The following is a 231,093-nucleotide window of genomic DNA, read 5'->3' as shown; positions in this document are numbered from 1 at the left end:
TAGTTTGCCCCTGTGATAATTATACTGCCCCCTACTAACAGTAATCTGCTCCTGTGATAATTATACTGCCCCCTACTAACAGTAATATGCTCCTGTGATAATTATACTGCCCCCTACTAATAGTAGTTTGCCCCTGTGATAATTATACTGCCCCCTACTAACAGTAATCTGCTCCTGTGATAATTATACTGCCCCCTACTAACAGTAATCTGCTCCTGTGATAATTATACTGCCCCCTACTAATAGTAGTTTGCCCCTGTGATAGTTATACTGCCCCCTACTAATTGTAGTCTGTCCCTGTGATAATTATACTGCCCCCTACTAATAGTAGTTTGCCCCTGTGATAATTATACTGCCCCCTACTAATAGTAGTCTGCCCCTGTGATAATTATACTGCCCCCTACTAATAGTAGTTTGCCCCTGTGATAATTATACTGCCCCCTACTAATAGTAGTCTGCCCCTGTGATAATTATACTGCCCCCTACTTATAGTAGTCTGCCCCTGTGATAATTATACTGCCCCCTACTAATAGTACTTTGCCAGCCTGGACCCTTCTATAACTATATACTGCCCCCTCATAAATATAGGCTGCCAACCTGGACCCTTCTATAGCTTTACTGCCCCCTGAGTAGCAATCTGTCAGCCTAGACCAGAGATGGTGAACCTTTTAGAGACAGATTGCCCAAACTGCAACCAAAATACACTTTTTTTTACTGTTAAGTGCCAACATGGAAGTGACTTATTGCTACCTGTTCTTCCAAAACTTTCAATTGTATTGGCCCCCATGAGGCAACCACTACAGTTGAAAAAAGGAGGGCAAATTCAGATTATCATTGTAGCTTCTCTTTGTACAGAAAGAATGGTGGGTCCAGCAGGGGGACCTCCAAAGAAAATGCAGTTCTTTCAACACCTTCTCACTTTTCAAGCAGTTCCAAACAGTCAATGAAGTGTCGCTGTAAAATAGTGCTGAGAGCAGCATCTAAGTTCCCTAGAACTGCAGGAAGATTTGATGAATTTAGTCCTGTTTGGTAAACCATGTCCTGCGGCGATGGCCTTAGTGCCCACAGAAAGGGCTCCGAGCGCCACCTCTGGCACCCGTGCCATAGGTTCACCACCACTGACCCTTGTATATCTATACTTCCCCACTACTAATAGTAGCCTGAAAGCCTGGACCCTTCATTATATACATTGACCCTTACTAATAGTAGTCTGCCCCTTTGATAATTACACTGCCCCCTTCTAATAGTAGTTTGCCAGCCTGAACCCTTCTATAACCATACTACCCCCAACTAATATTAGTCTGTGCACCTGGACCTTTAAATAATAATGCCCCTACTAATACGGTAATACCCTGACTGCCTGAACTCATCTATATCTACTGTATACTGCCCCCTACTAATAGAAGTCTGACAATCTAGACCCATCTACAACTATACTGCCCTCTAATAATACTAGTCTGAAAGCCTGAAAGCCTGAACTTGGAAAGTCTTATTATCACATCAGATAGTTATAAGTCCTTTATTTATTATTAGTTCAGGAACAATTTTAGTTATAGCTCCAGTGTTAGTTATACTGTAGCTCCAGTGTTAGTTATACTGTAGGTCCAGTGTTAGTTATACTGTAGCTCCAGTGTAAGTTATACTGTAGGTCCAGTGTTAGTTATACTGTAGGTCCAGTGTTAGTTAAACTGTAGGTCCAGTGTTAGTTATACTGTAGCTCCAGTGTTAGTTATACTGTAGCTCCAGTGTTAGTTATACTGTAGGTCCAGTGTTAGTTATACTGTAGCTCCAGTGTAAGTTATACTGTAGGTCCAGTGTTAGTTATACTGTAGGTCCAGTGTTAGTTATACTGTAGCTCCAGTGTTAGTTATACTGTAGCTCCAGTGTAAGTTATACTGTAGGTCCAGTGTTATTTATACTGTAGCTCCAGTGTTAGTCATACTGTAGGTCCAGTATTAGTTATACTGTAGTTCTAGTCTTAGTTATACTGTAGGTCCAGTGTTAGTTATACTGTAGGTCTAGTGTTAGTTATACTGTAGGTCCAGTGTTATTTATAATGTAGTTCCAGTGTTAGTTATACTGTAGGTCCAGTGTTAGTCATACTGTAGGTCCAGTATTAGTTATACTGTAGTTCTAGTCTTAGTTATACTGTAGGTCCAGTGTTAGTTATACTGTAGGTCCAGTGTTAGTTATACTGTAGGTCTACTTTTAGTTATACTGTAGGTCCAGTGTTAGTTATACTGTAGGTCCAGTGTTAGTTATACTGTAGGTCCAGTGTTAGTTATACTGTAGTTCTAGTCTTAGTTATACTGTACGTCCAGTGTTAGTTATACTGGAGGTCTAGTGATAGTTATACTGTAGGTCCAGTGTTATTTATAATGTAGTTCCAGTGTTAGTTATACTGTAGGTCCAGTGTTAGTCATACTGTAGGTCCAGTATTAGTTATACTGTAGTTCTAGTCTTAGTTATACTGTAGGTCCAGTGTTAGTTATACTGTAGGTCCAGTGTTAGTTATACTGTAGGTCTACTTTTAGTTATACTGTAGGTCCAGTGTTAGTTATACTGTAGGTCTACTTTTAGTTATACTGTAGGTCCAGTGTTAGTTATACTGTAGGTCCAGTGTTAGTTATACTGTAGGTCTAGTGTTAGTTATACTGTTGGTCCAGTGCTAGTTATACTGTAGGTCCAGTGATAGTTATACTGTAGGTCTAGTGTTAGTTATACTGTGGGTCCAGTGCTAGTTATACTGTAGGTCCAGTGTTAGTTATACTGTAGCTCCAGTGTTAGTTATACTGTAGGTCTAGTGTTAGTTATACTGTGGGTCCAGTGCTAGTTATACTGTAGGCCCAGTGTTAGTTATACTGTAGGTCTAGTGTTAGTTATACTGTGGGTCCAGTGCTAGTTATACTGTAGGTCCAGTGATAGTTATACTGTAGGTCTAGTGTTAGTTATACTGTGGGTCCAGTGCTAGTTATACTGTAGGTCAAGTGTTAGTTATACTGTAGCTCCAGTGTTAGTTATACTGTAGCTCCACTGTTAGTTATACAGTAGGTCTAGTGTTAGTTATACTGTAGGTCCAGTGTTAGTTATACTGTAGCTCCACTGTTAGTTATACTGTAGCTCCAGTGTTAGTTATACTGTAGGTCCAGTGTTAGTTATACTGTAGGTCCAGTGTTAGTTATACTGTAGCTCCAGTGTTAGTTATACTGTAGGCCCAGTGTTAGTTATACTGTAGCTCCAGTGTTGGTTATACTGTAGCTCCAGTGTTAGTTATACTTTAGCTCCAGTGTTAGTTATACTGTAGTTCCACTGTTAGTTATACTGTAGGTCCAGTGTTAGTTATACTGTAGCTCCAGTGTTAGTTATACTGTAGCTCCACTGTTAGTTATACTGTAGGTCTAGTGTTAGTTATACTGTAGGTCCAGTATTAGTTATACTGTAGTTCTAGTCTTAGTTATACTGTAGGTCCAGTGTTAGTTATACTGTAGGTCTAGTGTTAGTTATACTGTAGGTCCAGTGTTAGTTATACTGTAGGTCTACTTTTAGTTATACTGTAGGTCCAGTGCTAGTTATACTGTAGGTCCAGTGTTAGTTATACTGTAGATCCAGTGTTAGTTATACTGTAGGTCTAGTGTTAGTTATACTGTGGGTCCAGTGCTAGTTATACTGTAGGTCCAGTGTTAGTTATACTGTAGGTCCAGTGTTAGTTATACTGTAGGTCCAGTGTTAGTTATACTGTAGCTCCAGCGTTAGTTATACTGTAGCTCCAGTGTAAGTTAAACTGTAGGTCCAGTGTTATTTATACTGTAGCTCCAGTGTTAGTCATACTGTAGGTCCAGTATTAGTTATACTGTAGTTCTAGTCTTAGTTATACTGTAGGTCCAGTGTTAGTTATACTGTAGGTCTAGTGTTAGTTATACTGTAGGTCCAGTGTTATTTATAATGTAGTTCCAGTGTTAGTTATACTGTAGGTCCAGTGTTAGTCATACTGTAGGTCCAGTATTAGTTATACTGTAGTTCTAGTCTTAGTTATACTGTAGGTCCAGTGTTAGTTATACTGTAGGTCCAGTGTTAGTTATACTGTAGGTCTACTTTTAGTTATACTGTAGGTCCAGTGTTAGTTATACTGTAGGTCCAGTGTTAGTTATACTGTAGGTCCAGTGTTAGTTATACTGTAGTTCTAGTCTTAGTTATACTGTAGGTCCAGTGTTAGTTATACTGTAGGTCTAGTGTTAGTTATACTGTAGGTCCAGTGTTATTTATAATGTAGTTCCAGTGTTAGTTATACTGTAGGTCCAGTGTTAGTCATACTGTAGGTCCAGTATTAGTTATACTGTAGTTCTAGTCTTAGTTATACTGTAGGTCCAGTGTTAGTTATACTGTAGGTCCAGTGTTAGTTATACTGTAGGTCCAGTGTTAGTTATACTGTAGGTCTACTTTTAGTTATACTGTAGGTCCAGTGTTAGTTATACTGTAGGTCTACTTTTAGTTATACTGTAGGTCCAGTGTTAGTTATACTGTAGGTCCAGTGTTAGTTATACTGTAGGTCTAGTGTTAGTTATACTGTGGGTCCAGTGCTAGTTATACTGTAGGTCCAGTGATAGTTATACTGTAGGTCTAGTGTTAGTTATACTGTGGGTCCAGTGCTAGTTATACTGTAGGTCCAGTGTTAGTTATACTGTAGCTCCAGTGTTAGTTATACTGTAGGTCTAGTGTTAGTTATACTGTGGGTCCAGTGCTAGTTATACTGTAGACCCAGTGTTAGTTATACTGTAGGTCTAGTGTTAGTTATACTGTAGGTCTAGTGTTAGTTATACTGTAGGTCTAGTGTTAGTTATACTGTGGGTCCAGTGCTAGTTATACTGTAGGTCCAGTGTTAGTTATACTGTAGCTCCAGTGTTAGTTATACTGTAGGTCTAGTGTTAGTTATACTGTGGGTCCAGTGCTAGTTATACTGTAGACCCAGTGTTAGTTATACTGTAGGTCTAGTGTTAGTTATACTGTGGGTCCAGTGCTAGTTATACTGTAAGTCCAGTGATAGTTATACTGTAGGTCTAGTGTTAGTTATACTGTGGGTCCAGTGCTAGTTATACTGTAGGTCAAGTGTTAGTTATACTGTAGCTCCAGTGTTAGTTATACTGTAGCTCCACTGTTAGTTATACTGTAGGTCTAGTGTTAGTTATACTGTAGGTCCAGTGTTAGTTATACTGTAGCTCCACTGTTAGTTATACTGTAGGTCCAGTGTTAGTTATACTGTAGGTCCAGTGTTAGTTATACTGTAGGTCCAGTGTTAGTTATACTGTAGCTCCAGTGTTAGTTATACTGTAGGCCCAGTGTTAGTTATACTGTAGCTCCAGTGTTAGTTATACTTTAGCTCCAGTGTTAGTTATACTGTAGTTCCACTGTTAGTTATACTGTAGGTCCAGTGTTAGTTATACTGTAGCTCCAGTGTTAGTTATACTGTAGCTCCACTGTTAGTTATACTGTAGGTCTAGTGTTAGTTATACTGTAGGTCCAGTGTTAGTTATACTGTAGCTCCACTGTTAGTTATACTGTAGCTCCAGTGTTAGTTATACTGTAGGTCCAGTGTTAGTTATACTGTAGGTCCAGTGTTAGTTATACTGTAGCTCCAGTGTTAGTTATACTGTAGGCCCAGTGTTAGTTATACTGTAGCTACAGTGTTGGTTATACTGTAGCTCCAGTGTTAGTTATACTTTAGCTCCAGTGTTAGTTATACTGTAGTTCCACTGTTAGTTATACTGTAGGTCTAGTGTTAGTTATACTGTAGGTCCAGTGTTAGTTATACTGTAGCTCCACTGTTAGTTATACTGTAGCTCCAGTGTTAGTTATACTGTAGGTCTAGTGTTATTTATACTGTAGGCCCAGTGTTAGTTATACTGTAGCTCCAGTGTTAGTTATACTGTAGTTCCACTGTTAGTTATACTGTAGGTCCAGTGTTAGTTATACTGTAGCTCCAGTGTTAGTTATACTGTAGCTCCACTGTTAGTTATACTGTAGGTCTAGTGTTAGTTATACTGTAGGTCCAGTGTTAGTTATACTGTAGCTCCACTGTTAGTTATACTGTAGCTCCAGTGTTAGTTATACTGTAGGTCCAGTGTTAGTTATACTGTAGGTCCAGTGTTAGTTATACTGTAGCTCCAGTGTTAGTTATACTGTAGGCCCAGTGTTAGTTATACTGTAGCTCCAGTGTTGGTTATACTGTAGCTCCAGTGTTAGTTATACTTTAGCTCCAGTGTTAGTTATACTGTAGTTCCACTGTTAGTTATACTGTAGGTCCAGTGTTAGTTATACTGTAGCTCCAGTGTTAGTTATACTGTAGGTCCAGTGTTAGTTATACTGTAGGCCCAGTGTTAGTTATACTGTAGCTCCAGTGTTGGTTATACTGTAGCTCCAGTGTTAGTTATACTTTAGCTCCAGTGTTAGTTATACTGTAGCTCCAGTGTTAGTTATACTGTAGGCCCAGTGTTAGTTATACTGTAGCTCCAGTGTTGGTTATACTGTAGCTCCAGTGTTAGTTATACTTTAGCTCCAGTGTTAGTTATACTGTAGTTCCACTGTTAGTTATACTGTAGGTCCAGTGTTAGTTATACTGTAGCTCCAGTGTTAGTTATACTGTAGGTCCAGTGTTAGTTATACTGTAGGCCCAGTGTTAGTTATACTGTAGCTCCAGTGTTAGTTATACTGTAGCTCTAGTGTTAGTTATACTGTAGGTCCAGTGTTAGTTATACTGTAGCTCCAGTGTTAGTTATACTGTAGCTCTAGTGTTAGTTATACTGTAGGTCCAGTGTTAGTTATTCTGTAGATCCAGTGTTAGTTATAATGAAGGTCCAGTGTTAGATATACTGTAGCTCCAGTGTCAGTTATACTGTAGCTCCAGTGTTAGTTATACTCAGGGGTGTACCAAACCTGTCTGCTGCCTGAGGCGAGCCATATAGAGACCCCCCCCCCATTTATGTAATATATAAGGGAATGATGCATACAGCGTACCACCATGTAGTACAAGATAGATACAGTGTACAGTGTAGGTCCAGTGTTAGTTATGCTGTAGCTTCTGTGTTAGTTATACTGTAGCTCTAGTGTTAATTATACTGTAGCTCCAGTGTTAGTTATACTGTACGTCCAGTGTGAGTTATACTGTAGCTCCATTGTTAGTTATACTGTAGGTCTAGTGTTAGTTATACTGTAGGTCCAGTGTTAGTTATTCTGTAGGTCTAGTGTTAGTTATACTGTAGGTCCAGTATTAGTTATACTGTAGCTCCAGTGTTAGTTATACTGTAGGTCTAGTGTTAGTTATACTGTAGCTCCAGTGTTAGTTATACTGTAGGTCTAGTGTTAGTTATACTGTTGCCCCAGTGTTAGTTATACTGTAGCTCCAGTGTTAGTTATAGTGTAGGTCTATTGTTAGTTATACTGTAGGTCTAGTGTTAGTTATATTGTAGGTCCAGTGTTATACTGTAGCTCCAGTGTTAGTTATACTGTAAGGCTAGTGTTAGTTATACTGTAGGATCAGTGTTAGTTATACTGTAGCTCCAGTATTAGTTATACTGTAGCTCCAGTGTTAGTTAAACTGTAGCTCCAGTGTTAGTTATACTGTAGCTCCAGTGTTAGTTATACTGTAGGTCTAGTGTTAGTTATACTGTAGGACAAGTGTTAGGTATACTGTAGCTCCAGTATTAGTTATACTGTAGCTCCAGTGTTAGTTATACTGTAGCTCCAGTGTTAGTTATACTGTAGGTCTAGTGTTAGTTATACTGTAGGACAAGTGTTAGGTATACTGTAGCTCCAGTATTAGTTATACTGTAGCTCCAGTGTTAGTTATACTGTAGGTCTAGTGTTAGTTATACTGTAGCTCCAGTGTTAGTTATACTGTGGGTCTAGTGTTAGTTATACTGTAGCTCCAGTGTTAGTTATACTGTAGGTCTAGTGTTAGTTATACTGTAGGACCAGTGCTAGTTATACTGTAGCTCCAGTATTAGTTATACTGTAGTTCCAGTGTTGGTTACTCTGTAGGTCTAGTGTTAGTTATACTGTAGGTCTAGTGTTAGTTATATTGTAGGTCCAGTGTTATACTGTAGCTCCAGTGTTAGTTTTACTGTAGCTCCAGTGTTAGTTATACTGTAGCTCCAGTGTTAGTTATACTGTAAGGCTAGTGTTAGTTATACTGTAGGACCAGTGTTAGTTATACTGTAGCTCCAGTATTAGTTATACTGTAGCTCCAGTGTTAGTTATACTGTAGGTCCAGTGTTAGTTATACTGTAGGTCCAGTGTTAGTTATACTGTAGCTCCAGTGTTACTTATACTGTAGCTCCAGTGTTAGTTATACTGTAGGTCTAGTGTTAGTTATATTGTAGGTCCAGTGTTACTTATACTGTAGCTCCAGTGTTAGTTATACTGTAGGTCTAGTGTTAGTTATACTGTAGGACAAGTGTTAGTTATACTGTAGCTCCAGTATTAGTTATACTGTAGCTCCAGTGTTAGTTATTCTGTAGGTCTAGTGTTAGTTATACTGTAGCTCCAGTGTTAGTTATACTGTAGCTCCAGTATTAGTTATACTTTAGTTCCAGTGTTGGTTACTCTGTAGGTCTAGTGTTAGTTATACTGTAGGTCCAGTGTTAGTTATACTGTAGGTCTAGTGTTAGTTATACTGTAGCTCCAGTGTTAGTTATACTGTAGCTCCTGTGTTAGTTATAATGTAGGTCCAGTGTTAGTTATAGTGTAGTTCCAGTGTTAGTTATAATGTAGCTCTAGTGTTAGTTATACTGTAGTTCCAGTGTTAGTTATAATGTAGCTCTAGTATTAATTATACTGTGGGTCCAGTGCTAGTTATACTGTAGGTCTAGTGTTAGCTATACTGTAGCTCCACTGTTAGTTATACCGTAGCTGCAGTGTTAGTTATACTTTAGCTCCAGTGTTAGTCATACGGTAGCTCTAGTGTTAGTTATACTCAGGGGTGTACCAAGCCTGTCTGCTGCCTGAGGCGAGCCATATAGAGACGCCCTCCCCCCATTTATGTAATGTATAAGGGAATGACAGGACCAGATCCATCATATTGGTTTGGTGTGAAAATAAATAGATGCAAAATACATACAGAGTACCGCCATGTAATATAAAATGCATACAGCGTACCACCATGTAGTAAAAAATAGATACAGTGTAGGTCCAGTGTTAGTTATGCTGTAGCTTCTGTGTTAGTTATACTGTAGCTCTAGTGTTAGTTATACTGTAGGTCCAGTGTGAGTTATACTGTAGCTCCAGTGTTAGTTATACTGTAGGTCTAGTGTTAGTTATACTGTAGGTCCAGTATTAGTTATACTGTAGCTCCAGTGTTAGTTATACTGTAGGTCTAGTGTTAGTTATACTGTAGGACAAGTGTTAGGTATACTGTAGCTCCAGTATTAGTTATACTGTAGCTCCAGTGTTAGTTATACTGTAGCTCCAGTGTTAGTTATACTGTAGGTCTAGTGTTAGTTATACTGTAGGACAAGTGTTAGGTATACTGTAGCTCCAGTATTAGTTAAACTGTAGCTCCAGTGTTAGTTATACTGTAGGTCTAGTGTTAGTTATACTGTAGCTCCAGTGTTAGTTATACTGTGGGTCTAGTGTTAGTTATACTGTAGCTCCAGTGTTAGTTATACTGTAGGTCCAGTGTTAGTTATACTGTAGCTCCAGTGTTAGTTATACTGTAGGTCTAGTGTTAGTTATACTGTAGGACAAGTGTTAGTTATACTGTAGCTCCAGTATTAGTTATACTGTAGCTCCAGTGTTAGTTATACTGTAGGTCTAGTGTTAGTTATACTGTAGGTCTAGTGTTAGTTATACTGTAGGACAAGTGTTAGGTATACTGTAGCTCCAGTATTAGTTATACTGTAGCTCCAGTGTTAGTTATACTGTAGCTCCAGTGTTAGTTATACTGTAGGTCTAGTGTTAGTTATACTGTAGGACAAGTGTTAGGTATACTGTAGCTCCAGTATTAGTTATACTGTAGCTCCAGTGTTAGTTATACTGTAGGTCTAGTGTTAGTTATACTGTAGCTCCAGTGTTAGTTATACTGTGGGTCTAGTGTTAGTTATACTTTAGCTCCAGTGTTAGTTATACTGTAGGTCTAGTGTTAGTTATACTGTAGGACCAGTGCTAGTTATACTGTAGCTCCAGTATTAGTTATACTGTAGTTCCAGTGTTGGTTACTCTGTAGGTCTAGTGTTAGTTATACTGTAGGTCTAGTGTTAGTTATATTGTAGGTCCAGTGTTATACTGTAGCTCCAGTGTTAGTTTTACTGTAGCTCCAGTGTTAGTTATACTGTAGCTCCAGTGTTAGTTATACTGTAAGGCTAGTGTTAGTTATACTGTAGGACCAGTGTTAGTTATACTGTAGCTCCAGTATTAGTTATACTGTAGCTCCAGTGTTAGTTATACTGTAGGTCCAGTGTTAGTTATACTGTAGGTCCAGTGTTAGTTATACTGTAGCTCCAGTGTTACTTATACTGTAGCTCCAGTGTTAGTTATACTGTAGGTCTAGTGTTAGTTATATTGTAGGTCCAGTGTTACTTATACTGTAGCTCCAGTGTTAGTTATACTGTAGGTCTAGTGTTAGTTATACTGTAGGACAAGTGTTAGTTATACTGTAGCTCCAGTATTAGTTATACTGTAGCTCCAGTGTTAGTTATTCTGTAGGTCTAGTGTTAGTTATACTGTAGCTCCAGTGTTAGTTATACTGTAGCTCCAGTATTAGTTATACTTTAGTTCCAGTGTTGGTTACTCTGTAGGTCTAGTGTTAGTTATACTGTAGGTCCAGTGTTAGTTATACTGTAGGTCTAGTGTTAGTTATACTGTAGCTCCAGTGTTAGTTATACTGTAGCTCCTGTGTTAGTTATAATGTAGGTCCAGTGTTAGTTATAGTGTAGTTCCAGTGTTAGTTATAATGTAGCTCTAGTGTTAGTTGTACTGTAGTTCCAGTGTTAGTTATAATGTAGCTCTAGTATTAATTATACTGTGGGTCCAGTGCTAGTTATACTGTAGGTCTAGTGTTAGCTATACTGTAGCTCCACTGTTAGTTATACCGTAGCTGCAGTGTTAGTTATACTTTAGCTCCAGTGTTAGTCATACGGTAGCTCTAGTGTTAGTTATACTCAGGGGTGTACCAAGCCTGTCTGCTGCCTGAGGCGAGCCATATAGAGACGCCCTCCCCCCATTTATGTAATGTATAAGGGAATGACAGGACCAGATCCATCATATTGGTTTGGTGTGAAAATAAATAGATGCAAAATACATACAGAGTACCGCCATGTAATATAAAATGCATACAGCGTACCACCATGTAGTAAAAAATAGATACAGTGTAGGTCCAGTGTTAGTTATGCTGTAGCTTCTGTGTTAGTTATACTGTAGCTCTAGTGTTAGTTATACTGTAGGTCCAGTGTGAGTTATACTGTAGCTCCAGTGTTAGTTATACTGTAGGTCTAGTGTTAGTTATACTGTAGGTCCAGTATTAGTTATACTGTAGCTCCAGTGTTAGTTATACTGTAGGTCTAGTGTTAGTTATACTGTAGGACAAGTGTTAGGTATACTGTAGCTCCAGTATTAGTTATACTGTAGCTCCAGTGTTAGTTATACTGTAGCTCCAGTGTTAGTTATACTGTAGGTCTAGTGTTAGTTATACTGTAGGACAAGTGTTAGGTATACTGTAGCTCCAGTATTAGTTATACTGTAGCTCCAGTGTTAGTTATACTGTAGGTCTAGTGTTAGTTATACTGTAGCTCCAGTGTTAGTTATACTGTGGGTCTAGTGTTAGTTATACTGTAGCTCCAGTGTTAGTTATACTGTAGGTCCAGTGTTAGTTATACTGTAGCTCCAGTGTTAGTTATACTGTAGGTCTAGTGTTAGTTATACTGTAGGACAAGTGTTAGTTATACTGTAGCTCCAGTATTAGTTATACTGTAGCTCCAGTGTTAGTTATACTGTAGGTCTAGTGTTAGTTATACTGTAGGTCTAGTGTTAGTTATACTGTAGGACAAGTGTTAGGTATACTGTAGCTCCAGTATTAGTTATACTGTAGCTCCAGTGTTAGTTATACTGTAGCTCCAGTGTTAGTTATACTGTAGGTCTAGTGTTAGTTATACTGTAGGACAAGTGTTAGGTATACTGTAGCTCCAGTATTAGTTATACTGTAGCTCCAGTGTTAGTTATACTGTAGGTCTAGTGTTAGTTATACTGTAGCTCCAGTGTTAGTTATACTGTGGGTCTAGTGTTAGTTATACTGTAGCTCCAGTGTTAGTTATACTGTAGGTCTAGTGTTAGTTATACTGTAGGACCAGTGCTAGTTATACTGTAGCTCCAGTATTAGTTATACTGTAGTTCCAGTGTTGGTTACTCTGTAGGTCTAGTGTTAGTTATACTGTAGGTCTAGTGTTAGTTATATTGTAGGTCCAGTGTTATACTGTAGCTCCAGTGTTAGTTTTACTGTAGCTCCAGTGTTAATTATACTGTAGCTCCAGTGTTAGTTATACTGTAAGGCTAGTGTTAGTTATACTGTAGGACCAGTGTTAGTTATACTGTAGCTCCAGTATTAGTTATACTGTAGCTCCAGTGTTAGTTATACTGTAGGTCCAGTGTTAGTTATACTGTAGGTCCAGTGTTAGTTATACTGTAGCTCCAGTGTTACTTATACTGTAGCTCCAGTGTTAGTTATACTGTAGGTCTAGTGTTAGTTATATTGTAGGTCCAGTGTTACTTATACTGTAGCTCCAGTGTTAGTTATACTGTAGGTCTAGTGTTAGTTATACTGTAGGACAAGTGTTAGTTATACTGTAGCTCCAGTATTAGTTATACTGTAGCTCCAGTGTTAGTTATACTGTAGGTCTAGTGTTAGTTATACTGTAGCTCCAGTGTTAGTTATACTGTATCTCCAGTGTTAGTTATACTGTATATCTAGTGTTAGTTATACTGTCGCTCCAACTCAGAAGTGAGATCTGAATGTAACATGTCCTCTGTTCTGCTCAGCCCGCAGGCTGTATAAGCGGGGGGGCTGCAGGACTGGCCGTGCTCTGGCTCCTTTAAGGGGCACGGTCCCTCCTGCTCTCCCCCTCCCCTTTCCTCCTCTGTTTTAATTTTCATTGGTGGCCAGTGAGTTCCGCTGGCCACTGGGGGGCAGCGGGCCAGGATATTTATTCTTGAGCGCGGAGCTAGCCAGCCTCTTTGACTGCTCCGCGCTCAAGAGATCCTGGACCCGCAAGTATAATGGCGGACCCCGCTTTGTTGGCCCTGCTTGAGGAGAAGCTGAGGAGAGAGGGCTCCGGCTGGTTAACTCCGTTGCTGTCCCAGCCGGCTCCCTCTCTTCCTGTGTCGGCTCCTCCGGTGCCCGATCCCCCCGCTGCCCGGCCTGCACGGCGCGGTCGTGCGCCGTGCAGGCTTAGTCCCTCCCCCATCAAAACTCGGAGCCGAGCGCGGGCTCCGTCTCGGAACCCTGCCTCGGCTCCGCGGCCGGCAGAGCGCATGTCGCGCTCTGCTAAGGCCAGTAGCCGTGTGTCGGCCGCAGCAGGCGGGCCGATGCCGGCAGTGACAATGTTCCCGCGTGGGGAGGAGATGCAGGGCACGCCTGCTCCTGCGTCTCCTCACCCAGTTAACCTGGCTGTGCCTTCAGGCGCAGCGCAGGTTACAGCTGCTCCCCCTGCTGGTTCTCTGCCCAAACAGCCTGGCCGTTTAGCTAGGTGGTTTGGGCTGGGTGCCAGCAGTGATACAGTTCAAACACCACATACTGACACAGCCCCCGCTTCCGACACACACATGTCACATAGTGCGGTGGCTCAGAGACAGCAGGCGGTCTGGTAGATCCAGCTGGGGCCGGACCTATTCCAGGCGCTCTTCATCCTCGTCCAGCGGTGGTTACACCCGCTCCAGAGAGAGACGGTCGCGGAGACGGCAACACTCTTCTCCACCTCATGGGGTAGATGAAGCTAGGGTACCGCCAACGGTCCCATCCTCAGCGTTGCCTAGCGCACCCATGGCGCCTCCTCCTCCAGTGGTTCTGCAGCAGGTCGTTCCTCCCGCGGGTGAGTTGTCCTGTGAGACCGCATGGAAAAAGTCTGCTATTGCTGGTGATGATGTTGTGGGCGCCCTTAAGGCGGTTGTGGCAAGAATGGAGGCTGGTGCCTCCGGGGCATCCCCAGGGGTGACATCGTTGCCGCCTGTGCAGGCCCCGGGGTCAGCAGGGATGCTTTTTAGAGATTCCTTGTTTTGTGGCGCAGCTCCTTTGGGCACGCGGGTGGCTGCTGACCCCGGGAGAAAATTGTTAATTTTGAGTATATTGATATTTGGACATTGTTATCTCCTGATCAGTTGACAGTAGATAAGGAGAAGCGTTTTGAGAAGGGTGATGACAAGAAGCCTAAGGTCGCAAGGACCTTTGGCAACTGGCTTCAAGCCTTTGCGGTTATGTCTAGTATCATTGTGCGACAGAAGCCTGCCTGTGCACAGGATATGTTTGTGTATTTGGATACTATATATACTGCGCATAAGTTGCATGGAGGCTCAGCTTGGTGGAGATATGACGAGGAGTTTCGGCGTCGCTTAGCGGCGAGTCCGGAGGTTGGATGGGCGACAAAAGCGACTGATGTTTGGATTCAGTTTATGATGACACAGAAGCCTCATGTTCCCTTTCCTTCGGGAGCCGTCTCGGGCTCGCAGTCCGGGGCGGCTTCCAAGCGTCCGGGATCCTGCTGGTTGTTTAACGAAGGCCACTGCCGCTTCTTTGCATCCTGTAAGTTCAAGCACGAATGCTCCATATGTGGCGGGGCCCATTCCGCTCTCCGGTGCTTTAAAAGGCAGAGAACCCCTGCGAAATCTTCCACAGCTGTCAGGGGGGAGGACTCCGGTTCAGGTGCAAAGGATGCGGCCGAGGTTAGACAATTACCACCTGAAGCAGGAGGCAAAAGTGCTGCTTGACGGTTTTACCTTTGGTTTTGTGATTCCGTTTGTACCGCGTGACGGTCTGATGTTGTCAAACAATCTTAAATCGGTTAGGGACAACGAGTTACTGGTTGAGGAAAAATTGTTAAAGGAGATTGAGTTGGGCAGGATGGCGGGCCCCTTTTCGTTGCCGCCTTTTGAAAATTTGCGGGTCTCTCCGCTGGGTTTGGTCCCAAAGAAAGAGTCGGGTAAGTTTCGCCTGATACACCATTTGTCGTATCCGGAGGGTGACTCAGTCAATGATGGTATTCCCCAGGAGGAGGTGGCTGTTTCTTACACTTCCTTTGACAAAGCGGTTCTCTTGTTGAATAAAGCCGGTCCGGGGGCCCTTATGGCTAAGTCGGACATTGAGTCGGCTTTCCGCCTCCTCCCGGTGCATCCGTCCTGTTTTCATCTACTGGGTTGCAGAATTAACGATTCTTTCTTTGTGGACATGTGCCTTCCGATGGGTTGCTCTATATCCTGTAGGTTTTTTGAAATGTTTAGCAGTTTTTTGGAGTGGGTTCTTCGTTTAGAGGCTGGTTCGAATTGGGTCATTCATTATTTGGATGATTTTTTGTTTGTGGGTCCGAAGGACTCTCACAATTGCTTGAGACTATTGAACGTGTTCCGTCACTTCGCAGATTTTTTCGGTGTTCCTTTGTCAGCAGAGAAGACGGAAGGTCCCACTCACCGTCTGACCTTTCTGGGTATTTTGATTGACTCAGAAGAGATGACTCTCAGCCTCCCTGCTGATAAATTGGAGCGTTTGCGGGGTGACATTGACTTGTGCCTTTTGTCCGATAAAGTGACCTTGCAGCGACTGCAGTCTGTGCTGGGCCAATTGGCCTTTGCGTGTAGAATTTTTCCCATGGGTAGAGTTTTTGCCAGGAGGTTGTCGCTGGCTACGGCCGGTGTTTCGAAGCCATATCATCATATACGTTTGACGGCGGTTCTGAAAGACGATTTGCGGGTCTGGAGGTCCTTTTTGACGGATTATACTGGTGTGTCAGCATTTCTTGAACATGAGATTGACAACGCTGACTTACAGTTATATACGGACGCAGCAGGATCGGTGGGGTACGGTGCTATTTTTGGTAAGCAGTGGTCAGCGGAACGGTGGCCGCCGCAGTGGTTGGAGAGGGATTTCACAAAGAATTTGACCTTGCTAGAACTCTTTCCGATTGTGGTGGCTGTGGAACTTTGGGGTCATGAGATGGCAAATAAAAGAATTCGTTTTTGGTCGGACAACGAAAGTACGGTCCGGGCCCTGAACGGTCTCACCTCCAGTTCTTTGCAGGTTCTTGCCCTGCTTAGGCATTTGGTTCTGCGATGTTTGCAGTTGAATATAGTCTTCAGGGCTAGGCATGTTCCTGGCGAGTTTAATGTGGTTGCTGATGTGTTATCTCGTTTTCAGCTACAGCGTTTCAGGGATTTCCACCCCCTGGCGGACCCGGAGGGGTACCCCTGCCCCCCCTTCCTGTGGGACCTGGTGGTGAACAGTTGACACCGTTGATCCAATCCTCATTGGCGGAGAGCACCTGGAACAGCCATGGTAAGGCGTGGGGCGAGTGGTACAGCTTGCTGTCGGAGGAACGAGGGGATCGGGTAACAGTAGCTAAGACTACTACACTGCGCTACCTGTCCTGCCTACGTTCACAGGGTTTGTCGTTCACAGCAGTTAAAAAACGATTGGCCGGGGTTTCTTTTGTTTTTAAACTGTGGGGTATTCAGGATGTTACTAAAGATGTTCAGGTTCTTTTGCTGCTGCGGGGTTGGGGCAAGGAGCCGGTGCGCAGGGATTCCCGTAGACCTATTTCTTTTGCGTTGCTGCAACGTCTGTGCGCAGTCGCGGTGGTTGTATGCTCTTCACCGTTTGAGATTTTATTGCTTCAGTGCAGTTTCGTGCTAGCTTTCTTTTGCGCCATGCGAGTTAGCGAGTTAGTGGCTGCTTCCGGCCGAGTTCAGGCTGGTCTTGGGGAGGGAGATGTTCTGCTAGTTGGGGAGTTTGTCAAAGTGTTTATTAAACGATCTAAGACAGACATATATGGCTCGGGGTGTTGGTTGTCGGTTGGAAAAGTAGGTGGCCCATTTTGTCCAGTTCAGTTACTGGGTAGTTTTATTGCGCAGTGCCCCTCAGCTCAAGCCTTTTTGTGCCATCAGGATGGGTCCCCTCTGATCAAGTTTCAACTCACTTCTTTGTTCAGGAGAGCATTGTCCCTGGCGGGTGTCCCGGCAGCGGAGTTTGGGACACATTCATTTCGGATAGGCGCTGCAACGGCAGCTGATGCTGCTGGGCTTTCAGATGGGGATATAATGCGTATTGGCAGATGGAAATCTGATTGTTTCAGGCGTTATGTTCGCCCAAACTTGTTGTTGGACTAATTGTTTTTTCTTTTTTAGGTTTTCCCCGGCCTAGGGTTTGGCTGGTCGACCACTCCTATATATGTTGGGTGGCTCGGCGAGCAGCAGTTCGGCCGGGAGGTTTAAACTTGGGGTTCACCAATGCGGACCTGTCTTGGAGGGGAATCAGGGGCCTGAAATGGCTGCAAGTGCTACCTGAAGTGGTGGCGATCAGCAAGTCTTCCCCGGGTCCGACGGTGCTTGTGGTGCATGCCGGAGGGAACGACATGTGTTCAACACGTCTGGCGGAATTGATTTCAGTTATGAAGTCGGATTTTGAGCGTTTCGCAGCCTTCTTCCAGGACTTGGTGGTGGTATGGTCGGAGATCGTGCCGCGAGGAATCTGGAATGGTGCCCGTAACCCCGACTCCATCGAAAGGGCGAGGCATATGCTGAATATGAGGGTGGCACGTTTTGTTAGGTCCAGGTGTGGGGTAGTGGTTAGGCATCGGCAGCTGGAAGGAGATAATGCAGGCCTCATGAGGGAGGACGGTGTTCACCTGAATGACATCGGCCTGGATATCTTCCTTTCTGGGTTGCAGGACGCCATTGAGAGGGCCTTATTCCTCTTGTGTGGGGGTCGGAGCACAATGTAGGGTTACACTGTTCTAGTGGCCTGTGGTGGAATCTTGACCCTCTCGGCGGTTAGTTATCACCTGACGGAACAACTAGGACATGCCCCCGCGGAGGCGGGGCCAGGCATGCAAGGTGAAGTTAGGGTAAGGGTCAGGGTTCTTCCCACAGGTCACTTATTTTGTTATGCAAATAATAAAGCTGCGGCCGACCCCCAGTTTTTTATCCCAAAAATTGTAGTTGTGTTGGTTTTTTGGGAAAGGGGGAGTGGGGTACATTTTTGTTGGGTAAAAGTTAATACGGTCAGTCTGGATGTGACATTTCCTCTGCTCTGGATGTGTCATGGCTTCTGCTCTGGAAGTGACATGCCCTCTGCTCTGGATGTGACATGTCCTCTGCTCTGGATTTGACATGGCTTCTGCTCTGGAAGTGACATGCCCTCTGCTCTGGATGTGACATGGCTTCTGCTCTGGATGTGACATGGCTTCTGCTCTGGATGTGACATGTCCTCTGCTCTGGATGTGACATGGCTTCTGCTCTGGATGTGACATGTCCTCTGCTCTGGATGTTACATGTCCTCTGCTCTGGATATGACATGTCCTCTGCTCTGGATGTGACATGTTCTCTGCTCTGGATGTGCCATGTCCAATGCTCTGGATGTGACATGTTCTCTGCTCTGGATGTGACATGTTCTCTGCTCTGGATGTGCCATGTCCTCTGCTCTGGATGTGACATGTCCTCTGCTCTGGATGTGACATGTCCAATGCTCTGGATGTGCCATGTCCTCTGCTCTGGATGTGACATGTCCAATGCTCTGGATGTGACATGTCCTCTGCTCTGGATGTGACATGTCCTCTGCTCTGAATGTGCCATGTCCTCTGCTCTGGATGGGACATGTCCTCTGCTCTGGATGTGACATGTCCAATGCTCTGGATGTGACATGTTCTCTGCTCTGGATGTGACATGTTCTCTACTCTGGATGTGACATGTTCTCTGCTCTTTATGTGACATGTTCTCTGCTCTGGATGTGACATGTCCTCTGCTCTGGATGTGACATGTCCTCTACTCTGGATGTGCCATGTCCTCTGCTCTTGATGTGCTCTGGATGTGACATGTTCTCTGCTCTTTATGTGAAATGTTCTCTGCTCTGGATGTGACATGTCCTCTGCTCTGGATGTGCCATGTCCTCTGCTCTGGATGTGACATGTCCAATGTTCTGGATGTGACATGTTCTCTGCTCTGGATGTGACATGTCCTCTGCTCTGGATGTGACATGTTCTCTGCTTTGGATGTGCCATGTCCTCTGCTCTGGATGTGACATGTTCTCTGCTCTGGATGTGACATGTTCTCTGCTCTGTATGTGACATGTCCTCTGCTCTGGATGTGACATGTCCAATGCTCTGGATGTGAGATTTCCAATGCTCTGGATGTGACATGTTCTCTGCTCTGGATGTGCCATGTCCTCTGCTCTGGATGTGACATGTCCTCTGCTCTGGATGTGACATTTCCAATGCTCTGGATGTGACATGTCCTCTGCTCTGGATGTGACATGTTCTCTGCTCTGGATGTGACATGTTCTCTGCTCTGGATGTGACATGTTCTCTGCTCTGGATGTGACATGTTCTCTGCTCTTTATGTGACATGTTCTCTGCTCTGGATGTGACATGTTCTCTGCTCTGGATGTGACATGTCCTCTGCTCTGGATGTGACATGTCCTCTGCTCTGGATGTGACATGTTCTCTGCTCTGTATGTGACATGTCCTCTGCTATGGATGTGCTCTGGATGTGACATGTTCTCTGCTCTGTATGTGACATGTCCTCTGCTTTGTTGATATTTGCCCAGGGCTAAGTATGTGCCAGAACGGATCATGCTCAGAGGCAGCTGTTGCCAGGGAGAACTATGTGATTCGGTTTCCCCACATGTTTCAAGACCAACGAGGTGTTTAGTAGTAGCCACAAGTTCTGGAAAGTCTGCTCTGAACAGATGCTGATGCTCCTCTTAACATCTATGTAGGACAATTTTACATAAAAATTCTAGTGGGACATAATAAGACCTTCTGTGATAGCGGGACAGCACCTGAAATCTGTCATCATCCTGTTGTATCCAAGGACATGGTAAGGGATGACGGTCCAGGGCTAATTATGATCTATAGTCTTCTTCTGTCTGTTGTTCGGGAGTAACATCACTAGAAGTTTCCTGTTACATCCCAGCCTGGGATGGGTAGATGAAGGTACCAGTCTATGGAACCACCACTGATCTCTGTCTAGGCCCATTATTACATCTCCTGTCTCCCCAGAGTCTCTGGGGCTAAAGTCTGTGGACTCCCTAGACCACCGCGGGGGATATCAATGCTAGCTGCAACCTGGGAGCGGAGTGTAAGTGGACTCCTGGTCTTCGCCAGAGCCCGCCGCAAAGCGGGATGGTCTTGCTGCGGCGTGGAGCCAGGAACCAGGTCGCTCCACGGGTGTGACTAGGCCCACGGTGGCAGTCAAGGTAGGACCACGGGAAGGCAGGACCACAGGAAGGCCGGCTGGCAGGACCTCAGGAAGACTGCTGGGATACCGGACCACCACAGGATTACAGGACCACCACAGGATTACAGGACTGCCACAGGATTACAGGACCGCCACAGGATTACAGGACCACCACAGAAATACGGGACCACCACAGGATTACGGGAACACCACAGGATTACGGGAACACCACAGGAACACGGGAACACCACAGGAAGACGGGAACACCACAGGAAGACGGAGGCATCTGGAAATGCTCAGGAAACTCGGAGGCATCTGGAAATGCTCAGGGAGGCTTTCTCTTTAGTAGAATGACCTGAAGATCCGGCAGGGGATGCTGGGAATCGCCGGGCTATATAGGAACCCGTAAATGCCAGCGCCAATAAGGAGGACGCTAGCCCTTTAAATTCCTGGAGAGTCGGGGGCGCGTCCTAGCAGCGGGAGCGCGTGGCCAGGAAGGAAGGAGGCGCGAGGCCCGAGTACACCTTTCAGTACCCAATAGAGTCAGAGTGTCTCCAAGTAGCTAATATAGGAGCAGTGCCCCCACAGTAGACAATACAATAATATGGTCACAGAGCCCCAGTGTAGCCAATTTTCTAACAGGGCCAAGACTTCCTCACTAAACATCATAGTAACAGAACCCCCTTAATAACAGTACCCCACAGTAACCCTATGAAGTAACTGTGCCCCCAGTAGGCAGTAGTAATAAGGACCCCACTGTAGTCAGAATTTTCTTCTGTACTCCCCTCTCCCTTGCTGGCGCCTCCATCGCTGCTTCCCTCTTGATGTTGCAAGGACGTCATTGTAAGCGCCTGCATCAGGTCATATGTCTATTACTGTGGACTGGGAAGCAGGGACTCAACGCAGGTGGATGCATTAATAGGATTGTGCGCAGGAAGAGGCCAGCTGGAAATTTTAGACATATGGCTCCAAGGGGTAATAAAATAATATGGAGCTCACGTTCATCCAGAACGCCATCTGTCTCTGCTGGCCTCTGTTTGTATACATAGACTAGCGTAAATGCAGTGTTGACAGCCACACGTCTGCTACAGAAGCAGTTACAGGCTGTAGCGACGGTAAGAACTGTTGATGTCACCATCACCAGTGGTAACAGGCAGCGCTGCAGCTGCACAAGAGCGCCAGAGGGGGAGTATGAATAACGACTCTGGTAACCTACTTATGTTTGTTTTCCATGGCCTTCTTCCTTCTAAAATCAACTTTTACAATTATATTAATGAGTCTGAAAGGCTACTGGGGCAGTTCTCAGACCCCCCCCCGCTGCAGATTCTCAGGTCTGTGCTGCGGTGTGTTACAACATCAGGCAGAGGGAGCGGCAGGGTGAGACAGGGTAACATCCTGTGAATCTGCAGCATGGAGGGACTCTAAGAACCGCCCCAGTCTTTTAGGGTCATTATCATAATTGTAAAAGTTGATTCTAGAAGGAAGAACAAATACAAGGCGATTACCTGGGGGGCAGTATGCAGGGGCTATATACTGGGGGGTAGTGTGCTGGGGCTACCTATATACTGGGGACCATTGTGTCGTGCACTCCTGTTTCCTACAACGGGTGGCACCTGGGGCTATCATCCACCTTGCCCAGTGGAAGAAACAGACCGGTGCACCAGTTCCTCTTGCAGCAAAACAACTTCACAATATGATGCTGCCTTCCCTGTGTATCACTGTTAGGATGGTGTTCTCTGGCTTGCAAGCTTTCCCCTTTTTCCTCCAAAATGTAAAAATGATCATTATGGGCAAGCAGTTCAATTGTGTTTTGTTTTGTCAGATCATAGTACAAGTATCTAAAATTGAAGGACTTTTTTACGTTTTTTTTCTAGTAATGGCTTTTTTCTGGGTTGACATGGAGATTTCAAAGCACATTCATCTCTGGGACACAGTCTCCATTTTGAGCAGTATGATGGCTGGACATCTTATACGTACTTGTGTTTGTATGGATGACGGGGCACCTTCAGGTTTCTGGATATTTCATCCAAGGATGAACCAGACTTGTGCAAGTCCACAATTCTCTTCCTGATATCTTGGCTGATTTCTTAAGACTGTTCCATGATGTAACACAAAGAGGCAGTGTGTTTCAGCTGTCCATTCATAGTATCATAGTTTATACTGGACACTTGTCCATCAAGTTCAACCAAGGAAGGGAAGGGATTGTATGAGGAATAGATTTATGGGAAACAATTCTATATAACGTAACAATCATTGTGATTTAGGTGTAAAAAGGCATCTAGACCCTTCTTGAAGCTCTCTGCTGTCCCTGCTGTGACCAGCGCCTGAGGCAGGCTATTCCACAGATTGACAGTTCTCATAGTAAAAAAGCCCTGTTGCCTTCGGTGATTAAACCTTGATTTCTCCAAACGGAGACAGTGCCCCCTCGTCTTTTGATTTTATTTCATCTGGAACAACTTTCCACCATATTTTTTGTATGGACCATTCATATATTTATATAAATTAATCATGTCCCCTCGTAGTCATATCTTTTCCAGACTAAATAAATCTAGTGGTTTGAAACTTTCCTCATAACTGAGACCCTCCATAACCCTAATCATTTTGTGGCTCTATGTTGAACCTGCTCCAGCTCCAGGGCATCCTATATATGGACCGGTGCCCAGAACTGGACGGCATATTCCAGGTGAGGCTGAACCAATGCCTTGTACAGTGGTAATATTACATCCCTATTCTGGGAGTCCATACCACGTCTGATACATGAAAAGATCTTCCAGGCTTTAGAGGCGGCTGATTGACATTGCAGGCTGTTATTTAATCTATGATCTACTAGTACCCCCAGGTCCTTCTCAACAAGGGACTCTCCCAGATTTACTCTCCCAAGGACATATGTTGCATGTGGATTATTAGCCCCCAGGTACATAACCTTACATTTATCCACATTGAACCTCAATTGTCAAGTGGCTGACCAAACATTCAGTTTGGAAAGGTTTATTCTCATTTCAAGTCAGATAGTGAGAAAAACATGTATATTTACACTCAACGGCCACTTTATTAGGTACACCTGTCCAACTGCTTGTTAACACTTAATTTCTAATCAGCCAATCACATGGTGGCAACTCAGTGCATTTAGGCATGTAGACATGGTCAAGACAATCTCCTGCAGTTCAAACCAAGCATCAGTATGGGGAAGAAAGGGGATTTGAGGCCTTTGAACGTGGCATGGTTGTAGGTGCCAGAAGGGCTGGTCTGAGTATTTCAGAAACTGCTGATCTACTGGGATTTTCACGCACAACCATCTCTAGGGTTTACAGAGAATGGTCCGAAAAAGAAAAAACATCCAGTGAGCGGCAGTTCTGTGGGCGGAAATGCCTTGTTGATGCCAGAGGTCAGAGGAGAATGGGCAGACTGGTTCGAGCTGATAGAAAGGCAACAGTGACTCAAATCGCCACCCGTTACAACCAAGGTAGGCAGAAGAGCATCTCTGAACGCACAGTACGTCAAACTTTGAGGCAGATGGGCTACAGCAGCAGAAGACCACACCGGGTGCCACTCCTTTCAGCTAAGAACAGGAAACTGAGGCTACAATTTGCACAAGCTCATCGAAATTGGACAGTAGAAGATTGGAAAAACGTTGCTGGTCTGATGAGTCTCAATTTCTGCTGCGACATTCGGATGGTAGGGTCAGAATTTGGCGTCAACAACATGAAAGTGCAACACCCTCGCCAATGCAAGGCAGAGAGGTGGTTGCGAATATGTAGCTTGCAGCCTGTGAAGGGTCTGATCAGCCCCACAGCATGTCACTACATAGTCACTACATAACACAAATGAGCACTGCAGTGGTATAGCCTGCCTGGTAAGGCAGGAGTTAATTGTTTTCTGTGATGTAATTCCAGCAGCCAATCACATGTTTTACACCTTGTATCTGTGAGCTGAGATGTAATTGAAAGAGTAGCCACCACCTGACCAGTGGGAGTAACAAAACCCCTGGTCAGGAAACTTTTAGAGCAGTCAGTCAGACCAGGGAATCTGAAGAGAAGCAGACTGGAGTTAATCCAGTACAGATCAGATTAGAGACTCAGAGGAGTCTGTGCAGCCAGCACACCAGACCAAAGCAGGTGAGCCCAGCTCCCTGCCTGAAGAGTGGAACTAAGAGCTAGTTAGTGAGAGGAGAGGGGTATCATCCTACCTTCAAGGGTGATACCTGAAGCAATCCAGGACAAGCTGAAGCATCCTACTAGGACACAGCTATCTTCCAGCCTGCCATTACATCCAGGCTGATGATCCATCCTGTGGCTCCCTCCAACTACATCTCCAGCATTCCACCATTCTGTTAAGGCACGTTGCTACTGTTCCTGTCGGTTTTAATAAAGAACTGTAAGTTATTTCTGTTCTACGTCTGCCTCCGTCTGGTCCCTGCTACTACGGCTGTCACCATCACGGGCACCCTATCCACTACACTGGGACTCATACTCCAGACCACAAAGCGTTGCCCCAGGGAGAACCACTATAGCAGCCTCGCCCTCATCATTTCTTGCCAACACCACCCTGCTGGAGACCTGCCAGGCTGTAGGACAGCCCTCCGGTTCCCCATACCAAGCACCGTGACACTAGCGTGCCTTGGCCGCAACTGCCAGCCACTCAGGTACTGCGGGCCCCGGGTGACTCCAGGCCCCAATACAAGGCTAGGCCCTGGTGGGGGATGTTGCAAAAGCATGGATCCATCCTGCCTTGTATCAACGGTTCAGGCTGCTGGTGGTGGTGTCATGGTGTGGGGAATATTTTCTTGACACTCTTTGGGCCCCTTGGTACCAACTGAGCATCGTTGCAACGCCACAGCCTACCTGAGTATTGTTGCTGACCATGTCCATCCCTTTATGACCACAATGTACCCAACATCTGATGGCTACTTTCAGCAGGATAATGCGCCATGTCATAAAGCTGGAATCATCTCAGACTGGTTTCTTGAACATGACAATGAGGTCACTGTACTCAAATGGCCTCCACAGTCACCAGATCTCAATCCAATAGAGCATCTTTGGGATGTGGTGGAACGGGAGATTCACATCATGGATGTGCAGCCGACAAATCTGCGGCAACTGTGTGATGCCATCATATCAATATGGACCAAAATCTCTGAGGAATGCTTCCAGCACCTTGTTGAATCTATGCCACAAAGAATTGAGGCAGTTCTGAAGGCAAAAGGGGATCCAACCCGTTACTAGCATGGTGTACCTAATAAAGTGGCCGGTGAGTGTATATAGTGTATGTAATCTAATCTGTAGACGGTGTTTGAAGAAGAAAAAAACTTAGTTTATCCTCGTTATTACAAATGTGGTAGGGAGAGGCTCATCCTCTAGGCCCCCACCACAAAGCTAACCAAACAACTACATACAAATCAACGCATGGTTTGGACAGATTCCACTAATTATCTCGTAGTAATTAGTCATGTTCTTGTGTAGAAACAATCTCTTAATGATAGATAATTTGCTCGGAACTTTGATCCAGAGTGATGGTTATTTTTGGCCCTGTATTGTCCATGACTGAATGGATACAGTGCACTGCCTCGTGCTCGTCTACCCTTGCTAAACACAGATTCATGTATTTATTTGTTTCTGGGATGGACGTCTGAAAGAAACGTCACCATATTTTACAAGAACAAAGCTGTGATATCACCGCAGACTGTTTCATTGAAACTGTATTGTAGTGAAAGTGGCGCTGCCAGCCTCTCTACTGGCTCCAGAACGTGCCCTCTCCATAACATTCTAGAGCGGAGCAGTCCTTCTAGTTATGACTGTTATTATATGTGTGTTTCTATGTTCTACTGTTTTACCAATGCTGCACAAGCAGAGCATCACATGGGCAGCTACAGTCTATACCATCTGCTGTGGGGGGGGGGGGGGTAGGTGTAATAACTCTGCTCACTTTATTATTCTACAACATAAAAGGGGCCAAAGGTCTAGAATCAGTAGGCAGCATTCATTTTCTTCTCCATCATTACTATTTATCATTACTATGATAGAACCTCTCATCAGCAGCAATAACTATGGTATGTCGGACAGGGTCGGCAGGTTTCAGTAGGCCCCTGGGCGACAGAGCCTGTTCCCTAAAATATTCCCTAGTTTATCATCCCAAACTTCCCAATCATGGTTATTTTATATACAGACCCCTCACCCCCTATGGATTCATTGGATGCAGCACCCCTAACCGTTATAGATTTCTTATTTACAGCCTTATGTGGGCCCCCCAGCAGCTCTGGGCCCTGGCACTTGCCCAGTCATGCCCAGTGCTGGCGCCAGCCCTGATTATGGATATAATAAAAGGGGAAAAATCATCACATTGGAATTTATTTATTATACCCTGGTGCTTGTGTGCAGCCAGATACATCAAGAGGGTATCCGGCAGGGGTCCTGCCAGGGCACAGATATAAACTTTGTGCAGGACCCCTGCCGGATACCCTCTTGATGTAATAAACGCAGCCAGTGACTTTTCATATGTGAAAATTCACTGCCTTGTCCAACTGACGTGAAGGTGGCAATAATCCCTAGAAATAAGTGACGTTGCGGAGAAGCCTCTTTTTGATCAAATGAAGTTTTATTGAAAACCACTTCGGTCTCTGTTTTTCGTTTGTAATACACAGAGACACGGCAAAAAGACAAACCAAAAACAAATCCCACATTGCCTCTAATTAATTATCTGTAATATATGTAACAGTTATATATGAATATCATCTTCTGGCTAAAATGTTTTATTTACTCTTGTTGGTGTATTGTAGAACAAGCAAAGGGACCTGGAGGCCAAGTGGTGAGTTCTGAAGGTGGTAGAGCAGTGGTACGTTTGTTGGTGGGTGGGGGGAGTAAGGGTGTTGCTAAAAGTGCCCTCTAGTCCCAGTTCTCATATCAGTTCTGTGAGAGACATAGGAGGGGAATTATCAAGCCGTGATCTAGTCAAAATTCCTGGCGCAGAGCCGAAATTCCTCCTGCTGTTTGGGCAAGGAGGGATCAGTGTCAGGCTATACCGTGCCTGTGCACTGCCTATAGCCTGAACCTCCTGAAAGATCTGGTGTGTGTCAGGGGGCACAATCATACATTGGTGCATGTGAGCGTGTGATAAATGTGCCACATAATTTCAGAATCTTTTTTTCACAAAATGTTACATACATCTGTTCAAATCCTCCTGCTCTATAACATGCTGCCTGCTGATAGGACACTATGTACAATCTGCTCAGCTCCTCCTGCTCTATAACATGCTGCCTGCAGATAGGACACTATGTACAATCTGCTCAGCTCCTCCTGCTCTATAACATGCTGCCTGCAGATAGGACACTATGTACAATCTGCTCAGCTCCTCCTGCTCTATAACATGCTGCCTGCAGATAGGACGCTATGTACAATGTCACCCAGCTTCAGATCCTGGACAGCCCTTTCACTTGAATAGGGCCACATACATGACCCCTGTGACCTGTGGTCTGTTAGGTGCTGTATGAGATATCTTTAGATAGTGCATACTTTACTGTGTGCAACTTCCCCCACTGGGGCCTGACCTTTTTGGGCTGGGGGCTGATAGAGTCCCTTTGGTACATGAGTGGTTGGCTAAATGCGGCCTAGAGCTCAACAGGGTCACAGTTGATGGGTACCAGAGGAACGGACCTCGTGCTGGCCGGGCAGGTATCTGGCGCGTAGATTACAAGATGGTAGATAGGAGACCCTGAATGGTAGCAGCTTTAAGCAGGGATCACATGGAGACAGTAGATAGTAGAGAAGAACGTAGCACACATCCTATGTTGAATTTTAAAATTTTCTTTTAATTCATATCATATAGTTCATAGTTACAGCTCCACCAAAAGGTTTATGAAAATCATGTATTTTGTAACAACAGATCATAGAATTTCTTTGGCGACGTTTCGGTCTAAATCGACCTTTGTCAAGCACGATCTGAAACTGATGTAGAAAGTAGAGCAAAAATTAGCATATTGTATGTTGCTATCTATAAAACAATATTTTAAATAATATTTTCGGACATTACAAGTAATCATGTCTAGGAGAAAGAGTGGCACTATAAGTGTAACAAGAGGTATGAGCTCAAAATCAATGTATACAGTAGGATAAATATGAAAGACTACCCTGCTCCTCCTATCTCCTGCCTTTCCTAATAACCCTCCGGACATTAGATAATATGTGACTACACCTCTTGGATATTCAGAACCACTCATTCATATTTATCCTACTGTATACATTGATTCTAGGCTCATACCTCTTGTTACACTTACAGTGCCACTCTTTCTCCTAGACATGATTACTTGTAATGTCCGAAAATATTGTATTTCATAAGGAGTGCGCTACCCCTGTTTCCTGGAATGGAGACAAGGGATGTCAAACATAAACTTACAATTCCTTCATTTCCAGAACACCAACTTCAACATAGTTAACAGGCCACAACAACTCCACTGGTCCAGGTCGCTTGTTGGATTGCATTCGTCAAAGGATTCTCACAGTCAGGGCCGGTTTTTGACAAAATAAGGCCCCAAAATCAAGCTATTTTATGGACAGTCAGAGTCTGTAAGAGGCTCCTTTAGCCCTGCACAATAATAACACTTTATTAACTATAAAGCAGTGTAAGCCATTGGGGCAGATTTACTTACCCGGTCTATTCGCGATCCAGCAGCGCGTTTTGTATGGAGGATTCGGGTCTTCCAGCGATTCACTAAGGTAGTTCCTCCGAAGTCCACCAGGTGTCGCTGAAGTTCATCGGAATGCACTGAACTTCACCAAGCCAGGCCGAGTGCATGTAAGCGCGTGTCCAGCGACACTTTTTTTTTAAAAAATGCGGCGGTTTTTCCGAATCCGTCGGGTTTCGCACGGCCATGCCCCCAGATTTCCGCCCGTGTGCACACCGGCGCCGATGCGCCACAATCCGGTCATGTGCGCCAAAAACCCGGGGCAATTCAGGGAAAATCGGCGCAAAACGGAAAAATTCAGGTAAATCGTCGTAAAAACGTGATTCGGGCCCTTAGTAAATGACCCCCAATGTGTAATATGGGGCTGTAGGAGGATTGTATAGGAGATAGGTGATAGAAGATAAGTATGAAAGATAATTTATAGATAGATGATAGATGAGATATAGATATGAGACAGATACAGTTGAAGAGAGATAGAAAATCGATTGATGTATAGATAATATATAGGAAGATAGAAGATATATACATAGATAGACAAAAAGCCAAATAGATAGATATATAGATAGAAAATAAGCAAATTATAGTGGATATATAACAGATAGATGATAGATATATAGGGAGGAGCAATACATCTTCTGCCCACAAAAGTGCATATTCAGGGGGCCCCTTTAGGACATGGGGCTCTGGGAAAATACCCAGTTTGCCACCCCCTAACATCAGCCCTGCTCACAGTCTGGTATTTAGGTAGCTTTAGGCTGGAGATAAGGAGCTACAATGGCAATGCTCCAAAGCAGGCTCTGATTTGAGTCCTGCTATGGCCTGGTGGCGAACCTATGGCACTGGTGCCAGAGGTGGCACTCAGAGCCCTTTCTGTGGGCACTCAAGCCATCACCAGAGATGACTCCAGGTATCTTCCTGCAGTCCCAGACAGCCCAGGACCTGCTGTGCACAGAGCTATTTAAAAGTGACAGCGCTGCCTGGGACTACTGGAGGAGTGGGAAGGTGTGGACAGATCTGGATTATCATTCTAGCTCCTGCCCTTATAATTCTGTTTATGGGACCCTGGAGGGAAGGTACAATGATCATCCAAATTTCTTCTATTTACTGCTTTATTGGTGTCCTCAGGGTGCCGGTATCAATGAAAACTGTGACAGAGAAGCGAGTATAAATCACAAATTAAATTTGTGTTGGCACTTTGCGATAAATAAGTGGGTCTTGGTTGTAGTTTGGGCACTCAGTCACTAAAAGGTTCGCCATCACTGTGCTATGGCCTGGTGACTGCAGGCCATGTGGTGAGGACTGCTGTGCCTCAGCAATTGCTGTATTCTCTCCCTCAGGAGAAAGATCCAGAACGTTCCAGCCACAAGGGGTTTTATAACCTCCCCTTGTGAGGTGGCAAGTTCTGTATCCAACCAGGACCGTTGTTACAGATGTAATTAAGAAGCAGTAAACATTATATTCTATTGGCCACAACAAATAACATTCCTTCTCAGGCAGAAGGTAAGCAGCTTCAATACCGAACATTGCCAGTAGGTGGAAATGTTGCTAAGGGATGACTATATCAAAGGGATTTTCTCATGAATAGCTTCTCTTGTCTGCATGATGCAGTGCTCTCTGGACCTCCACACTGCATTACAAGACAAGCTCACACACAGACACTTCCTGCCAGCAGCAGCATGCACAGACTTGCTCAACAAGCTATATGCAAGATAAGATCTTTATAGCATAGCTCCCAACTGTCCTGGATTCCGCGAGACAGTCCCGGGACAATTGAGAGATTGCCCTGGTTTTCCTTAATGTGTCCTGCACATCTCTGCTGTGTCCTGACTCCTGCTACCATCAAGTGCTCATCGGAACCAGGAGGCAAAACGCAGAGAGCTCCTCCCTCCCACACTGCTCCGAGTCCTGCTGCCAGCCCCTCCAGCAGTGCAGCTTAAGCTCCACCCATCCTCCCCGAGACACACTCGCTGCTGAGAGGAAAAGGCCAAGTAAGAAGGGCAGCTGCTGGAGGTATAACAAGAGAGGAGGTACTGGGGATAATATGAGGTGTGGATAACATGAGGTTGGGCAACGGCTGGGGGTACAATATATGGCAGCCTGAGGAAGCCACATTCTGAGGGAGAGATGGTGGGGGTGGGAAAAGGTGTGGCGTAACAAGAAGAATTTCACAACTACAAAAGTTAGAAGGTATGGAAGGATTTATAGCAGAGCTGACAGTGTGTTATAGGTGAGTTAGAGTGTCATTGTGTGTTATATCCATCTCCAAACAAGGAGAGGAGAGACAGCAATCGGAGTCCTACACGATAGCTCATAAGGTGTGGTGCTCACAGCCAAAGGTTCTCGTACACGAACCTGAAAGACAGGACATCGATGGAGGAGGCCATCTCATCATCTCTGATCTGTGCATATAAACCTTGTACCCTGATAATCTAAGCACATTGTCAGCTCACAGAACTGGAATCTTACACTGACCATCACTGTCTTTCATGGGCAAACCCCTTTAAAGGACATCTACCACCACTCTATGCAAATGATCCTGATGAGCTCCAGGCTCTATTAACACCTATGGAGCCTGGAGCACTTCAGGCAGATTTGCATAGAGTCCTTCATCTTGGTGGTAGATGCCCTTTAAGGCAAAATACATGTTCTTAAAGGTAACTTCCAATTAAACCACACAGATTGTGGTATTAGTTGGCCATACTTCTCCCACATCTTAAGGAGATGGGAAGTGGACAAATTTCATAACAAAACCAGCCCGGCGAGCCGTTACACATGGAAAAATTAAGGTGTTTAAGGGGGTTCACCAGTCACCGCAAGTTCTCCTTTATCTACAGGGGTTCTGGCATTGGGACACTATGTACGGATAGGTCCCTTCTTATGGCTGAAACTTAAGAACATAATTATGGCAAAATCGCACATAAGCAAAGTCAGATAATGATCAAATTTCCTTCTAAGACACCCTAGGAAGGGCAGCTCAATGTAGAGATGGGTGCAGGTGAGCGGATCTCACACCATTACTTATCTGTGTTATTATGGGAAGCTCCTTGTAATTATTCACTTGAATCATAAGATCAATACAAGCCTCTGACTATTATCATAATGGGGGCATCCAATATCCTGTAATATCTTGTATCACACTAATCATCGATCACCATTCATACAGTCTAGGACATGGGTATAGAAAATCTGCATCCAAAAACAATACGACGTCCTACACTAATAACACAAATTCTGTTATGATAAATTTGATCTTTACATTGACCTCATCTTTGTTTCAGTGTGGAACAATTAACCTGAAAAATTACCATTATTGATCAGTCATAGGCTGGTGACATGTATAATTACAGCTCGCTCCATCATCGGACACAGATTGAAGACTGTTCCGGCGTTGTAATGGTGTCCGGAGTATCTCCCAGGTCCTGTTTTTACGCATCATTGCTCCACAGAGTCCTGTATGAGAATGGAAACCATTCACTTAATGATATAAATGAGACTTCTCTTTGTTGGATATAATCCCAGCCATAAGAGGTTTATTACCTTTATACAGCGGTCTATACAGCATATACACATATCTCCCCCATATACACATTGGGATCATTATTGGAAATCTACCATCAAAACCCAGCATGATGAACTAGGGACACTTAGGGTGCGGTCACATGTACCGGTTGCACCAAGTATACAAATGCAGCGCTAGGACGGGCCTCAGCCCGATTGCTTATGTGTTTCTATGGAACCGCAAGTGATTGGTAACCAGAACCAGGTCTCTTGCATTACAGCAGCGGAAAGCATCAGGTTCTGGTTACCGTTCACTTGTGTTACCATAGAAGCACAAATGCGATCACGCCCCATCCTTGTACGCTAATGCTGCGGTCTGCACATAGTGCTGCGGTCACTAGCTCTGTCTATGCAGGGGGTTCTAATAAAAGCCACCATTGACTAGAGGAATAGTATAGCCTAGTATTTTAATGTATGCACACTCCCCGTAGCATTAGTGGCCCCACGAAGCCCATGAGTAGGTAACGGGTAGGGCTTCTAGTGCTACAGGGGTGTGCATACATTAAAAAACTAGGCTCCCAGAGGTGCTCGGGTGACATAGCCAGAGTGTCCCAGACTAATTTGTATACATTTTATGAGTCAGGAACTTCTTACTGGGATCTGCCATCACTAAACTGGAAAACCTTATATATATATATTCAAAACAGGCAGGAGATGGGAGGATGTGCTGTGGTCGTAGGGGCAACGGGCTATATTGTGACTAACCTGTCAGCTTTCCTCACATGGAGGATGTTATAAGTAGTAGTAACCAGCAGTGATACAGTTACATGAAGTGTGCTTTGTGAGTAATTTGTGTTATAATGAGGGTTAATAGCTTCTCTGCACTGCAGTGTAGAGAAGAAGGTATCAAAGAAGAATCAAAGACTTTGATGGAGGTACTGATAGGGAACAGGAGAGATCTTTTAACTCACTATGCTGTGCAAGAGACTTCTACATCCACTGCACTGAACACAATCAGCTCTGCTACACACAGTCACATGACCTCCACCCTCTTTTCACCTCTGTAAGCAGGCAGCACCTCCCCTCTACAACTCTACAGATCATAGGAGAAATCAGCACAGCCAGGAGACATACTATTGCAAGATTAGGCTAAACTGAGGAGAATAGCAAAGAAACTGTTGCACATAGGGAACAATAGGCAAAGTTTTTCTACATCCAAAAAGCTATCAGAGTTGCATTTTGAACACAGTAACACGTCTGTAAGACCTGGTAGTAGCATTTTCCAATGTTTTACTCAATTCTAGATCTCAAGAATCTCAACTTCCTGTGGCAGTGCCACAGCCTCACTGCTCTTACAGTAAAGAATCCCTGTCTATGACAATGGTGATGAATCCACCAATGTGTTGTGGTTCCCAGGCACACAGTTTTCGTGTATGTAATCCAGCATTTCCCCATACAAAGAGACAAAAAATGAGAGATCTTCAGTTTTCTTTTAATGAGCAGGCGAAAGACAAGAGTAATATAAAACCACAGTAGATGTGCGTCTGATAATAGTCAGGACACCTCCCCTGCATGCGGATACCGTCACATGTCACCACATTCAGAACACAGTGCGGTCATTTGTACAAAAAAATATATGCAATTCATGAATTGTGCAGCATAATAATCCAATTTTACCCTTAAAAAGAACAGCATTTTTTCCATGAGGGATCCATGTACATTTATATGGATGTAACCTTTAGGTTGTACCATGACCCTGGAGCCTGTATAGAGGTAAGTTATAGAGTCCATGAAGCACTGATCACTATGGAACATCTATGAATATGTACACCTACTAAATGTGCCTCAATTTCTTCCTGCTACCCCCAGAGGTCAGTGTGAAGCAGCAGCACTTGTATTATTATCCAGCTTCAATTATAGGGAACCTGTCTCCAGATTTTACCCTCTTAAACCACTAGCCCCCCCTTAGGCAGGGCATAAAAAGTAACTCATAGAATCCCCTCTTATGCAAAATCTTGTTACCCATAAAAAATTGCCTCCAAAGTCAAGTAAAAATGAGCAGAGAAGAGTCACATTTGCCCGAGATGCCTGCAGTGGGGCTGTCACTTCAGACGCCCCTAAATTTGGTTCGATAGTACCTAAAAATGTGCTTTTATATGTTCCATAACGCCCTCTATCTCCCGTTCTGTAGCTCCCAGAACTCCTCCAGCATATTCCTAGGCAATATAAAACTGGAGATAGAGGCGTCTCAAGTGACACTCCCCCTATAGCCTGTTAACTTGACTCATCTCAGGCACTATGCTCCACATGGGATTGGTTGTTTATATTTCCAATTTTTCTTTACATTGAAACTATGCCAACTTTTTTTGTTAATAGGTTTATAAGGCTCTGTTCACAGGTTCTGTCAAGGATCACACAATAAAAAACATTTGTGTGATGTTTTTGGGTTGTGTTGATGCCCTTGGTTGTAAACATTTGGCTCTATGCATTATTTTTATTTGATAGCCCCATATTTATCACTAAACTTCTTCAAGGTGCCCATATAAGGAGAGATTTTGAGAAGGTACCTACAGAAACAGACATAGGCTAGCCACCCCGAGACAGGGGGCTTAACAGATTCATGGGCACTTTGAATCATCTTTCTAGCCCACACGGTTCCTAAGATGTTAGTCCCAGGATCTGACCATCATAATCCTCTCCACTGTCTGAGAGGAGGTGCTGGAGCGGAGGAGGAAGTTGCGTGTATTATAATAATCTTCTCTGATGCGGAGAAGATCATAACACATGCCTCCTCCTCTGCTTCAGCACCTCTTCTCTGACATTGTAGAGGATTATAATGGTCAGATACTGGGACTGATATCTCAGGAAGAAAATTTAAAGTTCTCCTTAATCTATTAAGCAGCCCCTATGGTATGTTAATCACCACATATGTGATGTAGTGAAAGGTCCTCTTTAAGTAACACATAAGCAAAGAGCATATGAAACAAGCTCAGTCTAGATTTCAGATTTGTGCTGAGGTAGGGGAGAAAGAGGTGCTGACACAGTTTCTGTCTGCAAGACTCATGTTGTGATGGGGAGGAAGGAAAGGATACAACATCCCTATGCCTCTCCCTGTATATTAGGCCGATATGATATGTCCGCTTGTGTGTAACAGCTGGAGAATAGAGCTGCCCGGGCGGAGCCCTCTAGCTTCCTACCAGGAAGAGTACACGCCCTCTGCACAGTCACAGAGAGCAAATGAATGTTTACAGAGAAAAGAGTAACATTTATAGCTGCATGACAGGTAATATTCATCTACAGGTTTTTGATTCGTACCGACATGGGTCTATGGCGCTTATAGAAGAGGAGGAGGCGGCCATATTTATCACTCAACTTCTTCAAGAGGTTTTGAGAAGGTACCTACAGAACCGGACATGGGCTAGCCAACCCTAGACAGGGGGCATCCCACCTTTCCTCAGAACCACAAGTCCACCCAATGGCCAACACTAAAAAGCAGCAGAAAGTTGAGGATGTAACAATATGTGACCACCGTTAATACTGACATCTACACCGATCCTTGAACTGTGCAGCAATATTATTATAACACTTATTATTCTTTATTATCACGACGCTAGTACCATTGTATGTATCAGCACATCCTACACAGGACGACTAGGCCCGACTTACACATCCTACAATTTTACTTCCAGAATACTTTCTTCTTCCCATTCTGTGCCGATATCACATCCTGTAAAATGGGACTCAACTTTTCAGCTTAAAGGGAATTTCCACATACATGAGGTCATCTATCAATACTGGGGATCTTGTAGCAATAAAATTCACTTTACTGTTATACCAGCGCCTGGTAAATACCCATATTCAGTTTCTACAATGTCACTGGTTGTCACAGGAAACAGGAAGTGGTAGCATTGCTAGCCTCTTGTTCTGTGGAAAATCCCTTCAATCAATTTGAATGAATAATGGTCAAAAATAATTATGTTTTAAAAGGATTGTCTGGAGGTTGAAAAATACGACTACTTTTTGCCAAAAACAGCTCGTATCCTGACCATGGTGAGCAAGTGGTATTGCAACTAAGCTTCATTCCCCTCCATACAGATAAGCTGCAGTACCAGCACAAGCCATGGACAGATGGGGCGCTGTTTTTGAAAGAAAGGAGCCCAGTTTTTCATTCTCCAGACAACTCTTAAATGGGGGTTTCTACTTATCAAGTTTTATGGCGTATCAATTCAATATGTGTTATATACACATGGACAGCAATCCACTGTGTGAACCCTTAGGCCTCCAGTCTGGGCATAAAGCAAATTTATATAGAGATGATAGAGAAAAATTAAAATGAGTGAGTGCACTGGATCCCCCAGACATAGAATCCAACCCTCAAAGAGAATGGTTTCCTAAGGGTCCGTTAAAGGGAACGTGTCATTAGGTTTACATCTTTAAACCTAATGACATGTCCCCACAGAAGTCTTCATACTGTCCCATGCTATTCCATAGGTCAGTTCTGCTGGGAGAGTCACTGGGGGGGTAATTTCTCTTCAGCTGAGGGGGGCACTGAGGAAGTTGAAAAATACGCTAACTGTGCGACACTCGCTGCAGAGAAATCAGCTACCTCATTGCTCCCTCAGAACTTCTTTTCAGTGAGTCACATACAGCCAACGTCTCTCAGCTCCCTCATTCTCCCCTCCCTCAGGAATTATCTTCAGCAAGTCAGACACAGCCAATGTATGATTCAACTCCCTCATTACCCCCTCCCTCTTCGAGTCACACAAATCAACATCTTTCTCAACTCTCTCATTCCCCCCTCCCTCAGGAATTATCTTCAGCGAGTCACACACAGCCAATTTCTCTCTCAACTCTCTCATTCTAAAGTGACTAGGCTGTAGTGAAAACACCCCTGACTTATTCTATCTCCTGGCAAATGCCAGCAACTTTTCTAAAAGGGATATAACAGTACGAACATCGTCATCCTGTCATTATATTTTAATGTTGAAACTTGATGTTCCCTTTCAATGAGCAATCATAGGGAATGCTCATAGGGCTCTAAAAAGTCTTATGGCATAAAACATAATAAGCAAGAACCCCCTTTCTGTATAGATAAAATGAATTATGGATATAGGCGACAAAACATATGTAAAGCGTATAAAACTGCTGAAAAATATCATACAATACACCGGCTCAGAACAACTTGTTCAACAATATAAATCGCAAGATAACTTAAAATATACATGAAACTGCGGATTGTGACTCTCGCTCTTTGCTCTTCTATAGTGTACCGTCTGTAGGATATAACACAAGTACCGTCTGTAGGATATTACACAAGTACCGTCTGTAGGATATTACACAAGTATCGTCTGTAGGATATAACATAAGTACCGTCTGCAGGATATAACACAAGTACCGTCTGTAGGATATTACACAAGTACCGTCTGTAGGATATTACACAAGTACCGTCTGTAGGATATTACACAAGTACCGTCTGTAGGATATTACACAAGTACCGTCTGTAGGATATAACACAAGTACCGTCTGTAGGATATAACACAAGTACCGTCTGTAGGATATAACACAAGTACCGTCTGTAGGATATAACACAAGTACCGTCTGTAGGATATAACATAAGTACTGTCTGCAGGATTGTGGACTTCGGGGGTCATCCAGTTTTTGTCTTTTTTTTTTTTGGCAAATTTGCAACAATAAAAAAATAAAATAAATGACACATTAAAAAAATATAATAAAAATAAAAATATGCAAATGTCTTCATGCAGCAGGGAGACTTCATATGCAAACATGTGCTTTTCCTTTAAAAGTCAATCCACAACTAGGTAGGATACACGGTATGATCATCACCCATGGAAAGGATTGTGCTATATTAGCCAAAAAGAACCCCAAACACTTATTTTTTTTGCATTCTTCAAAGTCTAGTGTAATCTCCGTTTTGTTGCAGGTCACCAATACTTTCATAGTCGCTTTCAGCATGTTGGAGAACCCCCTGACAAGACGGAGAGAAGGGAATAGTCCTGTCTTCTTCATGGCTTAGCGCTGCAATAGCTTCATACTCCGGGTCAGGTCCGCCATTGACGAGGTCCATAGTAGGAGGTAAGCCAATAAGATTGGGGCTTTTATCTATGTCCCGGACTGTTGCATATGTTCCATTACAGGTCGTTGGAGAGACCTCAACATCTTGGATGTAGGAATAGTGGGAGAGGTCTTCCTGAAGTCTCAGAGATTGTCCGGTTCTAGACACTCTTGAATACATTGCAGAAATCTAGAAGAATGAAAGAAAGAATTGTATCTGTTAATTCTGATCCCCTGTAAGAATGTCTGGACCATTGTATAAACACTGTCACCTCCTCTGTCACCCGTTCATCTTCATTGACTGTAAGCTCTTGCGAGCAAGAACCCTCAATCCCATTGTTTCATATGACCATGTTATTACTCTGTAATCTCTTACTTTGCTCCATTTATACTGCTGTACTGAAGAAATCCAGCCCTCTCAGTCACAGCAGGATGAATTTGAGTTGCCAAATGCCTGGCAAGTGACGATAGAGGCTTTTTGGTTTCCTCATTACACCAGCATGTATCAGCCCCTAGTTCCAGGATCTAATGAGCTCTGACGCAGGGGAGAGGACACCGACGGATCATCATCTCAAGGTAGTGCATTTGTAGAGAAACCTAATAAGAACTGCAAATAGGGCAAATAGTCCACTTTTAGGGCAATAACGTGGGGTATTTATATTCTGCGTTGGAGCATCTTGACGTATCCAGCTGCGGCAGATGCTCGGTGGGGCTATCATATGCTGGCACATAAGAACCGGCGTATGATAAATAACAGCCATTGAATCGTTTTTGCTATAAAGGATTTACCTCCATATATCACAAAATGAAAAACCCAATGTGGGCAGAAGTATTGTGCATTGGGGAAGGTTTATCAAAAGTATTTGAGAGTAATATGAATGCTGTCTTCTGATTGGTTGCCAGCAACTAGAACACTTTTGCTCTCTGACTTCTTACAAATCTCCCCCGATGTCCAAATAAAGCTGCCCCCCTACACCACATTTCTATAATACATGTCTAATGTACTAAGCCACCCGAATGCCTCCACAGAGACAGTAGAGGTAGAACCACATCAAGTATACAGAATGGATTTCATCTTTATACATACATCATCCTCAGTCAGGCAGGGGTCTTCATCCCGAGATTTGTAGGATATGCAACTCTGTCTCTAAAACAAAAGAGAAAGAAAAGAAGAAAAATCAATACCCGGTGAAAAGCTAAAGCCAAGTTTATTCTTTCCCGTATTCTCCAGGGTTATTATCTATGGATTCAGGAACAAAGACCTTTCTTAAGAGAAGTTAATATGTAAACTGGAAAGTCAGTGCCTCCACTATGGAGCAGATCTCCGCAGCCACATACTATACCATTACACTACACAGATACCACAGCAAATAAAAACCATTCAGAAATTGTACAGTGTGTAAGGTCACTGTACAGATGTCATAGGGTCTCCAATAATGAACCTGAAGTTTGCAACACAAAAGCCTAAAATTTCCATAAGTATTGACCATTTTCTGTTCTACACACAATTCAGCATAAAATAGGTCAAAGTTACAACAAATAACAAATTTTACTCACTAAAAATGTTGGGGGACGTCATAAGTGTACTGCACTTTAAATTTAGATGGCAAATATTTGAAAATGCATAAATCAATTATTGTGTAATATATTTAAAGAAATCTGTTCCTGGGTCCTTCTTTTTCCTTGTTTAAAGGAAACCAGTCATCTTATTTTACCCCACAAATCTACTAGTCCGCTCAGGTAGGGGGTGACATGTCCTTTGTAGAATTCCCTCTTATGTGAAATCTCATCCATTTACTTTAAAATCTCCCCCAAAAGTCATGCAAATAGGACTCATCATGAGAGGAGTCAAGTTTAGTGGTTTCAGGGGAAGTGTCCCTTCAGAAGCCCCTATCTATGGTTCTATAGCATCTAGAAACATGCTTTTGAGTCATACTAAAGATAAGAATCTCATCTTTCAAATGCCATCAAGATTGTGGTTAAATGGGCTACAGAACCATAAATAGAGGCAGTTACACATAGGCTGGAACAGGATCTGGAGCTTACAATTCCAACTACATGTTAAGGTGTCTGTATCTCTAGTTTTGTAGCTCACAGAGCCAAAATGTGATGCAATCTAAAAGATGGAAGCTTTATCATTAATATGCCACCATTAGCATGTATCTATATACTATAGGACAGAATATGGCAGCTTTTGAAGTGACACTACTCTTGCAACCACTAAACTTGACTCATCTCATGTGAAAATGGGATGAGAAGAGTCATAGTTGCCTGACATTGAAGGAGATCTTTTATAGGTAAATGGATGAGATTTCACATAAAAGAAGGACAATTCATACCCTACTAAGAAGGCTAGTAGTTAAGTGGGGTAAAATCTGATAACGGGATCCCTTTAAATATTTTAAAAACAAACCTGATATAGTTGTCTAACGATGGACGGACGGTTCCCGGATAGTCTAAAGTCCTAAACAAGCTGAATCGTAATGGCAATTATGAATTTTTGTCCAATATCCCTATTTCTATGCCGTGTACGTCTCTTCTAACTCCAAACTAAAGTAACCCTTTAATACAATACACATGAATGGTGTAAAGGATCACAAATAGGAAAGTCACAGAAAAATTCATACTATAATCCAAGTCGTTCATTGAACTAAGATCTTTTGGTTTGCTTCCAGTATAGAACGGATCCATGAACTCTACATTGTTCTCTGTGTCATTGCCCTCTCCTGGCTACATTACAATTACTTTCCTGAAGGCAGCATGAACTAGAAGGTGAATAGTGGTATGTGCAATGGACATGGCCTTCTGCCAGGTAGGACCTCCAGCATCCACTCACGAGTCCTCACCTTGTTATCTGTGCTTGCTCCCTCAGGCTCCTGCTTTTCTTCCTCTGCTTCTTTACTCTGCACATTCTCATTTTCATCCAATAGTTTTTTAGGAAGAGGCGGAGGAACGTCGTCATCTTGATAGGTGGGAGTACTCCCCACGCTCTGAGTGTTAATACTTTGCCGGCTCTTTCTATTATGGTCCACCGAAGCGTATTCCACCACAACCTCCATTTTACTCTCTGCGTTTGCTAGATGCTGCATATTCATGGTGAGACTCTTTTCTTCTGCACTTGCTGAGGAGCTGATATCCTTCAGTTCTTTAACTGTTTCATAGAGAGAATCCTCAATGATATTGTCATGGGAAGAACTGTCCTTCAGTACCTCATACGGCCCTTCATTATACAGAGGAACATCGTCTTCCAGACTTTCAGTTTCCAAGTTGTTGTCTGGAGGGATCTGAGGCAGCTCCCTGGTCTGAGGGCATCTCATAGACTTCCCAGTGAAGTCATGAGGATCACAGAGGTCGGGGAGAGAGCTCTGTACATCTTCATATGTAGGAACGCAAGTCGCAGCACTGTCTTCTGAGACTGCAAATAACCAAAATCTGCATTAAATTTAATCTTAATAGTGAAGACACTTGAGAGAAAAAAAAATCTATTAAATTACCGGTAATATCAATAAACAGGATTACACTTTAAAGAGATTGTCTGCAATGGGCATTGTAATACTTTATTTCCCCTGTAGGGGAGCTGCAGGTATTTTGAACACTTCCTGTGAGGGTTCCTCTTACAGCTGAATTATTGAGGATACTTTGTTGTCAGAGTTTTTACACAGACAATAATAATCTTGAAAATACAAAGACTGTAAAATACTAATGTAAATTAAATAAACTATTGATGCTTGATCACTGCAAGATAAAATTCTTCCTTAATGCTTTAAGGAAATAATTATTAAAAATAGCTGCATTAAAAAAAGTAAAAAGAAAAGTGTTGAGTAGAAATGAAGGTGTACAAATCAACACCACCAGAAAAAAAATATTTTTAACGGTATAAGGTGCCACTCGCTGAAAAAAACCTGGGAAATATCACAGATTCAAGTCACGGGATGGAGTCTGGATAAACTATGAAGTCATCCTGCACCTTTTATCTGCATTTTGATTTTATATGGATCTCGTCTCCATGAACTACATGAATATCTGGTGGAGCTTACAGGCTCGGTGTTATAAAGACCATGATATGAATGTAAAGGTTTTCATAATTTTCTGTTGTTGAGGAGAAGCGAAAAGAATAGTGTTACACGTTCCTTATACAAACAATTCTAAAAGGGGTTGTAACAAGGTAGCAAGTTATGTTCCTATGGATAGGGGATAACAAGTTCAGGATCTGACTGCTGGTACCCCAACTAATCACATTAACGAACCCCCCCACCCCCTTCCCAGAGACCAGGGGTTCCTCTTCTCACTACCGGGTGGAATGGCACGAAGAGGAGGTGTCCTACCTCTCCATTTGGTAGTATTCTGTGGATAGGGGATAACAATCAGATTTATGGGGGTCTAACTGTTGGAACCTCCACAGATCATGGGAACAGGACCCCCAATGATCCAGAGAGTGATCCCGATCGCACTAAAAGGGTGGAGAAGCAGGATGAACATGTGTCCTACCGTTCCATTCAATAGTATCCTGTGGATAGGGGAAAACAAGCTGATTGGCGAGGTTCCAACTGGACCCCCATAGATCATAGAAACGAGACCCCTGGCAACCCAGAGAATGGAGATCATGTTACCATAAAGGGTGTGAGGGCAGGATGAGTAGATAACCCATCACTCCATTCAATAGTATCCTGTGGATAGGGGATAACACGCTGATTAGTGAGGGTCCATCTGTCAGGACCCCCCAACAATCCGGAGACAAAGGTTCTTTTTGCGCGGCTGGAGCGGCAGAAAAAAACATGTCGTTGCCGCTCCATTTAATAGTCCTGTGGATAGAGGATAATTTACTCACTTTGTAAACCCCTTTAAAAGGAGAGGCTGGACCCGGAATGGAGGGTAGGGGGGGCGCCATTTTAGGACAAGAAGTTAGCCCGCCCTCCTTAAGATGGGGTTTGATGGGTCTAAGACTGGGATTACAAAAGGGTGAAGGAGGATTGGTGCGATAAGTATTTGGTTAGCTGGAGTTGGAGTTAGTGGTTATACGGAAAAAGGGACAAACTGCGGGGCCTGTTCAACCCATATCGTTTTAAGAATCCTGATTGGTGGTCGGGATCTTTTGGGCTCCCACTGGGTGGTGTCCTAGGGATTGGAAAAAGTACATATGCTAAGCCATCTGCGGGACGAGACTATGCCTCCGAACCTGTGGTACCGGTTGGGTAAAGGTTAAAGGGGGAGATTGGCTGCAGAATTTGCAGTGATGGCTGTTGTACCTTCATGGACCTCCTACCGGGAGAAGGTTAATTATATGTTTATTTATGTTCTTTGTTATGTTTGTTAATAAAATGGCTGCTGTGGGCAAAAAAATTATCCAGCGAGAATTTTGGTGTCGGTGTGTTTTCTATCCGGTAAAGAAAAAAGGGTGTTGGAGGGCTACAGGAGCAGGTGGGAAGGACGGAGCAGCTCAACATTGCTGTTGTCATGGAAAACAAGAGGTTGGCAAAACAGAAAAGGATTTTTTAAAACTGTTTCCGTTACAATTAATAAATGACTAACAATGGGCCACAACTTCTAAGTTAGTTGTCTTTGTACTCACCATCACCGGTGCTGACTGCGCCATTCCGGTAACTGCTGGCCGGTGCCTCGGTGCCCAGGCTGGTTACGGAGTGGCTGTGTGTCTCCTTGTCAGAGGGCTAATAGCAGAAATACAGTATAAAATAAAAAATTAATAAAAAGGTGTTTGTGGCAACTACCACTATGTTATTAGATGTAATGCCTTAGGTCAGGGGGGAAGCAGCAAGTGACAATATCATAACACAGCTGCTGCTGACTACCTGGTGACATAACATCCCCAATAGTTCTTCCTACTGTACAACCACTACAAATACTGTATATTATTCTAAAGAGTCAACACTTTGTAACTTACCGCATTCATCAGGTTTTCATGGTCACCATTTTGATGTTTCTTCTTCTTGCCTCTATGTTAATACAAATTAATAAAATAATTAATAATAAACAATAAAATGATGGTGATGCAGAACAGTATAAGGCACAGGACCTCTATAGCCAGACACAAGGGGCACAAGTGACAATGCACACCCCATCTTCCAAGGTGCAAACAAATGTGTGGGACTCTTCCTAAGGTCACAGGTCATAGGACTCAAATATGGTTATAAGGACCAGAAAAGTCCTATCAAGGGTTTGATGTGAATGTAGTCTGTGTCTGGTATTGCAGCTCCGTCTACATGGGCTTGAGTTTCAGTACTAGATCCGACCCAGATTTGTTCTTACCTGTCACAGCTGGAGCAGAGGAAGATGAGGACGGTGATGACAAGCAATGTGGTCACAACAGCCACACCGCTGTATGATATGAGGAGCACTTGTTCACTGCTCAGCTCCCAGCTTCCAGCTATTCTCTGTAAGATCGGGGCCATCCTCAGCGACTGGGGCAGTATTCACACTGACGCCTCATTTGTATCAGCGGATTTGTTGCTACAAGATAAAAAAAAAAAAATTACATTCAGGAGACTGTAACCTCTATATATTGATTATTTCATATAAATGCAGAAAACTGGAATAATTATATTAGGCAACACATTGATCATATAATTATATATACTCACACATATATATACACATATAGAAATATTTATGCTGTAAACATATACTCTTGAAGGGACAATGGCAAATAATACAATAAATTATTTGTTGACCTTTTTATTCTATCTTTGCATGCTAAAAGGCATTGTTGTGTCTTCTACTTCACTAATATTGGCTCCTTACAGCCGAAAATACACAAAACCTACTTCTATATAATCTACATTTAGAAACCCATGATGCTACATGTGATAGTAGCCGTTATATGAAAAATTACATCAAAGTAGTCACAATATTTTTCTCATAAAAGTTTCTGACACGTGTTACACATGTGGCCACAAGGTGGCAGCTCTGCGCTGTTTCCTCCCCTATAACAGGCAACGCATGAGAGGCGGACACCTGTACAGTATACAACACTGGCTGTAGACATTACTATTAGTCATGCTGTAGTATTCCTGACAGTAAGGGTCCTACTGTCACAGTGTTGTGTATATAGGGCTCCGCTCTGGCCTTATACAATGTCCTAAGAATGCACCTGCTGTAATATTCAATTTTCTATTTATATCAATCATAAAAAGTTTACAGAAGTCGTTCCCTACTACAAATCAAAATTCCTATATATATATGAGGCATATATATATATAAGACATATGACTGTGATGCACTTATATACACAGTAAGTTAAAAGTCCCAGGGCCCCCTTTTATTTTAGAAATGAAAATGAAAAATGACAAATCTGAACACCCCAGAAAGTGATGGGTGAGGACCCATCATCATCATCCACAAAAATTTATTAGTGGATCAAGGTTTTTCCTATGGGAAGGTGGTCATGTAGCAGATCAAAACAGATCCGAATTGTATCAGAAATTGATTGACACAATCAGATTTGCAATAAGTCTTGTGTTTCAAAAGTTATCAACAAAGATAAAAAAATAACTAATGGTGGGGGGGGGCAGCATAGGTAATAATTAATGGTGGGGGGCAGCATAGGAAATAATTAATGGTGGGGGACCGTCTGGTAATAAATGGGGGGGGGGCAGTATAGGAAATAATTAATGGAGAGGGGTCCAAGTATATTTAATAATTGACCCAATTAATTAGTTAATTGGGCCAATATATTAAATAGTTCACAAGAGGGTGCAGTATATTAAATAATTAATTGAGTGGGGGCCCAGTGTATTACGGATGCGGTCACATGTACTGCTATTTATCCGGCCCTCCAACGGTCTGAGAGGGACAGTGAACGGCCCCCTATGTAAAAAGTTTGGGGAACCCCTGATCTACACTTTCATTTAGCTTTGCGTGGCTGCAATCTCAGGTCCTATCTAGTATGGGTCTCATGTATTTGCGGATGACATTTAAGTTTTTTAGTTTTTGCGAACAGTTTATCACATGCCCAAGTTTCAATAGGGGCAAGAAGCCAATGACATCATTTAAGTCGGCCACCTGGATTACACACAGGTGAAGAAGCTGAAGAATGATAAAACAGACAAAAAATATGGGTGCAAAATGTAAAGTAAAGATGGTCATGTGAATACCAGGTCCTCCAGTCATCTACAGCCGCTTCTACTGTGTACAGGAGAACAACTACGTGAGAGGCAGGAGTGACACATGGCTTCTGACTACACTAAGGGTTTGTAGTCTGTTTCTGTGGACACACGTAGGTATGCATAGGAGCTGTATACGTGAAACATTCATAAATAGGTAATCTAGGCTATCTGCGATGCAGAATATTATGAAAGAGATAATTGCTGAGAATCCAAAATAATTCAAATCTATTTAAAGCAATTACAATTTGCTACAGTGAGGGCACAGCCAGTTATGTGAGCGCACAATACTCTACTACTTTAGAAGCTCTGGGAAAATAAGAGTCTGTAAAATGTGAAAAAAGCCTGAGTGGTTGTCAGGGAGATGGGGACAATATTAGGTGTAGTGTTACCTCCGCAGCACATTGCGACTTCTCTCCCCGGACCAAATTACGCAGCATCAAGATTCAGAGGATATTCACGTAATTTATACCTTCGAGCAGCAGTAAAATCAATATTTCATTCCAGGAGCCCAGTGCTGAAGTGTAAAAGTGATGCTTGGGCTTATTATACAGCAGCCCATTCAGCAATAAGCCACATATTGTTTTATTGAAAAGCTGCTGCCTGTCCTAATCAGGAACGTCACTGCCACCAGATAAGAGGGGACGCGGCTCTCTACAAGGGGCTCGTCTAGAGGACAGGATGAGTGATAACATGGAGAGGATTATAGCGTCATACACCATATAGCAGACCATAACAGAGAACACTTATATAGTAACTGGACACTGACAGACAGAACTTACCATATGATACAAATCAATCAAATGAACAAAATATGAATACAATTAATTCATTTTATTTACTTTTTTGTTTAAAGAAGTGCATAGATTACAAGACATCACTCTTTGGGACCTTTCACTGTGATATTACAATGAGCACTTTATGAGTCTAGCTATCAATTATGAAAGAGCGCGAGTCCGGTGTATTTATGAGCTAGACTTATTCCACGCCCACAGAACCTGACAAGCTCCTTTCCGGGTACCTCTATGTATTGGTTTTCTGCTGGACAAAGACCCCTACTGATAGCCTATGGACAGTAATGCCCATGTCCATGGCCACCCAAAAAATTTGATACTGCCCTGAGAATTAGGAAAGTTAGGGACTTCCAGCCCTCACCCTCTATGAACTTTGTGTGGCCTTCAAATTAGCCATTTGGAGTATGATCTCTAAACACACACACACAAGAGTTCTTCCAGGACCTATGAAGGTCCTTAAACTGCATATCTTAAAACCTAAAGTAAGGACCTCATTTACCAAAAGAACTTGTTTTGGGTACTGTATGAAGACAACGAATGCCTAACCAGTAAAAAAATAAATTAAAAAAATAGACTTGTGTAGGGGCAAACAATAGTCATAATCCTCCCCCATTTATAGGCTGGAATTATAAAAGGAGACACACTTTATTTTACACTATTAACAAGCAAGAAATGCCTGTATTTCACATTTGCTTGGCTGCTACATATGTCCTTATCCTTCATTCACTGCATCAATGCTGCAACACACAATGGGGCTTATTTACTAAGGGTCACGGATCACACTTTTGTTTCAGTGCAAACAAACAGAGTGATATGTTAAAGGTACCGACTCAATATATAGTTTTTGGAAAAATATCAAATATCTTTATTTAAATTCATACTACAGACAAGTTAAAAACATTTAAAAGCACCAACAATGTCCAAATTCATGTCCTATGTAATCAGTTAAATATGTGCAAAATGCTGCAAGGATTACAATAGCAGCCATGTAAATATGTGCAAAAAATAAGCAGTGGTGGCTGTAAAACCCTCTCCCCTGTTATGCCCACACGATGCAATCAATTTCCTAGTATAATATAAAGCATAAATGAATACAATCAAAGCTCTATATGCTGTGAAATGGCTAAATAAATGAAAAGATATCACCGGGATGACAGGAGGGGGGCTGGCTTCCCACGCGTTGCGCCACCTAGCCCTGTGGCTTCTTCAGGGGTATATGTCTTCAGGGATCACACTTTTGTCGCACTGATCGGATTGTGTCATGGCTTTGCTGCTTCCATGTGACAGAAACTCCGTGGGACCAGGTAAGTAAATGTGCCCCAATGTGTCTTCTAACGGAAGCAGAAGGTGAACAGCCTAAGCAATATCTGGGACCCTCTGCACTACCAATACCATCTCCATAAACATGTAAAAGATCCACATTTACTCCTCGGACTAAGGCGTTAATGTGGCTGGCGGTGCAGTGAGATGCAATACAGGAGGAGTTGAATTTTTTCAATTTACTCAAACTTTTCAGTACAACATAAAAAACTAGATTCTCAGTTCCTTCAAAAGGAGGGTTTGTGTCTCATTTTGCTTATATTCTGGAAAATCCATTATTTCATTACAGTAGCTGCACATGTTTTTAACATTACTTTCAAAATCTTACATAATTTTCTCCTGTGCTGCACCTGGGCTCTGGAATAAACTTCATTTGCCATCCAGAGAAATATACCGTAATCTTTTTTCTTTCTATAAACACATCTTTAATTTAATAGTGATGCAAATAAATCTGTAATTTTCTTTTCAGGTATCAATGAACTGTGCAATATATTAGGGTTATAACAGGGCCGGCTCCAGATTTCAGTAGGCCCCTGGGCGACAGTGCCTCAGTGGGCCCCTTTTCAGTGAACTCGCGTGGCGGCAATAAAAATTCATAAACGAACTTAAATATTCCCTAGTTTATTCCCAAACAGCCCTGTCATGGTTACTTTAAATACAGCCCCCCACCCATAGTTTAACTATATACAGCACCATTGTGGTTCTATAGCATACAGCCCCCTTACCAGGCACGGTTGTGATTCAGCTTTGTGCCCCCCCCAGCAGCTCTGGGACCCGGCACGTGCCCAAAAATGCCTGGTGCTGGCCCTGGCCTATATAAATATATAAATAATTAGATTTTTTGTAATATTAGTCATTGGAAGCAAGGGGGGAGAGCAATGGCAGGAGGTCACCTGTATATGGGTCATTAGATTAGTGCAAATACATGACATTGACTGTTAAATTAGCATTTGCTTTTTTTTTTTTGTGGGTGGGTGGCAAGGTCTCCAGATCAGTAATTTCCAGATCAATCTGGCAAACCATGAATAATTGATCATGGATGGGGCCCATTAGAGCTGTCCATTATATGCAATGTAGTACTATTTTACTTACAAGTAATTTAGTAGTACCTAGTATGGGTCCTATGGCTTGCAGAACCCCAGAACAACTCCACAGGTTACACACATGCCCCTCCCAATAAGCATCATATACAATTATGCACATTGTAGAGCAATTAAATGGTTAAGGCGTGTACGTGACATCCGAGATTCTCCTATGGCACTGTCCTACATTCACGTGTTTAGCAACAAAACAAATCCCCTCTGCCTCAGTGGTCCAGGACAGTAAAACCTAATCCCCCGTCCCCTGGGAATCCCTTTCAAGCAGTTTCCTTCTTGTACAGCCGCGCAGCCAATGTAATTATACAATCTAATGAACTGCAACTAATACAATCTCAAAAAATCTTTACAGCAAATGAAAAACAGGTTTCTTCCTCCATTTTCTACAGTATACAGTGATACAACGTCACGTCCCCCTTATACAGATATAAAGATGGGAGACGATTATAAATGAGCGCTCCCTACTGTGACTAATGTGGAGCTCACAAAACGGTAATGACAAAGAATGGTTTGTGCGCAGTAATATACACAACATAAAATCTAATGCTGATAGGGAACATTAGCAGCAGGTGTCCTAATGGAAGTCACATATACAACCTTCATAGCCATTATTTCCTTGGTAGATAAATATGTACATATGATTATCCCGTTCGGATGCTATAAGGAAGCTTATTTGTAAATTGAAATTACACTATTACATGAAATAGACTTAAAGAGAACCTGCCAGCAGGTTTTTATCACTAAACCTAATGACAATTTCCCACTTACAGCATTTTTCGGACTATAAGGCGCACCAGAGAATAAGGCGCACCATCAATAAATGCCTGCTAAAACGTCTAGGTTCATATATAAGGCACACCGAATTATAAGGCGCTCCTGATAATAAGGATGAATGACCAGCAGGTGGCAGACCTGCGCACAGTTCAAGGCAGCTGTTGTCTAAGTACGGTTCATATATAAGGCGCACTGGACTATAAGGCGCACCTTTGATTTCTGAGAAAATCTAAGGATTTTTTGTGTGCCTTATAGTCAGAAAAATACAGTAAGTCTTCTCATTGTTTCCTCTTCATTTGTGATCATTAAAATCCATAGTTGAAATATCTTTATTAAATCAATTTTACAAAAGTAGCAGGCACCTTGCAAGGGGTCGATTTTAAATTCTCCCTCATCTCTGAGGGAGAGGGGAGTGAGGGAGAGGGGAGTGAGGGAGCATAGAGATAGACAATGGCTTTGTCACACAGTGATACGGCTGAAGAGAAATTCCTGACAAAAGAGGGCAGGGGGGTAAGGGAGTTCAGAGTGCAAACTGTACTACTGTATGGTCTCCATGAATCTGGCACTTGGAAAGTGTGCACCAACTTTTTTATTTTATTAACATAGAGCGTGCAACACAATTCTGTCGAGTCATGGTAATAAATGCGGCGCATGTCCGAATCGGCACCAGAATGCCTGCATAAGTGCAAAAACAGAGGAGTTCACCAAAGAACAGTTATTTTCAGCTTCCTTTACAAAAGTGAGATGGGAAACTGGATCTCCAAGTCAGTCTAAATTTGGCACCATGAGTTTACAATGTTAGGACAATTGACCAGTTTTTTATCACACTGTATAATGAATAAAGCAAAAATATTGATTAAAGGAAATCTACCATCTGTTGTCATGCATTGTGAACCAAACATACCTTGAGAAGGCTGTAGCTACACTGATGCAGAAACATATCTTGTTTAATCCCTGAACTGAGTGGTTTTGCTGAAATAATTATTAATAATTGTTATCAGTGTAGCCACAGCATTCCCAAGGTATGTTTAGTTCATAATTCATAAAAGCAAATGGTAGATTTCCTATAAGGTTTTTATATAGAGACCTTAATATTACCATGGTAATGGCTTTGAACTAATTCTGTAGCCTTACTGCCACACATCTGATAGGAGGAGGATCAGACTACTTAAGAGTTTGTTTGTAGTCTGTAACCATGGAGATGACAAGTCCAAGCTATAGATACAAATGCAGACTTTATTTTTTTTTATTTTAGATAAAATTACAAAAAAAAAAATGGAAATGTGGACATAGCATTGATAACGGATTTATTTTTACTTCTATACGGTTACTACTTGAACTGAAATGTCATTTGATAATATTTGTACATCACGATGACGATAATCTGACTCTTTGGCATCATTCATAATTTATAACCTACAATAGATGGATATCCGCAGACATTTATTCACAGATATTATTTCAGGTCTCAGAACAAAGGAAGCATGCCATTCCATGAACAATCGCTGCATGATCCTCCATAGCAATGAAGGAATATTAAGCGACGTGGGTCTCCCAGGCCGACAGACCTGTAGGCACATAATGTGCAGATAAATCATATCTAAAGAGAAAATCAGCCCTCTCCTCCTCAAATTAATGCAACAGAAAATGTAATTGTGTAGCTTTGGAAAGGGAAGGCAAGGCATTAATTAAATTACAGCCACTAATTAGCCCGTCTTGTCACTGCAATTCAGCGCGCTCTGCTCACCGGACCGGATAAATCAAGCGAGCCTGCCTGGCCCTGACAGTAATACATTTTATTCGGACCCCGAATGACATCCATGCAGAGTTGGAGGTTAATGCATGGCGGGGGATCATCAGTTTTGGTTAGCAAGGATTTGCTTTGCTGATTTGTTTGTATTGTTGCTTGTCTTTTAAATAGTAATTTCCCTTTATTACACACAGTTATTATAATATTCCAGTGATTATCAAATGACCATTATAAAATACCACAGACATAGAAAAGCCACAGGAAAACTTGTGTATTTCTCCCGTCTCCAGTGGGGACGCAGAGATCATAAAAGGTCTATGTAAAGGTCACCCTAGATGGAGTAGGGCCTATGTATTTTTCATCGTTGCTAATAGAATGAAACTATACCTAAGAAATCCATCATAACAGACTAACCTTTTAAGTGAAAAATAGGAAGAAACGTCAGGTAGTACAGGCAGTTGCGTGCAAGATAGGTTCCATAGGTTTGTTCTTAAGTTGAATTTGTATGCAAGTCGAAACTATATTTTATAATTGTAGGCTCCAGACAAAATTAACTAGACGTCTTTAACTAGGGTTCATCTGTAAGTCGGGTGTCCTTAAGTAGGGGACCGTCTGTAATCTAAAATAAACAAAAGTGCATATTTTCTGCCAAAAACTGATCATTGGGAGTTCGACAACAAAAACCCTGCCAGGCCCCTCCTCCCCGATAAACTGTTTGTACTAGAGTCAAAGTCGGCTGCCCTGTCTGTAATGTAGTGACCACCGAAGTGAAAGAGCGGCACCAGCAATGTGGCCATAGTACATAGTATGTTGCAAATTAATTTTGCAAAAAATGTTGCGGATTTTATGTGCACCATATTTTCAACATAAAAGCTTACTCCCCTGATTTTTTTTTTCCTGGATTTTGAAAAAAAGTTTCTAAAAACCTTTCCTATTTTGGTATTACTGTAAAATGCTATGGATGGGAAAGGGCCTCAAATCCTTGCTCCCAAACTTGGCCTTTGATAACATGTAGGCAATGACCCGAATTCAATTGGACAAATGAGTCTCACAGCAATTACTAGTTTAAAGAGATCATTGGAATGGAACCGGCTGCTTAAAGGGAATCTATCATCAGGATTTTACCCAAGCCACAAATAAAATTGATGTTTGCGGTTGTTGGTAAACATCATTTGCCATGACTATTTTGGGATATGTATATGGGGAGAATACAGATTTGGGACATCTCCAGCATTTTAGGTTGTGTGTGTGTGTGTGTGGTGATTGTTAAACTATTGGACCCCACAATTATTATGCGAATAATAGTAACATATAACCCATGTGCCCAAGTATATAATATATTTCAGTTTGACAAAGGTCATAGTAAAAAAAGGTAAGGAATAAACATCAGTCCATCAAGTCCAACCTATAAAATAATAGTGTTTATCCAGAAGAAGGCAAAAACCCTGCAGGGCTGAAGTAGCCCAAAGTTATTCTGACACCTAATACCCAACTCAAGTTGTAAAGGATGCCCCCTGCCTATGGTGATGGTAGAACCACCTCACCTCTAGGTGTAGAGGATGCCCCCTGCCTATGGCGATGGTAGAACCACCTCACCTCTAGGTGTAGAGGATGCCCCCTGCCTATGGCGATGGTAGAACCTCCTCTCCTCTAGGTGTAGAGGATGCCTCCTACCTATGGTGATGGTAGAACCTCCTCTCCTCTAGGTGTAGAGGATGCCCCCTGTCTGTGGTGATAGTAGAATTGCCTCTCCTCTAGGTGTAGAGGATGCCTCCTGACTATGGTGATGGTAGAACCTCCTCTCCTCTAGGTGTAAAGGATGCCTCCTGACTATGGTGATGGTAGAACTACATCTTCTCTAGGTGTAGAGGATGCTCCTGTCTATGGTGATGGTAGAACCTCCTCTCCTCTAGGTGTAGAGGATGCCCCCTGTCAATGGAGATGGTAGAACCTCCTCTCCTCTAGGTGTAGAGGATGTCCCCTGTCTATGGTGATGGTAGAACCTCCTCTCCTCTAGGTGTAGAGGATGTCCCCTGTCTATGGTGATGGTAGAACCTCCTCTCCTCTAGGTGTAGAGGATGCCCCCTGTCTATGGTGATGGTAGAACCTCCTCTCCTCTAGGTGTAGAGGATGCCCCCTGTCAATGGAGATGGTAGAACCTCCTCTCCTCTAGGTGTAGCGGATGTCCTCTGTCTATGGTGATAGTAGAATCACCTCTCCTCTAGGTGTAGAGGATGCCTCCTGTCTATGGTGATGGTAGAACCTCCTCTCCTCTAGGTGTAGAGGATGCCCCCTGTCTATGGTGATGGTAGAACCACCTCTCCTCTAGGAATAGAGTAGGCCACTTGTCTGTGGCAATAGCATAACCACCTCTCTTTTAGGTGTAAAGAATGTCCCCTTGTCTTGCCATGAGGCCTAGGTATAAAAAAGATACCACCGTGTCTGATAGCAGTATATGCTGGAAAAAGCTAATAAAAGGCCCAGACTGCGTTTATACATTGCAATCAATTGCGGATGATACACAATTCTAACGCAATGGGGAGGGGCTTGACTGATCGAAAATGCATTTTCAAATGCAAAACAGGTTGTGCTCATTCTGGACTGCACGTCACTCAGCGAAAGCACTTACATTGCGTTTCGAAATGCAATGTGTGAATGCCGCCCCAAATGCAGGGCACACACAGCCTTACCTACCTTTCCAACAGAATCCCTGAAGTGCAGCAGCTTGTTGAAAATGTTGGAAAATTGTTGAGTGGCCTACGGCTGTCAATACGGTCTTCTAATAACTATAGAATATCACCAGAGATGCCACTTTTTAACTGATCCTACTTGTTAGAGAAGAAGGTAATTAAGGGGCTATACACTTATGTAAAAACTATTGTTTTCCCTTCCATGCAATCTCCCATCTCAAAAAAGCTGTAAATCATCACATAAATCTAGCCGTGACATAAAGCAGTGCAGTATGTAAATTAGGCATTAACTTGCTAGACTCGCCCCGCGCCACAATGAGATGAAATTATCTTGGCCGAACACAATATTGTGACATTGAATAAAAACAACTGCTGTAAACGGGAGCGGAGGAATTCAGAGCATAAATCTGAATTGCGAGGTTTATTTATGTGTCGGCCCTGCGAGGAGAGAAGGAAGAGATTTCCAGTTGATTGCATTTATTAAATTCGGAGAAGAGATGTTCAGCCAGGCAATACTTCTAGGATTGTGATAACACCGGGGCTATGCTCTAATTCCCACAATAAGTGCCACTGATCAGCCCGAAACCCTTGTAAAGCCCCCTCCACACAAGCTGCATACATAATAGAGATGTATGACAGGGATGAGCTCTGCACTGCACCTAACATATATCTGTCACTTAAAGGGGTACCTATACTTCTAGGATTTGATAAAAATCTGGACCTTCACTGTCATTGATAAGCCCTAAACCCTTGTAAAGCCTCTTCCCATACACCTGTATTAGTATGCATGCAGTAGTGTGAAGAACAACTTAGCAGTAATAGTATATACACACATATCATTTTAAGGTGTTTTCCTACCAAGTATATTTATGGTAACTTTAGAAGAATCAATGACAACTGCAACAAAATTAAAGAAATTAAATTAAAGGAGAGTCCCTCGAAAATAGTCCCTGGTAATGCACAAATGCTGGTGTACTCGACTTACTTAGCAGTTGCTTTATATGGAAATTATGTCATCAGTTCCCACCTGTCACCCTATCACATCCCTGGGCCGACCTGGACTTTCCAATTCCTACAGTATCGGCTTTACAGAAGTCCTGCTCTCCGTGAATTCTCTGTAAATCCTATCGACATAAGGTAATGGAATTCTGAGTTTAAAATGACCTGTCCTTTCATTAAACAGACTTTAGAACGGCATGAATAGGTGTTATGCCTCATTTCCCCTGTGGTGGCGCTGTGGAGAAAATAAAGACCTCACAGGTCCGAAAAGGTTGATCAGTCTAGCGTCAAAGGGCCATCTTAGCAAGTAGGGATTGTTTAAAGTGAAGTATATAATCAACAGCTGGTATTATTTTTATTCTTTACCATCAGCTTCAATCTTGTTGATAACAATGGTCAACCTCACTGGATAATTGAAATCTTTCTCGCCTGGTGTTTATAAAATGTATGAAGAAGGTACCCTTAGGAGGGAGATTCTCCCAGAATTATAGTCATTCCATGAGTTACCTCAGATGTATTTTAGGCGGGAAAATTTCCCGCTTATAGCGGAATGTAATGTGTTACACTATCGGTTATTTTATGGTGACGTTCGAGACAGTTTATGTACAAGGTTCTATTTTTCTGTAAGGAAATAAAGGCCATTGCCAAATTTTCATCCAGCTAACCACCCCACCTGTGCTTATTTCTGTTAATGTTATGCGTGTATGTATGGGGTGGAATCCTATCATGCGCCAAATTACAGATCTACTCTGTCACCGGCAAATGATTCTTAGCAAGAATCAGTCATTTGCAATCATTTACATTCCAGACACGATTTAGCAGAACTTCAGGATAATTTCCTTAAATACAAATTGTTTTACAGAAAGGTCTGTTTCCACATAATGCACAGAGACTTCATCAAATATTGCAAATCCAGTCCGGACTTAAATCAATCCCTAATTAGTTCATTAACTGTAATCACAAGGAAGCAGTAGTCAGTTTTATCGGTCGGAGCACAACTTCCAAATGAACACATTTAGAATCCATTCATCAGATATTTTTCATAGTCTGATGCACAATTGAGGCTACAAAGAGAACTTACCAGGAAATGCCCAAACTCCAGAAACTTACCTCCTGCGCACACTCTAAAAAGAGACTATTTGACTTAACATCTTAATGCTCATCTCTGATGAGGGACCACAAAGTCCTTTCATTTTTGGAAAGTAACTTGTACTACTAATTTTGGACCCATAACAGTGGAGCAACACCCGGCCATACAAGTAGGATAGTGGTCATCTCAATGAGTTGAATGGCCGACAGCTATCTCCCTGGACTCTCCAATAGTGCTATGCTCCAGTCAGCCGGGCCATCTGTAAAGGTGTCCAGAAGAGGGTAATTGGTGAAAGCTTTTGCCAGAGTTACCTCTTTGGTATTACAATGATTTGGTAGTAAAAATCGACATCTGGAGGTTGAGAGGAACCTTGCTTGCTCAGGCTGTTGCTTTTTTGAGGTACAGAACCAGAGATAGACAGGCGGGAACTGGATTTTTATCTTCAGCTTGCATTTTTACCAAGTCCTTTATCTCCAGTTTTGTAGATAAAAGAACCACAAGTGTCATGCAAATGATTTGAAATATGAGAACCTCATCTTTAATGTGACACCAAAAGCCTGTTGCTATGTAGGTGCTAGGATTTTAGGTATTATGGAACCAAAGATAGGAGTGTCCTAATCCTCAACTTGACCTTATAGGAATTCTAGAAAAGTCATTTCATACCCTACCTGATGGCAATAGTAGATCAATGGGGTAAAATCTGTTGACCTGTTCCCTTTAAAGGGGGTTGACCAGCACACATTATTGATGTCTAGTCTTCAGACAAGCAGGGTACAGTCACACGTGGCGTTTGCCACGAGGAAGGGCTCGCATATGTGCTTCCAGTGAAAACATTGGGTGAACGCCAACGACTGGTCACGCCAACAGGTGACCTTTAAAAAAAAAACAGCTAAAACTGCACCTGCACCTCCTTCTGTCCACTTCTGTTCATATGTTTATAGGGCATAAAGCAGCTTAATGGTATTGGGACTGAGTGTTGGCACCCACCAATCAAGAACTGATGGCCTTACTAGAGGCCACGACAGCAATATCAAATCCATTCTAGCTCCTTTAAATAAAACACAGGACATAGAATATATGAATGACATTCTCTGTTATGTAAAGTAGGACGGATCTGAAGTTTACCGCTGTACAATACTGCTCATCTCTCTTCAAAGACACCACAGACACGTATTGTGTCATGGTATACAGTACATTCTACAAAAGAGACAGATGAAAGGTCACAGACGGTGTTATATGTTACGGATGCTCTCAACTGCGTTTGCCTACAACTTACCGTGTTTTTCGGCCTATAAGGCGCACCAAAAATCCTTTAATTTTCTCAGAAATCAAAGGTGCGCCTTATAGGCCAGTGCGCCTTATATATGAACTTATACAGAAATGTACTACAGACAAGATGTACTGTACATTTACCAGTGTTTAATAGCTCCATCCCCAGAAATTTCCCGGGAAGTGTAGCTGGCTTGAACTGTGCACAGGTCTGCCACCTGCTGGTCATTTTTAGGTACTGCATTTGATCCTGCGCCTTATTCTCCAGTGTGCCTTATATATGAACCTAAATGTCTTAGCAGGCATTTATTAGAGGTGCGCCTTATAGTCCGGTGCGCCTTAACGGTGATTATAAATTGTTGTCTCTGAGGTTTCTCAGTTCCTATTTTAATCCTGAGTTCATGCCGCGCCCTCACAAAGTTTCGGTAATGTGTCTGGTTGCCCTAATTGGACAGCAAAGTCATGATATTCAATTTCATGTAAATTTGATAACAGGTAATTAATGTATTAAATTATTTAGTGATTATATTTATTTATTAATTGGTTGAAATATCATTTGAAAGCGATATTATCAGATTTCCTTTTATTAATTAACACCAAAATAAACCTCATGGTAATTTTTTCACCGACTTTGATGCTGTTGTCTTTATTTTAGATCATTTAGATGTACGCTAACTTGCATGTTAGTCTTCACAAACAATCTCACCACAAACCTCAAACAGATAGTACGATTAGAGGAAGGAAGTGATGTCAACCCACGGAAACAAGAAAACTTAAAGTGTAACCAAAACTTTGAAATGATTAAAGTTTTATAAAATTAATAGATCACGTGGTAATAGTACATTGTGTAATATATTTCATAGTGTAAAACAGCTTCTATTTTTGCCGTTTCTTCTTTGTCCTGTATCGAGCAGTATATCTTAAATGTACAGTTAAAGAAGGGTAAAGGTTAACTCTTTCCATACCTAGAGAGTATTATTTTCCAAGATCATTCAGATCTCAGATGATTAGGCTATTTGGGGACTGTCTGTAAAGAGTTAAGTCATTGGATACCCCACTAAACTAACCTTGTTCACAGGAAGGGTATGAAATATTAATTCTAGCATTCTCTCTTTAGTAACATTTTATGAATTTACTTTAAAGAAAAGCCAAAAAGACAGTGAGTTACCGTAAGTAATTTTTAGAGGCTTCAGGGGTGGGGTAGAGATGTTATTTTCATGTGCCCCTGCAGAGTGTAACATCATGTGAAGTTACAGTATCCAGGCCTCTGGCAATGCCCCTATAGCAATTATGGTTCATTAGCATAAATGTAAAAGTTGCTTTTATAAGAAACACAATAGAACAATGGATAACAAAAAAGATTATCTGAGCCACAATGCCTGGTTTATCAAGCTCAACTTGCCCCTTATTTTGTTTCCGCTGTTTGCTCCCACCTTCAAAAAATCCTTTTTAAAATTTTTCCTGCATACAAAGTGGTGTATGTAGGGAAAGAGGGGCGATTTGAACTTTTAGGTTATTCTTTTTTTTTTTTTTTAATTAGACCACCTAGGGTACTTTAAGCCTAGATTGTCTGATCGATCCTACCATATACCGCCATACCATGGTAGTATATGGGTATTTTGTACATGATCTGTTAGAATATGCCACTAGCACATTGTAACACATTGAGATAAGAGATAAGAAATAAGGACATAGGAACATATTTCTTTGATAAAGTACACAACAAAGTTTACTATTATCATCTGCACTATTGATAAATGCAATTTTATTAAACGTTAAATCACATTGCAAAAGCAAGATTTAAAGTAATTTGGGTCAATAAGTATAAGATATACAGAATGTCTTGGAAGATAATTAAACATTAATGTACGATGAGAGGTTTTTCATCAAAGTAACTCCAGTAGTGAACATTCCCGTGTAATGACTTAATAGACCGCAATGTTACAAAGAGCTTCCTGGGAACTGAGCTAAATGTGATCTTCTCACAATCTGAGCAAAGTCGCAAGAGCCACTCAAGACATCACTTATCAGTGTCACATCCTCAAATCATCTTCTGCAGCCACTTAGATGAAAATACTGACATCCCTCACAGAAGCTGATAACTAAGAAAAGCTAAAGGACACAAAATACTCATAGGTACAAACTGTAAAGAGGATTTAGTAAGATGTATATACAGTAGTTGTATACATATGTAAAGATAATCTAATTTAACTCGCGCTCATTTCACATCATCGTTATTTCCTTCTGTTAACTTAAAGAATGGAGGTTTAACGTATCACTTAAAAATTCCATTGACATCAATGTAAATTTAATGTCATCCGTTATGTTCCGTTCAGACAGGGATCCATTATCCATGCAGTTTTTGGTTGGAAAAAATGACGGAGGCTGCAGAACTTTTTCGCCGTTTGAAAAAAAATGCATGGAAAACAGATCCATGATAAACTGACCATAACCGATGACATAAAATTTACATTGATGTCAATGCAATTTTTAAACCTTTATTCTTTACTTTTTTAATGGAGGGAATGAACAGTAATGTCAATTTAGCCTAACTGAGTTATCAGAATTTGGGATTGTGGTGGAATGTGTAGCAGATATTTATGAAAAGAAATGTTGAAATTGAACTGTACCCAAGGTTTTCAATGGAAAAGAAAGGAATTCTGTGTACAGTCATTTCCATCTTTCTAATTTATTTTCAAATTTAAAACAAAGTACAAATTGGGGCACATGTATCAAACCAGTGGCTTGCTTTTTTACTTTAATTTTTGAGACTTTTCCTGGCGCATATGCTTATTGCGCCTGTGGCAGATCAGATGTACCCTGAATCCAGATGTAAAAGAAAAAGTCCCAAAATCTGACACGAATCTACAGTTTCTCTATATGAGGCATAGAAATTAGTTTGAAAACAGATTACGACTTTTAGGCACTTTTTGCAACCACACGTATTAATAATAAAAATCGCTAAGATACCGTATATACTCGAGTATAAACAGAGTTTTTTTCAGCACAAAAATTGTGCTGAAAAAACCTAACTAGGCTTATACTTGAGTCAATACCTCAAGTCTGGTATGGAATATCCTTCCTAGAATTCCATATTTTAAGTTAAATCTCACCTATTTACACACACACATACATACATATATATAATTATCACCTACAAAATCCTATTCAAAAGGAGCAGAGAAGAGTCACTTTTGCCAGAGATGAGTCAGAGGCTTCAGGAGGAAAAGTGGTGTAACCCGAGGGGTTGCAGAGGGTGTACCTTTACTTTATGAGAAGACTAGTACTATAAACAATACATTTTAATTTGGGGCCTGGAACAAATTCTGTACTGGGGCCCAACTGTTTCATGTTACGCCACTAAAGAGAAGCATAGTTTCAGCTTCAGCTCTTAGGTTCATGGAGCCATTCTTTTGGTAATGTTTAAAGAATGTAATCTTTCAAATCTGTGTGATACAGAAGATGAGACACAGGCACTTAAAGACATAAGTGAAATGCAGATAAAGATCCATATCCTGTCTATGTTGGTAACTACATTTATCTCTGGTTCTGTAACTCACATAACCACAATACTGATGTATTGTGAACGATTCTCATATTTAAATCAGCATTGCTGTAGGTACAATAGATATCAAAATATGGGCGCCTGAAGCAACACTTCCAATCAAGCCTCTAAAAGTGACTGGTCCTATGACTCCTTGTAGACCCCCTTATGGAAGTCACCAAAAGGTGTGTGGGTACAGCTATGGCACATAGTTGCTTATACACATGTTAGAGGCCAGGTATAAACAGAATATAGTGTGAAAACAGCCCAAGAACCTAGTTAGGACCTAAAATCATGATCATAATGAACTATATAAGAACACCAGATCAAGCTTCAATGGTTGGATCAATGTGATCTGAACCTTCTCTCCATCACGTTGATCGTCACGTAATAAATTATCCGAATGTCATTATCACTCCAGGGAATATTCCTGGAAGGGGTAGAAAACTATTGTTTTATTCTAACAAGGTAAATTACTGCACTTCTCCATGATGGGAAGCCCCCGGGACTGGAGACATTTTTATGCCGCTCAGATACTGATCAGATTTACACATTACAATTAGAGGCACAATTCGGCATATTCTCGGTTGGATTGTGTGTGTAAAAGCAGCCGTAACAAAAAGGAAAGGGGATTCATTATTCATTACGTACGGCTAAAGTGCAACAACTCCTTTCCCAGCACTTAGCCGCTATACTGGTAATTGGCGATAAGGAGCACCTTTCTATGGGCCGTCACAATGGATTTCAGGCATAATGTCCGTGACTGCAAAAAGTATCTGCTCCTACGATCGAACAGCCCCGTTACTTCACCGGAATTTATAAGAGCCTCACATACACATGGACGATCATTCACTTTAATGGTCTGGCATTTTACCCCTTAGCTCCACGAGACGTGGTCAGAAGAAGAACGCCATATAAACAGCACATATCACAGACGCCAATCCCCCCCTTCACTTAATCCTCTGGTGTCTCGAGAAAATTGACAAGACTTGTGCTGCACTCACACTGAAAGATGAATCAATGCTAACAAACCACTATGGGGCTATCCGGTTCTAGAAATAAATATATGGACAGGCAGCGAGTAAGGCCGAGCCTGGCAGTGATCAATTACCCAGCGCTATCACAATGTCCCTGCCTTCTCGCTAAATGCCACATAACATTTCATTGCCCTCATTAAATTGCCACCGGTGACTATATTTCATAGCCAGGAGAAAACCATTATCCTCTGTGTCTGCCATCTACAATACAGCACATGTGGGACCGCAGGGCAGTATCTCACTTCCAGGAGGCTGATAATAAAGGACATATATAATATAAGCACAGAAACTAGATTAGTATTGGCACCACCAAACCAGGACAGAACCTATATCTATTCCCTGCATGCTGAACAATAAATGATCAATAGGAATCTAAATTAGTATGGTCACTATAAACTCAGAGGTTGTGGACTGCTAAAAAATTCTGTAAAAAGGAAAAAATCCTGACAGGACTCGTAGTAAAGACAGTGCGAGTCCTGATAACTCCGCCCACACGAAACGATTGACAGTGAATCCTGATTACTCCACCCACACATAGTGATTGATTGAGAGTCCTGATTACTCCACCCACACACAATGATTGACAGTGAGAGTCCTGATTGCTCCTCCTACACACAATGATCAACAGTGAGAGTCCCGATTACACCACCTGCACACAGTGATTTAGGATCCTGTCACATGTGGACTTTGCAATGTGCTCATGTGTTTGACACGTTGGGAATGTTAGTGGGGTCCACACAATAGTAATTTTTAGGTAATCTTAGTTTATTATTAAGGAAATGTTAGTTTATTTAGTAAATAACCTAAAAATTACTATTGTGTGGACCCCAATAACATTCCCAACCATCCCTTTGCACCGGTCCAGTCACACCTACCGGTATCTACATTATTGATAAAAAATAGAGCATTTCAGCTGACATTTGGGCAGCCCTAACATGGGATACTTATAAGGCTACTATACAAGATTTTTTAAGGTACACCTCCATTGTGTGGTGAGGGTATACCCTAAATATATGTTGGTCTACCTTAGATTGTATTTAGAGGGCTTTATCTATTCCTAATAGCAACCAGGAGCCCTGTCAGGATCTACTCAGCTTTTTACTCCAAATGATATGAGCTCTGTGATGTATAGCATGACAGAGCTCGGCTTCTGACCCTTTATATTATTTTGATTTGTTACAGGAAGGGTCTCTAAACCTGCACATGTGTGAACCCATCCACTGAAGTCTATGGGAGTTGTGTGTTATCCAACACCACATACATACACAGCTACCTCTCACCAAACATACATCCATTATTTGTCACTCTGAGCCTATATTCATGTTGGATGTGATCTGCACAGGCAGAAGGAAGGAGTCGCTGTAATCCTATTTAAATGATGGCAGCGATGAATATCTCTCTGCCCTTCTCCTGAAATACAGCTGGCAACGAGACAGTGGTGTCACCGGCGTAGCATAGGTTTCTTGTAAGACTCCTTCTACCTGCGTCAGCCCATCTGTCATGCTTCATAGAGCCTCAAGTCATCGAAATCTTCTGTAATTCAGGATTATGTCAATTCTGTTTTGCTCTATTAACACAGTCAAGATACAGAGAACCTGTCAATTAGTCTGCTGAAGGGGCCACAATATCTGATTTATGTGTCTGGAGAACAGAATTGTTAAAGGGACAGTACAACAATATCCCATTTAAAATTAAAGATACACATTTAAACATTGTTGCTGTGCAACATAGTGAAATCTAATCTCTCATCCCTTTAATATGGTGTAGGACTTAAAGGGAACCTGTCGCCATCTTTTACCCCACTGAACGAACGATCAGCATCCTCAGTAGGATATGGATCATCCTTTGTAGAATTCCCTTTTTAAAGTTAAATCTCACTGTTTACCTATACAAAAAAAGATCACCCCCAAAGTCATATGCAAATGAGCCAAAAAGTCATATTTTGACTGAGAGGAGGTGTCTCTTCAGATGGCCACACTTTTGGATCAATAGTACCTAGAACTGTAGTTGTGGTCACATAACAAAGATAAGAAATTCATCTTTCAGTTCCGATCGCTCTGGCTTGTGGTTCTGTAAGCTACAGAACCCGAGATACAGACCGTTAAAGACGGAGTTGTAAATTTGAGATGCATAAAAATACTAATGTTATTTTATTATATAAGATAATATTATATTGTATATGCGACCAAAAGTATCTAAGTATTATAGATCCCAAGATAAGGACATATGAAGTGATGTTCTACCCTGCAGCTTCTATCAGTGACTCATCTCAGGCTGTCTTTATCTCTTTTGCATATTACTTAGGAGTAGATTTAAGGGGACCCAAACCATTAGAAGCTTCGGGTTGGGTCTGGGTTTGGCTCAACTTCCCCAATGTTATTTGAAATGGTCCACTCATCACTTGGAGGGGGATTTTATTTTCTATAGGCAACATAAAAGAGGGAATTCTAGAACTAATATTTCATATCCAACCGTTGAGTGCGTATGGTGGGTTAAAGCTGGTGGCAGTGTCAACTCATCTAGTGGGGCCATTACTGGTCTACCTTGGGTTGCCTTCACTGAGACTGCTCAACACGAGGAATTGCACCTAATTGGAATATTAGGTCCTGTCACAGTGGTCCGCTTTTCAATTGAACCGGACTTCTGCAGCAATGGTTCCTGACTACCCAATGTAGCCATAGTAAGGGAATGGCAGTAATAGCAACAATACAACAATTCTGTATCTGCTGCTATCATATTTTATGCTCACGGATTGATGCCGAGGGCTGTGTTAATTCAACATATTGTCATTCTGCAGAATGTTTACCAGAGATGATTCTGCTAACTCCCTTTGGGGGACATAATCCCCTGGCAATGGGGGAACTAAACTGTGTTATTATTACTAGGAGGAATTAGGCTATACATTACAATCACTACTGACGATGAAGTTTTTGTCTAGACTGCAAGCTTCTGGGTTAAAACCAAGATAAATGAGCAAATATAAGTGTAAGATTATATTGAAACAATTTCTAGTTGAATTTCTGAGAAGAGAAAGAATTGTGGGTGATATTTCTATGCTGTCTCATGTACTGCGATTAGCCGCTCTTCCCTGAGATAACGCGGTATCCTGACGAGTAGAAGCAGTCAGAAGGGAGATGAGAGAAGCTTTCATACCTATAACTGCGGTGATCAGCCAGCTCTGAAGTGATAAGATAGGGCTGCGGCATGATAGGTGCTAAAATTCTCATTTTATTAACCTATTCTGGCAAACGAGACCGCCTACTGCATACCAATTCACTAGCGCTCATACAATTATAACCCCTCCCAAGCCGATGGAAATATATCACCACACAGATATATTGCACTCCCACTTGGGTGTTTTCAAACTTTAGGATAAATTATTGACTAAATATATTTAGAAACAAATAATATTTTAAAGAAAAAATAGGGAGGGGGTTTGCTTGATGTAGAGGATATAAAAATGTCAAGTACCGTACTAACTTAAGTTACGCTAGATAGACAAGTACTAAAGACAAAAAACTGGAACCTATACAAGTAGAGGGGGGGGGGGGGTCCTGATCCTCAGGGCTCACAACCTATGTGGGAGGGTAGATGGAGATGCTAGGTGAAGGAGCATAGTGGTGTAGGTAATCACTAAACAGATGGGTTTTAAGGATGTGTTTGGCAGGTGTGGAAAGCCCGATTTAGAGTTACGTAGAGGTCAAGAGAATGAGGGATGCACGTGAGAAGTCTTTGAGATGGCTGTACATCAAGTTGAGGGTAGGAAAAAAAAGCAAAAGGACTTGTGTGGATCTGAGATTATGTGTGAGACGAGGTCAAAATAGTTTCTTGGGCACACTAAAAAAAAAATTAGTTTCAACTTTCAAACAACCATTAGGAACTAAACCCTAGTAGCCCAAAACTGGCTTGCTTTTTGTTAAGCCGCTGGTATCCAGTATTAGAGCACAAGCCCAACGGAGGATCCTCTGGGACTCTGGTGGGCCAGTCCTACACCAGATACATGGAGGGGACAGGTTGTGGATGGCTTTGTAAGTCAATGATAATATTTTGAAGGTTTTTGACTTCATAGTGGGTAACCAGTGGAGAGACCAGTAGAGCCGAAAAGCAGATGAGAAATGTGGAGATGTGCATATGTTTACAGTGGAGTGAAAAACCCAACACTACGGAGCCACTCGTATTCCTGAACAATGGAACGGAAAGAAAGATTTAGCATACCAGATTCTCCCATTCCGTTCATGATCATACTATTTCTATATGAAGATAATGGGCGCATTTACTTACCCAGTCCTTCGCAATCCCCGATCCGGAATATGCGCCGGAATGCACATCTGCTGCGATTCAAGAAGATCGTGCGCCCGATATCCTGCATGTGTCACTTCCCTGATCAGGTCCACTGGAGTGCACCTTCTTCCTCCTGGTGCATGTAAGTGCTTGGCTTGCGCCACAAATTTAAATGTTAAATCGAGGGCTTAGTCTGAATCCGTTAGATCATCCCACGGCCTGCCCCCTGTTTTCTGTCATGTGGAAGCCAGAGCCGATGCGTCAAAATCTGATCGCGTTCGACACAATCCCCGGCTCAATCCCCGAAAAGTTGGGAAACCCGACGAAAATGTGGCCGTGGGACTCTTAGTAAATAAACCCCAATAAGCGGAATGGTTCGACTAGAAGGTGGGTTGTGGCTTCTACTGTAGCTTCTCCTATTGTCCTGGAGAACCCTTTTAATAACAATATTAGCCAATTAAATCTATTGACCATTCTCAGTCTTATAATGTTGAAGAAAACATTATATTTATTAGGGTTAGGGCTAGATCCTTAGAAGTTCAGATTGAAGAACCTTTCCAATATTTTCTGGTAACCATTATACTATAGGAGAAAAGCAGACCACGGACAGATGACACAGCTATGATTAATAGAGACTGGAGAAAACACTTCCCTTATACATGGACAATGGCTTTTCCTTTGAAGAATAAAGGGAGTGGAGTCAGAACAGCAGTAACACACATGGAAATCACTCTGTAATAAGTGAGAGGACATGTGCCAAAATCCAGCAGAGAGCAGGACACAAATAAGTCATTGCAGAACATCAGTTATTCTTAGCATAAAGCAGCTCTTACCAGATTTTCCCATGCCGTCGCTAATGAATATAAGTATTATATGAGGTCAGCGTGGATGTAACACATGCTTGTCCTTTATAAAGGAACAGGAAGTGGTTATATTCAGCCTCAGTGGGATAGAAATGTCTAAAACAGACCAGGGGGCGGATTATAATCATGAATATTCACAGCCTTATGATGAATACTGACCAACGAGGGGTCTATCCCAACCACCTGCTACTCACACTGCGCCCCTCATACCGCTCTATGGCATGTAACAGGATCTGCAAGCCGTCCAGGAATGTCTCCTGAGGAAAAATGCCAAGAATCTCAGATCAAGAAAATTGTAGAAAGGTTATATAGAAGACATTTCCAAATCTTCTAACACCACCCGGGCTCCTTAAGCCATACCCACACTTTCAACACACCGTGCAGGAATTACTAGTCCAGTAGGTAATCTTCTATGTTTAGAATAGGTTCTAAGAATAGAATTTGCAATTTCCTCTGTGTTGGTAGAGTAACTCACTGCTCCCCTCCCTTCATAGAGGTTCAAAGCAACCTTATACATGTGTATGCTTCTGTCTATCTTACTAGCAACATGGAATTCAGCATAAATTTCAGTTAAGAGCAGATAACAAAACGAGGGAAAATTAGGAGAGCCAAAATGAGTATAGAAATACTATATAGCTATAGTATTCTATAAGTGAGTGTCAGCTATATATATGGGATCCTCATGACTTTTCAGAAGAGTAAGATTGGACACCTTTCAAAAACTTGGCTTTAATACTCAATCGTTGTAGGGACCTGAAGCTACCACTAGTGATTTGGAGTAGTAGTTTAGTCCTCTCTCCCTATCTACTCTGCATTCACAGTTGAGCCTTAATCCGGACCCGATCCCATGACTAGGTGTCATAGATTTGTGAATGGGACCTTAGCCGAACATGTGTGCATGTGTGTGGGGTTGTAAGAACCAGCTGTGGGCTGATTGAGTACACAGAAGAACACATTCACATTTAGCAGCTGTGAAATATTCTGTAGCTTCCATTCATGCTATTAAACAAGATTTTATGGTATAAATCTTACGCTATCGTTCAGTAACTTTGTAAAATGTTTTCTTATCTACAATAAACAATAAAAAGTTCATTATAAATTGGTCAGATGCAATGACGCCGGCATCCTGTTGCCTCTCCTTTGGTCGGGCTGTGCAGGATACGAGGTGTTATACTACGCTGTGGCTTTATTTTTGTTGTAGTTGGTTGCAAACTTCCACAAGTGTTCAGTAAAATACTGGCTCCCAGTAAAGTCACTTGAGGTTTGCCAGCAGGCGGCAGAATTGGTTGGGACAGTGGAAATGGCAATTTTGTTTCTCAAATCAAATAATTAGACTTTCATCTCTTTGCAAAAAAAACCCTTAAAATTTTATAAGGGAATCCAGTAGACTTGAATATGCAAAATTGCTCTGGAACATCATACCCTTGTCCGTCAGCAACAGGAGAATATGAAAAAAATTTATTCCAGGATTGTAGCTCTACAAGCAAGTTGGCAGACATGTCCTCATACTGCTGTGTCCTTAAATCTCTGCGTTGAACTGCTTCCTAGTCCCACCCATCTGCTTTCAGTTCAATGTATGGTCAAATAATATAGCAACCCCCTACAGGAGTGATATGAAGGAAGTAAAACTATGCTTGAAAGGGAAACTGTCACCAGGGACCTCATTTTCAGATTGTAAAAGCCCAAGACACCTGTGGTGCAAAAATGCCTCTCTGCCTTTTCTAAGCATTTGCATTACAATATAATTGTGTGTTATAACTTACTCTTGTACCCTGACAAAATCCTGGGGTAGTCACAGAGGCTGGGCTTTGGTGTGGATGCTTTTAAAAAAACAACATGTGACTTGTCTGAGCTGCATGCTGCCTCCATCTTTGTGCTCCTGTACAGCTCAACCCCTCCTCCACTGATCAGATCACCAGGCTGTGACCTCTGAGAAGGAGCAGGAGGTGGAGCTGTACAGGAGCACAAAGGTGGGGGACAAGCTTTGACGAGTGAGTGAGTAACACAGACAAGGCAAATGTTGTTTTTTGAAATGCATCCAAACCAAAGTCCAGCCCCCGTTACTACCCCAGGATTTTGTCATGATGCAAGGTAAGTTATAACACACAATTATATTGTAATGCAAATGCTTAGAAAAAGGCAGATTTGCACTGCAGGTGTAAAGGGCTTCTGAAACCTGTCTTTAGTGAAAATGAGGTCCCTGGTGACAGGTTCCCTTTAAAGGACACCTACCACCAGGATGAAGATTCGTAAACCAAGCACACTGACATACTGTTGTGTGCCCCGTCTGGCAGGATCCACTTTTATTCCAGCTTCTAATGCCCTCGTTTTTAAGAATAAAAGGCTTTAAAATTTAGCAAATTAGCCTAAGGGGCTGCTCTATAAAATAAATAAATACAATTTTATATATAATAGTTTCCTATAAGTGTGTGTGTATATATATATATATATATACACACATACACACATACATGAAACTATCTACATGCTTGATAATAGAACGCAAATGTGAGATATAACATATACAGACACAGAACAGACAAATATATATTATGTAATCCTAATTTCTTAACCCACAACAGTGTAAAATATTACCCTGTAATCTAGAATGCTATATTTGCTCTCTTTCCCCCTCCCTGTTCTCTATAACACATGATAATGGATGGTTTCATTCTATAGGACCGAAATAGAAGTGGGATAAAGCACATCTCTCCATGATATATCACTGCCTGTGGTCTTGCAGCATCTTACACATAAACAGATCTGTAATACAGCGTGTAGTAACTGTATATATAAAACAGACTATCATATAATATGAAATTCATGTTTGAGGTAATACTATATTTTGGTAGCTGTCACATAAAATTCTTTACTACCAGTAACACATTTGGTTCGAGCAAGACATCTGAAGAATTTGGCCACCGGTGTGCAGTGTGACAGAAACAAACTGTGTAACAAAAGGTGTCACATAACTAAGGAGAATAGCAAAGAAAACAAGATCGTAGGCCCTTGTCTGACAAGCTGCATCTCCACTTGAGGAACAAATGATCAAGAAGATGCTTTACCTCGCACTTAAGTTGACCACAGACATGAGAGACAACCTGTCCACCTACATGGAACTGGATGACCATGTAAAGTGTATGGTGACCATGTTGTAAGGTTTTTTTAAATTAACAAGTTATCAAGTGGTAGTAACATCTGAGTGGGGTTCCTTGTGTCCTATTAGGAAGAAGTTCCTGAGTACGTATTTTATTATTATTATAACTATTTAAATAAAGTTATAAAAGTCATGCAAATTAACCTGGGGCGCTCACCTGAGCACCTCGGGGAGAGGTATTTTAAAGGGGACCTGTCACCGTGGACCTCATTTTCACTAGAGACAGGTTACAGACACGTCACATGTTTTTTTGAAATGCATCAAAACCAAAGCCCAACCCCCGGGACTACACAGAGGATTCTGTCAGGGTGCAAGGGAAGTTAGAACACATATTATATTGTAATGCAAATACTTAGAGACAGCAGAAAGACATATTTGCAATGTAGCTGTAATGGGCTTTTGAAACCTGGCTTTAGTGAAAATTAGGTCCCTGGTGATAGTTTCCATTTAATGTATGCACACACCCAAAAACTATGTTGAAGATATATGCACTACTAGACTGTCAACACAATATGTAATCCAGCAGAACACTGTACACATGTCGCTATAATATGCCTGTATATCATTAAGACATTAACCATTGCACACCCCAAAAATGATTCCTGCTGTTACAGATGCCATTTGTATGTATGGAGCACATGTTCTTTATCACCCGTTATCTGAAGAGTTGCTACAATTGAAGGATATTATCAGCCACCGCCAAGAACATTTTGAGACAGGACTTGCTCTTGTTCTGGATTATAAAAAAAGGTCCATCTGTTGGAACAGATTCTTTTACTCCTGGGTCTGTGGCCAGCTTTTGTCCATCGTGAGAGTGGAATGCAACCTACTGTTCCCGGTTAGGAGACGACTATATTGGTTTCCAGTGAAATGGGCAATGGGCTGTCGGACCCGGTGTAGCTTTGCGCACAAAACCATGTTTATACATAGATAACTTTTGATTAAGCTACCATATAAAGTCTCCCACACTGAATTAGAATCTCACCAGGTCTCCAAAACGGCTGTGCGGTGCAATAACAAGCTTTATAATCCAAAATAAATAAAGTTATTACTGCTGCCGTCAATTAACCATCATTTTGGTCAATTAGGAAAGTTAATAATAATCACTACAAGAAAGACACCAGGCATAGGTGATCACAAATGAAATAGTCAGAGGAGGGAAAATTCCTTCAAACCTCATCAGTGGTGCAATTCTTTGGCTATGTTCCCATCAGTGTTTATTTCTGATGGGAAGGAGAGCGTTGTTGTTACCAATGTTTTGCCCAGAACTAAAGCAGACGCCAAACGTACTTCTGTAGTGTCCAGAAGTAAAGGATGAGGCACTGCTTTGTGGTTTCCATTTATGGAAAAAAACAAAACAAAAAAAAAAACAAAAAAAAAACAAAAAAAAAAACAAAAAAAAACAACATTATCCTATATGCTCCATCCTTTTCCGAAATTTCAAGATGAGTTTCGGGGGTTGGTAAGTTAACGAGTGAAACGAATACTGAACAATGCAGAATTTTGAGAAATTATGTGTATTGTGGATTCCGATACATTCATGAGCACATCTGGTACTGTATGCAACATAGATATTTAAAGGAGATCTACAACCAATATCAAGGATTGTAAACCAAGAACACCAACATGCAGGTGTCCCCTCCTCTGACAGGATCCGCTCTTCTTTTAGCTTCTTATGCCCTTGTTTTTACAAAAAAAAAATGATTTAAAAATTATGCAAAGGATGGGCTCCCGGCTCAATCGACACCTATGGAGCCGGAGCCTATCGGGCTCATTTACATAATTTTAGAAGTCTTTTTTGGTAAACACCAGGGCATAAGAGGCTAAAAGAAGTGAGGATTCTGACAGGAGGGAGACAAACCTGCATGTAAGTGTGTTGGTTTATAAGCCCTCATCCTGGTGGCAGATTGATTGACATCAGTCTCTTCTTTAAGCTGATATTGGCGCTGAAGTTATGAGAGGTTAAAGGGATTGCTTGCTTAGGTTAGTCTCATCTACAATAATTCTGTATGGACGGGACGCATTATCATTTTCTATGTACACACCAGTATAAAGCTTCATGCACACCAGTATGGTGCCACACTACGTGGTATTAACACAATATAAACCTCCCTTCAAAGCAAGGTTTTTGATGAAAAATACCTCCAAAACACAGCACCTGGATCACCAGGACATAAGGATTAGCAGAGTAAACATCTACCTGGTACAGCATGGTCTGAGGTGCTGGCATACGCCTCGCCTATCATTGCCCGTGTTGTATTCCACAGGTGATTTCTATATATTATGTTGCCATCCAATTAACGCTTTATAGCAACCAACATCTCAATTTTCCATGCAATAATGTGATATTACATTATCATCATCACCATCATCATCACAGGAGCGGAAAATCTTTCTCTGCTACATATCGAGGGGGTGACATCTTCCATAAATTAAATCTACGCCAAACATTGTACTTGATCTATAGGCACGTGTTCACTTTTAGAAACCCAAAGACCACGTTAGACGCAGGAAATCCCTTCATTCAATGCATGTGCCTGGATACTAGCATAAGCAATACGCTCCATGAGCCATTAATAAGCCGTATCACAAGAGGGATCATAAGCCATTATTGCATACAGATATCATAGGATGAGGAGGACTGGATCCTGGATCTCAGCTGAAATATGGAAAGTGTCTTCCTACAAACTACTGGCACATGATGAGAAGAGTTACTAGACACATGCTTATTATACCGAGTAGTGGAAGTAGTGAGCGCTCCCTGCATGCTGTGAGCGCACACTCACCCCGTATAGATGTCCGCACCATTATACACACTGAAGGCGAGTAAATATATCAGACTTACCAGCACACTGCAACTTTCACCATGGGCCGGAGAAGAGTGACCCCGGGAGCAGCGCAGAAGGAGGCTCCTGACAAAGCCGAGGGGCTAATCCACCATCACACTGGAATTTAAGGATTGCTGTACGCTGGGGCACAGAGTGAATCTGCATGCAGAGCACAGAGCACTTCCTTATTAGGCTGCCAGCTCCTTTCTCAGGCAACAATGCCTCCTCTGTCAGCACACAGTATATTACCACAATGACACTGCCCCTGTGTGGAGACTGTTAACTCGCTGCCTGACAGCCTGCCAAGGGTTAACTCCGTCACCTTGTATGCCGCAGGATAGGCTCCTATGGATATCGATTAGTCCAGCGCATATGGAAAGCCCTGGCTATAATAAATAGTGGTCAGCGCTTTCCAGCAGACATCTAATACAATAGTGAAATCTAATACAACGAGGTCTATATATTACACTATTCTGGGTAATGTGATCAATAGACAATACAATAAGGTGTCACTCACCACTGATGTCATAGCAATTAGTAATAATATTATTAAAATGAACAACAATTGTTAAAATAAATAATAATAATAAAAATAATAATATTATTATATAACAAAAACTAAGTATATTTATTTTTAAAAAATTCTAAATTATGGAAAGTGGCTTTATAAGGAGAAGTTATATAGTTTTTGCCAAAATGGAAATGCGTGCACAAAAAACACTTCAATGGGGTCCAGTGGGCTTTCATTAAGGTATGGATTATTTTACCAATGCAGTTCTGTATGTAAGGCATTTTATTTTTTATAAGGGGGTCTGCAAATAAAGCTTCTAACTGAGCCTCCAACATATATGTGAGCAGAGGGGTCACTTACAACAGAGACAACACCTTATAGGAGGGTACAAAACATGTCCGTTTTCCTCCACAATCAGGGACAAACCTGATCATGGTGTGCAGCTCAGCCGTATAGAGATGAATGCAGAGTACTTGCAATACCACACACTACCCATAGGTCACAAGTGGTGCTGTTTATGGAAGAAAGCAGACATGCTTTTCAACATCTGAACAATCACTTTTGAGGGTACGTTCACACATTCGCAGTTAAAATCGCATGTTAATCAATTTTGAAGTGGTTTAGTTGCAGTTTTGTTAATTTATTGGTGAAAGATATGAACTTTCACCTGTTAAATTAACAAAACTGCACCCAAAACCACTTCAAAACAGACTGCAATGCAGTCTTAACTGCAAAGTGTGAGCTCAGGGTCCTGTATAACCACATATGGCTTGTATACAGAAAGGAAACCACCGATGCATTAACCAGTCGCTTAACCTGCTGTGTTAACGCATGCGTTTAAGAGACAACTTTAACAACTGTTAACACTTGTGTTTACAAAACACAACAGTTAACACATTATTAACTCATGCGTTTGTTACCGCAATTTTAACATATGTGTTAACGCGAGTGTTAACATTAGCATTTTGTAAACACAAGTGTTAACAGCCGTTTAAGTAGGCAAATCTCTCTTCAGCTTTTGCAATGCGTTTTTAAATGCATACGTTAAACGCGATGTGTGACCGCACCCTCAGGAATGGGCACCAAGTGTTTAGCATGGAAATAATACAGAACACCGGGTGCTCATTCCAGGACGCCCGAGTTTCAGTGGAACCGCACATGTGTTCCGGGCAAGCCCCTCCCCTGCTGCAATGAAACGCCATGTATAACCGCGGCTTTATACTCTGAACTCAAAACCCGTATAACCAGCCACCCCGCCCTGTGGGTATATAAGCATGTTTACCTTGCCTTGGTGCACAGGCACATTTTGCCACAAAAATTAAGCATTGGTTCATACCCCTTTTCCCTTTTTGGAGGTCATGTCCCTTTAGTCGGATAAGTCATAAAAACACTTGATAAACAAGGAGCAAGACATTTGAGGAAGTTTTTTTTGTCACAAGTTATGACCGAACACTTTTGGAAAGAGATTGAGGATTCTATCCCTCCAAGTGCCAGGAGAGATGGGAGCGATATCAGAGAAGGTCATCTCACTCCACATGGGGGATCAGCCCAAGAAATGCATGATAAAGTGTGGACACTGGGACACAAGAGTCTGCTATATAGACTGTACAGAAAGCAGGATGTAGAGTTACATAACATGATCCTAGTTGTATTCTATTACTGGCTCCTGTACAACGCTGCCAACAGGGAGTCATAATGATAATTGTTCTATGTCAATCTACAAACATTCATTAATGGGATTACCGTGACGCTTATCATTAAGAAAAATCCCTATGGATAAAACAGTGTAATACCTTGTATGCCAACAGCAGTCATACAAATATAATGACAAGTGGGGATCACTTACTAGCACATTCGCTATGTTCATTGAGGACTAGGGTACTAGCACACTTTTAAAAAGTTCCATATTATACAAAACCTAGAGATAGGTTATGTTATAGCACAACTCAGTGGTTGGTCCCATGTACAACCCACTCAGCTCCAACTGCTCTATAAAATGCTGCCTGCAGACAGGACACTATGTACAAACCTCTCTGCTCCGCTCTATAACATACTGCCTTCATATAGGATACTGTGAACAATCTGCTCAGCATCTTCTGCTCTACAACATGCTGCCTGCATATAGGACACCATGAACTATATACTTAGCTCCTTCTGCTCTATAACATGCTGCCTGCATGTGAGACACTATCTACAATCTCTTCATCTCCTCCTGTTCTATAACATGCTGTGTGCAAATAGAATACCATATACAGTCAGTTCAACATCCCCTGCTCTATACCATACATCTTGCATTTAGGACACTGTATACTCTGCATAGCTCCTGCTCTAGAACATAATAATAATGTACGGTTCGTTGCTACATGGATTATGTGCCGTGTTGTGTAATATAATGATTGCGGACGGTATAGATTTACAGCTTGCAACCTTACACAACTATGACATAAAAGCCTAAAAAACAACAAATATCCAAAGACCAGGATGTAAGTTGCACACAGTCTGATTTACATGCAATATACAGTAAACTGCAATCCTAAAGCAGCGGTGACATTGAGGATTTGCTTGAACAGGAGCTGAACTAAAAACTCAAGTATAACTCGTAGAGTTTACTACAGGAAATAGATTTCCTCCTTCACCTTCACAGTAACATCCTTTTCTTAACCCCACTGCAGCCTTATCCACCTCCACCCCAGCCTCTTACATAATATTACTTTCCACCTTCCTCTACATTACTATTTATATTACAAAAATAAACAAAAATCTATTGTCTTTCACAATTTTGGCGGCAGTGTGCTTGGTGTGGGGGGCAGACGGGAGTTTCTTTGGCTGGGTCCTCCTCAATCTGACAACAAATTATAGTGTAATAACACATATCATACATACAGTAATGTGCAGCCACATCATCTGCACTGCATCTGTCCAGTATTGTAAATACAACCTTATACCCATTTACATGACTGTATGGGGCCCCTTGATCCGGCTCCACAATTGACGGACAGATCACGGCCCGTGAGGTCTATGGCACCTAGTTTCTCACTATACCGTGACCGAGCAGGCCGCCGGCACAATATAGGACATGTCAAGCATCAGTCGTAGCAATTCGGCATTCAATGGAGAGGGAAGGGGTAAGGAGCGAGCACTCCTCCTCTCTACTCGGGCAGGATCTTTTCCCCTACTTCAATTTCACATTTGGAATCTTTTCAAATACTACATTGGATATTAAATACAGACACTAGGGAGTACCATATAATAAGCCCTCATTTGGCTGAAAAAGATATGGCTTTTGGGAGGTGGGGAGAGGCTCTATGCCAGGTAGAATTGCACTATAACCTGCACCAGGAACTGTTGCAAATCCATGGCCCACTCCATGCCCACTTGGTTCAGAGGTGGCGGGAGAATAGTCACAATTCCAGTTAGTGAGCTAGGAATGTCAGTACAAGCCTTGATAAAAATGAATTAACGTCAAGTCCCTTAGAGCAGTGGTGGTGAACCTATGGCACGGGTGCCAGATGTGGCACTCATAGCCCTCACTGTGGGCACCCAGGCCACATTGCCCCAACAAGTTCACCAGACACAACTCAAAGAATTCACCTGCAGTCACAGGCAATGTAGATGACGGTCTCAGCATTATTTTAAAGCAACACATCCTTGGCTTCTTCGGACTGTAGAAAGAGTGAGAAGGTATGGTCAGGGGCGGTTTATTGAAGAGGCCATTCTTCTGTTGAATTTGTGGTAGAACAGAGCAATAAGTTACTGCTTAAATTGCTGTGTTGGTACTTTGCAATAAATAAATGGGTTTTGGTTGTAACTTGGGCACTTGGTCTCGAAAAGTTTGGCCATCACTGCCTTAGAGAATTGGGCGACATTTGGTGCTTGTAGGTATTCGAGCACATTCTACTGATCCCCGGCCAGCCGTCTTTTGATTTGTAATATTTGTCACTTGGTTAACTGCAACAGAATATGTTTACACTATGTCACTAATATATAATGCAAAAAGTACTAAATTCTTGATGACCTTCCCTAAATATGGGACAATAAATTTCCTCTGAACATCGTTTATGCTGGCACATGAATATCTAGTGTATAAGTTACGGTAGTAGTCAGAAGCGCAGTATTTTAGCTGCCGGCCAGCTTTGGTCATAGGTCCCTGGCAGGGAAAGAGTTGATGGGTTTTGTTGTGTATGCTCTGGCATGGCTCATGGGAACTGACAAAGCTTGTAGCGCTGGCAAACAGCATCTCATTCAGATGCAGCTCCCAGCTGTCTTACAACTTGGTACATCTGAAAACCAAATGGCATTACTGAATACATCAAAAGCTTCTTCCTTACACAAAGACATCACCGCCCCATTCCCCCAACACACCATCTCCAATTCACATCCTATAACCTGACACATAGCAAATATGTAGATGCAGAGGATAATGAAGGATTAGTATCCCGATTATTGTATCATTGAAACACTTTCTGACAACAGGTAAATGGATATGTAGCAAAGGCAACGGATCACAAAGAAAAACATTAAGTTCCTCAAAGAGTAACAAAACTTTCAACAAAATTGCATAAAAGGATATCTACCATTAGCAAAAAGTAAAAAAAAAAAAACCCTACATGTACTCACCTATCCTCCTCTTCATCTTGATCCCGGGGATGTCTTCTCTAATCTTGATATGCTGGGATCACCTAGAAAAAAGACTTGTAACTGGCAGCAGAGGCACGATGTCCAGTGCTCCGGCCGCTAATTATGCACGCCCCCTGTGTGATAATTAGCAGCCTGGAGTGTCGAACATCGCGTCCCTAAAATCCGGCCAGCTAATTATAAGCTTTCTAGAGGGCCCATGGCACTCAAACTACCCACCAAATTTTATACTAAGAGGGGCCCTAACCCATAAAATCCTTGTACATCTGTTTCTGCTCTCAATACACATTTACACAAAAGCCATTTCAGGACCTTAGAAGGTCCTCAAAGAGCCCTAAAACCGCAGATAGAAAGCAGCCAGAAGGGAAGCATCCTCCATTCCCCAAGAAGCTGATTCTAGTACATATTTAGAAAGTCAATTATATAACATTCATATAGACTTAATCTGCCCCTGCTCTACCACAAAGAAGTAAAAGTACTAACTTACACAAATTAGTGTCTCATAATATACCTGTGTGTGTTTTTTGGGAGTTTCTTATGTTTGCCTTACCAAGATTTTTTTCTAAGTATTTAAGAGTATTATTAGACACTATCTCTACCCACACAGTAAATATTAGCTTTAGGTGTAAGGAAATTAATCTGATGGGTGCACATCTTTATCTTAATCCTGCTCCATCTTCTAGTGACAGAGACCTAAATAATAGTAAAACCCCATAAATTATCCCATTATGGAAACTGCAACCATCAATATATGAAAAAACACTTTTAAGAAGGTATTTTTATAGATGTTAAAACAAACTGCTGATCTAGAAATTGTAGATTATTTGGACAATACATTCATTTTGTCTATATAGAAGAACGTGGCACACACATGGAGTAAACTATTTTTCTTTTATTAAGTGCAGAAAATTCATATCGCATTTGCCTTCACCATAATGCATACAAGTAAGGAGGCAAGTATAACAGATCAAATTATACACAACGTTTCTGTCATGGTGACTTTTGTCAAGTTAGAAATTGCGTCATTCAGTAGTATGTCCATGCGTGTGCCATGTTCTTCTATGTAGACGTTTCTGGATTGAGAATCCAACATTGAGCACCATGAAATTGAGTGTGCGGTTTCAATCGTTCTACCTGTCAATACATTCATTTTGGGCGGCAAATGAAACATTCACAATGGATTCTCGTATATAATTGTGTATAAATCGCGGTTTTCAGCACCAAAAATGTGCTTAAAAACCTCACCTCGGCTTATACACAAGTCAATATAAAAAAAAAAAAAAAAAAAAACTTACATACTCACCGTGGCTCCTCTTCTGTATTCTGCATTTCCCAACCTCGGCTGAAACCAGAGTCAATAGGTTTTCCCGGTTTTTGGTGGTAATATTAGGGGCCTCGGGGTTATACTTGGGTCGGCTTATACTTGAGTATATACAGTAAATCACAAAAAGCTCTATAAAGTATGATCCCAAATTTCTCCTGAGTATGCGGATACTCCATATAGAAACCTGCTGTATGGGCACACAGCCTGGGTTAAAATGTAAGAAGCACCGTTCAGAACAGATCTGCATTGTCACATTGTACAGGCTATACAATTTATCTTTTTTAATGTGGATATATATAGAGGCTTAAGTTTTGCCACATGAGATGTACTTTTCTAGTCCTTTTGGGGCATCTACAGTCAATTGATGAGATTTAATTAACCCTTTGCCGGTGGAGGAAATAAAAGATAAGATTGATAAGATTTTTTTGCCTTTTTTTGCATGTTCACCATACCATAAAATAATATGTTATTTTTATTCTATGGGTTACCACAATTACAGAAATATATCATTCATATCATTTATATGAATTCCCAATCCCCAATTTTACTGAATAAAAGCTTATTTGGAGAATAACTTGTTAAATTTTAGCATCACCATCTTTTCATAGGCATAGCTTTTTTTTGGGGGGGGGGGGGGGGAATCTGGTTAAGGGCTAATTTTTTTGCGAGAAGAGTCTTTTTAGTGGTCTTATTTTGGGGCATTTATCATTTGATCCTTATTTTAGAGCGTTTGAGAGGTATTTTAAATTTAGTATTTATGTGGGAATGTGTCATTTTAAGGGCTTATGATATAATAATATATATATATATAATTTATTTTAAATAGTTTAAAACTTTATAAAAATTGTAACTTGAAGACCAAGACATTGCACTCTGCACTACAATACTAATGTACTGCTGTGTAGTGTAAAATGCAGATGCGTGCGCACAGTTATCAGACCCAGAAGAGGTCTGCAATGAAAGGGATCAGAGCCCCTGGTAAGTGCCATGGGAGGTCCGATCCTTTGGAGGTAGCTTCCCACACAGACGTATTATGTCCATGTGCGGGTAGGTGTTAACAACTACCTCATGTATGTATCTGATCACCTGAAGTAATGGCATGCCTCCATGGGGAGGAGTAGAAGTGCCTGAAGGACGGGGAGGAGTAGAAGTCCATAAAGGACGGGGAGGAGTAGAAGTCCATAAAGGACGGGGAGGAGTAGAAGTCCATAAAGGACGGGGAGGAGTAGAAGTCCATAAAGGACGGGGAGGAGTAGAAGTCCATAAAGGACGGGGAGGAGTAGAAGTCCATAAAGGACGGGGAGGAGTAGAAGTCCATAAAGGACGGGGAGGAGTAGAAGTCCATAAAGGACGGGGAGGAGTAGAAGTCCATAAAGGACGGGGAGGAGTAGAAGTCCATAAAGGACGGGGAGGAGTAGAAGTCCATAAAGGACGGGGAGGAGTAGAAGTCCATAAAGGACGGGGAGGAGTAGAAGTCCATAAAGGACGGGGAGGAGTAGAAGTCCATAAAGGACGGGGAGGAGTAGAAGTCCATAGAGGACGGGGAGGAGTAGAAGTCCATAGAGGACGGGGAGGAGTAGAAGTCCATAGAGGACGGGGAGGAGTAGAAGTCCATAGAGGACAGGGAGGAGTAGAAGTCCATAGAGGACAGGGAGGAGTAGAAGTCCATAGAGGACAGGGAGGAGTAGAAGTCCATAAAGGACAGGGAGGAGTAGAAGTCCATAAAGGACAGGGAGGAGTAGAAGTCCATAAAGGACAGGGAGGAGTAGAAGTCCATAGAGGACAGGGAGGAGTAGAAGTCCATAAAGGATAGGGAGGAGTAGAAGTCCATAAAGGATAGGGAGGAGTAGAAGTCTTTAAAGGATAGGGAGGAGTAGAAGTCCATAAAGGATAGGGAGGAGTAGAAGTCCATAAAGGATAGGGAGGAGTAGAAGTCCATGAAGGATGGGGAGGAGTAGAAGTCCGTGGAGGCTGCTGTGATTTCATACATGAGGTAGCTGTTAACATCTCCAGGGTCGACTTAAATCAAGTGGGTCCCATGTATGTTTAGAGAAAACACTAGCCAACAGCGTGTGTTTGCTTAACTATGCCAGGAGGAGGTGCCCACACGGGTGAATCACAATATTACTGTAAATATAAATGTACAGGCAGTCCCCGGGTTACATACAATATAGGTTCCAAAGGTTTGTTATCAAGTTGAATTTGTATGCATGACAAAATTGTCTATTTTATAATTGTAGATCCAGACAAAATTTATTTTTGCCCCAGAAACAATTGTAGTTTCTTTTTTTTTTTGCTGTAATTGGACCAATGATTATCAATAAAGCTTCATTACAGACACCTTACAGCTGATCATTGCAGTCTGGGACTAAAGGAAAGCATCCAGAGAGCTTCACCAGAGGTCACAGTGGGCAGAGAGGTCCGTCTTTAACTAGGGGTCTTCTGTAAGTTGGGTGCCCTTAAGTAGCGGGCCATCTGTATTTTCTTATGTCTGAGTACACGATCAGGTATATTAATGAGTGCCTCAAAACAACAAGTTTTCAGATGGAAAGACCACCCTTAGTCATTGCTAAACCATTGCCACCCACCCATTTTGGTATAAGTACCTGACACATACATCTGTACATTTTTATATGGATGAAATTACATATGATCATGCACAGTAAATGTATGTAAGGATCACTTATTTGTTGTTTACTTTATATGATGATGATTTCATATGTATCATTACACACCTCGCTTGACAAAGGCTGGGACACAGCTGAAACGTCACTAGAGGTGGAATAAACACCACGTTTGTATTCACCATTTGGAGTGCTGCCGTTTTTTTCATTTGGTTATCTATTGGACTCTGGCTGGTGAGAGTGTGCTGCCGATTTCTTACATATATTATACTTTAACCACAAAGAGAAAAGAGATTGTCAGTTCCGGCTTCCAGCATTAACAGAGAATCCATAATGAGGCAAATTATTATCATTAATAAATCATCTAGTAAATTATCTATGCGCTTGGAATGGCCGTACTCCAAGATTAATACACACATTCACAGTTTATACCAAGGGCATACTGCATAGAATATCACATTGTAACAAATAGAATATTATACACATAGAGCTCTATAAAATGAGACATTTCATTGTGTCACCTTTCCATCAAAATTACGGAATCCATTTCAGCCATGCAGGACTAGTCTCTAGGGTCAGACTTGTAGATATGTCATCAAATAATAAAGTGTTAGCAATTCTATTGAAATATACCAATATAAGCACATTTCAAATGTATACACAGCGGAAGCCCTGACTGAATGAGGTCTATACCCTCAAGGTTTAAGTTTTTTAGTGTTAGTTGGCACTTATCTCTGTGTCATCAAAGGGAATCAAGGCTAAAGACCCCTGAGGTCCAATTGAAAAATATGTGACTTTCATAAGTTTAATCCCTTCACATTCCTCATGCTTTACACTACAGCACTGCTTGCATTTGAAGTTGATGGGAATAAATGTTAGACTGGTGAAAAATGACAGAATTCTTAGGTATCTTCCATGTATATGGCCAAAAGTTGAATATTGCTATCCATAGTGGTACAATGAAAAAAAAAAATACATGATCCAGCAAGTTGCACAGACACGGAGGCTTTTACTGTTCAACTAACATGCATGTCAAAAGTTGACATCATCCCTCAAGCCAACAAGTTTTCAGATGGAAAGCCCACCCTTAGTCATTGATAAACCATTGCTACCCTCCCATTTTGGTATAAATACCTGACACATACATCTCACCACAGAACGTAGTCTTTCTACTAAAAATGCATCGGAAGTGATGAATGTAGACTTTGCACATGCACATTTGTGAACAATTAAAGTCACAGTGTCTGCGCGAATACTAGGTTATGTATACCGTATTTGCAACCCTGGACCTGTGGGATCCTGTGAGCAGGTTTTCAATTTTCTTGACATTCCCCATAAGGAATTGAGGAGACACGAGTAGACCATCATGTTTTGTTTTTGATCATATAGAGACGGTACATTGCACTTACATTACAGTACACAAAACAACCACAGTAATTCCTTTTCCTGAAAGCCCCACGGTCACAGCGGTATTTCTCCAATGTGCAATTCTCAGAATACTCAACTAAAATAATATTTAATATTAAGATAATATATGATATAATATATCAATAGATATTATTTCAATTTTCATGAACGGACTCTAGATATCACAGTACTTGGCTTGTATTATAGGTAGCTGATTGGAAATGTTGCAACCCCATAATTTCAGTTCTTGGTGGTGGACTTGCTGTCCAAACCTTCACTAATCTTTCACAGGTCGGAGGTTAGCAGACATTATCCATATGGAAATCCACCACCTGAATATGCGTCACTAATGCGGAAATGAATGGGATTGCTGGCCACATATGAATTGTAATTCAAAGACATTTATAAGGTCTTGGTATAAATTATTAGTGTTCTATGAGGATTTGGTGAGGATTATTTGCCATTCGCATGATTGACTGTTTCTAGGAGAGCTGGGGACTATGGTGATAATCATAGACCCTAATGAAACATTTTCAATTTGGATAAGTGCACAGAAGTTTGATGTTCCAATCCCATTCTTAATACTGTTTTGATTATTTTGCATAGAAAGATTTGTAATGGGTAAGATAGGTCAGGAATGTCTCAATGAGCCACTGGCCTCAGGGCGTCAATCTCGCAGTTAGAGCCAACCCACTATTTGACAGCCAAACCTGTGTGCTGCAAACTATGGATACCTGCACCCTGGGTAAGAAGGGGAGAATGTGCTTCAAGGTGCAAAATTAAAACATATAACCGGTCGACAGCAGTATCTGAATGCTCAGGGTCCCCTTTAGTTACCAAGCTTTCTTCAAGCTCTAGCGATATCAACCTTGAGGAGATGAATCATAATATGAATAATAAAAGTGCCAATTATACAAAGCTGTACAATGAGAGCTGTTGCAGCAGCCATATGTCACCTTGTAAAAAAAATAGAAATTTTTTTGTAATTTTTCAACTTCTAGAAATGCGCCTCAAGTCAAAACGTGTGTGTCAGAATGTATTATTATACAGGATACTTGCTCTTAAATGAATGCAAGGAGGCTGAGTGGGCATACCCATCACTGTGTCATAGTAGCCGCTGGCTGCGTACTAAGATGTGTAGGATGGGAGTAAGAGTTGCCCATACACCTTTAATAGCTCTTTGCTGACAGCTGTGCCTCCTGACTTATGTGCTGCGTTTTAAGTATAAAGTGAAGCTTAAGTAAATAGCGCAATGCAGCAAATAGGAAGTTCTCTAATTTTGTAAGTATGAACACATGCCAAATATCTCTGGTGACAAAGTATACCTTCTGTTAAAGTCAACATACTTGATCCTTCCTTCTACCCGATATCTTCAGTCAGGGGATAGACTAGAGTATACATATGACAGTCCGCTGTTCCTGCCAAAATTGGCTTATGTGTTCGGATCTTATAGAAATCTGTCAGTAATTACAGAAAGAAGAGCAGCGGGAGAAAGATGAACATTTATAATCACAAGAAACTTTAAGGATGGATGAGGACTTGTGCACTCCCACTTGGAGGCATATGGCTCTGTCCAGTGTATAGTTGGCATGTGCCATTACTGCAAGCTCAGATCCTATTGAAGTGAAGCTTATTGTAACACACAGAGCAGTTGGCTTCCACGTTCCTATCACTTTGTAGTGTTGCCTTTCATCCTTCCGAAAAAGCTGATCTTTACGGGGGTCAGTTATGTGCCCTCCCCCATTCAAAGGTCCTGAATATAGGCCATCAAAAAAAAAACGGTGGACGGAGAGTCGTGGACGTCATTGTTATGTTACAAACAAATGACCTTGAACAGTTCCTACATTTGTTAACAGGGAACGTCTGACAGACCCTTGTCAAAACAGGAATTGCATAGAGCATTGATGGCGAACCTTTTGGAGACAGAGTGCCCAAACTACAAGCAAAACCCACTTATATGTCACAAAGTGCCAACATGACAATTTAAGCAGTAACTTATTGATCCCTGTTGTATCACAGGTTTTAATTGTACTGGCGTCCTGAGTTCACCAATAACAATAGAAAGATTATGGAGAAATTTGGATTGTAGCTTCCCTCCTGGGTCCCCTCAAGAGGAAGAATCAGGGGAGCCAGAGCAGGAGCTTCAACAATACTCTGTCTCTATCCACACCTTCTTGTGAGGATGTCGCTTTAAAATAGCACTGAGCGTGGCACATCCTGGGCTGCATTGGATCACAGGAGAAAGCCTTGTGTCCTAGCTGGCAAACTCTGTGTTGGGGTGATGGCCTGGGTGCCCACAGAAAGGGCTCTGAGTGCCACCTCTGGTCCCCGTGCCATAAATTCGCCACCACTCGCCTAGGGGATAAAAACGCTTTACCTATCTTGACAATGGGTATAACAGCAGGTGTCTTCATAAAGATGAGACCCTTCAGATGTCTAACAAGATAAAGTTTACTCTCTACAACTTTGGGGCCAAAGATTACAATCACAAACCGGTAAAATACCAATCGAAAACTCTAAATGAGTAAAGCAGAGGTTGAAACCCACCAGTGATCCCTTCCCATTCACATAAACACTCTGAAAATGCCAATGAGCGATAATAAATTCCTTCACGTCATCTTCCTGGGCCCCGATACAATAAATGTGACATTGAATTTCCAGGTTTTGAGTGAAGTTAGAAATTCCATTTCCTAGGCCATTAAGCTGGAGGTGAATCTGGATAATGTACAGCACGCAGCTTACTCTACTAAACAGCCTGACCCAGATTCATAAATGTGTTTAAATGGAGGCCTCGCAGCTAAACCAGAACCGTAGTCACTATTCATCTGCTAATGCAAGTTTTTTCACAAGCCGACCGACTTATTAACGATGTGTTTGATTTCATTCACACCTCACTACTCTGCCAATTTCAAGGCATTTGCATATTTCTGATTTACATTTTTTGTCTTTCACCCACTGGGGCTGATATTCAATAAATAATGATGTGCCGCTCCTATGATATTAGCCCTGCTTCTCTTCATTTACATGAGGTTTATGTTAAAATATAGCGAAGCTGGAGGTGCGTCTATGTGTCTTCATATTATACTTGTGTATACATGTGTGTGCATATACGTGTGTTCCTAATATACAGTAAGTATAAATACTTAAGTATAAGTGTAAAGCAAGGGATACCGCACTCTTTAGTACTGGTGGTGCTCATGTAGGATTCTCACTCCTTGTTGTATCTATCAAAGAGCATGGCACACACCAATGGATATTTTTCCTTCTTTTATTAGTAGAAAATAAGTATGAAAATTAGGTCGCATTTACAAGACTGCAGTGGGCCATATGTACAACCCCCATAGGCCGTCAATGGCCACACGGAGCTGCACATGTGCGGCACCGTACACGGGGAAAAGATAGGACAAATTCTATCTTTCCCCGTGTTACAACACGGTGCATCGCTATGGAGAGGGGAGGGGGTCAACCCTCCTCCTCTATATGCAGTCAAACGTATGCCGGCGCAGATACGTTTCGATTATAAAATGTTCAAAATTCAACGTAACAATTTTAGCCATCAACACTCTTTTAATGGAGTTATCTGCCCCAAAACGATTAGGGCAGTTGCACAGCTGATAGGTGTATGGCCACGGATTAACTCTACAGATGAAGCCAGATCCTTGCCGTAGAGCCACTTACTGCAGGCGTCACTTGCATTCACTTCAATGTAAGCAGCACAGTAAATCCGTACAGCTCCTACACTACTGACATAGTTACCACATCCTGTTCCAACTGTAGTGCAAAACAAATGATCAGATGGAGATGATGTGCATGTTGGGCCATGATTAATAATTGTTGGTTGTCCAAACCCAATTTCATCAGTAACAACTCACCAACATATACAGGGGTGTCCCGAATCTCCTCACTGTTGTGATAAAAAAGCATTCGGCATGCTAAGTTTCCAAATTCACAATCCTTTGTCTTCTAGTAATATAAATCTCTTTAACCCATCACTGTAGTGCATACTCAATGTGCAGTTCACACCAAGAGAATAGCTGAAATTATGATGAGAGCTTCTGCCTAACACATCCTATAAACCTAAAATGGTGCCATAAGGTTTATGTTTGTCATTTCTTTTTAATAGCCTAGCAGACTTTGTTATTCTTCTCATCATTGTGCAAATACAATGACATAAACATGGCCATTCACCAAACCTGTATGTTGCCAACCTACATTATATCAGACTGGGCAATAATGGGTGCACAGACAGGGTGCACAGACAGGGTGCACATAGTGATAATCACCTGGGAGTGCCGAATTTCATCTCTGTGTCAGCAGGTCACATCTTCTTCACCTTACAGATTTCTCCCTTGATCCAGAATGTAGAATTTTTTTTTTTAATCCTTCCCTGATCTGGGGAGAAACAAACAACATCTTGATTACTGTATGAATACTGTAATCGCAGGATTTGGGCTTTAACTCTCTAAGTCATTACATTTACAATGTCCCACAAACTAGATTTCTCGTTGCTGACACTATCTGGCAGTGGAATATTATATGAACAGTGACCTAAGTTGACTATCAACAAGGCAATGTAAGTAAAATGTAGTATGCATGACCATGCTTTTTAATCAGTTTTTAATGAAGGTTTTATTTTGGATTCATTTGAAAGACAGATTCTCTTTATAGGAAATCCACAAGAAACATGAAGTATCAAAACCAGGGACACTTACTCATAGATCCAGGCACGGTGACCGTGGTAATTTTCTCATATTGCTTATTCATTGCCTCCTTCCTTCTAAATTCAATAATTTAAAATTATGCTTATGAGCCTACAAGGGCTATTGGGGTGTTACAGAAGCCCTCTGTGCTCCTGCTTCACAAGCTGATGTAGCACGTCATCAATTGCGTCCAACAGGTTAATAGATGCCAGGGGGAGGTGGTTACAAATTTCACTTCTATGCGTCAGAAAAAAAAAAATCTCCCAGCTTTGGGATGTCCAAAAAAATTTTAGGCTTCAACTTCTACATTCTAAACTTCTGCTCACAGAGCTCTCCCAACATTTACTATCCTCCTCCTCATATCACACCATGAACAGAAGTGTTAGTGGTGTTAATAAATGCATACCACCTCTACAACACGACGCAGATTTCCCCCAAGGGTGTGCAGACACAGCAGTGTCATAGGAAAAGAGGACCCTCAAGGTATTTATTGAGCAGCCCTTAAAGGGGTTTTCCATATTCAGCAAATTTGTTTGATGTTGTTTGTGTACTGAACAGTATATTTTGCAATATACTTTGTATCAATTCCTCACTGTTTTCTAGATCTCTGCTTGCTGTCATTCTATAGGAAGCTTTACAATTTACTTCCTGTAGATAAACACTGGACCTTGGTCATGTGACTTCACACAGGCGCACGGCTTGTTATATCATACAGCTCTGATTACTATAACAAGCCGTGCACCTATGAGACATCACATGACCAGGAAACATTCTTACCCACAAGAAGTAAACAATGATGCTTCCTATCGGAAGACAGCAAGCAGAGATCTAGAAAACCGTGAGGAATTGATACAGAAAGTATATTGGGAAATTGTCTAACTGTTCATTACACAAACAACACATTACATATCAATTATTTGCTGAAAGTGGACAACCCCTTTAATAATTGAGTAAGAAGTTATAAAGTAAAAAAACAGTCATAAAAATTATTTCATTAGGATGCAGTTACGTGCAGGAACATTCTGACTACATTTTTCAAATACTGTATCTTTTATAGCCTCCATTAATAATTCAGTATGGATTTCTGTAAAATATTACCACATAAAGGTTTTAGAAACTGCTGTAATGCAAAGGTCGATTCACATCGATATAGAAACACAAACTATTTCATCATTTAATTTCAGTGTCCCCAGTAATTTAACAAAAACATCAGTAGTATATGCAACAAAACTTTCTATACATCTACATCACACATTTTACTTAGAAAAAGGGATTCTTGAATCTGATCGGCTGCAACTTGTAACAACAAAGAAAAGGTAGAATAACAAAAATCAGTAAATGATGTATGAAAAGTGATTCCACACGAACGAGCAGATTCTTGCCCATGCAAAATAAAGATGGTTGTCTGCTTTCACAGCAAATTACCTTCTTTTTTTGCATCTTGTCTGTTTGTTTTTAATGGATGCGGTGACTCAGTGGTTAGCATTATAGCCTTGCATCGCTGGGGACCTGGGTTCAAGTCCCAGGGTCAACGGCTGCAAAGAGTTTGTATGTTCTCTCTGTGTTTGCGCAACTTTCCTAAAGTTTCCTCCCACACTCCAAAACATACTGTTGGGTTGATTAGATTGTGAGGCCAGTTGGGGACAGGGACTGATTTTGCAAGTTCTGCATAGTGCTGTGTAATCTGTGTGCGCTATATAAATACAGAATTATTTTTATTATCCACATCGGTCACCGCAGAACCCTTCTGGTTCATTAGCATAATTCTAAACGTTGATTTTATATTTACTTTTATATTTTAACAACTATAAGAAGATTACCAAAGTCACGGCGCCTGGATCTATGAGTAAGTAAGTGGCCCTGATTTATCGTGATGGTAGATTTCCTTTAAATTGGTCTGTCTGAAATCAAGGTTTGTTGAAGCAACCGTAAACTGCAAATGAATGCTTCATTCTGTCCCACACCACGAATTCCACTTTTTGAGACTATTCAGTAGGTAGAAATTGCCCCACAAGAGTGATGTTACATGACTATGGGAGAAATGTATCCCTGCTTTTACAGCTGGCGTAGAAGGAGTTTAATAATCACAAATTTGCGATCATTATGCGACTAGGCCTCTTCCCCACCATGTGGACATGGCATAGAGGGGCATGGCCACCGGCGTAGATTTGCCCAAAGCCATACCGGCGTGTGATAAATTCCCCCCTACGCTTCTAAAACACAAGTGGGAAATTCTCTCAGGGTTGGACTATCAACCAAAGTATCAGAGGACCTTCTGAAGTGCCCTAGGCTCGAGCACAATAATGGGTCCTGCAGATCACCACCCAATTCAGATGTTATTTTGGAGGAAATCCCTCCTCCACCTCTTATTAGACTGCATTTCTTAGGAAGTAAAGATTGATCACATTTTTACTTGCTTGGAATTTTTTTTAATGCAGCATAATTAACCTTCCCAAGCAATTTTCTCAGTAATTGGTCAGACGGTAAAACACTGTAAATTGTCATAGCAACCCGGGGCTGAAAAATAGAACTGCTAGGAGCATAACTTTATTCCACAAAATATAAATGTGACCTTGTTAGACCGACTAAGAAAGTGAGCTGTGAAAAGTGAGATACCATACACATTGTGCACAATGAAAAATATATCACATTGCTCCATGGCAACACCTCAAGTCACATAAGATTTACACCATAAGTAGGACGTTTCCACATCTTTCTAAAGAAAAAAACAGCCATTTGGAGTTGTCCGCTACAAAATCTCTTTACACAAGGCGACTGGTGACCACTTGGAAATTTAAAGGGGTTGGCCATTTCCCCTGTGGGGGTAGGGCAGGATCGTGGGTAATTTACCAATATACATCTATTAATAGTTCTGCTCCACTATCTTGACATGTAAAGTGAAGCCAGGAGATGTATCAGGACTTGTACACCAGTTTCTTAAAATACAAGCCCCAAATAACACAACACAAAGCCTTGCAAACCATTAGGTATTGCAATTATTTTCCCCTTTTGGGCCACGCTCACAAGGAGCATGAAGGCACATGGCCAGCAGCGGACCAGACATAGATTTGTCTGTTTCATTATAGATGCTATGGGCAGAGTCAAATGCACAAAAATAAAAGCACAGTCTCCCCCAAATTGTGCAATTTTATGGCAAGATTATTATATTTTTTTTTAAACAGCACAAAATAAATACCGTAAAACAAAAAAAACAAAAATTAAGTAAACGTAACAGTAATCAGGGAACGATATTGAAAGTTTGTGGGGGCTTGCTTTATGCTGGACAATCATAAGTTTTGTGTTTGCTATCGCTTTCTAATGCTAAATGACTTAGAATCTCGTTTTTTTTTTTTAAGTTCTTATTTACGCCAATTTCAAATCAGGTATCACCAGTGTCCCTGGGCACCTCAATTCACAACTAGTAACTAAAGATAAAACGTAAGTGCAACATCCCCCACCGGGACCTAGCCTTTTCTCGGGGCCTGGAGTCAGCCGGGGCCTGCAGTACCTGAGTGGCTGGCGGTTGCGGCCTAGGCACGCTAGTGTCACGGTGCTTGGTATGGGGAACCGGAGGGCTGTCCTACAGCCTGGCAGGTCTCCAGTAGGGTGGTGTTGGCAAGAAATGATGAGGGAGAGGCTGCTATAGCGGTTCTCCCTGGGGCAACCCTTTGGTGTCTAGAGTATGAGTGTCTGTGTAGTGGACAGGGTGCCTGTGATGATGGCAGCTGTAGTAGCAGGGACCAGACGGAGGCAGAGGTTGAACAAAAACAACTTACAGTTCTTTATTGGAACCGACAGGAACCGCAGCAACGTGCCTTTAACAGAGTAGTGGAGTGCTGAGATGCAGCTGGAGGGAGCCACAGGATGTAGAGCGCCAGCCTGGATGCTTCAGTTTGTCCTGGAGTGCTTCAGGTATCACCCTTAAAGGTAGGATGAAAACCCCTTTCCTCACTAACTCTTAGCTATTAGCTCCACTCTTCAGGCAGGGGCTAGGCTCTTCCTGCTCTGATCTGGTATGCTAGCTGTATAGAGTTTAGACTGGAGTTACTCCAGTCTGCTTCTGCAGACTCCTAGTCTGACTGCTCTCTTCTCTCTCCTGAGAGAGACTAACTTCTTCTGGAAGTTTCCTGACAGGGTCTCGTTACTCCCCTGGTCAGGTGGTGGCTGCTCCTCTAATTACCTCTCAGCTCACATCTCAGCTCACAGAGACAAAGTATAACACCTGTGATTGGCTGACACATATGACATCAGACAAAACAGTTAACTCCAGGCTTGCCAGGCAGGATCTACTACTGCAGTGTTCCCCTGTGTCCTATAAGGACTATGTAGTGTGATGTAGTGACATGCTGTGGGGCTGACTAGACCCTACACAGGCTGCAAGCTACATGGTGGGACGCATTCGCAACCACTCCTCTGCCTTGCATCGGCGAGGGTGTTGCATAAGATCAAGCATTAACCCAGATTAAGAAAAAACTATTTCTTTCTGGTACATATTTACTGTAAAAGGGAAACTGTCACCAGGGACCTAATTTTCACTGAAGAAAATTAGAGGCTAGAGGAAGCGCTGTTCAGCGCAAAACAGCCCGTAGCCTTGCCGCATGTTGGCGTCCTGTATTGTCCGTGCATCCATCAATAAACATTGAAGAGTTTCCGGGTGAGTGCCGCCTTATCTTTCTAGTTGTCTATAATTTTTTAATATACAGGTTTTAAAAGCCCATTACATCTGCAGTGCAAATCTGCCTTTCTGTCTTCTCTAAGCATTTACATTACAATATAATTGTGTGTTAAAACGTACCTTGCACTCTGACAGGATACATTGTGTGGTCCCAGGGGTTGGGCTTTTGATGCATGTCAAAAAAACAACATGTGACTTGTCTGCCACTTTTGTGCACCTGCACAGCTCCTCGCCTGGTAAGCTGACATCAGTGGGAGTGGGAGGAGCTGTACAGGAGAACAAAAGTGGGGGCCAAAAGCTGAGGAGTCTGCAAGTCACAGACAAGTCACATGTTGTTTTTTTTAAATGCATCCAAACCAATGTCCAACCCCTGGGACTACACAGAGGATTCTGTCAGTGTGCAAGGTAAGTTATAACACACAATTATATTCTAACGCAAATGCTTTGAGAAGGCAGAAAGACATATTTGCACTGCAGGTGTAACCTGTGTTTAGTGAAAATGAGGTTCCCGGTGACAGGTTCCCTTTAAGTTTGTAGTACAGTAGATAATAACTATATTAAAAGGCTAAACTAGATAACATGCCAGGCTATCCAGGAAGAGTGAAAATAATGAACAAATATCAATTTCTCACTCCTTCCTCTGAAGGGGTATGTAAAACAGCTGTAGATAGTTGTGAACATCTGTTTAAGGAGTCACTACAGAACAATGGACTCTTGTCTCACTCCACATCAACCAACTTGTTTCTCGTGCAGTACAATGGATATTGCTATTGCATTTATGACTAAATGAACAAAACTGCAAATGTGTGGAAAAGAGAACTGACTCCCATACACACACTCCCTGTGTCTGGGAGACCGGTTATATCCAATTTTAGTCTTGGCAACTTAATTAAACGGACTTAAAAGGAAACCTACCATGAGGAATCTACCATCAGAAGTAGATGTGATGGTAGATTCCTCCTGCTTCTGCCCCAATCTATAATTTAATAATCCTGGAACCTATATCGTTAAAAAAAAAAATTTATTTTAGTCATACAGACAATCCCCTACTTAAGAACACAAAACTTACAGATGGACCTCTTTACCCAATGTGACCACTGGTAAAACTCTGTGGATGCTTTACTTTACTCCCAGGCTGCAATGATCAGCTGTAAGGTGTCTGTAATGATGCTTAATTGATCATCCTTGTTCCCATTAGGGTGATGCCTTTTAAAGCATGTATTTTCAGTCTGCTAATTTCTAGAAGTGTAGGCAGCTGTGAAACAGATTTCATCCAACCAAACACAATGTAAACAAAAAAACGCATGCGTTTTTAAACGGACTGAAAGCGCATGCTTTAAAACGGTCCAAAAACGCGACATGTAGATTAGAAAAAAACTTGAAAATCCAATTGTCACTCTAGTTAGACATTTTTATTGTCCCAGTTCTAAAATATACCAAGTTCCGACTTTCAAACAAATTCACCTTAAGAACACACCTAAAGAACCTATCTTATATGTAATTCTGGGACTGCCAGTATGTAAATTAACTGCAGAGGCAATTTACATATGACTAAAATTACAGATTAGGGCAGAGGCAGGCAGGAGGTATGTATCATCAGATATGCTGAGTAGATTCATCATGATAGATTTCCTTTCATGCATAGCTTAATGGTGTATTAAAGAAAAACTACCAGTACCTATAAGCCAAATTCAATTAAACCTACTCCAGGACTTCCCCCGAGCTACCTCAATTCTGTGCCTTATCCAACCCAATCTAAAAAGTCTCAAATGTGCTCTTAAAACCCATCTCTTTAGGGAAGCCTATCACAGTCTCTCCACGAACCCATCCTGCAGCATGCGCAGTAGCTGCATAGTAGCCGGCGATGTCTGCACCATGAAGAGGAGCACACTGGAACTCACAAAGGGGTGTCCCTGCAGAAGCTACTGGTACACGCCCCAGTAGCCTCTGCAGGCAATTTACATATTACTTTTATAACGTTTATTAAGAGTTAGGTTAGGTTTCAAGATGAGTAAAATTAATTTTAGGGCACAATCAGGCAGGAGGTATCTACCATCAGATCTACTTCTGATGGTAGATTCCTTGTGTTAGGTTTCTTTTAATCAAACACAATGGGGGTCATTTACTAAGGGCCCGATTTGCTTTTTCCTGACGTGTTACCCGAATATTTCCGATTGGCGCCGATTTCCCCTGAATTGCCCCGGGATTTTGGCGCACGCGATCGGATTGTGGCGCATCGGCACTGCCATGCACGCGGCGCAAATCGGGGGCGTGGCCGAACGAAAACCAGACGGATTTGGAAAAACCACCGCATTTAAAACAAAAATCTGTCGCAGAGCTTGCACTTACCTTCACTCAGCCCGAGCCAGTGAACTCCAGCGCGTTCCGATGCTTTTCAGCGCAGCAGTGCCACCTGGTGGACGGCAGAGGAACTACCTTAATGAATCCCGGCCGGACCCGAATCCAGCGCAGAGAACGCGCCGCTGGATCGCGAATGGGCCGGGTAAGTAAATCTGCCCCACTATTCTTTATTGTATAAGTTCTGTTATAGGACAATCCACGAGGGACAAAGCTGAATTAGAGCAGAAACAGAGGACCACAACTTTCCTTTATTGTAAATGCAATGACAATCTGGAATGGTTTGTCCCAAGATCTTAGAAAGTTCTCAGTACTGAATTTTTGGAGATGTTACACTGATTCAGAGATTCATTTTGCCATATTTGTTGTCAAGAAGAGTTTTCTTTATCCAATATGGGGTAATTGGCTGTGTTATAGGATTAGCGGGTTGAAATGTCAGGAAGATCAGGGGGAAAGTAGCCGTATTTACCCAGTATCGGACCTTGGATGAGCAGCAACTAGAAGTAGAGACTTCAGATCATCATTAATTCTCAAGAACTGTCTTTCTAAAAAGACATCAACCACCAGCATCAAGGATAGTAAACCAAGCACACGTACATACTGGTGTGTGCCCTATGACAGGATCTACTCTTCTTTTACCTTCTTATTCCTTTGTTTTTACAAAAAAAGTCCAAGGAGCTCCGGGTTCCATACCTGTTAATTGAAACTGGAGCCCCTTAAATGATGCCATTTAAGTAGATTTTTGGGGAACAAAATCTGAGGGAGCATCACTTCAGATAACCAGATCATGGGCTTTATAGTACCCAGACCATGCTTTGGGTTTTATACTAAAAAGATAAGAATCTCATCTTTCAGATCACTTAAGGTTTGTGGTTCTGTGAGCTACAGAACCAGGGATACCAGGTAATTAGGGTAGGAGAAGTCACGTAACAGGCTCATTTTAAATCTGGATATTTGCAAGGCCCAGAACAGACCCTGTCTTTAGAGGTGTATATATTACAAATATAAATGCTGATTAAAAGCAATACTGTAAAAGGGGAAATGAAACCGAAAACATAAAACACATTTTTAAAAATGAAACATTTTTTAAAAATAACATGAGCTGTCAGTTCCTGACACTAAATCTGGTGACCCCTGGAGTGACAAGAAAGTATCCCATGTACTCCTTTCACAGGCAATTGTATTGGCACTTCATATACACACACATTTGCAGAGTCTTTAAAAGGGGTTGCCCACTTTAACCCCTTAAGGACGGAGGGTTTTTCGGCTAATTTCTCGCTCTCCAACTTCAAAAATCCATAACTTTTTCATTTTTACGTGTACAGACCTGTGTGAGGGCTTATTTTGTGCGTAACAAATTTTACTTTCCCGTAATGTTATTTATTTTAACATTCCGTGTACTGCGAAGCTGAAAAAAAATTCCAAATGTGGAAAAATTGAAAAAAAACCGCACGTGCGTCACGTTCTTGTGGGCTCAGTTTTTACGACTTTCACTCTTCGCTCCAAATAACACGCCTACTTTATTCTTTGGTTCGGTGCGATCGCGGTGATACCAAATTTATATAGGTTTTATTGTGTTTTAATACATTTTCAAAAATTAAACGAATGTGTACAAAAAAGAAAAAAAATTTTTTGCCATCTTCTGACGCTAATAACTTTTTCATACTTTGGCGCACGGAGATGTGTGAGGGGTCATTTTTTGCAAAATGAGGCGACGTTTTCATTGCTACCATTTTGAGGTCTGTGCGACATTTTGATCATTTTTTATTTAATTTTTTATGTTATGTAAAAAGGTGTAAAAGTCGCATTTCGGACATTTGGGCGCCATTTCCCGCCTCGGAGGTCACCGCCGGCCGTAACCGTTTTTATATTTTAATAGATCGGGCATTTTGGGACGCGGCGATACCTAATATGTCTGATTTTTACTGTTTGTTATGTTTTATATCCGTTCTAGGGAAAGGGGGGTGATTTGAACTTTTAATATTTTATTAATTTTTTTTATTTTTTTAACTTTTTATTTCTTTTTTTTTCACTATTTTTTAGACCATCTAGGGTACATTAACCCTAGATGGTCAGATCGCTCCTACCATATACTGCAATACTACAGTATTGCAATATATGGCATTTTTGCAGGTCATACATTACAATGAGCCACTGGCTCATTGTAACGAAACTGCATAAACCATGTAGCCTCGTGTCAAAAGAAGACACGAGGCTACCATGGTAACCGATCGCCGCCCCCCCCGATGACGTTCGGGGGCGTGGCGATCGAAAAAAAGTCGCCGGCGGCGTTTAGAGGGTTAATAGCCGCGATCGGTGCAAGCACCGACCGCGGTTATTAGCGGTGGGGGTTTTGTGCAAAATGCAAAAACCCCCACCTCTGTATGAAGAGGACTCAGCCCGTGAGCCCTCTTCATACATCCCTTATACCTCTGCAGAGCGTTAAGGGGCTAAGCACATTCCAGCAAATAATTATTGTTTGTGTAATGAAAAGTTATTAAAAATTTCCAATATACTTTCTGTAGCATAGTTTTATAGATCTCTGCTTTCTGTCATGCAACAGGAAGCTTCATCATTTACTTCTTGTAGAAAAACGCCGGCCCATGGTCATGTGATATCACACAGGTGACAGTAGCACAGAGTGTAATGAGCCGTGCACCTGTGTGACATCACATGACCATGGACCAGCGTTTGTCTACAAGAAGTGAACAATGAAGCTTCCTGTTGCATGACAGCAAGCAGAGATCTATAAAATCATGAAGAAAGATACAGAAAGTATATTGGAAATTTTAATAACTTTTCAGAAACAATATAAATTATTTGCTGTAATGTGGTTAAAATGGACAACCCCTTTAATCCGCCCTTTTATTCTGAGAAGTCACTTGTGAGAAATGAGGTTCATCACTAGGATTCTTGTACAGAAGAGCTGCACACCCCTCCCCTCTCCATAGAGATGCACGGTGCACAGCCGTGCACACAGGGAAAGACAGAACATGTTCTATCTTTTCCCTGTGTACAGTGCGGTATGTGTGGTTTTACCGCTGCCGGGAACCTATTGCAGTTTATGGTCTATGGGGCCGCATATATGTCCCCCATGACGGTCGTATGAATGTAGCCTTAGAAGTGCAAAGATAAAGCCACAGGGAAAAAAAGTTAAAGTTTTCTTTTTATTTTTCTGGAGCATCACTTTTAAAAAAAAAATAAAAATGCAACTTTTTTTAAAATTCTTAATACAGTTGGTTCCCTACTTAAGAACACCCGACATACAGATGACCCCTAGTTAAAAACGGATGTTGGTACTGTACTTTAGCATTAGGCTACAAGGATCAGCTATAAGAGTTATCTAAGGTGTCTGCAGTTAAGATTGATTATTAATCCTGGTTCTTATGATAATCCAACATTTTTAAAATCCATTTGTCACAGAGACCAAACAATTTTTGTCCGGGGTTACAATTATAAAATATACAGTTCCGACTTAAATACAAATTCAACTTAAGAACAAACCTATGGAACCTATCCTGTACGTAACCCAGGGACTGCTTGTATAGCTGTCTGTAAGATAATTTTCTATTTTTATTCATCAAGCATCAGAAAGATTTCAAAATTAAAAAATCAAAACAAAAAAACAACAAAAAAAACCCCGAAAAACAAAAAGAAACCCCAGGCTACTCCCCTTACACCGATCCCTGGCATTTCAATTTGTGCACTGCAGTCAGTCAAACAACAGGTCAGGACAATAAACGTGAATGGTAAACAATGCTCAAAATTCACACCCCACTTCTCTTGTAACACAACCCAAAAGGGAAAACCGAAATCCCATGAAACTAGCATGAAGCCATTCGAATCGAATTTCATGCCCACGGGCAAACTGTGTGGCTGCTGCTGCCATTTAGCCTTGGCCTAAACGACAGAAGACAAGAAGAAATTGTTCACGGTTGCAATTTTTATGGTTATGAGCTTTTTATTGCTCTGGTCCGGCAAAAAAAAAACATTTTGTTTGTGTATGAATAATATGTAGCTAATGGAATTATCTGCCGGAGCCAAAGCAATAAGCTGGTAATTTATCACAGCAGATGGATGAGCTCAGATTTATTCCATTAGAAAAATTCTTCTTACTGATGTCAGGGCAAACAATCTTGTGTGCATAGGATTGCTGGGGTGTGATGGATGTGCCTGACCCTGGACATGTGACTTATTGAGCGAAAAAGACGGATCTACCTGAGAGGATGCCGAGATGTTTACTATACCGCCAGCTACTCGTCATATCATAGTCTGCAATTTGTCGTACACTGAACATTGTGCATTATGGCCAAGCTGGCCCATAATAAGCCAAACCATCCTACCAATACTAGGAGATCCTTGTACATGACTATTAACCCCTTAACAAGAGGCCCTTTTCCGTTTTTGCATTTCCATTTTTCACTCCCCACCTTGAAAAATCTATAACTTTATTACTTTTCCATGTAAAGTGCTCTGTAAGGGCTTGTTTTCTGAGGAAGAAATGTTGCCCCATTTTCTTGTGGGCTTTGATTTTACAGCTTTCACTGTGCCTCCTATATTCTCTGGGTCGGTGCGATTTAAGGGAATACCAAATTTATATAGGTTTTAAATTGTTTACATACATTTACAAAATGTAGGAAATCTACAATTTGTTTTTATGCATTATGAAGCAAACATACCTTGAGAATGCTGTAGCTACACTGATGTAGAAACATATCTTGTTTAATCCCTGAACTGAGTGGTTTTACTGGAAAAAAAATAATATGATAATGAGTCTGTCTCTCCTGTGGCAGCTCGGTGCTGTTCCTCCTACCCTAATTATGCTCTGCTCCAGACAATGATCTAAATCGCTGTGTTGTCCTTGACAGGCAGACGTAATCAATCGCTGTATTATCCCCCAGCTGCTGTGTAGCAGTCATCCAGCTCAGGTTGATTAGTCCTGCCTGGACAGTTCAGGAAGCTCTGGGTAATGTGTTTATGTAGGCAGCCAGCATGCAACTAAGCTTTCCACTCGGTTCAGAAATCTAAGCTAAATTGGATTATGATTAACAACAAGTTATATAGTACGTTACATAATAAGAAAGCTAATTTTATAAAAGGTTTGGCAAGACTGGGTTACATATTCTTCTACAGAATAATAAGTGAAAATGATATTTTTGGTCTCTCATCTGGCTCTGATTTTTGCTGTTTATATTTAGATCAATTCTAAGGAAAGGAGGCAATTTGAAATTTTTTTTTTTTTCATTTTATTTCTTTTTTTAATTTTGTAATTTATTTTTTACTATTTTTCAGACCCCCTAGGGTACTTTAACCCTAGGTTGTCTGATTAATCCTACCATATACTGCCATAGCTCAGACAGCCTAAGGTCTTTGTAGTTCTCCCATCTGCAACAATCTTTGGCCTCATTTAAAGGGGTTTACCACTCTAACATACATTGCCTATATGCCTTTACTACCTTAATGATATTCCTTGAATGTTCACCAATATATTCATCATCCCGGATGCTTCCTTCATTGCTTTGTGCAGACTCTCTGGAAGTGATAAGATGGGGACAGCGACCACGATAGCAAGGGATGCCTTCTATAGAGAATAGAGTTTTACTTCTATTTCCCATCAAACACTTTCACTTCAGGGGTTTTCAGCTAAACAAACAGTGCAAAGAACGTTCATACCTGCTCAGACTACAAAGGGAGTCCCTTATACAAAGGCCCTAAAGGCATTTGTTTAGGTTAAACACAAAAGTGCTTTGGTGCAGCTATGCAATTTAAAAATACTCAAAAGCAGATTGTTCATATCCCGCCCAGGGAAGATAAATAATGTCACATAGGTGCACAACTCATTAACACACACAGATTAACAAACAGTGCACTTGTAGGACATCACATGACCAAAGGCAGGTTTTTTTATATAACTTTTTCAGACAAAATAAATTACTTTCTGAAAGTGCACAACCACTGTAAGTATACCTGATTTAGACTGAAGAGTCTGCCTACCGTATGTAAAAATGTGCTAAAAAAAATCCAACTCTGCTTCTACACGACTTACGATGATCCTCTTAACGTGAAGAGTGGGTGTAGAGTTAGTTTTTAGAAGCACATTTCTTGGAGGCTGCATGGGGCAGAGGCTGCTGCAGGGCATTTCCCTAGTGGGGGAGGCTGCTGCAGGGCATTTCCCTAGTGGGGGAGGCTGCTGCAGGGCATTTCCCTAGTGGGGGAGGCTGCTGCAGGGCATTTCCCTAGTGGGGGAGGCTGCTGCAGGGCATTTCCCTAGTGGGGGAGGCTGCTGCAGGGCATTTCCTTACTGAGGGAGGCTCCATGGGGCATTTCTTTACTGGGGGAGGCAGCTACAGGGCATTTCTTTATTGGGGGAGGCAGCTACAGGGCATTTCCTTACTGGGGGAGGCTGCTGGAGGGCATTTCCTTACTGGGGGAGGCCGCTGGAGGGCATTTCCTTACTGGGGGAGGCTGCATGGGGCATTTCCTTACTGGGGGAGGCTGCATGGGGCATTTCCTTACTGAAGGAGGCTGCATGGGGCATTACATTACTGGAGGAGGCTGCATGGGGTATTGCATTACTGGAGGAGGCTGCATGGGGCATTGCATTACTGGGGGATGCTGTGACAAGTATTTCCAGTATTTTGTGGTAAAATTTAGTGCCTCCACTTATTCTCGGGTGCCTGGTTTATACAGTAATTACAGTAATTTTTTAAAGGATTTATGTTGCATAAACTGGGAATTTATTTTCTAGTTTCATAATACAGAAACTGAGCAGTCAGCGGACTACAGTAGGAATGATATAAAGAGGAACCAACAAAAGCTACAACCTCCCATAACACTGTGTAAACCACATGAGAACAGCAGATGCATGGAGCATGTACATTCCTGTGGTTTCCTCCTATACTTCAAAAGCAAAATGAATGATATACACTGCAGGAATAAGAGTTACACTGAGGAAGTCATGTACCTCTAGAAGTTATCTACAAGTAACAGCTGATCACCCGTTTTAGTGTTTCCGGTTTTTATTCATCACGTTTCAAAAACCATAAGTTTTTTATTTTTCAGTTTATATGGATGTATGAGGGCTTGTACTTCCTAGGAGCATCATTTACTATACAATGCAATATACTGGGAAATAGGGGGGGGGGGGGGGGGAGAAAAAAAAATTACAAAATGCTATGGGGTTGATTCAATCACAAAAAAATAAAAAATATAAAAAATAGTTAAAAATCAAGTGGGATTTAACTTTGCCATCCAGATGACACACTCCCTTTATTCTTTGGGTCGGTTTCACTCAATTTCATAATTGGTTTAACACACAAAACAAAACAAAAAAAATAATACATCAGTCCTGCCATGTAGCTTATTTCTATTTCAGGGGCCATTTTTGCGGGAGGAGTTTCCAATGCTGTCAGTAAAAACGGAAACACATCCTCACTTATTATTACCGTAAATTTCTTATGGGTAGTAAAATGGTTTAAACCCATTTTTTTTTAATGCTACAATGTTCAACGAATGTCAGAATTATATTTATACTTCCAAAAACGCACAAACTTTTGAATGAAAGATTCATGAGAGAAATTCAAGATTTTTATTTTTCTATTGAACAGGAGGTGAATTTTTATATTTTCTTTATTTTTCAAAACAATTTTAAACTTTAAATTTTTTTTTTTTACTACGTTTGTCAGGTCACCTAAGAGTCTAATTTCTCACAAAATATACTGTAATACGTCTGCATTGCAGTTTATTGTGATTTTGATTGCTAGTAGGACAGGACTGGCAGTTTTTGAGAGGTCATTACATTATGGGTGGGAAGAGACAATTAACGACTCGGATACGGAAATGCCCATGCACCGGAAAACAGAACTTCAAAAGGTTAACAGCACCGCTCCATACAGCAATAATCACACACTGACCTGCAGGTACATCACATTGTTGAGAGGTTAAATATGGGGATAGGAACCTTATTTAGTAAAATCCGTTTCTAATGAGACATTAACCGCTGCATGTGTCTTTTTACTAAAAACGGGCAAAGTCTAAAGCTGCCAAAAAAAAAAAAAGTGTGTAACTAGTTTTTGAGCCGTATGCAAATTGGCAAATTATTTGTATTTGATCCACTTCTGTGGATCCACCCACAACTCGATCCCAGCCCCCTGAAGGGTCACATGATTGTGTTAAATAGCAGAAACCACATTCGTGTGCATGTAGGCAAAACATTTTGATCAGCAGATAAGGGGGATCTTCATTTCTTTACCATAGCTTACATTTACATAGGTAAAGTGCCTTGTCCAATATTAGGGTTGTAATCCATACTACAGTTTAGAGAGTTTGGAGATTCTCGGCATTCACAATTTATACAGAGTATTCAGTTAAATCCAATTAAGAAACGGGTCATTTTGGACCCCAAAACGTGTTGTGATTCTTGTAGGACCAAGAAAAATAAAAAATTGCTCCATATTAACCCTTCTGGTGCGTGTCTGACTTTAACCTCCACGCTATTCTCGCTCGTCTCTAGGCTTGAGAAAAAAGGCAGCACGTGTAGGCTACTAGAGAATCTGCTGACACTAGTGTCGTGTCTATGGATGAGCACAACCACATCTGGTGAGACGCTTTTTACCAGTTTTTAAGTTTCTATTTTATTGAGCATATAGAAACACATTTTCCCCCATGTTGCTTTTTCTTGTCCTGTTTCCACAATTTCACCATTGGGCCAGAACGACACAGTATAAAGTATGGGTTATATTAAGGGACAAATTAATATAAAGTTTAGATTTGCTTTTTACAAATAATCACAGATTTCCTCGAACCTTGGATAGAAGAGAGGAGGAATGTAAAACATGAACCTGGTCGCAGTTGTTCTCCGTTTGTTCAGTCTTAATAAACAAAAATATTTCAAATTTTTTTGCAATATCTATTTACAGGGGAATTTTTTTTACGTGTTTTTAATGACAGGAATGCTCCTTTTTACGCTCTTATTGTTTATTTTTCTTGAAAGACCTGTGTTTTCAGCTGACTCCTTTTGTGGAGGTCTGAGAGGAGGGAACAGGTGGCTACTCTGTAGTCTGTATGTCATCCATGATTACCGACGGAATGTGTGAGCGAGTAAAATTCTCTACAGAAGAGTCCGTGAGTGCTGGACGTCCAGCTGTTGTAGATGCAGTCCATCAGAACATGCCGAGAGTTGCATTTCCACTACAGTTGAAGAGCCAAAGGTTGCCGACCACCTCAGTACATTGTATATGTATTAGACATTTGATCAAAGAAGCACATAAAAGACAAGGTTGTTTACTAGAGAACTTGTACTCTACATTTATTTAAGGAGCAATAGTGCATTGGAATAACATTGTTCTACTGGTATTCAGAGTGATGCAGGCATGTGATGCTAGACTTTGAATAGTCTCATAAAAGGTCAATTCAAATAATATAAATCAATATTCCCCACAGAATTTATAAAAAATGCATCCATAAAATGATTCACAGTATCCAAAAACTGGGTCTGGTGTGTCAATAAGAGATTAAAAATTGAAGACCAGTCATAAGAAAAACTACATCTAGTCATTGGGAGGTCTGAAAAGTAAATGTACCATCAGAACCCAGCATGATAAACCAGGGACAAATAGATCCAGGCACCAAGACTGTAACCTTATTATATTTGTTAGACATGACCTCCTTCCCAGAGCCCTTCTGCCTCATTACCATCATTTTAAAGGTTGATTTTAGAAGGAAGGAGACCAAAGAGCACCTGAAATGTAAACAATCACAACCAGTGCCTTATCGCAAGTCAGGGGGAACACCATGGCTCCAGGGGTAGCCGGTACTTGGCAAAAGTGGAGTTAAGGGCAGTGTCTCTACTGCCAAGCCAATAGCAGCACACCGCTGTTTTACCCCAATCATCTTTCGCACCTCACCCAGTCTGTAGTAGCCCCGATGCAGGTCTGTCTAGCTTTTAATTGTTTAATTGTTTCACCTTATGTTTGCAACTAAGAAACCAGCGACATGTAAGAACGTGCCTCTTGTAGTGTATGTATGTAACTGTAACATTAAGCCCGTCTCTGTGTGTAACAACTAACGGAACACCATGTACAAAACCGGGGACCTCCAGGTTTTTAGTAGGCTCCTGGGCAACAGAGCCTTAGTGGGCCCCTCATAATTTCGCAATATACAGCGCCATCATTGTTCTATTATATACTGCCCCCCTAGATTCATTCCATAGAAGAAATATAGTAATATTAGTAAATGTCTATTCGCTGAGATACACGGGCATTCATCATACACGCATTCTTCGTCCTACTGCACAAATGGATCGATTCACTCCTACACAACTATCCCCTATGGCCCAATGCCAAGGCACTACACAGTTAATAACCAATCACAATATAGTGAGGGCCATTAACAGATTATCTATTTCGACAGGTAATTACATATTACATTACTTTAGATCACATTAATGTGTATATGTGGATGTATAATTAGAAAGAATAGACATGAAAATGCTGTTAACTCAGCAGGATTTTAAAGGTTCTAAGCACCTTATGTATCTATTACATTGTGTTATGTAGAAATAATTTTAGTACTGGTAATTTTTTTTAATGTATATATTTTTTGCAGCATGAAAGTATTTGTATTTAAAGGGGTTGGCCACGCTTACATAAATTGCCCATGTGCTTTTACTGCCTTACTAATAATCCCTGAATGTTCACCAATTGATTAATCATCCCTTCCTTTAGTGCTGTGTGCAGACTCTCTGTGGCATCTTTGTTTACATGTCTGGACCCAACAGGAGGGACACCTCTCCATGTGTGTGTCAGTGAGACGGACTGAGAAAAAACACACACTGGAGGCTGTCATTAGGACTGACTGGAGGAGTGAGAAACGGGAAGCTGTGTAGAGATGCAGAGTGCAACATGGGGGGGAACAGGGAAAGGCTAAAGAACAGGGAAATACACAGGTACATATACCTACAGAGACATGTCTAATGGAAGAGATTAACTGAAAGTTGGCCAACCCCTTTAAAACGTAAAATACCTTAATGACGCCTTTCAGTTTTGACTCTTTAACCCCCGGTACAGAGATATGGACTTTGTTACAGCAGGATCCCTAGGCGCCCTACCATTTGGGGTAGTTCTGGTGCAGATGACAGCTGACCTAAGAGGGTCTAAAGATGCTGGTGCAAAGCTCCACAGAACAAGCCAAAGTCAGGGTAGGTGGAGTTCCAGCAGAATCAAGGATCAAGCCATAGGTCTGGGTGGGCAGCACAGATTTATGGCTGGGACCAGCTAGGGTTCTCACAGGAGGGGAACAAGTCAGAACCTAGATATAAATTAACCAGCATACCCTTGCAAGACAATAGCCGCCACCTGGTGTTTCTGTTGCAGCAAAGTCCGGAAACCTTACCGGGGTTAAAGAATTGTGACCAAAAGGGGTCGCTTAAACAAAACTCCTGGGAGTAGCCCAAAGCCAGACTGGTTAGGTTTGCTAATCTGCTACCCCCTATATGCCTGTACTTTTGTACAGGGCAATTGCGATCTAGGAACCTTTAAGGGGTGTAATTTTTAAAGGCATTCATCCCCGAACTACATTATCTGATCGGTGAGGGGAGGGGGTAGTTCTGTCTATTGTGACTTTGTATAATTGTAGAAGTGGAAATCACCACTCCATCTGAGCTGCTACACACGGCAAAGGAATTTGGGGTAAAGCCACGCTGTACAATCTTTTGGTTGTGTGTGAAAAAGGCCTTATAGATATTTTCCATGTCCCTGCATAGACATAAAAAAAGGATTTGCAAAGTCATTTACATTCTAAGTACCGGTAATTGCTTTTAATTTTTTTTTTTATATTTCTGTTCTGAAATATAAAATCTATATAACATCAAAAAATAAAAATAAAAAAAATAAAATATAGAAATAGAAAATTAAGACGTATAAAATCAATGATACAAAGGAGCATTAAGCATGTAAATGCTGACAGATAATGTACTTAGCAGGATACAACTTGACGTTTTGGCATGATGATCATGTATACATCAAATTGTGACCTTTACAGGCCCAGACCAATTTCATCCCTCCCATCGTTACTGAGGAAAGATACAGAAAGATGATTGATTTTCTCTCCACTAAGGGACCGCAGTGCAGAAGATCTCCATCGTCGAATTTACAGCACATTAGAGGTTGTGTTTTATGTGCTGTAACCTAATGAGCTTTTTATCTAAGGTGCCCCGGCTGCATCAGCTCCATTTACCTTAGATGTAAAAGCCACATCATTATGCACACGCACTCCCAGCACTCGGCTACATTCACTCCACTTAACGTACAAATAACAAGCTCAATAGTAACACTCTAAAACCAACAACCTGGAGAACACAAGAAAGTCAGGAGGTTCCTGCATTAATCCTCCCCCTGAAGATCACAAGACAACCGATCAATTAAAGTAGACAAGTAATAAGGGCACCTTACTGTGCATACACTGCACCACACAAACATAGCAAAGAGGTAAAACAATGGAAAAGACAATGGCTTCTACAAGTGTCGCCTTTACAATTCAAGACAATGCACCTTATAGGACAGTGATGGCCAACCTATGACACGCGTGTCAGCACTGACACACGTAGCCATTTTCAGTGACACACGGCTGCTGGAGAAAAATTGCTGTAGTGCAGTTGTCTGTTGTCTGGGGCCGGTCGGGCGGTCGGTTGGCGATGTGGTCTGCAGCGAGCGGCTGCATCTCAGTCAGAGAGATCGCAGCTGGTGCTCCTGTCCTCCTCTCCTGCTCTGCGGAGGCCGCCCAATGACGCCAGAGTGGAGCGTGGAGACAGAGCAGCCCCAGCTCGCAAATACGAAACCTATGCTGTGCCTGCGCGGGAACATCTACACAGGAGCTGAAGCGGCCTGAAGAGGAGTAACGGAGGCTCGTGGTGTCATTGGAGCCTGTGCCTGTTAGGTAAGTTAATTTATTGAGTTGAGCTCTGCCGGGCTGGGCTGTGATGTACACTCTTTGGGGGGCAATTCTCAGGACACAAATGTCCTTAAAACTAGCTGTTGCTGGACTGCCACAGGTTCACCATCATTGGAAGAATTCCCCCTCCCCCGCACTTATCTTAGTTCATGTCACCCCACACAAGTAAAATAACAGCAAGACCAACAAAAGAAACCAACTGACAGATTAACAAAGAAGTCACTAAGCAGGTAAGTTAAATAACTATACGTATTTGCCATTTAAACTCTAAATATCACAAAATTAGGTTTTTTTTTCTCAAGGTGACACACCACCCGAGTTATGCTCGGTTTTTTGACGAATTTTGACACACCAAGCTCAAAAGGTTGCCCATCACTGTTATAGGAGGTACTTAGAAACATCTCAATGGGGTAGATTTATCAAGGTTTACATGACCAGCAGGGGGTTGTGCTGGGCGGCAGAGTGGACCAGAGCGAGCGTTCCTGTGCACTTGCTATAGCCTGCGTCTGTGCAGTCGTAGAACAGCTGCCTGCCAGGTATATCAGGAGGCCAGAGCATTCTGATCTATCCGGTGTGGCGGCAGGGGCGGTGTTTAATCATATAGCTGCACACAATGCACTAGCGGATGATAAACACCCCCCCCCACCCGAAGAGTCTGTAATGTGCTGACCTACTGTGATCTAAACATACCTGCAGTCTGACCTCTATTGTTATCTTCCAAAACTAACCGATTCGTTAAAATGTTCATGGATAACAATAGACTTGAATACCTTAAAAACATGTGACAGAATAATACATCACATACTAAACAGTAATATTGAAGTATATGATGTGAGCAATCAGACCCTCTAGGGTTCAAGGACCCTAGGGGGCCTACAAAAAAAACTGTAAAAAGAAAAGGAAATAAATACATAACAAACATGTTAGGTATCTATAAGAATTTAAAACGATAACTACCGTCAGTTAACCAGATAACGAAAAAAAAACACGCCCAAATGTCTGAATTCCCACTTTTTCTTAATCAAAGAAGTAAATACAAAATAATCAAAAGGTCGCAAAATCTCCAAAATGGTAGCATTAAAAGTGTCAGCTCAGCCTGCAAAAAAAGTAACCTTACACAGGCACATCCAAGTAAGTAAAAAAAGTTAATGGCATTTTGTTTTGTACAAAAGATTTATTTTTTTTACATTTATTAAAGGGAGGAGCTTGGGGGAAGGGAGGGGCAGGAGCCAGCAGAGCAGTGCATAAATTACAGAGCAGACAGAAGTCATTTGAAGTCAGGTAAAGTTTCACATTCTTTATTTCAAACACCATTTAACACAGACATTTTTGGCATATACAGTACTTTGTCTGATAAAAATAGCGCTCTGCTGACAGGTTCCCTTTAAGTGTGAAATTGGACGGGAGCTGCAGAGCAATTAATGTAAAACACACAAATGTGAGCCATTAAAGTACATTGAAATCAACAGACATTTTATGGGTCCATTAGACTTTTGAAATCGTGACAAGAGAAAAAGAAGGTCAGAACGCAGGTGTGAACATTGCCTAAAACAAATGATGCTTTTGTAGCACAAACAAGGCCTCTACCATTGAACTGACAGATTTAGCAGAACTGCCTTTAAGAAAAATATTAGTAAGGTCATTAATAAGGGCAAGGGATGAGAGGAATCTGCTGTAAATTGCATACTTGACTGGGGTTCGGCTTCTCTTGAAGATTTCCAGCACTGAACGGAGTAAGAACCTTCACATGTCACATTTGTTAGGTCTTTTTTAGGTTTATAAAAAGAAAAAAAAAAAAAAAATGGGAAAGTTAATTTATGTCCCTTTAAGGCCACTGTCACCAGAATTACCCCATAAAAACTATTTGTCCCCTAAATGTCTTTTTAGAATTCTTTTATGTGAAATCTCCCCAGTTTGCTTATCAAAAAAAAAAAGTTCCTCCGAAAAAGAGCACAGACGAGTCATATTTTGGAAGAGTTAAGTTTAGAGGAGGAGTGTAACTATGAATGCCTATATTTGCTGTTCCATAGTACTAAGAAAGGTGCGGCGTCTCCGTGGAACAATGACGCTGAACTGTAATCATGTTCACACCATGCTTTACCCCACTAAACTAGTAGCCCGCTCAGGTAGGGGATGAAATGTCTTTTCTACATTCCCCCTTTTATATGAAAGTTGCACACTTCCCTTTAATAAAAAAATCTCCCCCATAGTCATTCCATTTTCACAAGCGACATATTGCAGACAGGGCTCAGAGTGCCACCTCTGGCACCCGGGCCATAGGTTCGCCACCACTGTTCTATAGCATATATAAACATGCTTTTTGTGTCATATTAAAAGATAAGATATCTTTCAGATCACATCAGTTTATGGTTCTTTATCTGCAGCGCTCATCTTCAACTATGTCTGTATCTGCCTGTATCTCTGGTTCTGTAGCTCACAGAACCAAGTGCTGTTATTTGAAAGAGAAGATCCTTATCTTTAATATGATAGCAGCAGCATAACTCTAGGTGCTATAGAACCAAAGACAGGGACTTCTGAAGTGACACTCCTGTAACCACTAAACTGGACTCATCTCATGTGAAAATGAGGTGAGAAGAGTCATATTTGCCTGACTTTGGGGGAGAACTTATTTATAAGCAAATGGTGAGATTACAGATAAAAGAGGGAATTCTAGAACGGACATTTCATCCACTACCTGAGGGGAAGGGTAGATTAGAAGGGGGAAACCTGGTGACAGGTTCCCTTTAATTTTATTGGTGCAAAAGGGGGCGAATCACTCATTTTGGCCACATCCACAGGGCACAAGAAAGCCAATTGTATATAAATACAAAGAGTTCTCTGCATTAGGTCCTCAAATTCTCTTACGTCTGGCCAATGCTTATACCAACAAGGCCACATGTGAGGTTTAAATGCGACGTGCAGCAGACCGACCTGTGCTTATGTTGCGACAAATAACCATAAGAGCACAAATGCAACAAATTATTTCACAACATAAGCTACAAAACTAGCATATTGAAAAAAAGTAGGAGAGTTCTAAAAATTGAAGTACACAATATATGGCGGAAAATAAATATCGGGCCAGTCACTTGGAAATGAACACATAAAACAGACCACTTGGAAACACTATGTCTTCAGACATAAAAATCAAGCAGGAGATTATGAAAGTCCCGAAGCAAAATCCCATCATTTCACAACATAAAACATCATGGAGAAAGAAATAGAAAACCCAGGCAGCCTTCAGTGACTTATGTGCAAAGCTAAAAACGCATTTTACAAATAGAACCCTGAAGGGCCATCGCTGTGATGTGCGGACTTTGAAAATAAAGCAAGAATCCATTAACGCATGTTCTATTTGTGCGGACTTACAGCATCAAAGCCTCCTCTCAGAGTCTATGGGAGAGATTTGCAGCAACAATTCACTTCCTAGGTACTTACAGAAGGCATAGCCAAAAAAAATTTTTTAAAAACTTGTTGAGAGTGAAATAACCTGAATAAAGTTCAGGTTCATATGACCAATTTCAAAGGAAGCAAAAATCCTTCTTTGAAGGTAAAAAATATATCAAGATTCTGCATGAAGTGTGCACATGTCATGGAAGGCAATTCACAGAGGATAACATAAGGATCGGGCGCCTTCCTATTGTAGAATAGAAAGAGTCCACATGTAATCACCCTGATAGATATAAGTCCGGTGATAGTAGGGACCGCCCACAATCAGATGTTTCAGACACACAGAGGACGGGTCGTTGGGCAACAGGAAAAAGGAAGAATTATATTTAACTTTGTGAGAAGTTACTTTTTAAGCCAAATTGGCCAAGATTCAACACAGTGAAGGCCACCAATGAAGGAAGACCAAAAATCAGACCTGCCAGAAGCAATTGGAAAGTCCTTACTGGCTAAGAAAATAAATAAAACGAAAATCCATCTGCTTCTTAATGATTGGGACCATTGCGTGACACTGGCGGCACAAAGATCTACTTCAACAGCAGCCAAGGTTGAAGAGTTTGGCATCAGTGAGGTATGGAATCAGTGGGAGGTAATTTTTTTTCTCAGCTAGTTCTTAAGTTTATAAGGGTTCACAGGCGAATGGTAAGGGGACTTCCGTTTTATATGGGTTGGGAAGTAAGAGCTATTCTTATGGAAACTTTGCCAATTCAGGCTGTGGAGACTTATTTCCCCAAAATCTGCAGGTGGAGAATCAGTGGTTATATGTAAATATGTTTTCCAGGATGAGACAAGGAAAACAATGCCTCTTAACCATCTTGTAAGGCAGCTCTCAACATCAAGCTTTCAGGAAGCCTAATTCTGTTTAATACAGCAGACATCCATCACCAATTTAAATTTGCAGTAACCTATGGGCACTAATAACTTGGCCTCGATTGCTGTCGCCTTGTCATCTAGGACAAAAATTGGTTGTTATAACAGCTGGGACCGTCTCTGAGAAGCTCCCATTGCTAACAGTTAGCAATCACAACCTGCCAGAGGCAGTGGACGCCCTAATGGAAGCAACTATCCAAATGTCTGAATCATTGTTTTTGGCAATCCATAAAAACTTGAATTAAAAGAAAAAAGTTCTACAGTTCCCAAAATAATATCAAATGGAAAGGTCAGCTCATCCGGCAAAAAAAAAAATTACACCTTACACAGTTCCATACAATGAAGTATCATGGAGTTTCGGGCATCAGAAAACGGCAAGAAAATTTTTTTTCCTGAAACATTTTATATTTCTACAGTAAGGCCTCATGCACACATACGCATTTCTCGGTCTTGTTTTTGCGGTTGTAAAAACAGCCATAGGTCTCCTGCATTTTACGCATATGCCACCATAAGCTAGCAGTTTCTGATAAAAATAAACCATACGGCCAGTTCATGGTGCGGTGAGAAATATGGTGATCTAGATACTGTATTTCCCATTAAAGTCAATGGGGCCGTTTTACCTTGACCCCTCCCCCCAGCCTAATCTCCATTTGCCATGCTTCCTGGTATCCATGAGAAAACGTATGGAAGGGGTAGACGACAGGAGGCAAAACAATAGTACCTTGAGTGATGTCACAAGCTAAGTCTGATCCTTTCATCACTCAAACTATAAATTTATAGATGATATTTTATATAGAACTCTTGATACATTCTATTCTTATGTGCACATCCGTATTCATTTGTAGCAGACATATGAATGATGTTTCTCCAGAATATCCAGTCTAACATTAGGGCCTTCAGGCTTCACAATGCTCTGTATATAACTTATGTTATAGTATCTATCCATCTTGTTTTTTTGACATCCCTTTCCTCTTTTCATGTCCATTCTTCACAGCACTTATGACTTTTGCAGCCAGCCGGGCTTTCTCATAATAGATGATGCTTCAAGATGAAAGGAATAGTTTGTGTTCTTCACCAACACCAAAAGTTCAAAGAAATCAATAATATTCTTGTCCCACTTCTTTACTGTTCGGCTTCCACATTCACAAAGAGTCACAGAAATAGCATGGCCTCAATTATTTGATTTGATAAATACGTAATATTTGAAGGCAGCATATTATAGAGCAGAGGGAGATTGTTCACAGTGTCCTTTCTGCAGGCAGCATGATAGTGAGCATGAGTATAAGCACTGACCCAGAGTATGAAGCAGATAAGTTATCATCTTTGACACTACTCCAGCACCTCCTCTCCGACAGTGGAGAGGATTACAATGGTCAGATACTGGGACTGATATCTCAGCAACTCTGGGGGCTTGAAAGAAAATTCAAAGTGCCTCTGAATCTGTTAAGCACTCCCCACGTGTGTGTGGTGGTGAAAGGTCTTCTAATACTATATGCAAACAAGTTGTTCGGTGCACACTGGGCTTGGTGCTCTTAGAGGCCCAAACTCTCCCCAGCCCTGCACCAACTATTCTTTCTTATAGACTCCTCCTTTTACTGATGCATCATGAGTTCCCTCACTGAAATCAACCCTAGCAAGTATATTTTGGTTACTAATTTTTTCCCCTGTTTACAACATCGGGTAAATAATAAAACATTTTCACAGTTTGAACTTTTATTTTGAATTCTTTTTTTAATCAGATACTCACCTCTCCATAAGGCATATGATTAGCCTGTACAAAGCTTATAGTCTAATTCATTATTACTGTTAATCTAACAAAGCAAATTACCATTTGTATCTGGTACTCGCTTCCATAAAATACACTAAATATCTTTGTAATAAAAAGCTGCATTTTATTTTTCTTATTTTCCGATGGCTACAACGCCGATTCAGTATTTCACCTGATTTTATAGAGACGTAAAATTTCCCATACGTAGCAACAGCTGAATACCTCCGGGGAGCTGGCATTTTGACAAATAATTATATCCTGCAATGTCACGTTAATGAGAATTTTACAAACGCGAGATCACACTGTACTTTGTCAACAAAAGAGATGGGAAGCGGAGAGACTACACGGTAATAAGATCCCCGTTATTGGAGGAAGAGGACGCATTTTTAATAATAGGTCTATTTTACTTCCTCAAATACTAGTTTGCTTTATTAAAAGGGGATAAAAAAATTTCTGCAAAAAACTAAATGGCACATGGAAGGAGAATGCAGATTGAATACCCCACAGGGCGCAGCTGCTGTTAGGGGAAACAGATGAGGAGGCTCATCACGCATTTCTGCAAAGTGCCAATGGCATCTTCCCAAATCACCAACATGATGGGCAAGTCCTATTTATTACTGAGCCATCGCAACATTGCATATTGTCCATCAATATTTAAGCTTGATATGAAATACGTAAAAACAAGACGCCCAACATTTAGAGTGGCACAGGAACTGGCATAGCTGCCATACAGAAACGGGGTCAGGAGTCAATTTCAAACCAGGGCACCATCTGCCGGGAGATTACACATTCCTGTTTATCAGTTGGTTTCTCTCGGAGATCGAAAGCTTGTAATTATATGAAGCCGCTTCCCGTTATGCAGACGTTTGTGCATGACATGGAAATTAGAGTGCAAGCTTCATGCATGAAAGATTTGATGAGAATACGTCCCGTGTACTCTATTGTACAGTGTGTACGAAACGCCGGAGATCTCAGATTTATGGCACTGGATAATGAAAGGTCTACATATTCCATAATGTTCATCATCCCATGATTCTTATTGTCGGTCAATTATGAAGGGAGTTATGCATATAAAATGAATGAAGCCAAGTGGAGAGATGTTTTTTGGAAGAAAGCAGCCATGACTTGCAAACCCCGGACAACCCTTTTAAATAAGACCACCATAAATCTCCAGACAATGGCCCAGATTTATTATGGCTTCTTCGCCGGAAAAAAAAATGAATACATTTCCGCACCCCCCCCCCCCCCTTTTGGGGGTTCTACAACCCGCACCAAACTATAGGCATCTTTGGGTTTATAACAGGTGGGGAGAGGGGCAGGAAGAGAACGTGTAACCTTTTCTGAAAATGTAATTAAGAATACCACAAATGCCAGGACGTCATTGGTTTGACAACAGTTGTGTCAATGAGAAAGCAATAAATTAGCATCTTTTGAGACCGGGAATACCAGGTGAACGCCTGGCCTGCCACATAGTGTGCGCCGATGCCAGCACATACACACACTAGAATGTCAGAGAGCGGCTGACGTCATGATGCCTACAGCGGACTGCGCGAGGACACGGAGCCAATAACGGGGCGACAAGGGATAGAAGAGGACCTGGCAGGGGGGCATCGGAAGGAGAGTACACTTTTTGTCTTTTTTTTTTTCTTGATTCGAGTATAAGCCGAGTTATACACATTTTTTGTGCTGAAAAACTCAGGTTATACTCGAATCAGTACTCGTGAGGCGGAAACAAAACTTGTTGCTTGCCCTCAAAGTCCCCATCTCCTAATATAGAAAAGAGACCACTTATGAGCCTTCTACAGCTGAAACCAAAAGTTCACATACACTGTATAAAAAGACACATAGTATTGTTTCTGTTGAGAAATCAGAATAAACCTTTCCCGGTTTAGGCTAATTATGAGACAGCCCAGAATTAGTATACAGCCCACAAACTGCTTCTTTGTATAACATCATGGGAAAGTCTAAAGAAATCAGCCAATGTGGAAAATTGTGGACTTTCACAATTCTGGGTGCAATTTCTAGAAACCTGAAGGTGCCTCATTCATCAAGATGGGATTGTCAAAGCATTATACTGCTCAGGAAGGAGACTGAAGCATCATCTCAAGAGATCGGGAAGTTAAGTTTTGGACGCAAATGGGTCTTCCAAAAGGACAATGATCTGATACTGCCAAACTGGTAACAAAGTGGCTGATGGGTACCCAATCAATGCTTAGGAGTGGCCCTGATCTCAATCCTTTTGAAAATGTATGGGCAAAGCTAAAAAGGCAGGTGTGAGCAAACATGGCCCGTTATGTCAGGAGGAATGGGCCCAAATTACTACCAACTATTGTGAGAAGCTTGTTGAAGGATATCCAAAACGTTTGACCCAACTCAGACAGTTTAACTCCGTCTTAAATATTTTTCTGGTATTTGGTAAATTGAAATAATTTTGGTAATCCTAAAAGACAGTAAAGGTTTATTCTGATGTCATATCATGTATGATATGCATAGTCTTGTTATATAGTGTATGTTAACTTCTGCTTTTAGCTGTAAGTCTTCCGCTCAAGTTCTTCGATTTGCAAGTGTTAAAAGCAACTTTATAGAACTGTCGGGAATACAATAAAAAATACAAATCGATATCTTTTGCCACTGCCCAGGTCTGAGTTTTCAGTAACTGCATTTCCCTTACGATCTACAATTATTGATATGTTGTTCCTCACATGAAAAGGTCACCCTCTGCTATTTACATCTAAAACTTCTGGCCAAAAACCTCAAATGTAATTGATTGTATAGATTAACCTGCCTCCAGTAAAAAACACTTCAGTGTGAGGAGTAAAAGGCCCAGCGTCAATACTGCAGCTCCTTAGCATTTTATGGCCTGGGGAGTCGGTTGTACCGTCCTGGGTTTCTTTTTAATTAACCTCTTGTTTTATAGCAAGGACAGTCGAGGGATTGGAAGTAAGTAGAGGAAAAACATTTTTACTGCCAGCACAACCATTATAATATTTCATAGAAGGGAGCCGGAGTCCTAGATACATAAATCAGTGGCTTCTCTTCATTAGGTTATGATAAAAAAACAAGAACTTTTAAGCATAAAACTATACAGGTCATAGATGTGGGTTCTATGGCTGGAGACTCGTCAACCTAAAAAGTCTATGCGCTATATGACGGCTTAATAAATCGGAGCTTTTATCTCTTTGGAGGTGCCGGCTCCCTTCCCTGGGAGTCAGATTTGTACACCCAGTCTGGAAAGGCTCGTCTGTGTGTGCCAGAGAAATGAAAATGTTGCAGATGAAGTTCATACTACTGTATTCCGAATTGGGCCTTCTAGGGGCCCTCAATGACTTAGCTAGGGGTTTGTGGTTCCTAAGCTGCTCATATAGGATAATTTCCCATCTCAGGTAAGGCTTCCCCTGACAAAAGGTTATTTAGAAGGAACCTGTCACGTCATCCCACGAAAAAAAAATAGCTAAAAACACAAAAAGGACCTTGTTTCTCAGTTTGCGAGTGTTTGAAACTTGTTTTTTTAATCCTCTCTGCTCCATAACATGCATTCAAGGAGGTGGGGGGAGCTCAACTATCCTGTCAAGCACGAGAGGCAAGAGCATAACCAGTGAGCTACATACCCACATGGCACATTATTGCTTTGGTATCGAGATTCATGATACTTCACTAAGCATTGGTATTGAAGTCTAAATTCTAGTGCTGGTGCAACTTGTTTCTGAATAGACATACCCCCATCTACACCTAGCGTCTACACCTACACCTAGAGTCTCCTTTGCAGCAATTACCTGAGGCCCATAACATTATTTCACCTCTACCTGACATACCAAATGGGAAAAGTCAATTGAATCAGACTGTTTGCACCAAATTCTGACCCTTCACATAATGTAACACTAAGTTGTCATGACCTGGCGGTGGCACGTTTTTTCCTATGATCCAATTTTTATCCACTGGAGTCTTGCTTTTCTGTTTCCTTTTTATAGCAATGACATAACTGGTTGTATGCTGTTCCAGCGCACGTCGCAGTGTTGCAGGATTCGTCCTGCGTCCTCCTGCCGCTTAGTTAGTGGCACTGCCTAACCCTATCCTGGCTGCAATGGTCCTTAAATTGCGGTATGAGCCGCTTACAACTATCTGCGGCATAACTAATTCCGCTTTTTGTTCCCTTATGGTACATGAAACGTATAGGGACCTTCTCCTGTGGTTAGCGCTATACAGTAAGTGTGGGGAAGTCCTCTTCCCTTCCTTGGTTGAACTTGATGGACATTTGTCTTTTTTCAACCGTATAAACTATAATACTATGAAGTCCTTGTTAAGGTGGGAGTCAAACTTCTGGGGAACAGGGACTCTCATAGAAAGAGGGATAGAGAGTTCATGTGCATCAATCAAACCACTGAAAACTTCTTCTCCCCCGGATATTGGCGAGACCCTTCCTTATTACTCCTTTTCACGTGACCTTGACCCTATGTTCCCTATATACTGTTGGCCTGCTCTCTAAGGGTTATTGACTACGATTTCTTTTTGAAAGTGTCTGGTATTGTGACTACATTTGTATTCATGTCACGGCATTTTGATCTGGAGGATGCATTATTTCTATGTTTTTTTATGTATAATTCTAAATGTTGCATTTTATATGCTATGGATTATCCTGCTTTACTGCTAAATTGTATGCATATGGGGGAAGCACAGGGGCTAAGAGTTTAGCACTACAGTCTTGCAGCGCCGAGGTCCTGGGTTCAAGTCCCATCCAGGTCAACATCTGCAAAGAGTTGCGTGGGTTTCCTCCCACACTCCTCCAGGCCCTCCGGTTTCCTCCCACACTCAAAAAACATACTGGTAGGTTGATTAGATTGTGAGCCCCATTGGGGACAGGGACTGATTTGATAGGCTCTGTGAAGCTCTGCGTAATCTGTGTGCGCTATATAAATAAAGGAAAGGAATTATTATAGACTACTACAAGACTACTACAAGACTACTACAAGACTACTACAAGACTACTACAAGACTACTACAAGACTACTACAAGACTACTACAAGACTACTACAAGACTACTACAAGACTACTACAAGACTACTACAAGACTACTACAAGACTACTACAAGACTACTATAAGATATGCATATTTTTATGCTGTAACAGCCCAAACATACTAAGGAGCGAGTCATGTGCACTGACAAGTTTGTTTAAGAACAAGAGTTGTATTCACATTTTTTGGATGCATTGTTAGATTTGTGCCTTTTTAGCAACTTTTTTTTACCTGTCCAGCAAAGTTTGTCATAACCAAGTTTTTCATCAAAAAAGTCATAAATTTCTACACAAAGAGGAGTCTGAATACCAATTTATAGTAAAGAGTTAGGGGATATGGGCAGCACAAACGGTGTAATTAACCTATCCCCACTCAAAATACCATGTATCAAACAATTTGAATAAATAAATTCAAGGAAAATATAAACTATATATAGAAAATATAGTCTTTATTAATCATAGTCAACAAGTAGTACATAGGCACAGAAAATGGAATCAATTAAAAACAAGGAATCAATGCATGTGAAAGATGAATAATCATAAAAAGGCAAATATAGGTAAGGGTTAGGGCGGTAATGTAAAATAGGCTAACAACCCAGCAGCAAACAACATATCTTAGATATATAATAGAGCAGTAGGTACACCTAGGGCATAATTACCATACCATACAATCAAACATGCACTGCACGACGCGACACGTGTTTCGCGTCGTCATAACTGCGCGGTGTTTCCGGTTTTCCGCTGGTGCCCGCGATCTCGCGATGAGGACACTTCCGGTTATGTGTGCGCCGCTATGGCGCTGTCTGATGCCCGCATGCCCACTGTCTGACGCTCCTCATTGGAGTTGCCTATACTGTCACCTCCCATCCCTGCAGTGACTATTAATTGATAATCTCATCCTATTGGTTAGTTGATCCTTATATACCTTCCCTTCCCATTACCAGATACTCCCCTTGAGAAAGCCTTACGCGAAACATGTGTCGGGGTCGTGCAGTGCATGTTTGATTGTATGGTATGGTAATTATGCCCTAGGTGTACCTACTGCTCTATTATATATCTAAGATATGTTGTTTGCTGCTGGGTTGTTAGCCTATTTTACATTACCGCCCTGCCTCTTACCTATATTTGCCTTTTTATTATTATTCATCTTTCACATGCATTGCTTCCTTGTTTTTAATTGATTCCATTTTCTGTGCCTATGTACTACTTGTTGACTACGATTAATAAACGACTATATTTTTTATATACAGTTTATATTTTCCTTGAATTTATTTATTCAAATTGTTTGATACAAAGAGCAGTCTGCAGAAGTGACTGTGGCTGGTAGGAGTGTATATTGAGGACAGGGGGATGGGCCGGAACACTTCAGCTGTTGGTTGTGTATGGTCACTAAGAATTAGGACTAACAGCAGCGACATCTACAGGCCTGAGAGAGAACTACACCCATACTTATGGAAATGTCAGTTCTTTGAAACTGTAATCATAAAAAAACTAAAATTTGTATAACCGGGCGCCCAATGGTGTAGAGTGGTAGACGGAGTATTGTTGTCAGAAGTATTAAACACTCAATCATAAAATCAGTAATGGTTTCACCCGATGGTTACGGTATTTCTTTAATTTAACAAAATCGTGCAGTTATTTATTAAAATTGTAGAAAAAAAAAAAAAAAAAAATTACCTGAAGTCACTGGTTTAATTCTCATTCAAGAGGAACTCATTAAAATATCTGAAAGACAAGAATTAATTAATGTTATTTTATGTGACTGTTCATGGTTAATTTTGATCATTTAGAAAAAAAAAATACTTAACACATCTACTTAACAGGTTGTATGTCTGTTTTCATAACACTGGCCAAATTGGCACCACAGACATATGGCAAGTCCACCTCTCAAGCCTGAAAGGGGTTGCCCCAAGTTTGCTTGCTATCCCCTAACCACAGGATAGGACAGTGGTGGCGAACCTATGGCACTGGTGCCAGAGATGGCACTCGGAGGCCTCTCAGTGGGCACACAGGCTGTCTCCCAGGCACAGAGTTTGCCAGACATGGCATCTTCCTGCAGTCTCAGGCAGTCCAAGTTGTGCCCTGCTATTGTAAAGTGACCCATCCTGTGCTGCTTGGTCCTGTCCAAAGAGTGAAAAGGTGTCGCTCAAAGATTCTGGTAGCAATAAGTTTGTTACTGCCTAAATTGCTGTGTTGACACTTTGGGAAAAGCTGGTGGTTTTTGAGTCTCACTTTAGACACTCGATCTCTAAAAGGTACACCAGCACTGGGATAGGGGATATAGTATGATTGGTGGAAGTCCTACGGATGGGACCCCTACAAGAACGGGGGTCCCATTCTCACTAACAGAATGAAGGAGTGTGAAGCGTGCCCCCTGCATCTCCGATGTATACTATGGGAGCGCCGGAAATTGCCAAGCACAGCACTCAAGTATCTCCAGCACTCTTATAGAAATTTCCGACACTTCTATATGTATGAATGTAGCAGCCGGACAGATGTGTGACTACCTGCTAAAAACAAGGGATCCGTTCTAGTGCGGGTCCCAGCAGGTGGATCCCCGCCGATCAGTGGACACTGAAACAATAATGGTTACACAATATACTGGAAGATTTTATAACCTCTTATGTTATACTATCCTTAGGATGAACCCTCCAATCGTCATATGTAGATAATTGACTCTCAGCTGTGTCACTATTCAAGCGGTTATGACTGGGGTTACACAGTTCAGCTCTCATTCATATGCTCTGTTCCCTGTGTGTCTGCTGGTGAGCTGTCCCAAGTGTTGGACCCAAAGATCTAATATGGACCTAGTCTATGCATGTGTTATAGTTACATGCCCATCAAGTTCAACCAAAGATGGGAAGTGATTGGATGAGGAAGGGTTTTAAGGTAAAAATTATATACATGTATATTACTGTTAATGTTATCTTTATGTAAAAAGGCATCTAGACCCTTCTTGAAGCTCTCTCCTGTCCCTGCTGTGACCAGCGCCTGAGGCAGGCTATTCCACAGATTTATAGTAATAGTGAAGTATCCCCGTCGGCTCTGGTGATTAAACCTTGATTCCTCCAGACGGAGACGGTGTCCCCTCATCTTTGGATTTGATTTAACCTGTAACAACTTACCACCATATTTTTTGTATGGGCCATTCATATTTTTATATAAACTAATCATGTCCCCTCGTAGTCGTCTCTTTTCCACAGTAAATAAATCTAATTTTTTTAAACCTTTCCTCATAACTGAGACCCTCCATACCCCTCATTTTTGTGACTCTTCCCATCTTGTGATTCGTTGAACCCTCTCCAGCTCCAGGGCATTCTTTTTATGGATCGGAGCCCAGAACTGGACAGCATATTCCAGGTGAGGCTGAACCAATGCCTTGTACAGTGGTAATATTACATCCCTATCCCCTATCCTGGGAGTCCATACCACTGATACATGACAAAATCTTGCTGGCTTTAGAGGCAGCTGATTGACATTTTATGCTGTTATTAATCCATTATCAACTAGTACCCCCAGGTCCTTCTCAACAAGGGACTCTCACAATAAACATGAATACCCCCTTCATAACCCAATAATATAGGATTAGATTGCGCTATAATGACAAGTCATAAAGGTTCTTATCCATCAGTCAAAATGTTACTATATTACAGAAACAATAGACACAGATTCTTTTAGTTTTACTGACTTTGCTTCTCCAGCTGTTCCCTGTATAGCAGGGACATTCGATATAACTATCCACACGCCTACACAACTCAGCAAAATTTTTTGTGAAATATTGCACTCTGCCAAATCTGCCGGCTATAGACAAGTAGCTAAACAAGACAGTGAGAAAATATGGTGCGGTAGATTTAGATACATAATTTCCAAACAGCATGTGTGGTTTACTGGTAAAACCCTGCAAAAAATTTCATAAAAATTTATAGAACAAAACGATACAAACACGATGAAACATGGCACAGTGGGAAACATGAATGCCTTCACTCAAGGGACCTCCTCAGGGTGCATCCACATGTTCAGTCTCTGCCAGGAATGCAAAGATGGGCAATAATAGGACCAACTATCTTCTGCAACTAATGCAGTTGGTTCATGCACGGGCCATGTGCATGAGCCCATAGAAGGGTTTTGGGATGTGTCCAAGTTGGTTCTGAGCCCTTAGGCCCCTTTGACACGACCATATGAAAGAGTCAGTATGCTAACCATACAGTACTGTTTTCATACGTGTAGCATACGGCCACATTCATTCCAATCTTAATTTCTATTGTATCGTACCGTACCATGAACAAGACTTTAAAATAAAAGAGAGCATGTCCTATTTTCTCCAGTATTTCCGTTACGTATGTCCCATAGTAAACTATGAGAATGTTTAAAATATGTTTTGCGCACTTGCTGCATAGGGTTGCGCACCACATGCGGCTGTATATATATGCGGGTATCCAGGAAGACCAGAACCGTTAGGAGGTGCTTTCTGTATCCAGCCAATAGTCAGCCGTCCATCAGCTGCGGCTGGGTCACCATTATAACCAGTCCTATAATGATCATGTGAATGTGGCCTAAGGGTGAAGACACACATGGCGTTTTTGGGCCGTTTTTACTAAGTGCGTTTTCAGATCGTAAATAAAACGCATGCGTTAAAAAACACATCCGGTTTTTAAAAACGCATGCGTTTTTTGAAAACGCATCCGTTTTTGTCCATTTTTAATTGCGCAAATTCGGAAAACCGGACAAAAACGCATACGTTTTCAAAAAACGCATGCGTTTTTAAAAACGGATGCGTTTTTTACAATCTGAAAACGCACTTAGTAAAAACGGCCCAAAAACGCCATGTGTGTCTTCACCCTAAGGCTGTTTTTTTATGCTGTGCTTTTGCTTATTTTGCATTAAGATTCTGCCATAATTACTGTGGAATCAAAAGAAAACTTTCAGTGATTTTTTTTTTGCCAATTATTGCAAAACTGTAGTGTCGAAACTCCAACCGATAACATGTTGCCATTAATAAGCAACAAGGAGTTAACATTAAACTAATCTTCCAAGCAGGATGACCTGGAGTTTTTGGTCGGATCATGTCCCTAACACCCATGAAGTGTAACAGCCCCCTAGGTTAGAGAGCAAATTTTCTCCTTTTTGATCTAAAGTGCCGCAAAAGTACATTCAACAGGGAGTCAAAAAAAGATAATGAGGTCACATGTCGTCTCCTACAATAGAGGGTTTATCTGTTCTCTGATAAAAGTATCTCCTTGTTTCCATGGCGATGGAGCCTACTGTTAAAGCAAATAATAATCATTATTTGTGCAATGTGTACAAAGTGTACGTCTGATCTAAAATCCACATCCTAAGCCGATGCAAATAAGTGCACCAAAAGCAGAGCACAGGGAGACAAAAAGATACCGAGAATATGGGTTTATGCTCACGTTACATGATCACAGGTTTCCAGGACCTTCAGAAATGCTCAAAATATACAAAGAGCAAAAAGTTATCGCTCTAAATCTCAAAAATTGCTTTGATCTAAAAAATGTTAAAAAAAACAAACAGCATTTAAAGGAGAGCAGAATTTTATTTGGATGGTAATACAGACGTTAAAACGTATGTGGTTTATACTTAGTAGAAGCAGCCGATGCCCAATCTTTTAACACTTTTAACCATCACATTAACAGCCATCGGGTGACTCCTGCTCATCCAACTGAAAGGGGGAGGGGCTTGGCCCGATCGATCGGAAAGGGGTTTCATGGTACGTTCACACGTGGCAGTAACGTAAGCATTAACAGCTATGTACTCAGGCAAATCACTTCTCAGCTGTGCTGACGCACCTGTGTCACATGTGTTACTGCCACGTGTCATCGCAAGTGTTTTGCATTGTTTACATGGAAAACATGTGGTGCTTGTTACCAATCGCATGCTTTTCCCTGGAACGCATATGTTATTGGGCCAAGCCCTGCCCCCAGCATTGCGCCTCTGAGGGTGCGGTCACACGTCGCGTTTAACGCATGCGTTTAAAAAAGCATTGCAATAGATGGAGAGTGATTTGCCTAATTAACACCTTAGCGCTCTGCGCCGTAGCTGTACTGCGCTGAGTCCCGCGAATAGCGCTCAGCGCAGTACAGCTACTGCGCAGAGACGATGCCGGTTCAGCGCTGCATAGCAGCCGAACCGACATCGTTAGCCGCGGGATTTCAACGGTAATCTACCGCTGACATCCCCGGCTAACACCCGCGGTCGGAGTGGGCTCCGATCGCGGGCGTTTAACCCGTTAAATGCCACGGTCGACGCGACCGCAGCATTTAACATGCCTTCCGGGGCACTGCTAATACCCTGCAATACATCAGTATTGCAGAGTATTATCATGAACAAGCAATCAGATCATGGTGGATCCCATGGTGGATCATGTAAAAAAAAAATGTTTTTCAATAAAAAATAACTTTATAAATCACTAAAAATGCCCATAAGCCCCAAAACATATAAAGAGACATATAACGCTCAAAAAAGTCTAAATCATAACACAAACCCCACAGTATCACCGCGTTCGTAACAATCCATAGAATAAAACTAAATAACTATTGAACCCATATGATGAACGACATAAAAAAAACCTTTAAAAACCCGCCAAAAATTATGATTTTTACCTATTATATCCCACTAAAAATGCAATAAAAAGTGATCAACAAAACATATGTACTCCAGAATTATAATGTTGCAAAGAACAACATGTCCCGCAAAAAACAAGCCATCAACCAGCTCTGTAGCCAAAAACGTAACAATGTTATGCCACTTGGAAGACGGCGATGCAAAAATGATAGATTTTTCCCCACATTAGGGTTTTATTTGGCAAATTTAGTAAAACGTAAGAAATAATATTCATGTCTGGTATCCCCGTAATCGTATCGACCCATAGAATAAAGATAACATGATTATTAGTCTATACGGTGTACACGAAAAAAAAAAAAAAAGTTAAAAATCCAGTACAGAATTGATGCTTTTCTACTCATGACCTCAAAAAAAGTTCCTAAATTTTCAACAATAGGGGATACCAACCCCAAAATGGTAACACTGGAAAAAGCATCTCATCCCGCAAAAAAAATGCCGTCACATGGCCCAAATAACGGAAAAGCAAAAATTTTATAGCCTTCAAAAGGGGGCAACGAGAAAACTAAAATCCTGGCAGCTGCAGGGTGCTCCTTCCCTTCTGCGCCTCGCTGTGCCCCCATAACACAAGTAACGGCCACGTGTGCGGGGGTCTCTGTACTCAGGAGAAATTGTAGAACAAATTTTATGGTGGGTTTTCTCTTTTTATCTTTTGGAAATGTGTAAATTTTAGGGCTAAATGAATGTATAACCGACAAAATTTGACCATTCTAAATTTCACCGCCATTTTGATTCAATTACTATGAAGATCTCAAGGGGTTAACAATCTTTGTAAATGCTGTTTCTGATAGTTTGTGGGTGCAGATTTGAAAATGGGTTGGTTATATAGGGGGATTTGATGCTAAATATGTAAAATTTAATTTCAAACAGTATTTATCCCCAAAATATTCAATTCTGAAAATACGGAAAATCGCTATTCGATTTGTAGGCCTCGTGACGTCAAAATAAATTATCCAGACATTTCAAAAATTATGAAAATGTAAAGTAGACAAATGGGAAATGTTATTCGGAAAGTTATTTAGGTGGTAAATGGATCTGCCTGAAAACGTGGTGATTTTGAATTTCAAAAATGGCAAATTTTTCTAAAAATTCATCCTTTTTTTCTTAATAAACGCAATACTTATCAGCCAAAGATTACCACTAAAATGAAGTACAACATGTGGGGAAAAAAAAAACAATCTCAGAATCGCTTTGATAAGTAAAAGTGTTCAAAAGTTATAACCATATAAAAGAGACGCAGGTCAGAATCCAAAAAAATGGGACTGAGCCTTAAGCTGTAAAATGGCTGCGTCCTTAAGGGGTTAAACAGCTGCTAACACCTGTGTTTACAAAACGCAACCGTTAACGCATTGTTAACGCATGCGTTTTGTAAACACAAGTGTTAAGAGCTGTTTAATTAGGCAAATCACTCTTCAGCTATTCCAATGCGTTTTTAAACGCATGCGTTAAACGCGACGTGTGACCGCACCCTTAGGGTAAGGTCATACCTTCTTGGCACATATTTAAATGCATTGAAAAAGAATGAGTTTTTATATTCATGCGTTTTTGTATGTTTAACATGCATTTGGCTGGTTTGAATCCATTTTTCTCCTTTACACTTCCAGATTTTAAGAAAAATTTATTCAAACCAACCATACGCATAGTAACATGTAAAAACGTACAATGTGACCGCACCCTCTTCTACATCATCATAAATGGTCTATGGAAAGGTAAGGGAGATGTAGTTCTTCCATCATTCCCTCTCAACAGAGTTTGATATTAAAATGAGATAAAAGCAAACTTTCCTAAAGTGTGAATGTAGACTAATGTACACAGGGTATTGTAAAATCCTGGGTATTATAGACCAATAGGGTCAAATTCATTAAGACTGGCATGTTAAACGCTCCATTGCCCGTATCAACTAAGAAGCCCCTTAGTAAATGGGTGCAAACATATGCAAGTTCAGGACTGTAGACCAGGTCTGAGCTGGTTAAGATTTTCCCCTATAGTCTTCGCCATTTTTCCGGCGGAGACGCTCCAACAGACCCCCTCTGCCCCGCTTCAACCAGCCGCAAAGTGGCGTGCGGGTTGGCGAAGCAGGAAAACTGGTGGGGAGGAGGAGATTCAAATGAAGCATAATGATTCTCCCCATAGAGTGAAAGCCTGAACAAAAAAGTATTCTAGATGAGAATAAATAGAGTTATAGAGCCCTCAAGAATATTTAACTATCCATATATTTCAATTGGTACAATACTTATCCATGAAACAGGATCTGTAATGTAGCGAATGGGCAGGATAGCCCATTGCACATACATGTGATGTACAGATTCAGTATGTTCATGCCTTCTGTACATTACTAGATAAAACGTGACAACATTAAAAAGTAAAAATGTTGCGGAGTGGAAATGAAACATATAACCATGTACATGCAATACATGCATTTTATAGAAGTATAAAAACAGATTATTTAAGCAACAATGTAACAGTAGAACTGATCGTCATCTACACAATATGAAACAAAAGTGACACCAAGAAAATTGGATCCTCAAATACAGGAGGGAGAAAGAAAATCTGTGCCTAGTCTCAGCTCCTAGTGAACCATGACTTGCTAGATTTGCCATTATAACCTAATGTTGCAAGATAATTTCTTGGAGGAAAATGGAAAGGAACTCATGAGAGGAGGTCACAACTTCCACAAAAGAATATTACAATAGAGAAATCTCATATAACTTCAATTCAACAGATATAATTAACAGTCTAATGGGGTCATGTATGCAATTAAAAAGATTCTACCCAAATCATCAGGCAGTCATATAGGATTATAAACCAAAGCAACCATTAAAAGGTATACAAACCCGAAGCTAGCCTCAAATCCATATGTGGGCATGCGCGGAGCAGCAAAAGCGCCCATTACAATCCTCTAGAGCAGTGATTGAGAACCATGGCACAGATGCCAGAGGTGGCACCCAGAGCCCTCTATTTGGGCATGTGGGCTTCCTTCCTGCACAGAGTTCGCCAGACAGAATGAGTGGGGGCCAGCATATCAGATAAGGCTCTTGAATTGTGTTTTAAAATGCATTTTGAACACCTCTGGAGAATCTCCTCTCTGAATGTTGAAGTGTTTAGACCTAAATACTTGCATTCATCAAGCGACAAGTCTTTTCAATCCTCTTTAGGCAAGTCTTTTAATAAAATAACATTTTTCTATCAATTTCTTAAACGTTGCTACTTTTGCAATACAATATTTATGAGAAGTTTAGCAGTAACCAATAAAGTGCCAGAATAGCATTTATTTATCCCAGCAAACAATTGTGATCTAGGACCGACCTGCACTTTTGCAGATAAGGTACATACATGCCTCCACATTAGATAGGGAGACGCAGTAGACAGGGAGACCCCCTGCACTTGCCGCCCCAGTAGACAGGGAGACCCCCTGCACTTGCCGCCCCAGTAGATATCTACTGACTAATGGGGGATTGACAGCGAAACCCAAAACAGTCCTTGGGAAGCATATAACTTGTTCAGTGATGTGACTCCATTACGTTTTTCCCTTTTCAGCTTTGCTCTGCGCTAGAAGGACCTGGAGCTCTGGCTCCAGTCCTAGAGATCAGACCCCATTATTAAAAATATCCAAGTGTTGTGCCATAAAACACGATGACCCTTTTCTATACGGCCCTATAGAACTTCATACTCTTGTTCTGCAGCCCCGGATATAAGTATCTTCACAAGATCTAAATTTACATCTTGCGTTGTTTCTATTCTTGTCCACAGATTGAGGTGGTGACTAACATGTAGTTTCATGTGAGAGCTGACAAAAATAACTTGCAGAAAAACATCTGAGCGATTTGGCTTATTTTGCATACATCTGCCAACGCACATTACAGCATCAAAATAATAATCTGCATAAATAGAAGACGTAATGGAGGCGGCGGTAATAAGCCGCGTATAGCTAAGCGAAGACTAATTACAATTGTGTATTCTCTGCTCTGTTATCACAAACTCATTTGTAGTTTTGTATCTGTGAAATTCAATGATCCATGGGAAACAGGCAATTTAATGTAAATCACGCCACGATGGGGTACAAAGCATGCCAACTGTGGAGGCATTATGTCACCGGGAAAGGCATAAATAATGGAGCATTAAATCATTAAGCCGGGGCCATTCTACTTTTACAAGACAGATAATCAACTACAATCAATACAGCAATAAATTTTACATAATTGTAAAACATCTTTCTCTTGCAATAGGAATACTATTTACCTAGAGCGGCGGCTTGTAAACACATATCCATAATGCAGAGGCAATGAGGAGACGCTGATTGAAGAGAATTTACACGGACATAACTTTACAGAAAAGTCTCCTGATCTCGCAATTGGGGTTTTTGGGACACAAACTATAATATGTGCAATATCAGGTTGAGAACAATGTTTTGCAGTTAGAGAACGGTTTGTCTTCGGTGTGAGCTGACATATTAAAGTTCTGGTGAAGTCAGCCATACCCAAACCTGGAGGTTCTGTTTGGTTTTGAAACACAACATTCACCCCTACTGGTAACATCCACAATTTGTGCAAAGGTTTAAGCGGCATTTAAATGCAGCCGGCGCATACGCACTTCCCTTTTCCAGAGGATAGTCGCTCCCCTTGGCAGCAGAATTTAAAGAATTAACCCCGCACAATCGGTACCAGCACTGATCACGGATGGTAGTGGCAGGGGGGTTAAACTGAACGACCTACCTGAACCCGCAATGTTTCATTCCGCCAGAAGTTTGGGTTTATCATCATTGGTGTTTAATTGTGTGTAATTGAGAATGTTTTCCACCTTTACATAACTTTGCTCACTTTAGAATGATGGACTCCAAATTGTTTGGAAATGGCCTTATACCTTTGAAGAACAGCAACAAATGCATCAGTAAGATTATTTCTGATGTACGCGGCTGAATGCTTCAGTTCAGCAAAACAACTTCTTTTACAGGTGGCGGCCCCACTTGCTGATGTTAAATTAATCAAGGATCTTTGATTAGCAGTGCCGGAAAGCCTCTTAAAGGGTTGTTTAAGTACATTCCAGCAAATAATTGATATTATTTGTGTAACGAAATATATAACATTTTCCAATATCCTTTCTGTATAATTTCTTCACGATTTCTAAGATCTCTGCTTCATGGTTTATTTCCTGCAGATAAACACAGGTCCATGGTGATGTGATGAGATGCTCACAAGCCGTGCACCTGTGCGACATCACATGACCATGGACTGGGTTTTATATGTTAGTGGAGAAAAAATAACTAACGAATTTGGCACAGTCATTCCTGGCCTTCATCTCTGGGGTAGCAGTTGATGCAAATTTCACTTTTTCTGGGCAGATAAAGGCATTATTTTACCTATAAAGCATCTATAGATTTATTTGTCATAGAGGAGACCATAAAACACCCCTAAAAAGAGTCAGTTTAAGCCAACTTTCTCACTTACCCTTTCATGAAAAGATTTGGTTATTCCCCTTCGCTTCTTTTGTATAGAAAATATAAGGAGAGCGAATAAGAGGGTGAAGAATTTGTTATGGGTCTTGGTAAGGGATGGGTTCCTAACCACAGCTCTGTTATACATTCACACGTTAGACATTCTGTCCTCCGATTAGGTTTCTGGTGAAGACCTCAGCTTGACCGGACTGAATACTTGTTTATTCTATAGGGTTATAGGCACAAATACAATCCATAAAAAAGACACATCTGTCTCCCAGGTCATAACCTCACCAGAGTGTAATACCAGCCATGAAGGTGGGTAGACATTGAGACCCATTACGGTTTATTTAGGGTCCAGCATATCTATACAACGTAAAATATTCTTCTGAAAGGTTACATGTAAGTCTTCAAGGCTAGAATACACTCTTCTGAATGATGAAATTTCGATTCTCCCAGCTGTCTACGGGAAACGGATTGTAAATGAGTCTGGTGAATTTACAATCTCTGGACACTTGGTGACAAGGTCACTCCATGCCCTTATGACTCACAGATTACACCGGTGACAATGAATCAGAGTAGAATTGCGTAAGTGTCAGTAGTGCGAGAAGACTGGAAGGAATGTCCATCTCCCGAACATTGTCATTTTCTCTTATTGAGAACTATTTATATTCTTCTTCCTGGAGAAATCTTGGCTCGTGCTGTTGGAGAGTGTGATCCCGGTGAGCCTTCTTTATTTACAATCTAAGGCTCTATAGTGGGCGTCCTACATACACTAAGCAATGTACACAATGGATTAGCACTCACTGCTTACTCCTGAGGGATACAACTACTGTCCTAGTAAGATGAGGAAAACAAAATAAACTTGAGTTCACCTTTACCCTCATCCAGGATTGGACATGGGGTCAGAACAGAGCAAATTTGTGAACTGACTACTAAGCCCCCAGTATTTGATAGAGTTACCTAGAATCATATACCATATATACTCGAGTATAAGCCTAGTTTTTCAGCACCAAAAAATGTGCTGAAAACCCAACTCGGCTTATACTCGAGTAAAACAATTTAGGTTTTACCAGGTGGTAAAATTAGGGGCCTTGGCTTATACTTGGGTCGGCTTATACTCGAGTATATATGGTATATATATTTTTTCATTTACTTATGTAAAAATAAGAGATGCTAGATCATTCCCAGACTTGGGAAGTCCTCAGAGTGCCCTACTAGAGCCCGATGAGTTGAGGCCTTGAATCATATTATACGTATGAAGGAGATGAGGGCCACAGATTGTATGGTGGATCTTAACATCTCCCGATACACTATGATCTGGTCACCTTGGATTGACTTTCGAAGATCCGCAGACTTTGGGACCTTGGTGGTGGACTGACCCCACCAGGTTCCCCCCTTTGTAAGGAGCTGGCTCTATTATAGCGACTAGTCTTGGTCACTTGTAGGTCTTCTTTATCTCCCCAGTAGGATTCCCTTTTGTTCCTCTTCCTCAATGACCTTCCAATCCCACCATTACCTCCTGACTCTTTCTTTTTGTACCCTTCTGTCACCTCTTCAAAGGGTGTGTCTTTATTGGTCTCCCCTTTTGTTTCCTATTTTAAAGTTAATTCAGTTTTTTTGATATGGTTGTCCATCTTATGAAATCGATATTTCGCTGCACGTCCACTACAACTCACATGTTATTCTGTTTCAATCGTTCTATGGTATTTGTGATGACTTTCATTGTACAAAATTTGAATAAATCTTTAGTAAACACAAAAATAAGAAAGAGCCAACATTAACCTCAGTCCTTACCTCCAGTCTAGTCCGCACCTCACATCACTTCTAGACCCTTTCGGTACACAGAGAGAGGATAACAAGCCGACTGCTGGGACCCTCACTGATCATAATCCCCAACATTGCAGAGAACGGAGGTCCCGTACTTGCTAACAAGTAAAGCGGCAGATCGAGAATGCACACTAGCGCTCTATTCAATAGCATGGTAGTGTCGGAACGCCGCCATCTCCAAAAGTAGAAAGAACCAAGGTATCCAGCACTTAGCGCATGGATAACATTTCATGCAAATGCAACAAACAGATGCCATAAGATCAACGCATTTCAATGTCATCCGTCTTACTCGTGATAAGATGGACAACGTTGAAACACGTTGAAGTTATGGCATCTGTTTGTTGATGTTGCATGATATTTTAGCCACAATAAAGAAGAAGCCTTATTCATATGTCCATGCGCTGAGTGCTGGAAACCTTGGTTCTTTCTATGTACATGGTCTGCAGACTTTGGACGGCTACACGTGCATCGCCTATTATGTGAATTGATGGCGTACAGCAACAGAGAGTTGGACTTTGCTCTTTTTTCCCCCAATCTCCAACACTACTACTACCACTATAGAAAAGAAGTGGAGAAGATACCCAAACACTGGATGCATGATCAATCTGCTGCTCCACACATTAGCGAGAACGGGACTCCAAGTTCTCCGGATCGCTGGGGGTCCGTTCTCATGATTAGCGAGGTCCCTGTAGTCGAACATTCACCAAATTAGGTTTTTTTGCCAATCCATAAGATAACAATGCTATACCTGTGGTACAACCTATTCAAGAAAAGAAGCTTCAGGTTAGTTATTTTTGGGGAACACATATATAATATGCGAGACATGCAAGGCAGTAGTGTCAACGGTTCCTCTTTAAAGGAAACCTACCACTTGTAGTGGCAGGTTTCTGATGGAAATACCGGGCACCAGCTCATGGTGAGCTGATGCCGGAGCTTATTTTTGTTAGTGTTTTAAACCGCGGTATCGCGGTTTAAAACACTTTTTAAACTGTATAGCCGGCGCAGGCAGGTACGCGCTCGGCGCTTACCGTGCGCGCGGCTACATAGGAAGTGAATGAGAGCCGCGCGCATGGTAAGCGCCGAGCGCGTACCTGCCTGCGCCGGCTATAAAGTTTAAAAAGTGTTTTAAACCGCGATACCGCGGTTTAAAACACTAACGAAAATAAGCTCCGGCACCAGCTCACCCTGAGCTGGTGCCCGGTATTGCCATCAGAAATCTGCCACTACAAGTGGTAGGTTTCCTTTAAACAAAAATCTACCACCTCTGTATGTAATAACCCTTGCCATAGCTCCACAGTAATAAGAGAACACTGGGATGGCTGATAATACAAGTACAGTATATTGCAGCGGCAGGATTGTGGCGCTGACTTGGCACATAACGTTTCGATGCGACTCATAAATCCTAGCGGCGTCTAAGCTCATAGTCATTGTGAGGAGATGAGAGCGCCCCGTACCTGCACATTTACATACAGTAAAAGACATTAGTCAGCAATACAATAGCATTCAGATTTCTTTTTAATCAGCTTTCTCCCTCTCCAGCAATATTTAATAAAAGCTCACATGGATTTAATATGTGCTTTTAGCAGCGGCGCCGCTCTGCGCAGCAATTACCCATCTAATAAGACTAAAGGCGGGCGCTTTGTTCAAATAAACCTCCAAACCAATGTACTGTACACCGGGATCTGATTACATTTCCAAATAGGAGAATCCAAAAGTATAAGATCAAAAGATCCAAAACTACCACATTAGCTGGCTTGAAGACAATTAAAGGGGTTGTCCGGGATCAGTCTATTTTGTTTCATTGGCCTCAGATGATGTAAAAAAAAAAATAATAATAACAAAACCCCTTATACTTGCCCCTGGCTTCACTTTGGGTCCAGAGCTGTGTGCTTTGGTCGCAACTGTCTTTTCATGCTGTCAACACAACACAACTGCGGAGTCTCTGTACACCAACAGGGTCAGGGTGTTGGGAAGAGCTGCACTGGACCGCAGGTAAGGACCGAGGCAAGTACTGTATATATGTACCTTTTAATATTTTTACGCCAAATGGGATCATTTAAAAAAAAATCTGACTCCAGACAACACCTTTAAGGCCAGGATTACCAATGAGAAGATGAGCTGAGGTTCATCATTTTCTACCAGAAAAAAAATCTCAAACCGCAAGCAGTTCAGCTTGACCATTTTAAGAAATCTGTGGAGGCTGTACCTCAGGTTGGAACTTCGAGAGCCAACATAGATCGTGCAACTGGAGAAGGCATGAGTATGGACCGAGACTGCCAACGTCCGGACCCAAGGTATGGGGTACCTGGTGGGGGGAGGTTGGGGCACTGCCAAGGGATTGGAGAGGAGGATCCCTGTGTCTCAGATTGTCTCCTATTGCGGCCTAGTGATTTACAGAGGGAAATCTCCCAGGGTGAACTGTTAGTACCAATTGCTGGTGCATGCAGCCCTGTAATGGGGTCCTGGGGCGTTCGGGAAGACGAGTTCTGGCGGGCACTTAGGGTGTGGAGTCTTGTTCTGCCCCTGTACTTTGTACTAGGGGTGAGCGGAATGGACCCACTCTGTCTATGGCATTTGCTATTGAACTCAGCCCGTGGTTGCCGTGGTCTACCTGGTGAGCTACCTCTGAGGGCTGTAGAGAGTCTGGGCTACCCCGGTTGGTGGATGGGGGCTCTCTCTGGCTCTGTCCGTGGCGTGTGCTCGCCTCGCCCCGCTATGGCCCCGTACCAGGGCCTGGACCAGGTGGTACAGGCGAAAATTTATGCTGGAATTGTTGTGAAATGTCTGTTAAGGCCAAGATTGGACAATGAAGATACACTTATGGTTAAAGAAAGTAGGAAATTTGCAGGAGGATTGGAAAATAACTCGGGTCTGGGAATGGGAAATCTCAACCCCGTGGTTTATAATTATGGGGAAGAAGGAAAAAATGGAAATGAGTACATGCAACTTAAAGAGAATAGTAGAATTAGGTTTACGAGATATATGCTCCTAGAGATTAGGAAATCTATCCCTAGGAGGAATATGAAGTATAACGACATACCGAAAGAAATTAGGAGACCATTTCGGGGAACACGGGCAGGTTTTAAATGTAAACAGAAGAAGAGGGGGATGAGACCATTTGTTCCTTCGGTGTTAACGGGAAATGTAAGATCTTTAAGTAACAAAATGGATGAATTACATTCTATGATTGTAAATGATAATGAAAAGTCGAAGTGCTGTATTATGTGTTTCACTGAGTCATGGCTGCATGATATGATCCCGGATAGCCTGATTAGTGTACCAGGTTTCTCCCAGGTTAGAGGAGATAGGGACTGTAGAAGTAGTGGGAAGAAAAAAGGAGGAGGTATTATCATTTATGTAAATCAGGGGTGGTGTCTAGCTGACCATATCACGGTGAGAATTAAACATTGCTGTGGAGACGTGGAGATTTTGGCTCTGGTAATGAGGCCCTTCTATCTTCCGAGGGAATTCTCAGCTGTAATCTTGGTTGGCATATATATCCCACCATCAGCCAACTATGATGCGGCACTTGCAGTGATTCAGGATGTGGTTGGTGAACTACAAGGTAGATACAGTGAAACTTTATTGATCCTAACTGGGGATTTTAACCACGTTAGAAACGCGGGTATATGGTCAAACCTAACTCAGTACGTGACTAGGCCTACTAGAGGAGAACATATACTTGATTTATTTTATGCTAATGTTACCGATGCTTATAAATCCGTGACATTGCCACCCTTGGGAAACTCTGACCACAATTTGATTTTTCTTAAGCCGCGATATCGTCCAGTCCTAAAAAGATTACCTTCAAAGGAGATAGTGGTACGTAAATGGTCAGGGCCAGTGGAAGAGGAACTGCAATGCTGTTTTGCAACAACGGACTGGGAACTGCTATGTAGGGAAGCTCATGGTGATGTAAACCTGGGCGTTAATTTGGTCACTGACTATATCAGGTTCTGTGCAGACAGTATAGTGCCAGTAAAAAAAGGGTTAAAATATTCGCAAATAATAAACCATGGATGACTGGTGAGCTCAAGAAATTGTTGTGTTTGAAGAGGCGGGCTTTCTTGGCGGGGGATGAGGACTCCTATAGAAGTCTACTGAAGGATATTAAACATAAAAATTCGAGAGTGCAAAGCTGCATATAAAAAGAGATTAGAAAATAAGCTATCTGAGCAGAAAACAAAGGAGGTTTGGAAGGGTCTAAAATTAATCACCGGAATACCTGAGCGGACTGAAGGGGTAGAAGGGGATAAAGAGAAGGCTAACGAATTGAATAACTTTTTTAATCGTTTTGATGAGTTGAGTAACTCAATAGTGTCAGGATTTAGCGTTGGGGATGTCGCAAATATAAATGTGATGGGGGAACAATATGGAGGAGAAAAACTAGACATGATGCCGCTGATTAAAGTTGAGGATGTGGTATTAGAACTAGGTCGCCTGAAATCCAATAAAGCTGGAGGCCCAGATATGTTGGACAATAGGGTTTTGAAAACGTGTTGTAAAGAGTTGGGTGATGTTTTTGCACACTTATTTAACATGAGCCTACGTTGTGGACTAGTGCCCACTTTATGGAAAACGTCGGTCATAGTCCCAGTAAAGAAAGTTCCTCGACCAAAATCACTAAATGACTATAGACCAATAGCGCTGACTTCAGTGGCTATGAAAATATTAGAAAGATTGGTTATGCGGCACTTATCTAGTGTGGCGAAGGATTTTGTAGACCCATTACAATTTGCATATCGGCGTGGGCTGGGAGTAGATGATGCATTAATTAATCTGCTACACAGAGTATGTGCTCATTTAGAATCCCCTAAAACAGAGGTTCGCCTGACGTTTTTCGACTTCAGTAGCGCATTTAATACAATCATTCCTGCACTGCTGGAGTCTAAACTTAAGGCCATGCAGATAGAACCGACTATGATTAAATGGCTGATGACTTATTTGAGTGCAAGACCACAGAAGGTTAGGTTAGGTGATACATGGTCTGATGAGGTGGTGTGCAGTACGGGGACCCCTCAGGGTACTGTGTTAGCTCCCTTCCTGTTTATTCTGTACACCTCAGATTTTAGGAAAAATGATCCGGCTTGTTTTCTTCAGAAATACTCGGATGATTCTGTATTGGTGGGCTGTATCACAGAGGGGGACGATAGTGAATATCGAGAGTCAGTGAACACTTTTACTGAATGGTGCAGCTCAAACGGTCTTGTACTAAATGTAAATAAGACGAAAGAATTAGTTATCGACTTCTCGAGAAGAAGGGGCGCTACACACAAATCACTTACTATAGCAGGGACAGAAGTAGAGCAGGTTAGTAGCTACAAATACTTGGGTGTGATCATAGACAACAAATTAAGCTGGCATGAGCATATCGATAAGGTAGGCAAACGTGCTAATAGTAATCTATTCTTTCTACGTAGACTAAGAGCATTTGACGTCCCAAGGACTATGATTGTCGGTTTGTATAATACGGTTATGGTGAGCGCATTTGCATTTGCCATAGCGGCTTGGGGCAACTGTATCTCTAGTAGGGATTGTCAGAGGATGGATAAGATAATTAAGAAAGCCTCCTCCATAGTGGGTTCACCTTTTGACAGATGGGAGAAACTGGTACAGTGTGGGATACTCAGGAAACTGGCCAAAATTAGAGATAACAATGACCATCCTATGCATGACGTGCTGCAGGCACAGATTAGTGGTTTTAGTTCTCGTTTTATTCTTATGCGATGTAGGTCAGAGAGATTTAAGAAGACGTTTATACCGGCTGCTCTTGCGCTATCAAATACAGTGCTTAGGGGTAGTATATGTTAGTCTTAGAATGGATGACTATTAGAAAGGGAAGGTTATAATTGATTATTTTTAATTAATTTATTTAACTTTTTATTGTAAATTTGGTAATAAGGTATATTTATGTGTACCTGTGCTATCTCTCTGTTTTATGGTATATGTGTTTTTATGTGTTTCTGTAATGTATGTGATGTTTTTTGTCAAATTGCTGTCTGGCGGATGTGACACTTTAAGTTCCCGTTTGGGATAATAAAGTATTATTATTATAGGTACCAAGTTCCATTGTTGCCCCCTATCCAGAATATAAAGGATAATCTGGTTATAGGCATCCTGACACTCCACTTGGGGACTATTGGGATAGTGGAAATGGCATGGAGCTTAACTATGTCCGCCACTCCCATAGGCATAGAGGGGCTCAATTTTTGTGCGGCAAAAGCTCCACTCAGCTTATATATGAGTATATAAAAATAATAAAACTTATATACTTACCTTATACGCTTCCCACAGCTCCTCTTCTGCTCCGCGGCTCCTCCTGGCAGTGCAGGAAGAGCTGCATGGAGCCGAGAGGAAAAGAGGATCTGCAGGGAGAGCCAGAGGGCAAGTATATACATTTATTATTTTTAAAGAACATCTACCTCCAGGATGAAGGATTGTACACTAAACACACTGGTATATTGGTGTTTGCCCCATCTTGTAGGTTCCACTCTTATTCAAGCTTCCTATGCCCATGTTTTTAAGAAAAAAATGCTTTAAAATTCTGCGAATGCGCCCAAGAGGCTCCATAGGTGTTAATAGAGGTTGGAGCCCCTCAGGCTTATTTGCATAATTTTAAAAAGCCTTTATTTGTAAAAACTAGGGCATAAAAAAAACTAAAAGTAGAGCAGATCCTACCAGAGGGGACACACATTAGTATGTCAGTGTGCTTGGTTTACAATCCTTCATCCTGGTGGTAGATGTTCTTTAAGAGAGGCCGCTACTGGATATTTTATTAGTAGAGGGAGGCAACTGCTGGACATGTTATTAGTAAGGGGAGGCTGCTGCTGGGACATGTTAGTAGTGAAGGTAGGCTGCTGCTGGGCCTTTTTTTTAGTGAAGGGAGACCACTGCTGGACATGTTATTTAGAGAAAATCTACCATTTCATTTGATGCATTATGAAGCAAACATACCTTGAGAATGATGTAGCTACACCGATGCAGGATCATAACTTGTTTAATCCCTGACCTGCTCAGGAGAATGATGTAATCACTGACAGGCATAAGTAATCAATTGCTGCACCATCCCTCAGCTGCTGTGTATGAGTGATCCAGCTCAGGTTGATTAGTCCTGTCTGGAAAGTTCAGGAAGCTCCGTGTAATGCGTTCATGTACTGCAGGGAACATGCATTCCAGCTTTCCCAAGATCCTGAATGTCAAATGTTTTTTCAGCAAAACCACTCAATACAGGGATTAAACAAGATATGCTGCTGCATCAGTGTAGCTACAGAATTCTCAATGTATGTTTGGTTCACAATGCATAAAATCAAATGGTAAATTTTCTTTAAGAGTGGGGGCTGCATTTTCCACTTTAGACTTATACTCTAGTCAATATGTATTCTAAGTTGTTTGTGGTAAAATTAGGTACCTTGGCTTAAACTCGAGTACATACAGTAATTTAAGCTCATTATGACCTTCCTCATCCTACGCCAATCAATATAGCAAAGTCAACCAGTTAGTCACAGAAAAAAGGAAGCATAAGCTTATCTTACACAACTGGATGGCGCCAACATCTCCAAAGCCAAGTTTTTCAACATTTCCCATTTTTAGCCATCACCCGGTCTCCAATTCAATCTTTGATAGATCTATGGTTTCTCCCAGGATGTGATACAGTGCAGTTTACAATACAATAAAGCCTTGACAGTGACGTAAATCCGAGAAATTAATTTTCTGCATTCCACATTACAAGCATCTCCTTGCAGTGAGTCTGGCGATCCTGACAGCTGCTCGGAGATCTATATCATTTCTCTTGTTTCACGCTGAAAAGAAACTATCAGATAACAGATATAGAAAAAATAGGAATAAACAAGCCATTCCCCAAGTGTGTTATCTGAGATACTTCGTACAGCAAAACCTCCTTCAGTATTGCTCTAAAAATGGTGGATTCTAAACGGAACGCGCAAGAATATCTTTATCAGGAGTGGAATGGAGAGGGGAGAGAGGAGAATCTCTTAATAATCTCTTTAGAGTGACTCTATATCCATAATAAAATATTTCTGGACAAAATGTATACAATGGGGAAAAAAGTATTTAGTAAATGTCATGTCTCATCTTTTTAAAATGGGAGAACTTGCACAATCCCCCCCCCCCCCCCCCCCACCGTATCTTCTTAAAGGGGACAATGCACATCTACAGCGTTAGGCATTGGCTTCTACCTTTATGTGTGTCCTTAGTCTAAGCAGAACTGGGAAAAATGCATTTGTTTTCCAGGATTGTAGCATCTGGAGGTGTATTCTCACACTGCTGTGCTCTGGGCTCTCTGCAATGAACTTCAATACAATTCTCAAGGCCCCACATTAAGTGACTACTATAATATCTTAACACAGCCTGCAGCAGCTTTAAACACAGTGCAGAGGGATAGGCAAAGACCAAAGAGCACAGCAGTGTAAGGAAACGCCCACAGTGTAAGCATACGGCCCCTTCCCCTCCCCGGATTTGGGATGCTACGATCCTGCAGCAACTAACAACGTCAAGGAGGACTTATTATCCCCCCATTCATGTCTTGTGTTTCCCATCACATACCAATATGGAGCTCTTCCTCCAGGACATGTATTAAATTGACATTTAGTCCAATCTGAGTGTCCGTCTGTAGAGGGACACTCCCAGTTGTCAATTTATTTGTACATTTCTAAAAGGGCATTTGCAGGAAATGATAAATATAAGTATTTACTAGAATAATGAAGCATAGGTAGATGACAGGCTATTGATCATCACATGTAGATTTTGTCCTCAGGTTGCTTAGTTTTTTCTAATGGGACAAATATGAATAAAATGTTGAATATTTTTTTTAATGCTAGAAACTTACGCCTATCACTTTCAAGCTCCAAAACCCAAGAAACTTAGAAGACATCTGTGACACTTATCCTTTCAGGAGTCAGATTATCCCGTCTCATACCTCCGCGCTGCCTCTGAGGATAACCCAGAAACCAGAGCTCACCTCTAAGAGATTGGAGGCTTTATGTCATGGCTTCCCCAGACAGATCTCTGGATAAAATCACAATTATCACTCATTGAGCCGAGAAGTTTAACAAACCCATTAAGACACATATGTTTAGTTTATCACTTTAAGGCCACTTAAAGGGAACCTTAACCGTGCAAAACTGCAGGCAGCGTTTTGTTAGTAGCCTTGCAGTTCTTTATTACTACAGTACAAATTTTTTGTTAATGTTGTTGTAGCGGAGAGGCAGTAAACATTGAGTTAGATCCCCAGACTGGAGCTTCTTCAGGTGCAGTGGTGGCATACCCTCACACTGCTGTGCTCTGTGCACACTGCATTAAACTGTTTCACAGCAACCTCTTTTGCATGGCAAGATTACTGCATTAAAAAAACCCACTACAGCTTTTATCCTGAACTGAGGGGACAGGCAATGGAGCTGCGCAATACAAAAGGCTTAAAAGAAAAGCAGTGCGAGGTCAGTGTGCCACCCCCACAAAGTGAAGCTACAATCCTGGAAAATAAATCTAGAATAATTCATTTTCGCAGTCCTGCTGCGGCTAACAATGAACAAATAGTTTTGTGTGTTCATTATAACTTTAATTTTATTCACCTTTGTAAACTTAGATTTATTATATACAATACACACTAAGTATTTTCCTTAAATTATAATCATCCCATCTCTTGCTCTATAACCTACTGTCTGCAGATGGAATGTAAAATCTGCTCAGCGCATCCTGCTCTATGACATGTTGCCTGCTAAGAGGCAACTATGCAAAATCTACTAAGATCGACCTGCTCTATAACATGCTTCCTACAGATAGAACACTGTTCAATCTGCTCAGCTCCTCCTACTCTATAACCTGCTGATTGCAGATTATAGTGTCAGCTGCTCTATAACATGCTGTCTGCACATCAGGTTGAGTTTTTGGTGGTTACAGGTTCCCTTTAAGAAGTTTACTCTTACTAAACTTTTGTATCCATCTTTCACTGTGCTCCAGGTTCACAATCCATCTGGCAGACGTCCTCATAACTCTTCCTTCAGACTAAGAGCCTCTAACATAATGAAAAGAGATTGAGGGTTTAAAGATTTTCCGCCACTGCAGGGAGCCGTGTCCTATCTCGCTATATCGTAGGGTACTTTATATATCAGCAGCTGCAAAGCGTCAGCTCTTCGGAAGATGAGGAACATAAATTAATCTTTCTATCAAAACAGAACTGCCGCCTTTTAAACATATTTATTCAGTCTCCCTCCATTATGTTGGCCAGTAGAGATGGGGAGGATTTAGGGGGCATACATTGTGACATCTCTCATCTCTCTGTGCCTTAGGCGTTTGTCTATAGTGTCAGACCTGCCATGAGACAATGTGAGAAGCGTGCCTGGAGGATAATGCAGTCTATAGCGGCACACGACAAGAGGAGAGAAGTGATGACCCAACACCCATGTACAGCAGCGCTCCAGCCCATGTGTCCTCCTCCAATGCCCAAATCATGATGGACGCTTCATTTTCAGAATCCCTGGACACCGAAACCTTTGTATCCAAAGTAACAATCTTTAGAATGATCCCGGAATCCGTCCTAAGGTTCCTTAATTCCATGCCACAAATGGAAAAAAACTGAAGTAGTCTATACAAATGGATGTATAGTTCATTCAGATTACTGCACAGGCCCAACTCGATCACCGAATAGGCCGGCTAGAGAGAGCTGGACTCTGACTTTACCAGACATAATCGGTGAGAATACTCTTCATGGCCGCTTAAAAGGGAGTCTGTCACCAGGAGAGCCATTTTTAGCACTCCCCCAGTCCCCACAGAGCATAGTACATGCACTGCCAAAGTGTTTTTGTATAAAAAATTTGGTTTTACAGAAAAAAAGATATGTTACATTGTACCTTTCATTAGCATCTGCTGTGTGACTAGGCAGTTGCCAATAAGGAGGGTCTGGAAAGGAGCAGTTTCCCCCCACCCTTGGGGAATTGCTTCTACATGTGACCTATTCAAATATATGAAAACACCCATCACTGGGCTTAGCGACGCCCCCTGCTCCTCCACAGCCAATCCCGAGTGTGGGGAGTTATTCATATATTTGAAAAGGTCACATGTTTCCCAAGGGTGGGGGGGGACTGCTCCTTTCCAGCCACTCCCTTTTGGCAACTGCCTAGTCATACAGCAGATGCTAATGAAAGGTACAATGTAACATATCTTTTTTTCTGTAAAACCTATTTTTAATACAAAACCACAGTGTATGTACTATGCTCTGTGGGGACTGGGGGAGTGCTAAATATGGGTCTCCTGGTGACAGGTTCCCTTTAAGCACTTAGGCTCAGTTCACACCCATGTTAGGAATTTCTGTTAGTCATCTTTAGGCTAAATGCACACAAAAGGTTTTGGCGCACGAGTCCCCACGTTTTTTCCATGGGCTCATACACACTGCTGTGGCTTCCATTTAAGAAATGATATACCAGGTGTATGTTTGCAACTCGGACAGACTTTCTGTTGTCATCTTACTTGTGTGTAAGGTCAAGGTCTCTCAGAAAAGCAATATCATTGAGGCCGACCCCCCCATGCCCTAGCGTTGCATTATGAAACTCAATGCTAGCGGCATGTGTGAACGCGGCCTAAGCAGCCTTAGTGTGCAGGTATCCTTAGAAAATCTTCTCAACATTGTCCAATCCCCGTTAACTTCAATGTATGAGATGTTACGTTCCGTCACACTTCCATTACTTAAAGCGGAGAAAAAGACGCGGACCGCTGCACTATTTTTTCCGCTATTTATGAATGGAAGGGGGAAAGCGTGTGTGAACTTACTCTTAAATGTAGCTGTCAATATAGGACACAAAATCGGGAAAAATCAACAAATTGTGCTCCAGTTTGGCTCATTTAGCAGATCAATAACAGCTATTACAGGTCATTGGTCTGTGAAAATCAGGGATTTCACAGGGAAGTCATCTGTTTACCGGCTATCTTTTTACAGCTACAACAAAATACAAAGTATAAGAACTTTGTTATATATGGACAATACATCAGTCCATCAAGATTGTGTGCCGTTAGTGGAAAAGACCAATAGCATGTGTTCGTATTAGAAAAACGAACGTGTGAAAAAGCCCTAAATCTTAGAAAATTAAAAATAAAAGAAAACAGCATCTTCTTTTTCTTCATAACATTATTTGTTGTAGTGAGAAAACAGAAACTAGGAGAACAATGAATTGAGCACAGACAATGGCTACAGCTTGTCCTCCATGATATTTCAGCGAGATAAACAGACCAAGGCCAACCAGGGCAAGATCCAACTAATAAACCACCAGTGAGGAGCACCGTGGACACACAAGTGATGCCGCTGTGTAGAGAGATTCATTTTCCTGCTAACCCGTGACATCACGTTGGCCGCTACCTTTGGAAATGTAATCAACTTTAGTAATAAACGCCGCCGGTGATGTATGGCTCTTCTACCAGAAGACCCCAGGGAAGAGACGCATAATCGAAATAAGAGGGAGCCCGACTCAATCACTGAAATGTTGCTTTTTAGCCGCCTATAAATCACAGCTTTCATTTATTGACGCCCCACGGCCTTTTAGCCTTAAAGCCAATTTAAGCACAAAGCAAACCCCATGAAAGACACCTCACAAATATCCCGCGTCCAGGCCAGAAGATCAAACAGGTGACAGATCTGTAGGCTGCGCCACCATCGTACCAGTTACTTTCCTTACAAAGGCAAATATGGAACCTCTATTCCATTAGGCCGACAATTTTACAACTGAGGTTCTGTCCTCATCCAACTCTACCGTGTGATTTTCACCATCCTCAACAATGCACCCGTGGTCTGTTGTTTGTGGCCTGGGGGTCCGCTCACACTCAGACGACAGTATAAAAGTCTGCCTGAGCTGCAAACTCAGGCAGGAATAGGATTCCAAGTTGTTTTGGCTCCTGCAGTTGCCCCATACACAGGCATTAGGGGAGTAAAAATACGTGTACATGGTACTTCCCGAACGCAAGCGTTTTGGTCTAACTCCTGATACTTGAAATGCGTTTTAAAAATAATTCATAAGTTCAGTGAGAATCTAGTCTTATGGCTCACTCCCATGTTCTGCCAGTGTTGCGTTTCCTAGCGCACGAGGGATGGGACTCAGCCCCATGACATACATTTTCAGTAAAACGCATGCGATCAAACAAACAATACAAGACACCGGCTGCTGCTTACCCCTTAGGGTGAAGACACACGTGGCGTTTTTAGGACGTTTTTAGCTAGTGCGTTTTCAGATCGTTAAAAACGCATGCGTTAAAAAAATGCATCCGTTTTTTAAAAACGCATCTGTTTTTTGAAAACACATGCATTTTTGTCCATTTTTAATTTGCGCAAATTCGGAAAAACAGACAAAAATGCATGCGTTTTAAAAAACGCACTTAGTAAAAACGGCCGAAAAACGGCCCAAAAACGCCACGTGTGTCTTCACCCTTAGGGTGATGGCACACGGTCAGTTTTTCAGATGCAGTTTTTGAAGCCAAAAGCAGGTGTGGATCATAGTGGGTGATACAAATAATTGAAAGGTGCTGCTCCTCCTAATACTTTTACTCCATTCCTGGTTTGGGCATCAAAAACTGCATCTGAAAAAATGAACGTGTGACATCACCCTTAGGGTGCGGTCACACAGCGCGTTCTTGGTGCGTTTTTGCATGTTTACCATGTGTTTGGCTGGTTTGAATCTGTTTTTCTTCATTTGTGGATGGGTAAGCAGCTATGAAAGTGTTAATACGGTATTCAAACCAGCCAAACGCATGGTAAACATGAAAAAACACATGCGTTTAAAAACGTGCCAAGAAAGCAATGTGTGACTGCACCCCAAGGTTCATGTTTTGATTCCGTAACAGAATCAAAATGCACTGGGCCTGGCTGCGATCGGCAATCAGCACCCAGTGCATTTTGTAAAGCCGCCTTATAGCCTGCTACTCCTGACTATTACCTAACCTTACAAACAATTTCAAATGTAAATAAAAAACATGGGCATGAAATTATACTACAATCTTTTTATAAACATTCTACTGTCCAGACTAAACCACGAGATTCGGCCACATTAGAATCTGTGAATAGGGAAGCCTAGGAGACGTATTGGTGATTATAAAACCACAAGCCATTATCAGGGAGAAGTTGCACTGTATTTGGTGGAGTGACACCATCCACCATTATTAATCCGGTCGGGGAGCACCTATGTACTCACACACCATTGTGTCACTATGAAACGCGTGTAATCTCCAAATCACAAGGACATTTCCATCATCACTGAACTGAATGCAATCAGGGCCATCTCTTATGTGTTTTATCAGCACGCCATAATCCTTTACTGCACAAAAAATGGATTAAAGCCCTGCTGAAAATTGCTGCCGGTGACCCCCCTCCCGATCTTCTCCAATCATCCAGCAAGTGTGTCTACTGCCCATGAGCTGTCATCTCTAATACATCCTGATGGGCATACACTTCTACTGACAGCTCGTGAAATCTAGCAGGACTGGTCAGTCTCGGCACTCATCAGCCTTACACACCATAATGAGGTGTCCCCGGGGGTGGATGAGGGGGGCAGGGGTAGGTCTGCAGCAGATGTGTCTGGCAGATCCAACAGGTAACATGAGAGCAATGTACAATAACAAAGAGGAAGAAAGAACCTGTAGACCCGGCTATAAAATATACAGTAAAAGATAAATATATTTTATATACACATGCTATGTTATATGCATGATATTTTATTTTTGCATGGTACGTGTGGGCGAGGATTATTATTTTTATTTTTTTTAATTTTTGGAGAACGATACAGAAATCTTATTTTAGGAAAAAAAATATAATAATTTTTATTCCATATTTGCAGCAATAAAAATAAATATCGGTACTGACTTTTCTGTATTAACAGCTGTTGTGTTTTCGCAATGTAACACAAAATATGAATCCTGGTTAACTCTTCAGTCTTAATGGGGTTGTATCAAGTTGTAACAATCTGATAAATGGGGATTCAACTAATTGGACCCCCGCTCATCATGAGAAAGGGGGTCCAGCTCTTGCAGGAGCTGTAGGTTGAGTACACGGGAGCGTTAAGAATTGCGGACCCCCACCAATAAGATTGTTATCCCTTATCCTGTGGATCGGTGATAACAAGCAAACTTTGTACAACTTATTTAAGATCCTGAAACCAATTACACTTGTCACTCCAGCACTAGTCATCACCACACAGGTTTGACCGGGTTTTCCAAGTACCCTGATCCTCCTGCTCTTCATTCCCACCTTGCAGCTCCTCCTGTTGGGTGGGCCCCTCAGTCATCTGTAAGGGTGCATCCACATAATAATAATAATTCCTTTATTTATATAGTGCACACAGATTACGCAGCGCTACACAGATCTTGCCAAATCTAATCAAACTACCAGTATGTTTTGGAGTGTGGGAGGAAACTGGAGGAAGCCTACGCAAACACGGAGATAACATACAGACTCATTGCAGATATTGACCCTGCAACTTGAACCCAGGTCCCCAGCGCTACAAGGCTGTAGTGCTAACCAGTAAGCTCCCGTGCTGCCCTAAGTTGGGTGCGTTCACACGTTCAGTTTTTCAGATGGAGTTTTTGAAGCCAAAGGCAGGTGTGGATCATAATGAGTGAGGGCTTATCATTAAGAAGTGTTGCTCTTCCTCTATTTTCACTCCACTCCGGGTTTGGACATCAAAAACTGCATCTGAAAAACTGAACGTGTGGACGCACCCTAAGGGTGATGTCAGACGTGGCACTTTGTCTGCGCTTGCAAACGCAGACAAAGCCGCTCCCACCGGGGCAGGCCTAGGCCCGATCGCATTGGCGTTTCTATGGAAACGCCTGCGATCAGGAACGAGCCGCCGGTGTTTTGCATCAAATTAACACACAACGTCGGCGGCTCATTCCGATCGCAGGCGTTTCCATAGAAACGCCAATGCGATCGGGCCGAGGCCCACCCCGGTGGGCGCGGCTTTGTCTGCGTTTGCAAGCGCAGACAAAGCGCCCTGTGTGGCACCGGTCTAAGGTGTCTGCAAAAGTGTTGTGTTCTGTGTGAAGGGACTCTCGTGAAAATCCATGGGACCTTTACAAGTAGGATAAATATATTTTTAAGGACACCAATCACTACAGTGATAATCATCTTTGTCAGCAAACGCAACATTGGTACAGCTGCAATCGGCACATCACAAAATTACTGTAGACACTTCACTAATTTTTGTACATATTCCATTTGGAAAAACCATCTGCAGAGTACATTACCAATCTAGATGACATTATTTACAAAGACCCTTTTTTGTTTGTGCGGAAACTAAAATGCGGTGCAGATTTAAAAATTGGCAATTTTTTGCTGCTCCAGTTGCAAGTCCAGGTCTCTTTGATCCAAAAGTCCTATAATTCAATGTATTCTGCACATGACTGCTCAAGAGGACCTGTCACCCATAAATTGGGCAATAGGAGCTGCCTACTAAAGCAGCTCCTAGTGCTTAAACAAAGGCCGCAGTGTTAGCGTTACCGGAAACCTCTGGTAACGCTATCTACAATGTAAACATTGTACCGCTCGCCAAGCGGTCTGATGTATTCATGAGGGGGCAGGATTAGGGGCATGACGTGCTCCAGTCACCGCCGGCATATGGAGCGAGCTGAGTTGTCCAGGGACCGCCCCCTCATAAATACGTTGGACAGCTTTGCGAGTGGTCCAACTTTTACATTGTACCCTGCCGCAGTGTTAGCGTTACCAGAGGTTTCCGGTAACTCTATCCTTCTAACACTGCAGCGTTTGTTTAAGCACTAGGAGCTGCTTACTTTAGTATGCAGCTCCTAGTTCCCAATTTATGGGTGACAGGTCCTCTTTAAGCCATTCCCTGACCATAGCAGTCACATCAAGAATGAATTTGCTGAATATGAGGGGGACCAGAAGCTTTGGAGAAGTGGTGCCCCTACTGGAGATGTGGAGGGATCCTTTGGAGAGATTTTCTTTCTATTAGTAATTTATCATACGCTGGAGCCAATTACAGTGCAGTGCAGCCAGGTCTGTCCTGGCGTAGAATAGAGCAGGCTATAGACAGAGCGCAGGCCAGCAACGTCCTGTGTCGCTCGTCTCCACTCCCACCTACCATACAGGGGGTAGAGGTCACCCTGGGATTTGCACCAAAATCACAGCTTGTACTCCCGTTTTCTGCCGCACAAGATCCGATAAATGTGTCCCAACATCAACTACCCACATTTTGCGAGCTTGGATAGAGCAGATGCCTCAGCGCTATTCCAACGGGAAGTCTCCACTGACAAAACATATTGATTCCAATCTGTAATTTCAGCAGCGCTGCCCTACTGACACTCATCAATATTTCTACCATTAACAAACCAAAGGTCTGAAGCAAAAGATGATTAAAAGAAATTGGAGGATAATCTATGAATAGAATTAACAGATTGTTTGGAGACCAGAAAATGGAACAAACAAAACAAGTAGTAAAGAATTTATGGCACCTCATGTCAGGAGCAGCAAGTCTTCGTGTGAGGGCTAAATAGGAAATATACATAGTCTTCAAAAGGTTTCTATCTGATTCTATTCTAGCCGTACTATTCTTTACAGCGAAACTGCGAATGGTTCATTGAATCAGTTATAAGACATATATACACACACACATGTACACAAATTCAAACATGCCTTCTCTGTCAGAAAACTGGACATATCCATGCAGTATAAGGCTCCTACCACACACAGTGCAGCTTGCTGGAGAAGTGGGGGGATGAGCCCCTCGTTATAGCGGTGCACATGCTCGGAACGGTTCGGTGCCACCATAGCACCACCAACATGGGGACCTATATATCTGGCCCTTAATTTACGGCTGTGTGAAAGCAGCCCAAGACTGGTGATTCGTACTTTGCACCTCTTATTAGTTGGTCTAGTTTGCTGCACCAAAATATAGAATTTGCTTTCCTATGAGGCCATGTCCCCTTTTACAGACTTAGGCTACATTCACACGACGTGTGCCCGCTGCACCTCTCCATAGCGATGTATGGCGCACAGTGCCATATGCTGGAGAAAGATAGGACATGTCTTATCTTTCTCCCGGCTACGGGACGGTACGGTGCCACCGTACCACTCCCGTACGGCGCCGTGTGCCCATTGCCTTCTATGGGGGACGTTTATATGGTGTTTGTACGTCGGCCTTATATACGCCCCCCATACCGTCGTGAGAATAGAGCCTTCAAGAGTCGGAAAACTGTGAATTTCTGTGCCATATGAGACGTTTTTCATCCGTATGCAGCACGTATTTAACCCGTATTTATACGATCCCATAGACATCTAAGGGAATACAAATCTGAAATACGGGAGAAAATAGGACATGCTCTATATTTTTATACGGCTAGTATATGGTAAGGTGTTAGGCTGCATTTACATTGACGTATAGCTGGGTGTGCATACAGCAGCAGCGATGGAGAGGAGGAGGGGTGACCCCTTTCCTCTCTATAGCGATCCATTGCGCACGGGCCGTAACATGGAGAAAGATAGCTGCAAAGAGTTTGTATGTTCTCTCCGTGTTTGCGTGGGTTTCCTCCGGGTCCTCCGGTTTCCACCCACACTCCAAAACATACTGGTAGGTTGTTTAGATTGTGAGCCCCATGGGGACAGGGACCAATTTGAAATACTTTGTGCAGCGCTGCATAATCTGTGTGCGCTATATAAATAAAGAATTATTATTAGATAGGAAATGTACCCCGTGTAGGGAACGTTACCGTATCGCTCCGTGCTGCCATTGTCTTCTTTGGCCCCCATACGGCTGTGTGAATGCGGCCTCAACAACAACAATATAAATGTTTGGAGGTATTGACAATTGAAATTATTCCGCCCGTATGTAACTCTTAAAAAGAAAAAAGGGTACAGTACTGGTAGCATCCGACCATTTTCATACGGTCATGTGAATGCAGCCTAAAACGAATAATAAATAATTCTTTATTTACATAGCGCACACAGATTACGCAGAGCTGCACATAACTTGCCAAATCAGTCCCTGTTCACAATCTAATCAACCTACGGAGTGTGGGAGAAAACCCACGCAAACACGGAAAAAACCTACAAACTCTTTGCAGATGTTGACCTGGGACAAGAACCCAGGTCCTCAGTGCAGCAAGGCTGTAGTGCTAACCACTAAGCCACCATGCTGCCCTAAAACTGTAAATAAATGTGGGGCAGGTGCAAATTACTCTCGTATTGAAGCCTAGACAAATTGATACATCTCCCTCACACATTGTGTTAACATTATGTTTACAAAATGCAATTAGGCCAAGTTTCTCCCTATAGCCTTTGAATTGTGTTTCAAAACACAATTTAAGCCCCTTATCCCTGGAGGAGGCCATTGTGCTCACTTACCAACTGCGCAGCCTGCATATTTCATGAGAGGACGGACGGACAGCGCACCTCATACACATCAGTCCGAGTTATTTCAGGGCCCAGATACAATTAGCTGCTAAATGGATTAATCAGCTCCAGCTTCATAAGGGAAACGTATTTCAGAGAGTGGTTAAAACCCATTAGATTTACTCAGGAAACATCTCCGACTCATTATCGGAACGGCACGGACACATAGCACCAGTAGGACAATCTCCAGTAAAAACCATGCCCATGGCGATGGCTGTGTAATACCAACCGAGAGCAATTACAACCTGCACATTTCCCATCAAGCCTAATACACTGCACGTCTAATAGCCATAATTCTACATACAAGTGTGGAAGTAAAAGCTGCTAAAAATAATCAATACATAAATCTAAGAAATGAGAGAAGTGTGTTGTATCCTCAGTAAGGGATGGTACATGTCCTCTAAGTAGGGAAAGGTCTCTCTTTACATGGGAGCTGGAAGATTTAAAGGGAAACCGTCAGCAAGTTTGATCAACAAGAGGTAAAAAGGAGGGTAGCAGATCTAGTGACTTGTTGTTTGTAGTGACAATAATACAGTTCTCCAGCTCTTGCAACTCAGAACTCAGCCTGAAGAGCTTTCTACTCTCTACACTGTGATGCTCCACAGCCCTCCCCCTCTGCTATGTGTAGGATTTTGGTTGAACACTTACAGCAATCACTCAGAGCAGAGGGGAGGGGCTGTGAAACAGTTCAACAGTTCATCGCTAAGAGCAGAAAGCTCTACAGGCAGATAGACCCGCCCAGAGCACTTTCAGCAGCAATTTAAAATTCACTTTTCACAGCACTGCAGCTACTTACCAAACACAAGGATACGGTTACACAGCAAGGCCTATACCTAACACTATTTGCAATTTCTTATGATCAAAACTGATGATGGATTCTCTTTGAACATGTTAAACTACGGCCATTTCCCAAAAGTTTTACCTAAAGCCAGAAACTGAAGTGAAATATAATACACCCCCTTCCTCCTTAGTTTTATTTCTGGACCACCCTAGTGTTTGAAAAAAATGGATTGGAAAGCATTAGTATAATTCAACAGACCCCACTGACTTATGGCTTACTGCTAGGAACGAGCTCAATGAAATGGGAGTCAAAGCAAATTCAACAAATTCAAGTCTACATGATGCAAGGAGTCCCTGCATGCCTGCAGAACAACTGCTACATACAGAAACCCTGTGTACAATAAGGAGTGGTGGTTCTGCGGGAATTCCTTGAATCATGTATAACTATTAGGGTTCAGGGAGTCTATGCTGCAGTGTAGAGCATGTAGGGTTCATAGGAAGGATGTAGACAGATCATAGATACACAAAAGAGTCACATTTCTTGTAAAGATCTTAAAAGTCATTTATTCCCAATTCCAAATAGAAAAGCCAAAAAGTAGCCTCACATTGTGCACCGGGCATCACTGCAACTTGTGACTAATAGTAAGGTGAGAGAAGCTGGACGTCATGCTGTGTCTGCAGCACATAGTCACCCTCCGCTGCTAGCTCTGCAGCTCTGTGCCAATGCAGCTGAGTCACGTCTAGCAGCCTGGTATCTAGGAAAACACTGCCGGGCTGCCAGTCTCTTCAATAGTGCTGCCACAAGTCCCCCCACAGTTGTCAATGGCAGAGGCACAATTTGGGGCAAATTCATAAAACTAAGACATCCCCTTTGCCACAGTTATTCAGTGTTTTAGATGTTTTCTTTTAGAAATGGAAGTGATCAATTTTGTCAACTAAGAGACAGTAGGACTAGACAGTCTTATACAATGCCAGATTTCTCCCAGCGTCACACACTGATAAATCTGGTGCGGTGTAGTCCGAATTAACTGTGCACGTTTTATATTATGACATTTCTTATAAATCCTCCCTTATCCAAAAAACAAACACACACTCTCCATTTCGCTAAGGTGACTACCCCATGAAAGTCAATGGAGATAAACACGCCATCATATAACATCCATATTTTGGATCCATTGAAGCATCTGGCGCACTACAACCTTAGGGAATGGTTCTTCCATGAAGGGGTGTACAGGCGGTCCCCTACTTAAGGACACTCAACTTACAGACAACCCCTACTTACAGACAGACCCCTCTGTCCACGGTGACCTTTGGTGAAGCTCTCTGAATGCTTTACTATAGTCCCAGGCTGCAATGATCAGCTGTAAAGTGTCTGTAATGAGGCTTTATTCATAATCTTTGGTCTAATTACAGCAAAAAATATTGAAACTCCAATTGTCACTGGAGCAAAAAAAATTTTTGTCTTGATCTACAATGATAAAATATACAGTTCCGACTTACATACAAATTCAACTTAAGAACAAACCTTTGGTGTATGTAACACGGGGTACTGCCTGTACAGTTTTGGAGTCACATACTCATGAACACCAAGATATGAAACTACACAAAACCATTCCCACACAATCCTTTATTAAGGATTTTTCGGTGTTCTTCTCCTGTTTTTTGGCATTCACTTTGCATCTTTCATAACCCAGGTGTCAGAATTTCGATTCCGGTAGTTCACCAGCTGGGAAGCAAGACTGCATGAAATATACATCGCCGCCTAGGGCTTTTTCACGCTCAGAATATCAGCGTGCAGTCATCCAGGTTTTCTTCGAAATGCAGGAATGGATTGGGAACAGAGAACAAGAAAATCTCCAAAGAAAATATTCTCTTTCTCCATCCCTCCGGTATATGCAAGTCTATAAACCTACCAAATAGTAGGATTATGGGTCTGAGCACCCACATACATTGTTTTGTATTGTTTAAACTGTTTTTCTTTGTGGCAAAACTATGAAAATATATAAAGATATTTAAAATAAAAACCTATCAAATAATGAACTGAACATGGACATCATCCCCCCCAATGTTAATAAGGAGACATTGGGGCTTATTAGTCCTAAACCCTGAGACTTATCAGGACTTTTACACCAGTTTTCTGGGGTACAAGCCCTGAAATAATCACAATTCCTAGCAAACCACCAGGAATTGCGATTATTCTCCCCTTCGTGCCAAGGGGCGTGGTCACCTTATAGACCAGCGTAGCCACCTGCCGAATACATCAGGAGGGTGTATACGACAGAATTTACCATAGGAAATGGGGGCAGATGCCACACTGACATGTTTTTTTCATAGGAAACCACACTGGGAGTGAACATCGTTCGACACGCTGAAAATGGGCAAATTCTACTAATTACTAGAACCGGTTTCATAAAATATTTGAAAATTCCGTTGTAAACGCATTCCTTCCTACCTCAAGTCATGTTCACAGAAGGCCAAAAGCCTTTATGATATAAGAGCTGGGACCAGGTAACTGGATCTTGGTCCTACCTGGATGCATGCGGTCAGAGGAGCCAGATTTTGGCTCACACTAAATCTTCCTAAATGGATTCTAGGACTTAAAGGCATTGAACCCCTGAAAGCTTCATACATAACCCAAACCTACAACTTTTTGTCTTGGGACTCATCTACACGTCTGCACGTGTTCTGTGATTTCCATGAATAGCATACTAACCCTTTATTGTCAAATCTTGTGGAAAAATTGGAGCGTGCACTATTTTGTTCACACAAAAAAATAACTTTAATAAAAGGAGTATGCAAAAAACAAAACCCTGACACCAAGTGCATTACTACATGCTGGTGCTATAGCTTTCATAGTAACGGTTATAAACTTGTGGATTATTACAATATTACTTAGAAGAAACATCTATACCACTCCCTGCACCTGTCCGATGTAATGGGGTGCGGGACACTAAGACCACATCTACATTTTAAGTTTTTGTGGGGGGTTGACCTAATTTATAGAGGATACAGAACCCTCCTTGTAAGCGTTATATAATAGATTGGTCTCTGGTGCCGTCCATAAATACCTACAGAGGTCAGATGTTATTACCTGGGGTCCAGACCAAGGAGAACGATACTACGTTTTGCCGGCTCACTACAACGTATTCTGCTGACACAAGCAAAACTAAGTCTACGCAGTACAGAGAGTCTATGTACATAGCGGCGAGCATAGCATATAACGTATAGACTCTATATGACCTTGAGCAATCATGTTTTCACGCGTTAATGCTATACACATATATAATATATACATAATTAACCACTTACAAAACAATTACTTTATGATAATAACAACCTGGCCGGTCCTATACCATTATAAATTGGACCCATATATGTAAATATACACACATATACAATATCTATTGTTGCGGCAGAACCAGTGACCCAATACGTGACAATGATATACGTTACTGGTTTACGTAGCATTATCTTACATCCGGTACAAGCCAAATATCAAGTTATGGAAAATGTGTCAATTTTCCCAATATTTTTTGCATTATTCTAATGTCAGGGTTATACAGCGGAATGTCCAGGACACATAAGTAACACTGTATATGTCCAGGTCCCTGAGATACAGATGCCACCTGGCACCACTGAGGCTGCGGGCACTGCCCCCTCCCAGCACATACTGATGGCATATTCCTAGAGAGCAGCCCCTGCACACATCTTACCGGGTAACCTGCAGCCGTCTCCTCAGCATGAGCTGGAGCCTCCCTGCAGCCTGTGCACACCCGGGAGAGATGCAGCACTGTATCCGCCGCACATGTGTCCAGCCCGGTGTCATCACCGGCACAGCGCCCCCTCCCGGCCGCCCGCGCACACTGCCGCCGCCGCCTCCCGCCCTTCTCCGCCTCCACCACAGCGCCCGGGGGAGGAGCCGCCTCACACTTCACTGCCGCTGTTCACACTGAGGAGGAGACGCATCAACCGCAGAGGGCACACCCACTGCTGCGGGCATATGCAGATCATGTCTCTGTAATGTGCCAGGGTCCGTTACTTAGAGGGTCACCACTAATTATGAAACAATAAGCCTGATAAATCACATATAGTCAGACATATAGTACATTACACACATGCTAGTTATACTCTCTCTTTCTCTCTTCTCTCTATTCACACTATTGGGGGGCGAAAATTTGTCTGGGCGCGTTCACACGTTGCGTTTAGTCCTACGTTTTCATTGCGTTTGAAATGCATTACAACAGCTGAGGAGAGGTGATTCGCCTAATTACATCACTGTTTACATTTGTTAACGTATGCGTTACTATCGCGTTTAGAGTGCGTTTTGTAAACGGAAACGTTAACAGTAATGTAATTGGGCAAATCCCCTCTCCTCAGCTGTTGCAATACGTTTCAAACGCAATGAAAACGCAGGACAAAACGCAACGTGTGAACGCGCCCTCATTCCTGCCCTGCTTTAAGAAGTCCGACTTTATAAAGGCTTTTAAGCTACTACACGCCATGATAAAGTCGCAATCCTTGGGGCACTAACAAGAATTTAAGCTTTGTGCTCCCTTACAGAACCTCCATGTGGGTGATACCGGATCTAGGAATGGGTCATCGCAGGATGGGGACATCGGGTACAATAGTAACAATCGTCGCTTTCTGACACAGGTTCATACAGACCCACAAGATCATCATGCTCAGAACCAAAAAAAACGGCCGTGCACAGGCTGGATTTCACAGACAACCACAGTACGAGGGATGGGACTCCTTGCATCATTGTGATAAATGATGCCAGGAGTCCCTTATTTCCTACTGAACTGTAATCATGATTTCAGTTTGGCGCTGCAGTTCTGCTCACATTCAGGGGCTCCTTGCATCATATGATGATCAGAGTCCCATCCCTGATACTGTGCTAGGTCCATGAAATCCAGCCAGATACCGTCCGTTTTTCCTGAGGACAATCTTGTGGTGGCAGTCTTGAAATGCGTTTGGTGCTCGTTTCCGATTGTATGCGTTTTGGAGGAGGAGCATATATACAATCAGGTCAAGCACAAAATATTTTAAAAAAACCACATAAGTGCACTAATACTATCACCCATTACAGTAATAGGATACCATTTAAAATGGATGTGTGAATAGCGTCTTAGTCAGTCAAGAACACATCCAGAGCAGCAGTTATGAATCCGGTTATGAAGTTAGATCCACTTTCGGGTTCTGTTCTGATGACTTGGTGGAACCGCCTGTTCCAGTGATTACCCAGAAGCCGGGGGAATGTGGTGATTTTTCACTCACTCCGCTGCCATTTGACTGAACAGTGTGAATACGACCTCATTGATATGAATACCTGCAGTCAGTGGCGTAACTAGGAGAGACAGGGCCCCCTAGCAGGGTACTGCATTGGGCCCACCTTCCCACTTAAAAAATATACATATTAGTATACTCACACATATACATACACTCATGTGCATATACACATACATATACTGCTATATGCAATATACAGACACCATATATACATCACAGTATATGTTATATACATATTATGCTGGACATGTGCAGTACAATATAGATATAATGTTGCACATCCTCCATTATTTATTGTGTCAGGCGGGTGACAGGGCCCCCTGACACTGCAGGCCCCATAGCAGCTGCTATGACTGCTACCGCTGTAGTATCGCCCCTGCCTGCGCTGCCCTGGTTCCCCTGCGGTAGCTATAAGAAAGCTGGGTGACTCTTGAAGAATGGTCCATTGCAATGTTTGCACACATCTGATCACTGCTGCACATTGCTGGTAACTTCCCATGTGCTTGTTTTCTTACAGGATGCAATTACTTACACCATGATAAGTGCGACACCCTCACCAATGCAAGGCAGAGGAGTGGTTGCGAATACGTCCCACCATGTAGCTTGCAGCCTGTGTAGGGTCTAGTCAGCCCCACATCATGTCACTACATCACACTACATAGTCCTTATAGGATACAGGGGAACACTGCAGTAGTAGATCCTGCCTGGCAAGGCAGGAGTTAACTGTTTTATGTGATGTAAGATGTGTCATCCAATCACATGTATTACACTCTATTCTCTGTAAGCTGAGATGTAATTGGAGGAGCAGCCACCACCTGACCAGGGGAGTTACAAGACCCTGTCAGGAAACTTCTAGAAGAAGTCAGTCTCTCTCAGGAGAGAGTAGAGAGCAGTCAGACTTAGGAGTCTGCAGAAGCAGACTGGAGTAACTCCAGTCTAAACTCTATACAGCTAGCATACCAGATCAGAGCAGGAAGAGCCTAGCCCCTGCCTGAAGAGTGGAGCTAATAGCTAAGAGTTAGTGAGGAAAGGGGTTTTCATCCTACCTTTAAGGGTGATACCTGAAGCACTCCAGGACAAGCTGAAGCATCCTATTAGGACACAGCTACCTCCCCAGCCTGCCCTCTGCATCCAGGCTGGCGCTCTACATCCTGTGGCTTCCTCCAACTGCATCTCAGCACTCCACCATTTTGTTAAGGCACGTTGCTGCGGTTCCTGTCGGTTCCAATAAAGAACTGTAAGTTGTTTTTGTTCAACCTCTGCCTCCGTCTGGTCCCTGCTACTACAGCTGCCATCATCACAGGCACCCTGTCCACCACACAGAGACTCATACTCTAGACACCAAAGGGTTGCCCCAGGGAGATCCGCTATAGCAGCCTCTCCCTCTTCATTTCTTGCCAACACCACCCTACTGGAGACCTGCCAGGCTGTAGGACAGCCCTCCGGTTCCCCCATACCAAGCACCGTGACACTAGCGTGAATAGGCCGCAACCGCCAGCCACTCAGGTACTGCGGGCCCCGGCTGACTCCAGGCCCCAAGTAAAGGCTAGGCCCCGGTGGGGGATGTTGCATAAGCATCCGAGTTTTACGTTTATATTGTTATAAAACATTCACAAAGACACATAAACAGAGGCTGCACCTAGAACTCTCCAATCTGTCACGGTAACAAGGTTAGCGCTAACATTCACGTACTGGAGCTTAGTTCTGCTGGTAACAAAAGACAGAATATGGAATAAATCCAAAACAATCGCTGCATTACAGACACATTTCATTCAGTGTAAGGAAAAAATTCACTTGTAGTTTCTCATTCTTGCTGCCCAATCACTTACAATCCTGGAAGTATCTGAAAGTTCATAAATGGGCCCTGGTAACCTGGAACAAAGAGCATCACTTAGGCCTATGACTCCCCGCAGTAGGTCATGTGACTGATGATGGGTGGCTCTTTCATTATGCTTGCCCCGCCACCCAGGGTTTTTTTTTTTAACTCATGGAAACACCCTTTAAGTGTCCGTTGTTCTGAGAAAGGTCTTTGGTTTGTCAAGGTATGGACTCTACAAGACCTCTGAAGGCTGTCTGTGGTATCTTCCACCAAGACACGGTTACTAATAGTCATCAGCGGCTTTGATGAAGTCCACATTTACCCAAACCCGCACCTCAAGATTCTGTTTGGCTTTGGGTCTGGTCAGGGTATTGAACCCAAACCCCCGGGTGTTAATTCTTTAAACACGTGCATCCTGCTGATTTTCATCACTCTAACTGAAGCTCAGGTTCGATTGATCCTGAGCGTTGCGATTCGGGTCCTCTCATCAATAGTCACCAACTTCTAAAGAGACTGTATAGATCAATACGACAATTAAAAAATGCTTCCTGTGAAATTTCCACTGAATTTATGTGTCTAGCAATAGCTTGCTGAATTACATCAAAGCTCTATGGAGAGAGGAGGGTGAGTAGTGAGTCACAGCAGCTACTCCATCACCAGACCTGAGCCAACAAACAAGGAACTCCAACCTTTACTGAGCAATTTTTGCATTGACGTATAGCAAACAACATTGTCCTTTCTTAGACCACCTGTGTCCAGGAAGATTTGTGCCTTCTGGAGATGTCCAAGCTTTCGCAGCATACTGTACAGTATCAGTTGGGTCACTATCAGTTCACGGGCTTCCTGATACATCATTATATCAATGTACAAGGTCTTCCTTGTTTTGAGATGTCACAGAGAATGATGTCACCATGAGGAGTTTAACATCATATGACATTCTTTCTGACAGCCGCCACTGCTGCACCTAGTGATGACTTTCATGGGTGCTCTTGCGTCCCATGTCTCCTAGGGCACGTGCACTCAAAGATTTAAAGGGCCAGCGCACCGTTGATTGGTGCTGGCCAGAATCCCTTATAACCCAACCTCTCTCTGCACACCCTGCCGGATCTCTGTGTCTTGTGCCCTAGAGAAAGCTTAGTTCCCATGCCCTGTGCTGTTATTGTGATTTCCCTTAGTGACCCCGGTTCCGTTCTTGACTACGCTCCTCTGCTGCCTGCCCTGACCTTCTGCTACGTCCCCAACTCCGATCCAGTGATGCCAGTCCTGACCTCCTGCCTGTTCCCGACCACGATTCTGCTCAACGTCCCTGTACTTCGCCTTGGACACCACCGTGGACAAAGTTGCTCCTGTGGTACGACCTGTCCAACCCGCTTTGCAGCGGGCTCTGGTGAAAACCGGGTACCACTTAGATTCCAGTCCCAGGTGTCGGCGTACATCATCGTCCACAGTGGTCCAGAGGGTCCACTACCCCACGGAGCCTGACATTGACACACGGAAATGTATATAATAGTTTATAATAAAAATATTCATAACTTAATCTGAGACTACAGTTCTGTCATTGGTTTAATTTTTAACAATGACTTTTTATGGCTCTAATTTGTGATATATTATAATTTAATACAACTTTATACTTGCCAAAAACATAGTTAGACAGTCAGTCTTTTTTTCAGCAGGTTTATCAATAATATATCTGATTTTACAGTTGCCTCAGGTTCTCGCTTTCTTTGATATCAAGACACAAGGTAAAACAGCGGTCACAGAGCTACGAGAAGTCTGGGGAAGAGATGAGTATAATTGCACTGGTGAGACTGGCAGATAATAAGACATCCCTTCTGTTTCATGGGAAAACACGGAACATGCAAATGCATTAATTAATTCTGGGTTCATCTCTATTTATATTTCACCTAAGAGATTTCCACCATTTTATGGAAATGTGTAAGTATAAACTGCACAAATATTATTTGTGTACTTTAAGGTTTGGATCAACTTGAAATTCTTAACTGTTTAGTGTCCATTTGAGGACATTGTCAGAAGTCAGAGTCAAACATCATGTTGTATATTTAATCCACCTGATTTCTGACTCCTGACCTGACTCTGATACTTGACTTCTGACTCCTGACACTGTTTATTTGCTACTGTAGTTGCAACCTTCATCAAATTCTGCAAACTGATTTTTGAGTTTGATTTCTGACTGTCCTCACTTGTCAGAAATCAAACTCAGAGACCATTTCAGTCTATAAGCTAACTACAAAGTAGATACACTTGGGGGAGTTTTTATGCCAGTCTTAAAATTCTTCCCAGCTGCACTTCGGAGCCCATATCTACTAAGTGGGACCAGCATCTTAGTAGATTGAGTGCAAACTCCCAAAGTTCGGACTTAAAGGAAACCTACCACTTGAAGTGGCAGGTTTCCGATGGAAATACCGGGCACCAGCTCAGGCTGAGCTGGTGCCGGAGCTTATTTTAGTTAGTGTTTTAAACCGCGGTATCGCGGTTTAAAACACTTTTTAAAATTTATAGCCGGCGCAGGCAGGTACGCGCTCGGCGCTTACCGTGCACGCGGCTCTCAGTCACTTCCTATGTAGCCACGCGCACGGTAAGCGCCGAGCGCGTACCTCCCTGCGCCGGCTATAACGTTTAAAAAGTGTTTTAAACCGCGATACCGCGGTTTAAAACACTAACTAAAATAAGCTCCGGCACCAGCTCAGCCTGAGCTGGTGCCCGATATTTCCATCGGAAACCTGCCACTACAAGTGGTAGGTTTCCTTTAATACCAGGTGTCATCTGGCAGTGTTTTTTTCTGCTATAGAAGCCAGGAAAAAAACAGGAAACTGGCGGAGAGGGGAGATATATGTGTAATAAAGGCATAATAACTCTTCCCCCTTGTATCTAAGTTGAAAGGTAATGCTGTGCTCAGCATCTGTATGGGACACATTGGGGGGCATTTATTAAATTGCACCCAAATTGAACAACCAAAAAAAAACTGGTGTGAGGGCAAAATTGAGATGCCGACACTTCACAAATATGGTTTTATTGAATGAGCATAAGTCAAAGTTACATACATTTGCACAGACATACAGCGTATACTGTGTCGCAGCACAGACCACGACACGACATATACAATAAATTAAGATTCATACGTAGTGTTGACAGCACACAGGAGTATAATCCTCAACCATGGCATGAAAACACTATACTTGCACACTGCTCTCTCAATTGACCTAACTAAACACGCATTGCATTTCAATTATGGCGACGACAAAGTGTAAAAACGGAAAAGGGTGCGGGGTGGAAGGGGAAGGGGTGGGGGTAACACTTGCCCGAAGCTTTATTGAAAGACAGACACAGAAGGGGGAAAAACAGGGAAGGGAACCTAGCAAAAGTCCACTTCCTGGTTTGGGCCATTTGCATAATGTATGCGTGACCCAGAATCCCCTGTAAAAGTCCAAATCCAGTGGAAAGTGAGTGTTTTCTGGTATTTGCCAGATAAACACAGCCTGTAATTCCTAACACACCTAATCTAAGCAAAGTCCAGCATTTCATACAAAAGTCCTGAACTTGTGCGAAGCGTAGATGTCTTGCAAAGTCCAAAAAAGCGGCTTTCGCCTGGATTCTCCCTGAGGGAGGCGGTGGGCGCCTGGGGAGGCGATCCTACTTCACAAATATGGTGGACCAGGAGCAGCAAGAAAAAAAAATACAACAAAACACTAGCGGAAAGCCTTTTATAAATGCCCCCCATTGTACATATTTCCTAGCTAGCTTACAGACAGTAGGTGTTCTCCTTAAGGAGACAATGCCAATTAAGGCCACCTTAAAGGCGTGTGGAGACTTAAAGCCATAATGCTCCACTAGGGAATTCTGGGAAGAATGCAAATAAGTTTTCCAAGGTGTTAAATGGAAAACAATACCTCCTTTTGCTACCTTGAAAGGCAGCCCCCTTAACATCAAGTATGACTTACAAGAAGTCTTGTAAGTCATACTTGATGTTAAGGGGGCTGCCTTTCAAGGTAGCAAAAGGAGGTATTGTTTTCCATTTAACACCTTGGAAAACTTATTTGCATTCTTCCCAGAATTCCCTAGTGGAGCATTATGGCTTTAAGTCTCCACACGCCTTTAAGGTGGCCTTAATTGGCATTGTCTCCTTAAGGAGAACACCTACTGTCTGTCCCTAGTCAATAGCCTCTCACATAGCCAAATCAGTTCCCTACGCTGTACTGAGGAGACCCAATCAGGTTGAAACAGTGCTGTCTACAGTTGGGAGTCTGTTCCTTATGGAATAGATATACTGGTTTGGCTTAATCCCACATCATATTTTTAGACTTCATGTAAGTCATACTTGATGTTAAGGGGGCTGCCTTTCAAGGTAGCAAAAGGAGGTATTGTTTTCCATTTAACACCTTGGAAAACTTATTTGCATTCTTCCTAGCTAGCTTACAGACTGAAATGATCTCTCAGTTTGAGTTTTGACAAGTGAAGACCATCAGCCTCAGAGATCATTTGTGCCTGGTAGTGTGCAAGCAGATGCAGTGCATCTGATAACCAGAGAAAAATCAAAAGTGAAATATAAGAGACACTTTAGTTCTTCTAGAAGGGAGCATAAAACACTTATATACATTATAGTTTGTAGAATTTGATGAATGTTGCAACTACAGTAGCAACTAAACAGTGTCGGAGTCAGGTGATAGAGTCAGAAGTGTTAAATATACAATATGATCTTTGAGTCTTCCTTCTGACAGTGTCTTAAAATGGACACTGTATAACTGTTCATATACTACCATTAGCTTTTTGAATTCTTTACTAGCTTTGATCCAGACAGAAAATCAAAGTCCTTAAAGGGGTTTTCCCACGAAAAGAAGTTAGGCCCTATCATCGCGTTAGGGCCTAACTTGCTGATCAGTGGGGGTCTCAGTGCTGAGACCCACACAAATCACAAAAACTAGGGGTCCGATCAGGTCCCACATACCTCCGTCGGACCCCTCGTCACTCTGTCAGACTAATGGAGCAGACGGCCGCGTTCCGCTCCATTAATCTCTATGGAGCTGACGGAGATCGGTAAGCGCATGGATATGGCCTAACTTTTGCTCGTGGGAAAACACCTTTAAGGAAATGCATTATCTCCTGAGATTTCTGGGTAAGAAATATGCAGATACTCAGTGGCCTAATTAGAAGCTGATAGGCACCAGTGCAAAGTCTGTGCCAGGCCCCTGACTATAATGTATGGTTTTTAGTAATAGTCTTCTCATATGGGAAAGTGACATCATAAGGGCCCCTTAAACCTCTTGGGCCCTGGTGCGACCGCAACCTCTGCACCCCCTAAAGTTAAGCCCCTGAAGATACTTTTGGCAAAAACTATGCCTCCAGTGCTACGTTAAAGGATGCAGAATGCCAACTTGGGATAATATTCAAACCACCCTACACTGTGCCGATGGGAGGCAATGCAATGAAGCAGAGATGTCTACAGTTGTTTGTTCTTATCTTCTGGAAGAGACTTATTGTTTTGGCTATTATCCAACATCTCATAACAAGGCTTCCTGATTGCTGGACCTTGATCTATAGAGAGCTGCCTTCTTTCCCTTGTTAGAAAGGTTATTTGTATATTGCTTACTACCTTTAGCCATCGACCATCTGATTATGGAACTTCTCTATAACAGCACTCTGACTCTGTAGTCTAGATCTCCCCAAAACCAACAATCTGTAATCAAGACCTCCCCCAATGACAAGAATCTGTGTAGTCTGGACCTCCCTCTGTAACAGCAGTCTAGTGGTGTAGTCTTGAATTCTCCCAATAACATTATTTTGATTGTGGGGTCTAGATCTACCCAAATACCAGCAGTCTGACTGTGTAGTCTGGATATTCCCCAGTGACAGCAGTCTGAACATAAGTCTGAATGTGTTGTCTGGACCTCCCCCAATGACAGAATTCTGACTGTGTAGTTTGGACCGCCTTCCAAAGCTGCAGTTTAGTTGTGCAGTCTGGACCTCCCTTTATAACAGGGGCCATATGTTTCCATTCTGAGTTCTAATGAAACACATGGAATTTTTGTATATCTCTTTAGTATAACTATGTACAAACAGGGTTTCAAAACCAAAAAATCTATTAGAAACGCTACATGTGAACCTAGCCTACCAGGCCCCATATCACCCCTGCTTAGAAACTGCACCTGAAATGTAATGCTTTTACTTGCAACGAATACTTAGGATGTTTGTTTTCACATTTGTTTATATTTTCAATCCTTTTACATTGAATACAATGCGCTAAATTTCATCTAATGTTCTACCAAAAATATAGTTAAAAGATTGGTAATTACATCCGATGCAGGAAGGTCGATTCAATGACACGCTGCCAGATGGAATAGGTCAGCCTTTTAATTAAAACTCAATTTATATTATAATCAACATGATAGTGACCTACTCCACGCACTGTAATCTCCATGAACTACAAGAGCACAAGACAGATTTGATCAATAAAAAGTTACTATGTGTCTCCTCTCTATGTCATTTCTTAAGGTTCATGGTAATTTCCTGAGTATCCGGATTGACTGCGCTCTTCTACATGCGGTTCTTCCAGTCTTACTCAGCACATGGGTTCCCAGCTACTGTGACCTACAAATATAATTGATCATAATCCCCATAGAAATGAAGAAGTGATGGAAATAGCATGTGACATGCCAGACGTCTCGCCCCATTATGGCTGTTTACACAAGGAATCTTCTAATCTCCCAAGTGTAGGCGGCTCTGCAGGACATGTCTCTCGTATTGTCGCCCATCACACTTTTCTTTCTGGAAGCCTAGACGACCAATCTGCACATTAAAAGTCATTCATTCAAGAAGAGACGGTGGCTAAACCCTATGGTCTCTTAATCGTACAGGTGCATATGGCTAATGAGCAGTTCATGTATTTTTTATAGGCTATTGGACCATCTGGGCTTTCTGCAGTATTTAGAGGTAAAGAAATGACTATAATAAAATTCTGTGTGCTGCATAAACTTCACACCACCCTCCACTAGGTTGGACAATGCAAAATTTTTGGTATCATATAAGACAAAAATGACATTGTATAGAACGGCCGGTTATACTGGGAATACACGGTTAAATATTCAATCACTATAGAGCTTTTCTTATAATGCGTAGATTTTCCTCAATACCATTAATGTCATCTCATAGTACAGCCGTCTACCAGTCCCTGGTCTCATGTCATTATAATAGATGGAGAGAGAGTCTATCAGAGACACCGAATTATTAGGATTACAAATATTCTAGTAAAAACTGGAAAATCAGGAGGAAATAACCATCTGATTAGTAGAATTAATAGGTCACTAAATACCTTGCCCTCAGGCTTAACCCAGGGTCATATGTATCATATGTGCAGCCACACGGAGACCCTTTAGGCACGGATGTTTATTACAAAATACATTACTTCCTGCTACTTTGCATATATAGTACTGCACTGATTATTCCCATGGTTTACATAAAGAGACCACACAGTGGTGGTTAAATGACTACATGGAAAATAATCCTGCACAGGGAGGGAGGGAAACCAATCTCTGACCAGAATTTGTATTTTTGACCCATTAGAGGGAAATATTTTAAGAATTGAATCTCATTTTATAAAAGAAGTCACACAAGGATTTAAATGGAGTTCCTTAATGCCACCCCATCAGCTGGAATGACGTTCAGCACTCCAACAGGCACCTGTGACATACATACCCCCAGCTCTGAGATGCAGCAATATGAATCAATCAGCCCTCTGCAGAGGTCTCCCGCCTAGTTATGGGTTGTTTTTGACCAAGTTGGCATAAAGAGCTGGCTCTACTCAGTAAATGAAGGGGATCAGCTCCTAGCAGTGAACAGATGGCCCTTTATGTCTGACCCATCCCCTAAATTGGAATGCAATTGGATAAGCTTTAGCAACTGAATGGAGTCTCCCTGTAATGGGGCACATTTACTCACCCGGTCTGCGGAGTTCACCAAAAGGGGATTGTCCGATGGTAATGCACTCTGCCGCAATTCATTAAGATTGTATCCTGCATGTGTCGCTTCCTCGCTCAGCTCCGACAGAGTTCACCATCTTTTTAGTGGTGCATCTGAGACGTGCAACACAATTTGCAAGTTAAATCCCGCGCTCAGCCCGAAAAAGTCGGATTGTCCGACGCCACGCCCCCCAATTTTCGTTGCATAGGAACCCGTGCCGCTGCGCCAAAAATTAATCGCGTGTGACACAATCCCAGCATAGACACCTGTTAAATACCTATCAAAGCCGTGCAAATCCCGAAAATGGTGCAAAGTCCTGCGAAAGTGCGATCCACGACCTTTAGTAAATAAGCCCCAATGGGGTTTATTTATTAAGGGACCCGCCGTATTTCCGTCAGGTTTTCCGACTTTTCGGGGATCGCGTCGCCGGAACAGGGATTTAGAAGGCCATTGTGTCGCACGCAATTGGATTTTGGCGTTGACTTTCATGCAACAGAAATGGGGGGGTGGCACGTCGGCCGATCCGACGGATTCGGTCAAACCACGGGGTTTAACTTCAAAATTGTGTCACAAGCCAAGCACTTACATGCACCGGGGAGAGGAAGGTGAACTCCGGCGGACTTGAACAGCGAGTGACACATGCAGGATATCGGGCGCACAATCTTAGTAAATCGCGGCACAGTGCACTCTCGATGGACACTCTGGAACGGGGAACGTGCAGGACGGGGTAAGTAAATGTGCCCCAAAATGTTAGGGAGTCGTTCAGAAGCAAGAAGCACTGTTTTTTTAGTGAGCTGAGCCAAATGATCCGTAACTACTCCCACCCCATATTATTATCTTCTGACAGATGCAACATATAGAAATATTCTGATGAACATTGTGGCCTCACCAATTATGCTTAAAACTATTTCCTATTCACTCAAGAGGTTTACAATTACATTTGCATCTCCCAAAGTTCACCAGTAATTCAAAAAGTCTTCCTGGTGGGATGGGAGGACACCCAGACAGTGCTGGACCGGTCTAACCTCTATAAATAATAGATTATAATGCATGTAGCTCATCTATTAATATATAACTTAAATTAATAAGGCACAACATGTGTTTATCCATAAACTTTTCCCACCACGTTACAATTCTATATTTGTTGCGTGGCATATTCCTTGCAAAACCTTGATCTCCTACAAAAAGTTTTTTTTTTGCCCTCAGCAAAATTAGCCCCTTGTGTAAAAGAGATTTTCTAAGCTTCAGAGTTGAAAGACAAAATACAAATTAGAGATTCAAGAGCAAAAACAAGAAAGAGAATAAGGTTAGCGGGGTCACGCAGTAGTAAGATGTTCTGTGCAGGCTGTTATATAATGAGAGCTATGAGAAGAGTAGGGCAGGCAATGTTAGTTATTACCAGGGCTGGTTTACATAAAGGAGAACACACACAAAAGAAAATGAAAGGGGTTGTCCGAGATGTTTAAAAATATATATTTGTTAAAAAAATTATATGTGGCTGGGAGGAGGCTGCATAAAAAAATAAACATTTACCTCTGCGGTCCCTCCCGACGCCCCGTGCTGCAGTCTCTCCGGTCCATGCCCCTGTTAGTTTATATGGGCCTCGGCCCTTCAAAAAATAGAATGAGATAGTCTAACAGCCTGTGCAGCTGCACATGGAGAGGCTCTGGTTACACCCCCAGAAGCCCTTAAGGCTCATTAACATAATTTTAAAAAGTTGATATGTTGATCCAGATGCAGTTGAAAACCTGTGAAGACTTCTTCTGGGCCTCAAGATAAAGGTAAATATTGCTTCCTGACCCCAAATACTTTATGGCCGCCGAAATAATTCTGCAGATAATTGGTGCTCAGATGTATGTTAGTGAAATAATCACGCTATGTATATCTCCGGTTGTCATACTTACAACATCCTCTAGAGATGGAGGCTTTGGCTAATTCCACATTTCACTAATCAATTGATGTAATGAACAGGTGCTATCTGATGGCAATTGTTATTGGTCACGTGGAGATCTGCACAGGAGCCGGATGATGAGAGAGTTAATAAGATAGAATATAGTATAATGTCCATGATCTATCATTTCTTCAAATCCCACAAGTATCCTTTCCCATCTTCTCCTAATACTCATCCCTTGTATGAAACTGATGGCAGGAGGGCACATCCCACCAGGGGAATAGGACATCCTTCTTCACTGAACAATAACAATCAAGCATTGAGCCTTGTCTAATGGATGTCTACCAGCACTCACCATAAACAAGTTGACGCCAAAGGCAAAGCTTTCCACCAGATGATTGTAGCTCTCCTGTCCACGTCCTGTAAGACATCAGCCAATAGATAAGATGAATATTCTGGTAAGAGAATAATTTTCATAGATAATTCACATAAATACATGTACACACTGCTCGCACATGTATTTATGAAGTGTTTCCGCCAGTATTGCATTGTGGCTGCACTATGCCTGCCATGACACAATACAGTGCACAGAAAGGGGTTTCTAGTGCGCATTCGCCACATTTACGCTGGAAGTTAAGCCGCTGTACTATGCCCTGGCTTTACTGCGCACAGAAGCCGGATTTACAGCTCCGATTTCATTGAAGTACTGCACGGGTCCGAAGGGCACCGGAGATGGGTACAATGAGTCTCATAGGACCCATCTCTATGTAGGTAAAAAGTTTTTTTTTTATAATGTCCACGGAGGGACTTGCTAAAGGGCAATTTTGCACACTAAACCTTGGGTCCATAAAGACCTGTGGATGGTTCAGCCTCCCAAATCGCCCTGACAGGATCCTCTTTAATCACTGTGTTCATACAGTACTGACCATTCGGATTGACACATGCTGCCTGTGATGTATTATAATATCATAATATAATATAATATGTATAAATGTTTTAATCTAACCAATTTCTATCTGTTTTAAGTTATTAAGATGTATGTTGACCATGGCCCCGATCACATCAGCAAGTTGGTGCCAACTTGTACTTTGCTTTGTTTCTTTGTTGCTGTCTATTTTAAAAAAGGGCTCAAGCCCGAAACACGTTGTCAAGGCGGTACCCGCGATCCTCAGTACGGATCGCCGGTACACCCGGGCCTTTCCTTATGGCGCGGTGTCCCTCCAGCCCGTACTCACCTCTCCAGGCTCCTGGCTCTGCTCCAGTCCCGTTGAGGCCGTGCTCCTGATGCCCGCTCACTGGGGCGCATGCGCGCCGGTTCTCCTAGCCATAAAGGGCCAGCGTCCTCCTGATTGGAGCTTGTCATCCGACTCGCCCTTATAATCCGGCACATCCCTTGACTCCCCGCCGGATCTTCTTCTAGGCATGTAGAAACAGTAGTGACCGCACACCATGTATGGGTGGTGCTCAATGTAGGATTCTCAGTCCATCCATAATCCACATAGAGAACATGGCACACACCAAACTGGATTTCTTTAATTTTTTATTTTAGCGAATATTTCACACAGTGGAGCCTTCACCGTAAAAAATGAACATAAATTATGTAATTCTATACAGATCAGAAGTAATTTACGACGTTTCGGTCATCACGACCTTTGTCAAGCATGATCTGGCCTGAAATAAAAGGATATGGGTTAGGTTGGGACTGAATCACCTATACAGTGAACAATTATACTATATACAGTATTTACAAAATGTCTAAAAACTAGTTGCCATAAGCTAAGATGGTTGAAGATAGTAACTAATTAAGAAGGTCAGATTATATGTAAGGTACACACTGACATAATGATGTTAAGTATATAACCAAGAACCTGATGAACATATCATAAAGAAAATCCCAATGTAGCATGTAGAAGATTAAAGAGGTGATATGCAATGTTAGAGAATAGGAATGCAAAGGAGGTAATGGGAAATGGCGTAGTAAGGTACAGTGGGTGATACTTACAATGTCTGCAGTAGTGGGTAGGAGAGAGGTGAGGCCGCATATGAGCTGAGCCGGATCCCGGCTTTAAATAGTATCGGCGCGTCAGGCGGATAGAAGGGCGCATGACCGGAAGTGAGGTAGAGGCAATGTGATGCTTCTTGTTAGCTGATTAGCGAGGTACATCGCGGCACCGGAAGTGGTATGTGTCGCGATGTGTCGCGGACAGGCGCATATCGCTATAGGTAGGAGAAGATCTGGGAGGCGGCATCTGATGAGAAACGATGTGTTGGGGTATGAAAAGGATGATGTAATGTACAGTAGAATGTAAAGTAGAAGCTGGACTGGAATTACAGGGTAGTGAATATATGGAAAAGAAGTAGCTATAAAGATGGATATGTACTTGGAAGAGAATGTGTAGATTAAGTAATGTATAGGAGATGGGGATAGAGAATAAGAAACAAAAAATGGGATAAAGAGAGCATAGCCTAAGAGATGGGAACCAAAGCTACAGTCCGAAACGTCGTAAATTACTTCTGATCTGTATAGAATTACATAATTTATGTTCATTTTTTACGGTGAAGGCTCCACTGTGTGGATCTTCTCCTAGGATCTCCTATGGTTTCCATACTAGGCTTCCCTAAGCCGTTCCTGAGGAAGAGAAAGCCATCCTGGGTTCCTACGCTTTCTATGTGTCTCCAGCGTTCCCATATGCTCCTGGTGTCTCCTGTGTCTCCAGCGTTCCCATACGCTTCTGGTGTTCCTGTCCTCAGCGTTACCAGTGTACCTCCGTGTTCCTGTGTCTCCAGCGTCACCTGTGTTCCTCTGTGTCTCCTGTGTGGCAGCATTCCTACGCTCCTGCCAGCTCCGTGTCCCTGCTGAGAGGTTCCTTTCAGCGTAGTACCCATCCTGTCATTCCGGGCACGGATTGTCTCCTGCATCCCACCTTGGACTGTTTCCTGAATCCCATCTTGACTTCCACCACGGGACTAGTCGCACCTGCAGAACTACCTGGTGGCACCCTGCCGCAGCAAGTCCATTCTGCTTTGCGGCAGGCTTTGGCGAAGACCAGGTGCTACTTAGACCCCGGTCCCAGATTGCGGCTAGTATCAACTTCCATGGTGGTCCAGAGGGTCCACAAACTCCTGGCTACTCTCGCAACAGTAGCCTTCAACCTGCCATTACTGACACACGTTATGCACAGCTTTATAGAAATGTATGAGTCTCTGAAGTATTCCTGCTAGCAACAGCCCATATAAAACTTTTTCACAACTTTTAACCAAAATGATGTGAATCCATTGCAGACTATAACGCACCATTTGCCACATTTATAAAGCTGTCTAATCCACTATGATAAATCTGACATACAAAAACATCCTAAGACAGTCTAGAAAAGTGTCACAAGAAGCTTCATAATGAATCTCCTGCACTGGCTTAAAGGGGTTATCCAGAGGTTGAAAAAACATGGCTGCTTTCTTCCAAAAACAACACAACAACCGGACCATGGATTGTATCTGTATAGAGATGAACAGAACTTAGCTGCAATTCCTAGCACATTCAGGAGAGGAGCTGTTTTTGGTAAAAGCAACCTTGTTTTATAACCTTCCCCTTTAAATCACCCCCTTATGATAAAACTCCCCTTCAGTCCACTATACTATCCGGAGCCTCCTAAACACTTAGGACTATCAGAGACACCTTTCATGATAAAGTTCACATCGATACAACATAATAATTTCCAGAGAAACAGCCTTACTAATGAGGACTTTATCGGATGAATGTCTCATGAGATTTCTAAGTCAATTCTTGAGAAATATGCAAAACCTCCAATTAAAGTGCATGTATTATCATAATTTACTGGTGATTGGATTGGAGAAGTATGGCAACAATCACAGCGCATGTTAATAATGCAACGCAAAAGAGCCCTCACATAAAAAGGGGAGAAATTAATTGTGTTCATTTATGCCCAGAGCTTTCTGTGTATGAGAACAGGCATGGACCATAGATGAAGCCGTAGTAGCGCCTGGTAATGGTGATCATTGATGCATTCGTAGTAACAGCACAAGTGTCGGAGAGGAGTCATTTACAGCGATGCCAATAAATCTCTGGATCAATGAATCATCTCCAGCGATCTAATGCAGATCACGTGACCCGGATCTATAAAGTCATTACACCAACCACCATCTTGTGGAAGAAGTTTCATGGTCTCACTGCTCTTACAGTAAAAACTTCTGTGCTGATGAATATACTTTAGGGCTCTTTCACATTGGCGATGGTGCTCAGCTTCACTTGCGCATCCCTTGCGTTTTGTCTACACTGTGTCTAAGCTTTTCTTCGGTTTTGTCTCCGTGAAGCATCCGTTTTCTCTCCATGTCCACAAAATACTGAAGGTTTGACATTACTTTGAAAACATCACACCTGGATTTTCAGCCTCATTAGTGAAAAAAACTTATGTTTTATCAGTTGTTTTTTTTTGCTGCACCCATAGACTTCTATAGGATTTTTGTGATCCGCATCTGTGAAAGAAATAGGACATGTTTAGAGATGAGCGAGCACTAAAATGCTCGGGTACTCGTTATTCGAGACGAACTTTTCCCGATGCTCGAGTGCTCGTTTCGAGTAACGAGCCCCATTGAAATCAATGGGAGACTCGAGCATTTTTCAAGGGGACCAAGGCTCTGCACAGGGAAGCTTGGCCAAACACCTGTGAACCTCAGAAAAGGATGGAAACACCATGGAAATGGACAGGAAACAGCAGGGGCAGCATGCATGGATGCCTCTGAGGCTGCTTAATCGCACCATTATGCCAAAATTATGGGCAACAGCATGGCCATGACAGAGTGACCGAATGAGGCTAGATAGCATCTAAAACATCCAATAATTGACCCTGACACTATAGGGGACGGCATGCAGAGGCAGCGGCAGCAGCGGCAGGCTAGAGAGTGGCATGGCAACATACCTTAAATGGACTCAGGCTTCAAACCAATGGGTGGCAGAGAGGAACCAAAGGAGGTGAGCAAGAAGCGCTCAAATAATATCGGTACATGATAAAAGTTTGCCAGTATATTTTGTGGATTACACAGCAGGGTGGCGACAAAGTTAACATGGAAGCCATGAAAACAATCCAAAATTCTGCCTGACACAGCTCGTTTGATAAGGGGACCATGTATGGAGGCAGTGAACTAGTAGTAGATTAAAGGTGCTGCAGTTAAAACTATGTTAGTTGGATCTTGGCATGGAGCTGGCGCTCCGCTGCCAGGCGAGCTTTTGCCAATCCAAGCCCCTGTCTCTAGGCTACTCCCCAAACAGCACTTCTAAGAACCTTTTGTATAAGATCAAGTGTAGTAGCGTTCTTATAAGTTTGGGATATGGCGGGTGAGGGGAATGTAAACAGATGCGCAAGAAGCGCTGAAATAATATCCGTAAATGAAAAAAGTTTTCCAGTATATTTTGTGGCTTACACAGCACGGTGGCGACAAAGTTAACAAGTTTGATGCGGAATGCCCTGTAATAGCTCTTGGGCGGTGTGCCTTTTATCACCTAGGCTCAGCAGTTTGAGCACCGCCTGCTGTCGCTTAGCGACGGCACTGCTGCTGTGCCTAGAGCTACCGACTGATGGCGCCATGCCCACGGATGGTAATTCGGAGGAGGAGGTGGAGGAGGGGTGGGAGGAGGAGGAGGCATAGTAGGCCTGAAACACCTGGACCGAGGTAGGCCCCGCAATCCTCTGCGTCGGCAGTATATGACCAGCCCCAGGGTCAGACTCGGTCCCAGCCTGCACCAAGTTAAGTGTAGTAGCGTTCTTATAAGTTTGGAATATGGCGGGTGAGGGGAATGTAAACAGATGCGCAAGAAGCGCTGAAATAATATCCGTAAATGGTAAAAGTTTGCCAGTATATTTTGAGGATTACACAGCAGGGTGGTGACAAAGTTAACAAGTTTGTTGTGGAAGCCATGAAAACAACCCAAAATTCTGCCTGACACAGCACGTTTGATAAGGCGGCCATGTATGGAGGCAGTGAACTAGTAGTAGATTAAAGGTGCTGCAGTTAAAACTATGTTAGTTGGTTCTTGGCATGGAGCTGGCGCTCCGCTGCCAGGCGAGCTTTCGCCAATCCAAGCCCCTGTCTCTAGGCTACTCCCCAAACAGCACTTCTAAGAACCTTTTGTATAAGATCAAGTGTAGTAGCGTTCTTATAAGTTTAGGATATGGCGGGTGAGGGGAATGTAAACAGATGCGCAAGAAGCGCTGAAATAATATCCGTAAATGGTAAAAGTTTGCCAGTGTATTTTGTGGATAACACAGCAGGGTGGCGACAAAGTTAACAACTTTGATGTGGAATCCATGAAAACAACCCAAATTTCGGCCTGACACACCTCGTTTGATAAAGGGACGATGTATGGAGGCAGCTATATGGACGACTTTTGGAGGTAGCAATGGAGACAACGTGTGGAGGCTGCTATGGAGACAATTCAATTTGGATAGTGCCTGTATGTGGCAGTCCAAAAAAGTTTTCAAACCAGAGGAGCAGGTAGGTGGCCCTCCAGAAAAATGGAATAGATTGAGTGCCTGTATGTGGCAGTCCAAAAAAGTTTTCAAACCAGAGGAGCAGGTAGGTGGCCCTCCAGAAAAATTGAATAGATTGAGTGCCTGTATGTGGCAGTCCAAAAAAGTTTTCAAACCAGAGGAGCAGGTAGGTGGCCCTCCATAAAAATGGAATAGATTGAGTGCCTGTATGTGGCAGTCCAAAAAAGTTTTCAAACCAGAGGAGCAGGTAGGTGGCCCTCCAGAAAAATGGAATAGATTGAGTGCCTGTATGTGGCAGTCCAAAAAAGTTTTCAAACCAGAGGAGCAGGTAGGTGGCCCTCCAGAAAAATTGAATAGATTGAGTGCCTGTATGTGGCACTCCCAAAAATTGTTTAAAACAGAGGACCGGGTCGGTGGCCCTCCATAAAAATTAAATGCATAAAGTACTATAGCTAGAGCCAGTGGGCCCTGTAAAAAAATAGCCAGTTTCCTCTGCTTTACTGTACAAAGAGGAGGAGAAGGAGGAAAATGAGGAGGAGGAGGAGTGGATAAATTATTCAGGTTGAGCTTCCTTCACCTGGTGGAGATTGGAAATTAGGAGAAATCCAGGCTTTATTCATCTTGATAAGCGTCAGCCTGTCAGCGCTTTTCAGTCGACAGGCGTGTACGCTTATCGGTGATGATGCCACCAGCTGCACTGAAAACCCGCTCGGACAAGACGCTAGCGGCAGGGCAGGCAAGAACCTCCAAGGCGTACAGCGCCAGTTCGTGCCACATGTCCAGCTTTGAAACCCAGTAGTTGTAGGGAGCTGTGTGATCATTTAGGACGATGGTATGGTCAGCTACGTACTCCCTCACCATCTTTCTGTAAAGATCAGCCCTACTCTGCCGAGACTGGGGACAGGTGACAGTGTCTTGCTGGGGTGACATAAAGCTGGCAAAAGCCTTGTAAAGCGTACCCTTGCCAGTGCTGGACAAGCTGCCTGCTCGCCTACTCTCCCTCGCTACTTGTCCCGCAGAACTACGCACTCTGCCGCTAGCGCTGTCAGAAGGGAAATACTGTTTCAGCTTGTGCACCAGGGCCTGCTGGTATTCATGCATTCTCACACTCCTTTCCTCTCCAGGGATGAGAGTGGAAAGATTTTGCTTGTACCGTGGGTCCAGGAGAGTGAACACCCAGTAATCGGTGCTGGAATAAATTCTTTGAACGCGAGGGTCACGGGATAGGCAGCCTAGCATGAAATCTGCCATATGCGCCAGAGTACCAACGCGTAAGAATTCACGCCCCTCACTGGCCTGACTGTCCATTTCCTCCTCCTCCAACTCCTCCAACTCCTCTTCTTCTGCCCATACACGCTCAACAGTGAAGGACTCAACAATGGTCCCCTCTTGTGTCTCGCCAACATTCTCCTCCTCTTCCTCCTCATCCTCCTCCACCTCCTCCGATATGCGCTGAGAAACAGACCTAAGGGTGCTTTGGCTATCAACAAGGGAATCTTCTTCCCCCATCTCTTGTGAGGAGCGCAAAGCTTCCGACTTCATGCTGACCAGAGAGTTTTTCAACAGGCCAAGCAGCGGGATGGTGAGGCTGATGATGGCGGCATCGCCACTGACCATCTGTGTTGACTCCTCAAAGTTACTCAGCACCTGACAGATATCAGACATCCACGTCCCCTCCTCATTGTAGACTTGAGGAAGCTGACTGACCTGACTACCAGTTCTGGTGAAAGTTGACATCTGGCAGTCTACAATCGCTCGGCGCTGCTGGTAAACTCTGGATAACATGGTCAGTGTTGAATTCCACCTCGTGGGCACGTCGCACAACAGTCGGTGAGCGGGCAGTTGGAGGCGGCGCTGCGCTGCCCTGAGAGTGGCAGCATCTGTGCTGGACTTCCTGAAATGCGCACAGATGCGGCGCACCTTCGTGAGAAAATCAGACAGATTGGGGTATGTCTTGAGGAAACGCTGAACTATCAGATTTAACACATGGGCCAGGCATGGCACATGTGTCAGTCTGCCGAGTTGCAGAGCCGCCACCAGGTTACGGCCGTTGTCACACACAACCATGCCTGGCTTCAGGTTCAGCGGTGCCAGCCACAGATCAGTCTGCGCCGTGATGCCCTGTAATAGTTCTTGGGCGGTGTGCCTTTTATCGCCTAGGCTCAGCAGTTTCAGCACCGCCTGCTGTCGCTTAGCGACTGCACTGCTGCTGTGCCTAGAGCTACCGACTGATGGCGCCATGCCCACGGATGGTCGTTCGGAGGAGGAGGTGGAGGAGGGGTGGGAGGAGGAGGAGGCATAGTAGGCCTGAAACACCTGGACCGAGGTAGGCCCCGCAATCCTCGGCGTCGGCAGTATATGACCAGCCGCAGGGTCAGACTCGGTCCCAGCCTCCACCAAGTTAACCCAATGTGCCGTCAGCGATATATAGTGGCCCTGCCCGGCAGCACTCGTCCACGTGTCCGTGGTCAGGTGGACCTTGTCAGAAACGGCGTTGGTCAGGGCACGGATTATGTTGTCTGACACGTGCTGGTGCAGGGCTGGGACGGCACATCGGGAAAAGTAGTGGCGGCTGGGGACCGAATACCGAGGGGCGGCCGCCGCCATGAGGCTGCGAAAGGCCTCGGTCTCTACTAGCCTATAGGGCAGCATCTCCAGGCTTAGCAATCTGGAGATGTGCACATTAAGAGCTTGGGCGTGCGGGTGGGTTGCACTATATTTGCGTTTCCGCTCCAGCGTCTGGGGTATGGAGAGCTGAACGCTGGTGGATGCTGTGGAGGATCGTGGAGGCGACGATGGGGTTTTTGTGGCAGGGTCCTGGGCAGGGGGCTGACTATCAGCTGACACAGGGGAAGGAGCAGTGGTGTGCACGGCCGGAGGTGAACGTGCTTGTTGCCACTGAGTGGGGTGTTTAGCATTCATATGCCTGCGCATACTGGTGGTAGTTAAGCTAGTAGTGGTGGAACCCCTGCTGATCCTGGTTTGGCAAATGTGGCACACCACAGTCCGTCGGTCATCCGGTGTTTCCTTAAAGAACCTCCAGACTTCTGAAAATCTAGCCCTCGCCGCAGGAGCCCTCGCCACGGGAGCTTCACTAGTTGACACATTTGGCGCTGATGCACCAGCTCTGGCCCTGCCTCTCCGTCTGGCCCCACCACTGCCTCTTCCAACCTGTTCTGGTCGAGGACTCTCCTCCGTCTCAGAAGCACTGTGTTCACCCGGCCTCTCAACCCAGCTTGGGTCTGTCACCTCATCATCCTCCGATCCCTCAGTCTGCTCCCCCCTCGGACTTCCTGCCCTGACAACAACTTCCCCACTGTCTGACAACCGTGTCTCCTCATCGTCGGACACCTCTTTACACACTTCTTCCACTACGTCAAGAAGGTCATCATCACCCACAGACTGCGACTGGTGGAAAACCTGGGCATCGGAAAATTGCTCATCAGCAACCAGACAAGTGGTTTGTGACTGTGGGAAGGGTCCAGAAAACAGTTCCTCAGAGTATGCCGGTTCAAATGGCAAATTTTGCTGGGAGGGGGCAGACTGGGGGGGAGGAGGCTGAGGTGCAGGAGCTGGAGGAGTGCCGATTTCGGTGACATGGGTGGACTGCGTGGAAGACTGACTGGTGGACAAATTGCTCGAAGCATTGTCGGCAATCCACGACATCACCTGTTCGCACTGTTCTGGCCTCAACAGTGCTCTACCACGAGTCCCAGTAACTTCAGACATGAACCTAGGGAGTGTAGCTCTGCGGCGTTCCCCTGCTCCCTCATCAGCAGGTGGTGTCTCACCCCGCCCAGGACCACGGCCTCTGACCCCTGCAGTAGTTGGACGCCCACGTCCCCGCCCTCGTCCTCTACCCCTAGCCCTCGGGTTAAACATTTTGAAAATGAGAGTTATAACTTTAATTTTTTTTTACCTTTTTTTTGTGTTTTTTTTTTTTTGTGTGTGTTTTTTAGTTTTTAAAACCAAACGATGCTATCCTATTGCTATGGCTATTTTCTAGCCAAGTATGAAAGCACACTGCTATGCCAGATGAGATGACGCTGAGTTATGAAAAAAATAAACGTAAAATAAAAAAGGAAATGGCAGACTGTGCCTAATTGAAATCCAACCCCGGGCCCTAATAAATTTTCCCACTTCGGTCTTTGCGATGGATATGTGCGTCACTAAGCGCAAAACACAGTGGTCGCAAGTCTCACTCCAAATTGCTCACAATTTGCTAGTAGATGCACTGCAACAACTACAGCCACCAGCAGATCAACCAGAAATCAAATATATATAACGCTACTGTAGGCGTAAGTAAGCCGTTTGGATTCTCCTATGGCTATTTTCTAGCCAAGTATTAAAGCACACTACTATGCCAGATGAGATGACGCTGAGTTATGAAAAAAATAAACGTAAAATAAAAAAGGAAATGGCAGACTGTGCCTAATTGAAATCCAACCCCGGGCCCTAATAAATTTTCCCACTTCGGTCTTTGCGATGGATATGTGCGTCACTAAGCGCAAAACACAGTGGTCGCAAGTCTCACTCCAAATTGCTCACAATTTGCTAGTAGATGCACTGTAACAACTACAGCCACCAGCAGATCAACCAGAAATCAAATATATATAACGCTACTGTAGGCGTAAGTAAGCCGTTTGGATTCTCCTATGGCTATTTTCTAGCCAAGTATTAAAGCACACTACTATGCCAGATGAGATGATGCTGAGTTATGAAAAAAATAAACGTAAAATAAAAAAGGAAATGGCAGACTGTGCCTAATTGAAATCCAACCCCGGGCCCTAATAAATTTTCCCACTTCGGTCTTTGCGATGGATATGTGCGTCACTAAGCGCAAAACACAGCGGTCGCAAGTCTCACTCCAAATTGCTCACAATTTGCTAGTAGATGCACTGCAACAACTACAGCCACCAGCAGATCAACCAGAAATCAAATATATATAACGCTACTGTAGGCGTAAGTAAGCCGTTTGGATTCTCCTATGGCTATTTTCTAGCCAAGTATTAAAGCACACTACTATGCCAGATGAGATGACGTTGAGTTATGAAAAAAATAAACGTAAAATAAAAAAGGAAATGGCAGACTGTGCCTAATTGAAATCCAACCCCGGGCCCTAATAAATTTTCCCACTTCGGTCTTTGCGATGGATATGTGCGTCACTAAGCGCAAAACACAGTGGTCGCAAGTCTCACTCCAAATTGCTCACAATTTGCTAGTAGATGCACTGCAACAACTACAGCCACCAGCAGATCAACCAGAAATCAAATATATATAACGCTACTGTAGGCGTAAGTAAGCCGTTTGGATTCTCCTATGGCTATTTTCTAGCCAAGTATTAAAGCACACTACTATGCCAGATGAGATGACGCTGACTTATGAAAAAAATAAACGTAAAATAAAAAAGGAAATGGCAGACTGTGCCTAATTGAAATCCAACCCCGGGCCCTAATAAATTTTCCCACTTCGGTCTTTGCGATGGATATGTGCGTCACTAAGCGCAAAACACAGTGGTCGCAAGTCTCACTCCAAATTGCTCACAATTTGCTAGTAGATGCACTGCAACAACTACAGCCACCAGCAGATCAACCAGAAATCAAATATATATAACGCTACTGTAGGCGTAAGTAAGCCGTTTGGATTCTCCTATGGCTATTTTCTAGCCAAGTATTAAAGCACACTACTATGCCAGATGAGATGACGCTGAGTTATGAAAAAAATAAACGTAAAATAAAAAGAAACTGGCAGACTGTGCCTAATTGAAATCAAACCCCTAATAAATTTTCCCACTTTGGTGTTTGAGGTGGATATGTGTGTCACTAAGAGCTAAACACAACGGTAGCAAGTCCCCCTGCTAATTCCTCACAATAAGGTACTAGCTGCACTACTAGTGCCAGCAAGCCCAGCCACAAGCAAATAAAAAAAAAAGGATAACGTTATTGTAGCCCTAAGAAGGGCTGTTGTAGAATCACTCCTGCCTAACAGTAAGCTAATAGAACACCCTAACGCTTTCCCTGACCAGCAGCAGCTCTCTCCCTAGCGGCATCCAGACACAGAATGATCCGAGCAGCGCGGGCAGCGGCTAGTCTATCCCAGGGTCACCTGATCTGGCCAGCCAACCACTGCTATCGACGTGTAAGGGTACCACGTCATGCTGGGTGGAGTGCAGAGTCTCCTGGCTTGTGATTGGCTCTGTTTCTGGCCGCCAAAAAGCAAAACGGCGGGAGCTGCCATTTTCTCGAGCGGGCGAAATACTCGTCCGAGCAACGAGCAGTTACGAGTACGCTAATGCTCGATCGAGCATCAAGCTCGGACGAGTATGTTCGCTCATCTCTAGACATGTTTCATAATTTTTTCCATGGACAACGGGTCAGTGAAATTACAAGTCATTGGGGCACATTTACTAATGGTCCGAACGTTGCACTTTCGTCGGGTTTCCCGAATATTTCCGGGAATTTTGGCGCACGCAATCGGATTTTGGCGCATTGGACAAACCATGGAATTTAAAAAAGGATTTGTGTTGCAAGATCAAGCACTCACATGCACCGGGAAGAAGCAGGTGAACTCCGGCGGACCTCGGCGCAGCAGTGACACATGAAGGAACTCGGACGCACGATCTTAGTGAATCGTGACGGACCTGAATCCTCGTCGGACAATGCACCGCGAGAACGCGACGGGACCGGGTAAGTAAATCTGCCCCAATGTGAAAACACCCATAGAAATCAATGGATTTGTGAGACATCCACGGAAATCACTGAACCACGGACGTGAAAAACAACACCAATGTGAAAGAGTCCTAAAGCTACATTCACTTCTTGTGCTGGGTATATATGACAGGAAAGCTCCTGGTGAATACGTTGAGTGTATCCATAGACATATCCTGGCAGGCATGGGCCTCCTTTTTCCCTCCATGAGCATAGTATATGTCGCATACAATGGGGAACACAGAATGGATAGAAGCAGGAAGATTTGTTTTTCCATCCTGCTTCCTCCTGACATATATGCTCAGTGGAGGCCATAATAGCCGGGGACGGATACAACAGTATTTCATCCATCTCCGGCCACCAACGTACACTCTGGAAGGTCTCCAGTGATGTCACTGTCCATATAAAGACAGTTACAACACTGATAGATGTATCCCACTCTATGTACATTCCTGGTCCTTTGTTGTAAGGGCATGTGGGAAATAACAGAAGGCAATAATGAGGTCTTAACATAGCTTCATATATCTATACATATGCATTTACATGTGTACACTTATAATAAAGTTACTACACAGGTCCACAAAATACATCATGTTGATCCAGAGGAAAAAAAAACGATCCATATACTCCAGACCCAGTAACACCTGCGAAAACTGCGGTTCTGGAAAGGATTGGGTGTGTTAACTGTTTAAATGCCACTGATAGGGACACGAGCGGAATTTAAATTACTGCAGCACTAACAGATAGACGCGCGACATTTTGGGGAGGGTTATCGCTCGCAATGACGCATAGGGGACTGACGTTCCTCCCTAAAATGGTATCACCCCGTGCAGTATGCTAGGGCCCTCACATTTATTGTTCTGTCTAATAATCTTCCCGTGCAGGAAGCCCAAGGCCGAGGTCTCAGTAGACGGAATGGGGAATGCTGCGCTTATATTTAAAATTCCTTTTACAAAGCAAACATTCCCTGTACTGATACTTCTCTGCTCCAGCACAGCACTGTGCAGCTATCATCCGGAGTCCACTGTTCTCTACAAACAGGACACCAGATCATAGACCCCAACAATAGTAACTGTCCCTTATTAATCTGCTAATACAATGATATCACATGTGTTGTTGTCTGCTGCCCTCTGGTGGTGAAGTTTTATATACCACATTTAACATGACTTTTTACTAACAGCAGTCTCACATCATCATATTGTTAGACCCCTGTTTCATTTATATCAGAAACCATAATATTCTGCTAGTCCTGTGACATCACTGTGTGCCTTCTCCCTGTACGGTAACATCACTGTGTGTATTACCCCTGTACTGTAACATCACTGTGTGTATTCTCCCTGTACTGTGTCATCACTGTGTGTATTCTCCCTGTACTGTGACATCACTGCGTGTATTATCTCTGTACTGTGACATCACTGTGTGTATTATCCCTGTACTATGACATCACTGTGTGTATTATCCCTGTACTGTGACATCACTGTGTGTATCACCCCTGTACTGTGACATCACTGTGTGCATTCTCCCTGTACGGTAACATCACTGTGTGTATTACCCCTGTACTGTAACATCACTGTGTGTATTCTCCCTGTACTGTGTCATCACTGTGTGTATTCTCCCTGTACTGTGACATCACTGTGTGTATTACCCCTGTACTGTGACATCACTGTGTGTATCACCCCTGTACTGTGACATCACTGTGTGCATTCTCCCTGTACGGTAACATCACTGTGTGTATTACCCCTGTACTGTAACATCACTGTGTGTATTCTCCCTGTACTGTGTCATCACTGTGTGTATTCTCCCTGTACTGTGACATCACTGTGTGTATTACCCCTGTACTGTGACATCACTGTGTGTATTACCCCTGTACTGTGACATCACTGTGTGTATCATCTCTGTACTGTGACATCACTGTGTGTATTACCCCTGTACTGTGACATCACTGTGTGTATTACCCTTGTACTGTGACATCATTATGTGTAATTATCCCTGAATTGTGGCATCATTGCATGTATTAACCTCACACTGTGACATCACTGTGTGTTTGATACGGTACTGTGACATCACTGTGTGTATTATCCCTGTACTGTGACATCACTGTATGTATTATCCATGTACTGTGACTAGAGATGAGCGAGCACTAAAATGCTCGAGTGCTCGTTATTCGAGACGAACTTTTCCAGATGCTCGAGTGCTCGTCTCGAATAACGAGCCCCATTGAAGTCAATGGGAGACTCGAGCATTTTTCAAAGGGACCATGGTTCGGGAATAAAATGTGTTAATTAATTGAAAAAGAATGTCTTCTGATAAGTTAGCAGATGTATGCAAACATCTGCAATCTATTCTTCACTGTTCCGCGCATATATTATCTCCCGACAAGTTAACAGATGTGAAGAACAGTGAAGAATAGAATAAAAACAGTGAACACAGGATCATTTAAGTGAAAAACACAGTGAAGAATAGATTGCAGATGTTCTGCACATCTGCTTACTTGTCGGGAGATACGCTGTCCCGGGATCCGCTGCTCTTCTTCCACTGAAGTCTCCCCGATGTCTCCGTGCCCCTCGATGTCTCCGTGCCCCTCGATGTCTCCCCGTGCCCCTCGATGTCTCCGTGCCCCTCGATGTCTCCGTGCCCCTCGATGTCTCCGTGCCCCTCGATGTCTCCCCGTGCCCCTCGATGTCTCCGTGCCCCTCGATGTCTCCGTGCCCCTCGATGTCTCCGTGCCCCTCGATGTCTCCCCGTGCCCCTCGATGTCTCCGTGCCCCTCGATGTCTCCGTGCCCCTCGATGTCTCCGTGCCCCTCGATGTCTCCGTGCCCCTCGATGTCTCCGTGCCCCTCGATGTCTCCGTGCCCCTCGATGTCTCCGTGCCCCTCGATGTCTCCGTGCCCCTCGATGTCTCCGTGCCCCTCGATGTCTCCGTGCCCCTCGTTGTCTCCGTGCCCCTCGATGTCTCCCCGTGCCCCTCGATGTCTCCCCGTGCCCCTCGATGTCTCCGTGCTGCCGCTGCCCCATGTCTCTGTGCTGCTCACCGTGTTCTTCACACATATATATTGTTCTTCACATACTATTTTGTTCGCACCGTTCCGCGCGTATCTTCCGACAAGTAAGCAGATGTGCCGAACATCTGTAATTTATTCTTCACTGTGTTCTTCACTGTGTTTTTCACTTAAATGATCCTGTGGTCACTGTAGTCTCTGTTTTTATTCTATTCTTCATTGTTCTTCACTGTGTTTTTTTAATTAAATGCTCGATCTCGAGCAGGGGAAATACTCGTCCGAGCAACGAGCCGTTTCGAGTACCTTAATACTCGAACGAGCATCAAGCTCGGACGAGTATACTCGCTCATCTCTAACTGTGACATCACTGTGTGTATTATCCCTGTACTGTGACATCACTGTGTGTATTACCCCTGTACTGTGACATCACTGTGTGTATTACACCTGTACTGTGACATCACTATGTGTAATTATCCCTGAATTGTGGCATCATTGCATGTATTAACCTCACACTGTGACATCACTGTGTGTTTTATACGGTACTGTGACATCACTGTGTGTATTATCCCTGTACTGTGACATCACTGTGTGTTTGATACGGTACTGTGACATCACTGTGTGTATTATCCCTGTACTGTGACATCACTGTGTGCATTCTCCCTGTACTGTGACATCACTGTGTGTATTATCCCTGTACTGTGACATATCTGTGTATTATCTCTGTACTGTGACATCACTGTGTGCATTCTCCCTGTACTGTGACATCACTGTGTGTATTATCCCTGTACTGTGACATTACTGTGTGTATTATCCCTGTACTGTGACATCACTGTGTGTATTATCCCTGTACTGTGACATCACTGTGTGTATTATCCCTGTACATAGCTGTGACATCACTGTGTGTATTATCTCTGTACTGTGACATCACTGTGTGTATTATCCCTGTACTGTGACATCACTGTGTGTTTTATACGGTACTGTGACATCACTGTGTGCATTCTCCCTGTACTGTGACATCACTGTGTGTATTATCCCTTTACTGTGACATCACTGTGTGTATTATCCCTGTACTGTGACATCACTGTGTATTATCTCTGTACTGTGACATCACTGTATGCATTCTCCCTGTACTGTGACATCACTGTGTGTATTATCCCTGTACTGTGACATATCTGTGTATTATCTCTGTACTGTGACATCACTGTGTGTATTACCCCTGTACTGTGACATCACTGTGTGCATTCTCCCTGTACTGTGACATCACTGTGTGTATTATCCCTGTACTGTGACATCACTGTGTGTATTATCCCGGTACTGTGACATCACTGTGAGTATTATCCCTGTACTGTGACATCACTGTGTGTATTATCCCTGTACTGTGACATCACTGTGTGTATTATCCCTGTACTGTGACATCACTGTGTGTATTATCCATGTACTGTGACATCACTGTGTGTATTATTCCTGTACATAGCTGTGACATCACTGTGTGTATTATCTCTGTACTGTGACATCACTGTGTGTATTATCCCTGTACTGTGACATCACTGTGTGTTTTATACGGTACTGTGACATCACTGTGTGCATTCTCCCTGTACTGTGACATCACTGTGTGTATTATCCCTTTACTGTGACATCACTGTGTGTATTATCCCTTTACTGTGACATCACTGTGTGTATTATCCCTGTACTGTGACATCACTGTGTATTATCTCTGTACTGTGACATCACTGTATTACCCCTGTACTGTGACATCACTGTGTGCATTCTCCCTGTACTGTGGCATCACTGTGTGTATTATCCCTGTACTGTGACATCACTGTGTGTATTATCCCTGTACTGTGACATCACTGTGTGTATTATCCCTGTACTGTGACATCACTGTGTGTACTATCCCTGTACTGTGACATCACTGTGTATTATCTCTGTACTGTGACATCACTGTATTACCCCTGTACTGTGACATCACTGTGTGCATTCTCCCTGTACTGTGACATCACTGTGTGTATTATCCCTGTACTGTGACATCACTGTGTGTATTATCCCTGTACTGTGACATCACTGTGTGTATTATCCTGCACTGTGACATCACTGTGTGCATTATCCCTGTACTGTGACATCACTGTGTGTATTATCCCTTTACTGTGACATCACTGTGTGTATTATCCCTGTACTGTGACATCACTGTGTAGTATCTCTGTACTGTGACATCACTGTATTACCCCTGTACTGTGACATCACTGTGTGCATTCTCCCTGTACTGTGACATCACTGTGTGTATTATCCCTGTACTGTGACATATCTGTGTATTATCTCTGTACTGTGACATCACTGTGTGTATTACCCCTGTACTGTGACATCACTGTGTGCATTCTCCCTGTACTGTGATATCACTGTGTGTATTATCCCTGTACTGTGACATCACTGTGTGTATTATCCCTGTACTGTGACATCACTGTGTGTATTATCCCTGTACTGTGACATCAATGTGTGTATTATCCCTGTACTGTGACATCACTGTGTGTATTATCTCTGTACTGTGACATCACTGTGTGTATTATCCCTGTACTGTGACATCACTGTGTGTTTTATACGGTACTGTGACATCACTGTGTGCATTCTCCCTGTACTGTGACATCACTGTGTGTATTATCCCTTTACTGTGACATCACTGTGTGTATTATCCCTGTACTGTGACATCACTGTGTATTATCTCTGTACTGTGACATCACTGTGTGTATTACCCCTGTACTGTGACATCACTGTGTGCATTCTCCCTGTACTGTGACATCACTGTGTGTATTATCCCTGTACTGTGACATCACTGTGTGTATTATCCCTGTGCTGTGACATCACTGTGTGTATTATCCCTGTACTGTGACATCACTGTGTGTACTATCCCTGTACTGTGACATCACTGTGTATTATCTCTGTACTGTGACATCACTGTGTGTATTATCACTGAACTGTGACATCACTGTGTGTTTTATACGGTACTGTGACATCACTGTGTGCATTCTCCCTGTACTGTGACATCACTGTGTGTATTATCCCTTTACTGTGACATCACTGTGTGTATTATCCCTGCACTGTGACATCACTGTGTATTATCCCTGTACTGTGACATCACTGTATTACCCCTGTACTGTGACATCACTGTGTGCATTCTCCCTGTACTGTGACATCACTGTGTGCATTCTCCCTGTACTGTGACATCACTGTGTGTATTATCCCTGTACTGTGACATCACTGTGTGTATTATCCCTGTACTGTGACATCACTGTGTGTACTATCCCTGTACTGTGACATCACTGTGTATTATCTCTGTACTGTGACATCACTGTGTGTATTATCCCTGTACTGTGACATCACTGTGTGTTTTATACGGTACTGTGACATCACTGTGTGCATTCTCCCTGTACTGTGACATCACTGTGTGTATTATCCCTGCACTGTGACATCACTGTGTGTATTATCCCTGCACTGTGACATCACTGTGTATTATCTCTGTACTGTGACATCACTGTATTACCCCTATACTGTGACATCACTGTGTGCATTCTCCCTGTACTGTGATATCACTGTGTGTATTACCCCTGTACTGTGACATCATTGTGTGTATTATCCCTGTACTGTGACATCACTGTGGGCCACATTTATCACTTTTGTGCGCCTAAGTGTAGTAGTTGCGCCTCAATTCGGGCGCACTGTTTTGCCAGAATTATCACAAGCTACAACCATCTGTGATAAGTATATTTTCTGCCTCTTATTAATCACTTTACTTTAACACAGTTTAGGCGCACTTTAGGCGCAATGTTAGATTCGGGCACTTACATGTGATCCTGCTACAAGCTCCTCTCTGCTTCTCCCACAGCCCAGAATGAAGATAACACTCACAGCAGCACCCAGGTGTGTGACACCCTGCACCCAGTGACCTCCTCAGCAGGGGCTTCTCCTGGAGGGGATCCCCCAGTGCTGGTCTCCTGCTGCACCCCTGTAATTCTGCACAGTATCCCCCTCAGACACTGTGCAGAATTACATGGAGGACACTTGTTTGTAGTATCTGCAAGCTTCTGCAAACTTGTGCAAACTTCTCTTGCTCTTGCTGTGAGCTCAGGGTTTTGCAGATTGTTTTGTAAATAGAAGGTGATGAACTGTAAATAGAGTCTGCAGCTCCTGTCTGCAGTGTATCTAATGTATCTATTATATGTTCCAGTGTCTGGCTGAGCTTTGCTGCTAGAAATGAGCTGTTCTGCAAAGGGGCTCAGTGCTTTCTTCTCAGATAACGCCACCTCGGGCTGGAGTGTTTTTGCGCCCGTTTTTGCGCCTAAATGCAAAAGTCGCACGTGATGAATATCATTAGGCGCAGCAAAACATTTGGAATTGAACGATAGATGAGGGAAAGGTGGTTATTTTAGCTGCGCGGCTAGTTTGACGTTTAATCGCAAAAATGGCGCAAAAACGGTGCGCCTAAACGAAAAGGCGCAAAAAACACAGAAAAAACAAGTGATAAATGTGGCCCTGTGTGTACTATCCCTGTACTGTGACATCACTGTGTATTATCTCTGTACTGTGACATCACTGTATTACCCCTGTACTGTGACATCACTGTGTGCATTCTCCCTGTACTGTGACATCACTGTGTGCATTCTCCCTGTACTGTGACATCACTGTGTGTATTATCCATGTACTGTGACATCACTGTGTGTATTATCCCTGCACTGTGACATCACTGTGTGTATTATCCCTGCACTGTGACATCACTGTGTATTATCTCTGTACTGTGACATCACTGTATTACCCCTATACTGTGACATCACTGTGTGCATTCTCCCTGTACTGTGATATCACTGTGTGTATTACCCCTGTACTGTGACATCATTGTGTGTATTATCCCTGTACTGTGACATCACTGTGGGCCACATTTATCACTTTTGTGCGCCTAAGTGTAGTAGTTGCGCCTCAATTCGGGCGCACTGTTTTGCCAGAATTATCACAAGCTACAACCATCTGTGATAAGTATATTTTCTGCCTCTTATTAATCACTTTACTTTAACACAGTTTAGGCGCACTTTAGGCGCAATGTTAGATTCGGGCACTTACATGTGATCCTGCTACAAGCTCCTCTCTGCTTCTCCCACAGCCCAGAATGAAGATAACACTCACAGCAGCACCCAGGTGTGTGACACCCTGCACCCAGTGACCTCCTCAGCAGGGGCTTCTCCTGGAGGGGATCCCCCAGTGCTGGTCTCCTGCTGCACCCCTGTAATTCTGCACAGTATCCCCCTCAGACACTGTGCAGAATTACATGGAGGACACTTGTTTGTAGTATCTGCAAGCTTCTGCAAACTTGTGCAAACTTCTCTTGCTCTTGCTGTGAGCTCAGGGTTTTGCAGATTGTTTTGTAAATAGAAGGTGATGAACTGTAAATAGAGTCTGCAGCTCCTGTCTGCAGTGTATCTAATGTATCTATTATATGTTCCAGTGTCTGGCTGAGCTTTGCTGCTAGAAATGAGCTGTTCTGCAAAGGGGCTCAGTGCTTTCTTCTCAGATAACGCCACCTCGGGCTGGAGTGTTTTTGCGCCCGTTTTTGCGCCTAAATGCAAAAGTCGCACGTGATGAATATCATTAGGCGCAGCAAAACATTTGGAATTGAACGATAGATGAGGGAAAGGTGGTTATTTTAGCTGCGCGGCTAGTTTGACGTTTAATCGCAAAAATGGCGCAAAAACGGTGCGCCTAAACGAAAAGGCGCAAAAAACACAGAAAAAACAAGTGATAAATGTGGCCCTGTGTGTACTATCCCTGTACTGTGACATCACTGTGTATTATCTCTGTACTGTGACATCACTGTATTACCCCTGTACTGTGACATCACTGTGTGCATTCTCCCTGTACTGTGACATCACTGTGTGCATTCTCCCTGTACTGTGACATCACTGTGTGTATTATCCATGTACTGTGACATCACTGTGTGTATTATCCCTGTACTGTGACATCACTGTGTGCATTCTCCCTGTACTGTGACATCACTGTGTGTATTATCCCTGTACTGTGACATCACTGTGTGTATTATCCCTGTACTGTGACATCACTGTGTGTATTATCCTGTACTGTGACATCACTGTGTGTATTATCCCTGTACTGTGACATCACTGTGTGTATTATCCTGTACTGTGACATCACTGTGTGTATTATCTCTGTACTGTGACATCACTGTGTGTATTATCCCTGTACTGTGACATTGCTGTGTGTATTATCCCTGTACTGTGACATCACTGTGTGTATTATCCTGTACTGTGACATCACTGTGTGCATTATCCCTGTACTGTGACATCACTGTGTGTATTATCTCTGTACTGTGACATCACTCTGTGTATATTCTCTCTGTACTGTGACATCATTGTATAAGATGTAAAATGTTGCAAACGTTTAAATCACCTTCCTTTCCCTATAACCGAAATAAAAATAAATGAACCAACACAATCATAAACATGTTGGGTTTCGCTGCATCTTAAAAAGCCCAATCTATTAACCCCTTAAGGACGCAGCCATTTTGTAGCTTAAGGCCGGCGCCACACGTTGCGCTTTGTCTGCAAACGCAAACGCAGACAAAGTCGCGCCCACCGGGGCTGGCCTCGGCCCGATCGCATCAGCGTTTCTAGGGAAACGCCTGCGATCGGGAACGAGCCGCCGGTGTTTCGCGTTAAATTAACGCAAAACACCGGCGGCTCATTCCCGATCGCAGGCGTTTCCATTGAAACGCCAATGCGATCGGGCCGAGGCCAGCCCCGGTGGGCGCGACTTTGTCTGCGTTTGCGTGCGCAGACAAAAGCGCCACGTGTGGCGCCGGCTTAAGGCTCAGTCCCATTTTTTGGATTCTGACCTGCGTCTCTTTATATGGTTATAACTTTTGAACACTTTTACTTATCAAAGTGATTCTGAGACTGTTTTTTCCCCACATGTTGTACTTCATTTTAGTGGTAAATTTTGGCTGATAAGTATTGCGTTTATTTACAAAAAAAAGAAAAAAAATTTCGAAATTCGAAATCACTGCGTTTTCAGGCAGATAGATTTACCACCTAAAAAACTTGCAGAATAACATTTCCCATTTGCCAACTTTACATTTTCATAATTTTTGAAATGTTTGGATAATTTATTTTGACGTCACGAGGCCTACAAATCGAATAGCGATTTTCCGTATTTTCAGAATTGACTATTTTGGGGATAAATACTGTTTGAAATTAAATTTTACATATTTAGCATCAAAATCCCCCTATATAACCAACCCATTTTCAAATCTGCACCCCTCAAACTATCAGAAACAGCATTTACAAAGATTGTTAACCCCTTGAGATCTTCATAGTAATTGAATCAAAATGGCGGTGAAATTTAGAATGGTCCAATTTTGTCGGTTATACGTTCATTTAGCACTAAAATTTACACATTTCCAAAAGATAAAAAGAGAAAACCCACCATAAAATGTGTTCTACAATTTCTCCTGAGTGCAGAGACCCCCCACACGTGGCCGTTACTTGTGTTATGGGGGCACAGCGAGGCGCAGAAGGGAAGGAGGGCGCTGCAGCTGCCAGGATTTTAGTTTCCTCATTGGCCCCTTTTGTAGGCTATAAAATTTTCGCTTTTTCGTTATTGGGGCCATGTGACGGCATTTTTTTGCGGGACGAGATGCTTTTTCCAGTGTTACCATTTTGGGGTTGGTATCACCTATTGTTGAAAATTTAGGAACTTTTTTTGAGGTCATGAGTAGAAAAGCATCAATTCTGTACTGGAGTATAGACTAATAATCCTGTTATCTTTATTCTGTGGGACGATACGATTACGGGGATACCAGACATGAATATTTTTTCTTATGTTTTACTAAATTTGCCAAATAAAACCCTAATGTGGGGAAAATTTTTGCATCGCCGTCTTCCAAGTGGCATAACATTGTTACGTTTTTGGCTACAGAGCTGGTTGATGGCTTGTTTATTGCAGGACATCATGTACTTTGCAACAGTATAATTCTGGAGTACATATGTTTCGTTGATCACTTTTTATTGCATTTTTAGTGGGATATAATAGGTAAAAATCATAATTTTTGGCGGGTTTTTAACGTTTTTTTTTACGGCGTTCATCATATGGGGTCAATAGTTATTTCATTTTATTCTATGGATTGTTACGGACCCGGTGATACTATATATGTGGGGTTTGTGTTAGGATTTAGGCTTTTTTGAGCGTTATATGTCTCTTTATATGTTTTGGGGTTTATGGGCATTTTTAGTGATTTATAAAGTTATTTTTTATTGAAAAACATTTTTTTTTACATTTTTTACTTTATCCACCATGGGACATGAACAAGCAATCATCTGATTGCTTGTTCATGATAATACTCTGCAATACTCATGTATTGCAGGGTATTAGCAGTGTCAGCCTATGCAGATGCATAGGCTGACACTTTGCCTTTAAGATGACGTCACAGACGCCATCTTAAAGGCACTGCCTTCAGGCTTCTCTGGGGTCCCGATCGGACCCCAGAGTTGCCATAGCAGCGATCGGCGCCCCCGAAAACGACGCTTTGTCTGCGCTTGCAAACGCAAACAAAGTCGCGCCCACCGGGGCGGGCCACGGTGTGTGTGTCCGGCAGACGAGCTCTCACACATCTCTGCTTATGGCCTCTGGAAGAGGTGAAAAAAACTGCAAAGCCAAAAACGCTCAGGTTTATGTGGTTAATAATATACATTTTTTATAATAAAGATTCTTTTTGGCAGGAATGTTTTTGTTTTGATGTTTATAGACTGCGTTGTTATACAGATCATTAATGCAATGTTTAGCAGTTTTTGAAGCATCCAAAGACCTGCAGTTTGCACCTGCGTTTTATAATCCTAATCAGATGAAAGCAATTGTCTTCTGCGTCCTTGAAAAACGCATAAAAATTGGAACTTTGATGAAAAAGTTAAAGGACACTGCTTCCCGGCAAAACACAAATGAAGAAACGTATCACAAAACTCACAAAACAGAAAAACGTGAACGTCTTTTCAAATGCGTCAAAAACGCAACAAAAACCGTGATGCATCATGTGAACGCGGCCTAAAATGTGCGCCAACAGAAAACCCCTATAATTATAGAGGTTATTTAGTGACATTCACAGGTGGCATTTCCCAAAACTGCACTAATTACTCATTTTACGCACAGGTGACCCCAACTGTATATACTATTGGGGTCCCACACGCCTGTCATGGACATAGCTTCCACTTTAAATATCATCCCATGTAGTAAGCCGTGTATGTACTAGTAATGGCGCTAGCACAGCACAGCACAGCGCCGCTCCGGGTGACTCCGATACTACACTGCTGTGTAGCGGGGCCCCGCCTCTTCTCTACTACTGCCGCAAGTACTACAATTCCCGGCATGCTTCACTACGAGTGCGTTTCCTCTTCCGGTGTGAGCGGGGAATTGTGGGACTTGTAGTTTCCACTCTGTCCAGGTATGGCGGCCTCCAAGGGCATCAATGTGGTGCTGAAATCCGTGAAGAGCATCAGTGTCCGCATGTGTCCCTTCCAGCAGAACATGCAGTCCACCAGGTGAGCGCTGCCCGGGTTATGTCCCTGTATACATAGTGCGGGGCGGGTCTGTAAGGTCACCCATGTGCTGCCAGGTGTCCCTGCACTGATAGCCCCCAGGATCTTCTAGCCTGTGACCTGGATGCCCTAATGCCCAGCCTGGCATTGCCCCAGACAACTATTATACCCATGGCCCATTATAATCAACTATTACAGAGACACCTGTAGCACCCAGTGTGCCGCCACGTCTCTCCCTGCCACCAGATCTGTACTGTGCCCCTGCTTCCAAACAGCCAATCCGGCAAAGTAATGCCCCTGGCCAATCACAGCCATGACCAGTGCTGCAGCTAATCCGGCAATATGTCCGGGTCCCATGGAGCGCACCCAATTGGAGGTTGGGCTCCCCCCATTTTGGTGTGAGGGCATCAGCAGGCACCCTAATAATGTCAGGTCAATATTACCACTTATATTTCTTCTTTTAGTGTTTGCAGCCCCCCTGTCCAGCCAATATAACACTTTCCCACCGATCCCCTTTTTTCATTTTTGCATTTTTTATTTTTCTTTATACAGAGCTTTATAAGGGCTAGTTTTCTGTGTAACAAATTGTAACTTTGTTACTTCAATTTCCATGCCCTGTTCCATGCCGAACTTGACGAAAAAAATGCTTTGGTGCTATTTTCTCATGTGCCCTGTTTTAACAGCTTTCACTTTGCTCCCCAAATGACACCTCCTCTTTATCCTTTGCATTTACTTGGAGTTATCACATTTATATAGGTTTTTTTAAAAAAATGTCTCCATTTTGCCATATTCTATACCAATGACTTTTTTAATTCTTTGGCGTATGAAGCTGTGTAAAGTGTTAATTTTTGCAGGGCGTGACAACGCTTATGTTAATGCCATGTATGGGACCACAGGACCTTTTGAGCACATTTTAATTTAATTATATGGCAAAATGACAGAAATGTTGTGTTTTGGACATTTGGATGATATTTTCCGTTACGGAGCTCCCTGCCTTGAATAACTTATTTATATTTTGATAGATCAGGACTAGAGATGAGCGAGCACTAAAATGCTCGGGTGCTCGTTACTCGAGCCCAACATTTCCAGATGCTCGAGTGCTCGTTTCGAGTAACGAGCCCCATTGAAATCAATGGGAGACCCGAGCATTTTTCAGTAAAATTATAAACTGAACGAGCACAGTGAAAGAACACAGTGCAGAACAGATTGCAGATGTTCGGGAACAGATAGCAGATGTTCGGGAACATCTGCGATCTGTTCCGGAGACACGCGTGCAGAACGGTGTTCTCCGCAATAGTATTTGAAGAACAATATGTGTGAAGAACAACTTGCAGATGTTTGGAAACATCTGCAAGTTGTTCTTCACACATATTGTTCTTCAAATACTATTGCGGAGAACACCGTTCTGCACGCGTGTCTCCGGAACAGATCGCAGATGTTCCCGAACATCTGCAATCTATTCTGCACTGTGTTCTTTCACTGTTTTCTTCAATTAAATGATTAAATTAAATGTTTTAATTGTATTTTTTTACTGTTCTTCACTTCTTTTTTTTTAATTAAATGCTCGTTATCGAGCAGGGCAAATACTCGTCCGAGCAACGAGCCGGTCCGAGTATGCTAATACTCGACCGAGCATCAAGCTCGGACGAGTATACTCGCTCATCACTAATCAGGACTTTTGGGACCTAACATGTTTATTTTTATTACTTATTTCTAGGGAATGGGGGCTGATGTGAACTTTTAGTTAGCTTTTAATTTTTTTAACTTTTTTTTTTTTTTTTTTTAACAATTTTTTTAGACTACCTAGGATGTTTTAATCCTAGGGGGTCTGATATTTTCTACAATGTACTGCAATGCAGCTGTATTGCAGTATATGGTGGATTTACTGATGAAATGTTACTATGTGCCACCGATACATTGTAACAAATCTTAAGAAATGACATAGCCTGAAATCTCATACAGACTCCAGGCTGTCATGGTGGCGAATCGCGGCTCCCCGATGACGTGGAAAGTGATCGAGGGTGTTAGCTTTGCGTGTTTTCTGCAATATGGAGCAAACACTCAGTCTGTGTTCCGCCTGTGAGCCCTCTCCATACTACCCTTGCCAGCAGCATACTGTAGAGAAATCCAATGACCCACATTTAGTCTGTACTATATGCAGTTTGCCCGTGTAGTGTGCAGGAGGCGCCAGAATCAGGATTTCTGGCTCCTGTTCTTCATGAATATGGCGCCCCCTGCACTGCCCCAACAGCGTGCACCACTTTTTTTTTTTTTTAACATGGTGTGTGCGACACACTTCTGTCGACTTTAGTAAATCTTGGCCAATATGTTTCTCAACTCCCTTAAAGGGCACCTACCACCACAAATCTACCTATAAAGGTAGATTGGGTGGTAGGTGGATCAAAGGGACGTGGAGCTCAGAACCATAACCTTGTATAACTCACTACCTGCTGGTGCACCTGGATGGAAACAGGTAGGAAGACAACAAAGATTGACGCCAGAGACATCTGTTTTATGTGCACATGATATTGTGCCACCAGGTGAGCACTTAAAATTGTTTTACCTACTCCAAACTCATTGTTAACGGTATTACACGAGGAAGGCACTCCTGTGTTCATTTGTGTTTCCCTCTCTGACTATCAGTGGAGAGATAGGACCTAAGGGTCCACGAACCGTCCTACTCTCCACTTTTCCCAGGTCGTTAGTTTTTTTTCATTAGGCGCTTTGGATTCTGGTGCTATTGTTTCCTGGAGTCGGCATAGTTCACTCAGGCCTTGTTGCGCACACTCAGGACCTCCACCTGATTCGCAGTGAAGCCGGGGATCTACTACACTGACTCCACTAAATAATTGTGCAAGCTCTGGACCAATGTAAGTATCAGTGTTAGTCTTCTTTTATTAATTGTGAGCCCAGACAGAGATGATACTAGCAATTTGGGATACAAAACCACTGGTCCATAAGGATATTTGTGAATTTAACCTTAAATTATTGTATAGATTATGATCCCTAAATAATATTTTTTTTTCAGGGAGTTTTTGGAAACTATTAACTCCAAGAAAATCCGCACCACCAACACAAATTGTGAAATAAATGTTGATGTGAGGCATGACAACTCCGAGCCGATGGTAGATGTTCTGTTTGGTAAGTTACATCGCTCATTGCTGGTGTCTGATCCCAGGGAGCTAACCATGGTGTCTTTACAGAAATGATCAGGCTTGTGTTTTCCCTGATTTCCCATCTATACAATATAGTATAGGCTTCTATTAAAGGGGTTGTCAGGTTTTAGCAAATAAAGGGAACCTGTCATCAGCAATTGGCCTAATAAAGCACTATCAGAATATTGTCACACAGCAAAACAACTTCTAATTTTTGTTTCTTTCATGTCCTAGTGCGGTGGCATCATCCAGAAAATCTACTTTGAAGTGAAATGTTTGAAATGGGTTGTATAAAGTCAAGGAGGTGGAGAGTTGAACACTGAAGTCAAGCTTAGGAGCTCTGTGATAGACATCATACATGTGACTTTAGGAGATCTGGTTTGTGATGTTTCTGAATGTAGGACCATCAGTTACAGTGAAGGGGCTTTTTGAAGAAGAAGAGACCTTGACTTCAGTGTGGAAATCTCTGCCTCCTTGACCAATTTATATCTCACTTCAAAGTAGATTTTCTGGTTGATGCCTTCAACCCGAAAGAAACATGATATTGAAGGTGTTCAGCTGCTTGGCAACATACTGGTAGTGGTTTTATTAGGTCAAATTCTGCTGACAGGTTCCCTTTAAAGGAAATCTACCTTCAAAATACACCATGATAAACCAGGGAGACGCTTACTGATAGATCCAGGCACAGTGACTGTGGTTATCTTGTATTTATTATCTATGGCCTCCTTCCTTCTAAAAATCTACTTTTACAATTATACTAATGATCCAAAAGGGCTTTGATGGGCATTACCAGAGATCCTCCGTGCTGTACTTTACACAGAAAAGATTATGCTAATTTGTAGTAAGAAGATCACATCCGATCAACCAGTGGCCCAGAGTTCAAGATCTATAACCAGTTACACTACTTTGCGCTTGCTGAGAAATTGGCCAGTTAAAAAACCCCTATTATTAAAATGATGAACCTTACAAGTTCTTTTTCATTGTAGGCGATGGTGAACGGCTGGTGATTAAATCTGAGAATGTGACCGCTCAGGAAATGTTATTAAAACTGAGCTCCATGTGCTCATCTAAAGACCAACAAGCCAAAGACAGCGCAAAGAAATAATAACCAGCAGGAACAAGCCTGGGGGGGACCCAAAATATTTATTTCGCAATGTGCATCTTCCTAAAGACTCATTACAGCGTCTGGGACTGTTCCGCTGCATCTAAAAGATGTGATATATCTGTACATTTTCTTGATTCTTTATAAAATAAAATTAAAATACCAGTTTGGTTGATAATGTATAGACGTTGGCTGTGCCTGTATGGTACTGGAAAGATGAGACACCTATGGGCCAGTATGTAAGGTCAGAGGTCCAGTCTCCTACCCCACGTGCCTGAGTATCATGCCCTTGGCGGAGATGCTATGTGACAAGCAATGTAGTATAACTCTGTGCGAACAAGTTTACTGCTGATATTAGTACTAAAGGAAATAAAATTGAGATGTCAATAGAAAGTGCAGGAGGTTGTAATAAACATGTGTGACTATGCAGAGCATCAACATACAGCGGGTACAGAAAGTAGTCAGACCCCTTTCACACGTTTCACTTTGTTTCATTGCAGCCAATTGGTTAGGTAGAAAAAGGTCTTTTTTTTTTTTTTTTTTTTTTTTTGCTCATTAACCGGTTCGCGACCGCCCGCCGTGTATTCACGGCGGCGGTCGCGTTGCGCTGCATGGAGAGGGCTCACGGGCTGAGCCCTCTCGATAGCCGGTAAGTCTTTGCTGCATATTGCAGCAAAGGCTTACCGGTAACATCCGCGATCGGTGCTAGCACCGATCGCGGGTGTTTTCACAGCGTGGGCTGCCGGCAAATGCCGGCAGCCTCAAACAGATAGCGGCGCATGGGCGTCACCATCTTACCTGGGATCGCCGCTCCCCGTGACGTCATCGGGGGACGGCGATCCGTCTCCATGGTAGCCTCGGGTCTTCCAAAGACCCGAGGCTATTTCGTTTTAACCCCTTCATTACAATGTGCTGATAGCGCATTGTAATGAATGAGGAAGAAAATCCCCATATACTGCCATACTGTAGTATGGCAGTATATGATAGGATCGATCAGACAACCTAGGGTTAAAGTACCCTAGGGAGTCTGAAAAATAGTATAAATAAAAAAAAGTTTAAAAAAAAAAAATTATAATAAAAAAACCTCAAATTTCAAATCACCCCCCTTTTCCCTAGAACTGACATAAATATAAATAAACAGTAAAAATCATAAACACATCAGGTATCGACGCGTCCGAAAATGCCCGATCTATCAAAATATGATAACGGTTTTTCAATGCGTTTAACCCCGTAACGGAAAATAGCGCCCAAAGTCGAAAATGGCACTTTTTTGCCATTTTGAAAAATCTAAAAAAATCTATAAAAAGTGATCAAAAGGTCGTACAGTCCTAAAAATGATATCATTGAAAAGATTATCAAATTTCCCAAAAAATGACACCACCCACAGCTCCGTACACCAGAGTATAAAAAAGTTATTAGCGCCAGAAGTTGGCAAAGTCAAAAAAATTATTTTTGTACAGGAGGTTTTAATTTTTGTAAATGTATGAAAACATTATAAAACCTATACAAATTTGGTATCCCCTTAATCGTACCGACCCAAAGAATAAAGTAGACATGTCATTTGGGGTGCTCAGTGAAAGATGTAAAATCCAAGCCCACAAGAAAATGGCGCAAATGTGTTTTTTCACCATTTTCATTGCATTTGGAATTTTTTTCCCACGTCCGAGTACATGGCATGGAATATTCAATACCATCACTATGAAGTGCAATTTGTTACGCAGAAAACAAGCCGTCACACAGCTCTTTATGTGTAAAAATAAAAAAGTTATAGATTTTTGAAGGTGGGGAGTGAAAAATGGACATGAAAAAACAGGAAAGGGCCCTTAACCGGTTAATATACAATATGTTCCCCATTTTGGCAGAAAAAACAGAAATGTAGATATTTTTGCTAAATTATTAAGCAAGAAAAACTGAAATATCACATAAGTGTCATAAGTATTCAGCCCCTTTGCTCAGTGTTGAGTAGAAGCTTTGGAGTTGGTGCAGCCAGGATTGTTCTTGGGAAGATACAACAAGTTCCTCACCCCTGGATTTGGGGATCCTCTGCCTCTTCCTTGCAGATCCTCTCCAGTTCCCTCAGGTTGGATGGTGAATGACATTTTCGTGTCTCTCCAGAGATGATCACTTTGGGTTTAGGTCTGGGCTCTGGCTGGGCCAGTCAGGAATGGTCACAGAGATGTGTTGTGATAAATATGTGATGATAGAGGAAGAAGATAAAGGCTAGTGTGTAAAGGCTAAAGAATCAATCATTTTATTACAAAACACAAGATAGAAAAAATATGTCACACATCCATGTTGTTAAAAACACTTAAAAGATGTATAGATACACATCAACAAAACCTTATGGATCAGAGCCAATCACAAGGATCCACAAACAGCCACAAGTCAGCAAAAAATATATAAATGCAATCTCCTCACATGAGGTAAACAATGGTAGCAGTAGCATTTTGGTATAAAAATGTGATGATAATGTTGTAGCATGGCTGCTCCACTTTATACCACTCACCCAGGTAATAATCCAGGACAGACAACCGCAGTGCTTTCCCAGAAATGTAGCTTACTTTATTGGATTTCAGGTCCAGAGACAACAAGACAATAAGACAATGGTGATATCAGCAATGGTGATAGCTCAGGCTTGTAGATATAGATAAATGTACCACCATACCCAGATAATATACCTCCATTCATCTATATATATATATATTGTCTATTCGGACATAGCAATCAGCCCTTTTTGGATTTTTGATCTTACCAATTGGCTGCAATGAAACAAAGAGTGAAAAATGTAAAGGGGTCTGAATACTTTCCGTACCCCCTGTAAATGTGCATCGCTGAGTGACTAGTAACTTCTCACAAGGTTTGTAAACACAACTAAATATATCTAATGTATCAAGGGATTCAGTGTTTTTTCAGTAAGAATATTTCCCACAATCTGTAGTAACCTGGGAATTCCTGTCCTCAATTTGTATTCACTACCACATTTACTACTACATATTGTAGCCTTGTTACACAGGTGTAGTATCAGTATGCAGTGTGTCCCGCCAAAGGAAAATGTTATATACAGTAATATAAAATGTAATTGTTAAATGCCTACACCTAATTCTTAGTACTGAACATGGCTGTTACTGCTGCGTCAATGGATCACTTTATACGTTTCTTCCACTGGGTGACTTCAAAGAGGATGACCTCGTATAAGAAAGTTTACCAGGGTAAGTACAATATCACCTATATGCAGGTTTTATGTTGGCGTTTTGTTTTATGTTGGCGGACTATTGCAACTAAGCAATTTCCCCTTGGGGATAAGTACAGTTTTATCGTATCATATTGTTATCGTACTGCATAATTCTGACATAACAGGGGGCAGTGCGATAATTACAGAATCTGCGCTGCTATGTGAACACAGATCCCAGTTCACTGGCAGGAGGGTCACTGATCCACCACAAGTCCCCAGGACAAGGGACGTCACAGGAAGATCCAATAACGGCTGCTGGAGGGTCATGTGACCCGGGGCTCCTTTGGGGAAAGTACAATATGGATGACCCTTCTGTAGATGGTCAACCTCTTAAAAGGAAATCTATCACATGGATGCAGTGCTTCAACATTAAAGGGAACCTGTCATCAGGAGCACTTTTTCTAATTTTAACACAAAAAACTGGAAAAACATTTTGACTCGAGTGTAAGCCCAGGGTGGGAAAGGCATTGGTCACAGCCTCCCCAGTATATAGCCTGCCAGCCCCCTGTAGTATATAGCCTGCCAGCCCCCTGTAGTATATAGCCTGCCAGCCCCCTGTAGTGTATAGCCTGCCGGCCCCCTGTAGTGTATAGCCTGCCGGCCCCCTGTAGTGTATAGCCTGCCGGCCCCCTGTAGTGTATAGCCTGCCGGCCCCCTGTAGTGTATAGCCTGCCGGCCCCCTGTAGTGTATAGCCTGCCGGCCCCCTGTAGTGTATAGCCTGCCAGCCCCCTGTAGTGTATAGCCTGCCAGCGCTCTGTAGTATATTGCCTACCAGCCCCTGTAGTATATAGCCTGCCAGCCCCCTGTAGTATATAGCCTGCCAGCCCCCGGTAGTATATAACCTGCCAGCCTCCTGTAGTATATAGCCTGCCAGCCCCTGCCCCCTCTATAATATAGCCTACAGTCCCTGTCCCCAATATAATGCCTGTAGGATAAAAACAAATCTGTACTCACCTTCCAATGCACCCCCGGCAGGTCCCCTTCTTATACGGTGATGCTTCAGCATCGGCTCCGTGTCCCTGTGCTGTCCGTCGCAGGCATTGTGACAGCAGCCGCTCGCTGACATTATAGTGTGAGCCGATGCCAGGGCCCACACTAGAACGTCAGCATGCAGCTGATGTCACGATGCCTGCCATGGACGGAGCCGATGCCGGAGCATTGCTGTATAGAAGAGGACCTGCTGGGGGGATGTCGGAAGGTGAGTACACTGTTTGTTTGTTTTTTCTTGACTCAAGTATAAGCCGAGGTGAGGTTTTTCAGCACATTTTTGTTCTGAAAAACTCGGCTTATACTCGAGTATATATGGTAAGTTAGAAGTAGATTAAACAATGCACTTCAAATAAAGAAAAAGGAAAAAGAGGATAGAAATAAATAAGTAGAGGGACACTACCTGAATAAACCACTAGATGTCAGCACCAACCCCTGGATCAAATGTAAAACAAACCCAATGAATATGAATGGAATAAGGGGAAGTGCTATAGTAAACCTGATTATGTAAGGGGTGAATCAGGACCAGGATAAAGTCAGAAAAGAAAATTGAAAATGAATGAGTCATCTGTCACTGAAACTATGCCAATGTACATTTTACATACTTTGGATAGGTTCCTGTATGTTCTTGATTAGGGTCAAATTTTTCACCCTTAAATGGTCATATTATTTTCCGATCTGTTATTATTAAAAATAAACTGAATTAAAAACTAATATACTATAATATAAAAAAAAATGTTTTACATACTTTGGTAGAAGTTCATTCAAATTTACTGCCTATTAAAAAAACTTAAATTGGTAAAATGAGAAAAAATACTTTCTTTTACATTTCTACTTATTTTTTTATTGTAACGGCTTGCAGCATTTCTTCACAATGGTCAATCTTCAATGAGGTATTAGTTAACTTTTCAGGCTCTAAATTTATCTGACTTTGAAAAAAAAAAAAAAATTAGAGCCTGAAAAGCGTAAGCTCGCAACCCACGTCACGGGTCCTCATCAGCTTGCGAGTCCCTAAACTAACTACCAAGAATAACAAAAAAAAACCTAAACTAACTAAAGAGTCCAGAACCAATCCGGTTGCCAAGATACAGCCCTCTCTGGGGACACAAAGTAGGAGGAGTACTGATCCTCTGCTCCAGGTCATCCATGTAGAGTCCGGTGTAGGGGAATAGAAGATGTTGGCTAAATTTCCTCCAGGTCACCATCTGCTGCACTGTCAGGAATCTGGACATTATGAAGTTACATATATGATAACACAGACTTGGACTACCAGCTTCACATTGTCCAGGTCCATCTGAAGAGAGATAAAGAGCTTCCTCCACTTGCTACATAGAATCCCAAAGCCACGCTCCACATAACGTCTGGCATGCGTGAGCCGTAAGATGAAAATGTGCCTCCAAAACCTTCACAAATGAACAGGAGGACCAGACAATTCTGGCAGACATCTAAGCTCTGGAACAAATCCAATCACCTAGTCTGGAAGTCCTGGACACAGCTGTAATATGTAGAAGTCTTCTTCACACCAATGTGTTTTTATTATCTTGCTATCCCTTGGCCTGTCACATCATCATATCTGAATCTTTATAGAGTAACAATTTTATTACAATAGGATTTAGTGGGCGGCCTGGTGTACACAGTTGGAAAGGGATCCTGAGCTCTCTTTCCACAGATAACTGTGACGATAAACACATATTGAGTGTGAACATCTTGTTGCAACTGAGGTAGCGCTCCCTCCACGTCCAGCAGTAGTTCTCTCCACTATCTTCTGGGTGTCATTTCTTAGCCATAACATATCCTCTTCAGGCTGCCCACTTATCCAGTAAGCTTATGTAAAGCAAGTGTAGACTTGTGTCCTCTGTGTCCAGCCATGCACACCCTATCAGTGCTCAGCAGCCCCTTCCTCTTCTCCTGTGATCTTCTCCAACTAATGCTGCACTGATTCCTCTGGCTCCCTCTGGTGACCACAATGCAGGTTACAGGCTGCAACTTCATTTGGTGGCAGTTCACAGCGTCACTGGAAATTACAGGAACTTCCCTCTTAGGTCACAGGAAGTACATTTATGGCCTATAAAGCCACTTCCTACCAGAGTATCAGGTCTTTTCTCTATACTCCAGCATTCCGGCTCTCTTCTATCTTGACCCTGTCATTCCAAGGTCTCGGTCATTGTGACTTCAACTCTGCAAACGCTCCAATGACTCTGACTTCAGCTTTGAGCTTGGCCTCGATCCAAGCTCCAGTACATCCCATAAGTATGGTTGTCTCTAGCTCACCCGAAGTCAGATGGGGAATGTCTCAGTTTGCTCTTCCTCATACTTTATCTTTCTTCAGCACAGATTGTAATGATATCAGAATGATTTATGCAGTACCATACCAACCCCCTGGTTAGAAGAGCTGATGCGCCGCACCAGTGGGATATCAAACTTCTAGAGGTTCCCAAGACAATCCGTCTACTCATCCTGGGGTTGCCATGCTTACAGAAGCTCGCTCCTCACCTCAACTGCTCCAAGTGGCAATACTCTCTTGGGGCCTTCAATGTCTGTCATCATGTCTGAAAAAATTGTTACCAACTAAACCAGTGACTCTCTGTCTCTCTGAAACTAGTAACATTATTCCACAAAGCCCTATCACTTCTATACTAATGCATTCAGCAAGTCGCAGGTGGAGAAGTTTCTACCCCATCATTCCTGGAATTTTGCCATGGACTTGCTTCTGTGTAAAACTACTCCACGAGGAAGGACCAATGACCAAGTACATTATGGACAGTCTCCAAAGGGGATTCTTTTGACCATTTTCCTCCCCAGTTAGCACAGGAAAACAAGGTTGGTGGTCTCCGAGCTTTGATAGACTATTGTAGGCTGAATAAAAATGAAACATAAGTACCTGCTACACCTAAAATAACCTGCAGTACCACTGTTTTCACTAAGCAGGATTTACAAGGGTCCTACAACCTCATTCGAAAGCTCTTTGAAGACAAATACAAAATGGCCCTCAACACCCACAACAGTAATTACCAGTACTTGGACCTTCCAACTTGTTATCAGGACTTTGCTGATGTATTTTCCACGAAACAAGCAGAGACTTTGCCACTGCACTGCCCCTACGAATGTGGCAGTCGTATCTCAGGAATTCATCAACCACATCTTCAGGGATCTGTTATATACCTGTATCTTGGTCTATATTGACGACATTCTGGTGTTCTCCCGAGATCTAGAGTCTCACCAGTCCCACGTACGGCAAGTCCTTAGTCGCCTCAAGATCGATTGCCTCTACACGAAACTCAAGAAATGCCAATTTCACCAGCAAAGCCTTCCTTTCCTTGGCTATATTATCTCTGACAGAGGCCTCCAAACAGCCAGGTTTCCTGGGCTTTGCAAACTATTACCAGCAGTTTATCCCCCACTTGTCCACTCTTGTATTTCCTATTGTGGCGCTCACCAAGAAGGGTGCCAATCCCTGTCTCTGGTCTTCGGTGGCTCAGGAAGCCTTCTCAAGATTAAAATCCGCCTTTGCCTCAGCCCCTGTTCTCACTCGGCTTGATAAAGAAAAGGCCTTTCATCTGGAAGTTGACGCTTCCTTGGTAGGAGCAGGGGCGGTGCTCACCCGGAAAGGGTCTAAAGGCCGAACTCTCACTTACGGCTATTTCTCTAAAACTTTCTCCTCCACAGGGAGGAATTACTCCATAGGAAATAGAGAACTACTGGCCATCAAACTGGCCCTGGAAGAGTGGCATTATCTTCTGGAGGAAGCTCACCATCCCGTCTACGTATATGAAGATCATAAGAATCTCCTATATCTCCAGACAGCTCAATGTCTCAAATCTAGGCAAGCCCGTTGGTCACTCTTCTTCTCATGTTTCAACCTCCTGATCCACCTGCCATCCTGCCGAGAAGAATGTCAAGGCTAATGCCCTTTCTCATGCCACTGAAGTCATTGGAGAGGAACTGGCTACTTGGCTTATTATTTCTCTTGAACAACTGGTTGTTGCTGCTCTAGTGGATCTTCGGCAGCTCCCCCTGGCAAGACTTATGTCCAACCTGCACTTCGAAAGAGGATATTGACTTGGGGACATTGTTATTGTGTGGCTGGGCACCCTGGGGTGCAACGCTCTGTGGTCCTCATTTCCTGTTTCTATTGGGGGCCTGATCTGGTCAAAGACATTGGGAATTTTGCGGGTTTCTGCACTTCCTGTGCCCGTAATAAGCCACCTGAAACTAGCTGGTTTTGCTACTGCCATTACTCATACACAGGCCCCCATGGTCGCACATGGCAATGGACTTCATCCGCCTTTGGCAATAACGTCATCTGAGTGGTGACTAACCGGTTTTCCAAAATGTCCCATTTTTTTCCTCTTTCTGGTCTTCCGTCTGCTCCTCGCCTTGCCAGTCTGTTCTTCCATTACATCTTCCAGCTTAATGGACTTCCTCAGCACATCGTTTCTGATCGAGGGGTTCAGTTTGTTTGCAAGTTCTGGTGATCCTTGTGTAACCAGCTTCAAGAGAATCTGGACTTTTCTTCCGCTTATCATCCACAGTCGAATGGTCAAGTTGAAAGCGTGAACCAAACTTTGGGCTGTTATCTCCACCATTTTGTCTCTGCCTGTCAGGATGACTGGTCCAATCTGTTGACATGGGCGGAGTTCTCCTATAACTCCCTGGACACTGAGTCTGCTGGTGCTGCTCCTTTTCTTATTGTCTATAGATGAATTCAATGCCCACCTCTTCCTCTGTCCATTCCCTCAGATATTCCTGTGGTAGAAGAGTTGGTGCAGGACCTCAAACCTCTGCCCGCACCAAGTCCCAGGCCGATAAGAAACGTAGGTCTCCTCCAGTCTTCTCTCCGGATGACAAGGTGTGGCTATCATCCAGATACGCCCGGCTGAAAATCCCTAGCTACAAGCTTGGACCCTGTTTTCTGAGGCCTTTCTAGGTGGTGAAGCGCATAAATCCTGTGGCGTATAAACTCTGTCTTCCTCCCACTATGCGCATCTTGAACTCCTTCCATGTCACTCTCCTTAAACCTGTCATCTTGAACTGCTGCTCTTGGCAACCTCCTCCTACTGCTCCCGAGGCTGACTCCACTGAAGTCTTTGTGGTAAAGGAGGTTCTGTACATGACGACAGTGAGAGTTAAGCGTTTCTTCCTTGTTGACTGGAAGGGGTTCGGGCCTGAGGAGAGATTTTGGGAGCAGGAGGATAACATTCTGCACCGTAACCTTCTGCAATGGTTTCCCCAGACTAAGAAGAGAGGGAGACCATAGGGGGGTACTGTCACGGGTGCTCCTGCAACACACATCCCGGGTCGCAGGCGCAGCTGTGCCCCTCTCCGTGGCGCCTGCTCCCTCTGCCATCACTCATGCTCCTGCTCCCGTCCCAGCTTCCCACGTCCCCGTCTCCTAGGATGCGCATTCCGGCGCTTGTAAATTTAAGGGCCACGCACCGCTGATTGGCGCTGGCCATTTCCCAGATTTAGATAAAACCCAACTTCTCCCAGCATTCCCAAGAGAAAGCTTGTTCCCTTGCTGTATTCCTGTGTATTGATCTACCGTTGTGACCCCGGACCTGTTCCCATTTACGCTCCTCCGCTACCAGCCCTGGCCTTCTGCTCTGCCTCTGACCCTGAACCTTTGACGCCTTGACCTCCTGACCATGAAATGAAACGCGCACCTGTGGAATGACCTGGTGGTACCACGCAGCAGCAAATCCAACCAGCTTTGCGGTGGGCTCTGGTGAAGACCTGCTGCCACTTAGACTCCGATCCCAGGTGTCAGCTTACATCATTGTTTGCTGTGGTCCTGTGGGTCCACTACCCCTGAAGGCTGACACTTGGTTATACCTTTCAGTCTCAGTAATGCACCTGTGGTCTTCCAGAGTTTAATCACCTCTTCTGGAAGTTGGAAAAATGTCCATTCAAGCAACCCTCTATTCCTTTCCAGGATTGAAGGCAATCCTGAGGTTTGTAGAATTGGCAATTAGGAGTGATTCCCGGAAGGATAAGTATGACATATCTTCTATTGCCGTGATGGCTGTCTTTTCTGAACAGCGGAGTTCTGTGAAAACACATCCCCGTAGGTAAATTTCCAAAAGATTCTTTACAGAAGAGAAAAATTAGGGTATTATAGAGAATGAGCTTCTCGCCTTTAAACTGGCTTGGAGTAGAGGCATCTTTTGGAAGGATCTCAACATCTTATAGGCACAGTGACCATGAGAACCCTTTAACTTCCTTCAGCCTGATGCCTGAAGCCTCCCCAAGCCTGGTGCTCTTATCCCTTCTCCCATTTCGATCTTTTGGTGACCTATGTTCCAGTTTTGAATAACAAAATACTTTCCAGATCCTTCATTGCAGTCGATAAGCAGATTGGATGTCCGATCACTCTTCTTCAAACACTTCCTATTCTAGAGAGTGCATGGACAAATATCTCCCACCATCTAAAAGTTAGAACAACATCTGGGTCGTGGTGAACCGATTCACCAAAATTTTACACTTTAACTTTTAACAAACTGAAAGGGTAAACCAAGACCTGGAGAAGATCCTTAGGCTATATCTCTGCCCAGTGCAGGATAATTGGATACAACTACTGTTACTGCAATCTGTTTCATGAATCTTCCACTAAATCTTCATTCTTTAGAAGGAACTACAAACATCTTCATTAACTGAATCTTCCAACCTCGCCTTTCTCTAACATGTCCACCATTGATGCTGAGGTTTAGAAATTTACCACCATCTGGTCTATAGTCCAAGATGGTCTGCAGAAAGCTCTGGCCTGGAACAAGACTTATAAAATGAGATGCTTGGTAGCCTCATGTTGTTAAGGAGATAAGGTTTGGTTGTCTACATGCTTGATCAGACTCCGAGAACCTAGGGTGAAATTTGCTCTTCTATTTTACAGTCCTTAATCCATAACTCACTACATCAGTCCTGTGATTAATCGTCTCTCTGCTGCCATCCTCTTGTACTTCTAGTGTTTTTCATGTGTCACTTCTGAAGCCGGTGATACCCGGTTATCCTTGTTCTCCTCTTCTGCCACTTCTCTTAAAACACCAAGATGAATATGAGGCAGATGAAATTCTAAAATTATTTCTATGGGAACTTTTTAACTTCTTAATTGAAAGGGCTATTGTCTAGAGGAGAACTCTTGGGTGGAGAAGTAGAATTTACTTGTTCTCCAGCTTCTAAAAGGGTTAATTTTTTTTTTAAAAAGTCTGTGGTGAAGTCCGGTGGCTTGTTAGCTGCTGACTCCACCATGTTACTGCTGTTACTGCTCTGAGCGCCATCTTGGGTCACACTCTCCCAGTCTGACGGCAGCGCCTGCTTCTTGTGGCCCATCTTACCCCTTGATATGAGACACAGGATTGTTCCTTCAATCTACCACCTTCCCCCTGGGTCAGATATCTGTGTTGCTCTCCGGCAGTCGGAGCTCTGTCTCCAGGTACAGATACATCTGCAACTAGAACACAACACTGAGAAATGTATCTTTATCTATATGACTAAAAGGATAAGATATTACAATTTATACAAACACATTAAAGTAGAATAAAAGCAAAACCAATACAATTATTAGACCTCTAACACTCTACTGCCTCTGTGGGCTGATGCGTCTGTGGGCTGGTGCCCCTCTGGGCTGGTGCCTCTGTGGGCTGATGCCTCTGTGGGCTGATGCCCCTCTGGGCTATTGCCTCTGTGGGCAGATGCCTCTGTGGGCTGATGCCTCTGTGGGCTGATGCCCCTCTGGGCTATTGCCTCTGTGGGCTGATGCTTCTGTGAGCTGATGCCTCTGTGGGCTGGTGCCCCTCTGGGCTATTGCCTCTGTGGGCAGATGCCTCTGTGGGCTGATGCCCCTCTGGGCTGGTGCCTCTCTGGGCTATTGCCTCTGTAGGCTGTTGCCTCTGTGGGCTGATGCCCCTCTGGGCTATTGCCTCTGTGGGCAGATGCCTCTGTGGGCTGATGCCTCTGTGGGCTGATGCCCCTCTGGGCTATTGCCTCTGTGGGCAGATGCCTCTGTGGGCTAGTGCCTCTGTGGGCTATTGCCCCTCTGGGCTATTGCCTCTGTGGGCAGATACCTCTGTGGGCTATTGCCTCTGTGGGCTATTGCCTCTTTGGGCTATTGCCTCTGTGGGCTATTGCCCCTCTGGGCTTTTGCCTCTGTGGGCTATTGCCTCTGTGGGCTCGTGCCTCTGTGGGCTGGTGCCTCTCTGGGCTGGTGCCTCTCTGGGCTGGTGCCTCTGTGGGTTGGTGCCTCTGTGGGCTGGTGCCTCTGTGGGCTGGTGCCTCTGTGGGCTATTGCCTCTGTGGGCTGGTGCCTCTGTGGGCTGGTGCCTCTGTGGGCTGGTGCCTCTGTGGGCTATTGCCTCTGTGGGCTGGTGCCTCTGTGGGCTGGTGCCTCTGTGGGCTGGTGCCTCTCTGGGCTATTGCCTCTGTGGGCTGGTGCCTCTGTGGGCTAGTGCCTCTGTGGGCTGGTGCCTCTAGGGCAATGAACACTTATGTCTTTGTAATGTAAATAATGATAACGTGATATTACATATCTATATTATTACTACTATTATAATTACACAATCGAAAAACCATAAAGAAACAAAGGTGAAGGACAATTTCTTATCATAAAGACAAACAGTAACAAGTCTAAGTGTATAATAGTTATTAAAAGAAGTAACATAATAACAGCTATTAATATAAGGCAAACACAAGCAATAATAATAATATTTATTTATATAGCGCCATCATATACCGCAGCGCTGTAAAAATCATATGGGACGTATACAAATATAATATTACATTACAGAGTACAAACAGTCATATGGAGCAATCGTAGTGAGGACCAACATTATTACATATTATAAAGTAACTCACATCCATGGGTGCAGATCAGCTTGGGGCCCCATAACAAACATTTGGTCATCAAACCCCCCCCCCCCCACCCCCCACAAAGTATAATGTCGCCTTCCACCTTATTATCCCCCCAATACCTCCAAAGAAATGTGTAAATGTCCCCCAAGGGTCTATTATGAGATCACACACAAAAATCCACCCACATAAATATATTAATATTGTACAATAAATAAGTAACATCCCCCGTCCGCACCAAGAAGACATTGCTGTGTTCCCCTGTGCACCGGGACCTTACATATTATACATGGAAACTACTGCTACACATCAGGGAATTATTTATAACATTCATTTTGAGTTACTTTTTTGTAACTTTAATGTATGTAAATTAGACGCACAATAACGGGGCCTTACTGCTACAATTAGACCTGTGGGCAAATACAACAGGGCTCATTTACTGAGGGTCGCAGATCGCACTTTTTTTGGACTGTTTGTCTTTTTCGGGGATTACGCGGCTTGGACAGGTATGTAACAAGTGTCTGCGCTGGGATTGTGTGGCACGCGATTTGTTTTTGGCGCAGCTGCGCTGGCTTCCATGTGACACGATTAGGGGCCGATCCGACTGATTCGGACTGAGTGCGGGATTTAACTTTCAGATTGTGTTGCAATCCAAGAAGGTGAACTCTGTCGGAGCGGGGAAGAGACACATGCAGGATATCGGGCGCACGATCTTAGTGAATCGCGGCACAGTGCATTATCATCTGTGACCTCCAGCGGATGGGTAAGTAAATGAGCCCTAATGTGCCAGATTACTAAAGCCCCTGCACCAGTTTTTTGTTGGACTTTTCATGTTTTTAGTGCAAACTGCTAGAGCAGGTATTTAAGAAATGTCTGCGCCACTTATGTGTTGGACGTGGCTCTTTTGTGTTACGGCTACGGCTATCCCAAAATTAGGCATAAAACTGGACATAAAGGGGCGTTCCAGTGCACAGTCGGATCGTGCGCCGCATTCATAATGCAACGTCCGTCAGATATGTGTCACACGCCCCATGTTAAGGGTGCCCCAAAAAAAGTTGGTGCACTCTGTCGGGGCGGTTCAGGGGGCGCTAGATTCATAAAGAACGTGCGCCACAAATCCTGAATCTGTGGCCCTTTGCAAACTGCACATAGTACAGACTGCACTGTTATTAGTAAATGTGCCCGGTGCAGTAAGCGCTGCTTTTCATAAATGTGGGCCACACGGGAGACAAGGTCTACATATAAATTATTAATGGGGTCTGACGGCTGGACAGTCATTTTAATGCAGGGTCCGGTTTCCGGACATTGGGGCACATTTACTAAGGGCCGTGCACCAGTGTTCTGTCGGACTTTGCAAGTTCTTTTTAGTGAAAACCGCTTACACAGGTATTTAAGAAGTGTCCGCGCCACAATTGTGTCGCACCAGACCCTTTTGTGGCGCAGCTGCATTATGTATCATGCAACACAAATTAGGGGGCGTTCCGGGGCTAAGTCCGACCGTGCGCCAGATTTAACATGCAAATTCTGACAGAATAGTGTTGCACGCTCCATGTTAAAGGTGCACCAAAAAAAGTTGGTGCACTCTGTCAGGGCAGTTGCAGGAGGCGCTAGATTCATGAAGAAAGTGCGCCACAAATCCTGCCTCCTGCACACTACACTGGCAAACTGCATTTAGTGTTCTGTTCTTAGTAAATGTGCCCCAGTATCTTTATAAGAGGATCTGGCTGCTGGATGGTATCTTAATATACAGGCCTGGTTACTGGATAGTATCTTAATATACAGGCCTGGGTACTGGATAGTATATTAGGGGCAGGAACAGCTCTAGGTTTCAGTAGGCCCCTGGGTGACAAAGCCTGCGTAGGCCCCTTTGCAGTGAACTAACATGGCGGCATTAAAAATTCAGAAACTAAAACAGTCTCCTTTTCCCTAAAATATTCCCTTGTCTATCATCCCAATTAGCCTCCTCATGGTTATTTTATATTAAGCCCCCTCACTCCTTACTGATTTGGCAAGCTCTGTGCAGCGCTGTGTAATCTGTGTGTGATATATAAATAAAGGAATTATTATTAGTATTATTATGGATTCATTAGATTCAGCCCCCCGCCCCCTCTTCCCCATGGATTCCTTATGTACAGCCTAATGAGGGCCCCCAGCAGCCCTTGGCCTCTGCACTTGCCGGGTCATGCTCAGTGCTGGCACCAGCCCTGTTAAGGTGGCTGCTGGATAGTATGTTAATAAGGGGGTCCGCCTGCTGGATAGTATCTTAATAAGGGGGTCCACCTGCTGGACAGTATCTTAATATGGGGTCTGGCTGATGGACATTATGTAAATAAGGGGGATGCTGAACAGTATCTGAATTAATAAAGAGGGTTGGTAGACAGGATATTAGCTGAACTTTTATTTAATTAGGGGATGTTATTGCTGTATAAAAATGAGCAATAATAATGGGTAATAAATAAGAAGATGGGTGCAAAGGTTCAGGTATGGAAACCACAGCACGTGCACACACACAGCTCTGCTGCACACAGTGTAACCACACTGATCACATATACGGCTCTGCTTCATTTTCTATAAGTAGAGATGAGTGGACCTGATGGTCGGGTTCGGTATCGGGTTCGGCTCCTTATCTGGACATATTGCCCCTGGCCAATCATAGCCATTGCTAGTTGCTAGGGAGCTACTTTGCCAGATTGGATGTTCACAATCTGGGAATATGTCCGGGTCAGGCGGCCGAACACGAACCATCGGGTCGACTCACACACAGAGGTGACGTATAGTAACACTGAAGACCATGTCCTCCCCCTGTACACAGTGCAGCTGCTGGTGTCCTGCACCCGTGTAACTACAAGGACCTTTATCACTTCCTCATGACATCATGACAGGTCCTACACTCTGGGAGGTACATTATGTCCCTGCTGCCCCCTGTGTCCTGCAGTATGGGGGTCTCTGACACATCTCCTCCATGACAGGTCCTACACTCTGGGAGGTACATTATGCCCCTGCTGCCCCTTGTGTCCTGCAGTATGGGGGTCTCTGACACATCCCCTCCATGACAGGTCCTACACTCTGGGAGGTACATTATGTCTCTGATGCCCCCTGTGTCCTGCAGTATGGGGGGCTCTGACACATCCCCTCCATGACAGGTCCTACACTCTGGGAGGTACATTATGTCCCTGCTGCCCCCTGTGTCCTGCAGTATGGGGGTCTCTGACACTTCCCCTCCATGACAGATCCTACACTCTGGGAGGTACATTATGTCCCTGCTGCCCCCTGTGTCCTGCAGTATGGGGGGCTCTGACACATCTCCTCCATGACAGGTCCTACACTCTGGGAGGTACATTATGTCTCTGCTGCCCCCTGTGTCCTGCAGTATGGGGGTCTCTGACACATTCCCTCCATGACAGGTCCTACACTCTGGGAGGTACATTATGTCTCTGCTGCCCCCTGTGTCCTGAAGTATGGGGGTCTCTGACACATCCCCTCCATGACAGGTCCTACACTCTGGGAGGTACATTATGTCCCTGCTGCCCCCTGTGTCCTGCAGTATGGGGGGGCTCTGACACTTCCCCTCCATGACAGGTCCTACACTCTGGGCTGGTAGATTATGTCTCTGATGCCCCCTGTGTCCTGCAGTATGGGGGGGCTCTGGCACATCCTCTCCATGACAGGTCCTACACTCTGGGAGGTACATTATGTCTCTGATGCCCCCTGTGTCCTGCAGTATGGGGGGTCTCTGACACTTCCCCTCCATGACAGGTCCTACACTCTGGGAGGTACATTATGTCCCTGCTGCCCCCTGTGTCCTGCAGTATGGGGGTCTCTGACACATTTCCTCCATGACAGGTCCTACACTCTGGGAGGTACATTATGCCCCTGCTGCCCCCTGTGTCCTGCAGTATGGGGGGGCTCTGACACATTTCCTCCATGACAGGTCCTACACTCTGGGCTGGTACATTATGTCTCTGCTGCCCCCTGTGTCCTGCAGTATGGGGGTCTCTGACACATCCCCTCCATGACAGGTCCTACACTCTGGGAGGTACATTATGTCCCTGCTGCCCCTTGTGTCCTGCAGTATGGGGGTCTCTGACACTTCCCCTCCATGACAGGTTCTACACTCTGGGAGGTACATTATGTCCCTGCTGCCCCCTGTGTCCTGCAGTATGGGGGGCTCTGGCACATCCCCTCCATGACAGATCCTACACTCTGGGAGGTACATTATGTCCCTGCTGCCCCCTGTGTCCTGTAGTATGGGGGTCTCTGACACTTCCCCTCCATGACAGGTCCTACACTCTGGGAGGTACATTATGTCCCTGTGGCCCCCTGTGTCCTGCAGTATGGGGGTCTCTGACACTTCCCCTCCATGACAGATCCTACACTCTGGGAGGTACATTATGTCCCTGCTGCCCCCTGTATCCTGCAGTATGGGGGTCTCTGACACATCCCCTCCATGACAGGTCCTACACTCTGGGAGGTACATTATGTCCCTGCTGCCCCCTGTGTCCTGCAGTATGGGGGTCTCTGACACATCCCCTCCATGACAGGTCCTACACTCTGGGAGGTACATTATGTCCCTGCTGCCCCTTGTGTCCTGCAGTATGGGGGTCTCTGACACTTCCCCTCCATGACAGGTCCTACACTCTGGGAGGTACATTATGCCCCTGCTGCCCCCTGTGTCCTGCAGTATGGGGGGGCTCTGACACATTTCCTCCATGACAGGTCCTACACTCTGGGAGGTACATTATGTCTCTGCTGCCCCCTGTGTCCTGCAGTATGGGGGTCTCTGACACATCCCCTCCATGACAGGTCCTACACTCTGGGAGGTACATTATGTCCCTGCTGCCCCTTGTGTCCTGCAGTATGGGGGTCTCTGACACTTCCCCTCCATGACAGGTTCTACACTCTGGGAGGTACATTATGTCCCTGCTGCCCCCTGTGTCCTGTAGTATGGGGGGCTCTGGCACATCCCCTCCATGACAGATCCTACACTCCGGGAGGTACATTATGTCCCTGCTGCCCCCTGTGTTTAGCAGTATGGGGGTCTCTGACACATCCCCTCCATGACAGGTCCTACACTCTGGGAGGTACATTATGTCCCTGCTGCCCCCTGTGTCCTGTAGTATGGGGGTCTCTGACACTTCCCCTCCATGACAGGTCCTACACTCTGGGAGGTACAATATGTCCCTGCTGCCCCTTGTGTCCTGCAGTATGGGGGTCTCTGACACTTCCCCTCCATGACAGGTCCTACACTCTGGGAGGTACATTATGTCCCTGCTGCCCCCTGTGTCCTGCAGTATGGGGGTCTCTGACACATCCCCTCCATGACAGGTCCTACACTCTGGGAGGTACATTATGTCCCTGCTGCCCCCTGTGTCCTGCAGTATGGGGGTCTCTGACACATCTCCTCCATGACAGGTCCTACACTCTGGGAGGTACATTATGTCCCTGCTGCCCCTTGTGTCCTGCAGTATGGGGGTCTCTGACACTTCCCCTCCATGACAGGTCCTACACTCTGGGAGGTACATTATGCCCCTGCTGCCCCTTGTGTCCTGCAGTATGGGGGGCTCTGACACTTCCCCTCCATGACAGCAGCAGGTATGTGATGGATACAACATGATGACAGCCGCTCCCTACCTGACAGCAGAGGAGACAGATCCCGGGGGGGGGGGGGGTGATCCTGGGATTATTGGGGGTCTTCTATCTCCGGCCTGGAGGATCCTTCGCCCCTGCTCTGCTCTGATCGCTGTGTACAGGAAGCTTCACTCTGCAGAAGGCTACAGCCATTGTGATGTTATCATCTGTGCCCATAGCAACCAATCACAGCACAGCAACCAATCACAGCACAGCAACCAATCACAGCACAGCTTTCATGCTGAAAAAGCTATAGAACATGAAAGCTGATCTCTGATTGGTTGCCATGAGTGACAGTTTTGATCAGTGGAGTCTATGATATATACTGTACTTCTATATCAGTCTACTCTTATATCTCAATAAAACTGGGGTCTGATCTATGTGAACCCCTAATATTCTCACAACTGTTGTGTATGAATAAAAATCACAAGGAACTGCACCATGACTAATAACTTGGTAGTATCTGATATAATTACTTCATACCCCACTACTGGCTCTTACTGAAGGATTACAGGGCGGCCATTGTTGTTGCTTCATCTGTGGCATTTTTGTTATGTCCAGTTTTTGGCAGGTCTAGCACAAAACCTGTTTGGCAATCATTGTCAGACAATGGGGCAGATTTACTTACCCGATCCGTTCGCGATCCAGCGGCGCGTTCTCTGCGGTGGATTCGGGTCCGGCCCGGATTCATCAAGGTAGTTCCTCCGCCGGCCACCAGGTGGCGCTGCTGTGCTGAAAAGCATCCGAATGCCCTGAAATTCACCGAGCCGGACCAAGTGAAGGTAAGCGCGTCCCAAGCCACACTTTTATTCTTTTAAATGCAGCGGTTTTTCCGAATCCTTCGGGTTTTCGCTCGGCCACGCCCCCGATCTCCGTCGCGTTCATGCCGGCGCCGATGCGCCACAATACGATCGCGTGCGCCAAAATCCCGGGGCAATACAGGGAAAACCGGCGCAAATCGGAAATATTCGGGTAACACGTCGGGAAAACGCGAACCGGGCCCTTAGTAAATGACCCCCAATGTGACAATTGTGCCATGGTGGATGAGAGGTTTATGACTCCCGGAGATCAGCACAGCCTCTGTCCTCTATCAGTGTGTTACTCTTGCAGTCATATCTGTGTCTGTATTAAAAAGAACGGGAGGAAGTTATCAGGTTTCTCTCTTTTCTGAGACTTTTGCAAAATTGTGCCATAAATGTGCGACTTTTACACTTGTTTTGCAAAGTTTGCTGCGACAGAGTTTTACACTGTTGTGTCTTAAAAATGCAGATGTGGGCGGCTAAAAAAGTTGTAAATGTTTGCGCAATTGTGGTAAAATGTTGCAAAATCCAGTGCAGAGCAGCCGTAGGCAAGGGGTTGATTAAACATTTGCAACCTTTTTGTGAAAAAAGTCTAAAAAAACTGACAGACCCTCATGCCTCATATATCAACTACTAAGATAAATCAAGACACACATTTCCAGACTTCAGACGCCAGAGCGCTATTTTTTGTCTATTTTGTTATAGACAAAATACTGTGGTGCACATTTACTAAGGACTATGCGCCAGTTTTCCGAGGAACTTTGCGCTTTCTTTTTAGTGCAAACTGCTGGCACAGGTATTTAAGAAGTGTCTACATGATAATTGTATAGCACGTGACCCTTTTGTGGTGTAGGGGGCCACAGTAAGAGAAGGTGAACGAAAATCTTTTGTTGGTGTTAGTGTCCATGCAATTGTCTCTCTTTTTCTTTTCTCTTCAATGTCTCCCGGCCTCCTGTTCTCTAGATTTTTCAAGTGTCTATAATGCGCTTAGGGTAACCAGGGTCAGGGCCGGATTAAGGTTGGTGGGGGCCCCTGGGCGCAAAATCTGGTGGAGGCCCCCACTGAGTGTAGCGTACAAACGTCTTCCTGCTTCCTTTCCAATATCCTAGCAGTAACACAGCTACATACAGCCGCCTCGTCCCCAGTAACACAGCTACTACATACAGCCGTCTCGCCCCCAGTAACACAGCTACACACAGCGGCCTCACCCCCAGTAACACAGCTACATACAGCCGCCTCATCCCCAGTAACACAGCTACATACAGCTACCTCGCCCCCAGTATCACAGCTACATACAGCCGCCTCATCCCCAGTAACACAGCTACATACAGCCGCCTCATCCCCAGTAACACAGCTACTTACAGCCGGCTCGCCCCCAGTAACACAGCTACATACAGCCGGCTCGCCCCCAGTAACACAGCTACATACAGCCGTCTCGGCCCCAGTAACACAGCTACATACAGCCGTCTCGCCCCCAGTAACACAGCTACATACAGCCGCCTCACCCCCAGTAACACAGCTACATACAGCCGCCCCCCCCAGTAACACAGCTACATACAGCCGCCTCATCCGCAGTAACACAGCTACACACAGCCGCCTCATCCCCAGTAACACAGCTACATACAGCCGCCTTGCCCCCGGTAACACCGCTACATACAGCCGTCTCGCCCCCAGTAACACAGCTACATACAGCCGCCTCGCCCCCAGTAACACAGCTACATACAGCCGCCTCGCCCCCAGTAACACAGCCGCCTCATCCCTAGTAACACTGCTACATACAGCCGCCTCACCCCCAGTAACACATCAACATACAGCCGCCTCGCCCCCAGTAACACAGCTACATACAGCCGTCTCGCCCCCAGTAACACAGCTACATACAGCCGCCTCACCCCCAGTAACACAGCTACATACAGCCGCCCCCCCCCAGTAACACAGCTACATACAGCCGCCTCATCCGCAGTAACACAGCTACACACAGCCGCCTCATCCCCAGTAACACGGCTACATACAGCCGCCTTGCCCCCAGTAACACCGCTACATACAGCCGTCTCGCCCCCAGTAACACAGCTACATACAGCCGCCTCGCCCCCAGTAACACAGCTACATACAGCCGCCTCGCCCCCAGTAACACCGCTACATACAGCCGTCTCGCCCCCAGTAACACAGCTACATACAGCCGCCTCGCCCCCAGTAACACAGCTAAATACAGCCGCCTCGCCCCCAGTAACACAGCCGCCTCATCCCTAGTAACACTGCTACATACAGCCGCCTCACCCCCAGTAACACATCAACATACAGCCGCCTCGCCCCCAGTAACACAGCTACATACAGCCTCGCTTCCCCCCAGTAACACAGCTACATACAGCCGCCTCATCCCTAGTAACACAGCTACATACAGCCGCCTCACCCCCAGTAACACAGCTACATACACCAGCCTCGCCCCCAGTAACACAGCTACATACAGCAGCCTCGCCCCCAGTAACACAGCTACATACAGCCGCCTCGCCCCCAGTAACACAGCTACATACAGCCGCCTCATCCTCAGTAACACCGCTACATACAGCCGCCTCATCCCCAGTAACACAGCTACATACAGCCGCCTCATCCCCAGTAACTCCGCTACATACAGCCGTCTCGCCCCCAGTAACACAGCTACATACAGCCGCCTCATCCCCAGTAACACAGCTACATACAGCCGCCTCATCCCCAGTAACTCCGCTACATACACCGCTGACTATAGCGTGGCAGGCACACGTCGGGCATGCTGGAGAGGAGGAGAGGTGATCGCGACTCACCCCTCCCCTCTCCATAGAGAATAGAGCTGCATGGTCGTTCTTACAGCCATACATAGAGCACGCTCTATTTCTTTTGCGGTCACAGCACTAAACAGTGAGTACTCGTGCTCACCGTACCGAAGCACTAAAGACGCCTATGAGGGAAATATATCCAGTAGCAAATTTGCGGCCAGATATACGCCCCCCATACATGTTCTTATACTGACATGTTTATACAATTACACACTGATATATACACACCTTTATATACTTATATACACACAAATAAAGTTCTACACTCGTATACTTGCACCCATATATACACACAAGTATACATTTATACACACACATTTATACACTCATATACATTTATACACTAATACACAGAGTATATATAAACTCATAAAGTATATACACACATACAGCAAATACACACACATTCAGTATATACAGCAAATACACACACATTCAGTGCTTGTTCTAGCAAGGGGTGGGGGGTTGAGCGGGGTTGCTTGTTTGGGCGGGGGTTGGTAGCTTGGCCATGCTGCATGCGGGGGGATGGGCGGGCTGGGAGGCGGTCCCCTGTGCTGGGGGGGCGGGCGGAGAGGCGAGCGCAGTGTCACCTGTGCCGGGGCGGGCTGGGAGGCGGTGTCACCTGTGCCGGGGCGGGCAGGGAGGTGGTGTCAACTGTGAGGGGGGATGTTGGGAGCGTTGAGGCGGAGTTACTGTCACTCGTGCCAATGGGGGCGGGCAGCTCCTCCATGCAGCGCGATGCAGCGGGCATCTCAGGAGGAAGGAGGGGGGACGCGGGCGCGCAGGGGGTGCGATCTGGTGGGGGCCCCAAGGGGGGGCAACATGGTGGGGGCCCCGGGGCTCGAGCCCCGGGAGCCCTGCCTATAATCCGGCCCTGACCAGGGTCCACCGGTCTTTGTTTTAGTTCCCCCGCTTGTACCTGAAAAGCATCAACATCGCTATTTAATCTCTTCAGTCGTAATAATTGGCTATAGGGTACACTGTCTTTTGTATGGGTAGGGTGGAAACTATTGTAATGTAGAAGGGAGTACAAAAAAACATTTTCGTTCACCTTCTCTTATAGTCCACATGAAAAGCTCATAAAGGCTGCGCTATTTAAGAATTGGAAGATCTTGCAGGAGGAAAGTCAGCTGAGGGAGATAGTAGTGGAAAAACCTTTAATCTCTTTTAGACGCAGCACTACGTTAAGAAACCATCTAGTAAAAAGTAAGTTTACCATGACCAAAAAGAATTGGCTAAAGGATTGTATCCCAGAAGGGAACTACAGATGTGGTCACTGTAATTTTTGCCAATATAATATTAAGAGTAAAGTCATTAATTTTGCAGGACACTCACACAGGGTTAGATCCTTCGTGAGATGCAGGACTACGTTTGTAGTAAACATTTTGATATGTCCCTGCGACAAATTTTACATTGGGAATATAGTCATTAAAAAAAGGTGTTACTGTGGTGCATAGTAGGAGTTAATCCAAATCTCGCAACACGTATATGCCAGCCCTGCTCAGAAGGAATGGTGCAAATGTCGATGCTCTGTAATGTGGTTATGTTTGTTTTTATTTACCTGTATTTGGTGCTTAACCCCTTAATGACTGCCCCATCAGGTTTCTACGGCGGTCATTAAGGGTACTTCTTCTGACACGACGCCTTTCTACGGCGGCGTGTCAGAAGAAGATTTTAGGACATCAGATCCTTCTAGTACCAGTACTGGGTCTGTACTGGGTTATCACAGCCCAGACCTGGCACTATCACTCGGGATCAGAAAAACTCCGATACCGGTTGTTTAACCCCTTAGACTCCTCTGTCAAACATAGACCAAGCTGTCTAAGCAGAAAGGACCCCAGGGCTCTCCTTGCTGCCAGTGCAGCTTCGGCACTGACTTCCTGCTTCTGGCGCTGGCATAAAATCGCCAGGAGCTGTTTTACTGTGATCGCAGGGTGCCAGCTGTGATACACAGCTGGCACCCCACTGTAACACCCACGATCGGAGATAACTCCTATCGTCGGTATTAACCCCTTACACGCCGCGGTCAACAATGACCACGGTGTGTAAAGGGATCCCTGCGCATTCCCTGCGGATAGGACCCTTGTAAATCTGATCCAACCCTCTGCAGGGCAGCCCCGAGGTCTGCTAAGTACCCCGGTGATGCCCGATGTTTCCTCCATTTAGATCCTACATTGTCTGTACATGGGTCTGCATGCTCAGACACTTTACCCTGCATTACATTAGTATTGTATTGCAGTGTCTTGGATTTGAAACAGCAATCAGAGCATCGCTGGTACCAGTCCAAGTCTATATAAAGTAAAATAAAGTAAATAAGTAAAAAAATAGTGAAAAACATTTTTAATAAAATAAAAAAAAATCCAATCCAAATATAAAAAGTACATAAAGCCCCAAATTCCAATAGCAAAACCTAATGATGTATTAAAACACAAATACACACATCCCTTCCACATATTTGGTACCATTGCATCCCTAAAAGTCTGCACAATAAAACAAAATCATTGTTAGAACTGCAGCGTGAACGCCATAGTGAAAAACACGGAAAACATCCCGTAATAGGATTTTTCAAAAAATATCCTCACAAAAAATGTTCTTAAAAAGGATCAAAGAAAGTTGCATACCCAAAAATGATACCACTGATAAAATCAAATCTTTTTGCAAAAAATAAGCCCTCAACCACCTCTGTCAACATAAAAATAAAGACGTTATGCTTCAGAAAGTTTGACGATACTAAAAACAATGTGAATTTCGCCACAATTGTTTTTGTTTCACAAAATTGGGCAAAGATAAGACAAACTATATAAATGAGGTATTACCATAACCGTAGTGAACCAAAGAATAAAAAAAAACCCATATTTTTATGTTATCGTAAACGGACGGAAAAAAAAAAATGAAAAAAGTATGAAAAAAATATCAAAAATGAATGATTTTTTTTGGGTCTACCGTGAAATAGTTAATAAAATCTCTTGAAAAAGCTATAGATCCCTCAAACTGAAGTACGTGTATAGTATATCTTATTCAGCAAAAAATAAGCCCTTATACAAGGCCTAATACATTAATTAAAAAAAAAAAAACTTTTATAGCCTGTACAATGTGACAATACAAATCTGTTTTGCATGGCGCTGCTTTCATTCTATGCCCAGCTGTGTGCCCAAACGACAGTTTACCACCACATATGTGATGTTGCCATACACGGGAGAAATTGTGTGTCAAACCTTGCAGAGTATTTCATCATTTAATCCATTGTGAATCTGTAATTTTCAGCCTAAACTTATTTTCCCAAAAAAATTACAGTTCCTAAATTGTACGTCCATTGTTTTACTCCCATGAAACACTGAAAGGGTTAACAGATGTCATAACAGTTTTTTTATATACATTGAGAGGTGTAGTTTCTATAGTGGGGTCATTTATGGGGTTTTATTATTATTTATATCTCTCAAAGTCACTTGAAAACTGAGTTGTCCCTCAACGTGAGTGGTGGCAATTTTCTTACAAAGGTGAAAAATCGCACCTAAAGTTCTCATAACATCCTACAAAAATGAGATGATGCATAAAAAACTATGCAAACATAATGCAAACATTTGGTAAATGTTAGATATCAAGCTATTTGGGAGGTCTGACAATCTGCCAGGTAAGAAGAAGAATTTGAACTTTGGAAATGTAGAGTTTTTCAGTATTTTCGCATAATTTCCGTATTTTTCAGAATGTAACGAAAAACCTACACTAAAATCACTAAGATTTTTCAACTAACATGAAGTACAATGTGTCATGAGAAAACAGTCTCAAAGTCACCTGGATATGTTAAAGCGTTCCGACGTTATAACCAATTATCCTGACACATGTCAGATTCTAAAAATAGAGTTTGGTCATTGAGCTGAAAACAAGTGTCGGTGATAAAGGGTTAATGTTTGTTATTTATGGGTCACATTGTTACACTGTCTGTTATTTGTAGCGGAGGACTCTGTTACAGGTTTTGGTTTCCTATGATGACGCTCCTGCACCTGGAAATCTTTATTATCCGCCCCCCCGGAAGTAGCAGCGCCTTAAGCTTGAGAAAGCGCATAGTAGCGCGAATCGGCCCGTTGCCTGCCATGTTTGGCGTCCTCCCTGCACTGCCACATGGAACAATAAAGCTTCTTCTTTACTTCCTCTGACCGGTGAGTGCCACTGCTTTTTTCTATATATGAATATCTCATCCTGGCTGGAAGTTGAGCACCACCGAGGATCTATATACATTACCTGCCATTTGCTGCCGTTTTTTCCCGTTGCCATTTGTTGGGTCCGAGGAGGTTGATGCAAAGTGTCTTCGCTGTGCCTCAGCGCTCTTCTACATTGCTTTAGTTGAGAATACTCATTGCATGTTGAATATTGACTTTTCACACTCATGTAGCGAGTGGCAAGTGGCCGCCAACCAGTGTGTTTGCCTGGACCTCCATTACTCTGGAATCAGGATAGAATTAATCCCAGTAAATATCCGGGTCTGTAAAGAATCAGGATATAAAGAAACATTGCAGTCAGCTCCAAACCTTTCCACATGATAATATCAGGAATCTCTGTCTTCCTAGCTGATAGTTGGCACCTGACCAGGCTTTGCTCCAATGGGTAATAACTAGAGATGAGCGAGCGCTAAAATGCTCGGGTACTCGTTATTCAAGACAAACTTTTCCCGATGCTCGAGTGCTCGTCTCGAATAACGAACCCCATTGAAGTCAAAGGGAGACTCGAGCATTTTTCAAGGGGACCAAGGGTCTGCACAGGGAAGCTTGGCCAAACACCTGGGAACCTCAGAAAAGGATGGAAACACCACGGAAATGGACAGGAAACAGCAGGGGCAGCATGCATGGATGCCTCTGAGGCTGCTTAATCGCACCATTATGCCAAAATTATGGGCAACAGCATGGCCATGACAGAGTGACCGAATGAGGCTAGATAGCATCTAAAACATCCAATAATTGACCCTGACACTATAGGGGACGGCATGCAGAGGCAGCGGCAGCAGCGGCAGGCTAGAGAGTGTCATGGCGACATACCCTGAGGTTTCACCAAAGGAGGTGAGCAAGAAGCGCTGAAATGATTTCCTATGTGAACAAAAGGTTGACGGTATATTTAGTCGATAACACAGCATGGTGGCGACATAGTGACCAAGTTCCATAACGTATCTGGTGATACACCCGAAAAATGAGCCTGACACAGCTCTTTTGATAAGGGGACGACATGTGGAGGCAGCCATGGAGACGACTTCCATGATTAAGAGCGACAGTATGGGGCATTCATATTGCGCTGCTATGATTGCAACTTCAGGTCTCCAGCATGGCGGCGACAGATGGGCCGAGTTCCACTATGTATCTGGTGAAACACCTGAAAATTCTGCCTGACACAGCTCGTTTGATAAGGGGATTATGTGCTGCATATCCTCTCGTGCTCCAGCGTCTGGGGTATAGACAGTTGAAAGTTGCACATGGAGACATTGGTGGACGCTGTGGAGGATCGTGGAGGCGAAATGGACAGGAAACAGCAGGGGCAGCATGCATGGATGCCTCTGAGGCTGCCTAATCTTGGGATGGAGCTGGCGGTCCGCTGGCAGGCGAGCTTTTGCCTGTCCAAGCCCCTGTCTCTCGGCTCCTCCCCACCCAAAATGGGCCTGGGGGCCACAAGCGTTTACTTTGAAAAAATTATAATTTTCAAAGCAGGCCGGGTCGTTTGAATATTTCACCTAGGAATAATGGAATAGCATAGTGGTTCTATTTTTAATTGTTTTTACGGAAATGGTTCCATGATTAAGAGCGACAGTATGGGGCATCCATATTGCGCTGCTATGATTGCAACTTCAGGTCTCCAGCATGGCGGCGACAGATGGGCCGAGTTCCACTATGTATCTGGTGAAACACCTGAAAATTCTGCCTGACACAGCTCGTTTGATAAGGGGACCATGTATGGAGGCAGTGAACTAGTAGTAGATTAAAGGTGCTGCAGTTAAAACTATGTTAGTTGGATCTTGGGATGGAGCTGGCGCTCTGCTGCCAGGCGAGCTTTCGCCAATCCAAGCCCCTGTCTCTAGGCTACTCCCCAAACAGCACTTCTAAGAACCTTTTGTATAAGATCAAGTGTAGTAGCGTTCATATAAGTTTAGGATATGGCGGGTGAGGGGAATGTAAACAGATGCGCAAGAAGCGCTGAAATAATATTGGTAAATGATAAAAGTTTGCCAGTATATTTTGTGGATTACACAGCAGGGTGGCGACAAAGTTAACAAGTTTGATGTGGAAGCCATGAAAACAACCCAAAATTCTGCCTGACACAGTTCGTTTGATAAGGAGACAATGTATGGAGGCAGCTATATGGACGACTTTTGGAGGCAGCTATGGCGATGACGTGTGGAGGTAGCAATGGAGACAACGTGTGGAGCCAGCTAAAAAGACGACATGTGGAGGCTGCTATGGAGACAATTTAATTTGGATAGTGCCTGTATGTGGCAGTCCAAAAAAGTTTTCAAACCAGAGGAGCAGGTAGGTGGTCCTCCAGAAAAATTAAATAAATTGAGTGCCTGTATGTGGCAGTCCAAAAAAGTTTTCAAACCAGAGGAGCAGGTAGGTGGTCCTCCAGAAAAATTAAATAGATTGAGTGCCTGTATGTGGCACTCCCAAAAATTGTTTAAAACAGAGGACCGGGTAGGTGGCCCTCCAGAAAAATTAAATACATAGAGTACTATAGCTAGAGCCAGTTGGCCCTGGCAAAAAATAGCCAGTTTCCTATGCTTTAGTGTACAAAGAGGAGGAGAAGGAGGACAATGAGGAGGAGGAGTGCATACGCCCTCTGCCGCTAGCGCTATCAGAAGGGAAATACTGTTTCAGCTTGTGCACCAGGGCCTGCTGGTATTCATGCATTCTCACACTCCTTTCCTCTCCAGGGATGAGAGTGTAAAGATTTTGCTTGTACCGTGGGTCCAGGAGAATGAATACCCAGTAATCGGTGCTGTAATAAATTCTTTGAACGCGAGGGTCACGGGATAGGCAGCCTAGCATGAAATCTGCCATATGCGTCAGAGTCCCAACGCGCAAGAATTCACTACCCTCACTGGCCTGACTGCCCATTTCCTCCTCCTCCAACTCCTCCAACTCCTCTTCTTCTGCCCATACACCCTGAACAGTGAAGGACTGAACAATGGTC

At 42.9% G+C, this 231,093-nt stretch overlaps 2 protein-coding genes across 6 annotated transcripts; one reads left to right on the top strand and one right to left on the bottom strand.

Moving 5' to 3' along the window:
* Positions 1-34,057: 34,057 nt before the first annotated feature.
* On the bottom strand, positions 34,058-158,485 carry PAG1 (phosphoprotein membrane anchor with glycosphingolipid microdomains 1). Of its 5 annotated transcripts, XM_072151639.1 has the most exons (9): positions 158,331-158,485; positions 122,219-122,266; positions 89,051-89,159; positions 44,921-45,121; positions 44,556-44,607; positions 44,226-44,322; positions 41,503-42,071; positions 39,744-39,803; positions 34,058-38,846 (listed from the first exon to the last, which is right to left on the bottom strand). In XM_072151639.1, the coding sequence occupies exons 4-9, from the start codon at positions 45,061-45,063 to the stop codon at positions 38,493-38,495; spliced, it is 1,275 nt and encodes a 424-aa protein (XP_072007740.1). In that variant the 5' UTR covers positions 45,064-45,121; positions 89,051-89,159; positions 122,219-122,266; positions 158,331-158,485; the 3' UTR covers positions 34,058-38,492. The 5 variants fall into 5 exon arrangements, with proteins under 5 accessions (XP_072007740.1, XP_072007742.1, XP_072007741.1 ...); XM_072151641.1 differs by lacking the exon at positions 89,051-89,159; XM_072151640.1 differs by lacking the exon at positions 122,219-122,266 and having other exon boundaries at positions 158,331-158,481.
* A 38,735-nt stretch (positions 158,486-197,220) lies between these two features.
* Positions 197,221-201,815, top strand: MRPL53 (mitochondrial ribosomal protein L53). Its single transcript, XM_072154653.1, has 3 exons — positions 197,221-197,379; positions 200,405-200,517; positions 201,518-201,815. The coding sequence occupies exons 1-3, from the start codon at positions 197,285-197,287 to the stop codon at positions 201,634-201,636; spliced, it is 327 nt and encodes a 108-aa protein (XP_072010754.1). The 5' UTR covers positions 197,221-197,284; the 3' UTR covers positions 201,637-201,815.
* Positions 201,816-231,093: the final 29,278 nt, after the last annotated feature.

This window comes from Engystomops pustulosus, chromosome 5 (genome assembly GCF_040894005.1).
Source record: "Engystomops pustulosus chromosome 5, aEngPut4.maternal, whole genome shotgun sequence".
NCBI classification, from domain to species: domain Eukaryota; kingdom Metazoa; phylum Chordata; class Amphibia; order Anura; family Leptodactylidae; genus Engystomops; species Engystomops pustulosus.
This window is presented reverse-complemented; position numbering and strand designations above follow the sequence as displayed.

Bases quoted from the DNA above. Each gene is read 5' to 3' on its own strand.
- MRPL53 (XM_072154653.1), top strand. From the start codon at position 197,285: ATGGCGGCCTCCAAGGGCATCAATGTGGTGCTGAAATCCGTGAAGAGC. The intron at 197,380-200,404 runs GTGAGCGCTGCC...TTTTTTTTTCAG, and splicing joins CAGAACATGCAGTCCACCAG to GGAGTTTTTGGAAACTATTA. The intron at 200,518-201,517 runs GTAAGTTACATC...TTTTCATTGTAG, and splicing joins GATGGTAGATGTTCTGTTTG to GCGATGGTGAACGGCTGGTG.
- PAG1 (XM_072151639.1), bottom strand. From the start codon at position 45,063: ATGGCCCCGATCTTACAGAGAATAGCTGGAAGCTGGGAGCTGAGCAGT. The intron at 39,804-41,502 runs GTGAGGACTCGT...CTTTTGTTTTAG, and splicing joins GAGCAAGCACAGATAACAAG to AGACAGAGTTGCATATCCTA. The intron at 38,847-39,743 runs GTATGTATAAAG...TCATTCTTCTAG, and splicing joins CCTGCCTGACTGAGGATGAT to ATTTCTGCAATGTATTCAAG.